Source organism: Typopeltis vanoorti, chromosome 10, assembly GCF_054136105.1.
Source record: "Typopeltis vanoorti isolate ZY-2024b chromosome 10, IOZ_Tvanoo_1.0, whole genome shotgun sequence".
NCBI classification, from domain to species: Eukaryota; Metazoa; Arthropoda; class Arachnida; order Uropygi; family Thelyphonidae; genus Typopeltis; species Typopeltis vanoorti.
In genome coordinates, this window is record NC_143558.1 from 80,129,739 (window position 1) to 80,373,531 (window position 243,793).

General features: G+C 33.9%; 1 protein-coding gene and 1 long non-coding RNA gene across 2 annotated transcripts; one reads left to right on the forward strand and one right to left on the reverse strand.

The window, feature by feature from the left end:
• Positions 1-73,272: 73,272 nt before the first annotated feature.
• On the forward strand, positions 73,273-239,289 carry LOC150102536 (IDLSRF-like peptide). The gene is made up of 4 exons (XM_090399481.1): positions 73,273-73,396; positions 226,638-226,778; positions 238,312-238,464; positions 239,096-239,289. Exons 1-4 carry the CDS (start codon positions 73,273-73,275, stop codon positions 239,287-239,289), a joined length of 612 nt encoding a protein of 203 aa, XP_090255607.1.
• On the reverse strand, positions 141,407-183,219 carry LOC150102537 (uncharacterized). The gene is made up of 3 exons (XR_016548967.1): positions 183,077-183,219; positions 157,996-158,089; positions 141,407-141,630 (listed from the first exon to the last, which is right to left on the reverse strand). It is a non-coding gene; the product is annotated as an uncharacterized LOC150102537 (long non-coding RNA).
• Positions 239,290-243,793: the final 4,504 nt, after the last annotated feature.

Consider the following 243,793-nt stretch of genomic DNA (forward strand, 5'->3'; position numbering starts at 1 on the left):
TATTGTAATGTGATGATATTAATTAATTTTTCATGTTATTTTTGCAATAAAGATTGATGCAAAGTTTAATTAAAAATTTAGTTCGTATGCTGAGCTCATAAAAGTGTATTTTATATGTAAACTGTTAGTTTTGTAGGTAACATTTACATTCCATTTTGAATGGAAAATATTTTGCTAAATATTTTACAGTGAAATCGTTTTTATTTTTGATAATACTCTGATCTGCAGACAAGATCCAATTTTTCTCTTCACGTGCTGACATTCATTTTTTAACCCTTTGATTAAACTAAAACGTGACATCCATAGCTTCCCGAGTACTTGCTGTCCATTCAAGGCGTTACTTCTTATGTGTAACCGTTAGCTTGTAAATTCCAAACCAGCCTTATCTTCAAATATTGATCTCACATTTGGGACGGTGCTGAAATATTATCTAAAAATTCTTGATGCCATCCAGAAGACGACTCCATGATTAATTTTTAATATAAATTCCACATAAGAATATTGGAAACATGTAATACATTTATTACGTTGGGTTAGGGATTACATAAATCAAGGACCCTGCTCTAAACACGTAGAGCTTTTAAGTCAATTCAGGTCTTAGAGTGATAGTCTAACTTGGGCGATGAAGTTCATACACTAGCCAAAGACATTAATAAAGACCCATGCATACAATGAGATTCAAACTCAGGCGCTGTTGGTTGGAGAGTGAAAGTGTGTTTCCTATTTATTATTAAATAAGATAAAATTAATTACCAGAATATGCCAGACTTCAAAAAACCAGAATATTTCTCGCTTCAGAAATGAAGATTAGTAATTTATTTCGATGAAGATCTGGTTAATAGAGTTGTAATTATTTTGGAAAACATAATATTGCATATATCAGGAAAAGTTTGGAAGAAGTTATATTGAAATTTCTATTAGAAATACCTATATCAGAGTATGACCACGAGTACTGGGAGAAATAAAAAAAATCGATCATCAATTTGGAACAGTATTTGAGATATAATCCTAATTTACGAGTATTTCGATGAGGCTGTTCAACTGAACTGGTTTCCATCATGCCTCTACTTTTCAATAATCCTATAAATATTGAAACACTTTCTCATCAATCCATTCACATGCTAGTTAAAAACTTACAAAACCAACTTCTCATTAATCTTTCTATTTACCTTTGTTCTTCTCTGGAATATTCTCATTTCTTACCTTTAGGCTGTTTTTTAAAAAAGATAAATCAAATAGTTTCTTCTTTTTTCTAAACTTCTAGATGATAGTAATGCACTTTAGTTAATCCACACAAGAAGAGCGACAGATCCATATGAAAGAGTGAAAAAAAAAACAGAAAGGAACTAATCGTCTTTGGATGAACTGTTCGAAGCAATCTTTGGTTTCAAAAATCATTTCCTATCTAAACAGTGCTACTTTATGCAAGCGAGTAAATAAGCACGTTGTATAAATATAGGCAACATTAGAAATTAAATACAACATTGGCAATAGAAGGTCAAAAGGCACTGCGTAAATGGACCAATTCTTAAAATACCGAAATGTTAAAACTGTTTTCAATCAGAAATGAGATATTTTTCATTATATTAAATTTAGTATCCGATTAAACCCAAAATGTATTGCCGTTTATACTAAAATCACCTTTTTTGGATTATTCGTCATTATTCTTGTTTATAATAAATGTCAATAGAAGTTATTGCTTGCAATTATTTTCTATCACGCAAGCAATTTCCTTAGCCAAAATACTCATTATTTCGACTGGAAAGTGCCTGCAATAATAAAGAATCAAACATTCATTTTACTCCACTACAGAAGAACGTTTACTAGAATGTGTATTCATAATAAATTGAAAAGAAAATAATGAAAAATGGACCTATTATTTTGTGAAATGTGAACCACTGTAATGCACATCAAAATAGAAAGTCGAATATTCGTAAAACAAATTCAAGAAAATGTCGTTAACTTAAGTACAAAAATAGCTTTCATCTCTGAATGATTAATAGAAAAAATCTTATAGATGATTTTATAGAAAATATACAATAGCAAAGACAAACACATAAATTACATCAATTTTGTGAACGAGATAATTAAAATTTAACAGTGGCGCATTTAATGGAACAATGTTTTCTGTGCATAGGAAACATAATTTTCGATCTATGTAAGAAGAACGCTCATAAGTTCTTACAGAACTTTCCTAGCTATTTTAATTAAAATCTTCAGAAACAGTGTGCCTGTGTAACGGTTTAATTGAAATCCATATTTCATAAGAAATCTGACGGTAAACTTTGAAGTTCCTGTAAAAATCAGGACTTTCAAACTACTCTGAGAATCGACTCCAGTAATAAGATTACTTATATATTCTACCAAAACGCAAATTTTTGATTGCAATATCAATTTTAATTTTCCTTTCATACGTAACACGGTATGTTTTGCTATTTTTCTCATTATTTATGTTATTTTTTCTAATTAATTTTTCTAATTAATTTCCATCGCTTCATTTCCGTTTGGTATTTCGGTATAGTGCTCTTTTGTTTTAGGTAACCGAACTTGTTTACTTAATCAGTACGGAAACGCCTAAAAAAAGGTGAGGACAGCTACGTATTACCGATTCATTCAAATTTAAGAAATAGTATATGAGAAGTTGTTTTATATATTTAACGTATATAAATTTATAAATGTATCTAAAAATAAAATTAGAAATCTAGGGCTCATTAAAATTCATTAAAGTGTATTATGTTTCATATAAAATTTAAGTTAAAAAAATAATTGTCTTCCTACCTTCTGATACCTTGATATCATATCCCCGAAACTAATTTTTAAATATGTAATGTCCTTGACAAGAAGACTAGTTCCTGATATCGCAAACTTCATATTGTGGTTATGAATTACAATGGAAATTCATCAGAAGAGCACAGCAAACTTAATAACTACAATTGATCATTCTTCTTCTTCTTGCTGTCCAGGCTTATAGATCACGTGGCCTGTTCCGGACTCAATTCCATCTTTTTAAAGGTCTTCCTCTGCATCAGGTACCTTTTGGGTGTTAATTTAAAAGTTGTTTAGGTATTCGGCTTCTATTCATTCTCAGTATTCATGTGCTTTCCATTTTTCTCTGTATAACTGTTTCATTTAGGAAGTTTGTAATTCCAAGTTTATTTCTGATTTCGCTGCTTTTCATTTTATCCATTATTGCAACTTCTTTCATCTGCTTTTTATTGTCCATATCTCACTGCCATAAAGCAAGGTAGGTTTATCTACTGTATTATAGATTCTTATTCGTGTGCGCTTTTGTATATAATTGGGTTCGAAAAGTTTATTTATAATGCCTGTTACTTTTAAAATGTTCTATCTGTATCAGCTTCATATGACATTGTGCATCCTAAATAACTGAATGCATTTACTTGCTCTATTATTTTGTTATTTATTGCTATTGTTCTTCTTATTGGATTGGCATCTTTGAAGGCCATGACTTTCGATTTTTCGTTTTCTCTGTTGCTATTTCCATACTATATGTTTGTATCAGATTATTTAGACTGCTTAATGATTTTTGTAGTTCATCGTCATTGTTTCCAAGTATTATTTGGTCATCAGAAAAAAAAAAGTAGGGTGGCTAATCTGTTTTAACGGTTTGTCTTGAATCCTCCTTCATTAGTTATCTTTCATTCTTTTAAGATTTTATCAATATATATATATATATATATATATATATTAAATAAAATCGGTGAGAGAGGGCATCCCTGACGTACTCCTCTATTTATTGGTTTTCAACTTGCTGTTAAATTATTGTACTTCACAGATATTTTATTATCTTGATATATACTAAATAAAGCTCTAAAGAGTTCGTTTGGTATTTCATATTCTTCCAGTATTTCCCATAGTTTTTCTCTAATGATTATATCAAATGCTTTGGTGTAATCTATAAAAGCTATGTGTGTTTCTATGTTCATTTCTCTGTGTTTTTCTATTAGAAATTTTAACTTAAATGCAGAGTCCTGCCTTTTCTGAATCCATTTTGTTCTATTAATTTTGGATCTACTATAGGTCTAAGTTTATATGCTCATATTTTTGCATATATTTTATAATAGGTACTAAGTAAGCTGATGCCAATAATTGTTACAATCAGGTTTGTGTCCTTTTTTGTAGATGAGGATATCTGTTGCTTTTGTCAACTCTTGTTTTGAATGTTTTCATCATACCACAAATCTTGGTAGTAATTTTGCCATGTTTCTGTTTTAATGCTATTAATATCTTCTCATTATTTAGATGTTTAAGGATTTTATATGTGTTAGGTCTTTTGAGAATACAGTCTCTCTATAATTTTGTTACAAAATTGTCCCATCTGTTTCTGTTTATTCTCCTGCATGTTGCTTTTGCTGTTGATCTTTTTCTGCTATATTCGATTTTTGATTCTATTGTCTTCAGGTTGAGCCAGATTTTATATGATATTTTTCTTTTCTTCAATGATGCATTTAATTTCGTCATCCCAGTCCGTAAGGCCTTTTTTTTCTTTTCCACTTTTTCTTTGTTCTTAAACTTTCTTTTGGAGCTTTTGTCATTATGATTTTTAGATTTGATCATTCTTCTTCTATGTTCTGATTTTCTTTTATATTTATCATCCAGTTCTTTATTCTTTTTTGGTACAAATCTTTAATGCTATTGTCGTCTAGGATTCAAAGTTTATATTTTCGTTATGCTTTCGTGTTGCTTTCCATCTTGGTTCCCATTTTCTTTTTCCAATTAGGAGGTAATGATCTGATTCTATTTTGGATCCTCTGTATACTCTGGTATCTCTTATCATTTCTGACATTTTGATATTGCTGATTATGTAATCAATAATGCTTCTTGTGTATCTTGCTTCCCAGGTGTATTTGTGGATGTCTTTATGTTGAAGAAGGTGTTCATTATTTTAAGGTTATTGCTTATAATAAAATCTCTTAATCTATTTCCATTCCTATTACAATTAGGTTCTCCTAAAATAGGAGATCTATTTTTGGATCCAAACATACGATCCAAAAATAGATCCTATGTTTGGTTTATATGGTTTATTGCCAATTCTTGCTTTAAGATTGCCTTTTACCATACTATTAGGATTGGTCTTTTTACAAATGTTCTCCAGTTGTGTGAAAACATTTTTTGAGTCCTCTTCTTGTCCTTCTTCAGGTTCGCAGGTTTCTGTTACTGTCATATACAGTGTCTATTTTAATTCTCATTTCTATTATTCTATCGCTCCAAAAGTTATAATGGATTCTATTGTTTCTAAGAGATTTATGTAAAAAGATCATTTAGCTTTAGATTTAGCTCTCTCTTTTGTTTTTACCCCACTGTATATATAGATGTAATTTTCAGTTTCCTCTGTTCCTCTGTGTTTTTTTAGATTGTGCAATTACTGCTAATTTTATATATGCATATCATATATATATATATATATATATCATATCATATTTATAATTTTATATATATGGAGGATACGTCTCGATCATTATTGGTCATTATTAATTGTGGTTACTAATTTCGTTTATTATTCTAAATTAATATTTTGAAGCATAACAAATCCACCTTTTATCACGTGAGAACACAGAATTTTGCCCTGAGATAGCGAAGTGTCTGAAAGAAGGATAACGCATAGGGAACCACCTTTGCCACAATTTGCCTAATTAAAAAAATAAAATTAAATTAAAATAAAGAGAGAGAGAGAGAGAGAAATATCCCCTACAGCATTCGAAGAACGCAGTAAATATTCACATGATATTTGTTGGTTAGTCAGAATTACAGCTCTTTCTACATTATGTAACCGAGCAGATTGTCATACTAACAAAGCCTGTGTGGTGGTTTTGCGGGATGAAAGTCCGGGAAACCGATCGAATCACTTTCTGTTGAAAAGCTCTCATAAGAAATTTAAACCCAGATACTTCAAACCGCTGAGAAAATTTCGCCATCGTCGTGTCATTTTTTCTCATTTGGCGAGCTCTTCATTTGTGGTTAGGAAATACAGTTTAAGTGGATGATCATCATACAGACACATGTAAATAACAATCACATTACCAACAAGCAAAAGAGAAGAAAGAAAGTATGCTTTTTTACGTGAATCCCGCTTGTAAAGCATTGTGAACATATAGCACGTATGATACCATGGGTGAGATGAGGATTAGATAATCTGGAAACCTTTTCTGGAAACAAGAAACTTTTTTAAAACCACTTTAGACCTCCAATAAGTACAGGGGTGGTCTTGAACCTAGAAATAAAACTGATCTTCTACTTGATGAAATTCACAAACATCCGTGATTCATGGTAGGTTTCAAACTCACATGCTGTTAGAGGGAGAGTGAATAAGCTATTCACTGTTCAAACAGGCTGGCCTGAAGAGGGATTTACTATATTAACACTGCTAACTCTGAGAGAGACATAATGTCAAAAATGCAGCCAGTCAAGAAGCTATGCATCTGAAATATTTATAATAAACATAAGATACGAGAACAAGCTGACATTTAGCACAGTTATTACAGTGTGAATAATTATATCTGAAAAAATGCTAAAGTTATTTCTGTCATATCCTTTCTATTTCTGTCATATCCTTTCATATCTAAAAGATGAACACAAATTAGAATTCCGAGACCTAGAAACTTCTGATTTTTTTCAATTCATTATTAATTAGAGAAGGGATTTACTAAGTCATATTTATAAAATAAAAGGATATGATAGAATTTTCTTCCTATATTCTTTCATTTTATTAGATCGGTACATTTTTAAGTCGCTGAAAAGCCAGATTTTTCTCCTGAGTCCTAATGACTAATTCTTTTCATATATAACCCCAGCTAAACTAATACTGCCATATACTGCGCATACCTTCCGTGCTTTGTGCAAATTAGAGCTGTCAGGTTTATTAAATATCCGTTTTCTGCTCATTATTGCGCACCTTTGCGTGCTTTTTTTTACGAAATGATGTTTTCTAATTGTGAAATCTGTTGGCATATATATTCCAGACATAGTAGTTTTATTTACACTTAAAATAATATTTCCTATTTTATATTCATATCTTTTTATTTTACAAAAAATTCAAAACAAATTCAAAAAATATGACCAAATGTATTGCTGTTTTCCGAAATCTAACTGTATATATATTCATAACTGTATTCATAATTGAAACCCGCTAGTATCCTTCCCGGATCTTTTGTGGAAATGGATGATATTCAGTTTAAGAATTGTTTATACTATTTAAGAATATTTCTTAGCGTAAATCTTTTCAAGACTTTTTTTTTATAACTTGTATACTTATTTCAATACGAAAGGTTGCTCGCTGAAAATATTTATACAGGTTTATGGTTATCCTATGACCATTATCTGTTATTTGTTAAAGGAAGGCGTGTGGAAATGAACAGTAGAGGCCATCTTCGAAATGTAAATTCTTAGATACTCGTAGATAGATGTTTTGCTTTTTAACTACTATGCACTCCATTACAAATATTTCTCTTGATTACTGTTCACTAAATTGAGATATATATCGTCTAAGTGTTTCGTGCTTGTTTATGTTTTACCGTCTTTCATATTTTACATACAAACTGTTTAAAAATTCCAATTTTTTGATGATCAATGTAGCATAAAAAGGAAAGTTAAAAAGTAACTGCTTGCTAACAGTAACTTATGAGTTGTAAAACGTGCCGTGGCCTGTATATTGAGTAGAAAATAGTTTCGTGCATGCTCAGTAAAATGTGTGTTGATAATACAAGAATTAACCATTGAACGCACCTAGAATTACTACTAGCAAAAATGTTAATTAGATAATATTAAAAATTTGGTAATGTATCTTTGTGATAATGGCATAAGTGGAAACTGAAATTTCGAATCCATGCTGTCGAAATAAAGGACATTATAAGGCAACAATGAGTTTGCTAATTTGTATCGCGTAAAAGTAGCAAATGATGTGATTTAAAACATGCTTGACTAAATATTCATAATTGGTGTAGGCGTATAAAATTTAGTAAATTATAAAACAAAATACATTCCTTGATCATTTAATTTTGATTTTACTGCTGTAGTGTTTACGTATTGTGTCTAACTTCTCGATAGTACTTAAAAGTATTTCTCCATCTTAGGAGTAACGGTATAATCAAGCTTGATTTTTCAACTGCGGTTGTATATTTACATTAGTAAAGAAGTCGTTATTTTAGTATTTTATTTTAATCATATGGTTTCGTAATTAGAAATACTAGAATATATAAGCAAAACTTTGATTTCGAACGACTTGTGTAATATTCTATGGAAAATATAATTTTAAATTATTAATGTAATTAAATGATTAATGTTGGTTTATCAGTACGACTTTTAAAGTATTATATATTATAGAAGGATTTATTATGAACCCCGAATATTCAATGGCATAACAGTTTATTTGTATAATAACAGTTTATCTGTCAAATATAAAATTGCATTATATTTGACAGAGGAAAAACAAAAAGGAAGCGGTTTTAGAAACTGTTTTCAACCTAGTTAAATTTTCAAAACTTAAAGTGGTGTTTTTAAGGTGATTCGGGATGTTTAGTTCTGAGTAAATTAAAAATAGAAGACTGATTCTTTATCATAAACTTATGGTATATTCAAATGAATGTTTTTTTTCTTTTTTTTCAGTAGCATTCTAGTTAGTCATCATCCCCTTATTGTTAGTAGTTTCATATAAACCTAATTAATGCTCTCATAGCATTAGCGATTATGCATCGACTATGGTATCAGTTGCGTATATTCTATGGGGTTTATCTGTTTTGCGGAAGAAAACCAGATTTTTTTGGAACAGGAACTTTGTACCTTCGCATGAGACTGGCTAACCAACCTTCATTTGAAAGTACTTAAAGATTCTTGATGTCCTAGATAGGATTTGAACCTCATCGTGACGAATGGAGAGAATCATTGTGACTAGCTGAGCTATGGAAGGTCGTTATGCAAACGTAAGAATGAAACAAATTCCGAATAATATGCAGGAACATTTGCAAGATCATTTTAGCTAAAGACGATTCAGCGAGTTTCATATGGAGGTGGCTGGATTTTTATCCAGGAAAACACAAACGAGCGAGTGAATACAACTAGTAGATATAATGCACTTCCACAGCATAGCCTTAGTTGAATGTACATATTACAGGAAGCAACGCCAAAAAATTATATATAGGAAATGAATGGGTAGGATTCCTCAAAAAAAAAAAAAAAAAAAAAAAAAACGCACTTCATCAGCTTAGGACAAACTTGGATTCTCGATGTATTCGAAAATGCTTCGGTAATGATATATTGCCTCATTCGATTGTAGCGGAGATCTTTCGATGCTAAATCCTAAGGATACTGTTCGCCAATAGTCTCAGCTGATATTAAAATAATGCTGCATTAGTTATACAGCATATAAATGTATGCGTAGTGCACACAATAAGTTAATTGTAGTGTTTCTTTATGTAGCTCTCTGAATACATGACATTTATTTAATACCCATCAACCTTGACTCATTTTTAATTTCCACTTATTTTTAACAGCGAAATGGAATTCAAAAAAGGTGCTTCTCCTATCCTAATAGGATAATACTCCACGATGCTAGAGATAGTACTTTCTTCAAACCCACTTATGGCATTAATGTACTGTAGGTTTGTACTCTTTCGTGGGTGGGAACCACATAAAAAGTTATTGAAAATACAAAGTGTCTACGTAGAAAAAACTTTTCTATTTGTTATATAATGCATTTCGGATTGAATTATAATAATCCTTCACAATAGAAAGCGAATATGTGTCATGGATCTGCATTGGAGTCAGAGTCCCAGAGTAGAGATGATTCCGTACAACGTTTGGCATGACACCACCAGAGTGTCATGCCAAACATTGGCATGACACGCCTATATATATGGGCAAAGAAACTTGGGAAAACTGGAAAGGTTCTGAAATTTGAAATTAGAGGAAGGAGGCCTACATTATAACATCTACGAGGATTATTAAACCTACGTGCAGCTGTCTATACAGTTCTGAGTAGACAGTTTGAACCACAATCCAAGAGTAACTGAAAACGATCACGTTTTCCAACAAAGTAGCATATTATAAACGTGAGCGAGCTAATAAACAGAATTGTCACATCGGAAGAACGGGAAAGTTCATATCTCACTCACGAGGTCAAAGGACATTTCAAAATTTTGGTGTGGCCTCACGTGTAGCAGGATTATCAGGCCATTCTTCTTTGCGGAGAAATCTGTGAGAGTCCATCCTACTTAGACATGCTTTGTCACCATTGGAGGGCTGCCAGCTTATCCTCATATTCCAGAAGAATGGGAATCCTCTTCACTGGTGCGATGTCCACGCATTCCTTCCTTGATGCACCACTGAATGAGAAGAGATGGATCCATTCCTAGCCCACAGAGATTCTTCGACCTTCATCATTGTCATCGTATGTTAAGCTTTCGCGCAGGCCTACACATTTCATCGCATATGCTTCCATAACCGATAATCCCGCGGAAATGCGTTGGTTGGTTGCTCCTTATTCCCGGTAGTACCCCATGTCTGTCGAAACGCGTGTTCACGGGGCCGGTTTGCCTGCTTTGCGGGAGGAAAAACCCCAGGATAAACCGGGGAAAAAGCCCTGCTGCCCACGCCCAAGACCGGCTAACTTGGCTATGGCTGAGGAAGATCCTTAAGCTCCTCCCGTCGTCGACCGGAATCGAACCTAGGACACTCCTTCCCCAGGCATATGGTTGCGAAGCGCATAACCACTCGGCTAAACGCGCGGATGCTCTGACCTTACCACATTTAAAGTTTTATTTTCTTTTGTGTTAGGTAAAAGGCAAAATATACTCTAAAAGCTACAAGACATTATTCAGATGAAAAAGCTCATCATATCATCAGTAGCCTCTGTATCCCCATGATATTTAGACAGCGTGTGTGTTTGCAGAAAAACCGAATGCTGTTTGAATTATCTCGCGCCACTCCAAATGGTGCATTTGCCTGTGAACGATCACATTACGTATCCTAATATACATTATAGTCCCATATATTATGAAACCCGAGCATACCGACTTTGATTTCTGTGAATATTTCTTTTTTCCGTCTTCAGTAAACTTTTATGACTTCGAGGTTCTTTTATTTCTACATAGACAACCTGTATATAATTTTATTAAAATAAGGAAATAAGTAGTATTCTTTACTTGAACTTTCTGCATAAATATGAGTTAAAAGAATTAATTCGTCCCACAGAAATAATAAAAAATGGTACGGAAGGTAACCGCTGTTCTAAAATCACGCTGTTCTAAAATTGATAATTGTAGGCAAAACCCACAATTATTCAATCCTTTTAGTTATTTTTAATGGACGTGTCCGGAACCACAAATTTATTCCTTCCGATATCTCAAAAAAAATCGTTGAATTTTTTAAGCAGATCTCATAAAAAGCTGCTATTGATGAATAGCTATATTAGTGCGGCCGGTGAGCTAAGGATTAAATATTAAATAATTCCGAATTCAACTGTTTTCAGGCCACATTAGAAAACACTAATACCAACCAGCAAACACAATTAACAGATATAATATATTTGCAGCATAGCAGGGTGGTCACCTCACACACTGAAAACGAAATCGTTTTCCAAGACATCCGAAACATCCATGCCTGCTGTGATATTTCCACCTACGGTTTGGGGAGTGAAAGGCCTATCCATTTGTTCAACTATCTTAACGGATTCATCAGATACGTTTGAATAATGTTGGATTAAGTGGTCCAGATCGTCATCATTGCATATATTATCTAATCGGTTTTTGAAATACTTGATCGCCATATTTTATTTATTTTTAAACATCCATAAGCAAAGCTTTATTTTTTCACGTACGTCAATATATGTTAGTTTTGAAAATTGAAATGATACTTTTTCTCACTTTTTGGCTTTTGCTAATCAAAGTCGTAAATTAAACTCATACCATCCATATTGGCTACACTGTCATTGAAAGTTTTTGCAAGTTTTTCTCTGCTATTACATAAAATGCTTACGGATTTAATCTTCTTGCTCTTCCCCATATTCTTTGACAATGCAGTAGCCAAATGAAATTAGAAAAATATAATACAAGGCAAAACAATAGACTTCTTTTAATGCGAGCGGTATTTTAAGGCAGAATGTTATAGTTTCTAAATGAGAGTAAAATGAAATGTAGTTTAACGATGATTTAAGAACGGCAATTAATTTTCAAAGGATTAAGCCTTAGTTATATTGAGATTCGAATACAATTAGTAACAATATGAGCGTTAATAAAAAATTAAAAAAGCGCATAAACGTGAGCTTCGAAACACTTCCCAAATCGATTAGGAACTGTTTACAATCACGAAACATGCTCTTCAAGAATAAGAGCGATTGCAATACTGTCTACAGCATGGTTGATATTATCATTGTTCATAGCACGCCTAAAGTGGATTGCAAAGCAAGGTTGTATAAAAAATAAGCTAGCAGTATACAAAGTTCCATGTTTGGTCTCTACAGTATTATTTGATAGATTAACTATGTCTAGAATTAAAGTTGCTCGGTTTTCTTAGTGATCTGTATTATCAAAACTGATTCATTGCTATTCAGTTCCCTTTAGTAGCATCTGAAGAGATCTTTTTTTGTTCATCTTTACAGAGAATTTTTAAATAATGTAAATATAAACATTAATGAATGAAAACAACGGCACTCAAGTTCATGTTTTGAGATAATTTTTAAAATTACAAGGCAAGCTTGAATGTCTTATTTTCCAGATGTACTGAAAAGCCCGTAAATTATAGACAAAGATCAAAATATTATCATCTTAATAATATTATAGGCTCCATTGATATCTTTTTGTGTGTAGCCTATGCCCCAAACTTTATTAAAGTTTACTCAACTAGAGCGGACTTATGGGCAAATATCGGAATTACCCGACATTCTGTAAGGATTTAAGGTATGAAACTTCAGTAAAATCTTGTGCGTCAAAGGTAATAACGCATAAAAGGTACCCATCTTTCTGTAACTTCATCTATATCATTTAGCATAGGCGGTGTTTGTATGATTCTCATATCACGCGCTAAGAGTAGCACAGTGTACTGGAATACCTCAGCAGAAGAACACTAATTTATAATAGAAAATTTCAAATTAGAAAAGCAGATTTCGAAGATATATGTCAGTTATCCGGGATTCAAACTTATCCTTTATGAAATTCGCTTTCGAAAATGTTGCCTCATCGTATGCACAGTTGTGAACTCATCCTTATTAGTGGTAGCATTTCGGCGAACTGCGTACTTCACGACACTTAACTCGAATTTCATATGTAATGTAGAGAAAGCGATCAACCTTTTCAAACATTTAATTAAGCATCATACACCAAAAAAGACGCTTGCAAAAAGAAAAATAAAATTTAATAAATTGGAGAATATGAGATTGGATTATAAAATAGCGTGGGATAAGTGGATGGCTAATTGACAGACATCAAAAAGTGGTATATAGGGGATGTAAGCCTGCAAGATTTAAAGTAAACAGTGGTTTGCTGATGATGTAAAGATATGTAGGGTAATTAGCAATGCTGCTGATATGCAATACTTGCAGAATGATTTGAATAGGCTGGAATTGTGGGCATGGGAAAATGGATGTCAGTTGAATGTCAGTAAATGTAACGTCATATACTTCGGCGTGATTAGATATCTAATGTCGGATTATATTGGTGGATGCATGCTAGAAGAAACTGATCAGGCTAGGGACTAGAAAATATTGCAAATACAACTCAAAAATAATTGCAATGCTGAAACGAACATTCACATGATGTAAAGATAAAGATGTCATTTTGTCTTTACAAGCCTTGATTAGACTTCACTTGTACTATTGTGCCCAGATCTGATCTCCCTCCCCCTCCATGTGGGGCACCTGTTCGTGGTGGAGGGGACCTCTCAGTGATGGTACTGGCCCTTTTCATTCTTCATCTTTTTCTTGGCTTTTCTTCCTGTATTCTTTGCTCTACTTCTCCTGAGTCTTTTTTGCTATCCTTTTTCCAGACCACCATAACTGGGATCCAACGCCCTGCCGCTGATTGCCCTGCGGTGCGACCCTTTGACATCCGGAAAGGGGGTTCCTGGTAGTCTTGCACTACTTTGGCCCCTGCTTCGGTAAGACGGGTGGTCCTAGACTGATCCCAGCCAGGATAAGTCAGCGAGTGGACCTGCCTGCAAGGGTCAACGGTGTTACAGTAAGTTTCTTACCCCTTGGTCCGGGGTCGGGATCCTAGACCTGCTGCAGTGCCTGAAGAGCGTCCAGGGTGGCCCTGGCGTTCCGCTCCTGAGCGCAGTTTTGCTTGCCAGGTAGTGGGCGTACATGTGTGGCTCTGTGGTGGGTGGAAAGCTCTGGCTCCGAATTAAAAATTCCTTAAATATGAATTCTTCATCCTCAAATGTTTCAGGGACCCTAACAAAGTCCCAACCGATAATATAGACACAGCATACGGAAACAGAAGTAAGAAACAAAAGATATCGGATACTAACAAAAATGTACCAACCTTTTTAATCATTCATGCAACAGGTGAAAACCCTATTGGGAAAATGTCACCCTTCTTTATCCAAAAAGGTTTAGGACTGGCAGGACCTCCCAAAACTGTCAAGAAATTGTGTTCTGGTGATATCCTCGTGGAAAAAATGTGCAAACAACATTCTGAGAAACTACCGAGAGCAACGACAATGGGTGGAATACAAATTGCAGTAACACCTCACAGAACACTCAATTCCAGTAGAGGAGTGATATCATAATGGAATCTTCTTGAGGTTCTGAGGAGATATGTTCAAAGCTTAAAGATCAAGGAGTGACGGGTGCGAGGCGCATCCTGATACCCAGGGATGGTCGCCTGGTCTCAACCAAGAACATCATCTTTACTTTTGATACACCTAGGCCTCCGACATCTGTAAAAGCAGGGTATCTCAGCTGTTCTATTAGAATGTACATCCCTAACCCTCTGAGATGCTTTAAATGTCAAAGATATGGACATGCACAAGCTGCCTGTCGTGGTTCTACTACTTGTGCTCGATGTGGTAGTAAAGAACATGAAAATAAATATTGCTGTGAAAAAAAAGCTAAATGTGTCAATTGTCAGGGAGATCATCCAGCATACTCTCGTGCATGTCAGAAACGGAAAGATGAAAAAGAGATACAAAAAATAAAAACAGAACAAAACATAACATATCAGGATGCAAAAAGAAAGCTAGCCACCATTACACCTGTTCTACGATCCTCTTATGCTGAAAAGGTAACAATTAAAAAAGTTCCAACAGCAACTCAAACATGTATGTCTATTCCACCATTTGATAATTTCACCATATCTGAACTATACGATCGCAAGTGCTTCTCTGTTGAGCGCATTAATCACAAGACCTATGGCCTTACTCCAGAGACAACTTCAAAAATGGTCCCATTTAATGAAAACTCATCTGCCAAAAAAATTATGGTGGAAACTTCACTCAAAGATAAACCACTAGACACTCGCACAGAAAAAATGGATACGTCCATTTCCACTGAAAGCAAACTAAGCATACCAACTGACACTAACACATTTGATGTTTTGAACAATATACCAGAGGAAGAGATGGACACTGGCCGTCCATTCTTCCTAAAACAGTGGATAAATATAAATCTGACAAAGATAAGCCCTCAACCTCTCGAAAACCAGAAAAGTCAATAAAATCAAAACAATAGGAAAATTTTTACAATGGAACTGTCGTGGGATCCGCAAGAATATTGACGATATAAAGATGTTGTTGCAGAAATACAAACCCCTGTTTCTGTCTACAGGAAACTTACTTAAGGCCCAATGAGGACCATACCTTTAGGAATTTCACTGTTGTACGTAAGGATAGAACTGCATGTGGTCCTGCTCATGGAGGAGTAGCTATCCTAGAGGGCAGTCATACTCCTTTCCATCAGGTCCAACTTAATACTTCTCTGGAAGCTGTAGTGATTCGCTTCTCTATGGGATTCCTTATTACAGTATGTTCAATTTATTTACCACCAAATGCTGAGTTAAATGAAATTGATCTTGATAACCTTATCTCGCTACTGCCTGAACCCATACTTTTGATGGGTGACTTTAACGGTCACAGTACTCTATGGGGTAGTTCCAATACTAATAGACGAGGTCGAATCATTGAAAAAATTCTTGATAATAATAACCTTTCCCTTGTAAATAATAAACTCAATATTTTCTTCTGTATGCCTACCCGCTCATATTCCGCAATTGATCTTATAATCTGTTCCCCTTCCATTCTTCCATTGCTCATGTGGGACATTGAAGAGAACATATATGGAAGTGATCACTTTCCTGTTCTTTGTACAATGTGTTCACAGGAACTGTGGTCACCCACACGGATACCTATATGGAAAATGGACCAGGCTGAATTGAACACTTTCTCTCATCCTGCAAAATTTAATGCTGATGCCATCAGTCAAACACCTATCAATGAAGCTGTAAAATATATAACAGAATGCATTGTCCAGGCAGCAACAACCTCCATCCCTAAAACATCATCTCGATTTCCAGTCTATCCAAAGCCTTTATGGAACCCAGAATGTCAGGCAGCCAAAAAAGATCAACACAGAGCATGGAGCATATTTCGAAGATACCCCACCACATCAAATTTAATAACTTTCAAGCGTGCTTGAGCCAAAGCACGTTTTATAAGACGTCAGAGTCAAAAACAATCACGGATCCAATTTACTACATCAATTAATCAAATGACCAGTCCAAAAATTGTATGGGATAAAATCTGGAAAATGAAAGGCAGATATAGTACACATTGTTTGTCCACCTTAGACTATAATGGAAGTGTTCTTGCTGATCCCAAAGCTATTGCAGATACTTTGGGAGAAACATTTTCTAAAATATCAGCAATAGCTTCATATTCTCCGGAATTCTTAATACTGAAAGAGCAGCAAGAGAAACAAAGCATAATTTGTCAAGGAGGAACTAAAACGAGCTCTCCTACAATCTCACCCTAGTGCAGTAGGACCTGATGACATCCATTATGAAATTATAAAACATCTACCATCATCTTCTATGGATCTTCTTCTCTTATTATGCAATAGAATACTTGCAGAGGAAGAGTTTCCAAATTCTTGGCATAAGTCAATTGTCATTGCTATCCCAAAACCAGGTTGCTCTGACCAGCTGTCTTTGTAAGATACTAGATAAAATGGTTAATGCCAGACTTCTCTGCTATTTAGAAAGCAGCAGTCGTCTTTTCAATAAACAATGTGGTTTCCCTAGACATCATTCAACTTTAGACCATTTAGTTGGGTTAGAAACTTGTATAAGTGATGCATTTCTGAAGCGAGAACATCTTGTCTCTGTTGTTGTTTTTTTTACATGGAAAAAGCTTATGACACAACATGGAGATATGGCATATTAAAAGACCTCTATAACCTAGGTTTCAAAGGACATCTCCCTATATTTATTAAAAACTTTCTGTCCAGGCGAACTTTCCAAGTCAGAGTGGGAAGTACGCTATCTCGACCATATCTTCAAGAACAAGGTGTTTCCCAAGGCTCTATCTTAAGTGTAACCCTTTTTGCTATTAAAATCAATTCAATCATTGAACAGCTTCCTCCCACTGTAGACAATGCTCTATATGTTGATGTCTTCACAATCTACTGTTACTCACGTAACATGAGGGTACTTGAAAAACAACTTCAGCAAGCAATTGATCATGTGTCTCTCTCTCTCTCTCTGTGTGTGTGTGGGCTTTTAATAATGGGATTAAGTTTTCAACAGAAAAGAGTGTCTGTGTACACTTCTGTCGAAAACGCACTCATCACCCAGATCCCGAACTAAGAATGGGACCTACTGTTATTCCAGTAACCAAATGAACCAAATTCTTGGGACTCATTTTTGACAGAAAACTCACATTTCTAGCACACATTCGTCAACTAAGAGAAAAGTGCAAAAGAATTTGGACCCTCCTTCGCACTCTATCCTCTACTGGGTGGGGTGCTGATCGAGCTTCATTGCTCCATCTTTATCTTGCACTTATACGTTCAAAGCTGAATTATGGGTCCCAAGTCTATGGTTCGGCAAGGCAGAGTAACCTACGATGGTTGGATTTCATCCATCATCAGGGTATACGGATAATACTGGTGCCTTTCGCACCTCACCCACTCCAAGTCTCTATGTAGAAGCAAATGAACTGGATCTATCACTTCGACGGAAACAGTTGTCTCTTAATTACGCCATAAAAATAAAATCTCTCCCAGATCACCCTACATGGAATAGTATCTTCTCTCTGCATTGAGAAGCTCAATATCACACACATCAAACTGATATACATCCTTTTGGTATGCGTATTAAAGAAACTGTGCAAACTGTTAGTATAAATGTTGACAACATTAGCTACACTAAACAAAAGAATATTCCTCCATGACAGGTTTGCACACCATCCTGCAACCTCTCACTTTGTCAGCTACAGAAATCTTATACCCCATCATTTATTTACCTGCAATTGTTTAATGCACACAGAGCAGCACACACTGATTTCTTACCCATCTATACTGATGGTTCAAGAACTAACACCTCTGTTGTCTCTGATGCTGTGTTTCCTGACATTATTATCACAAATCAGATCCCACTAGACTGCAGTAATTATACAGTAGAGTTATATGCCATTCAGCTTGCACTTGTGCATATAAAAGAAAACTGCTACCAAAAGTGTATAATTTATGCATACTCATTGAGCTCTTTCCAGGCTATCTCCTTTCCTATGTATAATCCTCATCTAGTACTTTATGAAGTGCTACACCTGCTTCACAAAATGAAAATCCTTAATTTCGATGTTTAGTTCTGCTGGATTCCCAGCCAAATCGGAATCAAAGGAAATGAGATTGTAGATGCATCTGCTAAATCAGCCCATACTATTTGACAGTTCCATATACAGACTACAGACAACTTATAAGATCAAAGCTAATTGCTCAGGGGGAGTTAACATGGCAAGAAACATCAAGAAACAAATTATATAACATTAAACCTGAAATTAAACACTGGCATTCTAGTCAATCTACAAAGAGAAGGGAGGAGGTTGTCCTTGCTAGGCTCCGCATAGTCACCTTCCGCATTCTCATTTACTGAGAGCTGATGACCCTCCCATATGTGAAAAATGCAACACACATCTCACTATTCATCATATTCTGGTAGATTGTCAAAAATTTACACGAGAGAGGAATAAAATTTTCACCTATCTAACCAAGCCATATACACTCAGGGAAATGCTAGAAGATTCAGGCAAATTGCATGATGTTTTTAGTTTTTTTAGAAAGAATTAATTTGTACAAACACATTTGATCATAAATTTGTTTATATGTAAATACTTTTTTTTGTGCTTAACTTAACTTTTATACCTATGTATTATTCATTTGGTTAAATCTGACCAATTATGTATTACCATGGGCCTTGATCTTCTATATTTGTTTCACCCTGCTGTAATTTTGTTAATATGTAAATACCATAATGCGAAACTTAAATTTTATGCATCAGCGCTGTATAATAATTCCTTTCTGACTCTTTAAGTATTAGTATAATAATGTTTTTTAATCTTACTAGATATAGACACTGCTTTCCTTGACGTGTTTTGTATATACATATGTTAACCTATTAATTAATATATTAATTACTAATGGATTAATTACTAATACATTAATCTATTTATATACTGCTGAAACATCTGCAGTAATTTTGTTTATATGTAGATACTGCATCACTTAACATACATTTTGTGTATGCATCTTATTTACTACTTTAGTTTTCGAATAATCATGTAATGCTGTAGGACTTCTTACCTATTTGTTTACTTTCTACTAATTCTGTTTATATGTATCCTAAATTCTGTTTCTACTGCATTGCTGAATTTAATTTTCATCCATACATATTGTATAATAATTCCTTTTTGTTGCCTATTTTTGTGCTGCTATAAAGGCATCTGTTATAATTTTACATATATGTAGATACAGCATTCTTTGGCTTAGTGTTTCATATATTATGTATTAACTTATATTGTTAACTATTTTTGCATCACTGTAATAATCTCTGACCTTGTGTGCTGCTGTACTCTCTGCAACAGTTCTGTTTACCTAGAGATGCTGCTTTATGAAACTAGATTCTTATGCAGACATATTGTTAACAATTTTCTGTAAATGCTAATGTTTGTAACCTTTAGTATGGCACAGTATGACCTTTGTAGTTTTTGTGCCAAACAAAATATAAACCAACCAACCAACCAACCAACCATCTGGTCTCCTGGTTTCCAATGTGATTCTGATAAAGTCGAGAGAGTGCAAAGGAGAGTGTTAAAATGTTATCAGGATTGTGGAATACGGATTATAAAAACAGGCTGAGAATTTGTAAACTGCAGACACTAGCAAACAGGAGCAAGAGGAGTGATATGATTGAGACTTATAAACTTCTGAAACGGTCATACAGGATTCCAGTTGATAGAATTTTTTATTTTATGGAGGGTGTGGAAAAGACAAGAGAGCATCCTTGGAAGCTGAGAATCTAGCATTAATCCCTATCAAGAAAGGGATTAATGCTAGATTTTTCTCTCATAGAGCATTGTGTGATTGGAATGGATTGCCATTGGATGTGTGTGCAAGCAGTTTGAATTAATTCGAGAAAAGTATGATAGCTGGTGTGTGTGTGTGTAGTATTGTGGCCTCCCACGATGAGTCCCTTACTCCCAGGAGATTTCTTTTAATAATAATTTTTAGCAGTATTTTTTTTATTGTTTTTTCAAATATTTACATATATACAATGATCATCTATTCAGTATATCATTTTACAAGGTTCAGCACTTTGTGCTACATATAATGAGATTTAAAAAGTAATGCTGATAACATTTTTTTTTAATTTTAAATAACAATCATAATAATAATTTACAATTATATTGCTCAGAGTTACATAAGTAGTATTATATTACATGTTGTAGTTTACTATTTTTTTTTCAAGTTTGAAAAGGTGTGATTATACAACAGTATTTACACATAGGCAATCTAAATATCATATATTTCCCAATTCTCACAAACATACAGTGTAAACTCATGATTTACATTTAAAAGATTTTTTTTTTATTACATTGCATACATTTGTTACAGTTATTACATACATTACATACATTTGATTACATATGATACATTACTTGCATTTGTTTACATGTGTTACTTACATTACGTACATTGGTTTACATATAATACATACGTTAAATACATTGGTTTTCATGTGATACGTACATTACATGCATTTGGTTACATATGATACATCTTGGATGAGAACTAATTTCTTTGCTTTCATCCTCGAAGCTTATATGTAAGCTTGTCTGAGGATGACACCAGTTGGTTATTATGAATTGTTTTTTTTTTTTTTTGCTGTGTTGGGAAGCTGCGAAATCTGTAATTGAGAAATTTGCGCGCGCGCACGCACAATGACTTGGAATGCATTGATGAATCACCGAACTGGAAACCTGAACGAATATATTGTGTTTCATTAAATTTGTATGGTATTTTGGGTGCGTGTTTCTTGTTCATAGTATGTCCTTAGAGGTCTTTTCAGGCTATTGTAATTTGTAAGGATTCTGTATTCAAAAGGTAGGTTGTTTATCATGTCTGGGATGTAGAAGTTTCGCGTGGCCTTTTCGTAGCGATTATTGTATTTATATGTGATATAATTAGTTGTCTGAGGTCTTGTTATACGGTAAGTATTTCTGACTGTCCTATAGTTGGCATCGAAATAATGTTTTAGCAAAGCTGCATAGTGACATAAATGTTTTGTTGTCAGTATTTTGTGTTCTGACATTGAAATGTTTATAAGGTCGTGATTTTATCTTTGTTCCCAAAAGATCAGTTTTGTCATTTTGTATTCTAGCGACATTAATCTATTTAATTTGTAGGATGCGCAGAAAGCATACGTTGTTATAACGTATCTTAGTATATTTTGGCATAGTGCTTTGTATATTAGTGTTTTTAGGAGTATGGGAGCTATGTCTTTTAACCTGTAGAGTTTGCCACTTATTGTTCGGAGGTTGTTGTGCAGATGGTTTATGTGGCTATTCCAGTTCATATCTGCATCGAAGTAAACTCCAAGTTATCGTATTGTTTCAACCTGAGTGATTGTAGTGGTTTTGCTGTTCTGTGTGTTTTGTATGTTGGAAAGTGGATGTTCGATGGTTATATATTTGTTATCAACTGGTCGAGTCAGTGGATTTTTGAATATCTTTAATTTTGTCTTTTCTGAGTTTAGGTGTATGGAGTTTTTCGTGAGCCAGTCTATGATCAGATTTATGCCATGTTGCATATTTGTTTGGGCTATGCTTGCGTTGTTATGGATGGATATTATTGCTGTATCGTCTGCGTATTGGAATATCTTACCTTTGAGTGGTAGCTGATTAATATCGTGCGTGTAAATGTTGAATAGCGTTGGGGAGAGTACAGCTCCCTGTGGTACTACACAGGTTACTGGTAGCTCTCTGCTTCGGTTTGACCCGATACGTGTGCTATGCTTTCTATTTTGAAGGTAGTTTGTAAACCACCTGTGAAGAGGCCCGTCTATTCCAACTTGCCTCAGCTTTTCTAACAAGGTTTGATGTGTAAGTGTATCGAATGCTTTAGTTAGATCAATAAAGACCAGCATGGCAATTTTGTTTTTGTCTAAGGCGGTATTAATTACGTCTGTAAAGTCTTCCAAGAGAGATGTTGTTCCCTTATTTTTCTGAAAACCATATTGTGTTTTGGGGATAATATGAAAGATCTCAGTGTATGCTGTGAGTTTCTTCAGTATGATCCGCTTCATAATTTGATTGAAAATTGGTAATGTTGCTATGGGTCTGTAATTGCTGATTAAATTTCTTTTTCCATGTTTGTATATGGGTGTGATTATGGCTGTCTTTAGCATACTAGGTTTATGTCCTGTTTTAAATATTTTATTTATTAGTTTTAGTAGGATAGGACATAAACTAGTTGCATGTTGCTTTATATCTTTAGGTCTGATACCATCTATTCCTGGGCCTTTGTTTGGTTTGATTTGATTTATTGCAGAGAGAAGTTCTGCTTCTTTTATGGTTGGGAACCATAATCCCTGTTTTGATTGTGGTCCAAGTGGAGGGTCTCGTTTTGTGATTGGGGGAATATTTCTGTGTAGTTCTTGCAGGGAGTCTGCAAAGTATTGGATAAAGTCGTTTGCTAGTTGTTGGATAGGTTTTGTGTCTTTCATGAAGCTGTGTTTTATGGTTTCGGAAGCAGTGGTGTTGGAAACAAAATCTAGCATCTCATTGATCAGATGACAGGTTTGTTTCATGTTGTTTTGTGCAGAGGTTAGTTTGTCTCTGTAGTAGCTTCTTTTTGCATTTCTGATTTGCGTTGTAAGGCAATTCCTTGTTATCTTATATTCAGTTTTTAAAGCTGTGTTATTTGGATATCGATTTAATTCTTTCCATAAAGCGTCCTTTCTCTGTATTTCTAGGATTAAGTTTTGTGTTATCCAAGGATTTTGTGTTGTTTTTGAACGAATTCGGATTTTCTTTGTAGCTTTCTTATATATTTCCTCCAGTGTGAGTTTAATGTTGTTGTATAAGATATATGCTGAATCTGATGTCAGGCGTTCCCAGTTTGTTTTTCTTATTTCGTGGTTGACTATTTCTTCGTCTATTATTTTTTTCTGTCGCTTTTCTTCTGTGTGACATTGCATGGATATTGACTTGGTGTGCAGGTTTAGAGCGGTGAAGTAATGGTCTGCTACTTTGCACTTTATGAATGATGCAGTGTAACTATTTGGTGGTGCTCGGACGTTTATATGATCTAGACAGGAAGCAGGATAGTATTTCCGAATATTTCTTCTCTAGTATATGATGTTATTGTTGGTATTAGATTATACATGGATAGTGTGTCTAGGTATCGTACAGTGTTGTTCTGGTTTTCGTTTGCAATATTTATGTTTATGTCGCCAATTATCATAAGGTGTTCGGTTGAGCATATTTCTTGGCTTGAAAGCCAGCAATTGAATTCGTTCAAGAATTTTATCATGTTTTGGTTGGGTTTCCTGTAAATAGCATTTAGTATTATGGGATGCTGTGTATTAGTGGTATTAGTGATTTCGAGGCAAAGGGTTTCAGCATGCTCAAACTGATTGGCCGTTTCTTTTGCTATTAATTTTTGTTTGATAAATATTAATATTCTACCCCCTCTTTTTGTTTGGCGGCATGATCTATGTTGTTGGAAGCCTGGAATTTGGAAAGCAGTCGCTACTACGTCATTAGTTGTGTATACTTCTGTAAGAACCATTATATCAATAATATCAGTGTAATTCCTCAGATAAGCCTGTAACAATAACAAATGCATTTCTTTGGTTATTGTTACAGGATGCTTCTGACGTTAATATGCAAGATTGAGAGACCTCTCGCTTGTACTGTGTGTTGTTTCCATGCATCAAGCGATTCGAAAGTACAATTACTGATGTATTCTGGTGTAGTTACATCTATCTGATGGTTCACATTCATTTTTGTTGTGTTGAGATCTTCTTTTGGAACTAAGTTGGAGTCTTTTGTTTCACTCTGGCAACCTGTCTATATCTTCTGAGCTTTTAATTTGTATAGACTTTGAAGTCTGTGACTTTCTCAAGAATATTTTGCCGTCTTTGATCCATAAAAATTGATAATTTTTTCTGTTTCTTCTTTTCTTGCTGTACAAAATATTCTGATTGAAAGGTGTTAAATACTCAGATAGAAAGATTGGCGTATGGTCTTGCGATGTATTTAAATCCTTGACTACTGTTTTTTTCAGTCTGCTGGCTTTTATGAGATTGTCTCTTGTAGCCTTGCTTGTCAGACGAACTATGACTGGTGTAGGTCGTGGCAAGCCTTGTTTTCTGTTCTTCCTGAGAGACCGATTTATGGTTTGAATATCATTATGCTCTAGGGGGATGTCAATTGCATGGCGTAACTTTAAAACTACGTCTCTGAGATTTTCTGTGGATTCGGTTTCTGGAAGACCATTTGTGACAAGGTCTTCTTTATGTTGTTGTTGGTTTAAAACTTCGTATTGTAGTTTCAGGGAATTAAGTTCTTGACGGAGTCCCGATGTGCCTTTTATCAATTTGTGCTGCCTGCCAGTTAATGCGTTAATGCTGGATTTAATGTCTTTTACCGTTTGTAAGACTTCTTCGACTTTTGAATTATTAAATTTAACAAACTCTTCATATTCGCTAATTTTTTTTGTTATTTCTTTATTCTGTTTATCAAATAGTTCTTGGACAAGATCTGCCAAGCTGGCTTTTATATTTTCTAAACCTTTTTCTAGCAATAAATTTACGGAATTCAAATTATAAGACTCACCGATATTTTGTTGTCTGTTCAGTTCATCGTCCGATTCTGCCTCCGGTGTAATCAGTTGTGCCATGGGTGGCGGCGTTTCTTTGTTTTCTCTACAGTTTAGGCACTTCCATTCTTCTCGTTTAGCACTGGATTTATGTTGCCAAGTTGTTTCTGAAAGTCCGGAACATGTAAAGTGAAGATTCTTATGGCATTTCGTGCAGGTTATATGACTTCCGTCGAACGGTAATTCCTTCAGGCACTTGTTGCATTTCATGACTCACCTTTCTTCCTTTGGACAGCTGCAAAGATGGCGACGTCCTTTGTTCTATACTCGTTAGCAAACGCGGTGTACGCTTCAATTTTTGGCACACTCAGATTTTGGATTCCACTTGGCCGATTTCGATGAATTATATATCACTGTCTTCAGCGTGACAAGTAGAGTTACTTTATTACACTTTTAAATTAAAAACAGGAGTTAGCACCACATTAAAACTATAAAAATGGGTCCAGCGATCCGACCATGCAACCGTTCGTATGCCTACACAGCGCCCTCTCTGTGTATATAATAATAATAATAATAATAATAATAATAATAATAATAATATACAGATTAAGCAGTTAGGTGAAAATCACCTGCATAATAATTTCAGGACCTCTGCCAAAAGCCCTTAGCTCTTCCGTTTACAATAGGTTTTCAACCCCTCATAGATAATGCCATATAAATGATCCTAGGACTGCTGTTTATAAATCACAACACGTTTATCAAATTATGTTGTGGTTCAGTAAGCGATTAATGCTCTGAAGAGAATGTAGTATTTTTCATTTAATCGACTTCATTAGTCTAGTGGACAATTAAATTGGATGACATCCGAAAACCTTCACTAATGCATTAACCAGAACCAAGTGTTCTGCAAAACTGAAAAAGAAATAACTGATATGTTGTTATCGTGATAAATGTATTTGCATTTTGTATTCATTGTAATTGAAAAAGTTTATTTCCTGACCATTAGTAAGCAGGTGCTGTGTTCCTAAACGGAAAATATTCTCGTTTGTTAAATGAGTTCCATTACTCTTAGTACCATTAAATTTTTTCTGAAGTCAGAATAGCGATAAGAATAATGATGTTTTCTTTATATATATATATATATATTTTTTTTTTAATGTAACTCTTGCTATTAAATAAACAATTAAATAAATGTGTTTGGAATTAGCAACTTAATAAAATTATCGCCTGCGTTACTCATATTGAAAAAAGAAAAATTATTTCACGTATACGTTGTTATCATCGGAAGAAATTAATCACTTGCTTTTTTTTAGGGAGCAGCTGAAACAACTTTTTCCACAAATTTCGTGAAAATTTTTATCGAATTATAGATCTACACCATTTATTGCTTTCTAAGCTGAATGTTGGAAAATGAAATCAAACCCATGTTTGCCGGTGTTCCTAAATAGCATGAAAGTTTTGAAATTGAGATAATATTTATTTATGCCGCGAAATTTAACGCTATTGCTAAGTGCAATAAAATAGATTGTAAAATCCATTTCTTTATTAAATGAATCTCTCCCTCTTTAGACTTGAAATATTTTCCTGAAGGTTTTTTTTTAAAACATTACGTCATTAAACAGAAAAAAACGTTGAAAAGGTAAAGTTGTACATGTGTCCTTTACATGTTTCTTTTGTCCAGTCAACAAGCTCCTCCATGATGACTTGAATTTAGTACTGCATCAACTATGGCAATCGTTATTCCTTTTATAAGACGAAGCCCGAGAAAACGCAGCTCCTATATATCTAAATATCGTTCCTGGCTTTCCTTGAAAGATGTTGCATAGTAAATTTTAATTTCACATAACCTCTACATTTATGTTTATGTTGTGCTTCTCTCAAGTAATACATGGAATTGATTTTTTTTTTCATATTGTACAAATTTACTACATACTTTAATAACTATACGAGCCATTTAGCTAGCCAGAGAGAGAGAGAGAGAGAGATGTCATGAACTTTGGTTTTTGCTCACGCTTGGATAACGAATAAAAAGAAATACAATTTCTTGTCAAGTGAATTTTAATTTCTAAGCGATAAAACTACAATAAGAGTAATTGGTTCATCACATTGCATTGACTACAATGAGGTGCTTATTATGTTGAGATACATTCAGCGTATTCGAAGCCCGGAGAGAGGGGGGGGGGGTATTTTGAATAATACAGCATATAAAAGTAGATAATTTTATATGTATGTGCTTGTTATGTGTCACACACAATTTGTTATTGGTATTTAGCATTTGTGATGAATAATAGTGCTTCCATTATAGAATAATGGAAGCACTGTTATAGAATTTTGTAACTTTATTTATCTTTGGTAGCGTTAATCTTTTTCCATATTCTTTTCTATTTTAAGTTCGTTTACTTGATACTTATCACATTATACACTTAACGTATTGTGATATTCGTGTTTTTTAATTAGTACAGAACATAAATTAGGTTAATTAACGTAGCCCGCTGTTTCATTATGATTTCGCCTACTTGCTTTGCCGAACTCGCACCGTTTTTTGATATTTCAGTATGTTTTTCTAAAAGGGCTTCATACAAATTATTCAACTAAACATGATTCTATAGTTAGTTTCTTTGCATTCTTTAAATTATTTCATCTGGAATGAGTTGCCATCTACATTTTCCACATCTCTGAGAACTTAGAAAACTTCATCTTTGTTTCATCTTTGTTTATCCAATTTCCTATAATCGAGTCGAAGAAAGCTGTGACTCCAAGCGGGATCTAGTTAGTCATTGTATAATTCAGATGACATGAGCTCCCCCACCACGACACAATACCCTTTGGCTGGAAAGACAACTGTAGGTGAGTCAACTGGTCTCATACGATGGGGGAAGGTTTTCAATCCCACAAAACAAGCAGACCGTCCAGATAAACACCTCAGTTAAACAACGTGCACTAATCTCATAACCCTCGTTGCATCTGCCGAAATTATAAGAGCGCAGGCGCGTGCATCCTCCCACCCACCCACACAAACCTACTAAATCAGAAGATAATTAGCTGTGCTATTTTATAGTCTATGAGAAATACGAATGTGACGTTAGGATTCCAAGTTTTTGTGATGACGAATGATTGCTTTGAAATATATATATATAATCATTAAATTATTACGATTATATTTATATATAACTGCCCCTTTTCGACCTCAAATGCTATTGAATTAAACTAATTCAAAAGACTTGGTTTAAAGTAGTTTCTTGCCAGAAGTGTAATCAGAATGCCGAACTGGCAAACATTGAAAAAACAAGAAAGAAAGAAAGAAATGCAAAGTAGCTTAACATGTCAAACAAGAATTTCTAGATCGTGATAAACAGTTTTATCTAAGAGATGTGGTTGTTAACTAAACCAGAAATCTCAGCCACACCTATATAGGCTATGTACGTGAACCACTTTTCTGATAACACGATCTCCATTATTTAATGATCTCTAATACTAATATTATAACTTTATAATTGATTAGAAATTCCGAAAACAATTAACTGATTCATACTTGCAAGTGCCTACTGAACTCATATCTACATAATGAGATATGAGTTCAGTACAAGAGTATATTTTCAGAGTTTTATTTGCTGAATTTTAAAATATAAACTGCTGTCATATTGTTTTCGCAATGAATTTAGAGCAGATTCAGGAGATTTAGAACCACTGATTTTCATATATTTTCATTTGCTCAATGAAACATAAAATACAATACTTGTATTTGAAACGAACAAAATGCAAAATGTTAATGCATATTTTGCTGTCAACGGGACCTTGGTGTAATCCGTTTTATATCACCAGTGTTTTTAACTTCTACCGTTTCTCTCTTTGTCAGGATTACGTGATTACACGTAGATATTCTCAAACCTCCTATCAGCAACAAACTGACGCAGACGAATCAGCCATATACAGCCTGAACACCTCATAACTGCCGACGCTATAGAAAGTCGCATGTGTATTAACATAAGACGTGTTGTCTACCTCGGGGAATTACCAATGCATAATGTTGTCAGCGAACGGAAGTCCTAATTCCAGGAGATTATCATGCATAGAGACGGCGTGTTCATAGGAACTGACGCAATTGCTAAATAATGAACCAGTCCCGAAGAGCGAGATCATTTGCGAGTATTCTTGTTCTGGAAGCTTAATACCATCGTTATAATGTATACGCCCTTCTATAGGGGATTTGGTAAAGATAAAGGGTGCACATTGTAACAACGCTTTTCTTCTTTTATGCATATTTCTCGGTGCAGTAAACTAAATTGGATTTCCTACCACAATTTTAAACAAGAGCAGTAAATAAGGTTTATGCGAACCCATTTTAAAGGTAACTTAATAATTTAAATTTCTGTGATTAGTGTGTTCCTGTTTATTATTATGGTATAGAACTTGGAACATTTTTCAAGCATCAATCTCACATATCCGCCTAAGAGTTTTTGTTTTGTCATACGAGACATCGCCAGAATCATTTCTGTAGTATCAAATCGGAATATGAACAAGGGCCTTCGGTAATGTAGTGTTATGTTTAGTGGTAGAAATCGAAAATAAAATAAACCCATTATCCAAGCTGGTTTGTCCTCCATTAAATAATTAACTTTAAATTAACTTTAATATTAATTTTAACATGCATAACAAACTTCTTACAAAAATGTGTCATTCGACAATGTAGCGATATCGTAAAAAGCACAGCAAATATAGAAAATATATCTGAATTTTTAAGTATATATTATTTAAATCATATGATAAGGATCGCGCTTATATTATTCTAATCTCCAGAAAATAAATAATTTTATTCAAATCATCTAGCGAATCCTATTTTGCTATGAAAATATCTGTTTGTCTTAAAATAGTCAGTATTAGTTAATATAGTTATCTGTTAGATTTATATAAAGTAATGACGCCTAATGACGCATTAGTTTAAATCATAACTAAATACGAACCTTCATTTATAATATCCATTATCTTATGCACCCAGTTAATTTGTTTCCCAAGTTAAATGTCATTCACAGACAGATTTACAATGCTATTTTAATAACTGGTAGAAGAAATATCTTTTGAAATTAAGTAACTGAGCCAAATAAGACTCGCCTGAGTTTTCCAATTGCAATACTGATAATTGCAAATTTACGAGAATATTAAGAACAAAGATATATTAATTTGCAGGTGTAAATTACATTTAAGCTATTATAAACGATTATGTAAATCGAAAAAAGTAATGTGTTAAACTTTGAAACATAGGTCATTACCTCATGCGTTTATTAAATTAGGTCCCGGATTATGTGTAGAGTAGTAGAAAAATTGTAAAGTCAAAATAGTTTAGTATAAGTAGGATCGTACATTTCAAAAATAGGATGGCGGCACATCGCATACGAAAACACATCATTTACAATGGGAGGGGAGGGTTAATGGGCAATGATCCGCTTTTTTGCATGTTAAAGGATACCACACCTAGAGCAATTCTGCACCATTTGATAGAGGTGTCTAAGAAAATGTCTTGGGGAATCGGGATTGGTCTAATGTTATTGCTAATTATACGACAGATGTCCAAGTCGAGAAGGCACGCATTGTTGTCCACCACGGACAATAATCTTCAGTAGATACTTTATTCATATAAGACGATGTATTAAACTGAATCTAAAAGCTTAATATATTACTGTTTGCCCAGCATTGTTCATAATCATCTTGGCTATAGAAATGTTTGTTTGCGTAGGATGCCAAAGCAACTCACTGATGCACAGGAAATTCCTCGATTGTGAACTCTACGGCAGAGTTCTGATTTTGCATTTAGTGATTTTTATCTTTTTGGACCACTGACAATGCATCATCTGATTAACAAGTAATTTACTAACGACAGAGATGTGCACGCTGTCCTTTCTTTGTTAAAGATATTTGACACTGGTTGCTTCTACGCTGAAATACTGCTATGCTGGGACAAATACATTAACTTTGACAGCCATGTAGTAAAGTGATGTTTACGAAAGTCGACTTATGTGTCACACATATATCTGTGTATGACTACATAAGAGTGCTGGCTACCTTATTTTTTGAAACATCCTGTTTTTATCATGTCTTATCTTACCAGAAATCCATGTGCCATATCTTGCGAGTGTTTTGATGTCGTTCACCATTGTCGAATAATATATCATTATGATGTGCTTGCCAAAAAGGGCCTCAAACCAAATCTAAATAGCATCATTATATATTGAGAGAAACATTTACTATGCACAGAAAAATAAAGAAAGATTGTTACTTCTTTTCAGAAATAAAATTCATATTCAAATTAAATATTTTAAAAGAACCGTATTTAATAGATCTTATCTAAATTCTGGTCACTTAAACGAAATGAAGTACTGTTTCTTAAATTATTTCTAACAGAAACTGTGCTTTCCTTAGAAGACCTTACGCATTGTATTTACATGAGACTGAATATTAGAAATTCTCTGAAATTCCGCTTCACTTAGTTTTTGTAACGATTAGGCAACAACTACTGTTCAGGTATACCGATGTCAATTTCACTACCGTATTGTCCTTAAATGATAGTATTTATTGAGCTACACCGAGGTCTATAGGAAACTGAATCATTAAGTTTTCCAACTTAACAGTAAGTTTCGAGATTATGTTAAAACATTTTGTTACATCTAATTCGGAAATAAACCTTTAAGATGTATTTACTAACGAGCGCGCGCGAGCACACGCACACACACACACACACACACACACACACACACACACACACACACACACACACACACACACACACAAAGTAGAATGAAGGTGTAATTAATAATGTAATTTCTTCAGTTGTTTATACATAACTTAAGTTTATCAAGCTACAATACGGAATTATAGTTATAATAAGGTAGAATTTATAATCAATTCAACTCCAGCTTGGAGAAGAAAACAAATCATTGGTTGCTAATATTGAGGTCATTTTTCTTTATAAAAAATCAATAGACTTCCGTAGATTCCTGAAAATCAAATAACTACCAACTTGTGAAGTAATTAATTAAACTGATTTGTCAATACAGGTAGGCTCGCATAATCAATTTTTCACTGTCCGCTCATCTTTTTAACTTCCTAGCTGAACAAATGAGTCCCACGAGAAAAACATTATCCTACTCTGGAAAAGCCCAAATTTCGTTTATCATTTCATTCATAACTACGTCGTTAATGAACGTTTGGATCGATTATCCGATAACCTCTTGTTTGTTTGTAACTACCTCACCAATATTTCTTAGACAAGCTTTTAACAAAGTAAACAAAACTTGCCAATCAATATGTATCGAGAGTTTCATAATCATGTTACGGCAAAATTTGAAACATGCACGTTTTTACGTGCGGTCTGAATCTTGAATAGTTGACACTAAAAGAGTGCATCAGAACAGAAGGATATATTAATTCAATAAATCTATTTTCCGTGAAATATGTTCATGTGAATAATGGATGTTATATTATACCTTCTTTTTTATCTTTACATATAAATTCACATCAGAGAATATGATAATTTATTTCTACGAGTATAGAATTTTTCGTTCTGCTTAAAATAATTTGTGAAATAAATTTAAAGCAGTGGTTTGGAAAACATCGAACCGTTTTTCTTTCACGCATTAATTTACCAAATATTTGCAGACGTCGGACATTCCATTTATTCATTTGATTGATCACTAATAAAAAAAAAACTCTATCCAAACATTTATAATAGAATTGTGTCATTAGTTATTTTTAATAACACTGTGAAATAATGAATTCTCACGAAGATTATTTGTTTAGTGCTGTTGATGTGGTTTATTCGTGTTGACTTATAACTTAGGTAGAGTATATTTTATGAAATCGAAAATACTTAATTTGAAATAAATATGTGTAAGTGCCCATTATTACAAAAAGGAAGGATAAAATGAAAGCTAAACGTAAATCGTAGTTATAAAACCTAAGGAACATTGAAACAAAAGTACCCTAGTACTTGCGGTTTTTACTTTCTTTGTATTTTTCAGACAGATGCATTCAGTTTGCATGAGTTTCAGGTCTGGAGTGAGGTATGTGTAATTCCTCTCCTAGCCGATTCTTTTATGTTCACGAATGATGAGAAACTGGCAATTGATTTATTGTAATACACTACTTAACTGTTTTATAAAGACGTGAGTTTGAAGAATGTATAATGATTGTTGCGCGTGTGACGTTTGCTTCAGTAAGAAACGCATATAGATTTCTAATATGCATTCATTAGGACACAAAGTGCAAATAAAACCCAAGCAGCAATGTTAAATCAACTCATATCGCTTGCCAGTAACTGTTAATGCACATTTGCGCGACACTAAAGATGACAGCTTCCAATTCCTAGAATAAAGTATAGAGTATTAAAACATAAATTAAGTGCTACTTTCTGGAAGCAAAGAGAAACCGACTCTGATTCTCAATGCAAATTCATTGATTTCTTAAAAGCTGCAATAAAAACTCAAGCTTCTAAAAAAGAAAAAACCAAAACAACGATCCCATAGACAATACAAGAAAAATACATTTCATATATAACTCAGAGATGAGATGAATAAACACTTAAAATAATCTCGTAATCAATATTACGAACATAGGTTTAAATACTATCGAAATAAAGTAAGCTATAAATTATTGTACAATGAGTCAAAAACGAATATTACTAAAATAAATTTATAAACACGAAATCCGTGCTAAAATAACTGAAATAAGTAAAGGATATAAAACTATATTCAGTCAAATATCCGATAACCAGTACACCCAAGATGTAGCGATATTGACTGCAATCAAATAAGTTGAAATGAAGAAAGTGTTTAGTCGGTAGATTTAATAGCAGCTACATGGGATTGAAAAACATATTGTAGCTTGTATCGTTTATTATTATTATAGCAACTATTGCTGAATACTTCACATCCCAAAAGTGTATAAAATATACTACTCATGTTACGTAGTTTCTTTTTTTTTTTTTTAAAGATTTTTAACTGTGACAATGTTAATGACATTGTATTTCGACTGTGTGTATGAACTGTTTTGCAGTACGGTATTCTAAGCTGACGCGGAAGCCTATCACGCAGCAGTAACCTTCTAATTTACCTGAACATGAATTGATGTCAGCAAGTATATCTTATTAACTATTTTAATATTTAAAACATTATACATCTATTTGTTACTGCCCTTCTTAAAATATGATAATCAACGCGTAAATAGGCAAATGCTTACTGCAGAAAAGTGGGTATGAAATATGTCGTCTCCAAAGCACAAAAGAGAAGGAGGAATTCAAACACTCAGTGGGTATATTTGATCACAAAAATTTGTAATAACCTATTCTTATTAATACGGGTTGGTTAAGGTTAGATTGGTTAGGATTACGGCCGAAGCAACCAAGGCCATGAGGCTATTATATTCCAAATAAATTCACAAACACACTTTTCTCCTTAAATGGAATAGAAGGCAATAATTTAGCTCTAACTTCTTAGAACTTAGTAAAGATGGGCTCATCTACTTGCTTTCGTCAACGTTGAGTGCATGTCCATGTTATCTCGTTATTAACTTCTTAATAACAATGGAGGAAAAAACAAAAAATATATATATATATGCTCTTCGCAACCATATGCCTGGGAAAGGATTGTCCTGGGTTTGATTCCCATCACTGACGTGAGGAACTTAAGGATCTTTCTCACACATAGCCAAGTTAGCCAGTCTTGGGGGTGGACAGAAGGGTTTTTCTCCCGCCGGCCCCGTGAACACACACGGGTTACAGTCATGAATACTGCTCTTAGGGGATGCAGCAGAGGAGTGGTGAACCGGCTGCATTAATTCGCCATAAAGCTTCCTCATTGAGGGGGGGGGGGGAAGAACTCAACCCGTCCTAGGACAGATATATATATATATATACAGGGTGTTCGGGATAAATTTGACATATTTATAATTAATTATATTTTTCCGTAAGTTACATGTATTAACACACACTTCTCTTCATTTAAAAGTTTGGACCCTTCTTCATTCATATACAAGATGTCAGAAAGGATGGATAGCTGGAACCCACCTGAATCATGGAAGAGAATAACTTGTATCATGATGCTTCGTGCCCGCCATCAAAATAAGGATATTACGACTGCTGCCCAATGCTCCCTGAATACAGTAAAAACAATCAGGCATGAACTAGAGACTTGCAATGGTGACTACGAGGATGTAGCAAGAAGAAAGATCCCTAGCAGACGATCTGATTGCGTTCGTACAGCAGAATTCCTCGCAAATCTGCAGGAACAGGTGTTGAAGAACCCTGGCATTGGAATTCGGGCTTTGTTCGTGGAGTTGCTAACTGTAGTCAAGCCCTGGATAACAAGGGTAGCCAATGGTAGGCCGTATGTATGGCAGCAGGATTCGGCCCCTTGCCACACCTCTGGGAAAAGTCAAAAATGGTTGTCTGAAAATTTCTACGACTTCACCAGTCCAAATGTTTGGCCTCCAAACTCCCCAGACCTTAACCCCATGGATTATTTTGTATGGGGCGCAGTTGAAAAAGACACCAATCGCACTTCCAGTAATACAAAAGCCCAGTTAATGGATAAAATTAAAACAGTTTTTGCGGCCCTTCCCAGGGAGACTGTAGCATCAGCTTGTTCGAGGTTCCGAAGCAGAATTGAAGCTGTGATCGATGCTAATGGTGGTTATTTTGAGTAAATCTTGTTGATAGTATTGTAATTAACTCTGCCTGTAATGTTTTTTTGTCAATTCATTAAATTTAATAGATACAAAGAAGATTTTCGTTTTCCTTACGAAACTGTCAAATTTATCCCGAACACCCTGTATATATATATATATAATAAAATTTGAATTTGAATAAGGAGGACTATAAAAGCTTTATAAGTTTATCTGGTTATATAACGATAACGTCAATAGAAAAGAGATTAAAAACAGAAAAAGAAAATTGATTTGCAATAAAAAATTCTTCTATGTGCTATTAATTATTTCATATTTGCTGTTATGATTAACTTCATGTATTTACATTAAAGGAATATTTATTTATTTATTTGCATTCTTAGGATAAAGGGTTCAGCTATTTTGTTTTACTTTCTACTTACAATTTTTCTGCTACCTACTTTGCCTCTGTGTACTCTATAGCGTAATGTGTAATTAACTTATTGACCTCACTCCAGTCCATGTATGATAATCACAAACCTAATTTGCATACACTGGATAGTTCGTTTCACTGTTCTTCAGAGCAACAGTCGCCGATTCTTCATATTGTGCCAATTTTTGACGAGGAAAAAGTAATATTTAAGAGTCTTATTAAAGCGTTGTTTTAATTCTATATGTTTTGTAAAAATCATGCACAGGCTATTTAAATTTTAAATCTGCTACACTGAAAGCATGTTTTCTAAAACACAATATAATAATATAAAGAATTTTGCTGTGTATAGTTTAAAAAATTAGTTTTCCAAAAAGATTATATATATAAACATCCAGAAATTCAAGCAAACTTCTTACTGGAAAAAAGGCACAATACTTGTAGTTATAAAGATTTAATATTTTTTTTTAGTTTTATTGCGGTTTAAAACTACAATAAAACCTTTGTCAGGTTTCTTTTTGTTAAGAAGAACAATTTACTTTATAAGATGAAACAAAGGTATGTCTCTATAAATCTGCTTTTTTTAAGAAAATCTTCTGAAACCGACTAGTGTTTTAGTTTATAAAATGATTTTTTTGTTTCTGCATTAATCGATGTGACAGGGCGTTTTTGCTTCTACTTTTGCAACTCTGTAAATAAATGTTTCTTTTGCATTTTTTTCCAACATAATATGTCAATGAGCGCACGGCACTCGGATTTTCTTCCGCAAAATAGCAAATCGGTCAGAATTACACACGCAGTTAGATTACACACGCACATAATTCATTAGTTTGATAGTTATTCGGAACATGGCTCCAACTATTCTAACTAAAATATATCACATTCACAATGTGATATATAAAGTTTATATAAATCAAAATAAGCAATTTAATCGATGTATAATCAAAATACACCTTTTTCAAAGCTATGTTAAAATGTTCAACCTAAAATAACTAAACTACATTTTCATGTTCGTACTTTGATAATACTTACTCATTTGTGAACGGAATTTTCCACATTTTATTTATTCCAAATTGAACACACGAGTACTTTCTTGATAATTATATTATTTAAATGGCTAAACTATCTGTCAGGTGTAGTTGTAGTTCATGATGCTTAATATGTGCTCGCATCGCGCTTATGTTCTGTACATTTTGCAATTTCTTTATTGTATCCTCATCAAATATTCCACAGTTGAGAAAAAGTAGCCATTCAAAAGAAAAGTAAAATTTGATTGAAACCTAGTTTCTTTTCTATGCTCTCATTCTTAGAGTTATATTATACATGCTTTTAGAATGTTGTTTAACTTTATTTGGGAGAATAAATATGGTGACTAAAAGGCGAGTGTGTGTGTGCATTCCTCTAAATTGGAGTGCTGTTGTTGATGTAGAGAAAGTTCGTGAATTACGGTTTCTCTTAATGGCAGAAACGCATCTTCAGATATCTTAAATTGGTTTTAAACGCACACGCAGTCATAAATATTTGGGACGACTGCTGAATGCAGATTGGGAATTCACACGAATTCAAGGCCTTAAATTACAGCAGAGCGAGCGGCGAATGTAATTCCAGAGAACAGGTAGAGCAAGCTGGAAAGATTATCACAGCTTCCATGAATTAATATACAATTTCAAAATGAATTTTGTTATACATATTCAACAGTGGCACCTTCCTTGCATTAACTACAGAAATGCAGGCTTTAGATACTAATGTGTTCGTGGATATCAATCTTCTTTTTTCCGTAGGCTTACATTATTTAAGGTTCTCTGCGTAAGTGAAAGTGCTTCAGTTCTCATGTGGCAGTGTCAAACCAGTCACCAAGCTACCTCACAATTAATTTTTTTTTTCTGTTACCATACGAACATAAGCAATGCCAGGAAAGCTTCTTCATGTATGGCAGTGTTTGCGACTGCCGTCATATCATTAATAACTGTCCATTCGTATGATTTCGATAAAATCGAAACGCTTTCTGAGAAAGGCATCCATGTGTCATAGGTGCTTACCTCGTCAACCGCTAGGTTATATAGTGGGATAAAGATGACAGATTATCCACGTGAAAGAGTATGGATGGTTCGACCACATATACTCTACGATGACAGAATCATACAATGAAGGGCGTTGCCTGTTGTCAGCTCACGCAGACAAAAAAACTTATGAAATTAGTTGCATCCAAAGAGGATGCGTGCACACACACACGCATGTATACGCTCGCATCATATATGTGAGTGCATGATCCGTAAACGTTAATCATAAAACACAAAACGTTTTTGCCTTTATTATTCCTTATGCTGTCATCAGCGACTGTTAGATTGTTGGAAACTGTGAGCTTTCAACAAATCAGTAGCTTCCAGCTGATTTAAGAGTCGTTCACAGTACTATCTGGCAACTGACAGAATATACTCCCTTAGACATTATTGAGGGTGAGCTTATGTTTGATTAAAGTGTGAATTTGTGCACTCGTGCGTCAAAAAAGCAATCTGCTTCCTTAATATATGTTTAGCAGTATTTGTCACGGGCGATGACTTTTTTTTTTTGTGCGGGGAGGGGAAGACAACAAAGAACGCTTTCCTTCCGATGGTAAATGTGCACGCATACTTGGTGTTAGGATTTATGATTATTAATTGCAGGAATTCTTACTTCAGTAATTAATTACTGCGTATTATTTCCTTTATTGTTTATTTTTCGATATTTTTATAGACAAGAATTATTTTTATAACAATCCCACACATAAGAGGCTACAGCATCTCCAGTATATATTGAGCATGTTTGTAGCTCAGCTGGTAGCAACAACTCCATTTTGTTCTAAATATATATATATTTAATTCCACTTTAGTACGGGAAGCACATTTATAAGGGATTTTTAGCAACAGATCAATTAGCCTATTCCAGGAATTCATTCTTTAATATGCAAACCATTAAGCGACATACAATTCTCTTTAGTCTTAATTACTTTGGGGTAATCTAAAACACCTAACCAATTATTAATGGTTGATAATAGTAACACTACACTATTACTGTTTGGATTACCTTTATGATTAATGTATATTACATATTCTGTGTTTCCAAAAGTATTCGGACACCTCACCAACAAATCCACGATACTAAAAACAAAACTCTGAGTAAGCACCACGCTCACGTTGAAATAAATGGCATACAGAACACAACACATTCGAATATGGTAACAAGATTTCTTACCGTGCTGCCTATTGTAGTCCTGAAGCGGGTAACATTGGACTCTCAATAAATTAAAACTGATACTTTGGAGCAATGACCTCATTACAGTCTATTTTGATGAAAGACAAAACACTGAACTGGTGGTAGCCTACTGAATTCTATTATGAAAACCACATTATATCAGTTGTAAAACATTGGTGGAAATGTGATGTTGGGATAGAGTTTTTTTTATGGTTCTAATCTAAAAATGAGAGAGAGAGAGAGAGAGAGAGAGAGAGAGAGAGAGAGAAAGAGAAAGAAAGAAATAAAGATTCACATCGACGTTACACATTCTGCACTACATATTACGGCATTTTATGGCAACTCAAGCCAGGTCTATTGTGACTTGGCTTGAGGAATAATAGCGTACCTCTAATGGACTGGCCAGGTCAGAATATCACATAAATCCGATTGGACACTTTTACGAAGTAGAAAGAAGTACGAAGACATCGTTATTGGCAAATATCATCAAAAAAACTCAAGGAAGTCCTATCTAAAGAATAATGTCCCATGAAGTGTGTCAAGAGTACTTTCAAATTTATCCATGATACAGAACAAGGCGGGCCTACTTATTAAAAATGTAATCGTTTGATATTTGTATTTTTCGATGTTTCAGTACTTTTAGCAGCACATCAGTAAGTGGTGGTGTCTATCTACTTTGACAATATACCAAATGATCTTAACAGAACTCGAATGCTATTAAGGAGCATAAGAGTTGTCCCTCTCAAGTACGGCCGAATTGCTCTCATACATGGTACAATTATTATTTAATGGTTGAAAAATACTAAAAATACTATGGTTTTATACGGGGACAACAGACATATCGCTATTACAAATACGTTGACATAATATGGCCCGTTTTTTTTTTTTTTTTTTTTTTTTTTTTTTTTTGAGCCTTCGTGCAGTACCATACCTGATACTGGTCGCAAAGAATGTAAAGACTTGACTTAAATATACTAGTCATAAGAAGGATAAAATCCCCTTTCTTGTTTTAAATTAAAACAGGTAGGTTTTCCCATTGATGATGACACATTTAATTTTATATTTAATTTTAAAGTCAAATATTCTGCAATGATTCCGACTCATAGACGAATCATGACAAATGGCGTGATAATGAATAAAGTGTTTTAAAACTTAGATTTAGAAGGAAAACAACATGCACACCATTTAATATGAAAAATCATCAAAGTAAATATACAGAAAAAAAGTTTCTAGAGACTAGATTTCTAGCTTCTCTTAATAACTACGGTTTAACTTCACACCAGTGTCTCTCATATTTCACTATTAAGAGAGGATTTCTTCTGAGAGACGTTTCCTCTTTCGTTAGTTCATTATACCTAGAATGCTCCCGTAAAGGAAGGGAAAATAATTCACGAGAATTACTTTTTAATTGCAATCTAGGCATTTCTTTATGTGATTATATATACGACAAAAAGCTTTTGTTGACAGTAATGTTTTGATTTTCTATTTAAGAATGTTCCACTTGTAATCGAAAGAAACTAAAACGTTCTGCTAATTAAGATGAATCAGTCATTATATCTGGATAGCTGGTGAGATTAAATATACATTTGTGGGAAAGCATCCATCCGTATATGCTACACTGCTTAGTTTTTATACTTCAGCGATTCAGTTAATAAATCACTCATTTTATTCTAAATTTCACATTATATTACAAGATAAAGTTTATGTTACCTAAGAGCAACTGCTTATCCAGATTACCATAAACGGATAAAGAAAGTTAGACAGCTATATAATCAACATTGTTTCTTCTTCTTAGTCGTCGTCGTCTTCTTCCTATGGTTCTACATCCCAAACACAGCCTTGGTATCCTGGATTTGTTTCATAACAACACTTTCTGTCCTTTGCACTTCTCTATGTTGGACATTATATTACCCCCTTAGTTTTCTGTTTTCACTCTTTTGCACAATAGCATCTTGCACTTCTTTCATATATATTTGTGTATAATCAACTCATATTATATATTATAATGCATTGATTATTTGCATTAAATATTTGAGTGTGTATATGTATATAGAAAAAAGTGTGCAACACGCTGTGCACTGAAGAATGAGATGTACCAAAAAAATCAGCTAACGCCTTTTTATTCCCGTATATAGAGAAATGTACTATAAAGTTGATTTAGTTTGGAATGAAGTAAACAGAAAACGAAGAGTGCAATGTCCAAACTGGAGAGATACCAAAACAAACAGAAAGCTAAGGAACTTTCTATATATTTACACTTTACATATACTACTATTACATATACGAAACCTACTATTGACAATTTACTTATACAACACGATCACTTGACGCGTATTTCATCTATTCGAAATGCCTGGTCAATTAATTTATAGTCATTCTGAACAAACGTTCCTCATTTCTTAGAAGAATACATATTTTAATCAAAAGGTTGTATTTGTTTCGGCATATTTTATTATTTAATAGATAAAAGAAAGCTATTGAATATTTTGGTATTAATTAAGCATTGATTTTAGGCATTGCTTGAATGTAATTTGGGAACTCAATATTTTATCCTTGCTGTCTCCTAAAGAAAACATCCCTGTTTAATATTTAAATATTTATATTCGTATTTAGGAATAATAGAAACCTATAAACATATAGATATTCGAGTGGAATGGTTTTAGTAAGGTATATTTATTAACTTTGTAATGTAATATCTATCTCTATATTTATTTATAGTTAATTTCTGAATTTGGATTATTTTGTTTTGAGCTCGAAGTAGAGGTTTCTACTTTACTGTAATAAATTCCACCCAACTTAAAATTACATTCTGTTAAGTAGTTTACATCCATGCAGAATATGTCATATCCTGAAGTGTTTCCTATTTCTATGCAGTAAACTGTAATAACATTTTATTTATCATCATACAGAGTATTTGCATATATACAATAAAGTATACTATTACATTTTCTGTTCAGTACAAATGTAGAGTACAGTGATTTTTTAAAATATAAATGTACATAATTTTTTTTTCAATATCAATATCAGAGCTTATTATTATACAGCATATTTACATATACACATTTTTTTATATCAGTATCTTCATTATTGTTATACACTTACTGACTGTTTTGTTACATAATCTGTATTCTTTGATTATAAGGATTACGTGTAGATGAGTGAGGCGATTAATTCAACTACTTCAAAGCGTAGGTTAGCTTTTATGAAGAGAGTGGAATTTAGCCTTCACTATTTATGTTGTTCATACTGTTTATGTATGGGATGTAGGCATTGGATGCTGGTGAATTGCGATGTGTATATTAGTGTTAATGGTATATTAACTTTATTAGTGTATTTTTCAGAGTTCGTGTTTTAATGTTCTGTAGTTATCTATGTATTGTAACTTTCTTGGTAGGTTGTTGAGTTGCGTGGGTATCTGATGTGATCTCACAAAAGAACCGTATGAGTTGTTGAAGGCTGTAGGGATGTAGAGAGTTGTTGTAGGTCGTGTCATACGCTGTGTGTCTCTGTTGTTTCGATAGGAGCTATTGAAGGAATTCCTTGTTAATGTTATGTAGTGTTTCAGGTTTTTAATGCTCAGAATTCTGTGTGTCGCCATGTGCTGGTCGGATATTGGTTGTTGCGTGCAAGGTGTCCAGATCACTGTTGACACGATTTTCCTGTGTAATGTTTCTAATTTTGTTAGGTGACTGTTTGATGCGTTTGCATGGACTGTTATACCGTATCTGAGTAGGGATTGGCAGATACCGTGATATAGGATTTTTTATGTTGAATGGAATAATGTCTTTTACTTGGAAGAGTTTTGTTGCGATGATCCGGAGTTTGCTATGTAGGTATTCTATATGTTTTGTCCATTTAAGGTGGCAACCTATGCAGAGACCAAGGTATTTTGCATATGTTACAGGTTTGATTTCGGGACATTGGCAGGTATTTTTGTTGTTAATGCAGCGGTATGTGTGACAGTGTATCGATAGTGTTGCGGCGCGCATGATTCTTGGCTTGTGTATTATCAACATCTCTGTTTTGGTGCCGTTGATTACAATTGCGTTTTGGTAGAAGTATGTTGTGATTTTGTTTAGGTCTTGTGCTTTAGAGAGAGCCGTGTTGATGTCGGTGTGGACTGCTAATAGTGCGGTATCATCTGCGTACTGAAATATTTGACTTCTTATGGCCATGTTGTGAACATCGTTAATGTATATGTTGAATAGAGTGGGTGATAATATGGTGCCTTGAGGAACACCGTGTTTTATTTGAACCTGAACCAATAATGCAGTATTCCTCTTATACCTATTGAGTATAGTTTGGTGAGTAGTATGTCATGTTCAAGTGTATCAAAAGCTTTGGGTAAGACAAGCAGTATAAGGACGGCGTACTTGTTTTTGTCGAGAGCTTTGTTTATTGCGTAGGCGATGTCTTCTAATAAAGTGATGGTGCTTTTTGTTTTCTGAAAGCCGTATTGGTTTTGTGAGGTGATGTTTTACTTCTGCAAATAGTTCTGTAGTCTGGTGTGTGTGTTATTTTTTCTAGAATTTTTGAAATGACTAGTAGGGTAGCTATTGGTCTGTAGTCCTGAGTATCGTTTATTTCGCCATGTTTGTAAATTGGTGTAATTATTGCAGTTTTTAGTTGTTGTGGAATAATGCCGATGTCCAGGACCGTATTTATATTTTTGGTGGCCTGAAGCGCAACATCATTATGAGGCCCTCAAAAATAAACATTTTTTTAGTTTATCGAAAATAATAGTCAACATTTCCATAATCACTCATTTTAATAACACAATATAACATTGATATACATATATTTGCATTTTAAAAAAGTATAAAAATAAATCAGTTCAAATTTAAATAAAAAAATTAATAACTAAACGTTTTTTTTCTGGCTTTGGTTTTAGCAAATATATCTATAATGTCATCACAATATATCTATAATGTCATCATAATTGATCGAATCCATTACATCTGATTCAATTCATAATAACGACAGATCACTTGTTTTATTTTGGTGCAAGTTGCTCCTTAAATAATTTTTTATTCGTTTCAACACTGGAAACGATCGTCCAGCACTTGCATTTGAAATAGGCATCGTCAAAAATATTTTAAAATTGTTTATACGTTCGGAAAAGTAGACCTTAACCCATCGTTTATAAATTTATACATATTTTTAATTGAAGAATTTTCTTCCTTCATCATTATTAAAAATTGCTTAACTTCATCAGTAAATTTTTCTGGATTAATATCAGTCCTATAAGTTTGAAAATTTTATCAATACTAGTCTTGTACTTGTCTTGATCTATATCTTCCTTCAAAAAATGTCAAAACATATCTAATATGTCGAAATAGCTTTTTGTTCTTTCATTAATTTCCAAAATTAGCTTATCGCAAATGACATTAAAAGTGTTCACAGCGAAATTTTCTTTCCCACGTAATATAATCTCATTGTTAGATTGTGAAACTTCGTCACTCATTTTTTTTTCGTTTTTTTAACTCTTTCCTTTTCATCTTTAAATTTTGTCTCATCTGTTAATAAATTCGCTTCTTCATTTACAGCAGCAAAACTATTTCTTATATCTAAAATAAAACCAACTAAAGAGTGTAACAAATTATTAGTTAATAACAAATCCATATCGAGATCTTGTAGAGATTTACTAGTAGCATTTATAAAAAAAAAAAAAAAAAAAAAATCAGCTAACGCCTTTTTATTCCCGTATACGGGAGTAGGCGAGGCCATTTAGCCCTATCTAACTTTTGGAGACTGAGTGGGTCAATCTCCACTGGTACCAATCGGAGATAGATGGCCCAAAGTTATCACTAATTAAGCGGTACACAGTGAAGAGAGACGGCTCAAATGTGCCACCATCTCGTGGTCCCTAACCCTAGCACAATATATTTTTAATGTTTGAAATAATATGGGTTCTACGGTCGATTTTCTTGAGTTTCCGGGAGGAAAAACCTGCTTGCCCGTGCCAGAGATCGACTAACTCGGGAAGTTAGTCGATCTTTGGTCGATCGACTAAGTCTTCCTTCGTGCGGCCAAGAGCCGTGGTGTGCAAACGCCACATACACTGAGCTACACAGGCTCTTAGGAGCATTTATTCGTTGTAAAATTTTGTCCCACACAACTGTTAAAATTGCTGTTTCTGGTTTGTCAAAATGTTCAGCCAATGATGAGCTCTCTAATTTAGAAATAGTTTATTCATGAGGAGAAATGGATAGTTCAAGTAATCCGTCTTTAATTTCTTTATATCCACGTTTCAAAGCCAATATAGCGTCAGCTCTTGCGGACACCTCGTTTCACTTAGTCTTTTAACTGTTAAGGATTTTTTTTCTAAATGTTTAAGGAGCATACCCCATCTTCTTGTTGAAGATGAAAAGTAATTATATACATTTTGAATAAAACAAAAATATTGCACTGCTTCCGGACAAGATTCAGCGCCATAGTTGCCAATTAAATTTAAGGAATAACTAGAGCACGGTATATAATGTGCAGAGGGACTACGTTTTTTCAACCTAGCTTGTAAACCTGTATAGATACCTTTCATATTGGCAGCGTTATCATAGCTTTGCCCTCTGCACATTTTTATACCCAAAGATAATTCTTCTAATTTTTTTAATACTACCTCTTCTAAATATAAGGAATTGTGTTGTATAATTCTGATGAACCCGATAAATGTTTCTCTAATGTAAGAATTTGTGGCAACATACCTAAATATCATAGCTAGTTGGTCATTATGGGCAATGTCTGGCGTTGAATCGAGTATCATTGCAAAATAAGCAGTTTCCTTCATTTCTGATATTAATATTTCTCTTGTTTTTTTAGCTATTAATGCTATGAATTCATCACAGGTATGGTAAGAAAAATAATTTGATCTGCCAGAACCACAGTTGGCGTACATTGTCATGTGATGTTTTAATAAATCATCAAATTCATTTAAATAATGTAAACACGATAAATAATTTTGCAAGAATCAGAAAAAATATCATTTGTATTTCCTCTAAATGCTAGCCCTAGCTTACTCAGTAACTTAATGGTAGCTATTATTCTTTTTAAAACCTCTCCAATAATGTTCTTCAGATTGTATTTGTTTGATCAATTCGACTATTTACAGAACTTGATTTTCTTTTGCGATATATGCACATCGCTCGTATATGCTCAGTAGAATGTTCGTGATCACATAAGGTTCGTGTTATATTTCCCCAGTCATTAAAACCCTTCATTAAGCTATTATTTGACTTAGAAAACAATTTACAAAGAAAGCAGTAAATTGCTTTGCTGGTTTCTGAAAAAAATAACCACTCTCGTTTCTCCTTTGTTCCATTCCCCTTTTTAAGTAAAAATGTGATATATTTACATTTCTGACATATATTCTATTGCGTTCTGTGTATTCGTTTTTTAAATTTTCGATTTTACCAACATTCTGGGGCATATTTATTAAAATATGCTGGATAAACTGTTCATTAATAGTAAGTGGACACACTGCTATATCGGTAGGATAAGAGATAGCTTGCTTGCTGGCAAGTACAGACTCCGATTGAAAATTTTCTTCAGAATCCTCTTGATCTGTTTCATTTACTTCTTTCTCTCCTTCTATGTTTTCCACATCATTTTGATGTTTCTTCATTTTCACTTTCATCTCCTCCTGATAATGATACCAATGTTTCGTTTTCATTCCGAGAACTGTGAAGTACAACTTCACTTCTACGAAATTCTTCATTTTCAGAACGCAAGAAACAAAAAATTGCCCCCTTCTGACTATTTAGCTGTTTTTCGTTTTCTCTAAGTCGTTTTGTTTTACTAGCTCCGGATTCAAATTTTCTTGGCATCATTATGTGTATTAATCTATCAAAAGCGAAATAAATATTTATTAAATCCAAAATAAATATATAAATAAAATAAACAATTACGTTAAAAGATTAAAAAATACAAAAATAGAAACAGTAGTATATTGGTTTTGTTAAAATAAACGAATAACAGTAAATTAAGAATAATAACTAATTGAATAATATATTCTTACCGACTGCGATAACTACTTTAACCATATATTAGGTATATACACTTGTATACAGTATACTGATTTACAAGTACTCCCCACTAAACTATCAGTTTAATTACCGTTTTGTAGAATTTCCTTTACTGTTCTATGATATTTGACCCTTTTTGGTGCACAATTTATTTATTGTGTCTCTTCCCAAAAATATAAACGAATTTCACATGTATACAATAAATATTAATATTAAAAAAATCTTGGTAATATTAAACTAGCAGCCTTGTAAGTCATTTTATATAAATAAATGACTAACTTATATCGATGGATTATACATAATTATGCAACTTCTACGATACTTTATATTTCATATTAAATTTTCTAAATAGTTTAAAATCTTTTAATGCAATTCTAAATATATATATTATTTACACTTTTAAATATTTCCATGTAATTGAATCATAATTAATTTAAAGAAAGATGAAATTAAAATCTTTCTGTGAAAGATTTCAATTACAGTGTTGATTGTTGATTTTGAGAACGTTGGTTTTGTTTGACAAGCATCATAGTTGCTACAAAAATTCTGAATACCGAAAAAATATTAAAAGATATGGTAATAATTTAGTATAAAGATAAATTTATTATTTTTTTTAAGAATTTGAATGCAATCAAATTAAGCTTGCTAATCAAGGTAAAAATTGGAACTTCATGAACTGTAAAGTTTAGATATTCTCACAAAAATTAAAAATTTTGAATTTCGGCAATAAAAATTATAGCAAAAATCATCATATTTATGGAATTACAACACTTATTTATTACAAGATTTATTCAACTTCAGCTTTGATTTTTTTAAGTTGCAGTAATAAGCATAATAATTCCCGCTTTAGTTAAAACGTAGAGGCAATAAATAGTAAAGATAACCTGCTATGCTTGCTAACATCCACATTTTTACTCGACATTTTACCCTGAAATGACTAGAATCTTGATGCACAAAAAAATGAACAGAAAAATCAATTTAATTTATAAATAATAATAAACTTGAAATTCAAATGCTCTATTTATGATATAGAAACTGCTCTTACCCAACTAATTAATGCAAATAGCAGTAGCACACAAAAAAACCTCTGTTGTCTCTGGAACGTGTTTCAAAATGATCGCAAAAACTTTCTTTAACTCAAAATTTATTTAATCTGTTTACAATTTCCACTTATTAAACTTCTAGTATATTTGCAAAGAAGTTAGCTAACTATTAAGTTACTTTTACAATTGTATATCAACTTCAAATATGCCAATAGATTCTCTTAATGACACTTCTTGTTACTGTTAATCTAAATCTTAATTGTCCAACTGAAACACATTATAAGAGGAATTGTACAAAGGTATATAACTTGCAAAAGCTCTGTATCGCACATTCAGTCAAAGGTCTTGCACAAAAAGTTCTAAGGCAATTCTCTCTTCTCAGATCTTGAGCTTCCTTCAAGAAATCTGGCTTCAGAAATATCTCATCGGGAAAATAGCAGACTGTGTACTGCGACCTGCGGAACTCATATACAGCTCCAGCAAAAAGCTATTCTCCCACGGCGAAAAGAAAAACTTCCGAGCGAAGGTGCTTCGGGTAATTTGTCTCGCCTTTTCTCCTCTGCTTGGGCTCGCCAAAAATACCTGGACGACTACCTCCTTTTTCTGCCGCCTTCACTAACTCGAATTGCCACCAACTGTCAACCGGGATTCGTCTCTAGCCTGGAAGCTTTTCTCAGGCAATTGGAACATCTCCTTTCGGCAACTCGAAGCCTTCTCTTAAGACTAGAAACGGGAAGCCCTCTCTCTCTCTCTCTCTCTAGCGACTTCTGGGTCCGGGAAGCCCTATATGCTTGGCTCTATCCTCTTTTATTATGCCTTCTCTGAGACCTCGCACAAATTTTGTAACCCCCGAAGAATTCGGCATGATTCTTTCATCTTAAGTTTCAAGTTCGGCCCGCTCTTTGTTCTCTTCTGTGCCTTCTTTTGATTATAAGTTGCCGACCATCGGAAAGTTGTTTGAACCTTTCTGACTGACTTTGGCAGAGCTTGTAAGCCTTTCTCATACACACAAAATTTAATAAACAACCTTTCTAATGCCGCCATGTAGATCTATTACATACAGCTCCAGCGAAAAACATTGCCTTTGTTTTTAACACTCTAACACATTCTTATTAAAGAAGTATATACAGTTAATTTCCAAAGGGCTATTTATAAAAATACCTAATACAAAATATACAGAAACAAACAAGTTTATTTTTTACAACATTCTTATGGGACTTGACCTAAGTAAAAAATCGACGTAATGTGCTTTGGAATATTTACGCTACAATCGAGTTTTAACAATATTAATAAGAACAATAGCATAAAGTCCAGGTAGTCCAACGAAAACCATCTGTGACAAAATGAAACTAGTTTATATATTTAAAAACACAAAAATACAAATTTATTAAGTATATCTTTATAGAGTTCATAATTAAAGGGACTCTAATAATAATAGTAATAATAATAGATTTCTACAGATGTGTCTCGTCTTGTTTTGGTATTATCAAAATTATCAAGTTATTCCGAAGCATTATGAATTTTGCTATTTTATTATTACGCAGCTAATATTTCTTCAAATGCAGAACTTTTTACAACAAAAATGACTAAGTTATATTAATATATCTGTTCGCAAATATACTCAAAATCCCTATGACCTAAAAAAAGGCAGAATGCTGATGAAAGCATTCTATGTGTTAAAATGCAATTGCCCCCCCCCCCCACCGTTAACGGATTATTGTAGTTATGTGCACTGTATTTCTGGAATTGACCCTTTTTTGCTGCACAATTTACTTATTGTGTCTCTTCCCAAATACAAACGAATTTCACACGTGCGAAAATAAATAATCAAAATGTTTGTTTGCATTGGAAATATGTCAAATATTTATATTTTTTAAATAACATTTATTGAAATAAATATGATATTTTGCTTCCTTTCCTTGCAAAACAAGATTATATGGGTCGTACATTTCAATTTTAGGAACGATTTTTTTATTTATTTATTTTTATTTATTTATTTTTATGAACAACAAATGGTGTTAAACTGCATTACTCGGGGTTTCCGATTACGAGTCTTTTTAATTTATATCCAAATGGTATTTTATCAGAGATTCTACGCCTTTGTCTTTTGCTTAAACTACAACACTACAATTACTTTGGAAAAATAACGAATTCAAACAAAACGAAAGTGCGCACATGTTATCTAGCAGTATTTGTGTGTGTGTGTGTGTGTGTGTGTGTGGTGATAATAATTTTGGGATGGGGGAGTTAGCCATTAAAGGCGAATTAATTCCGTTATGAAACTTTTGGAAATAAAATTTAATTTTGACACATGCACCTACACATGTTTCAAACGATAAACTGTCAGCAAATTATCGCTACTTCAAAACTGCCGCATAATATCGAAATTAGCAAAATATGTACATAACAGTTGACTTCACAACTGCCGTTTATTTTTATTTGTAGTGAGTGATTAGGGGGGAAACCAAGAAAATTGAAATGCAAAAACCAACAGATTACGTTATAAAAATTATGCATTACATGATATGATTCAAGATTTACGTATGATAACTAACCTTGGAACTACGATTATGAATAAAATAGGAAATTTAATTTGGAACAGATGGAGGCTGCGTTCATTTTTATATTCGGATTTTCATGAATTTATAAAATAATTGTTTGATAAAAATAATTATCTTCATATGAATAAAATAGGAAATTTAATTTGGAACAGATGGAGGCTGCGTTCATTTTTATATTCGGATTTTCATGAATTTATAAAAGAATTGTTTGATAAAAATAATTATCTTCAATCGAGTTCTTGAAGAATTTTAAAATGTATTGGCGATTAAAATAATTAGCAAAAAAATTGATAGTGACATTGATCTTCCAAAGTGATACAATACGAAGTGAAGAAAGTATGAAAGGATTTCTTATTTTACGCTGGAATTAAAAACTATAATTATACAATAAAAACAAGCAGCAAAATGAATAACTCATAGGTATTTAGTCTGATATAACTTAGATTCCGGTTACCGAGCAAACGGTAAGCAATTGCGTTTCTTGCTGTAGGCCACAGAACGTAGCTACTACGTACGCCTGATAACGTAATTAAGTGTTCTTTTCAGCCTCAAGGATTATCGCACCTTCTAATGGACATGACGGTCAAACTACACTTCTTATCCATGGTCTTTCAGCAGGTGGGCAGAATATTATCCAGGTTTGCCGGACGTGTATACACGTCCAGCAAAGAAATGGTACGCTTACATACATGAATTTTATGGAATACAGGAGTTCCTGTTAGTTTTATATTCTAAGGAAAGAACAATGCATTTCAAATGGAAGCGGGAAATCTCAGAAATTTTTCAGCAGCCTCTAGTTTTTATATTATGAATTTAATATTTAAAAATAAGTATTTTATTTTGCAGCTATAACTACGCTGTTTTTTATGGTTCTTTGTGAGGAGTAAGGTTTTAAAATGAGGCCCCACCTAGAGAGTGAGGCCCCCATCTTGCGCCTCATGCGCCTAATGGTAAATGCGGCCCTGCCAATGTCGAATATTATGTTCACGAGTCTCAAAAGTATTGGATATATTTGTTAAAAGTGTGTTATAAGGTCTGTGCGTCTTATTTTGTCTATTCCTGGAGTGGGCTTTGGTTTTAGTTGTAAGAGTGCTTCTTTCAGTTGCTATTTTGTTACGTGTGGAAAATACATAGGTTGTTGTTGACTTTGTGTCGGTGGTTTTTTGTTGGTCGTTGGTAGTTTGTCTTTTTTGAGTTGTGTGATATTGTTTGTGAAGGCATGGTTGAATAAGTTTGCTAGTTCCTCTTGGTTTGTGTCCTGACCGAAGCTTTTTGCAATAAAATCTTGTGCTGAAATTTTCTTTTTTCGGGTTACTAATTCGTTGAGTGCAGCCCATGTTTGCTTAATGTTGTCGTTATATTCCATGAATTTTTGGAAGTAATAGCGTATTTTTGCCCTACGAATTTTTGTTGTTAATTTATTTCTTGTGTTTTTGTATAAGGTTTGTAAATGTGTGTTACTGGGTGACTTTTTGAGTTCTTTCCATCGATTTTCTTTTATAGTAATACCATTTAGTATATCGTCATTTATCTATGGATTGCTGTGTGTTTGTCGCCTCGTTTGTGTAGGCTTTGATGCTTTTTTGTATATTTCTGTGAACTTTAGTTGAAAATTCTAGTATAATATTACAGGATCATTTATTTTAAGTAGGCTATTACAATCTGTATTTGTTACATGGTTATTGGCAATGCTCTTTAATATGATCGAGTTTTGTCGACTTTTGTGGTGGTGGTGGGGTTGGAGGTAACGTAATAAAACGAAGTTGAGACAAAGTAGTGATCGGCAATTTTGACTTAAATTACTGATGATGTATATGTATGGATGGGAGCCCGTATGTTGGTACGATCAATGCATGATTGTGTTAGTGTAATGTGGTGTATTTCTTCTCTTGTTGGGAGTTCATGGTAGGATTTATGTTGTACTGACTTAGTATATCAAGGTATGTGTTAGTGGTTGAAGAAGCGTGGTCAAGACTGCTTATGTTAATGTCTCCTAGCCTATGTGTTGTACAGGATTCGATGCCACTTAGCCATGCTTCTAATCATGAAGAAAACTGAGTGGATTATTATCTGGGGGTATGTATTGTTTATCGTGTATTTGATACTATATTTGTGGCTATTTGGGATTTCCAAAATTAGTGGTCAAGCATGGTCGGAATGAGTTAGTTTTTCAGTCACATTGTATTTTCTTTGATAAATGCCACGATACCACCTCCTCTTTCATTTGGTCTAAATAAGTTGTAAGTTTGGTAATTAGTAATGTTGTATGCGTAAATTTCTGTGTCGTTTATTGTAACTTCCGTCAGTATTAGCGCATCTATGTTTGTCATGGTGTAGGTGAGCAGTGTTTTCAGTGTAAGCCGGTGTTTTGTTTTATACTTCTTATGTTTTTGTGTACGATAGTGACGTTAGTATTAGTGAAAATGTTGTCTGACCATTTCTTCAAATAGTCAAAGACCTTGAAGTTTATGTTGTCTGACTGGATATGTTCGCCTATGTTAGAGATCTCCATTATATAGTTTTTAAGTGATTTCTAATCTTGTTCTTAAGGATGTGAAGAGTTAGTGTTTTATATTGGTAGGCTGTGTAGTTCGGATTCTCTTGTAATTATATAAAATCGAGTGTTTTCGTTCTTTCTCATAAATATCTGTCAATCCTTATTCCACAGGAACTTGTAGTTTTACTCTGTTTTGGTTGCAAAAAGATTTTTGAAGTATGGAGTCCAGTGTACAGTTATATAGATTGGTGTTGGGAGTTTCTTGTCAGTAAGGATCGATGTTTTCAAGCTTGATTTCCTGCTTGCTGCAAGAATGGAGTCTCTCACACTTGTACTGGTAAAACGAGCGATGATTGGTGGCGGTTTCTCTTTGTTTTTTTGTGGGCCTCGGTTAATAGAGGCGATGTCTGTGGTTGTGACGAATGGCAATTTTGCTACCGATCAGTTGCATTATGTTGCTTAAGTCTTCTGTCTTTTCTTTTGTTATTACCGCAATTTGAAGTTCTTTTTTTCTTTCTTTTTATAGCATGTGCTCCATTTGACACTTCAGTGTGTTTACCTCTTTCTGCAGTTCTACATTTTCGCGCTTGAGTGTTTCTTGTGTTTCTATCGTTACCGTTAATTTTGTCTTTATTTCTCGCACAGTTCCTAACATTTCTTCAGAAGTCACGTTATTGAACTGTATGTAACGTTCATACTCCTCAAATTTTTTGTTGATTTGTTCCATGTGTGTATTTAGCAAGTATTTCACCATGAGTTTAAATGAATCAAAGTTATCTGTAATTTTAGGATCAGGAAGCGTCTTACCTTGATATGCATAGTTGCTTTTCTTTGGTGTCTATTCTTTGTTCTTCATTTTCTCACGGCATTGTAGACAGCGCCATTGGGTCCATTTCGCGGCTCCCTTTGCTTTACACGTGCTTTCTGAGATCCCTGAACATTAGAAGTGTTGTCTTTTGCCACATCCGGAACAATGCGGCCCGTCCCCTTCTTTGCTTAAAGGCTTATTGCACTTGTTACTGCTCATTGTGTTTGACCTTCGCTGTCTCGGTGACCTTTAGACTTTCTTCCCGTTAGCGACTGTAGTGCGACTTTTTAAAATGGCGACGTTCTTTGTTGGTTGATGACAGCAGTTCACTCTATGACTTTCAACACTGAAAATTTGAGTATCACTTAGCCGAGTTTGGTGATTTAAACATCCCTGTCTTCAGCATGAATAGTAGAATTAAACAGTAGCACTTTGAAATTAAAAACATGAGTTAAAAACCACTTTAAACCTAAAAACGCGAGCAGCGATAACAGCGTGTATGTGCATCCGTCTGCCTACACAGCGCCCTCTGCATAATAATAATAATAATAATAATAATATATGAAAGAGAATTCGCTGCCTGTGAGTTGGTGCTATGGCATAGTTTTTTTTTCCCCCTCTCTGGGAAACAGAGAAGCAATGAGTTCAAACACATTAACTATACCTTCACCACACATGAGGGACGACTACACTCTGGAACACACCGAAATATGTCCATTTCATTTGAAGAGTATTATATGTATTGCGATTCATCACGCCATGAGGTACAGCTTTCCAGCTTTCTCTTCCTTAATCACAGTGAGCATTGCATTAAGCAAGTTACACTGCTTGGGGTGATTTGGCTTCTGTACTATCCCTCCGTGGCAATTGAGATTGCGAAGTTCGCTACGCTATGTTCAGCCCCATTGTACATATCGTGGATAGAAAATCCATGCCATCGTGACAGTGGGGACGCCCAATTCTTTCAATCATTGCTATGTTACTTTTCGTCCATTTATGTAGTCTGCCTGTTAGTTTATTCGTTTTATTTTCGTCATTATGGTTCAATCTTTTCATGACGATATGCATTATTTATCTTGAATGCTCTAATCGTGTTACAATCGGAACAACTTATCAATAAGCGAATAATAATGTTAGTAGTCATTCGTTTTTAGACCTGTATAGATCTTTTTAAGCCTAATTGTAATATTTTTCAAGTGGGAAAATTCCCCAATTGAGAAATAAATTTTCCCCACTTAAGTAAATATGTCCTATTTACTATTTACTCAAGTGGGGAAAATATATGACCATTAAATTCACTAAGTACTGTTATTTATTAATGGAATACTTACATTATTCACATGATTTTCACATAATTTGATGAAATAGTTATTACATATATCTGATAAAATTCTTTCTCAGTATTTCTCGTCATATATGCCGAATGAAATTGTTACATTTTCGGAAGTGCTGATTTGCAGATATCTTGTCAATGATATTATTTAATACAAGACTGTGTTCAAACCAATTTATACAAGACTGTGTTCAAACCAATTTTAACTTATGGATCTGAGAGCTGGGTCAGAAGTAAAACACTTGACCAAAGACTAGAGACCGCAGATATGAGAGTCCTGAGAAAGATTAGAGGCGTGAACAGATGGCATCAATGGCAATATCATATTGAAAATGAGGATATTAGGAAAGAACTTGACATTGTCAGCATCCAGGAATGCGTTAGCAGAGCTAATCTCAGATGGTATGGTCACTTAAATAGAATGGGAGAGGAAAGATTAGCAAAACAAGTGTTCTCTGCCAGGTTGGCAGGAAAACGACCCAGAGGAAGACCAAGATATAGGTGGATTGATACGGTACAAAGTGCCTTAGACGATAGAAATATAAGATCTGATAATGTTGGAGTCTTGACAAGTAACAGACTGATTTGGAGGAAAATTGTAGATAGGAAGTTAGTAATGATGTAATTTTTTCATGTAGTACTGTCATATCCTGTACACCCCTTGAGGGTACATGGCAGGAATTTGATGATGATGATGATGATGATGATATTATTTAAAAAAATTATTTCTTAGCATTCTCCTCACACTTAAAATTTATTTAATGGTATCCGCTTTTTATACCAATTTTACATTTTATTTCTTTCTTGTAGCGTTTGAAAGTGTGCTCGTAGCACATCTCCTATCACTTATGCAGTACTACATAAAACGCTATGCACATTTTTTATCCTGCTGTTTGGATTACATTTTTTGAGTTTTCTATTTCAGCATTTAATATACTACTAAATTTGAAGTAAACATATCATTAGTACAGTTGCTACTTTTATATGTTTCCAAGAAATGATACTTAATTTAATCCATAATTCTCTAATTTATTTTAGTGTACTGCATGCGTTGTTTCTTAGAATAGGCTTTCATTATTGATTGAAATTTTATTTTCATCATTGTTATCAAATGATAGTAATTTAATATCTCTTTGAATTTTATTGGCGCATTTCATTCTAACAAACTGTACAACATGCGTGAAACAGATTGAATTCGCTATTCAGAAAATTGTATTGCTCCAGACTATACATGGTTTGATAAACTTTATACAGTCTCAAGTATGCTAGCTGTTTCCCAGCATGTCTGTGTTACTATCATCGAGTAGAATGGCATTGTCATTGTTTTTTTTTTTTCGAAATTTTGTCCAGCTCTTTCGTGAAGTTGAAATATAACTAGAAATCAGTTTTTTTGTTTTTAATTCAGATTTCAATGAGCACTAGCATATCTAATGTTTGGTCTATCTCTTATCTCAGATTACTTCTGGGTGTTTCATTTTATCTTTTATCCTTCTATTTAAATGTAATAATTTTAAGTTCGTTTCATTTTTGGAAAGCAAAAATACTCCTTAATTCTATTTTATCATCTATAATAATATTTATCAAAAATAATTTCACAAGTTATTTTTAATCTGAAAATCCATTATTTGTCAAAACATGATTCCATGTCTTTGCTGTGAATAGTAGATATTTAATATTAATATATTTTACCATCTTTGAAATTTTCATTAATATCACTACTGTCTGTTTGATAACTTTTATTCTTGTGACCTTCTACTCAGTTGTCATAAGATCAAGTTTGGCCTTTAGACTTGATCAGTATTGCAATTTTAGGTTTTTGATTTGTTTTTCTGTGCTTTGTACACTCTGTGCAGAACTGCTATATCTTTGCTGAAATCGAATTTACTCGAGAAATTCGAGATGGATATCCGTGATTGTCTTGAAATTGTTATTGTAATTGTCTTGCAGCTTTTGTCTTGCAACATTGTCTTGGCAACATGTCAAAACTGTTTATTATATTCATCAGTTTATCATATTCATCCTAATTTGATCACTTTCTACCCGACAAGGCTCACAGTCAATTCAATCGACCAGATATTAGAAGTAAACAAAGAGAAATGTTACAGAGATATTCGGTGCAGCGCCACCTTGGTTTTGGCAGATGTACGAGGCGTCATCTATCCTTCAGTAGGATAAACCAAAATTTAAATTCCACCTAGACATGAGGAGTCTTTCTAAGGTTTTTCCAGTTGAAGATGGTTTATCCAGTGCAGTTGAACAAAAGTATTTTTCACTCCCAAACTCTGATTTTTACCTTCTCAACACACACACACACACACACACACACACACACACACACACACACACACACACACACACACACACACACACACACACACACACACACACACACACACACACACACACACACACACACACACACACACACACCTGCTATCATATTCCTGCATTTGCTTCTTTTTTGATCTCAACCAAATCTAATTTAAAGATATTTTCTGTTTCAATTTAAGCATGCTTTATCTCATAAATAGTCGAATTCCATTTTAGTAGTTTTTTTACAAAATGCTTGGTAGTGATCGGATTCCTTTATTCCGTCTATACACATAATTATTTGCTCTAGAACGAGGGATTTTATCGAAATTAGTAGTTGGCATTGTTCACTAAAACTATCAAGATATTTCAAATCCGGTTAAAGGCGAACTATTTGAATCTTAAATTTGGCAAAACGCTTCATAACTCCGTTCTTTCTGGCTGAAGAGTGGCGATAAAAAGATTTAGAATTGATAGTAAAATTTGTTGGGACCTCTGCATTTTGTTTTCAATTGGATCATTGCTGCAAAATTAGACAAGATTATATATGACGTGCCTGTTGTGCATAAGCCAGAAGAGACCTGGATTCAGTTCTAGTGATATCATGTTACTAAAGACGAATGCTATACAGAATCACACGGTGGTCTGATTACTTTCATATTTCTTTACCAATGGAATATAGAAATATCGCATTGTCTGTGTCGATAAAATAGACTCTACTGTCTTGTAGATTCCATTAATTAAGAAAGGAGCGATTCCTGGAATTCTTTACGAGACTTCGCCTGTCTTAGATGGAGGTGCTAGGATTTCTTCAACATTAGATTTATTCTTTTAAAAAACAAATTAGTCTGAAAACAAAATCAAACATCTACACAAATAACAGACGGATGCTTGAAAATAACTCGAAAATCTCATCTCTGGTATAATATATTGAATATTGTTAATTTTTGTAAAGATTATGGTTAAAAGAATGATATTCCGCCAAGAAATACGGGGTTTAGCTCAGGGATGTATTGATACTATTATAATTTAAATATTCTGTTATAATTTCATTGTGAACGAAACTTATCAGTAATGGTTCAGCGCGGTCCAGTCGGTACATCCCTAATAGCAAATCATTGTTACAATACTGTCTCGTAAAGAAGAAAGCTACATGACCTATAAAACTGAATCTTCTTTTCAATAAAAAACGGCTCTGTCAAAATGATAAACAGCGTCTCTACAGAAAAAAAAAAAAAAATGAACACGCACGTTTAATTTTTCCTTCCAGTATCTGAATTGCAAACAAAACAAAAAGTACTATTATATGTTTCCTTTCTTGCGGTTAAAGTTGTTTCGTCTTTCAGTTTTTATCTCGCATATGGCGTAGCCATAGTATGTAATACTTTTCTTATCTTCTTATCTCTCCCAGAAGAGACAAGCAACCTCATTTCACGTTACTTCCATTTTTTCGTAAAGCACGCATCTTCTCTCTGCTAACTAGTACTTTTTCTCTAAAGACTGAAGAAATATACTTACCTCTCCTAAATAGTTTATGAAAAACAACGCTATTTAGAAGTGGGTTTTTTCTAGCAAACGTAGACTGTATTCGTGTTTATGTGCAATAATCTCCAAACAACATTCCATGTCGAATGCTCATATGTGTTTTAAACAAGTGCCTTCTTTATTACTGTCTTTTACGCTTTTTATATGGACTGCATTTTCCTCGACATGTAACATGAGTTTTTTTTCTAGTTCTTTTTGCAATAGTTTTTTAACTGCATCGATACTTTCATTGCAATATAGAATGCTCTTTTGAGATTCTTTATTTAAGAGAGCGAAAGCAAACAGAAGATCGTAATTTGAATTTTAAAATCAAAAGTGTAATGGACATATTCATTTGAAGCACGAAATTCTGTATAATATAGAGTAAATAGCATTACTAACAATTAGCAACAATAACTGCAGCATAACTGATTTAGTTATATTCTAGTTGTTGTTTAGCATGGCGCTTAGGAAGCTACAGGCCAGGAGTTGTATTTTGCGTCTATTAGTTACGCGTGTTCTCTGTCGGGTTAATAGGCGTAACTGCATCCTCTCTCATCATTCCAGTTAATTAGTGCTGTTATCCCAACGGAAGTTCCAAAAATGCCTTTAACAAGGGGAAAAAAAGAATCACTGGAACAAAGGAATATTCAGCATGCTACCAAAATGCCATTAATGTATAATAAATAACTATAATTTTCAAGTAAATAATTATTTGAGTATTAAATTAAATTTAAATTTAGATTTAAATTTAGGGATGGTGTTATGATCCAGACTTTCAATAACTATATGAGAATTTCAATTCTTAGTAAATTTCTTTGAACAACTATCTCTGACACTCACAAAATGCTAGTCATTAGACATGGCGTTTTCCGCACTTACGGATTTCTTCCTACTCCTACTTTTAGCGATTTCCTACGTAGATAAACTTATGGCGGTTTGTTGTCTAACACAGTTAAATTATAAAGAGATTAATCAGTAAATAAAGTATATGATCGGTCTTCACTTGTCATATAGGTGCTAAAATCATTTCCGGAGCAATTTTATTTTTTTATATTATTATTATTATTATTATTATTATTATTGAGATGTTAATCTAAGTCGCTCATTATGAAAATAAGAACTTCCTTATCTGTATTTTTCTCATCTATATTTTCGTACTCAGAGAAATAAAATGTTAATATTTGCTAGAAAAAAGGTTCACCAGTACATTGATCACCAGACCTTCATTACTCACACATTTTCTAAAGTACTCAGAATTTCAAGAAATTTGTGACACTTGAATTCTCATCCAATGCATCTGGCTTAATCTCCTCCATTAGTAAAAGTTGTCGAAGCTTGAGGAAAAATTTTCATTTTTGTGAATAAGGATAAATAACTTAAATATGTTGGCTGTTAACCAATTAAAATTAACCAAGTAACGATATGAAAGTCCAGCAGACCCGACGTGTAACGAAAATCGTTGATGAGGTGGAAAACTTATGCATGAATTCCTCAGTGATTACATTTCATGAATTTTCTCACAAATCAGTTACCAAATTCGTCATGTTGACTTACAAAGCCTGGAAAGTCATTCCAGTTTATTATTTCAAGGGTATCCCATCCTTAGTATTTTTTAGAATTACTTTTTAAGAATGTTACTCCGAGTGACATCTCTGTATTTTTTCATATAATGGTGATTTTTCAAATTTTAGATTTTGCAGGCGCACTCACTCAATGTAATGTAACTCAACTCATTCAACACGTTACTATGTATTAGGATTATGAACGGAGAGGCTTAATAACATTTAGAAAACTGATTTCTGATTTTGTGTTATTATATAAGCACCTAGGGAGGTAGGGATTTATTGATGATGTACTGTCCCAAAAAATTATGCTCTCGCTAAGGTAAGCAAGTGATTATGAATACTGGATACAGAAGAAAGGAGAAAAGTCTTAGAACGTGATTAATCCTAGTTCACATATTCCATTCGGACCGACGGACGGACGATTTAATATGCCAACAACATTACGAATTCATGGATCCATCGTGGTTATTTGCAAAATGCAAGTAGGTGATGATGATGGATTGACAGTGTGAGGTATGTTTTTTTTGGCAAAATAACCGATGTCTCTTGAGACTATTATAGCAAGCGCTGAAGGATTTGGCCTATTAAAACATCAATATAGTCAATATAGTAAATGGTCAATATGAATGAATAACCACTCATATTGACCATTTACTCTGCTCTTGACGAACACATCCGATGTTGATGTGCGACATTGATAGACGCGCGTCGTGTAGGAATGGGTAGTGGAAAACTAGCAACTTGAATTGACCCACTCACTCATTAGAACACAATCGCGTTAAGCATATTTTATATGCGGCGAAACAAGATACTCATGAAGGGATCCACCTTATAAAATCTTATGATGGAATGCAGGAAAATCACAATACCGCTTTATGTGTCATTTTGAAACTTCATGGAGTCGATGCCTCAGCGAATAAGAAGCTGTTCTAAAGGCTCGCGGTGTCTTATCATTCTCTCTCTCTCTCTCTGTGTCTGTCTGATAAAAGCTAAGTCGTGTATGTGGTACCATTCATTGTAACTCACACTATACAATCCATTTTGCGTACTACAAAGTCCAGCTGCCCAAATATAAATTCTTTAGCAAAATGGAGATCGCAAAGCTCTCTGACGATTTTAACACAGAGACGACGATTTGAGAGTAAGCAAAATTTGGCGAGTAGTTATTCCTCGCCGAGTATGTTACTCATCGCAATATGCAGAATCCCACCATGATAAAAAATATGATTTATTTACCACACTACATCTATCTTCTTTCGTTAAATTCATCGAAATTCTTTTCAAATATACGCTATGTCGTCAAAAGTATTTTGATTTTTAATAATGAAATTAATAAATTTGCTTATCTGTGCCATGAACCAAGGTAATAATATTTTGTATATATTATCTACCACTTCACGATAGTATGGATGGTTCAAACCGTATGCTACAGCATGCAATATCAATAATTTAATATGGCATCAGAAAGGCATACACATTTGAGCTAATTTATTTTTTCTTTTTTTCCTACGGCCAGCATCTCCTAGGAATTCTTCTGTTAATCCTAGGAATTCTTCTTCAATGCTACAATCTGCTCCGATTTGTTTATTATGGAGATTTCAGATATCTACTGAAAACCTTTGGATAATATAGTTTACAGTTACGTTAAAACACTGGAGTTATGACATTCCCTTATTTTAATCCTCGCGGTGACGTTATTGAGAATGCCTCTATTAAATCATTTATAATTTAACTTGTTTCTAAACTTTCTGTTGTTAATCTTGTAAGACGTAGTAACTTATTGGATATTCCGAAGAGAATCAAGCCTGATATAATTTCCCTCTATAAAATGTATCATATTGTTGTTAGAAATTAACTAAAATGTGATGAATATTTACATCGAATTCCAAGAATATTTCTAATCAATTCTAGATACACTTTTTCTAAATCTTTCCTTGCTTAGGCCACACCAGTTATCCTCTCAATAAATGTATTGCAACGTGTAAGTAAAAAAACTTTCTATATTTCTTGCTGTATGTTAAACATACAACTGTCCTGACCTGTCAAGTATCATCTCCATCCAGGAGGTTGACTATTATAGATCTCTACCTGAGATCGATAGCGGGCAGTAGAAAGATAAGATGGTGAGGCTCTAATCTCTTCCAACTCGCAGTTAATATCCTATGTCTGTAGATATGTATGTTCACGGGAACGGTATGCTTCTTTTAAGGGACGAAAAACCCAAGTTTCTTGGAGAAAAAACCCTCCACCTTAGTATGGAAAACACCTGATAAAGGTTCCTCTCATTATAGACGGGATTCGAACCCAGATCTTTCCAACCAAAGGGCTCTTCTATACCAAATGAGCTAATGGAGCTCTTTAACAGCTGCGTCTATAATTATTGCAAACTATCTTGTCATTCCCTTGTTACGTATTAATTATCTTAAACTCTTTTTCCACTCTAGTAGCATTTGCGCTTTCAACCATGGGTAAAATAAATGCATGCATGTTGACTTCAAATTTAATTTTTGTTTTTAGCAACTCCACAGGAATTTTATCTTTTCTCAAGAATCTATTATTCCTGTTGGCAATTCTTCAAATTTTTCTTCAACAGTACTAACTGACATATTTGATTTTGAGTCGTATGGCGTAATGCTCGTATTCAGTGCTCGATTCTTTTTTTAACAAGTTTGCGTTTAATTTACTTAATTCAATTAGATGCATATATATGATTACCTTTTTCTTTTTAGTGGTTAAAGACTACTGTTCTTTTTAATTATAGCCACTAACAGCAAGAATTAATTCTAGTTGGGAAATTGTATGCTTTATTTTTTATCATCGCTTGATTACTGTTTCATCAAACCAATTCATATTCTTTGACTTATTTTTATATATTCGAGTTTCCTTAGCTGAATTGAGAATCCAGTTTCTTGTCCTTTTCTTATTATGCAGAAAATTGGTTTAACTCCCTGGTTTAAGCTTCTGCGAATTAAACTTCAGTGCCTCTTTATTTTGCTCTTGTCTCTTCTTTCTTAAGGTTATTAGCCTGTACGTTATCTTGAAAAGATAATGCATTACAACAATTTTCTCTATGTGATCGTGCATTAAAACCTGATCTTTTAACTATAAGCACATGATAAAATCTGATAAGATGATATATATAGTATACGTTCCTTTATAAATGTTTTTATGATGAAAACCCGAGAAGATATAATCGCATTTTACTTAAAATCTGTTAATTTCTCCATTATTTTAGAATGAAGAGAAAAATATCTTCTTGTCTTATCTTGGCTTTGAGATATCTAGAAATTATTTTAGGATTAGATGGTGCTAAATTATATAACTGATTCATCTCATAAAATTTCCCTTGTTTCAATATTAGTTCTTGTTCTTCTAATGTTACATTAAAACTTTTATAATTCTTAAATTATTCTTTCTTCATTTTTAAATTCAAATTGCAGAAAGATCATCTACTATAAATGCTACCCCAGAATTCATGTCTATTCAACCCTTTTCCACTCGGGGGGGGAAGCAGAATTTCCCAAATTCTTAATTTCTGGTCAAACCCTTCTAGCCTATTGTGTATCTACTGATGGTAATTTAGTTCATGATCGATGAAATAAAATTAAACTATTCTCGATTCACATGATCTACAGCTTATTTTCCACATATCCAGATTGGCGCTGACAGGGAATAGGTTCCGATTACCTAGCAGTTCAATCCATCATCCATCTGGAGCAATGTACATAGCAAGTTGTGGCTTCAATGATATAGTCTTTTCCACTAATACTGGCTTTTACTATTAGCATTTGAGATTTCATGCATACTTGTATACCTGTTTCTCCTTTGCTCATAGAACTCTAAATCACAACTTACTTTTTCAGATCTAAAACTTTCCAAGGTATAAAGTAAATATCATAAAGCAAAGTCGTAATGTCCCAAATACAACGATAATAGACCAAAACGTCAGTATATTCCTCAGAATAACTCCAAGGATAAAATCAGTCGAAAGCCATTGGACCATCTTTACAGATAATCCAAGACTACCAAACGTTAAGCTTATAATTTAAATAACTTGGACATTAAAATGTCACCTGATATCTTTCCAACTGTTCTCAGACATGGTGCTCCAGAGCTAACATCTGTCCTGCATCATCTCTACAATCTGTTATACATAGCTGATACTTATACCAATGTGTGGAAGCAATCACACGTCCAACCTATTCCAAAAAAGAGAGATAGAAGTCTACCATCAAACTACCAACCAATCACCATCACCTCAGTCCTCTCCAAAATAATGGAGAACGTCATCAAAAGCCAATGTCCTCCAATATCTAGAGGCCTACCAATTAATCAGCAACCATGAGTCTGGATGAGTCTAAGGACTCCTTGGAGTCGCCCGTAATAATAATAATTTACATGCAAAGTCTCTGTTAATTATGTTCTCTGTTTTCTCTTAATACAAATATTTATTGAAATATTCTGAATTATTGAAAGCATAAAAAACTGAATTAATTAACTCCTTATTATTAATATTGAAATCAAATTGAAATTCGCATAACATAAATTGTTTGATATTTTATACGCCTACTAGTCTGAATACTCAGTTAATTATTCGGAAATTTAATGACTATTGAATAATTGCCGCATGCATTCATGTTCAGTTTAAATAAATGTTTATTAAACTTTGAAATATGTCGACGCTGTGGAAACTGATTGAATCGAAATAGATACTGGAATGTTTCTTTCCCTCATAAAAACGTTAATGCGTTTGATTATCTGTATCTTTGTCCTTACGGAACAAAAAAATGGTCATGAAATTCATGTGTAAGTGTAGCCTCATTGTTTCATTCTAAAGATCCTTATTATATATTCCAAAAAATATTTCTCGATTCCTTTTCTTATTTTCAACTGGCTCCAAATTGATTGCACTCTGGCTCAGGAAACAGTTCCCCTCCCCGCTTAATTTATTAACTGCACAACTTGTAAAAGTTGACCGTGCGACATGCATTCATAATGTACATACGATTACATATAATAATTGTTAAGGTTAGAAACTCCAGATGGTGGGAATGGCCTATCATCTTTTCGTTGCCTTTCCTTAGAAATACACTCTCCTACTTGGGTGGTGATGTGTGCAGACTGGGAAACATACTTAGTTCCAAAATGTTAGGGATAAAAGAGTACTTCCTTCGTGAAATAACAACGCGTCAGATATTTTATTAATGATGTTAACAATATTGAAACTTTTGTTATGTTGTAATCATCTGTCTTCGCACATGATGTCATCGCACATTAATTATCTTTTATATGAGTTAATGACTGTGCAGAAAGAGATAGAGAGTCAAGTAAATAGTATCCTCGAATTTCCTCGTGCCCCAAAAACATCAGGAGCCGGAAAAAATGCATGATATATAACATTTTCAATTTCCATTTTTCATTTCATTTTCTTAAAATAATATTATTAAAATCGAGTCCACATTATGGTAACAGTCCGACGTACACGGTATATAAAATTTTAAGAACTGCATTATCACTACGTACACAAAGTCAAAATATCAAAACCCTTCGATCACTTCGCTTTCTAAATATATTATTGGTTGAACCCATAATGCGGTGTATACCTTTTCATTGCTTAATTCTGTATCACTTATAATTTTATTAGATCTAATATATTTACACATTAAAACTATATCTCGCGTATTCGTTCTCCAACCACCAGGCTTCTGGTACGAATCCTACCATGGCCATGGATGTATGCGATTGTCTTTAGGTCTTAGATGAATTTTATCGACTAGTGTAAAACCTCAACCCATCTTATTGGAAGGCTGAAGGGGCTTCCAAAAATTCCATATTTGGTCTCTAGAAGAAGAGTTTCTAGACCAGATAAAAATGGAAAACAAAAAATCCTTATCCCAAGGCACTACTGTTCTGTAATTAATGGGTTTGAGATGCCGTACCTCACTTATTACCTGGACTTCTGTTTCAGTTCTTGGTGCCTTTTTCCCATAATGTTGGAAATCCAGTCTTTTGTTAACTAATACAATATCTCTTAGTATTCCCCACAAAGAACCAACTGAAGAAAGAAATAGGATAAACAGCAAGAATTCACATAACTAATGATCCCCTTTTACTGATTCACATCAATTTCAATTTCAGTCCTTTGCAGACTCTTTTAGCGGTACCATTAAAAGTCCATGATGACAGTATCTGTGGCTTTTATACTCTGTGGTGATGTATCTTACCTCTCCCTTTGATCCTTTTTTATTACCTCATCAGTAAGGAAGATTATACCACAAGATAGAGTAGAATAGCAGGAGCTGAAACTTCATGCAAAGGAAAAGGTTAAGAAATTCTGGAGGACCCAAGTGGTATGTCTTATGAATGCAGCTGATATTAAAACTGAATTCTTGCCTACTGATTCATAGTCGGCCAAAGATAAAAAGCTCACAAAATTTAAAAATTCAATTGCAGGTCTCTTAATGGAAAACATACAAGATCAGTCCTACTAAAACTCTCAATCTTACTAATGGTTTCCATTTGGTTGAATTACAGTCAAAAGCCTCTAAGATTATGATATTAGCATATCATGTCTGTTAATATTATGGCTGACACAAATATAAAAAAGTGGTATATGGCGGTTGTGAAGCTGCAAGGTTCAAGGTAACCAATGGTGTGCTTCAAGAATCAGTCCTTGGTACGTAGTTATTCAATCTCTACATTAATGACATTGGGAAGGATTTGACATTTGACATAGAGCTATTTGTTAACGATTCAAAGATAGATAGGGTAATCAGGAATACAGCTGATGCGGTACTTGCAGAATGATTTGAATAGGCTGGAATTGCGGGCATCATTTTCATGTTAATAAATGTAAAGTCATGCACTTTGGGTATGATTATGTATCCAGTTTCGTATTATATTGGTGGAATTATTCTTGAAGCAACTGCTGAGGCTAGGGATCTTGGAGGTTTAGTAGACATGAAGTTGAAGTTCAAGGGTCATATAGCAAAAATTGTAAATACAACTCAGGGAATAATTAAAATCCTGAAACGAACCTTGACATGTGAAGATAAGGAAGTCATTTTTGCCTCTTTACATGACCTTGAGAAGACCTCACTTGGAATACTGCGCGCAGTTCTGGTCTCCTGGTTTCCATGGTAATTGTGGTACAAGATAGAGTGCGAAGGAAAGTGTCAAAAATGATATTCGGATTGTGGAATACAGATTATAAAGACAGATTGAGAATTTATTGACTGCAGACTCTAGCAAACAGGAGAAAGAGGTGGGGGGGATATGATTGAGAATTACAAACTTCTGAAAGGGTCATACATAAATTCAGTAGATGGAATTTTTCAATTTATGGAGGGTGGGGAAAGAACAAGAGGACATCCTTGGAATCCTTGTAATGCGTGATTGGAATGGATGATTTTCGTTGGATGTTGTGTGTGCAAATAGCGTGAATGAATTCAAATTCAGGTATGACAACAGCTGGCGCGAATTAGATGGCTTTCGTCGATGAGTTCCAGACTCCCTGAAGATCCATGTAATAATAATAATAATTGCATGGACATTCTCTATTCGGATGGCCTGTTTTGTGGGACGATAATCCAAGATACCGGGAGAAAACATCCTGCCACTTTTTATGACGCTGTTGAATAGTCGGATTTTTCATCCGAAAATCAGGCAAACTAGCCGTCCGTAATTCAAAACATGCACAACAATCCTGAGGGCTGGTAACTCGCTTTCCAAATGACAATCCCTTATAGACGAAGTTTTCAATTAAAAGTACTGCCCTATTATAATTATTATCAATAAGGAGTGCCTTTTTCCTCTCCTTATCTGTGAAAATATCTAGCTCTTCACATTCAAGGCTATCTCTTCTCAGATTAATGTTCATTTCCCAACATCACAGGATTCATACTAAAGATACTCATAGCTTTCTTTTCTGTGGCTCTTCCGAGCGTTGATCATGCAGAGCTTTCTCTTCTGAATAAGTACGTATCGTGCAATCTCTAAACTACGCTACTTCGGAGCATTACACCCATATCTGTGTCTATGGACATAAAAGTTTTGATGCTATTCATGAGAAAGAAAAAAAAAAGAGAGAAGGAGAACGAGAAAGAAATCACGTAACTAATGATCCCCTTTTACTGATTCACTTCACTGCTCTCTCTCTCTCTCTCTCTCTTGGACAGATAATCACTTTCTGTTATGTCTCAACAGGTATATATATATATATAGTAATTCTTCTCAGAATTTCACATATTACAAATTCAGCTAAGTAACATTTTACAAGGTATTTCTTATTCCATAATATTTATCTCACTCATTTCATTCTCATAGGATTAATATATACTACCTTATTATGGTTTTAAACCTTTTGAAGGTGTCTAGATCGAGTTATTTGATATGTCAGCTTAATAATTTATGCAATTTTATTTTTTTGTATGAAGAAGAAGTTAGGTTACAGTATTTACGGGATAAGAATGAAACTTTAGTTCTGAAGTTAAAATGGCTATATACCAGGGGTGGCCAACTACGCGTCCTTTTGGAACCAAAATAATTCCGGTAAGACAGAAGAGCCGCAACCTTTGACCGAAGCGATGTTACGGGAGTGAGTGTGCGCATGAGGTGGGGATGCAAAGCTATGCCTGCCCGCCACAACACGATAGTTACAATTTATTAAATCTAAATATATATCTGTTTTAAATCATGAACATTTGAACGAGCTTGTAAGAACTGCTTCGACTAATTGCACACCTACTTTTAAGGAGCTTACTAAGAAAGTGGGTACAAGGAAAACCTCTACTAGTAAATAACTAAAATTATTGTGTTTCGACTTTAAAATTATTCGAATTGTTCAAATTAAATTTCATTTAATGTGTTTCGAATTAAACCGTTTTATTGCAGGAATTTTTATTAACCCTATTTTTCTTTCCCTCTTCTCGCTCTTCTTTTTATAATTTTGTTCCTATTTTTTGTTGTATCCTCTTTTATGTTTATTTTTTCCTGGTAGAGCGTGAAGACGTGGACCGCATGAAGTGTGGAGTCGAGCCGCATGCGGCTCGCGAGCCACGTTGTAGCCACCCCTTGCTTTACCTTAAGCTTTCATGTTTCATATAAAAAATTCTTTCTGTAAATTATCTTCATTACCTGCTGTAATAAATTTGTTTTCATTCTCTGAAAATGACTATTTCTACTCATTGGAACTCTTAATTCTTTCAGTATTTTATTTCATAATTCCATCCAATATTTTCACATATTAGACTGGATAATTCTTACTGACAAGCAACACGTCTTCTTAGAAACTTAACTTTGGTGAAGGTAAAATACTTGAACTTATTTTGATGGTTCTTCTTTGACTTTTAGTGCGTGTATTATTATTATTATTATTATTATTATTATTATTATTATTATTATTATTGTTATTATTATTATTATTATTATTATTATTATTATTATTATTATTCGTGGGAGGTCCTATTCTCACATGCATAGCTTATCGTACCTCACCTCGACTTAAATGCATTCACTACACTCACCACACTCTCAGGCAATGCATTCTAATCACCCACCACTCTCCATGCAAAAATATCTACTCTTCACCCCCATTGTTGCTCACACCCACTTTATACAGCTTCCAGGAATGGCCTCTCGTTCTCTCCCTGTCTTTAGATCTTCTCTGAAAAATCTCATCCACGTTAATCTGGTAATTACCTCGTATCATCTTATAGGTCTCGATAATGTCTCCCCTCTTCCTTCTATCCACTATCTGTGTAATTTGTATTCTTTCAATCTGTTCTCATATTCCACATTCCAGAGACAATAAACCAACTTAGTCAATCGTCTCTAGATCCTCTCTATCATCTAATCATCCTTTTGAAAACTAGGCAACCAAATCTGTGCACAGTAATACATATGCGGCCTGATCTAAGTCTTGTGCATTGGAATCAAAACATCCTTACTTCTATACGTCAGTGTTTTCCGCATCATTCCCATAATCCGCTGTATCATCCTCACATTTCTAGCAAAATTTCCACGACATTTCAAGTCTCTGTCCACCACAACCCTCAAATTCTTCATCTCCTCCACCTTCTCCAAAATATCTCCACCAAGTGCTTGTATTCTCTGGATAATTTGGCGTATGTAAAAGTTGAGGTTCCGCTGAGGAACCTACTGTCTTCATGTGAGGCCAGCTAACTTACCTCCAGTTAAGAAATAAAAGCTCTCAAATATTCCTCGCAAACTAGGCAGAAATCAAGCTGATAAGGATGTCGTTGATACTGAATGCGCGACGGAGATTCCATTTATTATAATACCCAATTTATTAATTGTTTCTACTATTATTGGTGTAATGTTAATATTTTGTGATAACCCATTTTTTAAATATTTTCTAACATTTTATTGCAAAAATATGTCTAACAATACAGGCGGTCTCTATTTCGGAATTTTTTTTTCATATTTAAATAGTTTGGGATTTTTTACTTCGACAAAATTTCGCTGTCTTCGGAAATATTGAAACCCGGTTACAATTTGTTATGCGGTTACGGTTCTAAAAACCTTTCCTACTTCATTGGGTTATAATTTATCTTTTATTATTTCTGTGCATAATCACATCGATACTCCTTGTTTCATCAGAAAGATACATGAAACTTGATTTTTGCGTTTGAGATTCTAATAATTCTAATCATATTTTATTTCTCCGATTTTATAAATGGTTTTCTGCAGATCTTCTAAATAATAGTATCCATTATATCATTTATTAAAAATGTATAATTTTTTTCGTAGTCCTTTTCGAAATTAATTCTTTTCACCCTCCATTCTTCTTCTTCTTCGAATTATGTTACAGTTCAAATAGACTATTTTTCTTTTGTCTTTAGGCTGTTTGTAATGACGATATATGTTGGATTTACTATTTAAATTTTCAGTAGAAATGTTTACTTCACAATCTTTTCAAAATTCATTAATTTCACCTCCGATTCCTTCTACCTGCAGTTAGCTTACATAACAAATCACTCCTGTTTTATCTTCGTTATACTGTTAGTAATATGGAGATATATTCTTGAGCTATATCAATCGCTTTATATTAGCATCTTAAAATGTAAATTCATCTTCAGTTTTCTTATTTATTTTTCTTAACTGATTGAAACTTATGATCCTGACGATTTATTTATCATACGAAGGGATATTACAAACTCTAGAGAAAATAATTTATTCATTAGAACAGCCTTCCAAACGCACTTTTCCCTTCTTAATGTTAATAGCGCATGAAATGTTTTTAAGTATGCCTTAGGCTTTATATTATGACTTCTTTTAATAATTTTAACCGTTTGGTTATTATCCGCTTAACAGACTTAACCCGAAACGTTCATATAATAAATCGTTATTTTCTTCATAGAAAAAATATCAGAGAACCCTCCCTTAGCGTTATTTACTCGACAGCTGTATTAATGAAAAAATATGATAGGTTGTTGTTCGGCGCACATTTTCCTGAAACCGCTTCCTGACGCACGTAAGTTGTTACCTAATGAAGGGAAATAGCCGTGCTTATGTTCTAGAACAGACATTAATATATTGCTAACAAGAACGGTTAGACCAGGCTACCAACCATTCGTTAAATCCCAAAGTTACAGTCGATGATAAAGCAACATGTATTTTCTGATTGGCCGTAATTAGAGAAGGCTTTCTACGTTGCGCGTGCGCAAATATGGATGCTCCTCACCGTCCAGTACCTTCCTCCGTGCGTAGGCCTGACAAAGATTAAAAAGCCTTTACAAACGTTTCGCGTTTGCAAGCTCTAGCTCTCAGCAGACGAACCACCAGAAACAGACGACAACTAGAAAAGGCGCACGCGCTAGTTTTCGTTTGTCGTCTCCACCCAAGGCCGAGGCAAACCAGCTAGTTGCATCGATCTCTTTCCTCACCTTCCAACTCTACCTTGCTGGGACCTGTTGTCGGATAGACCACCTACAAAACTGGCGCTCCCCAGGCCGAATATGTTGCTTCGGACCACACACATCCATGTCATCATGTTTGTCCTATTCGGACTAGCAAAGGGAGCGTATTTGCTAGATTTTTCTAGAGTTTTCCACCATAATATGGCAAACGTGAAAAGAGAAGGTGAGTTTTTTTTTTTTTTTAATTAATTTAAATATTACACACGACCATTTCCTAACTTCACCATATCATTTCCCCTGTAAAGATGTTTTCATACTCCTGCTCAGGAAGCGTGCAGGAAAACCCGACACTTTACAAATATCATGAACCACCTGTGGCTTTCATTCTACAGGTGAATGAAAATAATTGGTTTGAACGGCTCAAATTACATGTCAGTTAATAAAGTAGCGCTTGAAATAATAAAATGGTTTTGCAGATTTTGATTCTTAGTTATAGCTTTGATTTTTCCGATAAGAATATCTACAAGCAAAATCTATAGTAATATCGGTAATGTTGTAATCAGTAACGGTGCTAATTGAATCTTGCGTCAAGTACGATGAATCAGAACCTAGAATTTCAATCCAAAATGAACTCCGAAGTATGAAATTTGTAAAATATGTGAATAATTTAGTGTATAAAAATAATAAGCACTTAGAAATCCTATAAAAGGAAGCATCTACGTAATTATATTAAAATCACGGCTTTGCTTGTCCGGCTGGTTACGTTTGTTTTAAAAATAAAAATTCATTATAACGTTTGTTATAAATGGTCATTTTCAAATAACCATGTGATAACAGATTTTCAAATATTGGCATTAGAATATAATTTAATTCAGATAAGAATTATTCAAAGACGCATTGTGTTGATCATTTCCAAAGAGACAAAATTCATGCATTTTTCATACCTCATGATACGATAATTCGAGCTGTATTGAATATTTAATAAAGACCTTTATATGACTGTCGAGACGCTGACACCAGAATTTTTTGGGAGCCGATGAAGGATCTCTGTGTTATATAAACATGAATGCCTACGTATAAATATATTTTCATATAGTATATGTAACACGCTTGAGATATATTGAGAGTAGGGGATTAATCCATTGCATTACAATTGAAATATGGAAATTGTGGTCCTCACTATGTTGATAAAAATGGCGAGATTATTTGAATTGTTTAGAATCAGAAATTGTAATTTTTGAGCTAAAAATGAATTATAATTAATGTTCGTTATAGAAATGATGCTATCTTTGCTTGTTACTAAGAATACGAGGACATATAATTACTTCTCACGATTTCCTGTTAAGCATGTTAATGCTTTTCTTTTATCCTAATTTTTAAGTTTTTCACTGCAGATGAATAATTTCACTTATTGTGTTTTTAGCTTTACCTTAAAATAGTAATTCCTAAATTAAAGGACAATCAAATTGTGATATCCATGAAAGAATAAACATAATTCTTTCAATTTTTCACATAATTAATTCCTTTGAAACGTGTAAATCTTCAAGGATGTAATTTGAACGTTATCTAGAAAGAAATGATCGGAGCAAGTAATATATATCTGTGTAGTGTATTGGGAACATATCATAACAGTATTCTGCACCTGTCTGTAAACATTTATTTATCAGTGTTCCATATCTTTCTATAAATATTTGTAGTATCCGGCTACAGTGAAAAAGATAAGCAATAAAAATTAAACTAATGTATCGTATGCTATCTATGACCAGATAATATTACAGAAGTCACTTGGAACGTTATCATGAAGGAGTAAATCCTCTTATTTTCTGATGAAGTGGATTATCAGATATGCGCGTTACGTTTCTATTCGTAGTTTCGAAAAGGCCATTCCGCTGGCTTGAATGTGAATTATATGTTTTATGCATTATCGCAGAATAAAATTATACGTACACAGAAATTGAACACTTATGTTTTGTATATATGGATATCTAGTTAGAAATTCTGACTTATCTTATATTCATGAATTGCAGATATTTTATGAATTTAAAAAACAGTTTCATCTACATAGCAAAATACTTTGTCGATGTTTAAATAACAATATCAACAATCATAATTGTGTTTCGTTACTGATATTATTATTTTTTAATTATACAGTTCATTTGTTATGCTTTCGTTATTTAGTTTGATAAAATAGAGATTACATAAATTGCAAGCGGAATAATGTTTGCTGTGACTGCTTATAAACAACGAAAAGAAAATAAAAATTTAAGAAAAATTTACAGTAATCAATTTAGTTTGCCTTTTAACACACACACACACACACACACACACACACACACACATATATATATATATATATATATTGTTTTGTTGAAACAATTTTGTTGAAACAATGTTCAAACTAGCATAGCCGCATCTCATGCGGAACAGTAATGTCAATATACTGTATATTCGAATAGTTTCCGTGAGATGCCGGGCGGATTCCATGATCATCTCAGTTCGGTAGACTATCAATGCCACCATTCAGCCTCCATTATCTCTACCGCTTCATTAAAATACTTTTAACTTTTCGTATGTTCAGTGCTATTCAAATTTATTATTTATTATTAAGATCATTCATTTAGCTACTTTTTTTTCGAATTAAAACGTTTAATTTAATTCTGTTTATAAATAATAGTTATATACTATTAAAGGCATTACCAAATTTTTGATGAAAAAAAATTTTAAATAAAGTCCTGAGAAAAAAGAGAACAAAAGTTTCGTGACGCTAAAAGATAAGCATTCAAATTGATTTTCATTGGTGGATACAAGTTTGACTCAATTAATAAAATATTACCACTACCCATGCATAATACATACTTTTGAAATGATAGTTAGCTTTGAAGTGTATGAATAAAATAAAATAAAATAAAAATGAAGTTTTTCGCCTTGGAACGCTATTATGAATAAACACACACACACACACACACACACACACACACACACACACAAAAAAAAAAAACCTCAAGTTTCAATGACGGTCGCAGTGAGAGAGCATTGTAAAGTTACATTTTCTTAATAGTCTGCTTTGTGTCACTTAAAATAAGATTCAAATATTCTTTAGTAATACTATACTCACAGCACTCTGGGGTGTCATACATGTGAATCATTCTGATTTTCAGTGGATATTTATAATTACTTGAAAAAATTATAAATTTGGATCAAAATCTATTTAGAACTTGGAATTGTCATTAATTTGAAGTATTAGTATTATTAATAAATAATGATAGATAATATTTTAAATGCTTAAATGTAATTCTAAGCGAAATATCAGTAATTATTTCATTCGGCTAATATTCATTGTTTATTGATAGATATAGAAAATGTATTCTCAAAGAATTGGCTACTCACCAATTCACTATTTAATGATCTAATTCATACGGTGCAAATGTAATAGGTTAAACGTTTCCCTAATATCTCCCTTGATAATTTGACTGGTGAGACAGTAATCTTTTCCATTTAAGGACTTAGTCAGCTATTCCCCAATGTAATCAGAGGAATGACATTTCTTCCTTCTCCAAGGACCAAACTGAGTAGGATGTTACCCACGCATCTTTGTAGGTCACCTCAGCACGCACACACCTACATCTTGAATTCAATCAACACGAAAAGACTCAAATAATACTCTAATGTGATAGAATGGTAATTCTGTTTTTAAATAGTTCCGAGTATTTTTCTTAAACGTGTAGGGGTGTTTCTTTTAATTAATCTGTCTTTATGATATTTCGAATTCAGAATCAGCTGAATTAAGCTGAATCAGCTGAATCTCTAAATTAAGCATTTGTTTTCCTCTTAATTTTGTAACGACTGTTCTCAAAGCCTGTGGTAGTAATAGAATTGAAAGCGGCTCTGGAAAATTTTTTAAAAAATGGCTACAATATAATTTTATTTCCGCATATTACTCTTTCAATCATGTTTGTCTTTTTCGAAGAAAATGTCAGTCATTCAGATTTAAAAGAAACCCATTTGTCTTTTATATTTTCCCTTTTTTTCTAAAGTTTGAGTTATATTTCGAATCTGGTGTGTGGTTGAATACATTACAAAAATGTGTATCCAACGATCGGAAGCTCTGAGCTTTTCGCCCCTCACCATCCAGCAGAATGTATAAACAGCATAATTCCAATGTTTAACTGAGAGCAATTGGAGTGGTGCATATGTTTACAAAAGGGTCTTAATAATGGTTGTCGAATCAGCATTCGCAGCCAAATCACCAAGATACTTAATGGGCAGAACATATAATATGTTCTGTCCATTAAGTATCTTGAGAAAGAACTCTTGAGAAATGGTATTTTCAGGAGCGATGAACCTTGCTACATACTATTTTCATTCAGTGAAGAATCTGGATCTTTCACTTCGAATCTGTAAGACAAGATTCTTCTAGATTCGAAGAATTCAGCAATATATCATTATAATAATGAATCGCTGCTTTTTATTGAACACGAAATCCTAAATAACTCAGAATTATTAGAGGTGATATATTTCTATGAGAAGGCCAAATTTCCTCTTTAAATATGTCATTTACTCTTATTTGCCACTTACTCTTCAAATGTGTCTTAAAAATACACTAGTCAGCTCAGTGTATCAGAAATTGCCATATGTGAATGTGAAGAATGCACAGTATCCTTACAGAAGCCTATGACAAATTTAGTTATGATATTCTGGCAGCCTAGTCTGTATTGCATGTCTTATTAAACTAATATAAAAAATAAGATACCAAATGTGATAAAATAGATAAATTTGAACACAGCTTCGTGAATGCGTTGCCTTTCAGAAGTAATATATAAACATTTGAAAGAGACATTTAAGGGTGAAAAACAATATAATCCCAGTATTTAATTGATAACCAGTGCATAGAACCGGTGTGTATAAAGATATTATCCACTTTGTTTAACACGGAAAATTCTCCGTGGTTCTTTACCAGTTTAAAGCAAAACTTTATGTACACGTGATAATTCTTTCTTTGAATTCTGCCATTCCTGATGGAAAACGAAAATCACGAAGGGCGCAGAAGGGTTTACTAGGCAATAAACCGTGTAAACTCAATAACAGAAGCTATAACTTGGAAATGAACTTTGAATGAACCAGCAGGGTCTATTCATTTTATCTATACCTAGCGGGTGAATTCGGTCTTATCTGTATTACAATCATCTAGAGGTCTTACTGTCCATCTGCGTGACATCATCACTTGGCAGCATTGTGTACACTGGTGTCGAACTTTGTCTTAGTTACGTGTTAATTAGCCAATAGTCTCGATTGTTATTATTCACATCACTGAAGAGACTTTCAGAAATTCTATTGCCATCTCAATTAAACTAGTCTGCTTCTTTCCCGCGCTCGTCAGCTTTCTGCATTTAACACACGCAGATTTCTTGGAGTGAAAATTGTTAATTTAGTTTCATGTTTATTAGATCAAATGTCCTGTCGTCAATAAGACTAGTCAAAAGGAAAACTTAATACTGCCTGAATAGAATTCTGTAGTCTCCTGAATGAGACATAAGTCATATTACTATTTTGTATTTCACGTTTTCCTAAACTATATGAATTTCCACCAGTATATAAATTAAGGCTGTTGTGTTGATGGAGCGCCTCACTCGGTATCGATGATGCGCTATGGTCAGAAAGACCTAGAATGTTTTAACATCTAGGACGCAAAGAATCTCCATAATAGACTTTCTTCATCAGAAGTTGAGTTAGCTGGTCTCATACCGGGGTAGAAGGTTTTTTTTCTTCCTCCACAAAATAGGTAAATCAGCCAGAAGAACATATGCAATTTACAAGCATAATGCAACGACTTTATAGTCTTTGAATGTAATTCTAAACAGCTATAACGGCTTTTATATGATAGCATGGTAATGTTTACTCCGTTTAAATGCTTCGAGAAAGAAGATATATCATAAGGCCAATCCCAAGCAAATATAATTAAAGTGCTTTAATTGAAAGAAATCAAATGCTTTAATGCTTGCAGTGTTCTTTAGAGTAGTAGCCATTAAATATATTATTGTATTAATTACTTGTATTAATTTATCACGTACCGCAAATTGCTTAATGCAAATCTCTTAATGTTGCAAGAAAACAATAACAGAGTTCCACGCATGCGGTGCTCTTATTAGGAAAAGAGTGACTAATGGAGGATGACTAAAGTGCATTTAATTATGGTAGATGGAAAACCTAGCTGCTATGTTTCGTGCCGGACATTCTGAGTCATCTTAATCATACAGCACGTTAATAGTAACTTCTATTGATTATTTGAGTTTCAGTAAACAGAGTATTTGAATATTTGAGTATTTGAGTTGTTTCGTCTAATTAAAGAAGGAAATTCAAATGTGATACACGCTGTGGGCTTTTTATAAACTTTAAGAAATAATGAAACTATGGAACATGATGCGCAATTCAGTTTAGTGCCAACTAATTGATGAATAATTGTGCCCAATATACCGTAGGTGTTATATAATTTCCATATGGCAACTCACTTTTGCCCCAAGATCTGCAAGTGTTGTGCCTTTCACTAAAATTCTTTCTGTATCTGTTAGCTGAAGAGCGAATGTTTGTCCAAAAATGGAACAGTGCCAAACGTAAAGCAGCTTCCATAGTGTATATTTGGATCTACATTTCCTTTTGTTCTTAGATGCAATTTTATTATTATCAATTGATATGCCATATATTTAATCATATCAATGCCACATATTTAATCATATCAATACCATTAAATGAAATTCGCATTTTTGGAGTTCTGGAAAATAATGTTGCCATACTTCGTATGTTTTCATCAGTAGGAGAAACGATAAATAACACGAATACGATGCGCTGCTTCTAGAGGAATTTACTAGGAAGCAAAATAAATGGTGAATTCTATGAGCTTGTTATTCTTTGAAAATGTGAATATTTTTGAACATGTCGCTTACGTGACATAAAGCTTGTCAAAAATGTATTAATTTCTGAGGTGGTAATACTATATTTCGAAATTTTAATAATACATTATTATGTGGGAACTTTATTTATTGAGCTGTATAAATCAACTTTTTTCTTGATATCATTTCGTCATATTAATACACTGAAAGATATTATATTAATATATATTGTATGAATATTATGAAACATATGATTAACCAATATTAAACGTATATGAATATGTATATTTAGGAATTATCAGAATCATGACATTCTGAGCAGCGCGATTTTAATAAATGAAATTGAATTTTGAGACAAACGTATTTATAAATGAAAATCCTTTAGCTGATTTTATTTGCTGAAAATTTAAATAATTGTGATAATTATTTAATGTTATAATAATAATATAATTATTAAAATATTAAATATTAAATGCATTTAATACTTAATATAATATTTAAATATATTATATTAAATATCATTATTATAATATTAGAATTATAATGATGATGTTTAAATATTCTCAATAACTTATACATTAAACTTGAATTCGTTTCTGGCTTCCATTGTAGTTTGGGGGGGGGGGTGAGGGTGTCTGTATTGTATTTCATTTATATACACACCACTCTAATGCCACGGTATAGTGCGGAAGACGCCTACCTGCCTATTTTCCACGAAATGCGTACACGTAGAGGCGGACTGAATGTTAAACTATCTCTGGGGGAAGATCAATGTTTTGACGTAAGCGTTCATCCTTGCATTTCTATACGATGGATACTGTAACTTCATAAAATTGTAAGTAGCCTTCAATCCAAAAAACTTCAAGAAAACAACTACAGCAGACTACATATTTTAGAATAGTAAATAGGTTTTGTTCATGTGATGTACTTCGTCCCACAAATGTGATCCAGCGTGTAAAGTGCTTCCGTTTCCCAAAGCCAAAAATAACATTTTAATGATGACCATGAAAGGCTTAGCTTTCAAAATCCTGACAAACCTTCAGCGCCCTCATGCCAATTTCCTTTCTGTCTACTCTTGTCATTAACGAGTAATTACTTGAAACAAATAACGGTTGTTAAATTCATATTTCACGGGATGTTCAAGTAGCTGGGGCTTTTATAGCGCATGAACAATAGCTTAACCCTTTGTTTAAATCACATTGCATCTAAAATAAGACGAACTATTTCTAATTTAATGAATTTTGTTTTTTACTCAACCTTCCTTCTTCTTAAATAATGGTTCCACTCTTAATTCTTAGCCATGTTTTTCGGCTAATTTTTAATAATGAAACCAAAACATAAATTGAAATATTCTGTAAATACTGACAATGTTGTTCAGTTTAAATCACTTTATTTGCAATTAATGTAAATTTAATAGTGCAATTAAAAAATACAAGTAGGCAAGTACACTTAAAATGGAAAACCATCAGTAGTCAACATAATCACAATGAAAAATTGTAATATCGATAGATGAGCAACTTCAGTTCAAGGGTAAATGCACTTAACCATGTATTATCTATGAAACTTATATTTCATATTAAACTTTCATGTTATAGGATATTTTTAAGAATAATATAAATGATTTAGGTTAGGGTTACGGGAGCAGCAACTAAAGCTAATGTTTTATTTTTGATTATGTGCGGTTCTTCTGGACAGCTCCCTCCTTGTTCACCCCGCTACCTCCATATGGGAACCACTAACTTACCTTCAGTAGAAAAGCGCTCATGAAGATTCTTCGAATCATATGAGAAAAGTAGACGAACGAAGATATTTCCAGTGGTAAAATAAGAAATAAGATTATCCCTTTACCGTTTCCTTATATAAAATATGAGAAACAAAGCTACAAACTAATTAAAGTGGAACTATAGTAAACATTGGAGCCTTAAAACGTAGGCAAAACTAAATACGTAGTATATTTTTTGTACTTCTGTCTCTATGTAGCAAATGACGCTTTTTATGCGGCAAGCTATATATATATTATATAATGTATTATGACCCACCTACTCAGTAGCGTGTCGAACCTCCTTTGGTCAGCGGATACTGCTTTCTACATTATCCCACGAATGTGCGATGGGATGCAGATCAGGTAGTTAGCGGCCAGTGGACATGATACCGACACCACCAGCTTGTTTCTCTCCAATCGTTTATACGCTGTGCTACTCATCTGACATGTATCCATAAACATGGAATTAAGATTTTATCCAGTCTGTTTCTAAAAAAGAAGATAAAACTCACCCACCATACTTTCATCCCATTGCCCTCGCCTCAACACTCTCTAAAGTAATGGAAATGGTCATCAACAACCAGCTTCTTCACTACCTCCTGGTGACCTTATCTTAACACGGTCCATTGAAAATTTTTTATTATTTCATTTGGTTTCTCTTCATATTTTAGAGACGTTTGCCTGAGTCTGATATCTTGCCAAGCTACTATTTTATGATTTCCTTCCTACTTTGTGATGGATTTCCAGCTTCTTCTCTGTAGTTCATTCTGTACCATGGAATACAAAATTTTTTACTCGGATAACTCACGTTTCATAATCTCCTATGGCAGCTAATACCTTAAACAATGATCGTTTCGCCATTTTCAAGTGAGGTGAAGATAATTTAGTGAATTTTATTGTTACTTAAACATTTTCTTATTTCCCGAACGAAAGGCCATACTCTCCTTCGCTTTTGATAACACTCCTCTCCTCATCTGCGATCTGTTTTCTTTTCTTGAGTTGACTTGCATATTTAGCCTATACTGGAACAAACACATCATGTTCCTTTTCAGCCTCCTTACGGCTTAGCATTCTTTCCTATTGCAAATATTACTTCTTTACGGCTCAACTCTAACACTTTTTATAGATCTCAAATTCGCCCAACCTTAGAATATTGCTGGAACACCTAGGATGGTGCAACGAAATCCTCCCTCAAAATAGTTGACTGTATCCATAAAAGAGCTGTTCGCTTCCTAGATGACCCTTAGCTCACTGACTCTTTTCAGTTACTTTCCCACAGACACTCTATTTCTGCATTGTCTTTTCCGTAGGTATTTCCATGGATGCCTCTCCACTGAACTGACCGCTACTGTCCTCTCCTTCCCTCTAATCACGAATGCAGGCAGCTGCAGGTCGGCATCCATAATCCATTCAGCTCCAGACTAACTTTTCATCCTCTTCTTTCATTCCATATACCTCTGTCCTTTGCCACAGCCTTTCCCATACCATTTCCCAAAACGCATGCAACCACCATCTCCAAGAAACACAAGAAAATACAGTATTTCTTTCTTCTCTCCGATCTGATTTTGATTGAAATAATTTTGTTGAAAATACTGTCTAGGACCTTCGGGAACTTTTATAGGGATGTTTCAACTAAAGATGTGTTAACGTGTCTTCTGTTTAAGTGGATGGGCTTATTCCTCCAGAAAACTGAGATTTTTGACTCTGCATAAGAGACTATCCAGGATACATGCGAACAACGCACGACATACACATGTCTTAGTTCTCGTTGTCATTGCTTTGACACAATCATGAAGAAATAAAGAAACTAAATGTCGTTGGAATGCGTCGCACGCACGCACGCACGCACACACACACACACACACACACACACACACACACACACACACACACACACACACACACACACACACACACACACACACACACACACACACACACACACACACACACACGTACTACTTTTTTGGGTACATCGCGGAATGAGGAAAGAAACAATTCATGTATAAAACTCAAATAGCTTTATTTGCATATAAGAAAAAAATCCTTACATGAGGTACAAACAGCACCCGCATGTCAGTTATTCAATTACCGTTTCAGAAAATATAATAATTATTGTTTTGTGTAATTGCTTCTTATACAAAATGGATTTTCAGATATCTACGAATCATGTTAATGACCACTGATATGCTCTCTACTTGACAAAACGGTTTCATTAATTTGTCCAGAAACTTATTTATTTCTGTACTGATTTCCGCTTTCCATCATACTGCTTTCTTTCAATTCCCGTTGCCATACACCTTCCGATTTTTCCTTCTTTGTGGCACACACACACATAAAGAGAGTCTGAAAGCAAGATTGCTAATGACAGAATATCACGCACACGCACATACACCAGCAATTTGACATCAATAAATAGCCAGGAGATTAAGATAGGACATGTTACTGACCCTAGTGACGTCACATGAATGGATGATTTGAGTACGAACTGTAGAATGGAATTAATAACAGAGTAAAGGACTTCGGACTCGCCAGTCATCTGTATACAGAATGTTAATATCGCTTTTCAGCGAAAAGGATATACTGACGAGTGACCTTTGTGGAATCCATAAGATTAGTTTTACAGTTTCCAGTTCTATAGTTACTACAACTACTTCAGAATACTGCTTAATAAAAGTTTTTGTTAAAAGTATGAGCTTTAGCGATTTTTAATGCTCAACGTTTAGTTATTTATCGTATCTTTATCAAGCATATAGTGTTAATACTGATCTTGTAAGAAACTACATCAAATAATGAAAGCATTCCCTAAATAGCTTAGAAAATGCACACACTTTACTATTATCATTCAGAGATAAAGAGAGAACATTATAGGAAATTACACCATTTTCCGCTTTTTTCGGTTCTTTTAAGTCTTTAAGTGATAAAATACCATTTGCCCTCCCCGTATCTGAAAGACCCAAGAGTTTCTTGTTTTCCTAAGAGAATTATGTCCTTCTGTATCTATTGATCACGCAGAAAGACTGAGAGAACAAATGGAAGAAAAGGTGATTTAGCAGGACATTTAATGTACCAGACCTGTATTCGAGACTACAGCGTGTATGGCATAATGGTCAGTGCCGTTCTAATGCTTTATCCTTCACCTAACATCCATTAGGACACATTTAACCTCTCCAATTCTCGAGAATTACCAAGGGTGTCTCTTTGTGAGCCTATTAGATTAGTTCAAGTCGCCGATGCTGCCGCTGAACCATCGTAATATTTTCCGATGAGATTGTGTCAGATTTCGTACCTTAAGTGTTCTTTTAAGCTGTCTTGTGAAATACCAGCTATTGTAATGGCGGATATGTGCACTAGACGGGAAAGTTTACCAAGACAAATTAACTCAGTCCAAAAATACTCCTTGAATAGTTTTGTATTCTGCGTGTATTTTGTATTTTCGAGCGTGTCTTGTTAGAAAATTCAAAGCTTTAATGGAAAGTTGAACACTTACTTCAACATTTCGAAACCTTTGAAAAAAAAGATCTGAAATTAAAACTTCTTTTAGTGTCTTGGTTGAAACCAGTATACGGAACAAATAGCATATGATGCACATTAAACTCTGATTTAAGGCAGTTAGTTTTAAGCGAGGATTAATAATAAAGAATACCAAGTTTACAGAGTGAGAGAAAGAAAATATTTCCAACACATCAGAAAAACAAGTTCATTGTTTTCAATTAACGATTTCAATAATCTCAGAAAATTACTTGATAAGACGGGATACATTTTTTTTTCTATATCTCTCTAAGTGACGTGTTGCACAAGAATCTTAAGCATGTTAAGCTATTAGCTGTGTTTACAGATAAAAGCGATATATATTATTCTTCGCTCCCGTTGAATGTTATTACAGTTTGGTCTTTTGAGTCATTATTATAATTCTATCATCTATTTTAATTGCTGATTGCTAGTTTCAGGGCTAAAATTTTCCAGACCACTTCGAAATCAAACAAGGCAATAATTTCTCTTGGCTAGATCCAATTTAATGAAATTTGGTATTTAGGATGTTCACTTAAGGGAAATTGATTTATTTCATTCGAGCTATTTTGCTGATAGATTTTAACAGAACAGTTAAAATTATAGCAGTAAACTTTCTCAATGAAATTTAATGAAATATGGTAGGTGGAATTCCTGTCATAATTGAGATTATGATTGGTATTAATATATGAGAATGCTATTGGAAAATGTACATTTTAATGATTATCTCAGATTATTTCCACACTTTAATCAGATTGCAGTTCACTATAATAGCAAATACCTTCTGTTCATTCTAGTAATTCGTAATTCCCCATTAAGTCTTTATTATGCATTATTAAATTACATTTATTTATTCTTAACAATAGAGGTACAGCAACTTTCAAATCCTATTTTATTTCCAGCCTGGAAATTTTATCGGGCTAATACTACAAATTTTTAATCCACAAGTAGTCGCATGACTTTTTCTCCATATGTCTAACCCCCCCAAAAAAGATCGGAAATCTATAGTATATTTTAGAACCTTAGATGAGAGAAAGATTCAGTTATATAGCAAACTCGTTCTAGAGACCAAATATGGAAGAACTTCATTTTTTTCAAGCCACTTCCTGCTTTGCTGTGAAACCACTACTCCAGCGGAGTGGTGGTTTCACAGCGGAGGATGAAAACTTCTCTTCCACCTTACGCGCGCGCGCGCGTGTGTGTGTGTATGTACGCGCGTGTGTGCATCCACAGATGATATTGAGCTAACATGAATAGATACCATGCGCCTCTTAGGCCAACAACTTGGATCGTTCTGAAGTATTTCTATTTCTGCATCCAGTATATACCTTAAAAAAACATATTTTTTTTGTTAAGCGAAATAAATAAATAAACTGGAACTCTAATGTACATCGGGACAACTGGGGAGGGGGACTAAGTTTTCGTTTGCTAGCATTGATTCCCTTCACATTGTCTAAAATTGTTGAGTCTGTCTTCACCAAAGTTAGCAGGGTTTTTCCCCCCTTTTTTTAAAACTGGATTTTAAGAATGCTTTCTTTTCTAATGAAAAGAAAATATGTACGCGTGAAACGTATCCTGGATTTTGTTGCTTTTTTTTACTTAAAATGCAGGGACACATAGAGTTTATCTACAGTATACAATATGAAAGCTAACTCAGACATATAGGATAAGAATGGGACTTTTATCTTTGGTGAACTAATGAAAAAAAAAAAAAAATATATATATATATATATATATATATATATATATACTGTATATATATATTAAGAGAATGGTTGGTATAGGCGATAGCTGCGTAGCCTCGGTAACCATGTGACGCCAGATCGTCAGAGGAAACATTTACAAATGCTTTCTGTCTAGTCTCTTACAATTTTTGCAGCCGAATTTAGAGTTAGTAGATATTTTTTCGGCAAGCATGTATTTTTTTTTCCTCATGGCAAACTCCATGAGAGTTTGCATATGAGTACATACAAATAAATACGAATTAGGATCAGGAACATCGACTTTCATCGAACACATCAGAATGCACTAAATCTCAATAGTGAGAGGTGAGACCGGTCGCATATCGATTTCCAAAATGCTAAGGTTGAAATACTACGATTTATTCTGTTTAGGTAAGGAATGCAAAGGTGTTGGATAATGTATTTATGTTTATAACCAATATGGTGTACTGTATAGACCAGTCTGACCGCGAAAGGGGTAAAATTCTTTCTCTTCGTTTTTGGTTTACTCCAACTTGATGGCTACCGTATACTCATCAGTGGCATAATGTACACCAATGCTTCGAGGTAGCTTTGTCGGTAAAAGAATGGAAATGGGTTTAAGTTACATACTTTACTTTCCATTTCGGGTGAGACATCGTATACTGTGCACGACGTCTCTGCTGTCTTTCTGAATATGTGTTTTTTAAACAGAAAGCACTTAATCAATCTCTTCAAATATGAAGCCAGAATAAATTCATAAACATTGGTTCATTAATAATGGTAAATAAGATTGAGATATACAGTACATATCAAGAACAAGGAATTTCTAAGTTTAACAAATCCATAAGAGTAAATTCCTACAGCACTATAACAGGAGACCTGAAACTTTGCATTTCCGATGGCATTTTCAAAGTTGCCATTGTAATAAGGAAGCTATCGGTACTTGGCTTTAACATCCCTTTCCTTCGATGTGTGTGGAAGTCATCTTACTGATATCCTCTTGTTACAGCTTTCTTTTCTTATATATATATATATATATATATATATATATATATATAATATAATATAATATAATATAATATAATATAATATATATATAATATATATAATATATATATATATATTTTTATATATATATATATATAATATTATATATATATATATATATATATTGTAAAAAACTGTTTCTGTAAAATATCTTTTCGATTTTAGCTTTATTGTTGTAAGCTTTATTTTAATTCTTTTTTATTATGTGCTTATTAATTATAGAGAAACTGCATTGCAATCACCTTTCACATTGCTCATATAATTTTCACTATCAACATTACTCTGGGGGCATCTGGTACGGTGACTTTTTTGCATCTACTTTTGTTAATTTTCTAGTGAAAGAGGTTTTTAGAAGCTTTTTAATACTAGTTTGTTTCTACGTTGCGAAATAACTGATAATCACATAATGTTTATATTATTTCCAGAAATGCACTCTTAGCATGAAATTGTTCCCAAGCATCTGTTGTGATATATCTAGATTAAATTACATAGTTGATGAGAATGTACATAACATAAAGAATAAATATCTCAACAGCTTAACATTACATCACTAATCACTACAATTTTAAACTGTAAATTAGGAAAAAATTCTCTCTCTCTCTTTACATTTTAGCACCTGCATTACTATCCTCCTCCTTTCCCGTATATTAGGCATGACCTATTACGATTTGAAACCGCGAACGCGTCGAGGTAAAGGTGGTTACCCCTATGCCTCCCGGTGTGACTTATGTCTGTAGATGCGTGTGTTCATTCACGTTTACCTGTTCTGGGGGACGAAAAACCTGAGTTTCCGGTGAAAAAAAAGTAGCCCTCCCACCGCATGAGACCGACTAACTCACATTTAGTCGAAAGAGACCATATAAAGGTTTCTCCCGTTTTGGATGGGAATCGAACCCAGGTCTTTCCGATCAAAGGACTTTGTATGTATAGACTGAGCTAGGGAGGCTTACCTGTATTACTCTAGTTATGTTAAAATCTATAACAGACGTTGTTCTTAAAAAATAACAAATATGCTCCTTACATGAAATAACATTGGGGATATTCTATGAATAAACAGGATAAAAATGCATTATTCCAATATTCAGGGCGCGACACTATTGAAAAACAGTGTATTAATTTTATGGGACCGCCTACGAATTTCAATACACTATAAACAGTATTTGAAGAGCGCTAAGTGCGTTCTTCAAATACTGATCTGATCTCATTGGCATGCGATAGGAACTATTATTTTCATAGCTAAATGTTTCTTACTATGTGTGTGTGTGTGTGTGTGTGTGTGTGTGTGTGTGTGTGTGTGTGTGTGTGTGTGTGTGTGTGTGTGTGTGTGTGTGTGTGTGTGATAAAGCCCAAAACTAAAATAAATCTTCCGAACAACAGTACGAAGCACTTGATTCTTATCTACATTTTTTTCTCTTAATCTAAGAATGCGCCTTCACAGAAGAGAAAATCAATCATCTTGTTAGTAATCATCACTTCTAACAGACTATTCATACACTATTAAAAGCACTATAGTAATTACCCATTTGCTTATATTCCTATTTATCTTAACTTTCACTTACATTGTGCTCTCATTCAGCACGCATAGTTGGATGACATTCACACCGGCATTCACAGGTAAGATCTGCTTCACGATAACTAATCTTATAGCACAACACAGGCGATACGACATCACAAATGTTCATTTCCATATATCCATAATAAAACAGCGAGTAACATAGCTTTGTTATATATATAGAAACTTTCTTTTAGTATATATATATATATATATATATATATATATACTAAAGCTTTATCCAAGATGAAAACCTCTTTTTCCACATTAGCCGCCATTTTCCAACTATTTTAAAATATTATTAAGCAGAAAAGATGACTTTATTCACTAGTAGGTATAATATATATATATATATATATATAATATTTATATTTACCGTAATACGATCCGAGTGCAACAACTTTTCATTATTTTACTTAAATTAAAAATTAATTTTGATATCCAAATGTTAATATTTTCTTTAGAAACCTTCAAAATTCCTAGTAATCTGAGTATTATAACCACTTAATAGGCTTCTTGTACATCAATAGCAAGCTACAATCGCTCATCTTAAGCTGCTTGCATTATCGCTTCCGGGGTCAAGAACCCGTTCCGGTTCATCTCCTGCGACTCGTGATACGACACTAATAGTCTCTATTCTGTAACCACCATCAGCTGCTGATTGACTCCCTTCCGAACTGCACAAAAGGACGCCGTCCTTAGTGACGCGCGTCACCAGCAAACAGATTGGCAGGAGGAGAATGACGGATCGGAAGCCAGACATCGCTTCTGTTTCATGGGAAAGCGCTCCAATGAAATACACGAAGCCGATAATGAAAAAGTCACCGCAACAAACAAACTAGATTTATAAAATAGTTTTTTTTAGTGAATTACGTTCAATGTTGTTTTAAAAAGTTAAGCTTTGAAAACAAAAACCACCATCGTAGACGGCCTATACCAGAAATATGAATGTAATCTTAAAAGTAAAGACAATAATTCCAGTTGTTTTAATTAACGTGATTTCCTAGAGTTTCTAATATGATAAGCAATATGATAATTGTTTAATATAATAGGCAAACAGTGCTTCGAAAATGTGCATATTTTTCAAAATTTCTTAATTAGTTTATTTTTCTGTGTTGGTAGCATTTCTTATGAGGCTTAGAATTAAACTCGACATTAATTCGATGAGGTGTGACATATTCATAACACGTATAGTCTTAATAAAATTAGTGGTTGCGGCTGTTCTTTCCCATCGCTTAAATGATTTTTTCGTGGATTGTTTTTTTAGTTTAAATTGATTTATAGTTATTTAAACTATAAAGTAATTGCTTGTTTTTCGATTGACTATATTTCTGTACACGAAATAAATAACAGAAAAAAAACCAGACGCGCCTAAAATCTACGTAAGACAACAAAGTTCATGAGGCTTTCGCGTGTTATGTGTTTCACGTGTTTGTATTTCAGATGGTAACCAGTTTTTCGCTATTTTTGAGAGTAAATACGATTGATTGAGTGTGCCTATAAAATGCGATGTTCTCGAATGAGGACTCTCGAATTACGAAGTGCATTCTTCGGACTGATCAACAGAAAGTATCGGTGAGAGATTAAGCGTTAGTTAAATAAATGGAAACCGTGATATATAGAAAGTATAGTTTTGGAAAATTAAAATATAAATATCAGATTATATACTCATTGAAAAATCAATTCACAGACATATAATTGACCTAAGGATGTCTAGAATTAGAAAATGAATACTATTATTACGATTGAGAATTTTTCGAGGCATATTTGAAAAATATATACCCAAATTGACATGTACTGCAAATACAGCTATTTTTACCTAATGTTATAATTAGGAATGATTATTAAATGTGAACAATCTCGAATTTCCTAGCGTCCTCTTAACACAGTTTTTGCATTGTGCAAGAATTTCTTGTTTGTATTCATTTCCCTCTTTCGTTTCTTTAGCCCGCTCTACCAATTAGGAGTTCCAACTCAACTGATCCTAAATAAACCTTATGGACTAAAATACCTCTTATAAAGTTAAATATTTTTGATATCTCTCATGCGTTCTTAGTTGTGTGTCCTGGGTTCGATTCTCGTTGCCGACGTGGAGCTTAAGGATCTTTCTCAGACATAGCCAAATTAGCCGGTCTTGGGCGTGGGCAGCAGGGTTTTTCTCCTTAGTTTATCTGGTGGGGGGTTTCCTCCCGCAAGCAGGCAAACCGGCTCCGTGAATACACACGGATTACAATCAGGAATATTTAAGACCCATCCATAGGCCTGATTCGTCAGCTATGCCGGTACCGATCCCGGATAATATTGGGGGGGGGGGGGGTTTGAGATGGTGCCGTACTTCCTCGTAAAAGGGGCCTCACGGTCGTTATATCATCATACGCTATAAATAGTTGTGCAGACGTGTAAAATCTGTAAATGTAGTGAGCCGTATTTCTCAGCAGAAAGCATAAATATTCTATGCATAATAGCAGCTGAGAGAAGCAACATGAATATCTGAATTAGATAATTAGTCTAGTAAGTTTGGTTACACTTTTAGCTAAATTGCCGAACACTATAGAAATCTTTGGATAACCCATTTGAATCATTTTAGATATCAACCCCGTTTGATCAGAGTAATGTTTAGAAAATGTAATGTTAGTGTTTATTAGCGAGCTGGCGTGTTCCATGTATCTTTTCTAAAATACAGTTATGAATAAAATATCGTTGTGCCTTTCATAATATATTTTATATACTTTCCTGCTTTCATAACTTTTAGAATGTGTATAATAAAGTTGTCCAAGTCAAGAGAAAACATTCAATTTATGGTAGTTTCTTCACCTTATCTATCAGTTCTAAATATATGATGTGATGAATAGGTTTCCATACTACAGCATCACCTGAACCATGTTTCAGGAGAAACATAGAGAAACATATTATGTATTTATGTCGTGTCAGTGTCATTTATCTTGGCCTAGGCACTACCACTACATGATATTCGCTTTAACCACCAGCTCTTTCAATCTAGTGCTTGTTTGCTAGAACGTCCGTTGCCCTGCAAATTTAATGAACAGGTTACAATTATTTACGAAATTTATTGCAAATAGTCTGCTTGGTATTCAAGTCGCTTTCAGAAAATAAACTAAAAGCAGGCACTACACACGCCAGGAGAACATAGAAAGCATTGTAGAAATGGTTGCATCTGGGCTTACTAATTTACAACACCCAGTTCTCATGACACGATCATATACATAATAATTTATTCTCTGGTTCGCAAAGTGATACTAATTCTGCGTCTGTAAATTGATCACTGAAAACATAATGATAAACTCATACCGATCCGTCCCAAACTGAATTACTCTTGCACGTTGATAGGCACTAAGTGTGCTTTTACTTGATGAGCGATGTCACGAAATCCATTAAAGGGGAACTATTCTCGAATACGCAAAACATGTTACCATTTTTGGGTCAAAAACGTTTACCACGGGATTTAAGAATTTCATTTAGCACAGCATAATTATGGGTGTAATTTTAAAATACTTTTGTGTGTTTATATGTAGGCTTTCTTTGTAATACGTACTATAGTAAGGTGTTTTTCGAATTATCTTTGGAAATCGTAATATTAAAAAAAGTGATAGATCCAATAACTAACCTCACTACAATCGAAAACTGCATTTCATTATTTTACTTTCAGCTTTTTCTTTTTCGGTTTATCATTTGACTAAACAAACAAAGGAACATATTTAGGATCTAAATAATCTGACTTCACTTCTGGCAAGTAGAAAATAGCTCAGTATTTTAGTTTTGCCCCATATAATTTTTTCTATATTTTGGTGTTTCGGATGGTTTGTTTGTTGCCTTCTGTATTCCATGCAATGAAAATAATTTTCTGGTTATAAAACGCTTTGATATTCATTCAGCTGGTGATGAAGATCCCGTTATTTTAGCAACTCCTAGAAAAAATTCCTCCATGAAAGATAGGAATTGAAAACTAATCTGTCGGTAAGAACAAGTGGACCAGAGGAACACATAAGCCTAGCTTCACACTTTCTGAAATACTGTATAGTTATCTGATATTATTTCTTTAAATCAGTTTGCTTTTTCTTATGGATTTATCACATTATTACAGGTCGCTTCGTTCATTTAACGATTTCAAATCACCGATATACCGCCTTAAAATTTCTAATATTTATTATGTGAGGATAACTGTTCCTGTCTTACATAGTAATAATAGATGTTATTATCACAGGGAGAACCCACATTTGGCATTCCGGAAAACAAACTGAATTTCGAATAATATTTCAGTTTCAGATCAAGAGCTTCCGTAGCTCAGTTGGTATAGACGAAGCCCTTTGGTCGCAAAGACCTGGGTTCGATTGCCGTCCGTGACGTGTGGAACCTTTATCTGGTCTCTTTCGACTAAAGGTGAGTTAGTCTCAAACTGAGGTGTAGGGTTTTCTCCCGGAAATTCGGGTTTTCGTCCTTCAGAACAGGCAAACCGGCCCTGTGAACATACTTCTACAGAAAAAAATACCTTCACCCCACTTCCTCCAACGTCAGGCTCTGCGACAAGTCGTTTGGGATCGCGCGCATAAAAGTGGCATCATGTAAAAGGCTGACACCAAATAGATGGGATAAGGCACAAGAGGAAGAAGAAGAGTTTCAGTTTTAGATCTATCCAAGTTGTAAACCTGTAGCATATCTATGGGATCAGGGCAAATTACAGAGGTCCTGAAGCAAACAAATTTTGATGATTTTTAATATTTACACTTGTTTTTAAATTCCGTAGATATTGCAGTTTTACTTTCGTACTTATGTTACACAAATGAAAAGATACAGATTATACGTCAATATATTTTAGCAAATTCTAACATTTTAGGGGACAGCGTAATGATAAAATTCGTATTGAGTAATGGAATAACACTTACGCTAGAAAACTATTTATTATTTGTAGAAGTTTCGGCTAGGTTTCCAATCTATTGTTGAAACCACAGTTGAAAAGATATAAACAGTATAAAAACAACATTTAAACTGTAAGCATATGACACTATATGCTGACAACTGTAGGATAGGAAGATAACTCCAGCTACAGCTATTAGAATTCAAACACATTTAAATGATTACAATAATAAGAAACACAGGAAAGAGGAGTGTTACTCAGGATGACTTCTCAATTGATAACAGTGTTTAAAACAATCATTTTATGAGGTTCGGACAGCGAATATCAGCTTCACAACTTTATTTATATAATCTTTCAAGATTTGTGAATTGTAATAGTTGTAGATTACTATATAGTTGTGGTTGTAGATGATTTTATCATAATTTCATGCAGTGAATGGTCAACTGTTATGAAATGGGATTGAAATTTTGTCCGGTTGACTAATTTTGTTGTTGTTGTTGTTAACGGGTATCTCCATGGTGTCCAATGACTCATCACTCACAATATACCTATCATACCTCCCACAATGCAGCCATGGGAAAAAGAAACTAACTATTATTAAAACAATGCCTATCATACCTCTCCTTAAAACTGATTCACTGACGAAGAACTGACAACCATCTCAGGAAACCCATTCCACTCATTCACTACACTTATAGGAAAAAAAATCTAGATCTCACATTCTTGCTAACTAAAACTTCATTCCACTTCCAATTATGATCTCTTGTTCTGTTACCAGCTGCCATATACTGACAAAGTTCCTCTACCTCCATTTTATAAAACACTTTTAGAAGCTTGGATGTTTCTATCATGTCGCCTCTCTTCTTTCTATCTGCCAGTGTTTTGCCACCCACAAATCTTCAATCTAGCCTCTTACGGAAGAACATTCCACAGGCCTGTAACCATCTTAGTTACTCGCCTCTGAATCCCTCCTCATCTTTTCATATCTCCAAGAAACCCAGGTGACCAAATCTGAGTACAGTAGTCCAGATGGAGCATATCAGGAAGAATAATAATGACTTTTCTGTCCTTACTAGTTAGTATATTTTTGAGCATCTAAGTGATCTTCTGAACTCTTTCTGAAAATTTTTGCAATATGACCTCTGTACTTCAGTTCCCTATCAACCATAAGTTACCTAATTCAAATGGTTAACTCCCACATCCCTGACCTCATCAATTTCCAGCAACGAAACTCCATCAATAGAATATACATACTGATACTTTTTCAATCCAAAGTAAATAACTTTACTTTTTTGCCACATTAAAATATCCATTATCCTTTGACTACAAAGTCTAACGGCATTCCATGTTTCACAACAATAGTATCAGGTTATAAACAGCATAGTCGTGGGTGAACAAGTATGCTATTGAGGTATACTTGTTCACCCACGTATTGAGGTATTGAGGTATTTTCAGAAGTATCGAGATGATCATAAACATAATCAAAATATTCTAGGACAGTACATCTTATATATTTTTTGTGATCGTTTTCAAACATATTTTGATATTAAACCTATTGTAACAATTGCTTTGAAATCGCAACGTACGTACGTAAAAACTGTACCTGTGAAATTTGCTAAAGGATGAGGTTTGTGTATATATGACGATTGTATATATTTATAAAGAACTATGGTCCACTAATAAATCCAAAAGAAAATTTCTCATACTTAGTTGTCAAAGGACCAAATATTAACAGTTACAATTTGCTAAAGGATATTAATTTTTATGGTCCAGGTATATCTTGTACTCGACTGATAGTCATCTCTGCGTGCAGTCTCTCTAACTGAAAGAAATGTTACTTATTAGTTACTCATTAATCATAATACAATCCTATAAACAGTCCCAACATGTCACGTATAGAATGTGTAGATACCGGTCTGGGCCATATTAAATATTCCTGTTGTATATTAAATTATTGTATATTGAATTCTTAAAGATACAAATTGGCATAATCAAATTAAGAATATAAACAAGTTCACTTATCTAGGAAGCACGTTGAGTCAAGATGGTCGTTCAAAAACCGACATTGAATACCGAATTGCTAAGACAACCGTGGCCCTACAGAAGTTAAACCCATTGTGGAGAGATAACAGAATAGCAATCACCACCAGACTAACACTAATTGATACCTTGGTGAATTCTATCCTGTTGTATGGTTGTGAGGCCTGAACTTTATTGAGGGAAGATGAGAGGAGACTCCTATCTTTTGAAATGAAAGCTTACAGAAGACTTTTGAGAATTCCCTATATCGCTCACGAAACCAATGAAAATGTCCGAAAATTGATTGATTCAATAGACGGAGAGGAATGGAAAATATTCTGACAGTCATCAGAAGAAGACAGATGAAATGATTCGGAGACGTGGAGAGGGCTGATGGCATTCCAAAGCTAGTACTAGAAGCAATCATTCTGGGACCAAGGGTTAGGGTCCAACCTCGATTACAATGGACTGATAACATCAAAAAATGGACAAATTCCTCTCTTTCTCAACTGACATCAAGAACAAGAGACCGAGATGATGGGAGGAGGCTAACAAAGAATATCGCCTACCAGCCATGAATGACCCAACGGTCCATTTAGGACTACAGGAGAGAAGAAGAAGGAGAATATTAAATTGTATATCTGGATATTGCAGTGTGTGTGTGTGTATGTGGAGAGAGAGAGAGAGAGAAGCTAATATTTTATCTGTCTTTGCTCTTAAAATGGTAAAATCCCCAAGCAACGGCAGTTCAAAAATAACTGGTAAAAGTCTCTTGTTCACATAGAGTAATCATGTTCTACAATATAATTTTTAATTTATTTTCAACTATCCGTATTGAACATTCTTAATTTTGGTATTTTTGTAATAGTTCCATGCTTATTAATTCTTTGAAATGTGTTGCAATAAACAACTTCCAAAACACAAATATTCTTTATGAATTTACGGTTCGAATAAATAAAGTGAAAAGAAAAATTTTTGTGCGGATTTCTGATAAGTATTCAGTAACAGATATATCCTGCTTACTGTTTTACTTTTACAATAACTTTTACTTTAGTCTTATATATTTTTACATCACGTTGCATACTCAAGAAAACAGGTGCATGGTTATAATATGGATGTCAGTTACTGTTTCATGAAGTTTGACATAATGCGATTGCCATCACGTACCAGCCTCCTGTCACGAACCTTCATTCCGTACTCAGAGCACATCTATGGGACTCACACAATTAAGGATCTCTAAATGTCATAGATCGTTAGGTATTGGAAAATTCATACGTAACCACTATCATTTAGCTTAACTGCATTATGTATAACGATTGCATTCTGTCATAGTATAATTCTAAATCAAACTAAACACAAATTTTTGCCTTAATATAAGCTTCATTTTTCCAGATTGCGCTTTCAGCTTTTAACACTTTCATTGCCAAGCTGAAAATTGGAATTTCGTGTGGTGGCCAAATTTTTTTTATTTTTTTATTTAGTTAGCGGCGTCCACGCGATAACACGTGATCGGCCGTTTGATGAGAACTCGCATCGCGTGATCGCGCGATATCGTTCATTGCCAAGCTGAAAATTGGAATTTCGTGTGGTGGCCAATTTTTTTTAATTTTTTTATTTAGTTAGCGACGTCCACGCGATAACACGTGATCGGCCGTTTGGTGAGAACTCGTATCGCGCGATATCGCGTGATTGGCAATGAACGTGTTAACTTAAGAAAGTAGTAGTATCTCAGTATGTGTGTGTGTATATGGAGTATCAGTTTTTTAGTGGTTTGAAATTAGGTTTATTCTTTCGGTGCAAGTTCTTATTTGACAACCCTTTGTACTTGTTAAGTAATCTTCAATTATTAATCTGGTTATAGTTTATACTCACAAAACTACTTAATATTCATCATAAAGCAGTCTATGAACCCTCATTATTCATTCTAAACCTAGCTATTTATTGCTTTTCCTAAGCATGTCAGTAATTACTTGAACGTTTGACATTAAGCGACTTTCGCATATTTCATTTGGAAATATCCCAAAATGCTGTAATATCGTGCAATTTGCAATTTTAAACTGTACACTTAACTTGCAATTACTATTTCATTTTTCTGTTTTATTGAATGTGCATTATATTTACAGTAAATATAAATCAGTGAGTTGATGATGTAAAATCGCCAACAACAGGATGATTAAGCACATGAAAGTTTGGATAATTAAATATTTCTTAAAGTTTATGAACTCTGTTATTCTTGTCCTGCTCTAATTCGTGTTTGATTGGTAAACACAGCTGAAGCGATACTTAACTCTCCCTTACTCTATCCCTCCCCGTTTATTTTTTTTATTCATCTCTTCCATCCAAGGATGGATTGACTCCCTTGCTTAGGAGTTAACAGGCAATTTTTAATACAAGCTTGCCATTATTCTGCTACATGCAACATATTTATACATATATGTTTTACTTGGCCGGTTTACTTTCTTGCAGAAGAGAAAAACCTTGCCACCACCACCACCACTAACCTTCAGTTGAAACGTTTTATAAAGGTTATTTCAGTTTACTGTTATTTTATTTTTAAAGTCTGGAGGGCCCCATTCGTAAACGCGATTATTTATATTGTTAGTATCCATCTATCGGTTAGGTACAATGTTTTGTCCGCTATGTTTTGGCTTGCGTGCTCTCTACCTTTGTTTAGCGATTTGCAAGCACATAATCCACGCTATCATAATCAATAGTATGGATGGCCATTTGGGCGTAAAACACAATGACCAGATAATCCTTTTCAGTGTATAATGACTTATACACTGAAAAGGATTATCTGAGCATCGTGTTTTACGCCCAAATGCTTCATATTGCAATTGAAATTATATAGCATTTCATAATGCTATATAATTTATATATGCTAACGTAATTGAAAGCAAACAAGATGTTTTATTTTTTGACAAAAAGGATGTTTTAATGTTCCTTAGAAAATTAGAATCTTTTTCTTCGAAATTTTTGATAAAGTGGTTTCTGCACTCAACTATAAATGCATTTGGATTCACATAATCCGTCTCTCTCTCTCTCTCTCTCTCTCATCTGTCTATTTTCCCTTTTCTGTCCTGTGACCCATCAGTTTATACTTTTCTATACATCTACGCATTTATATTCCTAGGTATGATCTCGGGTTGTCGCTTCATTTGCCATTTGACATTTCTCCGTCACGAGTAACCGCTGTATAAAATCAATATCAATTGAGCAGTAGTCTTTGAAAGAAAATATCGTATAATACTCACGTATATACGTATATTCGCGCTTCTATAACCTTCGTTATATTTGGACACTACACTGTATAAGACGATAATAATAGGTTAAATGTTCATCTGCTTAAAATATTATTTTTCCGCCATGGTCAGATAATAATTCCAAAAGATTTAGGCCGCTAGGTGATTTTCTTAGTTACCTAATTCAAATGGTTAAGTCAACTGAGTATGGCTGGATATCTTTCTGTCAAAGAAGCATTTCTAAACTCCAGATCATTTGCTTTTAGAATAAATACAAAACTATATTAATCCAACTATCCACAGATTATTGACTTATTCTACTAGAAACTGTTAAACAATGAGAAGAAGAGTGATTTTCCATTTCACTTAAGAATTGAAACTTTTTTGTCTTGTTTTGTTTCTTTCCAAAATCATTTAATTTTGACCTAAACATGTTAAACTTTATAATTATGGGTAACATACATTAAAGAAACATAACTTTTCATTTATTTCATTTCCAATGAAAACGATGAAGAGAATAGACTGGAATAAAATAAGATGAACGAACACCGTAAAATGACTATTCATTCCTACTCGAAAATATGTTATAAGGCTAGACAGTATGTCTTTGAAGATGTCAGATCAGTTCATGTCAAAAGGAATAACGTATAGTGAAAATTTTCATCCTCTCTCTCTCTTAAATTGTCTTTAGTTTCTGTCACGTCTTCTTCTAGTAGGAAAAAAAGTACACTGTGGAATGTTGGGCACAATCTCATATATCTTTCTTGTCTCATATATAAGTAATATGCTCGGCATTATGAATTTTTAGAATAAATCGTTCTACTTTTTGTAATGGAGACGATAACGAAACCTGCTTTGTAAATGACTGGGTAGATGAAGGGTGACACTTCCATTCATCATTGGGCAGTAGATTAAGAGGAAAATATTCCATATTGAAAGCGAGCTAAAATTATAAAAACAACATATTTTATAAACTGCCGTATGGGTGATATTTATTTATTAGGTAAGATTTTTTTTATAAATATTTCTTAAAAGTGTATAATTTCATTTATTTTAATAATCCATGGATGTTATTGTCTAAAAGGTTAGATTTTATAACTTTTTTGCTTTGCGGTGGATATTTCATATCGTATGAGTACTTTAAACTGAAAATATATATATGCATCATTCTTGTATGAATTTTTACACTTCATCGTAATTTAATAATGATTTACTTACTGCTGCAGTATAAGAATATATTTTTATTCTGGTTCTGCTTTCTCTTCGATTTCCTTCCCATCTCTGGTGAATTAAGTTACAACTCGTCTCTAAATGAATCTTTTCGAATATCAAGGTCTGCTGACTTCTTAAATATACAGATAGCTTATAATTTGAAACAACAAATGGGCGGCATTTCATCTCTGTTTATTATTCCAGTTAATCAAATCGTCGAAAAAATACTCGGATGTGATTAAATCTTACATCTCTTTTACATCTTTAGCAAGTTATGTTTGTTTTTTTTTCGTAGCTCCCCCCCTCATGGAATTATTATCTGGATCGTTCTTCACTCTGTTTCTCAAATTTCGTGTTCATATTTTCTACTTCAGTCTTTTTTATATTCGGCAATACTTCCCACATTTCTTATTGGAAAATAACACTGAACTTTATTTTTACTCTGTTTCATTTCTGAGATTATTTTTCTGAATTATCTTCTTTCGTCTTCACTCATCTGACATGACTTTAATCAGAGACTTCATTAATTTATATACACAGAGTCATCATCAAAAATATTGCGAATATTATAAAATTCCAATTATTCTTTTTTCTTTTTGCAGTTTTCATAAAACACCGGTGGTAGGTTATTTTTTCCGTGCGTGTTGCTTTGCTCTGTCTTATTTGATTTTTTTTTTCTACTGTCTACTCTCGATTAGCAAAAATTGATTTTTCTTTGACTTTAACAAACTCAAACTAAGAGACCTAAATTTCCATGTTGAAATAGGTTTCGATTTTTCATTTGTCTGAAAACCAATTTAAGCAGCACAGTCCTCTTTTATGCTCAGACAGTATTATTATTGTTTTTGGAAAATTTTGTATTTCAATACGGAATTTTTGTACTTCAGAAAACTCTTGTGAATTATTATTCATCAAGTATTAAACAGCACATTCATATTTTTAGCATCATTTCCATGAAATTTGTTAACAACACGAAGCAAGCGCATGAAATGCGGAAAAAGTCTCTCTTTAATTTGATTTTTGTCAACATTCCAGTTAATCATATATTTATTTTTTCAAATATACTTATCCTTTTTAATGTTTCTCCCACTCACGAAAGATTATTTGCAAACCTATAGCGCATTTAATACCATGGGCGAGAGGGTGAGCCATTTGTCGCATCAGCGATTATTCTTTCATAAATTTGAATCCAAAAACAACTTGTATTTTGATCAAGATGGAACTTTCAAAAATAAAATTATAAAAACAAAAATAGAAGTAATTTTGTGTAACGACTGTCTGTTTTTGAAAATGAACAAATCATCCTTCCCCTATTTTAATCAGTGTGCATGAAGCAATTTTGCCGTTGTAACAATGAATAAAATCGCTGGCGTCACTTGCTAGTATCAGTACTACGATTTGTAATACTCTTAATGCAATTGGTTTGAGTGATGTTGTTGAGTCTAATTCCACGAAACAACCTTTGGAAATGGAATGAGTAGAAAATCAGACTTGCTCCCTGACGAAAATGTATTAGCAGAGAGCAGTTAGATGTGGTCTAAATAGCGAAATTCGTCTAGCGGTAGGATTAGTAGAAAGGTGTTAGACCGACTACATCGCTCTATTGATCGCCAGCATTAACTTGAAAAAGTAGCGCTGAAGGACAGAATGTCCTGTACGTGCTCCGAATTTATACGCTAATGAAAGGTAACTGGGAGGAAAAATCCTGTGGAAATGTACTGGTATAATTTCAGTTAATAATTTACGTTTCGGTGTTTATTGAGAATAAACACCGAAAACATATGTACGACTAGACTCTCTTAAAGGAATTTATTGAATTTTAACCTTCCATTCAGAACTATTCCATGCCCCTTATAAACATTTCGGGAATGCAAACTTTGATCTGGCTCGTTCTTTGAAAACAGCGTTTTCACTGAGACATCATCGTGGCATTTCAGAGACGCCAGGAATGTATGGAAAGCTAAATATATGCTAGTATTAGACGATAGCTAATACTCGAGCTCCATAGCAACAGGCACTCTCATAGAGCCAGCTTCTAATAGTTCACTCACTGTTCAAATCTGTTTCTTCCCGGTGAAGAGATATAAGAGCTTCTTCTTTCATGAATCTTTTATATCATCCTTCAAAAATATTCAGATGACTATACTGCTTACAAAATTCATATAAAATGCAACATTAAAATACAAGTCTTCATTAATGAAGTTTTTTCTTCCATCTTCAAAGATCACTAGGAACGTATTTGCCCTGAAAAACAATTGTTTTTAAAGTATCATTGAATTATTTTCTTTTCATCCGACTCGATAAAAAAGAAAATAAAATTCTCTTAATATTTTTCTTGTACACAGATAGCAAATAAACAAATTAAATGTATGAGGAATGAAAAGCACTAACACCTTATCATTTACTATGTACTAAATCAAGTCATGTTATCTCTGATCATCAGTACTGGGAGGGGGGGGTGAAAAATTTCAGAAATGTATCTCATTAAGTCATCGCTTTTGTTTCATTCCCATTTGTTTCAAAGAAAATATATACTTATTAACTTTCCTTTACGATATATGAAGCGAATTGCATATATTTTTTTAGTATTAGACCTAAAGGAATATTTTGGCCAAGTAAAAACAGCTTTAATTAATCCAATTATTACTGACGATATTCTATCTCCACAGGCTGTTTTTGTTTTTCAATGTGTATATCCACTGGCTGGATTATACGTTTAAGAGAATAAACTCGAATTTCTGTCAGAAAAAACCCTTCCACTTATGAAATCCGGTTAACAGCTTCATCTGAAAGTCCTTATTAAAGATTCCTTGCAGCTTAGTCAGGACCTTCGAAAAACCCTGGATTTTTCATTTTGCAAAAATGACAAACCGACCACTAGATCACAGGAATTAGCAGTGATAATACACTATCCTAATAGCATTAGTTGCTTTGGCTGTAATTCCAAACAATCTAACCCAACTCTTATACTGCATTAAAATCCTAATCTTTCCAACTGAAGGGCTTCGTCACTACTATTACTGTATTACGCAGGCGCCTCATTATGTCCTGTAGGTAGCACTTTAAATTGTTTAGTTAATTTATGCAAAGACGACGAGGCTTTAGCTTAAGGTATCTCTCTCTCTCTCTCTCTCTCTCTCTCTCTCTGTGTGTGTGTGTGTGTGCGTGTGTGCGTGTGTGCGTGTGTGCGTGCGTGCGTGCGTGCGTGCGCGCGCGCGCGGTGTACAGATAAATTTAGTAAAATATCTTATGGAGAAAATCGTAGATACGAGAGATGTCAAATAAAATCGTGTTAAAATTCTCAATGAGATTCTAATCAAACACTTTTTTGATCCTCAAACAATGCAAACAGCTAGTCGTGAAAATTACATTGAAAACATACACAAGTGTTATACAGCCTGAATTAGATAAGATATTTTTGGCATATTGGACATTGCCTAGTAAAGCGAAGCTGTGAAAATATGCTCTGACTTATGCTTGTGAGTGCAGATTATTTTCCGACTGTCTCTTCCGCATACGGAACAATCAGATATTGGAGGGTGATACAGTATAATCCGTATATGACAAAGTTATCGTAGAAATTTACTATTATTATTATTATTATTATTATTTTAAGATTTGGATAGCTCACTTGTTCATAGTATATTCGAAACCTTTCCCACAGCATCTACATAATAATAATGTTATAATAGTGTGGAATAACAGTGTACACAGGCTATGTTTAATAACCCATATAGAAACAAAAACATGGCACTGAGTTTTTTGATACTGGGTGTTTATATAACTCCCACCCGCGACAGGTTGTAAGCGTGAAATACATTAGTATACTGTGGTGGTGTTAAGGGTTAGATAATCCAGAAACACATAACATATATATAACATATAACATATATATATATATATATATATATATATATATATATATATATATATATATATATATATATATATATATATATATATATATATATATATATATATATATATATATATATGTGTGTGTGTGTGTGTGTGTGTGTGTGTGTGTGTGTGTGCTACGTAAAATGGGAAAACGAGTAGAGAGAGAGAGATTTCTTACAAGTAAAGCATATCCAATGCGTTGAATAATGTTTTCTGTTCACATGCAAGCCAGGTACGTGTGTTCGATAATTCCAGGGGTGCTGCAGAAAGGCAGTTATCTAAGCTAGTAGTTAAGTGTATAATTTGTCCAGGGTTGCATGAATGCTTTTCTCTGCTACACTCTTCACATGCTACTGAGCGTATTTGTTAGGGTAAAGGAAGACTGTGGCTTCAAAAATTCATTCTTGTTAATCTTGGAAACAGTCATAACCATTTCATCGTAATTGGATGAGTTAAGATTACTATTTAAAGTTAGAATAGAGCATATATTCCAGCTGTTTAATAATTTATGTTAATCCCACAGTGAATGATTGCATTATACATTACACCAGTCTTATGTCCGCTGAAGGTTGGTGATATAAAAGTAGTTTATCGGTGCTCTTCTTGAATAGACAGTTGTAATGTATAGGGAACTATCTGCATTGGCGAACATATTGGAAACAATTCCAAAGAACATCCACTATTAATACCCAACGATAGTAATTCTCATATTGTCCACAGCCTTTCCGAAACGGAAACTTTTAGATTATCATGCATTTAGAGGAAAGTAAAATTCTGTTGAATGCCATTTTAGCTAATAGTATGTACAGAATATGCGTTAGTCAGAAATAGGCAACCTGTGTGATCGCGAGTGGAGTGAGTTAAATATTGTGTGTGTGTGTAAAACCCTACCAGGAAGTAATTCATTTCCTACATGCTCCATTGCATACAATGCATATATTACATATAGATTCTTCCAAGTACTGATTGTTACATAATTGTAATGTTACATAAATTACTGATATTGGGCGAATTATATAGTGTATATATATATATATATATATATATATATATATATATATATTTACACTATATAATTCGCCCAATATCAGTAATTTATGTAACATTACAACGACTGGAAGTTGATCTTATTGACAAAATTAATTCTGAGCAATACTTTTGGATAAGTCTCTGTTTTGTCACTGGCCACTTATCTCTAAAAGTGATGATGTGCTGTATTAGGGACATATCGATGTAGTCCAGTAGCTGACATCCGTAAAATACGTATGATCGACAGTCTGCTGAAGGTGCGGACAACAAATGCATGATTGGGAATCCAGAATATGGAATATGTGCAGGTAGTGTCTTAGTTTTCCATGTCCCGTTAGTAGCGTGGTTAAACCTAGAGAGTTGGCTTTTTTTTCAGCCGGAGTCTGCTTCTGATACTGGAGAAGAATTCTTTTGTTGTTGATCCGTTTTTTAATGTTTTCCATTCTTCTTCCCACACGTTTAAGCTGCTTATTTCTTCTGCAAGTTTTTATAGCTGATATCGAGTACTTTTGGTGGCTTGTTTTTGTATGGCTATAGAAACAAGTCACTGCTCCCTCGTATCCTGCTACCTCAGTATACGCCTTCACCTAGCAGAACTTAATTTTCCATTCCTCTAGAGTGAGATTCCAAACCAGATTTCATTTCTGTTCCATTAATACTGTATGATTGTTGAGGTTTTTTATTTCGACTACAGTGCTTCAACTGTCACTGTAAATTGTTGCTGCCGTTTGATAAGAGTAGTTTTGAGTTCTAATTCCCGGAGATATGTAAGTGAATGAACTATAGCAAGTTGTTCGGCTTGGTTGTTGGAACAGACAGGATACAGTCAAGAGCAGCGTTCTTGTATAATGGACTGTCTGTAATATGCAATGAAAGAACAATCGACGTTCCCTTCGGTTTTGCTTCCGTCACATCAGTATGTGTGTGTGTGTGTGTGTATATAATATATATATATGGAAATCGTCACTTTCAGAAACTTCCCTTTCCTTAATACGCTTTCTTTGCTGAGTGAGGCCACCTACTGTAGTGAAGCGGACGTTCGTAGCAATTTGGATCAATTTTGGAATTTCCGTTATATCTTCCGGAAGTAACTTCATATATAAGAGAGAATTCTTGCATTTTAAGGAAGATCGGTGTTAGACCAATAACGCAAGCTGCCTCGAAAGATATTGTCCTGTATCCTTTAATTATTCGTATGGCTCTAAGACGTTTAACTTTGTTTGGCTTTTATCGGTTTTTCTTTGATTTTAGTGAATGTTTCCAAGCAGGTGTAGAATAAGATATCAATGGTAGTATGGCTCCGGTATATATTGTTTTCAACGCTCGTTGGCCTAATCCGCACTTTATCCTTGCCGACTTAGCTAGAAGATTTACTATTTGTAAGCTTTTTTCGGCAACATATGAGACGTGCTTGTTGAAGGTAAATTTTTCATCTATTGTTACTCCTAGGTATTTTAGCTCAATGGCTACCTCAAGAACCCCTACCCGTTTAGGAAGACCGTTACAGGTTGTTTTGATTTTTTACGTGAGCTGTGGAGCATTTTAGATGATGATGATGATGATCTGCCTGTCTTTTCCACTCACTACAGGGTGAGGGCCCCTCGCATTGCAGTCCATCTTGGGAGAATGTATGTATACTTGGATGAATGAATGTATGAAGATGAAGAACAATCACAAACATCCATGCCCTTGGAGGGTTTCGAACCCGCAGCCTCTTTGATGGAGAGCGGATACACTAACCACTCGGCCAACCAGGCCGGCGGAGCACTTTAGACTTGTTGCTACTATTGAAGGTAACTTTCTTCTCGCGTGCCCACTCTGCAATTTTAAAGAGTTCTTGGTTGGCCATTACTTCTAACTGTAAGCCGTCGCGTCCCCAAATCATTATCATCGCATCATCGGCGAAAGCTATGATTTTTGTTTCAGTAGTGAAAGGAGGTCTTAAAAGCGAGTCATACTGGATGTTCCAGAAACATGGCCCACAGCAGGAACCTTGCGGACAGCCTTGTTTGACTTTTTTCGTTACAGTTGTGGTTTTTAATGTCATGGTTGCTCTTCTATCTGTAAAATAATTCTTTATAAGGTGGAGTAGGTTTTTTTAGAGCTTCCGTATCTCAGTCAGTATAGGCGAAGCCCTTTGGTCGGAAAGACCTGGGTTCGATTCCCGTCAGTGACGTGAGGAACCTTTATCTGGTCTCTTTCAACTTAAGGCGAGTTAACCGGTCTCACGGAGGTAGAGGGTTTTTTCTCCCGGAAACACAGGTTTTTTCCCCCCTCAGAACAGGCAAATCGGCCCCGCGAACACACGCACTTTACAGACAAGAATACTTAGAGGCATAGGGGTAACCTCCTTATCCTCGCATCGTATTACGGTTAGGAAATTCAAGGATACTTGGAAGGTTATGGGTGCTTAAGTGCCTGTTAAAGCCATTGATAGGAATAGGTATAGAGTAGGTTTTTTGGACATTTGAAATCTCTTAATTGATTAATTATGGCTGACCACCACACAGCATCGAAGGCTCCTTGTACATCGAGTGAGATCAGTAATACTTCTTATTTTTTGTTTGCTGTAAACTGTCTTCTGTGAACTCTTTAATCTCCATAACTGCGTCTACTGTGCTAGTTTGAGGTCTAAATGCGTATTGACTGCTGCTTAATAGGTCTCTTGAGTAGACAAAGTGCATTATTCGGTTTTATCAGAAATTGTTCTAGTACCTTACCAGCAACATTTATGAGATTGATTGGCCTGTATTTGCTAATTTTGTCGGATGTTTCTTTTCCTGGTTTGATTATATGGGTATAATTATAGAGAGTTTCCATAATAAAGGAAATGGCCCTATTTTTAGGAATTCGTTGTAAACTGTTGTTATGAATTCGGAGAATTCGACAAACGCTCTTAGGAATATATCGTTGGTTATTCCGTCCTCTCCAGGAATTTTTCTTGGATCCATTGATCTTAATGTTAACTCGATTTCATTAGTTTTACATAAATCGTCGTTAGGAGTGTCTACGTCTGTTTCCATTCTTTGCAATTTTTTTGATTTCTTCATCTGCTGATTCGTCATCATCGGAAATAAACCTGTTTATCATAATAGCTACAGTCTAAGGTTTTAGTTTAGGAGCCGTCTGTTTTCTTAATATTTGATAATAATATAGGTGTTGCTTTATTCTTGCTTGCTGCTAATTTATATATACAGTTCCAAGGATTCGATATGATTGAAACAGTCCAGAAATGTTTCCATTTTCGCGTTTGTAATTTTGGACTGATAGCTGTATTTGGCTTTATATTAGCTTTGTATTCTACTCTGTCTTAAATCTTGATTATTGTATGGTCTTTGATATGTATGCTCTCTGAGTACGTTTACACTTTTTCTTAGCACCGTTAGTTCGCCATTCCACCGTCATTCCATCGATGTTTAGCTTTTTGGTTGTTCTGAGTGTTTGGTCGCTGCACTTTTTCATACCTGATGAAAGCCCAGAAGCAATGAAGTCTATATAGGCTTGTGCTGATGCCCATATGGCTAGGTTGTTGTCTAATCTGAGCTCTTGTTCGGTGATCCCATTAAAGTGATGTTATGAGATCAAGCGTGAAAATTATCTTTTTACTGCTTTTAAAAATATTTTATATTGGTTTTGTTAGTTAATGCGATGTTAATGCGATGGTTTGTTTTGTGTATTCAGTTTAAATTTTTGTTACTGATGATGAAACTTAATATGCGATGATCAGAACAGCTTTCTTCTTCCTCGTAAATCCATTCAGGAACCAGGGGTAAAATAACGCTGTTTGATTTTGTCAGATCAATGAAGCTGCTTCCTCTGGTATTTTCAATGATGGGGTATTACAGTCTTCGTTTAGTATGTGTAGGGAATTTGATGCTAAAAACTCTTCCATATTTTTGCTTCTATTATTTCTCTCTCGCTAAACCATAAAATCGAATGGGCGTTATTATCAATTCCAAGAATTAGGCCATGATTGATGGTAAAATCCACGATATCGCCCATTTTTTTTCAAAGTCGTATCGTATGTCAGTATGATAGCCTAGATCAGTGGTTCCCAACCTTTTTCCACTTGTGTACCCCTTTTAAACCAATTGCTATAAATTGCACCCATTGTTTTTAAAATAGCTGTTTTTAAATACTGACATTTATTGTTCCATAACTAACGTTTTGCATTTTGTTTACTTGTATTTCTCCCATTATTGACTATATTTCGTGTGCCCCTCAACGGCCCAGCACTTACCTCCGGGGGTACGCGTACCACCGGTTGGGAACCGATGATCTAGATACATACTCGCAGCAAAAGTTTTAATTCCACTGTACGTAATTTCGATAAGTACCGAGTCCTCGTTGCTGTACTGAGAAATTTATATTGCTTCGACTTTAGTGTTAACCACGAGTATTGCAGCTGTCTTTCTCTCTGATCCTTTGGAAAATATTTTATAATTAGTTGGAAAGACACGTATTTTGTTGTTGATGTTATAAGGCCCTTGTATTAATGGTAGTCCTATATGTTTCCTATTTATGATTTCTGTTAAGTTATTTACAGCCTTGATAGAGTGTTGAAGATTTATTTAAAGGCGAACACGTGCGCGTGCTGGCGTTTGTGTATGTGTGTGGGTGGGTGAGTGCGTGCGTGCGCGGGTGCAGAAGTATCCCAGGACTATGAAAATTATCAGCCGTCTAAAACATTCTCAAAACCTCCATGCCACAGATGGGTTGGAATCCGCAACCTGTTGGTGGGAGAGCAGAACGGAAAGCTGTTCGCTCTGCTAAGCGTATTGCACTCTGTTGGAATGGGTCCAATATGTTCAATTTATAAAAAAAGTTTATACCAGGTACTTTCATTTCAGTTAGTTTTGTAAAGTTTTCTCTTTCATAGACTATGAATATGTTTAAAAAATGCAATACTCTGCAACACAATTTCATGACAAAAATAGCCCTTAATATAAAAATATTTCGGAGCCCATATACTAGGCGGGTTGCCTAGTTTACACACTCTCGCAAGGCAACTTTGCACGCTCTTCGTTATAATAGTATTCCTTGCGATCTACTCGCACACTCTCTTCATCTTAGACTTTTTATTGGAGTTCGCACAAACAAAAATAAATCTTACGAGCTACTCTTATGAAACCATAAATTACTTGAAAAATTTCACCTGTCGGAGGACGAGCGAGAGCTCGTACGAAAGAAAGAGAGAGACTCATTTTTTATGACCAGCTTCTTGCTGGTCGTACAAAATGAGTATGATATGAGTGTCTCTCTCTCTCTCTCTCTCTCTCTCTACACACACACACACACACACACACACACACACACACACACACACACACACACACACACACACACACACACACACACACACACACACACACACACACACACACATAAAACTATGAGCGAAAAATATTTTGAAAAGTTGAATGGGTAGCGATGTATACTTCAGATATTCCGGCGGGAATATTTGGAATATTTAGTCTTGTTGTTTGATTCCTATCACGAAAGTGGATGAATAAGAATACGAATTAGCTGGCGTATTTGCATATTAACATTCAGTCTTGTTTGTTCATTTTTCCCGTCAGTCAGTAATCTTTGCATAAATTCTCCGAAGCTAGATAACTGATCTAAAGAAACAAATTCTCTTGAGTTCATGTTGCTTCACAGATAAAATATAGTTTACAGGTGATTATCGCATCTGACCTCTACGCGGTGATAAAATTTTGTACTCTGCATCAATAACAACCTATTTTGCTTTATTGAGAGACACTAAGAACCTTTAATTGTGTGTCTCAGTTTCTGTGACGTAATTCAATGAATTTAAAATCCGATTGTTTTAAATTTAAAAGGAGTTTATGTATTGGAGATTTCTCAGGTTTCTTTTATTGTCTTTGTATTCAGATATCTTGATGCATCTGCGTTACAGAGAAAGAGATAGCCGAGAAGTGACAACTCTGCTAGCAGTATTACTTTTTATTCAGGTCATTTAGCAAAATTAACCTACTACGAAATTTATCTACTATGAAGTAGTAAACATATAACTGAGAGAAAGAGATTAATTGAGCTTTTCAGACATAAATTACCTCCCACATCTACCTGTCATCTTTTAACGAATTAATATTAATCTGTCGTTTCTGCCTTTACTCTGCAACGCAGGTCAGAAGGCGTTCCGTTAAGTACTCCTCATCACCAACATGCATTGATAAACGAGACGTATTAGCAACCAAAGTATCGTGCCATTAGGTCTGGTGCGCGCGCTTTGGGTGCGCCAGCTGATGCCACCACGATACTACCATTACAGTGTTATGTGGCAGGTGCTTTCTTGAAGAACAGCGCCACAAATTACCTCTGACATACTTAATTGTCAACATTTACATTAGATGAGAGGATTGTTAAGAGGCCGAATGAAAATAGTTACTTTGTTTTGCAGACAAGAGATACCTATCCACATGCTTAACGAAACCGATAATTAGATGTCTTCTACAAATCTCATTCCATTCTCGAATGATTTGAAATTCCATTTCAAGCATGCGGAATCAGCTTGTGTTCACGTTATGTTTAAATGCTTCCACCTTGTATTTTTCCGCAAATTGCTTGAATTACAGTGAAAGACAAGCTAATTCGTTGTATAAAAAAAACATTACTTTTACGAACTGTACGGGAATATTTTAGAGATGCCAAGATTTTGTCCCCTATTTTTCTTCACTAGTTGCATTTTGACATACATCGAAAGCAAATAAGTTCAAATACGTTAGTGTATGTTTAGTGCCTGTGTATAAAATATGTCATTGCGGTTGTACTAAGAGCCCTTTCTTAGCTCAGTCGGCAACATGTAGCTGAAAAGGCGGTTCGAATTCCGTTTAAGACGTGAAGAGCCTTATATATAAAAGGTCTTTTCATTTGAAGATGAATTTGAGAGACTATATAAGTGATTTTCCTCTGGGGAACTTTGCATATTCATCTTGCTAAGCAGACATATGCAATTAATAAAAATAAGACGCTGGCCTCGTATCTATAGTTTGTAATTCCAAAACAACAAATAATGTAATATGGGTATTCATATTCACCTATAATTTTGTCACACACAATCACCGGAATAATGCTGAATTATGACTGTCGTATTAATATCGTGTTTCCCTGATTAATTTTCGTACAGATCACGGCCTGCACCATCTGGTATTGTTTCCATTAGATGTCATTAGACATCGGTGAAGATTAGAATCCTGATGTCTTCAAGCCATTCCACAGCATATTTCCAAAATATTTTGGATTGGATTGAGATATAGTGACTACACAAGTCGTTGTAGGTGTACAAGCCCTTCCTGTGATCCTCGAATCAATTTCTTACACCACTGAAAAGAGGTGATGGCGCAGTTTCATTCTAGAAGGCTTCATCTACATTTGAGAACACGTACAACATGGCGGGGTGATGCATGTGACCCGCTACTAGCTGATAACAGGCTAAAATTCATGCATTGGTTTTATATGCAACGTGATCCTAATTCTGAACAGGAACCCTATTTCATACCATAAGTCGCCGCTACCACTGAGCCTGGATAGTGGAAATAATACCTACCAAGTGTGGGGAATCTTATTATTTACTTTTTACTACATAGTAGTTCATTCATGTGGTGAATCAGTAATTACTGCTCTTCGGATCAGCAAGCTTTATTTCGGCTCTCCTAGTTTCCATCTGACGTTGCTGATATTACAGCAACAACTGTCGATGATAGCCTTCGATAAGGAAAGGATGAGTGTTTTGTGGGTGTTCTATTTTAGAATTCTATTCATATGAGGATGTAGTATCATCCGGGCATCATATTTCTTTCCAATACTACCAATGTTGTATTGGAACATCATCTGTCGAATAGACCTATAAGGCATTGTTCCTTTCTCTCACCACAAGCATCCACTTTTCGCAAAAAGAGTAAAAGATGGATATGGTTTCACCTGCCATTCTATCTACTCCTCCTTAGCCTCTGGATAGCGAGCAACTAAGAAGACGTGTCGTATCGGATGTAGAGTCAACCGACGTATGCCAAAGACCAAAGATATGATTATTACACTTATTTTACTCGTACATAACGCTATCGTATGTGACATCACAAGAACCTTTATATTGCGGTAGACTGCACACCCTTACTTTGATGCGAGTATGTACAATTTGGTGTACATATGTAAGTGTATGTATTTAACTAGTAGACTGTTGTGATTTGCATATCACAACACAAATACTGATATACTGTATATTGTCTGGTATGTGTTGTGTTTTCAAAGCAGCGTTGAAACGATTCTTTGGTGAAGCTTTTCTAAATTTCATAAGTGACTGTTTGCTGTGTTTGCGTAGACAGTTATACTGTACCTTTTCACAAGTTCCGTTATGGGTGGCTGATGTGAAGGTGAAGTAAAAGATAATACTACAGTATATAATTAGACTGCTATAAAAGTTTCCTTTTTTGTTGTTTGTTTGCTTCTGTTTTTGCATGTGGCTTCATTAATAATAGGCATTAGTTATTGCCGCGTGTTGAGTGTAGGGACCACAAAGCTCTCTTTAGGGAAGCATGTGAAGTTAGGTTCTTTATATTGTATGCAAGCTTATTTAATAGGTCTGGTACAGAGAACTGGCAGGCTGCTTTTCCATATTCATTACTATAATTACTTCTAATATATTATATTCCGAGGTCTGATTTGATATCGAATTGTTACTGTTGTTCGGTATTTTCTGGAAAAGTAGTGTCTTTGCATGATAGTGTCTAAGATTTGGTAATGTCTAAGATTTTGTATAATTAGAATTCGCTGGATGGCCTATGTTGATGGAGGAAAAAGAGGAGATGTACTGTTATGGCACTCAAGAGCTGTTGTTGCCATCATCCTGTTTTGTAATGAGTTTAGTTTTTTCATTAAGTATTGCTGTGCACAACGATAGCAAGATATACCATATCTCAGTATAGACTCACCTAGGGATTTGTAGATGATTTTCCTAGTATATAAAGGTAATATGACTTGTAAGCAGTACATTTTAAAGAGTAATAACCGCAGATTTTGTGTATATAGTTAATATATGTGTGTTACACATATTGTAGTTAACGTGCAGTTCTACGTATTTGAGGGATGTAACTTCCTGGATTGTTGAACAAGGACAGGTTTCTGTTTTTCTTGGGCAATGTGAGGTATGACATTTCACTGATATGCGTGAGAGATTTGTAGCCATCCGAGTGTTTCTAAATATAATGAGTTGAAATTTATTGCTGTTTATTATGAGCCAATCAGTGATTATGTTGAAGTCTGTTTATAAATGTTGTAAGTTAATAATAATAATAATAATAATAATAATAATAATAATAATAATAATAATAATAATTTTTGATTCGGGAACCATAAAGCAAACGACTAAAACCATTCCATTAACTATTTCATGGACTGATTTCATATGATTATGGTCAATAATTATAAAACTGTTAGGAAAAGTGCAGTAAGAAATAAGGAACGAGATAAAATCAAGATTTGAAAATAATATTTTTTCTTATCGGCTTTGAAACCTAATATTAATATTAAACCTTGGCGCTCATTTACTGGCTGTGTATTTCTGTTCAAGCAATGCGCTGAAAATTACAATGAAAAGGTGGAAATATCAGTTTAATGACAGTTGCAGCCATTACAGATTGGATGCATGTAGTCCATTAGAACGGAGGGTAGAATAAAATCATATCAACAGGGTATTTTCTCTACAGATTAAACATATCTCTAGAGAAGAGACACCTTTTTCATTCCAAGCAAGGTAGTAGCGTTATGATAGGCGTTGATATTAATCTTTCTGCAATCGTCGCATACAGACATTTACTCATATATAAATATGAAGTTCCTTCGGCCTGTTTGAAAAATTTGCCAATTCAAACAGTTGAAAAATAAACAGTGCAACATTTCTTTAAACTTTCGTGCAAGCATTCTTATAACATCCTCTATTTGAAATAGGCAAAATGCAACTTGAACTCGCTCGACCCTGAGTTGCAGAATTAATCACAAGCAGCTACTGTATCTTGATCAGGCTTCTTCTCCGAGTGGAGATAGAAAAAAGAGTATGAATATTTAAAAATGTATCGTGAGACTTTTTAATAGTTATGATAAATGAGTGATGGGATTCAATATAATCAGGTCTACAGACTGCTTTATTGTTAATACAAGAAATGTTAATAAAAAGTAAAACCTGTAATACTTTCCACAAAACGCTTGCAGACCTGAGAAATGAGTATTAAACAGCTCATATGCTGTTTTAAACGCATTATTAGGCTTAATCAATTGAATAAAGCACAGAAAAACGCTTAAACAGCACCCATCTCCTCATAAGGCTTTAAGTGTTTGGTCTATTATTTTCATTTAGTGTTGTGTTTTTTTTTGTATATGCTTATACAATTTTAAGATTGTATCCATGATGATGCTCTGTGACTGAGGCGAAATATAGAATCCATTAAACTTGTGTTGAATTGTTTCTCTCTGCTGCATTCATTCCATTAAACCTCATAATGATAATTGAAAATTAATTTTAAATGACAAATCATTTAAATTTGATTTGATTTGATTACCAGTTGCTTACATATGGCATTGGAGATAACTATATTGTTCAATATATGAATGAAGAAGAAAGTTTTAATCTTCTTTGCATGGCTCATATTAATGTTCATAAAGGAATAGGAAAGAATATTACAATTTTGTGCTAATAAATTTTACGCAAAAGAGTTTGCGTAAAATTTTGTATAAATTGATATTTTGTATAAAATTTTCTATAAAGTGATATTTTTATTTTAAAAATATTGGATTTTGTCCATTTTCTATACTTTTTTTTTCATGATCGGACAAAAATCGAGCAAGTCTTATATATGAAATTTCCAAAATCCTATACTTTCTGTACATTGGATTTTTGAATATTGAAATATTTCATTTGTTCGATTTTGTTTGTGTATGCCTGAACTGCCGTGTTATATATTACTCACGAAACAGTCGAGTTTTAAAACGTGCTAGATTCAAGGATGCCGCGTTCAATGATTAGTTTTTATTATAAATTTTTAAATTCTTTTTTATTTTCATTTTATTTTCATTTTATTTTATTTTATTTATTTTTCAGTATCAATATCATAGTTTATTTTTATACAGCCTATTTACATATACACAATTAATAATAATAATAATAATAATAATAATAATATGCTTTTAAAAATAATTAAATAAAATTTTTAAAGCTTTATAATACATCTTCAGAAATCGTTCTTTATCTACCTCTCTCATATTTGTAGATCCGACTTAGACTATATGCAAGTTAATTTAAACATAACAACTGCTTATTTCTTCTATGTTATCAATAAAAAAAGGGAAAAAAGTTGTTCAGTTTATTTGAAATCTTTGACATTTTATGAATTTTACATTTTAATTTTACATTTTACGAATGCAAGTAATCTCATCCATCTACACCTTTCGTTTAATTTTCTGCTCTTTTTTTTTCTGGATCAGCTTTCATCAAAGTTTCCCTATGGATTACGATTTACAGCTGTTTCCTGCTGAATCATATCAGCAGGTACCCTCTTCCTCCTTCACCACTTTCGCTCACATGAGTACTGCTTTGTAATTAATAGTTTCGCAGCCACTCGAGTATGCGAGTATATATATATATATATATATATATATAAGATTCACAGGCTTCCGACTGTCGGACATTTAGAAGGGAAACTTATATAACCTATAAAGTCGATGGAAGAAAAATATAGAATAAGGTATATTTGTTTCTAAAATGGCACAATTATAATTGAATATCAGAGGAATAACAATTAGATAGGTTGTTGATGAAATTCACATTAAAACGAAAGTTGTTGAGAACAATTTCTGATCTGCTCCCCAATTGATGATTCCAAAATTTCCAAAATTGAGATATTCTGATTTTTTTCTGACGGACAAATAACATTTACATCCAGAAAAGGAGGGAAACCGTTGACTTCTAGCTCCACGGTAAATTTTATTGTGGAGTGTTGGCTGTTTAGATGGTTCAAGAAATCTTGGAGTGTATTCGAATCACAGATGCTAAACAAAACAAAACAACAAAAAAAAAACATCATCATTATAACTTTTCCACATTCTTGGTTTTAACGGAAATGGAGACTCGCGCGTATGGAGGCTCTTGCATAACTACATAGTGATTGTCACCTTTGTTAGTCTTTGCTGATTGTCTACTGTACTAGTTTTCGTGTTTACATATGAAGGAAACCTTATGTAATTAGGATGGAACGTCGTGTTACGTGTGTGTGTGTGTGTGTGTGTGTGTGTGTGTGTGTGTGTGTGTGTGTGTGTGTGTGTGTGTGTGTGTGTGTGTGTGTGTGTGTGTGTGTGTGTGTGTGTGTGTGTGTGTGTGTGTGTGTGTGTGTGTGTGTGTGTGTGTGTGTGTGTGTGTGTGTGTGTGTGTGTGTGTGTGTGTGTGTGTGTGTGTGTGTGTGTGTGTGTGTGTGTGTGTGTGTGTGTGTGTGTGTGTGTGTGTGTGTGTGTGTGTGTGTGTTACATTGTATGTTATAACATGTTTATTTTATTTCGGGATAGTGAACACATGAATGAAGATGATAAATTCTACATTGTAATACACATTTCGTTATTATGAATTGTACTCGTATGTATTCATTTCCTCCCAGTTTAGTAAATATAATATTCGTATCCTTTCCAGAATTTATTATAGTTAATATGCTTTAAGAAATGAGTCTTTGAGTAGCATTAGATTTACTGTTAAACTCCATATGCGATCAAAATAAGATTAATATATTAAACGTATTTTTTAGATTAATCGGTCTACAAAATATTTTTTTTTAGATTGTAATAAAAAAAACAAATAAAGATAAACTGAAGCATATTAATGCCTTTCTATTGGTAACGGTTAGATAATCCGAGAATCTCATTTTCTTTCATGTAACTTCAAATATCCAATAAACAAGGCAGTGATGTCATACGAACAATGAAAATTAAATTACACATATTGAAGATTTTCAAATATACGAACCGTTGTATAGTCTGTTAATGACAAAACAGATGCTTTGCTTAGCGGGCGACAAAGGGCAGCACAAATAATCTAATTTGTTCACATGAAATCCTGTGTAATGAAATGTGAATTCTTCCTAAGACTGAGGTACAGTAATGTTGTCATTATTTATCCTGAAGAAAATTCAGCTCTAAAAAAAAAGAAGTAACTGCAAGAAGACTATGAATAATTAATAATTATTCAACGGAGAACGGACCGTTTTTAAATTATCTAGCAATGCACAGTTTTGCCATCACATACAGTAACAGTTTGGTGTTAATAATTTTTTTTTGGTAACTATAAGATCGCCAGAAAAATATTACAGACTCGTGCTAAGTGATATTCTTCCAATAGTTTGTTAATTTTGTCTGTTTTACTGAGTGTTCATTTGATTTCATTTATCATTGTGCTAAGTATTTCTATACCCCATTGGATTGGTTAAGGAACTGGACTCCCTCCTTATTTGAATAATTCTAATCTGTTTCAAATAACAATTACCAGTATATGACTGCTTTACCACCATACCCTTCCTCTTAGAATATTTCTTTCCAGATTTTCTAATAGCGTTGGATAACATGACATTAGCACACCTTTATACCGACTAGATTGTTACCTATCTTTATTCTTTGAGTCCATGTTAAGATCTATTAGTAATTTTATGAGTGTTTTCTAGTATACGTAATTTAAAAATATGCTTCTGAAGTAAATGACGCCTGTATAGCAAGGCTAGAAAGACGTGAACTGGTTAAACGAATGTGGGTTTGAATTCAGTCTAAGACGCGAACAGAATCTATGATTATCAAAATTAAATTACACAATGAAAATAATTGTAATAAATTATAATGATTATAACACGATATTTTAATTATTTCAACTGAAGGGTATTATCTCATATGAATGTGCCTTGTTGTAATAATGAATAGCCAACTGATTCAAGATAAATCCTTAGAACTGTATTGAATTCCTGAGCCTCTTGTGACATTCATGTAATCATTCATCAAATCATTCTCGAATGACTTCTGAATTTTCTTCGTTTATTGATACGCTGGTATAGATTTGGTCTTTTGATTATTTCTCCTTATACGTATGTGTAAGCTTGCAGTCTCCAGCGTTGACACAATTAGAGCAAGTCTCGAGCGGACTTTCGTCGTGTTTGCTATTCCATCAAGTTCAGAGAGAGCTTGTTATCCGCAACCTCCGTTTCCTTCCTATCTGCTAATGACCCACATCGATGTTGTCATGTAATACTGTTTGTTAAAGAGCACAGTAATTATGGTTCACTCTGAGTAACAATCTTCCGCGACTTCTCTTATTACTAGCGGATCTGCCTCAATCTATTTATAGGCCACATAATCAGCCACTACTTGTAACGGAACTTGCTATTTGCAAATGTTAGTTTTTTTAAGTTGTGGCTCATTTTAAGTTATGCTCAGTTATCAACTCTAAAATTAGTTCATTGTTAAATATATAATGTAATGTCGTTCGAATCAGATTTAGTGTGCGTAATATTTTAATGAAATTAGTACTTGTATTCATATTTTCGAGAGAGAAAGTGTAATGTAATTATTATTATTATTATTATTATTATTATTATTATTATTATTATTATTAATAGTAGTAGTAGTAGTAGTAGTAGTACATTAATTCTCCTGGAATCATCGAGAGAGAGAGAGAGAGAGAGGGGGGGATTATACCATTAGCAATTACATATATTCTATAAGAAGCATACATTATATTACATTATAATGTTAAAGAAGTATACACGTATTACACAAGTCAGTCCGCAGACTTACGGAAAATCTATTATACCGAAGCTTAAACTCATTCACACTCTTAACAACATACTCAGGCAATGTATTCCACTCCTCCACCTTAAAAAAAACACCTCTCACTCTCTTACACACCACTCTCTTGCGCACTTTCAATAACTATCCAAGGATGGTCAATAGTTATTGACCATCTTTGGATAGTTATTTGCCACTATCCTAAAAATCTGTACCGTGTCCATCTGGTAAATATTTCTCAACATCTATGAAATTCATAAAGACAAGTAATTCAGAAATGGCAAAAAATATACTATTAATACATTTTGTTAGCATTGTGTGAAAAAATATTAAAATAATCTAGATACCAGAACTGAATTTAACAATATTCATCTGAAAGTATAATCCCATTCTTGGAGTAATACTAGCCAGAGAAGATAAACTGCTAGAAAACAAAACAATGAATGGGCATCAGTCCAGAAACATAAATTGATTCTAGAAAGATATGGCTAGATACATCTGTGAAACTGACAAAAAATGAAAATAAAATAAAATTGGAAACTTAATAATGCGCTACATGATTCATTTAAAAAAGAGAGCTATCAAGAATCACAGTGATGAATGTCAGTATCGTTCAAAATATGGAAATTTTTTTTTTCTCTCTGAGAATCAAACAAGTTTCTTTATGTTTTTATTTATTGGCACTGAGCCAGAAGGCACAACATACATTATTTTGCTACTGTGAAAAGAAACCATTTGAAACAGATGCAGCTCGGAGTTAAAAGTATATGACCTTTCAAACTGATCTGAGACTAAAACAAAACTAAGAAAAATATATTGACAACATTTAGGGGAATTAAAAATAGGATATCCTGATTTTTGAAAAGAAATAGTGGGTCCAAACCGTTTCTCCTTCATCTTCTTCGTGTAAATTTATATTTTACCTAGTGATCAGTATACATATTATGTATACAATAAGTTGGCCTCGTTTCTCATACTGATTTAGCGACTAAGGGAAAACAAACAAAAACCGCTATGGTTATATCACAATGAAAGCGTTTTATAGGCATTCATAAATATTCTTGTGAATTTTTAGGCGAATTGTGAACTTAAATTATCGGCAGGCCGAAATTCCATACATACCTATACAAAATTTGACGTGGTTGCCAAACGAAATATTTTTTTTACTACTATATGCAATTCTGATATAGTTCTAGTTCTGTTATGGCTTAGAGAACCGGATAAACAGTAAAAAATTAACAAAGCATGACTGTGTATTGATAGCAGAATTTAGTCTCTCTCTCTCAAACAATTAGGCGGATACATGGTTTATACGATAAACTAGTGGTGCTTGTAGATGCCTCATCACCAAATATATTATATTCACTTACCGCTTCAAAAGCAAACCACTTAAGTTGATTAAAGTGTATCTTCTTATTTTCTGTTCATTTCTCTAAGTCTCAAACTCTTTGAAGTGTAGTATATTCGATGACCTAAAAATATTACTGTTTGGTTTTAACTGAGCAATACTACACACGATACGCAAGATGCCGATGCCTGCTTCATAAGCAAGTATATTAAGATTTTTCTCCTTTCATGTTGAATCTGATCAGGGGTAAATAGCACTTAATGGCATATTCCCATTGGAAACACACTATCTCATCTGTTTCGCTTAATAGTCTATGCAGTTCATACTGTTTTCAGCCGATTGCTGTTTAGGCGAATTGTGAACTTAAACTATCGGAAGGCAGAAATTCCACACATACCTATAAAACTATGCACCTCTTTCTCTTACCTTCCACAAAAAATGCCCGGAAGCATTTCGATCTAGTAATACGAGAAAAGAGAGAATCACGACATCAATTCATTCTCTAGGAATAGTGTGTGAAGTGAAACACGGCGCCTAGGGCAGTTGAGAGAAAAGGGAAATCTTCATGGCTTATAAGACAATAGCCTTGGAGGTATTTTAGCACTCTTTCTTACGATAATGCTCAAATAGACGATGCATCTGACTGCTAGCAATTTCCAATTCACCTTTAACGATCTCCACTTGAGTTCAACAAGGTAGAATATAAATCCATGTTTTAAAATAAGGAATTGCAATCCAGAAATAAATGTGCATTATACTGTAAAAAGAGTCGAAATCATATTATTTAAACTACCCCTCCCCTCTTTCTTTGATGGAAAGAAAAATTTGTGCATTATTTCTGTTCAGCCCTTAATAAATTATCATCATTTTTTATAATTCTCAAAGTAGTTCTACAAGAATTCTTATTGATTTGCCTTTAAATTAGATGAAATTTCAAAAAAGTACATAGAAAAATTAAAATAATGATAATTTGTCAACAACTGTAATACATATATAAAAAAATTAGATCTGAATCCGTGGGGATGATATAGGTGCCTTTCATAAATCATAGTTGACGATAATTTGCTAAACACCAAACGGTTGTTTTTTTTTTACCAGGGTTTAATTTATAAATTTACCGGGAGCTGTTATTTCTATCTGCTTATGATATATAGGTGTCAGAAATGTCTCAGCCCACAACGCTACTTGCAACAACACACACACACACTACACAGACCTGGATCTTTTCAGTGTGTAGATGGAGGAAAACGATCGATAGTTAAGGGAAGGTAGTTTGCCTGCGTGAAATAGGTTTGTTTGCTATGCAACTCTGGTCTGCTAAGAGCAGCACCAGATATCTGATGCATGATGCCTAGTCAGAGACACACCTGTAAAGAGGCGGAGACGGAGGTCACAGTTCCGCCCACGGCATTCAGATTCAAAGCAGCATAACTGCACAGTTAGAACTCAGAAGAAGCAAAGAAAACAGTTAGTAGAAAATAAAAATAAAAAAACACCTGCTGGGATGACGCAGATAACAGAATGCAATCGAACCTTCTAGATTCAGACGTCATTAGTGTCCCGGTCCTGTGTTAATTGCGACATATTTATTTTGTTTTATTTACACTTCCATCTAATTTTGTTCTTATCGTACATATTTTTGTTTGTTTTTCCCTGTTATTCCCAACATCTTACATTTTCAAAAAACGAATTACACTTCACTTGCAGCATCAGCACCAATCTCAACAGCACATTTTATTCTTGATCTCTTAATGGCATACATCAATAACAGCTCAACATGTTTCGAATCAGTTTTTTTTCAACACTCGCATGGAATAATTATTCTCTTATTCTTGTTGTTTCAGCTTCATTCAATATATATATGAAAAACATGGTCAGAGTAAACAAATAATGATTATAAGTAATTCTAATTGCTTGAAATGGGGAAGAGATTAGTATAAATCCGACTAATATCGAAGTGAAATCAGATTGTTTTGTTATAACAAGTCACATTTCGTTTCGTAATTTAGCATCATTCCATCAGTGAACAGAGTGTGGTTCATCTTGTCAAATTGACACATTTAATTCGAGTACAGTTTAATTTTCGCTTCAGAAGGATGATCAGAAACGAATAACAATACCAAAAAGAAGTATTTTATATGTTAAATTAACTAAACGAACTTCTAGAAAATCGTAAACATACTTTGTCTAGAAAATAAGCCAATCGATATACTTCTTTCAATTGAAAACAATAAATTTAGTTATTGAGAAAATTCAAATATTGTCTTTCAACTATGGGTAAATATGCTTAAGATACATATGTAACGGCATTATTGATTCTTTATCGATCAAATATTTGTGCTCAAAAGAAGTTCATTATTAATGTATTCATTAAGATGCTGTTCTCTACAGCAATGATCTCAGACACACACACACACACACACACACACACACACATATATATATATATATATATATATACATTCCCAAAAAAGGTATTTTTATTGTTAAAAATGAAAAATAAAATTGTTGTACTTTGGACAGTATTTATCCCCAGCGTAGAAAATAAACATCTAAAGTTTGAATCTTTGATTATAAAATGCGTTTTAATGAAAATCTCCTAGTAAATGAAAATTAGCTTAAGCATTTCTAAACCTGTTTCTAAGGTTTATACCCAGTTTGACAAGTAGTAACTCTGCATGAAGACACAATTCTATATTCAGCTAGCATAGATTTTTTTCTTATAATAGAATATTATTTTCGTTTCTTTTTTAAAGAGAAATTAGGTGTATATCACTGAAATCTTTATAATTAACTATCATTTAAATGATCATAGAAAGAGTATTATCTTTATACGGCTACTGTTGAATCTTAGTGCATATAAAAATCGTTAAAGAGTTAACATTCTTTTGAAGTGTAAGTTGATATGAACTAATCAGAAATTCACAAAAAATGGCAGTTAAGGATTAAAGTATTTTAACTCTCGAATCTAATTAATGTTTTTAGTATATTTTTCCCGTCTAATGCGCAGTTTCAAATCGCCTACCATTGGGTTGCCGATAATACAGTCTTATTTAATTTTCTTCTCCCCCTTGTTTGCTTTAAGAATCTACAGATCCCAAGTTAATCAACGGGATAAAGTTGAGCATTGTATGTAAAGCCTCATAACTCAGCCTGTACGTGTGCTCTAATTGTGGGCATGCTATGAAGAAATGACGTAAATTCCCGTAGGGCATCTTTAGGCACTTTGGATCAATACGGCGTACGTGGAAGTCATTTTATCAAAAGAGGAAACCTACATCATGAGGAAGATCTTGTTAAATCTGGACTTTCGTGTAGATTGCAATAGCTGATTAAGAAAGATGCAGGCAAACAAACAGCATATGTGAGTTTTGGATGATTATCCATTCTTAGTACACATCTATTTATACTATTGTTTGCATTAAAATGCTTTAGTTGGTCCACTAATCTATAATTCACTGTTTACAGCAGCATGCGTGCATGACTCGGTTTCTGGCCTCAAATAAATTACACAATTAATCTCTGTCAGGCCGTGCATATTTAATTGAGTGCCATCCGCCATGTAGAAAGTACACCCTCCTGATTACTCATTGCAGCAAAGCGTTCATTGCATCAATGGGGATAATTCACTTGAAACACGTTATTTTCTTAGTATGTCTTATTATGACTGTTAATGAATTAATTGTGACAGTGATAATCTGAACCAGTTATTCCTAACTCGGACAGCACCTTCCTCGGCTACATGAATTTCTTACGGACATCTCGAGAACTAAAGATATTGGCATTGCAACGCATAATATCAAGGCACTGTATTGTTTTGGTATAAGACCTAGATTAGTAGTAGCCAGAGTAAGCCACGCAGCTTCTTGTGATTCAACACAAAAGTTGTAATTTTGTTGTTGTTATGCTTGGTGTATCTGGAAAGAGAATTGATACTGTGAATTATCACTTATTTACTTTTTTATAACTGGCTCTCAGTGTTTAAATGCCTTATCCGAAAAACTAAAGGACATAATTATGTTAATGTTCAAAAGTTCATAAAGCATATTTTTCCATATAAAGGAACAAATAAGAAAATTGGATGACACTGCGAAGAGTGATTTAATATTAGAAGGAAGAATCAGAAATCAGAAATAAAAGATTTTTGAAGAATAGTTGAAGGATAATGTTTTCCTTCACAAGACAAAGAAATTATATGCAAGGTTACTCACTGCCAGTATGATATGGATGTCATCCAGGCAGTAACTAAACCCTAGAGATCGAAGACGTTATTCTGTTAGCACGAAATGTGACTTAGATCCTCAAATGCAGCCAACAAAGAAATGCTTCATAAAGATCTCTTATGTATAAAAGTAAAAGAGTAAACAGTATCTGTTCTTCTTTTGTTATTTTATTATGTGTTTTGTTGTAGGCTTTATTTTTTAAGAAGGAGAGACAGTAATGGCCGACAAAACATGTTTCAAGTCTGAGCCGGAAAACGTAACGAATTATTTTATTAATTAACTTTAATGAATTTACCTTTATTGCAAGAACGTTGAAAACATTGTTATTGAATTATGCGCATGTAATTGATAAACCATTGTAATCTATGTGCTGTTTTTTTCATTGCATGCTTTTCACTTCTTTAAGCGAAAAAAAAAGGTAGCTACAGATTAACCGGTTTTCCAATTAACAGTCGTAGAACTTTAAATGGCGGTTAATCGAGTAGTCCGATTTATGCTACTTAAGCGACACACCACTGTGCTTGAAAAGCAGAATGCTCTTACCATTTATTTATCCTACGAGTTTCTCAAGAAATGTGATATATATTTAAATGTGCTAGCCATTATTAAAATATTAAGCCTTCATAAACATTAAACCGTCATTAAAATGATCAGAAAAAATATCCTTCCAAGAGATAAAATCATAAACTGATGAATAATTACAAGGCGATTTAATGCAAAAATGTACACATGTATACTTTGTTCGATGAGTGAGTTCGATGGACGAAAGAATTTATATAAGCTGGATGGTTTGTATTTGAATGGATTTGGTGTGCGGAGACTTGAAAAAGTGTTGTTGAATGAAGTGGCAGTGGAAGTGCAGAATCAGGGAAACTAGAGTTATTAAGGAGGGGGGGAGGAGTACATAAGCAGACTTTAGGAAGGCAGTTGAGTCTATGAATGCGTATAATATGCCAGAAAAAGTACGAAGTACAACAAATCAGAATGGGATATTTAGTATAAGGCATCAAAATAGGGCTGGGACTATCAGGCTTCTGCATTTCATGTATACTAATGCCAGTAGTATTAGGAACAAGAAAGAATAAATTTTTGGCCTTGGTTGGCTCTTCCAGGCCACAAGTTATTGGCATTATTGAAACATGGCTGACAGAAGATGATATAGCTAGTTGTATTGAATGTGAGGGGTATAGTGTGTTTAGGGGGGACAGGGAGAATAAAAAAGGGGGGAGGAGTGTTATTGATGATAGATGATGAACTGCAGCCAAGGAGAATAGAGGTTGAACTGCAGGATAGAGAAAAGAGCACATTTGAGGCCAGTTGGTGTGAGATTGTGGCTAGCAGAACTAAATATACAATTGGGTGCTGCTATAGACCAGGTGATGGAATAGATGGTGCAGATAGTATGCATAAGCAAATAGAAGCAATGAGTGGAAGGAGGGTAATTATTATGGGGGATTTCAACTATGATAACATTGATTGGAAGGGGGAGAGGACACATGGGAGGAAGGAATTGGATTTTATGCAGTTATTAAGGGATAACTATCTGCGACAGCATTTAATAGAAAATACTAGGGGTCAGAGAGTGCCTTGACCTAGTAATTGCATCTGAGAATTTGGCTGTAACGAATATGACCACGTTGCTACCAATCGTTGAGAGTGATCATAGGGTCTTGACTTGAGAGGTGGCTAAATGTGTGGAATTTTCAATTAAGACAGAGTCAGGGTACATGTCGAATTACCAGGCTGGTAAGTATGACAAGCTTAGGAGATTGCTTGGTTCAGTGCTATGCCATGCAAAACTGCAAGGGCTGGATGTTGATAGTGCATGGGAGGTGGTTAAGGAGTGTTTACAGGAGGCAATGGCTGACTGTATACCTAAAGTCCAAATAGTAAATCAAGTAGGGGTTAAATGGATGAATAAAACCATTAAGCTTGAGCTGTAAAAAAGAAACAACTGTGGAGGGAATTTAAGGAGAAAGGTGACCTGCAGGCACACGAACGGTATAAAGCGCAGGCCAGAAGGGTAACGAGTGTGGTAAGAAAAGCAAAAAAATCGGATTATGAAAGAAAATTAGCCATGCAGGCTAATGAGAATCCCACAATTTTTTCGATATGTTGCAAGTAAAAGAAAAAATGTATAGGGCAGAATGATTTTAAAGAATGCTGATGGTAGGGACGTAACCGAATCAGTTGATTTAGTGGAATTACTGAGCGAGCACTTTGCAAGAGTATATCATCCAGGTGGTGACATTGCATGAATGAAGGAACAAACAGCTTATACCGGAATGATGGTGAATGAAGTGGAGGTGAATAGCCTATTACAAAACCTCAATGTCAATATATCTGTGGAATTGGATGGTATACTAGCTCGTGTCGTACGTGAAGCGGCTAAAGAATTGTCAGTGCCCTTGACCATTTTGTTTTATTTGAGTCTCGGGTCTGGGTTAGTCCCGAGGAGTGGAAAGAGGAGAAAATAGTTCCACTGCATAAAGGAGTAATAAAAGAAGGTAATGGGTTTACCCTTATCCAGCTATACAGTTCCACCAATGTGGTATACTGCTGCTAATCGTTTCACCCCGAAATGCATAACCTTACATTTTGCCACATTAAATTGACATCCATTCTCCTTATCCCATCCCTCCAAACTATCCAAATCATCCCGCAAAATTTCGAAATCCTGTGCATTCACTATTGCTCTACCCTACTTTGCATGATCAGCAAACAAATGAATACTTCCTCTCAGACTCTCCTATATCGTTAATGAACAAATTAAACAGTAGTGGTTCAAGAACAGAACCCTTCGGCACACCACTAATCACAGGCCGTCTTTTGGACTCTACTTCTGAATAAACCACTCTCTGATATCTCTCCATCAACCACCCTCCTATCCATCTCACCAACCCTATATCCTTCCCCATATGCTGCAGTTTACTGATTAGAATTCCATGTGGTATCCTGTCAAAGGCCTTAGCAAGGTCCATTAGGATCACGACATGGAATTCTAATCAGTACACTGCAGCATATGGGGAAGGATATAGGGTTGGTGAGATGGAGGGAGGTTGATGGAGAGATATCAGAGAGTGGTTTATTCAGGAGTAGAGTCCAAAAGACGGCCTGTGACTAGTGGTGTGCCGCAGGGTTCTGTTCTTGGACCACTACTGTTTAATTTGTTCATTAACGATATAGGAGAGGATCTGAGAGGAACTTTTCATTTGTTTGCTGATGATGCAAAATTGGGTAGAGCAATAGTGAATGCACAGGATTTCGAAATTTTGCGGGATGATTTGGATAGTTTGGATGGCTGGGATAAGGAGAATAAATGTCACTTTAATGTGGCAAAATGTAAGGTTATGCATTTTGGGGTGAAAAAATTAGCAGAAGTTTACCACATTGGTGGAACGGTACTCCAGGAGATTGACGAGGCCAGGGATTTAGGAGTGTTGGTGGATATGCAGTTGACGTTTAGGGGGCACATCGCAAAAGTGGCTAAATCAGCTCATCAAATCACTTGGATGCGGAAAAATACTTTGACGAACAGGGACAAACAGGTTATTGTTCCTCTGTATCGAGCCCGTAAGACCTCACGTAGACTACTGTGCCCAAATTTGGGTGCCAGGGTTTCTTCTTGATGGGGAGGAGGTGGAGAGGATCCAGAGACGAGTGACCAATATGATAGCAGGTCTATGGAATGAACCTTATGAGAATAGGTAGAAGATTTGTGGGTTGCAGAAATTGGTTGATAAGCGGAAAAGTGGTGATATGATTGAGACATTCAAATTACTGAAGGGTTTCTATAAGATTAATTCAGAAGATATTTTTGAGAATAGGACTGGTAGTGGGAGGACTAGGGGCCATCCATGGAAGCTGGGCAAGAGTGTGGTTAGCAAAAGTGTTAGAGTAGGTTTTTTACTTGGAGAGTGGTGAATGAGTGGAATAAGCTGCCAGAGCCTGTTGTGGGTGCCATGACTGTAAATGAGTTCAAGGCGAAGTATGATAGATACTGTGTGAATGTCAAATAGTTGTGATGGACATGATGTTAAGGCCTCCCTCGATGAGTCTGAGGACTCCTTGGAGTTGTCCGTACTTCTACTTCTAATAATAATAATAATACTTAGGTTGTGAGAGAACTGCTGCAGTTTTATATGAAGGAACCAGGATTGTAGTTGTTACTTTATTAATTACGAGCAACTGATTAGAATTAATGTTTTTATCTTTCAGAATGAATTATTTTTTATGTTCAACTTTTTTTTCTACTCATTTATTTAAACGGCTGCGCAAGTATCTAATTTATATATTATTTATTTAATTTTATCTAACTCATCTAACTTTTGGCATAACTGCATTGCTAAAGAGCTATAGATTTTCAACCTGTGTGTGTGTGTGTGTATGTGTGTGTGTGTGTGTGTGTGTGTGTGATGAACAATAATAAAAAGGAGATTAATAAATAATTCCTGCTTCAAAAACTCCTTTAAGAGCTTGCATCAACTGTAAGTATTTTATTCCATCTCTTAGAAATCTTTTACACTTCAGATCCATACTGTAAAAAAGAACTTCATTACCGTTTTTGTATAGAGTATAGACATGGAAACAGAAAGTAGAATGCATGACTAGAATAATTTAGGTATTAGACGATTTTTATCACCTTGCTTTTAACGGGGGATTGAAGAGGCATGAAAAATTTCCAGTTTTGTCTATCGAGTAGAATTTCCGAATTATCTAACTTTAAGCCCATTAATGGCAGAAATTCATGTTAGGTTTATAACTTTCCTTGGTAGTTTCACATAAACGGTTATTGCCCTGTTTAGGTTTATAAACTGAAAATTATGTTCCCATAGATCTTTGTAAAATTAGTTTGAGAAACTGTTCAGAGAATTGTAGCGAATAGGTTTAGAAAAAAGACAGTGCTGAGACTGAAAAAAAGTCAGAACAGTCTACACTGTACATTGCTTACCTGAATTTCCATACCTTATATTTTTTTCTTTCAGTCTAGTAATGCAAATATACTCAAAATGCTACAAGTGTTTCTCCCTTATATTTCCTGTGCAAACGCAGTGGGTACGTTTTACTCTGTCGTTCTTTGTCCTGTTTTCATAAATGCAGTTTGCTATTTTAAATTGTTTATTACTTTAAACTTCTTAGAATTCATTATGTTATGTGCGTCACGAATGTGACATGTCAAAGCAACGCGTTGTATTATTTTTGGCTAGCCCTATACCTATGCGTGCGTGCCCATAATTTAACACGTACTCTGTTGTTAAGGTGGAAGTATTTGACGCTAATTAATCAGTTGGTGCTGAATTATCCTTGTAAACTTAGTCACTTCATTGACTATATGCACCAAAAATAATATTTAGTAATGTTCTTAGGTGCATGCAGCAGCAAATACAGAAAACGTACAACACAGTATGGTGCGACTGTGTTTTTGGCTTACTGACAAGGGGAGGGGTATAAATTCCAATATGGAATAGTAGAGTAAGTGTCACCGACGAAGGTTCCAACTAAAAACAACTGTTAATAATACTAAAAGTGTTTTCAACTGTCGATGTGAATGGGTTTCTATTGATGAAGCAAACCGACTGTAAAGCACTCATGGTAATTTGCTGTCGGTCTGCATTCTGTCGGCTATGAAACGCTGAAGGAAACGATGCATACGCGGTTACAGCTGAATTTCCTTTTCCCACAAGCATACATTTTTTTTCTTATACACTCTAGGCCAGATATATCTAGAAACCAAGAATAAAACTATATGCTTGTCCGTTCTTTGTTTGTTTTACTCTATAGTAAATACATTTCGCATACTTTCTGACTTCCTCGTAAAATCTGTCATGCAGTGCCTTGTCATTATTTCATATTCAGGCGAGAAAACTGCAGCATATAATTTATCTCTGTGCTGGAGCGTTGTATGAATACAAATGTATTTGTTGTCCCTGTAGGCTGTGATCCTCTAATTTTCCTTCGGACACTTACTAATATAATTTTTTTATAATTATTTGTATTACTTTGTGGATTTGTTCCACGTTTTTATCACGTATTTGTTCCACGTGATAAAAACGTGGAACAAATTCACACGTGATAATAAACGTCAGTTTATGACGAAGTAAGCAAGTAAAAATATATCATAAGTCCACTACTGCAACTTTGAATTAAAATAGATATATTTAACTTTAATGAATAATTTTTGATCATCTAATGTGCATTATAGGGGTCAGAGTTTTTGATCTATTATGAAAAATAAATAAATAAATAAACTAATTAGTTTAAATGGAGATCTTCCTTTTCGACAAGGATCTGAACTGGAGTTCAGCTTATTTTTGTTCGGCACAGCAGGTAAATAGGCTTTAAAATCAAATATACCATGTTAAAGACAAATAGAATGGAGTAACAGGACGCAAAAGGACAAAAATTCATATTCATTAAAACTGATTACACGTTTATGAGAACTGCTTATAATTTATTGAATATACGATATCGTATTACTTGTATTTTTGTCCGTTGTAGTGGAAGTACGTTTTGTAACGCTCCATTCATGACATTCATCACTTTTTAAAACTCAATAATTATAGAATTTTCTTTTGAATTCGTTTAAAACGTTATTTCCTTTCGTAATTATTAATTTTTATGTGAATCACATCGAAAAGATTATAAATCTAATAGTATCGTATGTGGATCAAGGGTTAGATAATCTAGAAATCTTGCACTACCAACCTAACATGACACAATTTTAAGCCACTTCGTGCTTTCCAATAAGTAGTGTGATAGTTTTACATCAGAGATAAAATTTATATCTTCAGGGTTTGTAAAAGTATTTAGCTTGTAGATGATTTTTATGTACATTTCGATTTAGTTCCACTGCTTGCTTAAGGAACAACCTGATGTGATATGATGTTGAAATCCATAGGTTCAACTTTCGTGGACGGAGTTGCTATATAAAGAATATACTTTTTTAAGGCAAAATTTGAGTCTCTCTCTCTCTCTCTCTCTCTCTCTCCTTAATTAAGTCTTCTCCCATTATGTCTCTTTTCAGAATCTTGTATTGAATTTAATGGAATTGGCTAACGGCTGTTTCTCAAAGCATATTTCTCAACATGTTTGAAATAAATAATTATAGATTTTTATTATCATATACTTTATTAGAAACATATTATTATAGATTAATTGTACAATCGCCTCATTCCTAAATAAGTAACGTGCTTCTTTACAGTAAACCAAAATACTCCCCACCCATCCACACGAAAAAAAAAAAAAACAACAGCTTGTTATTTGCACTTGTTTCGTAGGTAGTAGCAGGCTCGTATCACCGTTTTGTGATTCCTTGACATTGCTGGCAAGAGCCGTAGTATTTCGTGTTCTAGTATATGTTGTGGTAGTGTAATAAAATATTCACGACCGTTAGGCTGGCGTGTTTACAAGTTCACGAGTGCAAGTCATCGGTACAAACCGAAAACAGCGATAATATCTTAAGCTTGAAGTTACCATATAACCTAACGTATTGCAGTCATAAAATGTAAAACGTGATAAAATGCTTATCCTTACTTTTTTTATCTCTATTTTTTTCTTTACATACACTCGCGAGTTCAATGGTCCCTGTCATTTAATCCTAACGTAATCCCCATGAGATAATGGACCCGCCTGCTAACTCAACCTATAAAGCTCACGGGTATCTCCTACTCCATCCGTAATATTATGTAAATCGTTTCTCTCCGTCACCCCATGTCTAAGTGCATTAGCCGATGCATCTGGCTCTTTCTAAAACATGACCAGACCTTCCCGCATGCTATATTCAACCCAATAGGCGGCTGTAGAGAGGAGGAGATAATAAATGTGCTGATTAAACACGGGCGCAATACTACTTGTCTCTGAGCTCCTTAATGGAGTAGCGACACCATCCCTACTTCGAGTACATGAATACTCATATCTGCATGAAAATTTAAGATCCGCCATCTCCCCTTCGCACTCTCATCGACGCAAACTTGCTTCATAGAGCTCATTTGTGTGTGTGTATTGAGGAGGGATTTTTGATAATACTGATTCATTACGTTATCGACATGTTGGCAGTTTTTTTTATTTTTCTCACTAACGTAAGCCATAATAATTGGCAGCTTTCTGTTTAGCACATGTGTAAGATCTAATGAAGAGACTATGCGTAATCCACTTAGACGATATGCTGTTTCGCTTTATTTTTTTCTTTTTCATGAACTTTGACCTTTTAATTCGTCTAATATGTTCACCATCGCTGTCAAGTTGTGGTGAAAACAGCTCGCCGGCGCGAGGCCCTATATTCAAATAGTCATGTGAGTTTGGTAAATTTCTGATACGCTTTGTAAAACAGGGGGTTGCTTTAAAATTTCTTATTCCACATGCTGCACATATATTAATGAGATACTTATTGCTTCTTTGAATGACAGAGGCTTCCCATGTAGATGAAATATTTCTGGAAAAAGACAGATCTTGCTGTGTATCATTACAGGAGTGCACTCATACCGCGGAAGTCACATAAACAAAGCTACTCTTTGCCTGACACGAGTAATCGATCATTTAGTAAACGCATATGAGCATTCATAGGGCATCCATTAGCCATGTTCATCACGTCTTGATCGAGCACCTCGAAACAAACTTATTCAATAAAGTTGGTCCAAAAGAGAAAACAACCATGAAAACTACCTGCAGTAAATAAATATCGAATACGTGATATATTAAAAGGTCATTGTGGTGTATTTCCGCATACAAATGCAAACACATCACTGTGGAAACTTCTAGCGTTGTTAACAGTTTAAAATACACAAATGACTTACTCATTAGGTTGAGCATATTTGGGAGGTGGTGAAAATAAAGCATTTACGTATGGCATTTTTTTATGAGTCGGCTGGGTGGTTAGCGATCCGCTTTTCTGCCAAGAGGCAGCGGTTTGAATCCCGCAATGGGTGTAAATGTTTGTTATTGTCCTACCAACTCTGTGTGAAAAGGGAATTCGCGACTCTACCACTTCTAGCAGAAGACTTCACTTCTAAAACCCTATAAAGTACGAGAGTGAGCCTACGGCGTCCAGTGACCTTAGATATAAATAATTAATCTGATAATATACATTTCTGTTTTATTTTAATTTAAATTGTTAATTCCATTTCAAAGAGGTCTCTGAAACCTATCGCCCACATAGCAATATGTCAGCAGGGATTCAGGATATATTTCTATAAAAGGGAAAAAAAACTTATCCTTGAATATTATTTTATGGATACACAAAAAGATTTGTGCATGGGCATTTTCTAACATTACAGAATGCGACATTCGAATTGGGCATTTAGTTCGGTACTTTGCAACTAATGAAACTTCCGTTTTTTTTATAGTGAACTCAATTTACTTATTATTTTTCGTGCATTCTCTTTCTGTCTCTCTCGTACACACATTATGTGGTAACCGTATTACCAAATTAAGAGCAAAGTATTTAAGCACGTATACAGCAATATCACTCCTCCTTTAAGATATCCAGCAAGAGTATTGAAGTAGTTAATCAAAAAGGGATGTGAAAATGAGTAATGTGTCCACTCAAATAAACTAACTATATAGAATGTAAATAAATGTTACTCATTAATTCTAAAGAAAGAAAGAGCATTTAAGAAATTTCATTTGAAACATTAGATGAGAAAGATTAGAAAAAGCATATGTTATAGTCAAAAAGTTAAACTAATGTTTGTCTATTGGAACTTCATAAAAAAGTTACGAGCAGTAACAGACCGTACACTAAACTTACCTTTTGCATGAGTTACTTCTTATTCAACCTTACAAAGTAATTTTTAACCCCCGTTGGAGATTTCACTAGGACAAGCATTAGTCACTATTTAGCTATAAATTATGGATACTTGGATATCTCAAATGCCGAGTGAAGAGTACTTAAAGAACATTTCTTTTATAATTATGATTTCGACTCGCTCAGATATATGGAATACGTAACTTTCACACACCAGCTTATATGGATGTTCACAGCCTCTACCACTAATTTTCAGCGCTCTCGGGTCAATACTTTTTTAAATCAAAGACTTACAATGTTAAAACAGAACTCCTCAGAGATTAGTCGTCTCTTGTGTGACGTGTGGATAATTTTATTCTTGCCTTGAGTACGTTGATTCTATGAATGCAGTTGTCAAAACCCCCAGATAGCAAAAGTAATTACCTCGAGAGCTTCAAGTTTTATTTCGAAGTCTGTAAAGGAAAATAAATAAAATATCAAATAAAAACAGGTTAGATAGATTAATACCTCACGTAACTGTTCGTCAGTAGATCTAGACGTGCGTTAGCGTCACGTTTCTCTGTTGTAGAAATGTCAGAAGATTAGTATAAAATCTTCGCTGTAACATTAAAGAAAGAGAAATGAAAACATTCTTTTTATAAGAACGAAAGGTATTTTCTAAAACCCTATTTCGAGTTGGCATCTTTTCTTTGTATCCACACTTCCAGCTCAGTAGTGCGTGATGAGAAATAAGCGATCGCAGTCAGCAAATCAACAATATGAAAAGAATGCACAAACAGCCTTTAAAGAAGATATATAAACACAAACAGCCTTTAAAGAAGAACAATACAATTCGGTACCCGTAATGGGTACCGAATTGTATTGTTCTATTAGTACTACGTGGTTGATATGAATGTAGCATTATAAACAACATAAATGCTAAAAACGACTAATCTGAGGTTTTTCAACGTATATCGAAAAGGCCCTCAGAGGTTCTGGTGGAGATATATTATCAAAAATAAATAAATAAACAAACTAAATTCATGCGATAACACTTTCTGCTGCTTTTCTTACATAGCTGAAATAATCACATTTATGAAAGTAATGTAAGTATTAGACGTCCCGATCAAGAGCATCATGTTTTTATGTGGAGAAATACACACTATCTTTATGTTCTTCTGACAGATGTATTCTGAATTAAAAGAAGTCTTTATGGTGTTTATTTTAGAATAGATGTATGGCAACTATTTCCAGTTCGGCATAAGTAACCTCTATGTTATTAAGACTATCAATGCAGTATGCAGTAAATATGAAGTCGCTTCAATTACCCTTAAAATCACTGACACTCTTATTACAAGAATCATTAGAACTAATTTACCATCCATAGTCGTTCTAGTTCTAAGGTTAATTTTATCGCTCCATCACTTACATTTGTCACGGAATTCGATGTGACCAAATCTGAATGGCAAATCTAATTAAAGGAACAAGAGCATTCTCAAAATACAAAAAAAAAAAACTTTACTGAAAGCATTCCCCCCCCCCTTCTCTCTCTCTTTCTCTCTCTGTCTCTCTCTCTGTCCTCCTCCTCTTCCTCCTCAAATGTGTTTTACCTATTTTTTTCTAAAATTGAGAAAAATTATTATTTTTATTGATATCTTAAATGATATCTTAAATTCGTATATAAGAAAAATGCGAGTCAAGTACTGAGAAAACAGGAAGTAGGCTGCAATTTAAAATTGGCTAGTTGACTGCCATTATTCTGAATTGTTGTGAATGTAAATTCGCGTTTGATTTTATGAAGAAATACTTGAACATAAGTAACAAATACCACTAATTAAAGTAATGTCAATTAAAGTAGCAGCTCTTAAAACTGCAACCAACCTGTTTCTTATACTTTTCTGAGTTTCTGAGTTTCTACATAAAGTTTGTATGATATATATTAACTCGTTAAATAACCACATGAAACTATATTAGAAAAGACTTTCAAGCAAAGAACATTTACTCGTTCTCTAAGTTACGATGTTTTCCTGTTCAACCGCACATTTATTATCGAAATTTGTGTTAATATTACTAGTACATATTTCAATAATAAGTAATGCATCTAAGTACGGTCATTATCTGATCTACTCGAAATAAATTTATCGAATTTTCGTCATATATATTCTGACTCTCTTCTCTCCATAAACTGTGCGCTGCATTGCTACCTTGGTTCAGTATGCTGTATTGTCACATCTAAATATAACCTGTGTGCCTGAAATGTCAAAACAAATCACTATAATGAAAATTCCCATTTCTCTGTGTTTTTATAAGAGAAAAAAAAAGGGGGGGGAATTCATGTTCGATTTGCATTTGTAGTGTGCTTCTTAGCACTACACACTACTTTGCATAGTGTCTGTATAAAATCACTTATCATTAGAATTCAGAGTCCTGCCAACAGTCATCTCATCAGAAGAAAGTGCAGAAAACCTCCTCTTTCTAAAAGAAATTCCGAAACTTCGATCATTCCTTTGTTTTTCCAAGAAGCAAATGTAATCGGAGAAACGTCTTTGATACTACAAAGTTTGTTTGAAGTACTTGAAAGAAATGGAAATAAGAAAAGGATTGGTGCTGACGAAAGTGCATTAGATATATCCATACTAGGAGAGCAATAAAAATATCCTGGAAGCGGAAGAAACTGCGCTCAAACTTTCCATTCATGTTGGTCAGGTATTCAGGTGAAATACAAATCAATAGGAACTTCACGCTGGTTGCACACAACAGACTGGTTTCAAGTTTGTTCCGACTGAAAAGAAAAGACGGCTGGCCAATTCTAAGCCATGCGACTAAATTATATTCCTCTTACTAAAACATCTCGGTCGAATCATTAAATATTAATTACACAGTCAATTATTCAATGCAACTAGCTGAAGATTTCTAAAGAAACTTGTGTTTTGCGCACGCTGGTTACACCTTCTATGAAGGATTACGGGAATAATAAGTAAGAGAGCCGAAACTAATTAAATATACCTGTACACAGCAACACTTTGAAAGCGTTTCAGACACATAGTTAAATAAACATACTCTTGTTCTGTATAGCAGTGTACCAGAATAATATATGGTATATTAAACCGTGAGATTCGTATTTGTTAAAAGTGGTCTTAAATGTAAAATTCTGCTACTATACAACACAGCTCATTATAACAAACTTTGTTTCTGATGTAACAAAAACATTCATTTTATTTATATACATAGATTTATATTCGAGTTTAGAAAGTTAATTTTATGTGCTCTTCAGAATAATTATCATTTCGAGATATATTAGATTCACCGGTTTAGGTTTAAAGACATACTGTATCCACGGGCTTAAAGAATACCAGTTTTAGATGGATGTGCTAGATGGGTATATGAAAAATAGAACATAACACTTATTCAGTATTCATGGATAAATCTCACGTATCATACGTCACACATATGGTACGTGATACGTAATATCATACGTCTGACTGAGCTACTGTTTTTTCTCAGTGGGACTTGCACCGACATCTTTCCAGCAGACAGCGTGCATTTTCTAGACTACACCAAGATGTTTTCGTTTTTTGTTTGTATGCTTGCTTGCTTCGGTTTCATATGTTGGTACTACATAGCTTGAGAATAATCGTATTTTATTATTATCGAGGGAAGAGAGAGATGTTCTTGAAAATTTCGCAATGATCATGAATAATATCATCTATTTTCTTTATCAGTAAATTTTCCATCACTTATACGAATAACAGTGCGCTGTTATAAGCGATTTAGTATAACTTCCTAACTTTTTGTAAAAAATAGATTTAATTTGTCATCCGGTTATTTAGATATTTGGGAATGGTATTAGTTTTGACATCTTTATCTTGATCTTTAGGCAAAAAAAGTTATATTTTATTTTTTGAAGTTATATATTCCATTTACTGAATTTTATTTTCTACTTTCTGCGCCAGAAAATATTACTTCTCAATATCGATTCACACCTGTATTTGTTTATTTTTATTGAGATTTCTGATTTAAGACCTGTGATAATTTCAGTGTTAACTGTATGTGAATGCAGTCAGTCAGAATTATTTATTTACATTCACATGTCTTTCTGCTATGTCATTTTGCCGATATTCAAAGGTCCTTAATACAGTTTCTTTTTTAATTTCTTACGGAAACAAATCTGTGTTATTCGCATCTCATCTATATATATGTATAGTTCTTCATTTTTCATTCCTGTTTACTCCAAAATTGCTTCTCCTGAAGTTTTAGATAAGTGATTCGCGTATTTCGCACTGAATGTCTTTTGATTTCTGATTCATTACCGTCATTTAGTTTTGAACATTTTCTCTGAAATAAATTTACTATCCAATTCTAGTTGTTTTAGTATCTTGCTCTTCATCTCTTCGAATCCTTTTTTCAGTTCTTATTCTAGGCCGGTGGTTCCCAACCTTTTCCCACTTGTGTAGTCCTTTTAAACTCATTTCTATAAAGTGTACCCCTTGTTTTTAAAATAGCTGTTTTTAAATACTAACATTAACTGTTCCATAACTAACGTTTTGTATTTTGTTTACTTTACTTGTTTTTTCCGCCATTACTGATTATTTTTTATGTACCCCTCAACGGCCCAGTATGTACTCCCAGGGGTACGTGCACCACTGGTTGGGAACCGAAGTTCTAGGCCATTAGGCAGAAGTAAAAGGCCATTGGGCCTTTTACTTCTGCCCAATCACAGCTTCCTTTCTTTGAACATCTCATTGTATGTTTAGATCCGAAACAACAGCATTATTAAGAAGAAAATGCAACATAAGATTGATTACTATGAATATTTTATTCAAAAAACATCAGATTCTATTCTTCAGATTATTTTCTTGATATCAATATAAAATTGGCTCAATCAAAAAAAAAATCTATTGAAGTTTAGTTTTCTTTTAGTCTAAACTATTGTATACAAATTTTTCGAAAACGATCTAACCCTTTCTCTTCCGAAAGGCCACTCTTCTCCTTCGTATTCCACAATTGAGAAATGGGCTGCTGAGTTTAAACGTGGTCGTACCAGCCTTGACGATGATCCACGTGAAGGACGTCCAAAAAGTGTAACAACATCAGAAATCATTGATCAAGTGCACGATATGGTATTGGATGACCGACGAGTCAAAGTGCGTGAAATTGCTGAGGCTAATGGCATTTCAAAAGAATGTAGAATATATTTTGCATGAAGAATTGCAAATGAAAAAGCTTTGCGCAAGATGGGTGCCGAGCTTGCTCACAGCTGATCAAAAACGCACTCGCATGAAAATCTCTGACGAATGCTTGGAGCGTTTTAACAAGAACAAAACTGGTTTTGTGCGTCGATTTATTACTATGGATGAGACTTGGATTCCCCATTACACACCAGAATCCAAAAGCAGTCAAATCAGTGGACAAAAGCCGGTTGTTCAGCGCCAAAGAAGACAAAGTCGGTTCCATCAGCAGGAAAGGTCATGGCATCAGTGTTTTGGGATGCTAAAGGCATTTTGTTTATTAATTATCTTGAAAAAGGGTAAAACGATAACCTGGAATATTATTCTGATCTCAAGTAGATTTTAGACGATTATATGCAAGAAGAGTTTCCCACTAGTAATCTGGAAATTAAAAATACAGATGTCAATACACATCTCTACTTTTGATTACTAACGCCTAGATTCACTAAATCTAGATATTAATTAGAATAAAATTAAAATTCGTAAATTGTTAAAGCTAAAATTTGTTAAAAGTTTATCAAGTATTTCCATTATAAAATGAGAACGTTTTGAGAAAAATGCCTATTTGCATAACAATTAAGAAACACTGACAACTAAGAAAGCATCCTAATCTTCGTAAAGTGTTAATGCAATTTTTCTAACTTTTGTACAAAGATTGGTAACAACACAGATGTCCTTTGCTGAAGCCTGCAAATAAGTCCTAGTAAGTCTTACTAATGCTAATATTTACTTTTTACGTCCTTTCCCATATGTGAAATGGTCACGTTCATCGGTTTCGTGCTTCTTGCAATTGAACGTTGATGAAGATCATACTAAAAGTCTTCTGTATTTCTTTCTTCTCTTTATTGCGGTAAAACTCTCCAGTGCGAACGTGCACAGATGTTTCTTCAGGCTAAATGGGAAAAAGAGAGAGGGAGGGAAGACATGAAACTGCGAAATTTCCGAAAGTTAGTCTAATCAGCCACTTTCCCTCAGGATATATATTAACACTACTCGGAGTCTCTACATTCTTTATTTATACGTAGGCAATTTTGGTTGCTAAATTCAGGTGTGTATAGGAATTTATAAGTTGCTACAGGATAGAAAAATGAGTTATAAATTCTGAGCAGGAAGCTTTTTTTTACCTTCTGTATGACTCGAAGTCTTCTTTAGATGTTTACTTTTATTTTTTTCGTTCTCTTTCCTAATTGTATCTCCACATTATCTTATCCATTAATTAACCAGGATTTGGAGCATGTATGAGGAGAAATGAAGTATCTCGGAGAAATTTCTTTCCTGCTGCAAAGTGAAGTGAGAAAAACAGTTCGCCAGTTTAAACCAGTGGAGAATTTTCATACCTAATTTATTTACTAGAATAGAAATGCATGTTATAATCAGACTCTGAATTATATTGGATTTCTTCTTTTTTTTTAATATTACACTTAGTTCCATCTACAGACAGATATCTCTTTCTCAGATCTAATGTGCCAGAATAAAATAGTTGGTTCTGTGCGCATAATCTTATGTCAATCGATAGATGTTTGAACTCATGGACTGATTTGCCAAATGTGCAGTAGAAAAAAATCTGACAAAAAAAATTTAACATTTTGCTAATCAAAAATGGGATGGATTTTGATGAGAGACATCAAAACAACCTAACAGTTTACAACTAAATCGCGGCAGACGAAATTCATCTGCATGGGAAGAAACAATTTGTTTTCCTGAAAAGCGATTCGCTGAGCAGTCCTTAAATCCTTTTCTTAGTTTGATGTAATATAAATGACATAGTATAACTGAAATAATTAATTTATCAGTTATAATTTAAATTTAAATTTAATTTTTGCATGCTATTGAAATTGATATTAAAATAACCTTCTCCAAGTATTTTTAATAAATTAATTTACCATATTTAGTGAATTAATACTTTTTGAGATTCGGAGAGTGTTGATTACTGCAAAATGAAGCGAGAAAAACAGCTCGCCAGTTCAAACCAGTGGAGAATTTTCATAATTTATTTATTTACTAGAATAGAAATGTATGTTATAATAATTCTGCGAATGCTCATCCTAACAAAAAAGTGCCGTAATTTTTTGTCAGTTAACCATATTTGAAGAAATGGTTACTAAGGTGTAATCCACTAGTCTTAGCGTCCGTGATGTTAGTGTGCGTATTTTTATGTTCTTCGGGGTGTATGTTAGTAAACTTCCCTGTTTCTCCATATAATATAATTTTTCCTATAAAATAGCCTTTTCATATAACATAGATTTTCCGGTCTGTCCATATTAAGCTGCATGCACACGACATTTTGTGCAGCCTGGATGTGTCAAAGGATGAAGTTTCTATTGTTTTGCAGAACAAATAAGGGTTGTAATTTGTTGTTTGGCTTAAAAGTAGTGGTTGATAGATTATATTTATTTAGCACTTTGGATATCCTTAAATATACACCGAAAATGAGAATCATTTTCCTGTGATCTTGTATGACATAAGATGAAGGGGAGGATTTCGGAAACGTAATATTTCACCTATTTTGCAGGATATAGCCACTGGCTATAGAGTATCATCAAATGGATTGGGAGGTATTTGGGCATCTCCATACAGAGGATATGTCTACAGTTCCTTCTGAAACAGGCGATCATTGGAGAGGTGCGTCACTGATTTAATTAGCAATTTATCGAAACCACTCAAAGTTATTTACCACTAGGAAAATCGATGAATAGTGTTTCAGTGTTCAGGATAACTTTGCGATTGGATTTAATACAAATCTTGTAATCACGTTAATGAGAGTTCATATCGAGCCGTCTATATTTTAAGAGATTCTAAAAACAAATTTTGAACATGGAAAACTTTTCAGTTTCTTAAAAGTTTAACATCGAGAAGCATAAGAAATATAAAATCTTGGCGTGCTACTCCCTTCTTTTTCCATTTATACCTTGACGTTCATATACTTATTAACACCGCTTCAGTACAAAACTGTCCTATGTGGCAATATTTAAAAGTGTTGCTATAAGTACCCAGATTAATTATGAAACTATTAACTTTCATAGTATTCTATCGGTTTGCTGGCTGTTCTGTAAAATGAACTTCATGCCTTTAATTTTGAATCATTAACCAGAAAGAAAATTTCGAGATTGTTGGGTTAAGTTAACAACGCAGACAAAAACCATTAATTTCTGATAGAATCCACTTGTTATGTTTGAAAACTCGTCGTGTAATCTTAGGTCGATTTTTCTGTTTACTGGAAGAGACTCCTTGCACTTCCTCTAAATTCATTTTCATTTGTGAAGGATCTTTTTTCCCGTCGCTAACACAATTCAAACCCTACACCTATGGAAACAGTAGGCATTTAAACTATCGATATCTACGATCATATAGAATCATCTTATGATCAGAAAGAATATTCTGATCAAAGTTAGTGGAGGGTTCTCCCCTCCACCAACTCGCGAGTTGGTGGAGGAAAGAACCCATAGCTTGCGGAAATTTAAACTTCTGTTTTTGAACTAGGCGATGCCTGGTCCACAACAGACTATATTTAAAGTAAAGCCTTCTGAGAGAAGAAGAAGAAGCGATAGGGAAGCAGATGCCATTTCCACAAAGAGTTAATAGGACAATTACAAACATGAATGCTCCTGGCGGGATTGGAACCAGTAGCCTCTTGGCTGGAGGGTAGATACCACTCGGCCAGCCAAGACGGGAAAAGTGAAATTCAGTATTGAAATTCCAAGACAATATTTGTACCTTCTTGAAGATAAACAAATTTTGAAGTCAAAATTGTCTATGAAAACGAGAACTGGTATGTAAATAGCTTTGTTATGGGAATTGATAAAACCACTAAGTTAAGATTCAATATTTCGTTAAAAGGCAAGGGTTTTAAGCGAATCTGCAAAGTGTGTGTGTGTGTGTGTGTGTGTGTGTGTGTGTGTGTGTGTGTGTGTGTGTGTGTGTGTGTGTGTGTGTGTGTGTGTGTGTGTGTGTGTGTGTGTGTGTATACACACACACACACTCAGAGAGAGAGAGAGAGAGAGAGAGAGAGTATCACATGAGCAACACACTTGGCAAAGCGTTAGAGAGAAAGCTTTATGGGAGACAAATTCCTCCACCTCTTTATTCCTTTTTCACCATGTATACGCTATAATTTTCCTTCCTTAAAATGCAATCACGTCAACTAGACACCCACCATGTGGAAAGTGTGGTTTCGCTATTAGATTAGACCAGCGTGTATTTCAGTGTCTAATGAAGATTACTGGCCACCCATAATGACAAAAGCAACTATTTACGGAATTCACAATCCATTAGCATGTTCAGTACTTCTGTATATTAGCAACGCTCCAGTGATTCAATTATACACTAATCCAAACCCATTATGTATTGGTTCACTCTTTATAAACAACATATATTAAATTATCTGTGTAGTGTTCTCGACTGACAACTTTCTCTCTTTTATCAATATATCTTTTAATATAAATATAGAAGCTCTACCCGGAATATAACAGCAGAGAATTTATGTTAACGCAACTTTAGTGTTCTGAACAAAGCTGTAAAACTACATAAAATCGAATTAGCTTCACTTCACAATTCAATTTATCATACCAATATTGCCAATAAATTATCCTCAAGAATCCTGCACAACATTACTTCGACAACATCAGACTTCTATTCGTAAACAAGCGACGGCAGTTTGCTTCTGTTGTTTATATTCTCATTTTAGCAAGCGATTTTTGAATAAAGCATTTTTGAATGCTAACATGTAATATTTGAATCATTAAATTTCATGCGGACATTTCCCGTTCCAAAATGCATTTTATCCGACTTCCCATTTGATAATTGCCTTTAGTTATCAAACAGCATTGTTTCAGTCTAATTGGGACTATGACTAATGTCACCGCTGTTCGACCGATAGGTTTGAATCTCATCGTGGGCATGGATGTTTGTGAATGTTCTTAGGCAGAAGATGAATTTCATCGCACGGTGTGAAACTCCTCTCTCCCTCTTGCTTATTGGAGACCAAAAAAGTTCTATTAAGGTTCTTCTTTTTGAACAAAATATTTTTTCCCTATATATCGAAACGCAGTTATGAATCTGTTGGCTTCTTTATTATTGCAGTAAATATTATCAAAACAATAAATTCTCCTTATTCGCGATAAACTTTTCACAGTACAATACAGGATTGCCCAAAGTCAGAACACACTTAAGTTTTTATTTTATATTTATTAATGTATTTCATTTGCTTTTTTAGCCAGCAAAGGTTGGTTGATTGGTAGAGCTGCTGCTACTAATGGCTCAGCAGAAAGTTACGCAAGTTTGAGCGCGGTTAGTTGGAAGGGGACAATCGTTCGATGCTGTTGGCACACTTTCCCTCGATGAGTCTTTAGACTCCCTGGAGGTGTCACATAATAATATACTGTATTGTGCTTTACTTCATTTTGATATCGTTGGTATCGTGATGAAGGAATTTGGCTTTTAAATAATAAAATGAAATATCATAAGATGTTGCACTGATCGATATCGATGAACCCTTTGTTGGAAAGACATGGATTAAGGAAGCAAAAATATTTGTAAAATCATTTCACTGAAGGTTAATTAACAACCCCCTCCTCGAAGCTCGAGGTTTCTTCAGGTGCGACGTAAAATCGCCCATGGAATATAAGTAATTGAGAGACAGAGAAGATATTGTTAGATAGATACTGGTTAGTCGCCTTATGACATCTTTGAATACGTTTCTGCGAAGTCAGATTACTTGGCTGTGAAAGGCTACCGAACCTCCTAAGTTAAAAAGAGAAAATATAAAAGTTTCAAGTGGGATCTGAATTTCGACCTACTCTATATGAGACATTTCTCTAGGTGTATATTTCTTTTCATTCTTATTTTCATATAATTATAATTATAAAAATTATTCATATAAATAATTATATTTGCATATATTATTTCACATATGATTATAATTTCATATAATTATCTTAATAATTATATGAAATAATATCTTAATTGAGTTAATTATATCTTAATAATTATCTTTTCATATAAATATATAATAATTAAATTTCTGAAATATTTGGAAATTATATTAAGTACCATGTATGTAACCCTAATAAAAATCTGCATAATGGTTGCCCACAAGGTGTTCCTAGTGAGGTTTTTACAGAGTAGTTCACCGCCATTGCTTTCCCCATCCTTCCTCCCCCCCCCCACAATTGTATCCGGGCACCGGACCGGTATATGGCTGGGACGTATTCATGACTGTAATCTGTGTGTTCATGGAGCAGGTTTGCCTGTTCTGGGGAACGAAAAACACGAGTTTCCGGGTGAAAAAATCCCATACGGAGGTAGGGTTTTTTATTTTTAATATGAGGAAATGCTTCCCAATTTCTCTGATTGATTTCTATCGAAAAAAATGGACAAGTTCATAATTCTACACTTACGAAAGATGCTACAGCTTCTATTATTTATTTAATTAAACGTATGTGTCTAATACTTTTTTTCTTCCTGAAACTCGAATTCTCTTTCAGGCATAACAGAAAAACTGGCGATACAAAACTAATAATTCAAGTTTGGATTTTAACTGTTTTTTAAATGTATGATTATTATAAGTTTATAATTTAGATTTTGAAATAGTGATAAGGTCTAAAATCGAGAAAAAACAGCATACACCAAATAGAATAATCGTTGAAATACTTCTTAAATCTAGTCAAGGCACTGAATCTATCTTCTTGATATTACGTTATAGACGTTCTCTCATGCCTACATATATACATACATACTGCAAACAAGCAGGATGAAGATCAGCCAGTTCTTCACTTCATTTCATGGATGTTGTTTCCGTTGATTCTCATATCCATGCAAACTTACAGAATTACCTTTTAACTTGTGCTCTTCTGGTTTCATGATGAAAGATTTAGAACTAAAATAAAGTCAGGTTATTTGGTATACATGAAACTCCTTATCTCCGAGAAGAACGTTTAGGTCAAAAGTAGGTATTTTCTATTCGCGTTAGATACGTGATATTTCTAAATAAATAAGGGAAGTCAGCTGCTCCTGAAGTAGGCAGAGAAAGATTGAAGCATGCATTTTGTGAGACAGGTAATTTGTTTGACCTGCCGCGCTGAACAGCTGAACAATAAGAATCGTGTGCCAACAACCCGCTTGACATGAAGGGTAGTTATGTCACAAGTTAGCCATAACATCGAACAGCGCTTTAACAGAGGCAAGCCTTCTGGTAATCATATTTGTTTCTCATTCCTCCCCACTGACACTACAACTGGGAAAATGACTTCCCCACTCCCTCTTTTTCTCTATCAAAGTTTCCGTAACGGCGATGGCTGGCTCGACTACAACGCGGATCAGCAAATTGGACTGAGCAATAGCGTTATTTGAATTACAGCTTCCCTCTTCCAGAAATAGCTCCTCAGAGATTAATAAATGCACTTCACAGAGCGTGATGCAGTAGACGTGGAATGAACAGAAAACGTAGCAGCAGCAGTCCATTTTATCTCGTAGGTTAAGAGTTAAAAAATGCGGCAAATGGAAGTAGCCTTCACATTCGATTCCCGTAAGCAGTGAGCAATTCAAAAATATTACAATTTTCGTTAATGGCTCATATATATATACACACACGCAGGCTCGTCCACACATTATTCTGAAGAAAATGGTATTATTAATATTTATAGTTTCCTATCTTCCTTTTATATGACAGTGAAAACTAAATTTCCACAAACGAAAGGATCAGCAGAAGCAATCATATATTCAGAAGACTAGCAGGTAGTTTCATCTGAAAGACACATTATTCTGAAGTAACTTAAAGAATGAATGACTAATTGAAAATATCCGAAATCCTAAAGATCCGGTTATAATTTTTTAGCTTAACAAAATATTTGAAAACCCAGTGGAAACGCGTTCTTTGTCCTCCTCTCCGAAATTTTCCACTCACACCGCAATTACCGTAGAACTTAAAGTGAATCATGATGAGGTTTGATAAAAGTTTAATTCGATACTAAATATTATAATTTTTTTAGTTTAGGGTTAGTTATCTGAATTTTTAGTTGATGCTTATATTGTTCATAAATATGCGAATTGGTAGACTTGAACCCCTAAATTATAGCCGAATAATGAGTTATCCGTTATTCTAATAGAAATCTCATTACATTTATATTTAACAGTTCCTTTATTTTATGCGTCGATATTATAAAAATTAATTAATTCTGAGAGATTACCCTCTTTAAGGAATTATTTTAATCGAAATCATTTTGATACATCAACGATTAAAGGTTCACATGCTCAAATCTGATACAGAGAAAACGAAGTATATACAGACCTATCTATATTTTTATATTCAGATTTTATACATCTTTACTCGTGAATTCTTTACAATACCCAGACTACATGATGGTAGAGTCAGCAGAGAGATTGCATTATTTTTTTGAGCAGATTTGTTATCCTTTTCCGCTGAGAATCCTATGTGAAAATATTAAACAAAAATAACGCTTAAACCGCTGGAGTTTTAATAATTTAATTCTCTCTCTCTCTCTCTCAAGCTGAGATTACAATTTCAAAATCAGTTTCATGTTTCTTTAGATCCCTTTAGAACAAAATTACTAAACGTCATCAAAATATTCATGAGGTGCGAGTGAATACTAGGGCTACACAACACGGGTGAAGGAAATGCACTGATCAGTAACCTAGGCAACACAGGTGTTCTCTTCTCAGGGCCTAAGACTTTGAATTAGCAGATCTGAAGGGATGTTTTTTTTTTCATCGAACAAGAAGAAGAAGCAAGAAAAGGTACTGGGAGATGGGAGCTGAGAATGTGTTCTTTTGAGAGAAATCCATGCATCTTAAAGTACTTTAGCTAGAGCATTTCTCAGCACCTAGCCTAGTGAAGATTATTGTTTAATCTTCGAAGGCTACGGCTTTCTCGGTTATGATTAATGGTCAATGTCGAGTGAACTTTTAATGCTTGTCCGAAGCGTTGGCGTGCGTTCCAAAAACATTCTTATCCGAAGCGACAGGGATAATTATTGTGGGATTGGACAGAAAGTGGGAGATCATTTTTGTTCTCCCAGTCCTCTCTCTCTCTCTCTCTCACTTTCTCCCTTGTGTGTATGTGTGTGCGCGCGTGCGTGTGAGTGTGTGCATGCGTTTTAATAATTATCATATTATTATATTAATAATAATAATAATTATTATTTTTTTTATGTTGGGCCCATATACAGGAGGTTGGCTGGTCAACCAATAGCACGTTAATACCGTATATGGTGATGGGTTGTGAAAGGAGAAACTTGTTTACATTTGATTTGAACGCATGTATATTGTATTCCTTGGAAAATACGTCAGGCGGAAGACTGTTCCACGGTATACTGCATTAGCAGGGATGAATGAGTATTCGCTCTCCAACCAACAGGCTGTAGGGTCGAACCTCGCCGTGGGCATTGATGTTTGTGATTGTATTTACTGCAAAAGGATGTTGGGCGGCAGCTGTACGTGTTCCAATGGGCTTAATACAGGGTGGGGGAATTATTGATGCTGTTTCAGATGAACCTTTCCCGTGAAAGTATTTATAGAATATACAGATTGCAGAGACCAAGCGTCTATGTGAAAGTGGGGGGAAGCAAGTTGGTGAGGGATGGGTCATTTATTAGTCTAATTGCTCTCGTCTGTATTGAGTCAAGCATTTTGAGGGAGCTTTTTGGAGCCCCACTCCGGATGTGAGGGCAGTATTCGAGAGCTGGGCGGATTTGTGGCTTGTATAGAGTTAACAGCTGTTTAGAGATGAAGTAGCGTCTTGAGCGAAAGAGAAAACCTAGTTTTTGGAAGCTGAGGATGCAATGGTTGTGATGCGTTTATGCCAGGAGAGGCTTGATGTCAAGGTAATTCCGAGAAGAGAAATTTCGTCTTGTCTGTGAATTTGAGTGTTATCAAAAACAATGCGTTTTTGATAACACTAGGGGGAAAATAGGTCTTATTTCTCACAAAAAAGAACCATTTTTTGAGAACCATATCTGAGCCCCATCGGAGGATGGCTTGGAGGTCGAAATTAAGGGCAGTGGTGGTTGATGTTCTGTGGGTTGAAGTGAAATGTGTAGGGTAGAGTTTGTCAGATGAAAGGGAGGAATGTAGTGTGCTGTCATCTGCAAAACTGTGTATTGGGTTAGAGGTCAACTGAAGTAGGTCATTGATATATAGAAGGAAGAGGGTCGGTGAGAGAACTGAGCCTTGAGGGACCCCGGCATTAGTTGGATGGTGAGAGGATAGGCAGCCGTCTACCATCACACATAGTGTGCGTCCAAACAGGAAGCTGGCAATCCATCTGCAGAAGTCCTGAGGCAGTCCAAATGATGGGAGTTTGCTTAGTAAGCCTTTGTGCCAGACTCGGTCAAAAGCTTTGGAGATATCAAGTGCAACTACTTGGGATTCGCCGAATTTCTCCATAGCGTTTGTGCAGTGATGGGTGATGTATGAAAGTAGATCTGCTGTTGAACGGCTTTGGCGGAATCCGTACTGGTGGTCGCTTAATAGCCGGGTACTTACAAGGTAGATTAGGATTTGAGAGTTCATGATTTTCTCCATTACTTTAGATAGGACTGAAGTGAGTGAGATAGGGCGGTAGTTAGAAGGCAGTGATTTGTCACCCTTTTTAGGAATGGGTTGAATATAGGCCAGTTTCCAGATTTTGGGATATATACTAGCGGAGTAAGAGAGTGTGTCCCATTTGGCGCATTTGACATAGGATAGGAGTCAGTTCAGATGCACAGACCTTCAGGATAATTTGATGAATTCCGTCTGGGCCAGGAGACTTTTTTGTGTCTAATTTAGACAGCAGGTTTTTGATATCTTTTTAGCAAAAGGATATAGGGTGCATTGTATGTTGGGCAGTTGGAATGACTAGGGCATTTACCATTGTCAGTTATGTGTGCATTGGAGGCAAAGTATGATGCCAGGAGGTTAGCTTTTTCTATGGATGATGGTGCAAATGAGCCATCTGGGTATGATAGAGGTGGGAACAGTGTAGGGCAAACATTACGGCCAATTGCCTTGCAAGGGACCAAAAGGCACGGCTCCCGTTTGGACAGGCTGCAAGCTTCTTGCTTTTTGCCGTTCAAAATCTGTTTTGGAAGTATTGATAGTTTTCTTGCATTTGTTTCGGCTTCAGTCTAGGCATTGAATGAGGATGGGGTTCTTGATTTGAGCCAGTTGTGATATGCCTAATTTTTCATTTGTACAGCCTTGGCACAATTTTTTGGAGAACCAGGGTGTAGTTAGGGGATGACAGGTCTGAGTAGTGTGGGGAATATATGCTTTCATTCCAGCGAGGATCACTATGGTGATGCGTTCGGTGCATATATGAGCACGTATGAGAGACTGGGGTCAAGTGTCCTTTAGCTTGTTGTTTACCGCTGTTATAAATTTGGTTGTGTTTATTGGTGAGTCGCAAGTCACTTTCACGAGACGTGGATAGTTCGTTCCGTCCTTTCTTTTGTTTATGGATCCGATACGATGGCATTTGACGATGTTTCTGGGATCGAAATTGCATTCTCCTGCAAGTTTGCCGATGTCTTCTTTTAGGGATTTACCGTTTTCTGTCGGAAAGTTCAGAATAACAGCGTTGAGTTTCCTATTTTTGACCTCGAGCGAATCGTGTACCGATGATGTGATTAGTTCACGAAGTTCGTTAGCAGGCACGGGCGCACTTGCGGTCGGGCGCTGATCGTTGAGCGTCTCGAGCTTAGTTTCCTACTTTCCGATTTTGGAGGAGAAGGTATCGATCACGATAATAAGCTGCTGCTCGAGGTTTGTGACTCTTTTGCCTAGGTTTAGTATCTGTTTTACTGAAGGGAAGCACATCGTACAGAAGTAGGCTGGTTTAGATCGGTGAAAAGCTTGTGCGACGATTCATTTATTTTCGCGCAAGAAATATGTATCCAGTTGCAGCAGAAATCCCACAACATACCTTTTTTCCCTTCTTTGACTTCGGTTTCACAGCTGCGGCACTTCTTAATGTCATTCGGTTTGTTGGTGATCTGCGACGCTACGTTGACGGGACTCGAGGTAGTCTTCCGTTGTTGGCTTTTGTTGCCGCTATCTTTATTTCGAACGGTAGGCATAGCGCTTTCACGTGGCTGTTTTTTAGTTGTAAAATATAGCAGATTTAATGGACTATGGGTACTTACGAGTTGTATTGTAGTAGTAGTCAGCTTCTTTGTACCTTCTGTTACTTTTCCGTTTGCTGCTTATTTTGTACAAAAAACACTTGCAGTTACGATAAAATGCGGGAGCACAAATTTAACGTTAATCATTCGCTGGCGCCACCTATGATCCATCTATGATCCATCCACCATATTATGTGAGTGCTAAAACTATATAGAGTGAATACGCTACTAACTACGATTCCATCTACTTGCCATACATCCAAACATTATAAAACGCTTATTAATGATGTTATATCGCAATGATATAATTGTTAGCAGTTGAAACATGTTGGTGATGAAAGAGGTCAGCTTGCCCAATCATGTTTTCGATGCATTCCCGCTTCTGTAACGCTTTCTGCACACACAAAAAAAAAGGTTTTTTAATTATTCAAAAAAAAAGGGGTGGGGGATTCTTTTTCTAGTTTAAGATTTTTTTACGCTTTTTATGGAACGTAGTTTTGAAATAATACTTTAATAATAAACAACACTGGATTTCTTTTCTATTAGCAGTTACTCTGTATTTAGTAAAAATCCTCAGTTGTTTAATTTCACATAGCGCTTTAGAGAAAGTGAGTTTACTGCTGTATCATGAATAATTCATACGTTTCACTGAATTAAGAGTCAAGGTCATCCAGGCGTTAAAATTTTATACTTGAATCATTTGTTAGCTATTTGTCTTAAGAATAATAGTTAAACCAGGAATAATTATTTTGTAACGTGTAATGATATCATTACCATGCAGTTCGCACTGCATTTAACTTAATTTTCCTCTTCCGATTTCATGGATTTCTGCACTTTTATTCTAAATTGGTAGCAAAGTATTCTTTTGAGCTGATCGATCACACTAGTAATATATAAGTATTGTACACACGTGCTGAATTTTTTATGCCTGAAATATTTTACCTCTTGATTTAATGCATTCAATACGACAACAATCACACTATCTACTATAGAATCCCTCATAAATAAAAGACCACGTTGGAGTGATTAGGTCAAATGAATGTCAAGATATTGCTTAATACTATGAAGTGCAACTGGATTCCAACATTATCTACAAAGAAAACGTATACAGAATAAAATCCTAACATAGGTTTCATCACTGTGTGGTGACGTATTTAGATATGATAACTTATAAATGTTGCAGAAATAAAACTTCTAAAAATTCAAGTAATAAACCCACCCAAAGTTAGAATCTTAGCGCACTGGATCGATGATGCGAAATGCGTCATTTGGTGGGAAAAGATCAGGGTTCAGTTCGTTGGTAAACCCTTTATAGAAGAGTTTTTATACTCTCAGATAATTCTGTGTTTTTCATTCCTATGGCGACAAGCCGGCTTGTGAATATATAGTGAATTAAGACAAGAACAACGAAGGAATAATAGATCCGTAGTAAGTGACAAATCCACCGAATTGTTTATAAATGGTGTAAAGGATTGAGGATGTACAACTGGGTTGATTTTTTTTAACAGAAAGCTTTTTTTTTGGTGGGGGGATACAATTTTATTTAAAATAGATAATAATGAAAAATAACTGCGAATTTATTAATGTAGAAATAAACAATAAAAAATAAATATAAATAAGCACGTAAAAATTACCAATTAAATTTAACTATCTGATGAGTTACGCATTAAATATACAAATAGGCTAAAATTGGAGCAAAATCATATTAACTGTATGCAAAGATAAGTTACTGCGCAAGGTGATACACTTTTTCTTCTTGCAGTCTTCCAGAGAATGTACTCCTGGCCTGTCTAGTTGGCCGAGTGGTAAGCGTATTCGCTCTCCAACCAACAGGCTTTAGGGTCGAACCTTTCCGTGGGCATTGATGTTTGTGATTGTATTTAGGTGGGAGATGAATTTCATCACCAGTGTGAGACCCACCACCATCCCCGCTAATTGGAGGTCCGAAGTGACTTAAAAAAAGTTCCATGTTTGGTCTGTAAAGCAAGATTTGGGGGCCATATAAAAAATAAATAAAATAAATAAAAATACAAAAAAATTGAAAAAATAAATACATAAAAAGAGCCCTTAGTCTACTCACAATACAAAATGCACTACAGGTTTGCATATAACTTTTCGCAGGTAGGAGTCACATAAAAAAACCTCATGCTCTTAGTTGCTTCTTTCATAATAACCAAAACAAAACCAAAACTGTGCATTCAACTGCTCTATGCTGTATGTTTTATTCCAAAAATCTGTTCTATGATTCCCATTTTTTTCTGTGAATAATTAGTGTGATATAAGTTGCAGTATAAAATAATACTTTACACATTTTTTAAAATAAAATTTCATGTGACTCCCATCCAATAAATATCGTAATCCTATGATGCAACCTTAGTTGGGCTTTTTTTTTTACATAATCCGGAAGCCCTGCTTTAGAAACCAAACATGGAAGCATTTAAGCCACTGCAGGAATACAATAAATGGTATCTCATCGAGTGGCGAAATTTATCTCCACTCATGCCCACTGCGGGATTTGAACCCATAGTCTGTTCTGATTTGAGAACGGATATGCTATCCACTCGGCCAACTAGGCTAGCGTTGTTTATATATTAAAGAAATAAATATTATTATAATGCAATACATCTTACTCTTTCTAGACAAGACTTCATGCGCGGAATCAGTTTTGCATCCTGTTTGAATCAATTAATTCATCTAGACAACACAGTTTTTTCCCATACTTTTTTCTTAACATTCAACGGAAATTTGAAAAAAAAGTTGTGTATTTTAACATTTTAAATTTGTTTATTTGGGAACAAATATCCGCTCATCATGACGCCATAATATTATTACCGATCGCTGTTGTTAGTTTGTTTAGTACGCTCTTTATCTTTTTTCTCGAAATAAGATGCTGTTTATTCTACCCGAGTTGGAGTTCCTTCATGTGCTTCTTCAACATCTGGGAAGCTCCTGTGCTCATGTAACGTTAATTAGTTATATTGCATATTGTAGGAATATTTTAGCATGCTTTAAGTTTCCTGCAGGTATTACTTACTCAGCACAACCCTACAGTTTGTTCATACAGTTTGTCACTGCCAGCTGTCGACTGCCTTCTACAATAGCAATAATTTATGAATGTTTATAACATTTCAAAGACATCATTGTCTCCACAGAGAATATAATCTTCGACAAATCAATTCACATGTCAACTACATAATACCTGAATCTTAGTAGTGATTTTCGAGAGACAAAATAAGTATTTTAACAAAGTCGGTATTCAAGCAGTGGCTTGTTTCGACACGTTTATATCTCTAAAGCAGGAACGTGGTTTTTCTCTTATTAGTTGTGTACCAAGTTTGGTAAAGGTAAAAGTTTTAAAGGCAAAAGTCAAAAAGCTAGAAACGCTGTAGAACAGAACATGTTAAATTTTTGTCTATCTGTCTGTCTCTTAATCCAGACATTACGTAATTTTAAGATCTCTAAAGAGAAAAAATAAATAAATAACTGGCATAAAAAGAAATCCAGACATAAGATTACCGGAACACAGAATTATACAATTATGAAGACACACTGCATTCTCAAAAGTATTCAAGCACCAGAAATATTAAAGAAACTGCGTTAATATGAAAACTTAATAGCGTAGAGATTTATTTTCTTTTGAGCGATACACCGATTCTGTTTGATATATATTCAGCTAGCGGGTTTGTGTTAGCCTAGTGGATATCTTGTTTGCTTTCCCACCAACATTCTGTTGGTGGGAAAGCAAACAAAAATTATCTCATCTGCAGTAGATTTTAAACCCTTCTGGAGCAGAGTTTAATAAAAAAAAAGTAACATAGCAGACGTAAATTTAGACATTCCAAGTAAATATACTCTTTTAGTATAGTTCCATTGTAACTTTTGACACTATGCTTAATTTGCTTTGCCTTGATTCCATCCTGAAGCTAGTCCTTAAAATCTACTATGGAAATTAGCCTCTATGACAATGTCTGCCGAGAATTCTGTAACATCACATTTTTTTCAAATCAAGTACTTATAGGACTTTGAGTAAATAACATATCCCTCCTAAAATACAACATGAAGATATCCCAAATTATCCAAAATATAAGTATACAGTACAACATTTAAGATACTATAATTGGGAATCTGATTTCGAACTCCATTGAGATTGCTGGTGTTGATAACCCATTACATTTCTGCTTTTAGCTTTGTTCATGTGTTGATGCATAACGTTCGGTTATCCCATAGTCACCAGTCCAGACTGTCACCCCTGAATTCTGTGACGAACCACTTTGGTCACTGAAAATAATAATGAAGAACAACACAAAATTTTGCCATATACCAAAGGTTTTAGTGACGGAACACCGATTTCATGTTTTTAGGTATACTTCTTTTAAGATAGCATAACTGCCCTCTTCATAATGGGGTGATGATCTCAAAAGTCAGAGTTATAATAACTCCGTTAACTCATTATTACGATCTGTAGTTGCTGCTTCTTATAGCTACAGTATTGTCTGCATATTGTATTCTTCTTTCTCATTTACATACCTCGGGTTCACATTGTTAACTACTTCAAGAGTGGTACTCTGAATTAACAAATACAGTGTGGATGCATTACATTTATCGTTTGGAACAAGTAAAAGGAGCTTACCTACAGCAGAGTCATTTCTGAGGGTTCACTCTGCAAAGCAAGATGCAGAGTCTGAATTTTAGGAATACCCATCGTTATTGAGGTATATGCATTTCTAAGAAAAAAATATAAATAAATTAATCAGTTACTAAAATTAACAAATTGTAATACCTAATGTGTTAGGGTATATTATGCTTATATTAGCATTTTATTGCAAACTCGAATTAATATATATATATATATATATATATATATTATATATATAATATAGCAAATTCAAGATAAAACGAATAGACAAAATATAGAAGAGGAGCAGTAGTATAATAGTTTTGTTTCCTTAACTCTGCAGTCCGAAAACGTTCCCTTTTTCAGGAAAAAAAAATATATATATATATATATATATATATATATATGTATATTCCCTGAAAGAGAACGCCATAAGTACATGCTTTTCTACCTTTAAATTACTTGTGTGCTTGTAATTATCTCTTTCGAATAAAGTAAAAGGTGAATCACTAAGGGGCTGTGGAGGTAGAGCGAAAAATATAAACGAAAACATTATGTGTGAGTCACATATCGAACTGTTAGTTTCATACTCATACAGGTGAAAAAATCAATAAATACTGTTATTCGGGGATTGTCGAGTGCTTCCAGGTTCCTGTATATATAAACAAACGGATAGCATCCATGCGTTTGATTATTTATGCTTGTTTTCATTACAGCAATTATACTATTTCTTATATTTAAGTACAGTTAATTGCTCATAACAAATCCTATATGTAATAAAGTTAACTAAGTATACTATACTGGGGAAGCATGAGGTTGTTTGCAATTCAGACCAGTCTACTTGGAATAGCAGCAGTAGTAGCAATAATATTTCCATTATGATTAGTGGCAGTTGTAGCTGCTGCTGTCATATTATTGTTCGCATTTCAGAGAAGAATTTTCACTTCCAATAGTTAAATCAATAATGTCAGCCAAGTAGCAGCCCTTCAAGTAAGCGATATTTACTGGGTCTTTTTTTTTTAATTTTCAAAGTTTTTTCTTAACTGGATTTAACTTTTCAAAATTGGATACTACAGAATGTTGAAAATCTCTTGAATAAAATGGTGGATCCTTAATATTCTTCTTAGAACTTTTACATCAGTTCAAATATGACCGTAATGATTCTTTTAATAAGAGTAATCATTGACATCCTACAATTCTTCTTTCGAGAGATTACTGTTATTCTTGATGAGTGTGGTAAGCTGTTATGTAGGACTAAGCTTAAACCTGAACAGTAACACTTCACATATAATTATGCATTACATGTGAAATTTCAAGCGCAGAGTCTTCTTTCTCTGCTTCGTCTTTTTTCCCTAAATACCCCTTTCTTCCCCCGCTTTTTAACAAAAAACAGAATGGTTTTTCTTGTTTTTGAGAAACTACGATGATCACGTAATCTACCAGAACATTTTCCATCGTTTCCTAGCAAGGTAATTTCACTAAGGGTCGTATACATGGCTTAGTTGAAATTACCTCGGTGGTAAAAATACTGCTTATAATCGAAAACATTCTGAAATAAATAATATGGAAATATTTATCAAGAAGCGAGCCAGAAAACATGTATCAACACTCCTCTGTGATAGCTGATATCCACATGCTGTAGAAAGTTGTAAACCGAGAGCCCTTTCTATATATCTGTAACCTCTTCGCCATTTTCAAGCCTAATTGTGTGTATTGGTATCCAGATATTAACAAACTAGAATTATATAATATAATAACCTTGACTAAACCTCGCCTGGTTAATGAATGGATAGCATATTTACTCTCCAATCAACAGGCTATGGTTGAGAATCTTTGTGGTCATGGATGCTTGTGAACGCTGTTGGGTAGTAGATGAATTTTTCATTTCCTGGTACTAGGTGGACAATTTACCTCTTCTCTGCGTATTCAACAACTGTAACAACTGGAAAAGTTCTATGTTTGGTCTTTAAAGCTAGGTTTCGGTTTTATCCGATCCTTAGCTCACTAACGGTAATAATGTACTAAAGAGAGAATAAAAAAAAAAACATATTTGAATATCTCTGGGGAGAGATATTCAAATATTGACCAACTTTTTAACATGCACAAATAAAATTTTTATTAAAATGTAAATTCATAACAAACATAAAATATCCTATTGCTGTCTCATTCACATTGCACCACTAATGGAGATTAAACCGTGCTTTTTTTTTTCGACTGGTGCTTGTTCACTTGTGGAGGATAATATCTGATTCGCTAGGCATTTTTGTTGTTATTTATCCTTCGAATAGCACTTGTATAATTTTTGTTCGTAATTAAAGAATATGTAGTTTATGTGTATAATTTCTGTCATCATCTGGATTAGTTTGGTGTAGCAGATGCCTAAGAGAACAACTTCATGAAAAATGTATGTGCTTTAATATCCAGAGTGGATTCAAGTAAAAGCACTTAGTTTGATTATAATTATTAACAACCAATTGTATCTTGACTGCATTTACTTTCAATATATAATATATACAGTATATATATATTAACCATGCATAATTCTGCGTACTTTAAAAACGTATTTTAGGGTGACGTTTATATATTCGTCTTGCATCCTATAGGCTTAACATCTCATTAATAACTTCGCGCAGTATTTAAAACGATTTAACCAATGAATTGATGTTGAAGTCCGCATAATTAGTTTAGCCTGCCATCTCATCAGAAAAATTTCATCTGTGTGTGTGGGAGGGGGGGGGAGGTGTTACATTTAGAACGTGACGCATAAACTAATACTACGGAATACGAAAATGAACACCAGAGAACTGATTCAGCTATTCCAATGCTGCAAAACGCGTTAAGGTTGTTTTCTATAGCCGAAGTCAGAATGTGCAATAAACCTGATGGCGGTGATTTTGAATATTTATTAAGCTGATCTACCGTTTAATTTCCTAATAAATTGTTAATTGAATATGCATTTCAAATACGCCTGTAACGGTGCGAATATATCTGAGTTCTTGTGACATTTCTGACTGCGAATGTGCTCATGAATGAAATCTTGAAGTGTTAACATAAATCAGCTGATAATCCCATTCTTCTTAGATGGCATCTTCGTATTGAAGATTCGCAATTATGGATCTATCCATAATACAGCACTGGAGCTAATGTTACACAGGGGTCCCAAGAACCAAGTGCAAGGGAAAATTTCCCTATATATTTTTTGACTGTAGATCCGTATGTGTTCTCGGGACCTGTTTGCCTGTTCTGAAGGACGAAAAACCGCGTTTCCTGGTGAAAAATCCCTCTACCTCCGTATGAGCCGACTAATTCACCTTTAGTCGAAAGAGACCACATAAAGGTTCCTCACGTCATGGACGAGAATCGAACCCAGGTCTTACCGACCAAAGGACTTCGTCCGTACCGATTGAGCTACGGAGGCTCTTGATGTTCCATACTCTATTTTATTTCAAGTGCAGTCTACAGTTACGTGATGTTCAGAATACAGTCCTCTAATGGAAAGAAAATATATTTACTAATTAAACATTAAGGTATTAGGCATGATGTTATAATCTTTCACCATCAGAAAGAGAATGTTTAACATTTCAGACTGGTCCCATTCCATTTGTTGATCATTAATAGTTCTGAAAAAAATATTAAGAGAGAAGAGGGAGACCATGTTTAGAATTATTTAGGATGTAGCGCAGTTTGATTTGCGTATGATAATGGCGCTTATCCACGATGTACGTGAAGTGCATACCTATCAAGAAAGATTGGTACGTAAACGTGTCAACTAGCAACAGAATTACTTTCGTTGAAAGTTGATAATTCGACAAGTTTTAGTATACAATGGTACAATAAATTCAAAGTTAAAGGTCAGAAAGTTAAAAAGCTAAAAACAGTTAAAAACTTATAACATTGGAAAAACTAACAAAGTATAATGTATAATCAGTTATTAAAAATTAGCTCCCCACCCAATTTCTTTACGAAATCAAATTCCACTGTTCAAAAAATCCTGCTGTACCATTGGTGCATGATAGTACAAAATCTACCATCAAAAGCAAGATTAATCTCTGCAGAAACGATGGCGGTCCTTTTATTGATTTCCACTAGCTGCGTACTTTGATAAATGTATAAATTATTATTTTATTCTACTATTCTTTTTTGTAACCTTTTATGCAAAACTCCTCCATTTTAAGGAAGATTCTCAGGAGGATTTTTGCATAAAATGCAAAAATCTCCTGAGAATTTTAAGGAATAGTTGCGATACATCCCACTATTCCTTAAAATTCTCAGCGTTTTTTTCCAGTTTGATAATTTGATTATTCGTTCAGCTTCAAATACCATCAAACAACATTTTAATGCGAAAAGTACTTCACAACTACCTTGCAGTCTGTTACAAAGTGATGTACCATTTGATCACTGAATCGATCGTTGTAATATCTACAAGAAGCAGAAAGATCAAATTCTTATTTGTATATTTCTAACAGGACTTACTTAGTGAAACTGAGATAATTTGTTAAGTGCGTTTTTCTGTTTTTCGTATACAAGGAATGGATGGTTACAGATATTTTATTCTCTCACAACGAGACGAAAGACAGTTAACTAAGGTTGTCTTTGAAAATCAACTACGTAAATGTTTATCTGAGAGCTGCTTACATTAAATTAGATATGATACTAGCAATAGCTTTTATTAGTTTTTCCTCTACTGTACTTCGAACCATCTCACGAAAATAATAATTTATATATCTTATTAAGACAATATAGGTAAATAAAAGTAAAGGAATTTTTTTTTCATTTATTACTTCGGTTACTTTTCGAGCTTTATCTCTTTTTTGTAGTGATTCGCACTTCATATTCGTTTGCTCTGCAAACGAATTTCAACTTTTTGACAATTAGTCTGGATTTCCCAGCAATATTTTAAAATCTTATTATGTTTTTCGTATTTTAAACAGAAACCTTAATTTTTTATCTGTTTCTAACAACAGTTGATATCCATTATTGTTTGGTCAATTCTCCTCTCCCCAGTTGGAGAAGGAGGAAGAAGGGTACTAATATCAATCCGCACGTTCACCAGGCGACTTAGGGATTATGCGCATTATGTCTATAAACTGCGAGGGTTGTCCCTTTCCTGTGCATCGTTAAAACAAAAATCTAGTATATGTAACGAATCATTATATATGTATAATCCCTGACCCAGTAATAGAAATTAGCAACCTTCACATCTGAATTCAAAAATTCCTCCTATCTCCTATATGCGTATGGTTATATATATATATATATATATATATATATATATATATATATATATATATATATATATATATATATATATATATATATATATATATATATATATATATATATTCATAAAGGAAGAGACTAGTAATAAACATTGAAATATCTAAAAAAAAACTGGAAATTACAGGTAAAAATTCCACACATAATTGATATAAAAAAAATTAAAAATTTTTTTTTTAAATACAACGTTTTTTATATATCAATTATGTTTGGCAATTTTTACCTGTAATTTCCAGTTTTTTAGATACTTCAATGTATATATATACACACACAAACGAAGAGGAAAAATTAGGAATTTTCGAATTCAGTAATATAGCTTATATATATATATTATATATATATATATATATATATATATATATATATATATATATATATATATATATATATATATATATATATATATATATATATATATATATATATATATATATATATAGAGAGAGAGAGAGAGAGAGAGAGAGAGAGAGAGAGAGAGAGAGTTCAGTTATATATATGTATATATTCACTGGGTGAGGGATTTTTAAGAAACTCTTTATTCACCAGCTCAGATGTCAGAAAACAACATTCGACACTTGTGCAGGTTTTTGAATTGTAATATGATTTATTATCGTTCAGAAGTTAGAGAACGCCTCTAACTAAATATTTTTTGTTAAAAAAACTGTTCTTGGATGCTGAGGAATCGCTATACTCTTAACAGATCTTTATGCGAAAAAGGACTGAAAAATTAAGGTTATCACAAGAAAAATATTTTATTTTATAGAGATTTGTATATTAACACAAATAAATCTTGGAATAAAGCGTTCTTTTAGCGATAAGATAGGATTTAGACTGGGCTAGCAATTAATTTATCAAGGATATCAGAACCCCATTGAAGAATAATTTGACAAGCAGAATTTAGGGTAGTAAAAGTGGATCTATATTCTAAACGTTTGCTGGTTTGTGTAAGGCTAAGTTGCCCAATAAGAAAGAGGTGTGTTAGTGATAGAGATATGGTGAGCATTCACTTGAGTCTAGATCAATAGTTACGAAATCATATGGGCAATATTTATTACTGGAAAGATTTTTCCAGGTAATGTAGAAGTTAACTCTTAATTATAGATTTTTAAATACATTAGAGCCAATTGAAGCGAGAACATTTAAGATTGTAATTTGACGGAAAAGGCGCCCTTTTACTAAAAGGTTGGATTTAGGATACTTTTCAAGCCTAATAATAAATATCCATGAATAGGATTGTAATTGCATACAAATATAATCAGCTCTGGACTATAATCGGAGAAATTACCAGCAGTAAGAGGAGGATTTTTGACAAAGGTTCTCTTAATCTCATTCTGGTGAAATATTAAAAGGGCAAATTGAATGTCATGACCGAGGATAATTATGAAGTTCCTGAATGCAACAATTGGAGAAAAATTAAGAAAACAGCTGCTATATACTTCTTCTTCCATTGAACAGCCTTAGTATATTTTGGAGGAATTAAATCATGAAATAAGGGATACGAATATTAAGGAAAATGAAGCTAAATATTTTATTTTTGTGCCTATAGATGTGTGGATATTGTAATCTAACCAAGGAAAGGAAATATATAATTCCAGGCAGAACGAGAGTGGCTTGCGAGCATGTTCCATGGAAGAAGAAATGAACATTGCAGTGATCGGAATTGCCCGATCACTGCAATTGAGAAGAAATAACATACTTGTAATGGTCACTAGCAAGGAAGCGATCCCGCATTTGGAGAGTGGATAAAATTATTTAGTACTTGGAGAAGCATGCAAACAACTTGTGTAGGATCATTATTGTGAGCATCTGCCTTCGCTTTTCTACCTTGTTGGTTACTGGATTTGAAAAATATTCATTTGGTGATGCAAACATAAAGATCTCCAAAGAAATTGACTATGTTGTTAAAAAATGTTGGACTAAAAAATAGATTTATGGAATATAAATCAAAAATTTCATAATGGTCTGGGAAAGAGGGAGAGAAATAAAAGTACGAAACGAATTTAATGCATATATCGGCCACTGAATTAGAAACATGACAAAAATCATTGGCATGTTTCCGTATAGGCATGTGACTGCCTATACGGAATACGGTATATATATATATAATCTCGTTCCTGACAGACTGTCTTAGGACCACAGTTACGTCTCTTTTAGACAAGCAATGTGGGTTATTTTTCTACTGATTAAAGACCGGAATATCTCCCCTTTTGAGAAATCAGCCAAGTCTGCTGTTTTCAAAATCGTGGATCCAGCCAGACGGACACCCAAAATAAGCCCATTGTCGAACTCTGAAAAATATTTTGTTTTGTTTTGTCATCAACACCATTGACAATTACTAACTAGCAGCATTCTTAAATAGTCGCCTAGAACACGTGGTGACGCACAAGACCAATTACGTTTCATATACGCTGTGTAAGTAATGTTTATACAGTCGCCGTTATGTGTAGAGAGAGAGAGAGAGAGAGAGAGAGAGAGACTTTTAAGTAAAAGAAAGTCAAAAAGAGGAGATTCGAAGTTGAACACACTCTCCAACATGAGAAATCATGCAAACATACACACGAATCCCACATTTCAGACGTAATGATTCTAACAGCATGTAATTGGGAAAAGTGGAATGAATAATGATTGATTGATAAATGAATTATTTGAACCTAGTTCTAGTTTTTGTTAGGCGTAAATTTTCAGATTTGAGATTAAAATTGATATAACTGCTGTATGAAGCAAGAAATGGACTTGTAAGGTTTGCTTTCTGCATACAATCCATTTCCTTTTGTATGTCTTTTATGGTTGTGTTATAATTTTTGAAATTTGGGTTCGGAACGTGAAGTGTTGTAATTTGTTAATCCACACATCTTGTGGAAATTTCGCTAACTCTTCTAAAAAATGATAGCTATACAGTAGCCTCCCCCCCCCTTACAGTCACTACCTTGACTTTCTACAAGCACACCTTTCAGAACATTTTCAGTATGAAAGTTACTATTAGGTTTGGTTCAGCATACTTTCTAGCAGTCGATCTTCGAAATAACGGCTTTAATGGCGTGCTTTTTAAAGGAAGGAACATTTGGTCTCTTCGTGATATCCGATAGAACTCTATAAACATCGGTCATAATTCATGCTGGAAGATTAACAATAAGGTAGTAAACTGTGATTTTACTTTGGAGTCCAAACATATCTTTGGATGTTTCACTGAGCGTTTAAATTCTTCTACAATAGTGGTGAAAACGGAGAGTTGACCTTTCAAGAATGTGGACGTCTTACCACCGTTGGTTCACTTCTAGATAGTGTCCTTTATTTTAATTTATGTATGTAGATGAGAGATATATATCCAAACGAGGTAACAGGCTTAACAGGCTCTCCAGTATGAAGACTTAAGCATAGGATTTGGTTGCTGGAGACCGGCCACACTTCATCCATCTTCATCATATGCTCGTATTGTGTGACCTCTGACCTGAACATCAATTCCATCAACTTTTAATATTTTAACGGTTTAGCCCAATTACGTACTGAAAATCGTATAGTATACCTTCTGTATCTTATCTTATCTTATCTTAAGAAGGCTATCACATCTCTTTTTAAGCCTAATATATGAGATAGGAAAGTCAAATAGAAATATTTTAACACATTTATGATTATGGTCGCTTTTCTTTCGATTTTATTTTTACTCTGGGTACTCTTCAATAGACAGTGAAATCAGTGTGAAAAAATAGTGGTTGAAAAGACTTTTCCAAATGTTTCTGAATCTTATTTTAAAATGCTTTGTGTAAATTAAAAAAGTGCAAATGCTATACGAGAACACTATTGGAAATATTATATAACTTAAATGCTGTGAGTCTCAATTGACAAAAGTCCTGATTGCTTCAGCTACTTGAAATTCAGTGAGTGAGAGAGTAACGTTAGTTTCTTTACTTCTACCTTTGAATATATTGAAAGGAAGATAAGGGATGTAATTAGTTCCTTTAACTAACAATGCATTAACTCTTCACACAGATTAATGGAGCATTAACGGTGAAAAGATTTCACACTGTTGGTGAATGCACGATAAAAATCCAGAGACTGTTGAATCTAAGTGCTTATACCATTAACTACACAGTCTACATTTAATCAAAGCACAGATAAAATGCTCCCTAATTACATGAAAATAACTAAATTTCCTCTTTCCTTTAAAAGCATTGGCACGTTAATTTTTTTAAAGATACTTACCGGTGAAAAAGAATTTTTATATCCATTTCTTTTGTTTGGTTTGGAGAAAAATTGAATTTCTATATTTAACCTTATTACCGGTATTGTCATGTCGTTGGTATTGCGGTGAACTGCTAAAAGAATTAGAGCACTTTGTACAATTAAGGAATCTGAAAGTATTTTGTGTTATCTGTTCTATGTATGCAAACATTCAGTGTCCTATAGAAATAACCAGAAATATTTTCTCTTTATAAATAATTTAGCATTCACTTTCTTAGATGATCGTACGCTGTTAACACATAACTTTTAGAAGAAGTAATTCGAGTAAAAAGTGCTATATTCTTGAAAGCTTTCTTATCAGTTGTATAAGGAGACTCATGTGTCATAAAGGGCGTATCTGCGGTGTGTTTTGAATACAAACTATTTTACATTAATGACTTATTTCCTTTAATTTTCAAAGTTTCGATATATATATATATATATATATATATATATATATATTAGGATATATTAGGATAACCAAGCAATTTTATATGCTTGGTAATTTTAGCTCCTAATCCCAAGTGTGCAAACAATTAAGTTTGCGCCTGAAACAAAGTTCAAGTCTAAAGATGGTACAACACCAGGGCAGCTCATTGTAAAGGTGGTTAAAGCTTTGATCACTATTCTTAGTATTTTCCCATAATGTAAAGCACATCTCACTAGAAGATGTATACTGCAATGCATTATGGGTGGGGTCACTACCCAGACCGGTTTCGACCTTTTTTGAGGTCTCCTCAGTGAGTAGCTAGACCCTAAATACCAAGGTTTTAGTAATACAAAGCCTTATCAACTTTAATTATATAAGTTGCAACAAGGTGTATTAAGTTTTAATAAAAATCTCTGGAGGAGATATTGATGGGAATAAATTTTTAACTTGGGTATATTGTATATTAGGATAACCAAGCAATTTTATATGCTTGGTAATTTTAGCTCCTAATAAAAATATAAAAATAAATAATATTAAGTTTTAATAAAAATCTCCTCCAGAGATTTTTATTAAAACTTAATACACCTTGTTGCAACTTATATAATTAAAGTTGATAAGGCTTTGTATTACTAAAACCTTGGTATTTAGGGTCTAGCTACTCACTGAGGAGACCTCAAAAAAGGTCGAAACCGGTCTGGGTAGTGACCCCACCCATAATGCATTGCAGTATACATCTTCTAGTGAGATGTGCTTTACATTATGGGAAAATACTAAGAATAGTGATCAAAGCTTTAACCACCTTTACAATGAGCTGCCCTGGTGTTGTACCATCTTTAGACTTGAACTTTGTTTCAGGCGCAAACTTAATTGTTTGCACACTTGGGATTAGGAGCTAAAATTACCAAGCATATAAAATTGCTTGGTTATCCTAATATACAATATACCCAAGTTAAAAATTTATTCCCATATATATATATATATATATATATATATTTAAAATAAATTTAATGACTTAAAAACCGAGATTACTTATAAAGATTTAATAAGATTAATACAACTAGTTTCGGCTTATAATAGCCTTCATCAGGTATTCTTAAAGGAAGAGAATAGTAATAAACATTGAAGTATCTAAAAACTTGAAAATACAGGTAAAAAATCGCCACACATAATTGATACATAAAAAACGTTGTATTGTGACACAATACAATACAACGTTTTTTATGTATCAATTATGTGTGGCGATTTTTTACCTGTATTTTCAAGTTTTTAGATACTTCAATGTTTATTACTATTCTCTTCCTTTAAGAATACCTGATGAAGGCTATTATAAGCCGAAACTAGTTGTATTAATCTTATTAAATCTTTATAAGTAATCTCGGTTTTTAAGTCATTAAATCTATTTTGAAAAATAGATTTAATGACTCGACGATACGTTATACGTTAATCACTCGGCTAGTTGGCCGAGTGATTAACGTATCTTCTCTCCAGCCGAAAGGCTGCTGGTTCGAATCCCACCGTTGGCATGGATGTTTGTGACTGTCTGTGGAAATGGTGGTGGTGGTGGTGGGCAGGAGACGGCGTTGGTGTAGTTGCGGTTCGTTGTAGTTCGTGGATTGAGTGAGTGGTGGAGACAGAGAGCTGTAGAGTAGGTACCCTCTCTCGATGAGTCTTCGGACTGCCTGGAGGTGTCACGTAATAATAATAATAATAATATATATATATATAATACAACAGCACAAATAAAGTGATGCGAAAGAAAAGTGTTAGTAGCTCGTAGTGAATGCCAAGAATCAAAAAATCAAACCAGCATAACAGAATCCTCTTGGAATTGAACACTACAATGACCGAAAGACAGAGGATTCATAATAAATCATCAGCATCATGCGTATCAAGGATTTAGGCCTAGCATGGCCTGTTCCGGCCTTAGAAGTTATCGTTGAATCATTTAAGAGGACGTCCTGGTTTTCTTTTTCCTAATGGCTTGTATTTTAAAGCTTGTTTTGGTAATCTTTCTGTTTTCATTCTTTGAACGTGTTCCATCCATTTATGTTTATATTTTTTAATTTTTTCTATTACTGGTTCTTGGTTTAATTCTTTCATAATTTCTTCGTTTCTTTTGTGATCAAATAGGGTATACTTTGCAGTTTTTCCCATAAACTTCATTTCTGCTGTTATTAATATTTGTTTGTCTTTTTGTTTTATTGTCCAGATTTCGCTTCCATACATTAAGACTGGTAGGCCTAATGTATTGTATACTTTTAGTCTGGTTTGTTTTTGAAATAGGTTTGGTTTAAATATAGAGTTAATTACACCTGTTATTTTTAAATATTTTGCAATTTTTATGTTTATATCTTTTTCATTTTCATATGTGATCATACATCCTAGGTAGTTAAATGAATTCACCTGTTCTAAGATCTTGTTATCTATTACTATTTTATTTCTTGCTGGATCTTGTCCTTTAAAGGTTTTTGATTTTTCTGTTGATATTATCATACCATAATCTTTGGCTAGCTCATTTAGATCTAAAATAGCTTTCTGTAAGTTATCTTCAGAATTTGTAATTATTATTTGCTCGTCGGCAAAAAGGAGTGTGTTTAAGTTCACTGTAGGAGAAAGTTTAATTCCTTGATGTAAATTTTTATTTCATTTTATTATTATTTCATGTAAGTAGATATTAAAAAGAGTTGCTGAGAGGGGACATCCCTGTCGGACCCCTTGGTTTATCTGCCTCGTATATGATAGCTCGTTATTTAATCTTATTTGTATTTGATTATTTTCATATATACTTGTGATAGCTTTTAGGATATTATTTGGTATTTGTCTTTCTTTTAATATATTAAATAATATGTTTCTTTCAACTTTGTCAAATGCTTTTTCAAAGTCAATAAATGGAATATGTGTTTCTAAATTGTATTCTTTTCTTTTCTCTATTATTAATTTTAGGCAAAAGGCCGGGTCTATATATGATCGTCCTTTACTAAATCCATTCTGTACTTCTAAAATAAAGTTTTCGGAATATTTCATTAGTTTTCTATTTAAGATTCTGCTGTATATTTTGTAACAGGAATTTAGTATACTGATACCTCTATAGTTTTAGGGTCATCTCTATTACCTTTTTTTTTAAAGATAGGAATCACAATTGCTTTTTTCCATTCTATTGAGGGGATACCAGTTTAATAAATTTTATTTAAAAATAATAAGAGTCTTTCTTTGAATCTTGACGAGTATTTATTCATAATAAATACTCGTCACAACTAGTATTTATTCAATAAATAAATACCAGTTGAGTCACAACTAGTATTTATTCAATAAATACTAGTTGTGACTCCAAGATGAAGAAAATAGGTATTACGTGTAAGTATATAGCATCTCTAGCGCTGTCTGAATAAAACCACGTTCTTTGTTTGGAAAGACTTCGAAGTTCTTGAATGAGAAGAGCTTTTATAACGACTTTTCAACTAAGATGAGTTATGGTATTTTCTCCATATCACTCTCCTCCTTCCCTTTTTGAATGGATTGCCAACTTCCTCACCGATCCGTTCATTGCGGGTTCAGTCATGGTGGATAGTTTCTGTTCATGAGATTTTTCAATTAGTGCTAGTATACCTCAGGACTCTGTACTTTTATCTACACTCTTCTTCCTCACAAATGACCTCCTATCTCTCTGACAACAAACTCTCTTCACAGCTTGGTGATGACAGTACTCTCCTCTCCTCTCTTTCTTCAAAACCTTGCATTTCTCAGGTAACTCAGGCTTGGAGATCATCTTCTTTAGCCTATGCCTTAAACACACTGATCTGCTTACCATTCTCATGGGTTTGGGGGGGGGGGGGGTATAACCTAGTGATAATGCCACCAACCAGAACGCAGCGCTGCCTCATTTCCCGGAAGAAACACCATGCTTCACTGTCCGTCCCTCACTTTTGATAATATCTTACTCTCCAACCAACCAGGATCAGTTTTCTCTTATTAGGTTGATTTTCACAACTAGCCTCTCCCGGCACTCGTACATCAGGTTCATAGCCTCTTTTCCCTTCAAAATGCATGCTATGTTTTTTCATTCTAAATTTCTAAATAGTACTTCCCTCTCACTGATCTCCTGACACTTTATAAATCTCAAATCTGCCCAGCCTTAGAATATTGTTTCTACATTTGGGGTGGTGCACCTAGGAACTCTCTTAGAATGCATGATTATATTCAGAAGAGAGCATTCCGCTTAATTAATAACTTCTCTTTCACTGACTCTCTCCATCCAATCGCTTTCTTCTGTAGAAATTCTGTATTTCTACAGAAATAGACCATAATGCTGCAATACAGCATTATGGTCTTTTCTTAAGTTTTCTATGAGCACTGATCCGCCGAACTGGCCACTAGTATTTTTCCACTTTTCTCTAATCGTACGAATACGAGCAGCTGTTGGTCAATACCAATAAGTTCAGCTCCAAACTAGTCGTACAATTTTCTCATCTTCTTGCTTCATTCCCTACACCTTTTCTCTTTGGAACAGCCTTTCCCATGTTATTTTTCTAAATGATTACAATCCTCACATCTTCAAATAAATAAATAAATAAATAAAGATAAAACACGCCACTTGACAAACACACATACAAATGGCACTGTCACGTCATAGTTAATGAGACCTCCAGTGTGTATTTGGGGGGGCGGTGATATAAAAACGTTAGCCAACCCCCACAATAAGATGGCAAGGTAATCCCCTTCTGAAACACCTTTATCTACCTGTCATAGTTTTCTCTGCTTTAATGTAATCATATGCTTAGACAGTAGATAACTTCCATCATTGTGTGTGTGTGTGTGTGTGTGTGTGTGTGTGTGTGTGTGTGTGTGTGTGTGTGTGTGTGTGTGTGTGTGTGTGTGTGTGTGTGTGTGTGTGTGTGTGTGTGTGTGTGTGTGTGTGTGTGTGTGAGAGAGAGAGAGAGAGAGAGAGAGAGATCACCTGCATGATTGAGATATAATTTGCATGAAAACCATGTTTGTCTTCGGAACAGGATTTCTATTATCTAATCCTTGCCCTATTTATAGCACTAATGTACTGCCAGAAGCTCCCAACGTTTCTTGAATGGGACCGCCATAAAAATCTCGAAATCTAAAATTGCAACATATTCTTTATTATGTAACAACATTAAAATAGTTTTATAAAATATGATACGCAGTAACACATTTATTTTGTTTTGCCAGTTATTTTCTTGTCAGTCAGTCAGTCGCATTTCCTTGTGATTAGAAATATCGAAAATAGTAACATGTGAACGATGATGTGGATGTAACAGTTGTGACGAACTAATAAATAGAACAGTGTTGCAGTATCGCAAGTCATTTCAAGGTGATAAAGGATAACGAAGTAAAAATTAAGTACATGTTCTCGCTGCGTGTACATGATGTTATCTGCGTTTGCTTTGATTGCTGGGGAATACCTCATGGGAATAATTTGCACCCGTGCGTCTGTCTGTGGCCTCTGAAATACGCCCTTTCTATTTTCATCTGGATCTGTAGATAAAGTTGTTGATTTTCCTCCAGTGCACAGCTGATCTTGTAGATGAGTACCGGAATAAGAAGGATTTCTTAGAATGTGTGTGTGTGTGTGTGTGTGTGTGTGTGTGTGTGTGTGTGTGTGTGTGTGTGTGTGTGTGTGTGTGTGTGTGTGTGTGTGTGTGTGTGTGTGTGTGTGTGTGTGTGTGTGTGTGTGTGTGTGTGTGTGTGTGTAATAGATAAATACACACATGCATACATGAGAGAGAGAGAGAATAATTTTATATAAATAAACAATTTCCAAAATATATGTTAAAGCCACACTTTGTTGCGGATTTGCCTCACTGAATTAGTTTAAAACACTCCTTTAAAATACCTTACATTAAAATGGACGTTCTTGTGAGTAATAACCACCGGAGGAACATCCTGTAAAGAAAGTGAAATGTCTGTTAATTGCATATGTCGTCTGACCTATTCCCTGTCTTGATGGATGAATACTTCCATCGCTCGATAAGACCTGCTAACTCACCTTCAGTTGAATAAGGTTCTTCACGACTTAGATCGGATTGAAACTGAAATCTTTCAAACCAAGCGCATCGTCAATGCTGATCTAATGAAGAATTATAGTAACAAGTTTGTATGCGAATTCGAAAGAACTTAATTTAAATTCATTTAAAAAATCTGATGATTGAAACTGTCCCCTTCTCAGTTGAACTGATACATTTCACAACGACGATAGTTCTTCAGAGTCAACGACAATGCACTTAATAAGATTGAATGTAAATATATTATTCTCTTTTCTCTTGCTGAGTTTGGACTAAAGTTATTTTTCAGTAAGAGTAAATATCAGTATCTTGCATCTTGTTTTGTTCTCATTAAAAAAGTCATTCTTTCTGTTTTTCTTTCTTGTGTTATGTACTGAAGATTAGCTCTCAAATACAATTTCTTGGTGCAGCTGGTTTTTCTTTTAATGAAAAGACATAGCAAAGAAAGAAATAAAATTAAAAAAAAAAAACTTTTGAGAAGAGCGAAGTATTTCTTCTTTGTACGAAGTAAGGAAACTTCATTGTCGACTGGAGACTTACAACATCAGAAAGACAGAATTAGTTAAGGAAAAGAGAAAGCAATGGAGGATGATGTCGAGGTACTCTTTTGTTCGGGAAAAAAAACAATGCACAGTGTTGAAATAACCAATCGAGGGAATAATATAAATCGAAAACAAAATGATGGCAGGTTTGTTTAGCTCAATCTTAAGTACTGATACTTAAAAGGGGAAAATAAATTAATTTGCCATATAAATAAAAGCACCGTTGGCCTATGAGAACAACTTTTGGGATTCTTGTCATCATTTCATTTCATTATCGTTATCAAGGCTTGTATTATTAAGGCTTGCACATGTTAGAGATAAAATAATGAAAGAATAAAGATACATAGTTAAGGATACATATGGTATGAAAGAATTTCCACATCGGCACGGAATCAGCAGCTAATGCTAAACGGGAAAAAAGATTTATTATTCATTCGCAAACCACTCGATATAAATTGCTTTCCATTTTAAGCTTTTTTTTCAATGTTTATTACTTCATCTTAATAGCTAATTACTCAAATTAATGTTTAACATTTTATTTATTCATCTAAATTTTAATAAATTTAGTATAAATTTAATTAAAATCAAATTAATGTAAATTTAATAAGTGACAAAATGGTTTCTCCATAAATACTACAGTAATGCTGAATAATATTGCCTCAATGACATTTTAAAAGTACTTATTTATTAACTTTTTTAACAATTTTTCTTTTTAATTAACGTTTATTCTTGTATTTCAGCATATTAAGTAAAGCTATTATTGTTTGCCTTTATATATATTACAAAACTAAACTAAGCTGCTGTTTTTTTTGCGTGATGAATTGATATTATTCTATTTTGAGAACGAAGATTTCTCTATGATCTGCTCGAATTTTTACAATAAAAGTATGCTTCCCATAATACATTATAAAAAGTTTATTATTTTCTTACTATAATATTACTGTATGGCTCTCGTTAACCGATCTCATACGGAGGTAGAGGGTTTTTTCACCCGGAAACTCGGGTTCTTCGTCCCTCAGAACAGACAAACCGGCCCACGTGAATACTGCTTAAGTCAAAATACATACTTAATCCCTCAGGAGGACTCAACTAGTCCAAAGGTGCAGGAACGGAGGGGGGGGGGGAAACCCCACACGAATAAAAATAAAAAATGTCAGAAAGACAAAAAAATAAAAACATAAAATTAAATAAACCTATACCTTATTGATAACATGTGTTATTGATAATATGATCACATGTATATAGATATTATACGCCATCAAAAACACACTAGTTAGCGTCATTTGAGGAGGTGAACTAAAATCCCACTTCACAACCTGCCAATAAGGAACTACAGTAACAGCATCAATGATACTTTTTTTTTTCTCCCGGAGACTGTGTTTTTGTTTTTTTAACCTACTGTAGAAGCAGACGGGCTGGCCAGAAGAATACGTGCAACGAATGAACTACACTAATTTGTAGTGTAGATTCTTATATATATATATATTAGAAATCTTGGTTTTAAAAAATACAGTGGTGTTAAGTTAGGAGAACGAACCGCCCAAACACTTTATCATAAAAGTAGGTTTCCCTTGTTTTTTTAGTAGCCTTAAAAGTAGGTGATCACATTTGACGAATTAGCCGGCTTCATACTGAGATTGAGCACTGTTTTGTTTTTATCTCCTGCAAACTCGGGTTTTTTAACCTCAAAACAGGCAGAGCAGACAGAAAACACATGCGATTAACAGACTACACTGACTACATAGCCTTATTTGTTTCGGTTGTACTCCAAATACCCCCCCCACACACACACACACTCAAGTTATCAAATGGGGGTAACGTTAATCCGTTTTTTTCCCTATATTATGTACACCAATGAGATCATAAGAATGAACAGAACGATTTTCCATAAAATAAACTCAAAAGTATGCTATAACGGATTGTGTACTATCAGATACATGCTTTTCGATAGCAAAATATTCATTACTAATACATATAAATAATCAACCTGTACTTATCCCATTTATATCTTAATGCATTTTATATAAAATTCTTTAATATTATTTTCTCTCTGGAAGTCATGTGAATATTAAAATTTTCCATGTTGAATTATACAAGCAATAATTAATTTAAATTATGCAGACGTGGTATTAAAGGTGAAGATTTTAAAAAGATTTGTTTGCTAAATTTTGATTGATAACGATTGTTACATTTTTTCTGATCATAAAGATCGAAATTTCGTTCTTCTGATATCATTTCTTTAATATACTCATATGAGCTTTCCTTCTCACCATGGTTATTCTATAATTGAGTCCTAAAGTCATCTAATATAAGGTTTAATTACACTCGTGACAGACAACTGTTTATGAACCTTTGTAAATCCTTATGCGAACAAAGAAACTGCTAGGTCCATATTTATGTTATGTAACTACAAAAAATAAATAATGAAAGATTAATTTCCTGAAAAGAAAAATAAGTATTACTTTAAAAGAAAGATTTGCTTTCGCTTATAATTAGGATGAAATTGTTATTTATTTTTTCTTTTCTTTTTTAATTTATCCTTTTTTTACTCTACGGATATTATCAGTAAACAAAGAACGTATAGAAATGTATCCACAGCAGTTCGCGAGATAATTAACCTTTCATCTTTATCATCTCTTCTTTCTCCATTTAAATGTGTTTTACATCTGAGTGTTTTTTCTTGCTTCTAATTACTGAAATATTTCTTGAGCTTACCACTGTCATCAAAATATGCAGTTATCTGAAACTTGAGTGAAGGGTTCGTTTACTTAGTTCACTAGTGTCCGATAATGCCGCGTTGCACTGATCGGCTCAAGCCCTTAATGACGTTCAGTATTTCTTTCTTAAACAAATGATACCTGATATGACAAATAAACATAAGTTCTGAAATTACATAGTGTATTGAAGAAATGATCACAGAAAGTAGGAATAAAAAGGTCCGTATTGCAACGTTCACCTTTTTTAATAGAAATTCGGATTCTAAATTGGAATGTGTAATTCAATACAAGACGTATTGCAAATAAATAATAATAGTAAATTAATCTCAGAGCCACTACCTGATATGCAGTATCTTACTTAGTCTGTTATGGCAATTTGAGAAGCTTTTTGAATTGTACTTGTATATTAGGATTAAATGAGCTAGTATTTTAGATTCTAAAGTGCCCTGTCTGAGCCACTTTAAAATCCAAAATACTATTCCATTCTCTAGCCAATTTTCAAGATTTTAGTTCTAGATAATTTTTGAATTAATCGTATGTAATCCTTCCATTAAGGGTAGCGGGAGATAACTGTTGTGAAAAAAAATAAATAAAAATAATAAAGATTTTCCATTCATTTGGCTAGGAATTCTACATTGCTCCAATCAAAAAAAGATCCAAAATATATGACTCAAACATTGATTAATGTTAAACCATTCCGTTTCCTTGCAGTTGAATGTAGCTACCTGATTATCACTAACGCCTACAAGTTTAAATATTAATGATAATTGCAAAGTAGCTGAGTTGGAAATCTCGTTAATGATACTGCCCACGGCTACACTTGTAGCTTAAAGATGGAAGTTTGTGCGAATACATCACTCATTCTCTTAATATTCTGTTAAGGATCAAGTCAAGTTGTGATTACATAGAACATGTTCTAGATAGATAATGCCATAATTTATGCTGATATTATGTTTAGGAGACTTTAGCTCAGATGTGGTTAACCAGAAAAAATTATGATGTGCATTATAATAATATAAACAAGACGGGAAAGGAACGTGCATTTGGCTTTGCTTAAAGATGCTTAGGACTTAGCATCTTTAAGTCCTAAGGCAATATAAAACAGCTACATCATTACGGTGACAGTTTTGGTTTTGTTGCGTGTCATCCATTCCCCTCGTGGTATCTTGAGTAAAAATGAAGCGCTGCAGAAGTATGCTTCACGACGGATCGACATCGACTGTAGAAGCGGATGAGACTACACCTGATGTAATTATATTACCACACGAACTTTATTTGGTAAAATACCAATGTCGCGTTTTATTACGATGATCCTTACCTCACGGGAGGTCTCGTTTGACAAATTCGGTTAAAGAACAAGTCATCGTTCCAATAAATACTCTTGAAATAAATTCTCTTCGTGCATTTTCATTATGCTTCATCATAGTCGTACGTGTCGCATTCCATTTCCCATAATCCGTGACAGCTTTTGTCTTCTAGTGCAAACTGATGTTCTCTGCTTCTCAGGAGAGCACTCTGCGAACAAAGACTTCCTGTCTGACTTCTAATGGCTGCCTCCTACAGCATACCAGAGATGTTTGTTCAAGCTATGAAAACAAGTTTCGTTTAGTAGAGAAGGCCGCTAGGGGGCTTTTGGTACCGCAACACTCATGCCTGAAAGATGTTTGCTAAAGCTTTGTCAACTTGCTCCCATCGTAAGAGGCAATCTGCTGAAACGAGCAGACCCGCTATTATTGAAGACATTGGTGGCCTCTTGGCAACACCACTGTTTTCTTTATCGCATACACTTGCACATAGAAGATTGTTCATGTCTTAATGTCATATACGCAAACTATTTATTTTATCCCACGTAAGTGCTTTAGCAGCAATAAAGACTCTAAAGGACAGCACTGAATAAACTACAACAAGTAATCAAATAGTATAGACTGCTGAATCAGGTGATCAATAAACATACCTGTTCCCGGGAATGAAGCCTAGGGAGAGATGTAATATACGGGCAGAGCAAACAAGTTAATGCATACAGAAGCTTATTTCATATAAAGATAGTTGCATTTAAAAAATCTGTTATTGCTAAGTTATTTTGATGTCTGAAGAAAATTGTTTAGTAAAGATGAATTCATCATTGCTACTCCAATACTGAATGGATGGACAGTACGTAGAGTGCTTTGTTTCTATGAACAGTGCCTTGTCATTCACTCCATTTCTTTTATTTTTATGCCTTTTTGAATTTCCTCTCTATGTTAGCTAACTTAATAGAACAAATATCAATCAAAATAAAATAGTGAAGCAGCAGATGTATGGAGCAACGTCGTAATATGTTGTTGAAGCTGTAACAATAATAAATCAAACCGTAGCAATTTATTTCACACAAGCATGATTTGTTGATATGTATGAATCGGAATGTGTAAAGTTCTTGCTAGTAAGAAAACAAAAAATAATTTTCTGTTCGCGATTTTTCAAAAGAGAAAAAAAATATTTCATTACTGTTCTAACATTTGAATTTATATAGCTTCTTTGTTCTTTATATAAATCACATTTCACGTTTATTTGATAATTTACACAGTCAAGTTTGGTCTTACTGATTATTATTATTATTATTATTATTATTATTATTATTATTATTATTATTATTATTATTATTATTATTACTGCTACTACTACTACTACTGCTCTTATTATTATACGGGAATCTCCATGGAGTCAATAGACTCATCGCGGGAGACCCAAACTATCTACACAATACCTATCACCGCTTCTTGAACTCATTGACAGATGAAACACTCACAACTGAGTCAGGCAATGCACTCCATTCATTCACCACTCTCCAAGCGAAACATCTAGTCATCATGCCCTTGTTAACCACACTCGTACTTATTTTCTAGGGATGACTGCTTGTTCTTCCACCACTTCCCCACTGCTGAAATATTTCCCCTGCATCTATCTTATAAAAACATTTTAGTAACTTAAATCATATCCTCTCTTCTCCGCCTATCAATCAACTATTGTGTTTATTGGTTGATCACTCATGATTCACTCTCATGATTGTTCATTCACTTGTATATATGGTACACAACTGTATTAGATAAGTTATTCATGTGTTCGTCTTCTAGCTTCTGTGTAATTTATTATGTAGTTCCTAGAACACTTAACGCTAGCAATGCGTCTTTCTTTTATAAAATCGCTTTATTACAATTGTAAATGCGTTCTTGAAATTTAGTTATTTATCTGAATTTCTAAGGACAACGATGTCATTCAAAAGTTCCCAAAGTAGCAGAAATTGTTATAAATTAGTTGTCAAAATTTAATTTTTTTCAAATTAAATTTTGACAACTAATTTTTAAATTAAATTTTTAATTCGAAAAATTTGAGAATGTTTTTCAGCAGTTTGCTTTTTTTGTCAATTAATTCTTGTAATACCGGTAGTAATCTTATTAGTAACAATGCTGAGTTCCTTATTAAATTACAGATAAATGAATAATAAAATTCCAGTCGCGAAGTATAAATGACAGATAAAATGTATATAACGATTATTTTTATGACGTGTTATTAACTTATTAGCAGGTTCTGGTGTCGATAGATTGATCAACTTTCTCTCTCTCTCTTTTTTTTTCTCTCTCTCTCTCTCTCTCTCTCTCTCTCTCTCTCCTACGATCAGGCTGTGGCTTCATTCCCCGCTAAGAAATGAATACTTGTCATTAGGTTGTACATGAATTCATCGCCTGATATGAAAATCACCAACCAAATTACGGTTATCTGAAGAAGCTTGAAAATTTGAACAGTTAAAATATTTGAAATCTAGCGTATAGTTCTCAAAACCTTATCCTACCTATGGTATTAGCATGCTATACGTTTTAATCTTTCCTGTTGGAATCCACGTAAAAAATTATAATTTCTATTTGCATTAACAGAAAATGCAAATAGAAAGTATTAAGAAAATACTTCTTTTCTGACTTGTTCTTGACAGTTAATGACTATCACGCATTTCTATACGTTTCTAGATTCCATTTGTTTGTCCTTTATTTCGTATCCCTAAGAGCCTTCTGGGAGTGCGATGTGACATTTTACTTAAAGCTATGGCATCCCTGTCAGAAAAGAGGGAAAAAAAAAACAGCATTTAGCTTACTGTAAAGTGTAAGTCAAGTTCTAACTCTGCAACAAAGCGCTTCGCAGTGCTAAAAGGAAAAGGTAATTAGGAATGTTCCCGAGTTACATTTGTTGCCATAGTGACAGTTGTTGAGAACACTAACCTCCTGACGGGAAAAAAATTAAATCTCTTTGAAAGAATTCAAAGCGTAGCAACAGGTACACGGAGACCGGCTATCTTTTTTCTTATTTCTTCCCTAGGTCTTCTTTCATCTTATTTCCATCTAAAAGATTCAATTATCACCAAGTGTAATAATTTCACCTGTAGTTTAAAAATCGCTCTTCTGTACTATTGTTATTATTTCCTTCTGGGAAATGACCCTTGAGACTGAACATTATTAAAATAATGCACTCAAATGGTTATTAATTCTGAAATCTACATAAACATTTCTTTTGCTAACATTTTGCACTTTTTTCTGAGACAGTTACAATTTAATTAAATGGGATCTCTCATACGTTACTCAGTACAAAAATGACCGATGAATAATTAGCAATCTCCTATCAAATAATATTTGTGATTCAACTAGCTAAAAAAAACTCCAATTTAAAAAGATGCGTTAATTAACTTCATCTGCAAACGTTCGAACTAGCTATTATGAGTATTTTGATGATTATAGTTTTTATTTTTTAAAATTCTTTTAAACTAACTCTCTGTGATTGATTTGTTAGCAATTGTTTAAAGGCTGTTTCAGTTTTGTTCTCATAGGTATAATTTTGTATATTGCATATGTAAATTAATTATTACGACGCGCTTAATATCCCTAATGCAAAAGTTAAAAACGCGTGTGTACCTTAATATGAAGGTATTAAGGTACACACTTAATACCTGTGTACCTTATTGTATACCTTAGTATGAACTGAATAGCATTTTTAAAATTGTCAACAAAGAAATGAGGCAGAAGTGATGAGTTACAGCGATTAAGAAGAGCACAAATTTGTTTGTACCTGCGTCACCGCATATTATACAATGGATCAAGTCTCATATCCTAAGAAATCAAATCTCGCTATTCTCGATTTATAAACAGTAGCTGTTCAATAACACTCACTCACTCATCAGGGGTACCAGATTATTTATGAGGTGCTGACTGGTAAAAAAAACTTTATTACCAGTGAAGAGGATTTTGAGATGTAGCATATAAAATAAAATAATAAAATGTGTTTCTTACTTACACAGAGTGAAGAGCCACACTCGTTTAGTTGCACATAAAAATGAATGAACCATTCACTTTTTTTCTAACAGAGCTAACCACCCCATTTTGTAATGCTTAATTAATATAATTTAAAACCTCCGATTGTTTGATAATGATTTTAGATTTATGAAAAGGTTCAGTAGAACATCGCATATCGCAAATTTATGCAGAATATTCAAACACTATGAAGAAACAGTTTACATATCATACATGATGTAAACTGAAATTCTTTCAGAAATATTATCACATATTGGAAACAAACTTCGGTGTAGTGTGTACTCTTACTGTAGTCCTTTCAGAAAATACATATTTTGAAAAACAAAGTGAATATCAAAACTATTTAACTTTAGTAACCAACTGTTATAAAATTCAATGATTATTCTTTTTCTCTCTTTCTCTCTGTGTGTTTACAGCATTTCATATTTCAAAAACGAAGGCTCACTTAAATAATATCCAGATAGATTTAAATATAAAATGAGTACACTAATTGATTTTTCTATGTTTCTTCTCTCTCTCTCTCTCTCTCTCTTTCTCTCTCTGACATACTCACCTAACTGTACAGTGTATCCCTCCGTGATGCTTGATATAGTTTTCCGTTTCATAGTCTATTTTGTAAGCATTATATAATACTTTTTCTGTCCTGAATTTTCGTGATGAATAGTTCTTCGAGAGCACGTATGTCAATTGTGAGCCACCACACCACTCCACTGAAAAATCATTAACGATGATATTGTGGTCTCCTATAGAAGACAACTGCCATAGTTACGAGTGTCTAAGGCATATTATTCTCATGATGATGAATCAGCTATCGACAGTAGAGTGTGTAGGAAAACTCTAATAAGCCTACGATGAAAAATAGTCTGTGAGCGCATGTAGCAAATACATTCCGCGCGTCCTTGAAGAGCACCTCTCTCACCCCAAATCAATAAATAAAATGTAGTACACTTTTGACGAAATGTATATGCTACTTTTTTTATTTATTTATTACTTTTAGAGACCATAAATATACTTGGAATTGTATTCTATTCTAAACTTATCTTGATGATTTTGCATGTCAGAGCTGCTGATATTTATCAAACAGATAAATATCAGCAGCTCTGACATGCAGTACAATTACAACTGATATAATGATATTTAATGCAGTACTTCAAATCATGTAAGCTTTGACGTAATTTATCTGTAAATTGATGTCAAATAATGTATACGTATAATTTTGGTAGCGGAAGAAATCGCAATGAAGCGAATTTACTCTATTAAGTGCCATAAACCGATAAGCTGTTTTTTATCATCGTATATCAGTGATAAACCGTACTTTGGGTACCTTTGGATGTTTATTTAGTAAAACAAACATTACCTACTATAGATTACGTTTGTCTGTTTTCAGATATAATGACTTCACCCATTAACTTTTCCTAATATATCTTAGCAACTTTATTTGATGTTAACAACTTAACATCCAATAAAGGTTTGGAAATATTTATTAAGCTTTCCTTGAATGGTTTATCTCAAATTTATCCCAAATGACTCCATCTCGAATGTTGTTGAAAACTTCTTAAATATTGACTTTCATCATAATATATAATAGTTCGATCCATCTGTAGCTCTTGAAAAGTTATATTTAATACTAAGAGGAGTTGCTGCTCTCTGGGTTTGGTAAAAGGTCTGGAAAGTGTTTTTTTTAAGCACTTGACTGGCATTGTCAAATTCATCAGCTCTCCGAATTGCAACTAGGCAAGCGATCCATTTCCGAAAATGCGTAACAGTCGCCATAATAAAAAAGCATAACGACCGCTAAAACATTTTATGCCTTGGAAGCTTGGCGTCCTTCCATCACACATCCTCTCAACAGAACTCAACCTGCTAAATCCTCAGACATATGCAACTTAATATTATTTGACACAAATATAATTAATAATATCCCTTGAAAATTTCTATGAGACTTGAGAAGTACTCGCTTTCATATGTGTGAATGCTTCCTTTTCATTTTGTTTCTTGATATATGTACAAAGCTTATGTTTATTTTTTTTTATTCAGCTGTTTTTTTTTCTTTCATATAATGATTTAAAATAACTTCAAATGAATCATATAAGTATCGAGATATAGTTCAGCTGGTATACAATATAAAATTATAACTAAAAACTTGAAATGTCGGATATTAATATTTTACTTTGTCTTTACATCATAGAAGTAAGCTATTCCTGGAAGCTCTGTAAGAGTGCGGTGAAGAAAGGTGTGAGGAGTAGACTGTTTATATGGGGAAATGTGGGTGGATGAAACACATTACCTGAGTTGTTAATGTAGGGAGTGTTAAGAATTTGAAGATTTAATATGATAAATATGTTGTTCAGTTGAATGAACTTCCCAAGATGAGTCTGCTTACTCCATTGCATTGAGGGTATAATAATAATATAATTGAGGAGTCTTTGTCTGAATGTTGTTGTTGTAGTTATAGCCTTTCAGCTGTTTAGGGGGCAGCTATATACGCCACCATGTAAGGAAATGACTATGAACAAGGTGGTTTCCCATTGCCCCCTTCCATAATATATCCTATGACTGTATTCTGTGTGTTCACGGGTCCGGTTTGCCTGCTTTACGGGATGAAAAACCCCAGGTAAACCCTGAAAAATCAGTTGATAAACTGGTGGAAACAAAACCTGCTGTCCACGTACAAGACCGGCTAACTTGGCTATGGCTGAGGAAAATCCTTAAGCTCCTCACGTCTCCGACGCGAATCGAACCTAGGACACTTCTTCCCCAGGTGTATGGTTGCGAAGCGCACAGCCACTAGGCTAACCGCGCGAACCTTTGTTCGAATATTAACATGATTTCAAGTAAAATAAAATCGTACAACCGAAATCGAATGAAATAAAACATCTAATAAAGAAGACTAGTTTAAGAATGCCTGACATGTGTAGCGGCACGTTACAAAAAACAAAGTTGTATAACATAACACACATAGTACTAATAATCATTAGATCAGAAACAGCCTGACATCCAGTACCTGAATCTGCTATGACTTAAATGAGGGAAAAATGGAGGTTTCTGATTGAGATACAGATAGCAGATACAGATCTACACAGCATCAAAGCTCTATAGGTTTATGTATTATTCAAGAGCATTCCATTGATTATATGACTCAAAAGAGAGAGAGAGAGAGAGGGAGAGAGAGAGAGAGAGAGATTCCCTGCATGCCAAAATAATTCCTGTTAGGAGGAGACACTGTTCTAATGAATATTTAATTTTTATGCAATTCAAATTTTTACGAAAACTCATCTCGGAACCAATATTGCAAAAGTATGCTACATAAAAATTGTTTTTATTATTATTATGAAAACGTTCACGTAACGTGCTATATTTTCAAAGTAAATTTGGGTCGATGTATGGTTTAATGTTTTTCCATCCTTCATAGGCGTCATCTTGACATCGAAAACTAGTAAAAGAATGAAGACTGAATATCCTTATTATTTCATAGCCAAGTAGCAAAAACAGTTTGCCTTTTAAACTTTAAACGCTTCACCGTCTTGACAGCTGTTTTGTACCGTTGACCGTTATCAGAGAACAGTTAAAATCATCCTACGAGTTACAACATTCTCCAATACCATGAAATTGTGTTTTAAAGTTGCATTTTTCATAAGAGAACACTTAAATAAACATGTAAGCCATGTCATATTATGAAGAAAAAGCTAAAAGGATTCTGCTTGCCATCGAACACCGATCCCTTCACAAAGGCGTCTCGTGACGAAGGATTTAATCTCATAATCTTTACGACACTTACGAAAAATTTTAGTTTCGAAGGCAAACATTGTTTTCCTAAATGACGTTAGCAGATATTTATTATCCTATCGTTTAATAACTTAAGCAAATTCTGTTTAATTAGGTAAACACTACTGATCCGTCAGTAGTAGGTATACAGATTTACATACAAAAATCTTCTTGCGGTTTTATTTGCATGCATATACATTTAATTTTCTAAAAGCGCGCACACACACACACATTGTGTGTGTGCGTGTAACCGAAATCTGTTTGTAGTTTATACATCTAATATTACGGAAAACAAAATCCAATCTCATGGAAAAATAATATACAGAATTACTAAAGAAACATTTAATTACACCGCTGTTATGGAAAAAAAAGCTCGTTAATCCAATTGGCCATCTCTTTTTTTCCTGCAGGCTCTTTCTTCATAAACGCTATTTTGTAATTGCAACTGAAGTTTATTTTTACACATCGCGTATCCGATTCCTCCATTTTCTCTTATTTCATTGTCAGTCATCAAATAATACATTTTCTTCTTGGTATATTCTCGAGATAAAATATCGTTACTCATCCGCACTATTTCAGCTGGAACTTATGAATTTCATCTTTTGATACATTCCAGTTCCCATACACACACTTTGTTTTATGGATCTCAAAGCTTTCATCTCTATTGAGTGCGTCTACCGGTTTGTTACCGGATACCGGTTCTGGTTGGCAGGAAATTGTTTAATCAACTGTGATCAACTGTTTAGAATTGGAAAGTTCTAGCCACACACCAGACTTTAAACTGTGTGATTATTTTTAATAAGGAATTCTAATTGGCAGCATGGAAATGATACACATGTTGCTGAACACTTGAAGGTAGAAATCCCAGCTGCTGCGGAGACCACCGTTGCCACAAACTCTAGCTCAGGTTCTCAGTCTTCCTACTGTAACCACCCACTTTTCACTGTTAGTATACCTCCTGACCTAGGGTAATCATAATGCAACGAAATCCTGTTTGAACAGAAGCATAGTTTATATTTAATTAAAGTAAATTTACACAGCAACATGACTGCATACAGTTTTTATCTAATAAACACAAAGCGAGAAATTCAGAATAATTTTTGACAATTGAAGCAAAAGCAATCATCTTCCAAATTCAAATTTAGAACTGTATATCATGAAATTCAGGAAATTACTGGAAGTCAAAAAATCTGCGATTTTTCATGTACAAATAATATTATTGCTTGTCATTTAACTAGTGGGAAGGCTGAACTCGTTTTTCTGCTGATAACTGCTTGATCACGATAATAACTGTTTTGGGAAAGTGAGCATCGAATATAGTCTTCCGCATGTAGTCTATTTCTGTGCTTATTTTCAGTTTGAAGCAGCCTCGAAAATGCTGCTTCACATTCATAAATTGTAAATACTCAGTTGCATAGTTTTATGAACATAAGAGTTTTTCATTATTTTTAAGCCTGTGTAACCCTGTGGAAATGACGTTTGCATCCAGTGTTAGGCGTCTGAAGAAATACGGGTGGTCTAGCGCCATGGATGCAAACGCAATAGTGCAAGGCCCAAAAGAAATACATTCTAAGTTCGGTTCTAGTCGCCGACAAAATGGACTTTTCTAATCCTTTCTCTGAGCGGTTCCCGAGTTAATCGATCTCTGGCACGGGTAAGCTGATTTTTTCTCCGTGCTATTTGAATATGCTGAGTTAGGGTTAGGGACCAAGAGATGGCGACACATGTCTGCATGCTTTCTTCACCGGATGTTATTTAAAATTTGTTATAGTCTTGAGCCATCTCTAATTAAATCTATCCAATTAAATCGATTGTTTTATATTTCAGTTATAATAGTTACTTGGCAGTATTTACTTACAAATAACAAAATATTGCATTAAATTGTATGAGTGGAGATAGAATGCGATTCCTTTGAAATCTTTCCTCAATTCATCATCAGGTCATGACGCATAAGTTGAAAACCACTGCTCTAGCTGAAATAATGGCAAAATAATTTAAAAGACATCTACTAATAGCAGTTGGGTGAAAATAATATAATCTTTTATGTAAAAACGTTCTTTGTTTCAAACAAAAATTCTGTAAAATATAAGTGAAGATTTGATACATAATGCTTAGGCCTTTTCTTCTATTACTTTTGTAAGTGAAGTTTTAAATGTTTGATGAATATTCAGATCAGTATAACCAAAGAAGTACTTTTATGAGACTCTCAGCTAAGAAAGGCTGTAAACGCATAGCATATGAGTACTTTGATAAGGATTGTTTTGTATCATTATTTTTTAATTTCATCTTTCTCTCTCTCTCTCTCTCTCTCTCCTTTTTTTTTCTTATTTATTTTTACATTATCCGAAAACTGCTCTAGAGACCAAATATGGACAATTGCTTCAAGCCACTTGACGTCTCAAATAAGCTGGACGGTAGCCTCACACTGGGAAATGAAATTCATCTCCCACCTAAAGACAATTGCAATTACTTATAGCCATACCTGGTTAGAATTCTAACCCGCAGGCTAGAGAGCGGATATGCTAATCACACTTTGTTCGCTGTCATTTTTGCTAGTTGCTTTAGTTTATTAGAACTTATGAGATTGTTTTTGTAATGATGTCAAATACCTACATGCATTTTTCCCCTAAATTATTTCACAGACGGACAATTTTAATTTCTACATATCCATCTTGTTGGATCAAACTACCCCTATCATTTCATTCAGTTCATAAATACATAAGGAAATGATAAGTGACTGATCATCCAGTAGATGTTGGAATGGGATTTTTTGAAACATATTATTTTTCATTAATACGGTACTGAGTTTGCGAACATTGAACTATCTTTTATTAGAAATGGATTGAGCTGCAATCCATTTCTCTTTCCAACCGTTAAATCAACCGAAGAACGAAACATTAAAATAGAAAATTGAATAATCAGAAGGAAGAAGTTATGTTCATTGAAATTCTTGTTTTCGGTTGTTAAAACATAGCTAGCTATTGATATTTTTAAAGTTTTTTTTGTAGAACTAAGAGGAGTAGGCAGAGATGGACGCGATTTAATAATCTATTTGCGTTTTGCTTCAGAGACGCAGCAAACAGAGAATTGTGCCATAGTGGCGATTGTACTTCAGTGGCATGGCGTACATGCATATTCCTATGAAACGGTCCATTGCATCTGGATGTGTTTTTTCCCCAAATTCTGCTTTATTTCTATATTTTTTTAATCTTCATCACTAGCTTAAAACGCAATCATGAGTGAGTTTATCCTCGAGAATTAAACAGATCTGAGTAGTTCCACTTTATATCCATACTTTGAAAAGATATATAACGTGGTTATGTTCATGTGTTTTCGTATATTATTCGTGATCTTAATTTTAGCTTTTTTTTTCATCTGAAATGAAAACTAAACGGTATTTAAAATTTTGAAAAATATGTTCACAGTCGCATAAATATTGCTGATATAAGAACTGTTCACTTGTAGAATAAGTGTATAATCTTTTAAATAACTTGTTGCTGTTGTATTCATTTGAAGGATGGACCTTGACGGATAACTAGGTTAAATAAATCAGACTGTTATTAATATGATTTCATTTAGAAGGTATTATAAGCTTAACACTTTAAGCATCGTTGAGAATTCCGCCATACACTTAAAATTTTATTCATTTTACTTCGCTTATCCAAAGTCTCTAATATTATTCAACTTATTATATTTTAATTATGCACTAACGACAGACAAATAATTGTATAAAAGAGGCTGTAGACATTCATCTTGAGATAGGAAAGATAAATGCAGAGAGAGAGAGAGAGAGTTGATGTTATTGTCTTAAGCAATTCAGCCACAGTCTAATGTCGATTTCTTTTCAATGGAATATATACACCTATTTCGCTTTTCATGTTATTATTATAAGTATCAAGTGGGAGGATCTCCATGACTTGTCTACATTATTCGTTCAGATAAACTTTTTTTTAGTCTTCCAAATCAGATATTTGCGCATCACTGAGATAATTATTTTATGATATGAAAAAAGAAGACTCAGAAATTATATTATATCAGAAATTATAATAGGTATTAAGAGAAGAATCAGAAATATAGCAACTGACTTTCGTCAGAGTTGCCATCATTTCTTTTCTGATTATACTAAATTACTAAATCTGGAAACTGTTGCAATCAAATTATCAACTTACCAAAACTGATGTTGAAAGAACCTGGACTAGGATATTTGCATACTCTCTAAATAACAGACATTCTTAATGGCCTTTGAAAGCGATGGGCTATAATTTTGTCCAAACCTACTTTCACATCGTTTGAATCTGAATTGTTCCCTTGCATCATTAACCACGAAGAAAAAGTCATTCTTCTGGCTTTTTACTTTTCATCCACCCTTACATTGATAATCTTTATAAATGTGTTTTATACTCTTCTTACATTGGTGTTTATCTTTATCCTATACTTCTGAAATTAACCTTATCCACCCTATTCCAAACAATAGCTACAAGTGTCGTTATCATCGAATACTATCCTGTTGCTCTTGCATTTTGCTTTAGTGCTGTAAAGTAATGAAGGAAACCCATTAAGGTCTACTTTCTACACCATGTGAAAAGACTTCTCAACTAATAAACAATCGCCTGTATGGATTTTTTTCGCTATCGGTTAACAGGGAATTGTCTTGTTTATCACATGTACATTTGGACAAATGCCATGGAAAGGTTTAAAGAAACTGAAATGGTTGTTACTGATATCGTCTAGTGCATCTAGTACAAATGCTTTTCTAATCAGACGCAGCGCTAATATGTTGTTATGTTCTGCAGCCTTGCTTGTAAGATTAACAGAGCATGTCAGAATTCATTTTGGCCAGTTTTATGAATTTTTCATTTTTTATGTTTTCAAATTTTCCATTTTTGCGTTTTCTTCATTCTGTATATTAAAGATCTTTTTCATTTGACTACTAATCCAATACACAGTTATGTTGATGACAGCACATTACACTCCTTTTTCACATAGCAACTTTATTTTACTTAAATAAACAAACAAGTTTTGAAACCACATTGAAAAGTTGGCGCTGTATATATTAGAATATCCACTTATGCAACACCAAATTTTAATCACCATACCGTTCTTCAGGAGTTGTGATTACTTGATTAATGTTAATAATAGTAAAACTCAAGTCTTTCTTATTTATTGAAAGAAAGAACCTTTGTCTAGTAGTCTAACTTTTGATAAATCCCAATTCTGTAGACAACACAGATTTCTTTTGTAATAATACTAACTACTGATCTTTTTAGCATAATAAAAACATCATATAATAATATAATAAAAATAAATAAAATAATAATATAATATAATATAATTTAAAATATAATAAAAACAACATAAAAAACGTGATCCTCCTGGGCTTCCCAAGCATTGTGTTTTCGTTTAACTCAAGATGACACTCACTTCTGAACTGCCAACTGCATACCAATAAACTCATCCTAATATTGAACACTGTTCTGACATTTTGGGGATGGCATTACCAAGAGCTACATAATATCCAGATCTCTGTGCAAAAGAGGGCAATTAAGTTGATCAATGACCAATCTCTTAGCGATAAACACCAGTCTCACTCATTTCTTCAGTTTCGGCCCCATCTATTTTCTGTAGATATTTTCATGGTCGCTCTTCATCAAAGCTGGTATTGGTATTTCCTTCAGTTTTCTCTACATTTTTGAAGATATGTGGAGCAGGTAGCCACCATCCTTTCTTCACAGTTCATTTCAGACTCAGAACAGTTTATTCTTCTTCCCTTATTCTTTCTACTGCTATTTTAGGGAAAAATTGTCCTGATATGTCTTTTTCTAGAGAGTACAATCTACAGGTCTTCAAATCCAGTGATATATTTCTTCTTTCTCCTCAACGTTTTGTACAACTCCCCTCCCCCAAGGTATTACTGTACTACGTATTGAACAACCATTAGTGTGTATGCATGTGTGTTCGGGGGGGGGGGGGGATTTCCCATAAAAAATAACATTGCTTTTCTTCAAAATTCACAATGACTCGCTTTCAAAAGTGTAAACCAGCTCCGTTGTTTTCTTTAATTTAAGCAAAATATATAGTTGTATAATAACACATAAAAATCATAGTAGTCTGATTTCTTATTTATTTGGATGCAGGAAATCTGTTTTCTTAGTTCTTGTCATAGTTTTATAATTTGGGGTGACTTCCATTAGAAATTTAAAGCAGAATTGGTAATTTCCTACCTTATCATCAAGTAATACTTGAAGCTGATTCACAGTGAATGTCATAGTTTATGTTACTTCTAAATTCTAAAGAAAGAAATATGCTTCTTCAGGAATTAAAGTTTTTAAGTGTGTAGAGACGTCCTCATTCCTTAACTAGTAAATTTAATTTAGTCGGAATTCTTGGTCTAAAGTTGCTTTGACATGTTGGTGGGAAGCAAACATCACTCCACTTAACCAATTTAGGGAATGACATTTGTGAACGACTAATGCAATTAGGTCTTGAAGCAAGATAGATAAAATGATATTAAAATCAAATAGTCATTTTAAAAAAGCACCTGTTAAAACATGCTCATTTATGGATGATAATCTGGAGTTTTATTAAACTAACAGATTTAAATATAACATTTCTTTTTTTACTTGGTTGGTGGCTCACATATAAACAGAATTTTGATTGTTCTGCAAAAAGTAGAAAAGCAAACCTCTTAAGATATTTCTTATGAGAAACCGAATGGTATTGTATGAATTCCATCATGTTTGTATGAAATAATATATCAAATCAGTACCTGCAGAAAGCGAAGGATTTGATTAATACTGCTGAAGTATTAATCAAATACTGCTGAACAAAGATATATACTGAGGTTTTCTATAAGTCACTTTTATAACTAAAACTTCATGAAAGGTAAACAATATTATAATAATGTAGAAGTTGATTCATAAATTCGTTTTTCTTATTTGAAACTAAAAAATAAATAAATGAAAAATTACACGATCGATTCATGTAAAATTACGTAATGTGTTATGAAGGAAACGTTTTATTGACAGCAAAGCATATATCACCTCGAGTATGAAAAGAACTCTTCTGATATAAAGATACTAACAATATAAAGGCATTGCAGGTTTCCCTGGTAAATGCTTTTAAACTGATTTTCTTGGATAAACAGCTCCTGAATATACCAAACACCGGTTAACTATTAATAACTAAAAAAAAAGGGGTAGTTGTGGAAGTTGAATGAAACTTCCGGGAAGCAGCAGCAGCCAATCTATCTGGTTTCCTTAATACTCGAATAGAATCAAACAAAGCATATCCTGTTCGAAAACATTACAAAACATAGGATCTAACTTTCAATTGCAGTCTTTTCACACTGATATTTCTACAGAAAATTAAAAAATACTAACAAAAAAGTTCTCTGAATAAGTGAAGGGCACTTTAAACCTCCCTTTTTATTGTACTGAAGATGTGTGTGTGGTGGGGTAAGATACCAGGTGTATTTTACTAGTCGACGCCTGCAGTTATCGAATGAAAAGGAAGAAATATCTCACCTATAATCACTTACTGATATTTTCGACTAGGCGTAAGCAACGTATTGTATGATACAGAATCACCGCAAAATTTCTCATTGATCTATTGTTCTTTTAAAATGTGTCATATGAATTTCAATACCCTTGTGTTTTTATATTATTACAAGGATCTCCTACAAGTAGGCATAGTGTGTAGAATCTGACTACATTCGGGATAATAATACCCGTCCTTTGTTTGAAATGACCTGAATTCGGATACTCTCTAGAAAGCGACGAATCTTTATAAAGATTTTTCATTTGAATGCAACTTAACTGGTCTCATGGAGGCAGCAGAGTTACTAATTTTGAAAACAAATCGACTGATCAACAAAACTTATTATCAAGCGGAATATCGTGTAGGATATTTCTTAATTGCATTGGCGGTCATTAAAGGATATCACAATAAAGGATATTATTATTATTATTTCGCATCTAGAACTGAATAATTACATGGTTTAAATCTAGTAACATGATCTAATGGATTCTTTTTTTTTTGCGTATATTTCTTAAAACTATTTCTTAAAGCATAATTTAATGAATGACTCTCCTAGCTCCTTAGGAAAATATTTCAATATTTTTGGGTGCCTTAATTTTATATTGTACGAATGAAAATCGAAAAGTCTTTGCCAACTTTTTTATTTAACCTATTGCAATGTTATTAACATGACTGAACATTCAAATAAAATATGAATTCTTAGTGATAGTTCATATTTTTAAAACATTATAAACAATCCATTTCTTCTTTTTTGTCACCGCACAGGAAAAATGAAACGTGTTTTTTTTTGTTTGTTTTTTGGTTGTTTTTTTTTCCCCAGCATCATCAGATATGTCCTTCATACTCGGAGAAATTTTGTCACTCTCTCGATAAATTGGATGAAATAAAAATATTTACCCAGAGTTTTCGAATTACCTTCATATACGATTATTAATACGTTTTCTGTTATATTTATTATATTATGTAGTGAACTTTGTTTGTTTTCATTTATGCAAATAATTTCTCTGCTCGAATGCCGTTTAAAATATGAAACCCACTATGTTATTTAAATTAAGAAAAATATTAATAAAATACAAACCTTAATATAAAAATGAATAAAACATGACTAGGATTCTCCGTGTAAACAATGGGGAAATAATAATTAGATAAGATAAAGACCTTTTGGTTTATTTTAAATTTTTTCAGCGCATCTAGTTTAAGTAAAGAAATTCTGAATCCTTACATGACTGAAATAACTGAGTTAATCCGTTAGAAAAAGAAATTTTATTATTCGGAAAGAAAGTTTAAACTGACAATCTTTCACTGCCAAGTTAACTTTATAAAAAATACAAATTCTACTAACCGAAACAATGGAAATTAGAAAAACAGTGAAATGAATAACAAAATAATTACGGGCCCTAGAAGCTTTCTAGAAAAGAAAAATTAATATTTCTCAACAACGGCCAATAATAAATGATCTGCCGGCATTCATCTCAATTTTTCAACTTAATTTCAACTTTCAGTTTTCTTCAGAGTTCGCCCAAGGGTTTCATATTAAAACATTGTCCTTTCTTTCGTTCTTTTACTTAATTATCTTCCTGTTTTAATCTCAAATTACCTGAAAGCGCATATGTTTATTATCCCTCTCTCTCTCTCTCTCTCTCTCTCTCTCTCTCTCTCTTTTCTTCTTCTTCTTCTTTTTCTTGGGGTCTTGGTTTAGTATATGCCTGTTTAAAATAATACTGAAGAATATTTAAATTTAATAAATAATTTTTGTCGAGCAGAAGTCACCCTTCACTCTTTACATACTTACCAAATGTGTCCTATACTTAACTGACAAAAAATCCTTTCCTGATATACAGGACACCGACTTTGTCATTACAAGGTCTTATTCCTGAAGAAATGACATTGGAATACAGGTGCGATTCTCGCTATTTATGGAAATATAGGAATTTGAACCTAGGTCGACTTTCCTAGCAAGCGTAATTATTTACTAAATAGAGTACATTGTATTCTTCAGTTTAATAAATTTCAAAAGGGCTATGAGGATGCAATCACCTTTGACATACATTTGACTCATTCCACTATGGAAGAGTAACCTTACGAAGAATCAACGCTTCTTTCAGGATAGCAGACATACTAAAATATCAGAGCTCTTGTTTATACCTTTCATTCTTTTTTCAGGTAACGCCCTATATGGAAAACTAGTGGATGAGATCCAGTGACCAAGTCATTGGACCACCATCATGATACATTGGTGAAGCAATTGCTTATTCAGACGTTATGTGTGACGTTTCTGGTGAAATCTGTGATTGTCTGCACATATTTCACTACCACAATAGTATTTACATTCCGCGTAAATATAACAAGTCAAATGTTACTTTTAAGAGGATGAATCTGCCATTTGGAAAGGCAGTTCAATCCTAAAAGGTAAAAGTTACTTCCTATTGTTCCGTATTGATTGTTCTATTTGCTCTATTCGAATGTTGTTCCTCCTGATCTGTATTCTCCTGTACGGGACTCTCTACATCCAGTATAAATTATTCTCATTCATAATTTATTTATTCTCCTAAATGAAGTTAAGATATTTCTTTCTCCACAGAAAGAGTCGTGTTTCCATATAAGATGCATATTCGCTTTTTTTTTATTCGAGACTGTTCACTGTTATTTCAAATAATACAAGAAACTGCATTACACAACCTGATTGCAGTGTTTGCTCGCTGAAGTGCTACCGATGCTTTGGTTTGCTTAAGAACATATCACTCTTGCTAGTGCAAAGTGGATATGTTGCTCTCTAACCGAAATACTCTGTAACTGGATCATGTTCATGTGGCTAGAAATTAAAAAATCAGTATTCAGAATCATTAAACCGTGTAAAGTGTAATTTATTGTCAACTACATTTTTAAATTTACAAATCGTACTTTCATGAAATTGTAATCTATTTTCCTTTTCAGATATGAATCGTTCTTCAATAAGCCATATGATTTCGACTAACTTAAGACTATTGTCTGGAGGTTTCGCACATATTTTTCTTGTTATCAGGTTTGTCGGTTAACCCAAAAATTAAACTGGCAGTACTTTACGTGGATTAATGTTTCTGAACTCTGATTTCTTAATAATGCCACCTCAAGTCATCCACAGTTATTGTTTAATGGTTGTGTTACCACCAAATCAACTTAAGCCCTCCCTCCCACCTCTGCTCAGTTGATCTAGTGGTAATATCGTTCGAATGGTGTGCACAATCATGTTCAGGTAAAAAAAAAAAATAATAATAAAAATATATTCCTCAAAAAAACTCTTGGCACTTTCTGAGACTAGCCATTGTACTATTGTTCGGAAAAAGCATAAAAAAAAAGTTTGTAGCATGCTTCACATGACGTGATTATATTTGCGAGATTCTAATTTATTTTCAGTTCGCAATGCGTGCCACTGACTATACTAGAAGAAAAATATTAATTGGATAAAAGAAGCAAAGTTTTCAATTGAAATGATGGATTTTATTTAATCAAAGTTTAATTTTTAATCAACTGTATTATTACATTTTATTGGTTATGAAAAAATATTAAGCTGGAGTATTTATTCATTTGGTGCTATATTCGATAATATTTGGAACACAAGATGGTAATCTTATCCATTATTAACCTGAAAAGAAAGTAATATATTCCGTAGCAAATATTAGTTTTGAGCAAGTTTGATAGGAGTATTACTTTGTTTATGTTTATTAACTTTTATAAACAAAAGTTAGTTATATGAATAAGAATAAATAAACGCTACTTTTTTATTTATTAGAGCTAAAACTAAGTCTTAAGAAATCTGTTCTGTTCGATTCATTCTACATTTTGTGGATAGGTTTTTCCTATAAGGGTTTGGATTCTCGTTATAGAACTCCACCTGTTATGAACTGATTGAGTTGAAGGTGACTTAATTTATCTGATAGATAAATAAGCTTTTTACTCTTTCTGGAAGTTTGGATCTATCCTAAACATGAAAAATACCATGTTTTTACTAGGGTTGGAAATTTCGTAGGACGTACAAAATAATTTCCAAGCAACTGTTTCTTTGACTCCCCTTTATTTTCAAGTGACTACTAATAAGTAAAATGATAAATATTTTATACTGAACATTATATTTCAGATTACTTAATGCAGTTTACACCAGAAAATTTTCATTTGCAAAAACAGATTTAAGTGAGAAGGGATTGGCGCATACTTTGACAAGAAAGTGCTCCAATTATTTTTATCAATTAGGTTTTTATTAGATTTTAATTAAATATTTAAATTATATTTTTATATCAGAAATATAAATCTAAAGTCCATCGTCTGCTACTTCTGCAAACATAATTAAAACGCTAACAGGATGACTACTAGATTTTCCACTCCCATACCAGAAGTTATTAATCAAGTCTGACTGCCCATGATTCTGTTGTATACGCTTTAATTATTATTATTATTATTCCTTTTACCGCTTGGAACTTAAAGCAAGGAACAACTACACGAATGTTTGGAGAGTTAATATTAGGGAGTGTGATTTAGCCAGTTTCATAGGTGATTCAGTTTTTCCTTTATTTGCTGGAAATTCGTATCCATCCTTCAAAACATACCAACCAATTGATGAAATAGATGCTCTGACCAGCAAAACTATATTTATCGCATTTCCTCGGCATAACCAGGAATAACCTCTTTGATTAGTGGAAAATTGCCAATTACCTCTCTTTGTTCAACTTTTTAAGCTTCCGCGAAGGATGTAACTGGAATTTTCCAAGTGTTGCTTATAGTTTGAATAATGTTGGTATTGCTGATCTAATTTCTGCAATGATGTCTCAGTCAACTACTGAGAGGTTAGAGTTGGATACCTCTTTTATTTTATTTTCTTTCTTTCTTTTTTTATTCAAATAATTTATTTTACAACACACTTGTATTTATTAAGTGCTCTTTACTACCCTACATGTTTATACCCACCAGTCAGACATTTCGTAGCAAGTTAAATTCACAAACTCTCTGCTTAACTTAGTTTAATTTAATATTAAACTACTGATAACGAAAGAATAATAGGATCTCAAACCGAGCCACATATCCTGATGTAAAAAATAACTATTTTCCCATTCTCATTACGCATTTAAAGATAAATGAAAAGAATTTCTGTATGTAATTATGTTGGATCCGAGAGCCTAAGTTAGCTCAGTTTCGACGATGCCCTTTGGGAAATCCCATCTAGAATCTTTTTTAGAACATTTGTCAGGTAATTCTTTTTGAGATGAGTTTGCCAAGCTCATATCGGGGGGAGGGGGAGCAGGATTTGTTCTCTCGGAAACTCGGGTTTTTCATCCCACAAATAGTCAAACCGGCTAGATGAACATAAACGCAATATGCCTACATATGATACTACTGGAATAAGGATTAACCACCTAATTCCCTCGGATTTGGTTTCAAAAGCCTTCATGGTACGGTGTAAGCCGGAGTGTACGCGTAAAATATGAAGAAATCATGTTGGTGCGTAATGTATTAATGCTCTGGTTATTCTTTACTTATTCCAACGCAATAATTCCAAATATTTTTAAAGATTCACTGTGATTCTGAAAATTGGAAATCGAATGTCAAAACTGCATTGGCTGCTTTAACTCACTATGTTTTTACTTGATATCTAGAAACCATCACCACTGCTCCACGTTCTTCCCTGAGATATTCGATCTTATGTGTAAGAGCCATGTTTTCTTTATTTTACATTGTATGACGTGATCTCAAGATGGCTATTTCTTGAAGAGCACCATAGAAAATTAAAACTACCACCACAAGATTTCCATCATATATGTTTCCTAATAAAGTTTATATCACATACAACATTCTAAAGGCTTTTTTAGTTATGACACTCGCCCAAATTAATCCCTCCCCTTCTACTTTTATCGATTTCGACGGATTTCTAGTTAATAACAATAAACTTCGCGCTAGAAAAAACTTTTTTTTTTCCAGTTTTCATTTATGTGTCCAAATCGAGATGCGAGATATTCACAGTTGAGAATAATTTTATGTGATTTTTTTTAAATATGCTATTACGAATTTGAAATAATATATGAAACATCAAGAATATAAAGATTATAAAAATTTTCTATGCATCTCGATTTGGACACATAAATAAATAATGTTTTTATATCATTTGCCAAGTGTGGTAGATTAAGGGAAAAATTGCTAAATCTGCGAATGTCCTCTCATTTATGAATATTATAATTTCTTCTCTTACGGTAACTTAGTGTTAACTTGTATTTCATTAAAAGTTGAATTTATCAGAAGTTAGTTTTATGCCTTATAGGCATAAAACTAACTTCTGATAAATTCAACTATTTTCAGTTTGTACGCTAAGCTGATTCCAATCCATAAACGTAAGCAATCATATGAAATAACCATGGTGTATTTCGGCAGCATACAAATGATATAAAAACATTATAAAAAAAGTTAAACGTATTTATAAAAACATTTTGAGCAAATTCCATCGTCCTCTCTCTCTCTTTCTGTCTTTCTCTTAAATTTTCTTGTTTATTTGCTCTTTTCCAGCAATATGCATGAAGTTGAAGTTGTTTCCTTGCTTCTTATTTTTCTGTAGTCTACACATTTAAATTTAATTCAACATCGGGCAATGAACCTTTCTTCTCCTTCGTGATTAGTACATTATTGTTAGCCTCCATGACGTAATTGTGAGGACGATGCGACATAGGTTTTCCCTCTCAGACAATTCCTAGAGTTTTTATTACCAGAAATAAATAAATAAATAAATGCTTGTTTAGAACGCCTTTAATTTTCAAAAAGATGGATGTTGATTTTTATTGAACGTATATTTCAGTATTATTTTTATATAAATTTCATGTTTTTATATGATTTTTCTCTCTTCCCTTACGCGGAGATGCACACGTTAGATTAATTGATTAGTTGATTCTAATTCAAAAAAAAAAAAAAATTAATTTAGATAGAAATAAGTTTCAAAGTCCTAGTCTAACTCTCAGAATCGTTGGTATCTTCTAATAGCAGTGTGCTTTGCCCTTTTTTTTGTCTAGTTTTATTTTCTACAAAAAAGCCGAAATAAACATCAGGGAAAGGACCTTTTGGCCTGGGATCAACGAACTCGAAACTCAAAGACTTGCTAGAAAACGACGAAAACTTTCCATCACAACAATGCCTGAACAACTGGAATCAAAACCTCAAATGCCAACAAACAACATACACTAGTATACCTCTACGAAAAAAGATTATGGATTACATCAAATATCACATGAAGAATATATGGATCGAATTTAAAAAAAAAAATTTCATTCTTCGGTTTGCATGAATAAAATATGAAATTACTCTGAAATATATGCAGAGTTTGAAGAGACAAGAATGCAAAATCTCGGGAACAAACAATTGCGGGGCATACTAATGAACTTATAGTGATGAAAACTTGAAAAACATCACTTCCTGATGAATGATCAGAAGTAAAAATAGGTGCAACAACAATACATCAAGATAAGCCGGAACACGATGAAGCGATATGATCAAGTCTGAACGAATATACCATTATAGAGATCTTATTTCATTTTTGTATGTAGTGAGTGTAGGTGTACATGTGTGGGCAGATCATTTTAAAGAACGAGCTGGGATTAATGATATCTTCCTTGTAGGCTCCTTTACAAGCAGTTTTCATTCCCACTATATAATTTTTTATATTATGTTTAAAAGTTCGTTTTGTGATCCCTTTTTAGTTAATTTTGCGACAATATTTTTAATGACAAATGAAAAGGTCACCATTCAACTTTGAGCCATAAGTTTGGGCGTCACGCTTCCTTCCCACATGCTTAGCATTATACTGTAAGTAATGAATCCATGTCACACCATAAACTAATTACATAACATGCAAGGAATTGCATGCGTAATTGGATTCTTTCATTATTATTATTATTATCCAATATTAGGCTGCTACTCATTAAAGCATTACTCATTACACGCAACGTTTAAAATATGAACAATAACTCTGAAATTTTTAATTCCTAAAATTCTCAGTTCTGGTTCTCAGCACCAAGCCAGTGTTTTATAATGCGAATCTCAGTTTTAGACGGATCCCAAGAAAAAATATACTAAATATATTCACAATCAAGGATTAAATGGAGTAATATTCTTCAAGATTTTGTCGAGTATGTACCCTGTCTTTTGGCTTTTAAAACTGAAGCCTAATAAAGTTAATAATCAGTAGGTTTTAAGCACTGTGGCACAGAATATATCGTAAACGAAAATGCGATGCTGTAGCAAATACGATAATATTGTACTGTGCCTAAGGGCACAATTATTCTAAATCGCAGGAGGCCAACAGCAGACTCATTCTTTATTCATTTATTCATTAGTTCTATCGAAATTACTTTACTGCAGTTTATAAACAGAATTCGTTGTTGTTTCCTCAGTAATCATGTCCTCATCAGTATCCTGAATTATTTACTTAGTCCAACTTATTGGGCGGTTTATGAAAACAAACAAAAAAAAACTTCTATGTTGTTTCTATCTAGAAATACTTTACATTTTGTATTTTATCGTTCAAAGCCTTCAAGCTTTAGACCGAAATTAGAAATTATAGAACAATAATTCCCTGTAGAGCGGACCATCGTATTTCATAAATATCCAAGTGAAAATGCGATGAATAACTTGCATAATATTAATAATATGAATCAATATATTCATACTATTAATAATATCACAGAAACAATTTTGAGATTTATACATTACTGTGCAACCTTAACAAGACATCAACGAGCTATCCTAGTTAGCCAAATAGCGAAGTTTGATAAATTGTATATTAATATAAATATGGTAAACAAGACCATTTATATCATACTCATGCAATATTCATGGTGGGCTATGAGGAGATTTATCTTCTCAAGAAACTTTTAAGTCCCTCTTTACTTTTTAGAGAAAGACAGAAAACCAGAAAAGTATTTCACTTAATCTTTTTCCTGCCCTTCTCATTCCTTAACCATCAATAGAAGTAAAACATGCACCTCAGATAATACAAAACCCGTAAGCCGTTCGATCATTTAAGTCGATATTTCATATAAAATTATGATTATCAAATGTTTTGATCACTGCACTGGTTTAAGGTCTTTGCCATGAAAACCTTAGATTTTATTCGACCATCTAGGTTTTGAGCTGCATCGTTTTCTCCGATGGTATCTATGTAAAAATTATTTTTCCCCTCTGCCATTGAAAATTACCCTCGTGTGATCTATTAATCTGCATATGCAATTCTTAATTTATTGGTTTTTTTAATAATAATAATATCTTACTTTGTACATAAGTGCAATTCCCGTATTTTATCCAATCATCGTTCTTTCCTCTTCTGATTCTAATGGAAACACCACAATACACCAATTTGCATTGGTCTGATTTCGAACATTATATATATATATATATATATATATATATATATATATATATATATATATACACACACACACTTAATGTATATATAATAGTATTAAAGAGGACTAGAAAGTCGAAGCATTAGTGGTATGAGTAGTGTTCCCCAAAATTCTCTATACGCACATTTTTGGCAATAACTATAAACTGTATATATACAGTATATATATATATATATATATATATATATATCTGTAATCAGTCCCCCATGCCTCAAACGGTGTCCAATTAGGCTTTTTCTTCTCTTATTGATGTGTTTCATTAATGACCGCTCTTCATGAACTATATTCAGAACTTCTTCATTACTTTTCTTTTCTGTCCAACTAATTTTCATCATCTTTCTCCAGCACCAAATTTCAAATGCCTCCAACTTTTTCATGTCTTGTTTTGTTGGAGTCCAGGCCTCACAACCATATAATGCAATGCTCCATATGTATGTTTTCACTAGCGTTCTTTTGAGCTCGATGCTAAGTCCTTTACTGGTAAAAATGTTTCTTCTCTCATAGAATGCTTTTTTGGCTAGGATTATTCGTGCTTTTATATCTGATTGGTTTCTTCCATCTTCTATGATAAGACTTCCAAGATATTTGAAAGAGGATACCTGTTGTTGTAGGTTATTATTTATTTCCAGGTTTATTTTCATTGGATTTGCTTTATTGTTATTAATAATTTTGTTTTCTTATAATTAATTTTAGGCTGTACTGTGTGAAGATTTCCTCCAACTTTGTTAGGGTAGCTTTCAGTTTGTTTTCGTTATCAATATATATATATATATGAAACGATCAAACCCTATGATGTTCTATGATATATGTTGGATATTATTTTTAATTTTATTATTTTAAATTTTTGATTATCGCTCCAAAAAATTTAATTACTTTTTCTGAACTTTGGTCTCCAAAATTAAAGTACACTTTATTTTATCATCATCATCATCATCATCATCAAATTCCTGCCATGTACCCTAAAGGGGTGTACAGGATATGATAGTATTACATGAAAAAATTACATCATTACTAACTTCCTATCTACAATTTTCCTCCAAATCAGTCTGTTACTTGTCAAGACTCCAACATTATCAGATCTTATATTTCTATCGTCTAAAGCACTTTGTACCGTATCAATCCACCGTATAACCCAGAGGAAGACCTATATCTTGGTCTTCCTCTGGGTCGTTTTCCTGCCAACTTGGCAGAGAACACTTGTTTTGCTAATCTTTTCTCTCCCATTCTATTTAAGTGACCATACCACCTGAGATTAGCTCTGCTAACGCATTCCTGGATGCTGACAATGCCAAGTTCTTTCCTAATATCCTCATTTTTAATATGATATTGCCATTGATTCCATCTGTTCATGCCTCTAATCTTTCTCAGGACTCTCATATCTGCAGTCTCTAGTCTTTGGTCAAGTGTTTTACTTCTGACCCAGCTCTCAGATCCATAAGTTAAAACTGGTTTGAACACTGTCTTGTATAGAGCTAATTTAGTGTTCCGACTAATTGCTCTCTTATTCCATATGAATTTATTCAATTGACTTCCCAACCATACCAGCTTTGCTGATTCTGTTGTCTATTTCTATATTTCATTTACCATCTTCAGTAAAAATCGTGCCTAAGTAGCTGAAATGTTTTACTTGTTCTACAGGTTCTCCATTCACAACACAGTTGACATTTTCAATGATTCTGCCTATTTTCATTGTCTTTGTCTTTTTATTGCTGACCTTCATACCATATCTATTACAACAGTTATTCAATTTAGTCAGAGAATCTTGCAAACTTGTAGCGAATTTATTTAGAAGTGCAACATCATCTGCATAAAGCAAAGAGCTGACATTAACATCTCCAATTTCGATATCATGTTTAATACCACTTTCCTTCATAATGTGATCCATATAGATAATGAATAATAGAGGGGATAATGTACATCCTTGTCTCACAGCAGATTTAACATTAAACCATCTTCCTGTACTTCCTTCACATCTAACTGCTGACTTACAACTCAAATAAAGACTAAGTATTGCTTGATATAATGCCCCATTGACACCATATAACTGCAGCGTATTGAATAGCTTCTCTCTTGGCACCTTTTCATATGCCTTTTCCAAATCGACAAAACTTAAATACAGATCTTTGTTATATTCCCGTGCTTTCTCGACTATTTGTCGTAAAGTGAAGATCTGATCCTGACAGCCTCTATTTGGCCTGAATCCAGCTTGTTCTTGACCCAGCTTCTCTTCCACAATTCTTCTTAACCGTTTCTCAAGTATACTTGCATAGATCTTGCCAGGAACACTCAGTAGGGAAATACCTCTGTAATTCTCACATGCAGTTTTATTTCCCTTTTTATATATGGGTACTATGAGAGCTCTACTCCAATCATCGGAAATTCGTCCCTCTGTCCAGGCTTTCTGAACTATGCAGTGCAGCCACTGTAAGACTTTTATACCACCATACTTCAGCATTTCTGGTCGAATATCATCTATTCCTGATGCCTTTCCACATTTCAAGCCTTTGATGGCTTTTTATACTTCAAGTATGGATATGTATTCCTGACTGCATGCCTGGTCAGTGTTTTTTTACCACTGTGCTGTCATCACTGCTTGTTTCATTTAGCAGTTTTTCAAAGTAATTACTCCATACGTCAAGGATATCTTTTTCTCCTGTTTTCATGTCACCTTTATCATCTCTAACTTCTTTTACAGCATTCTTTCCTCCATTCCTAAGCTTCTTCAACAACCTCCAGAATATTTTGCCACCTTCTTGATATTTATTTTCTATATTCTTGCCAAAGTCCTCCCATGACTTTTGTTTAGCTGGTTTCACACAGTGTTTAGCATTCTTGCATTTATCTCTATATTCTCTAAGAGCACAAGCTGACTTATTTGACCAGGAACTTTTGATATGCTTTCTTCTTTTCCTTCACTGCCTCTTTAACTTCCTGTGTCCACCAGGGAGTTCTGATTTTTTTATCCTTGCAGACAACCTCACCACATGCCTCTCTAGCAGAATCAATCAATGTTTTCTTCAGAGTTTGCCACTGAATCTACAAGGTTTGATTCCTGTTCTCAAACTCTTTCATTTTTTTTCAATAATCTTTGTGTATTTTAGTCTACAGTTCACATCTGAGAGCTTCTCAACTTTTATTCCCTTTAAAACTTTCTTACATGTTATTCTTTTCAATATAAAATTCAATTTTATCCTGCTCAAGACTAAATAGTGATCACTTCCAATTTTAAATCCTCTGTACTCTGGTGTCCTGCACCAGGGAGAAAACATCACTATCAACAATAGCATAGTCAATGAGACTTTTCTTATTCCTAGCCTCTTCTCTCCATGTGAATATGTGCACATTTTTATGTTGGAACATGGTGTTAGTAATAACTAGTCCATGACCTGAGCAGAAATCCAACAGATATTTGCCATTATTATTAGCTTTGCTCTTTTCTCCAAATTTTCCCAAAATATTTTTGTATGTCTGACAATCATTTCCCACTCTGCTATTTAGATCCCCAACAAGGACCAACTTTTCCTTTTTCATTGTGGCTTTCTCTAGAGCCACAAAAAATTCCTCCACTTCTACCTTAGTAGAACCTTGTGTGGGACCATAAGCACAAATAAGTCTCATTCTCCAGTTCCCCATTCTCATATTTGCCCACATTACTCTACTTGAGACTGCCTGCCATTCAAGAAGAGTAGCCTCGTATTTTGTTAGCCTCGTATTTTATTTCGTACTTTATTTTATTGCTCATTTAACATACTCGATTATTAATGTATTTTCACAGTGGAATAACTAATAATTCGGTGGAAACAGCTGACCATCAGTGTCTTTTTTATGATGCTACCTGCTGTCTATGTCCTTGTAGGTCGGGAAAAGTTTCCAGATTTTTCCATTCATCTCAGCACTGGGAGGGTGTTAACTAAGATTGTCTGAAAACGCCCAAATTTTCTCTTCCATAACGTCACTTCAATGCTAATCTTTTCAACAAAAGGATTTGTCGTATTCAGGGGATGCCACGGATTCATCCTGTGATAATGAAAGAAGGCGGCTTCTTCAAGTAACATAAAAATACCTATAGACTCATAAAATTCGTATGTAAAGAAAAGACAGTTTATTTTCTTATGCAAGACTGTATTTGCGTGTGTGTTTGATGTACAGAATTTCTTTCTTTCTAGTTTTGTTACTTTGTTAATTTTTGTTTCTTCATTTACTGTGTTGTTTGTTATACAACACTAAGATGAAGAAGCACTCTGTAGTTCGCCTCGGGAAAATTTACGTGACAAAGGCAAAGTAGTTTTCAACACAGTATCTTGTTGGTAATGTTAGTGCTGTTTGTACATTATGCTATACAAGAAAATAAGTCTGATCGAAATCTTTCATTCTATCAAGACTTTCTTAAAACTGCTTGTTCGTAGTAAACATTTTAAAGTGATTGTTTTGGCTGCCCAGCTACTCATGAATATGGAGACATCCTGTTTCTTTAATTTATTGAAAGCACCTCTTGGATAACTTGTCACAAGACGGTTCTTGTTTATGCACACTACAAAAGCTACTTTGCATTTACGCCTTCTATTTAAATTCTGTATACCTCCGCGTAACTCTCCTAAGAATGCCCTTCTGAATATTCATTTCGAAAACGAGTACAGGAAACTACACGGAATGAGCTCATGCATAATCGCATTACTTTATCTATAACTCTAGTACTGGCTCGTTTTCTCTATTGTATTATCTGGAAATTTATTCATGCATGAAAGCAAAATGCAATATTTTATTGATCTACCTAAACTTCCTCCAATATTTACTATGGATTAATTTTAATTATTTGTTAAAAATTAACTAAATATCGATTGTACTGTCTGATAATTGTAAGAGTGATGAAAGTATCATTTTTAACTTTGACCTGTGAAAGTAAAAAAAAAAAATCAATTTTTTTATCTACTGACTATTTACTTAAGGTTTTTGAAGCACAGCGAACTTTAAAAAGTATTTAAATTAAAATAATTGCAACATTCGCAATATCTGCAATATACGAAAAAAAATCTGTTTTTTTTATCTATGCAAATAAGACAATGGATTTTAAAAAGTATTTCAATTAAAATAATTGCAACAGTCAAAATATATATGTAGTGGAAATTTAAACAAAACATTTAGAGGAAGTTCTAGTTTATCAGCATACGAACAAATTCCAAAAAATGCACTTCATCATAAGAAAAATAAAATCTGACATGAACTGAAAAATATGGCAAAAACCATGCACTAAATTGCATTAATTCAGTGGCAACAACCCTATTATTCAAAATCTAACAGATTATTTTGCTCTCCCAATTCCCTTTATTAAATTACATCACAAAGTGATCGCTTATATTCTCAATGCTTTTGTACTCTTATCTTAATGATCAGTTGATAAAGACCTTACGACACTAATTAGCACACCACCCTTCTACCACCAAACAAATCGTTTTCTTCTGCATACAATGGACCATTTAAGGAGAAAAAAAAATGTGCCCAGGAAAACAGCAGTGATGGTTGGAAAGTGAGAAAAAAAAAAGATTACGCACACACAAATAAGCTGCCTTCCCAAAAGAACCTCGGAAAACTCAAATTGGAAGAAACTAAAGAACCTATGACAGTGACGAAGATAAATGAATTCGGTTCAGGCTGTGTGCGACTAATCTTCAGGCTAGCTAAGCCTCTTGTCTGTGCAGATACATCTTTGTTGATCTTCAATAGATAGGAACATAGATTAGAGTTCTGCGAAATTTCTACTGTCCGATCATCATTCACGTCTTATTTCTTTTTTATACCTTCTGTGCCACTAGAATGTATGGCTTTACAAATACGAGTATTATGTGGAAAAGAAGCGACGTTTTATATAACGTTAGGAAAATGCTTGATCCTCTGGATATAGTTGAATGGCCAGTGTAGTTAAAAATAACGAAAAATATATTCGTATGAAAAAAAAAAAAAAAAAAAATATATATATATATATATATAGAGAGAGAGAGAGAGAGAGAGAGAAACAGAGAAAATGTAGTTCAGTCTGTTTGGTTGGAAAAAACCTGGGCTCGAATCCCGTCTAGGAGATAAGAATCTTTATGGGTGCTTTTCATTTGCAGGTAAATTAGCCAGTCTCATATTGAAATATCAGGCTTTTCCCCCTGAAACTCGGTGTTTTCATCCCGTCAAACCGGCCAGAAGAACACACAGAATAAAAGGACTCTACGAGAATGAAGATCAACCTCACTCTATTCTGTCGGATTTTGTTTCGAAAACTTGCATGGTAAAGTGTGGGTCATAACAGAACAGAATAGGAAGAAAGAAAATTACCTTACACTGGTGTAATTATGGAGCGATGCTTGTCCCAGATTGACGGGACTAATTACCCTAATTATGGTGTTATTGAAAGCATATAAACAAACTTCACACTAATGATGTCCTTTGAAGCATGCTTCTGTTTCCTTTATAAGCATAGAAAAAACCTTCTCGTTACATTTGTTTGTTGACAGCTTATTTTATTCATACTATATTTCCCCAATTTGAGATATGATAGACATTAACGAATCTTGAATAGCAAATAAGAACGTGTGATTTATTACATAATTGTATTCTGCTTCTTTGGCTTAAAACAACACATGACAAAGCCGCTTAAATCTTCGTAAAATTATCCTGTTTAATAATCACCAAACTGCTATTTTCTCTGGATAAATGGAATTTGCACATTTTCTTTAATTGATTTATGCTTATATTAGTGACAAGGGTAAGAATAAACGGAGTTAATTCCTCTGTTAACTTCCTTAAATATGAATCGCTTCCAGAAATGCAATCCAGACTAAATTAAGAAGCTCCGTTAATTTCAGTTTAGGATAATCTATTCTACTCCTAAAATAAATTAATACTAATTTAATGTTTGGAAAAACTCAAGTGATTGCGCTTGATACTTCTAAAACATTTGACAGTCAGGCATCGTGGCCTTCTTATCAAATTATAATCACATGGTATTCTCCTAAATTCTGTGATTAATCTCCGGCTCCGCTGCTGTCGCTCATTGCTGGCCATGATAGATGATTTCCTTTCATCAGATTTCAGTCAGTGCTGGAGTATCCCAGGGTTGTATTCTTTCACTTATGCTCTTCCTCCTATATAATAATCTCTCTCTCTCTCTCTCTCTCTCTCTCTCTCGCATCCAGTCTTATTCAGAATTCAGATGACTATTCTTCATTTCTCTTCTTTGGCTACTAAGCCTTCTAATGCTTTGATGATTTAAGTTTCAGGATCCTCTTTGATCAATGCTTTAAACACTTATTCCCTTGCCATTCTCAAATGGTGTTAGGATTACCTCGTGAGTTTTAACGCTGCGAAAAACGCAGTCCTGTCTAATATCCAAGAAGAAACGCTTCTCTCTACTTCACTTTTGAAATATTCTGCTCACAAACTAAAATCAGTTTTCTGTTCTTGGACTGGCATTCATAGCTGGCCTATCCTGTTGCAAGCGTATCACGTCCATAATCTCAAAAAAAGCGTAATATGCTTTTTCGTCTTCTAAACAATACTTATCTTCTACTCAACTCCTAATACTTTATAAAGCTCAAATCTGCCCAACCTTAGACCATTGCTCTTACAGATGGTGCACCTGAACATCCTCATAATGCCTGATTGTATTCAGAAGAGAGCTATTCATTAATAGATTAATGACTTCCTCTTTGACTAACTTCCTCCGGTCGCTTTACTGTAGACGTCTTTTCCGCTTTATATTTTCTATAGGTATTTCTATGGAGGTTGGCCGACTGAACAGACCACTGTCATTCCTCTACTATTTTCTAATCATGTCCGAACACCACCAGATGTTGTTCAAAATGAAAACTTCCTCTTTTTGAATTCATTCATGCTACTTGCACATAGCATCCAACAACAATCCATTTCAATCATGCATTACTCTATAAGAGAAAATCTAGACCTAATCCACTTCTTGACAGCATTCATCCTCAACTTCCATGGATGCCCTCGCATCCTTTCCCCCACCGTCCATAAAACGAAAACTTCCATCTACTGAAATTCTGTATAACCCTTTCAGAAGTTTGTAATTCTCAATCATATCACCCATCGTTCTCCTGTTTGTTAGTGTGTGCAGCCTACACATTCTGCCTGTCTTCATAATCAGTATTTCACAACCTTATATCATTTTTGACACTATCCTTTGCGCGCACGCACGCACGCACGCACGCACACACACACACACACACACACACACACACACACACACACACACACACACACACACCCTCTCCACTATGTTAGAATCACCACGGAAACCTGGATAACAGATCTGCATGCAATAGTCCAAGTCAGGTCTTATCAAGGCCATGTAAAGAGACAACATGACTTTCTTATCTTTACATATCAAGGTTCGTTTCAGCACTGCGATAATTTTCTGAATTTATTTACAATTGTTGCTATATGACTCTTGAACTTCAACTTCCTTTCTACAAAAAAACTAAGATCCCCAGCCTCATCAGTTTCTTCAAGCATACTCCCATCAATATAATACGACATTGGATGTCTAAACACATCAAAGTGCATGAATTTACATTTCTTAACATTGAAATGACAGCTTTTTTTTTCACATGACCATAATTCCAGGCTATCCAAATCATTCTGCAAGGACTGCATATCAGCATCACTCCTGATTACCCTACCTATCTTTGCATCATTAGCAATAGCGGTATGCCACATGTCAAATCCTTCCCAGTGTCATTAATGTACAGATTGAATAGCAATGGATCAAAAACTGATTCTTGAAGCATACCACAGGTTACTTTGAATCTTGCAGAAGCACCCCCCCATATACTGCTTTTTACATATCTGTCAGTCAGCCATCCTCTTATTCATTACAATAGTTTATAATCCAAACCCATATTCTCCAATTTATGCAACAGTATTCCATGTTGCATTCTTCAAAAGCCTTAACAAAATCGAAATGTCTCATGATGTATCTATTTCCTTTTTCTAACTTAGTGGTAACATTATTATAGAATGTGAGCAAGTTGCTAAAACATGACCTTTCCTTAGCAAGCACATGCTGTTCATTGCAAAATAAAGATTCTCTGTCAACCCATTTCTGAATGCGAGCCCTGACCAACTTTTCCAAAATCTTCACCACCACTCCTGAGATACTGATTGGTCGATAGTTGGATCCATAGGTCTTTGCATCACCCTTGAGCAGTGGAATAGTGGAATTACCATACATTCTTTCCACTCCTGTGGAATCTTTCCTGTTATGAGACTCAAATTATATAGCCTGGTCTAGGGAATAGCCAGTTCAGCTGAACACTCTTTTGGCATCCGTGATGAATTCCCATCAGTTCCTCTTGCAGAATTCTTATTCAGTTTGTGCAACAGCTCTAGTACTTCATCCTCATCCACATAAGTTTCCTCATACGGTGAAGAGGTAGCGATGAGTTCAATTTTGCATATACCAGGCCAGGTTGATAGCTTTTAGTGAAATGGCTGCTCATTAGTTGAACAATCACTTCCGCATCAGTCACCTGCATACCATCTGCATTCAGTAGAGTTATTTCTTTCGAATTCATTCTTTATTTTACTTGCAATAACGAAATATGTTGGGTTGTCTTTAACTTGCAGGGCCAGTTTCTTTTCATACTCGGACCTAGCTTTCCGTATAACACTCTTGACTTTTCTGGCCCACTATTTAAAATTATTGCAACTGATATCATCCTTATGCACACGATATTCCTTCGAGATCATATTTTTCTTACGAATCGCTTGCTTAATTAGATTACGCATTCATTTCACTCCTGCTCTATTTATTCTTCGAACTTTAGGGACACATTCTGATATCGAATCATTTAAGTATTTTAAACACTTCCCACGCAATGTCGATATCCTTCCCATCTAATAGCTGATACCATGGCACAGAACACACCATACTCCCTCAGGCGGTCATAATTTCCTGCTTTGTAGTTCAGCACGTAACCTTTTCTGAATGGAACATTCATAAACTTAGCCACTTCCCAAGTGAATATCGCATGATCACTGTCAGAAAACCGGAGGGAGAATAGTTACGTCTTTAACCGAAACTCCCTCTGACACTATAATCAAATCTAACACTCTTTGACCTTCAATTCCTTCTGTCATATGCTCCTTGAAGAAGTTGTCTTGCAACAGCTCAATAAATTCAGTTTAATTATTTTCATTCGATTTCATAGCTACCCTATTAATGTTCAGATAATTTTAAAGTCCCCCTGTTATGATTACTCTTTTCGCATCCATCGTATTTATTTGTTAATGCATTTCTTCGTCACTAGCAACCGATCCACCAGGTCTGTAACAACCTTCCACTGCGTATTTATCTTGTTAGACTTCACCTTACACCAGATGGCTCTAAACTCACTGCCACATGAAAAATTGTTACTAGTATTGCAGTCATAGGTCAGTCTCAACTCTAACTGGATTCAAGATATTTAATATCCTTAGCAGCACACACACCCCCTCCTCTAGTAGCCTGTCTATCCTTGGTAAAAATATCTACTCTTTGCATTCGATACCAATTAGTACGTCTCCTTCTGATAGCCAAGTCTCTAATGCCTACAACATGACGCCCCAATATATTAACCAAGGCAAAAACGAAGTACTCCATTCAGGGCCGACCATCTCGGGGGTGCAGTGGGTGCAATGCGGCCGGGCCCCACGATCGAGTGGGCACAGTCGGTACACATTTGCGGAAACGTATTATATTTCGAATGTGTTTTTTTTTGTTTTCCTGTGCCAAAATCATTTGCAGGTAAGAGGTTTTACAATACGTTTATTTCGAATCCTTTAATTTTTACCTTTGAAAAATATTTTAGGGCCCCAAAAGGTTTCTTGCACCCGGGCCCCTTTATAGAGAAGATCAGTCCTGGTTCCATTACTGCCTCCTTTCATTTTAGATTAAGCTGAAATGCTCAGAGGAACATTAGCAGTGAAATAGACTGTCATTATTCGAATTTCATAGAAATTCGTTGAATGATACCACTTGAGGAAGAAGGAAGAGGAAAATTAGAAGACGAAGAATATTTATTCAAATATTATCAGTCATAGTTCCTTAAATAATGTCAAAATAAAATCTAAATTGAATCGAAAACGATTACATATGATGGTGGTGTCTCTGGAAAGTATGCAGCACTCTCTTCCACTTTATTCTCGTCCACTTGGGTTGAATTTCGTATTGAAGCATAAAGAGTATCTACCAGTCTAAAATATAACTAAATTTCAAATATTGTTGAAATCATTTGAACTAAGCAACTAACCGAGATATCTGCAGAAGAAGTGATCCATTACTGCCTCCTTCTATTTTAGATTAAGCTGAATTGCTCAGAGCAACATTAACAAACTCTCATGATTCCAATTTAGTCGAAATTCGTTGAATGATACCACTTGAGAAAGAAGGAAGAGGAAAAGAAGAAGTAGACAACCGGCGCTTTATAGTTATTGATATTTTAAAAGTGTTCAATTATTTTCTTTTATTAATTACATGCATCGCGTCATATCGGCAAAGTTTGTGTTGCTAAATACTTCTATTGAATGATAAGTGACAGTGGTCAAATTTTATCTCTAATGATTCTTGTAATAAGAGTATTTAGTGATGACTTGCAAACAGTTTTTTCCTTAACAATTTACCTTTATTCTGACCCTTGATATTATTCGGAATTTTTTTGAAGGTTTATATAGTTTAAGAAATAAATAAACTATTTATTTCTGTTACATATTGGTGTAACATATGGTGGGAAATACACATTTATGCTCGTTTCTGTTTCCTTCTTAGCAGTAGCATCTCTCACTATTGAAGTGGGAGATGCTACTGCTAGGGATTTGCTTTATACAAGCTGAACCAGCAGAATAGCAATAGCCATAAATTATCTAGAGTATACATGCTCTTAAGACAGAAGCAGTTCTAAGTTCGTTCAGTTCTTGAGATAATGAATAACAAACCTTTCCAGATGCATGTTTTATGACTCTCTTGGATCATTTTCATTCTTTTTTGTTTTCCTTTGGGATATGTTGATGCTGAAGCAACAATATTTTTGGGAAGCTAATAGGTAAAAAACTGGTGAATTTGTTGCAATATTAATGTTTTTGTTCGAAGTCTCTGTTATGATAAAATAGCATGTTAAAGCTTTCTATGTGATTAAGAAGGTGCTTTAGCACATATCTTCCCTAGATACGACTGTTTGCGTTAGATATTCGTACCTCAAAAAAAAAAAAAAAAAAAAAAAAAAACATATTGTTTGAAATGCTGCATAGTTAATATAGTACCTGACCTTAAAAAACCTCATCAAATTTCCATTATTTATTTGAAATTGCGGAACACTGTAAATGCGTTTTGGAAATAAGATAGGAACCTACTGATCATTTGTGACGTAGTTTTATGTTCAGATCAGATTACCACAGGATTAGAAACGAAACATTTATTGAATGGTTACCACGGAGATTGTTGGGGGAAACTCTCGGTGGACAAACATTAGAAGGATTAAACTATGCATCTGTTATGAAATGGCTGATGCTGAAATGGGTTAGCCAAACAGGCTTCGGCGGTAAACATTGTGCTCTCTGATTGGATGAAGAATAAATTAGTTGTGCATTAATTAAGCATGGAATAGAATTCATAGCGGCACGTTAACTACATTTCATCCCACGTTAGATTAACTGTTAATTAGTATTATTGACAGAAGTCGTTAGAACATTCCCGTTGTCGGAAATGTTCTGAAGACAGATGTCAATAATCTTTATTCTGACTGAATATGCAGATTCAGGCGACAAGACATTCAGCATACTTAAAGTACTAAGTTCCTTCTTGCGCAAGACATTATTCATCAATTTGTTTATTGCTAGGTAATCAGCAGTCGCTTAACAAGCTCCTTCCTGAAATGCCTTTGTGAGCTTCACGGATTTATCGAAAGTTAAATTTCTCTCTCTGCCTTAATCTGCATGTGCAGTTTTTCGTAATTACCTTGGTAAATTAAGGCTGTAGATTGTAAAGTGCCGTAATGTTTGTGAAGGTTAATTCTTTGATGCAAGCCTTTTCAATAAATGCAAATTCCACCAATTATTTCTGGTATAAAATTATTACAATAACCTTCTCTTAAGAACTTCGAAGATTTGATTTCTTTGAAATCTGAAGAATGTATTATACTTTGAATCACCGATATGTAATGAATACCGTTCCTTTTTTATTTTGTAAGCGCGATTCGCAATGAATAGGAGTGACTAATAGCATAATTTTCTCCTGCTTGTTGTATGTATTAGGACCCAAGTGTTCTGGATGAAAGGAATTTGAATTTTATATTGGGAACACTAAGTCAATGTTTTCGACAAAACGTGGTTTTTATGTGCATCGGATGATTGATTTAGATCATCAGGACCCTCTTACGAATGAGGAATGTTATATAAATACGCAGTTTAGTCATCTATTGTAGAAAGTAATCCTAATAATCAGAATCGTTTTCAATTTGCGCATGGTATGCGCAAATTGAAAACGATTCTGATATGGTATGCGCAGAGGATCTGCGCATACCAAATCAGTATGATATGGTATGAGATACCATACCATACCATATCAAACCATATCAGTATGAGATACTGATCAGTATGAGATACTGATATAGGTCCTCTGCGCATACCAGTGAAATGTCTGTGCATACCAGATCCTCTGGTATGTGCAGACATTTACAAAACTGCTTAAAGGCGAGTTAATTATAATTGCTTCTTTGGGATATTGCTATGTTCTTCCCTTTCAGAAACTCGAGTAACAAGCAAAGAAATTGGAGAATTTAATTCGTTCATTTAACAGATAATAACAAACGATTCTTTCTCACCTCATTGTAATAACTAATAACCATACGTACTCCTAACAGAGATACACATTTTCACATTACCGTTTGTATACTATAAAAAGAGCGTGAAATCAATATGTGATTTTGTTGTCTTAGCATTATGCGTCTCCTAATAAAGTTGTCAATTAACAGGTATTAGGGAAAGGTTTACTTGCTGTAACTTGATAGTATTTATTTGCTTTGGGATTAATATAGCTGGAGTAACTTTCATATAATGAAAATCGATTAATGTAGCATTAATGACTAATACAACGTATTATTATTATTATTATTATTATTATTATTATTATTATTATTATTATTATTATTATTATTATATGTGCAGTGAGATCACATCTCATACCCACGCTACTCAACAACCTATGACAAAATTTAAAACACAGAGACAATTACAGAACATTAAAACACGAACTGTGGAAGCTATGCCAACACAATTAATATAGCACTCACACCTATTTTCACTTCACAAATCACCAGCATCCAACGCCTACTTTCCATCCATAACAAATTCCCAACATAAATAGCTAATCCCACTCTCCTCATAAAAGCTAACCCTAGCTTTGAAGTAGTTGGGATTAGCACGGCTTAATCAAATAATCCTCATTAGCCAATCAGTACAATTAACTTCCAATGCACAATACTTGAACCGATGATAGTAAGGATGATAATAATTATTATTATTGTTATTATTATTATATAACAGTCTGTACAAAACTGAAAATGTAATATGTGAATAGTCTAAATGTAAATAGCCATATGATAACACTTTCTCAAATCAAAAAGGGAAATACAGTATATATATATATATATATATATATATATATATATATATATATATATATATATATATATATGTGGAGCATGCAATCATTTAACTACTTTGTGTAACTGTGAACTATATTTGCAAACGATTACTGTGATCGTATTATCTCTTATTTGAATTCCACATTATACAAATTATAAAGATATTAAGAGTGAAATATGTAACGTAAGAAATCATAGCACTGCTGCCTAAATATTATAAAATATGTCATTCTCTGAGAGGTAATGAAAAGCGAAAGCAAAGTGATGTACCGAATTGTAAAATTTCATTGTTTTGTAGATCAACAGCATTGTTGCTGTTGATTTTTTTTTAAAATTATTATTGTGAAAAGTGAAATGAATGCATTTAACATTATCTACTGCATGTTAACAAAAAATTAATTGTTAATGTGAATTGCGAATAAAAAATTAATTGTGAAATTAAAAATGTAAATGACAAAATGCAAAAATAACTGTTTAACTGTTTTAATGTAAAACTATAACTGTAAATTGTGTTTGTTAGGATTACTATTAATTTTAACATTAATTATAGTATTACATTATCCTAATCATAATAATTTTAATAACATATAATAAAATGTACCCTACATTTCATCTACTTTCTTTGGAAGATAATAAACTGTGGTTAAAATATTATTATTATTATTATTAAGAAACACGCCTTTATTTTTATTTCAAATACAAGAAATACAAGAAAAATAAGAAATACATTTATTTCTTATTTTTCTATTTCTATTCATTTTATTCCTTCTTTATTTTCACCTTTTGGTGCTCTCACGTTGGCTGTTTCCTCAAAACATGACGCCTTGCCTAAAGCCACGTCAAACACTGAGGTATAAGCTCTTAGCAACCTGAAAAAGGTTTCGCAATTTTATTACAGTATTAAATTTTTAGTTCCGGTAAAATAGTTGCTTTACACATGATTTGAATGTGAAAGACTTTTAAAGGGAGCGAGCAGTGGACTTTGAAACCTGTCCAAGTTATATCCCTAACTGGACATTTTCTAGCAGTTTGATCCGATATTTTCCCGAAGGCTACAGCGATCATCAGGCATGCATTTTATAGACAGATATACCTTTCCTGACGCTTCTCGATGGCCAACAGAAGTTATGTTTAGTACGGTTACTTGGTTTAGTATGTGCAGCGGCTGTTTCTTCGTTTATGAGGAGGCTCACTAGTCTGTTCTGTAGTTTACATTACAAGACGTGGTAAACTCTCTTGTTTATGATAGACTGCTTTCACATACACTTATGACAAAACTTTTATAATGTTGGGATTGGAGATAAATAATTTCGTTAAGCTTTATATGAAGTTTTACTAACTGTATCTTAGTTTTATGAAGTTTTATTAACTGTATCTTTATATGAAGTATTACTAACTGTATCTTAGACACAACATTTAAAGGGAATTTATATTTTATAACTTGCGGCTGGATTTTTTCAATGTCTGAATACTAGAGAATTCTGCCTCCAACTCTATGCCGATCGACAACTCCCAATTAATGTTTTTACATATTTTCTTTAATATGTCACTTACCTATTTACTTACTAGGCAGGAAAACGTATGCTGTTTTTACCAGCTAATAGGTGGTGATTTAGCCAGCAAAGGCTAGTCGATTGGTAGAGTCTCTGCTACTTATGGCTCACGAAAGTTAAGCAACTCTGAGCGCGGTTAGTAGTTGGAAGGGAAAAATCGTTCGATGCTGTTGGCACTCTGCTGAGGACTGGCTATTCTTACAGGGTCAACTTCGACCTGTAAACTGACGTATGTCTGACCTCTGTACCCTCGAGGGCACGCGGGGATATGACAATAAATGGTGATTTATAGCTTTTGTGTTACTAATAAGTTGAAGTAGATAAAATTAAGTAAGTAGATATAGTAAAGCTCTCACTTGTCAACTATACTATGGATTGACGAAGAAGAGATAGAAAAGAATGATTCTTCAAATTTTTTATGCCTCAAAATTTTACGTGAAACCCGCTTCTGAAAGGAAAGTTTGTGACTATTGCTTTATAAATCGCTGAAATGTCTATTAAGTAGTCAAGAAACGTATATAAGAACTTGTTTTATTGCTGATTTTTCTATTATTCATTTGGCAAAATACTATAGTCTGTGCGCTGTTGTCCCATAATCTTTAGATTTCTCCGCGGTGCTTCCTTACCACTTTGAATATTTTACGGTTCGTTCCATGTCTCTAATATAATGACCAAGGAGCACGTGCTTCTTACAGACATTTTGTTGGTACATGGCCTTGATGTTATGTTTCTTGAGTATATTTGATATCTTGGAAACATTCCACGTGCAGTAATGTGACTGCTTCCTTATAGGTTGCATCGTGTTACCACACTCGGGTGATTCTTTAAACATGATGCTGTGAGCGTGTTTCGCCTTGAGCCATTCTTATATCTTTGATTCTCTTCAGCTCCTGTGTCCAGAGTGGACTAGTTTTCTGTAAATATCAAACAAAAACGTCCTTCCTTATGCTTTTAGACCTGTCATTCAGGAACTCAATTGTGCCATTATGTTTTACCTGTAGATTAAACTTCTGTAAATTGCATTTTTTTCTGTATGCCATTGAAATAACAGGAAAAGATCTACTTCATCCAGTCTGTATTCTCAGATAATAAATATATCAACCACATATTTGATTCATATATTAGATTTGCGTACAGCATTGATCGGGACTTTCTCTTGGAGTGCTCTATTGGTTGCCATGGAAAAGAGAGAGGGGGAGATGAAGACAAGTTATGTGCTAATCTGTACATTTATATCTGTTTTATTCAGGTGATAAAAAGTTAGACATACTGAAAGGAAAGAAGGAAAGTCAAAAGTGCTTAGTGGAAATATGTCTTCAAAATATTTAGCCATTTCAATAAAAGTACTTTAAAAAAGTGACGTAATGCTCGGTCTGCCTGACGATGTCGACTTTGTGTGTGTGTGTGTGTGTGTGTGTGTGTGTGTGTGTGTGTGTGTGTGTGTGTGTGTGTGTGTGTGTGTGTGTGTGTGTGTGTGTGTGTGTGTGTGTGTGTGTGTGTGTGTGTGTGTGTGTGTGTGTGTGTGTGTGTGTGTGTGTGTGTGTGTGTGTGTGTGTGTGTGTGTGTGTGTGTGTGTGTGTGTGTTAATGGATTTCATTATGTTCAAAAAAAGTTTCAAATTACTGTAAAATTTGTGATTCTGGATATGTATTTTAGTAAAAACACTTCAGGTATTTAAACAGTTTATGGGTAAGAGATAGAGATTGAAATTCCAACGTAAATTTCTTTAATTGAAATCAAGTGCGGTTTCTCTGAAGATATATTCAGTCTGAATTAGGTACTGAACAATCAACATAATTAATTAGACATGAAATTGGATCTTGTCTTGCCTTATGGTAACTTCCGTAGTGCTAGATCACCAAAAGAAAGACGTGGGTCAAGTATAGATTACTAAATTTGTTTAGATTATTGTTAATCTAATTCCCGAGTTAACTGGAAAACACACACACACACACACACACACACACATGCGCGATAACGTAATAATAATTTGTAATTAGAAACACTACATGGAAGCATACCCCCTCTTTCATCTAACGCTGTAGAAAGGTACTCAACTGATGCGATGGTGAAAAGGCGGAGACGCTAATGATTTCAACAGTCTGGACTTACTTCCTGGAAGTACTTGCAACTTCCGTTTTGGTAATAAAAAGGTGTTACCTATGTTTGTTTGTTTGTTTGTTTTAAATTCAGAAACGTTTTAGTCACCGTTGCATCTGTTGACTTATCTTTTGTTTTAAGAAAATAGCATCATAACTTTTTTTTCTTTAATTTAGGCCTCAGGCATTCTTAATTTATAATTTTCAGTTATTTTTATATTGATTATAAAAGTTATAAATGTAAATTTATATTTATTTTACATTATTATATAATTTTATCTTATCTCTTTATTTCTTTATTTTATTTTCGGTTTTTATTTATTGGGTGCGAGGAAAATAATTTGAGTAACACGAAGCTAAGCAGACAACGTTAATTAAGATCGCTTTACTTTTACGAAACCGAATTTCTGATAATATGTAATGTTTAACTATCTTAGCAATCAGTCAGTCTTCAATAAAAGCAGTAGCCCACATTGCTGTTGTCTTCAATATATGTTCCTATAATCGAAAGATGTGATTTCCGATAACATTCTTCATTGTCCCAAGAAATTTCCTCAGAACGGTGACTTTCATCTCCTAGCAGCTCAATCATTGCTTATTACTTTAAAACTTATTGTTTCTCATATCTGAAAACTTTATTATTCCTCTATTTTATAATTATATTCATTTTCCCTCGCTTATTAACATATGTATTATTAGTTTGTTTATCTTTTCTTTGCTAATACTAATATTCTAATTTATAAAGAACGCGTGTTACCTGCTATAATCTATAAATTAAAGTACCCAACTTTCAATTATAATACAAACAACAGTGACTAAACTCAGCTTCCTTTATTTCCTTTAAATATTAATGTAAACGTCGTATGCATTTTGCAAGTTTTCGCTTAATGAAGCAAAATAAACGAGGATTTCCTTGAATTCTAAGTTCGGGAACGTCTTGAAATATGTAAGTAATGCCATCAATTTTATTTTATGATGTTTAGTTAATTAAAAATTATTTCTTTTGTAGTCAGCAATTAATGCTCATCCATTCCTGGCAATCTTTTAAAAACCCATTAATTCACATTATAGTTTTCTACAGTATTAACGACGTTTGTGAAAAACTAGTAGTACACACTCTTGATCTTCTCATTTCCATTAATATCCTTCGATCTCCTTGAAATACAATAACTGAAAAATGAAATTTTCTATTTTCTTGATTTTTCAGGAACGCGTAATCTCAGAACAAAAACTTAGTTTTCTACAATATTTATCTGAAGTGATTGATTGCTGGGTTGGTTCTGGATGAGGGCAATTTGTGCTTCCAGAAAGCTGAAAATTTAGTTTATGTTGTGCATGACTTTTTCGTAATTAGTTATTAGCTTTTTCCTGTTCGTTCGTTTTAATCTATAGTTCAATCTGCTATCCTCTGTCTGTTTACATCTATTTGGAAAGATGCGGTGGGGAAGTGGCTTATAGGTGACATATTGAAATATTCTCAACTCCGATTTTTTCCCCCTCATTGTGGGAAGAAATGCTACCGGAATTTCTATGGGAAAACTTTCCGAGACTTACTCGCTCTCACTAAAAAATTACTAAAACTCGTCATTGAGGAGCTTGAACCTAGTTTATTCAAAAAGCTTCCATGTTGCTACCATCTCTCTCTCTCGGCTTCGGTCTTCAATTTAAAACAACCGTTACTAAAATAAGAAGAGCAGCTTAAATTTGTACTCATTCGAATACGCTGAGTGTATCTCAACATAATAAGAACCTCATTGTAGTCAACGCAATGTGATGAACCAATTATTCTTATTGTAGTTTTATCGCTTAGAAATTAAAATTCACTTGACAAGAAATTGTATTTCTTTTTATTCGTTATCCAAGCGTGAGCAAAAACCAAAGTTTATAGGTTATGTGACATCAAGACAAAAGTACTTGTACGAATACATGGAGGCATGTAACTTCAAAAATGTGGAGGCATGTAACATCATTATAAGCTACTTTTCTAGTAGCTTATAATGTATGTTAAATTTCACTTCGGGAATGTATATTGCTGTACATTATGAGAAGGGTTACTAACCGAACTGGTTTCGTACTTTATTGAGGTCTCACCAAGTAGGTTAAAACAGTGAATCACTCATGTAATTAAAATATTCGGAATGAGAGATAGTTGTACCATTCCTCTAATTTGCTAATTCATACAGAAGTAGCAAATTGGATGTGAGTAATCTGTCTCCATATACAAATACCTAATTATGAAGTTATTTCACGCACAAACGTTTGTTTAATCACTCATAATCAAGTATAAATTCAAGAATATAATTGCTTGTCAACTATACTACTTTACAATCACTCTTAGAATATGAACTTTTATATATAGGATTATCCACGATGGATCGAACTCTGTATCTCCGTATCGTACAACTACACTATACTCATATTTCGATACTTTCTATTCATCTAAGCTTATCAACAGCTAATGAAACAAAAAGAGATAAAAAGCAAAACAAAAAGATACAAGAACAATAAGAGATTATCGTTGTATTTGTTCTTTCAATATTTTTCCGTTCTTGTGGTCGTCCAAGTATTCTGGTACTAACAGTACATAAATTAGAACATACTCACAAATCTAATTTAACAAACATGAATTTAAAAGTATAGATAACCAATCGCTACGCTACATTAATAGCGCACTGTTCTTTGCTAATCCTTTTTCCAAGTTCTATTGCAAACTTACAAACATGAATCAATTGCGCATCTGCTTTACACAACAGTAACCCTCCCTTTGTTTTCCTTGCTCGTATCAGAAGATTGCATACCTTTTGGTTGGAAAGGCCTGAGTTTGAATTTCGTCTGGGACATGAGAAACATATGATGAATTTTTAAATGAAAGTAATTTAGCCGTTCTCATATGGAGGTGGTTTAACTCTCCACAAACTAGCTTTCAGAAAGCTTTCACAGTTAATAACTATAATATCTTCGTCTTAGCTGGAATAATCGTAAACAACAAACAATGACAACAATCCCTAACAGCAGATAACTACTGCTTATATTTGATGAAAATTTCACCCATGATAAAATGTATACCTTTTAGCATTTTAGTACTGTAGGTTAAGCGTTATAAATTTCAGAAGTTTACTCTGAAATTTATAACGTAAGGCATTCATTCACAGAACAATGGAAATATCATTTTTTACCGAAAGCCGTCACAAACATTCAAGCACAGGGAAACCGAATATAGATAACAATCGGAACGCTATTATCTCAAAAAACGAAGTTTGCCGGTACAAAAAAACTCCAATGATATTTGAAAGAAACTGCAATATTTTTGTCATAAATGTTTTGTCTCACGGGGTGAAGTTCTTTTAATAAATTACATCATTATTTAAAATAAACTAAAGTACGGTATGGCACACAAAAAAAAAAAAGAAAAAAAGAAAAACAGTACTAAACTTCGACACCCCTTCAGTACACGCGCTATGAGATATGCCATTCGACTGCATGCATATTAGTAGAAGACGAGTGTAGAGTTTACACCAGTACATTTAGCTGTAGCAATGGTGTTGACGTTGGAAGAAAAGACATTTATTGTTGAGCATTATTTTCTTTCATGCGGAGTTGGTAGAGCAAATGGTTCAAGCCTACGACATGTTTGTGAAACGATTGTTCGTCGTTTCCACTGACTCGACTTCAAACCTTGATGAACTAAGGGATAAAATTACACGATATGTCCAGCAGATGTCCCAACCCTGGTTCTCCAAGATAACAGAGAACCTTCGCATGCGCTACGAAACCTGTCTTGAATGACAAGGTGCCCATTTCGAGCACGTAATCTTCCGTCGTTAATGCTTTATTCAACTAAGATTCCACTGATAGTTGTGGATGCACATATGATCATGTTTAAACATTTATTTCTTTGTTAATAAACCCGTTTACTCCCTAACATATGTCGTTGTAGTTATTCAGTACTATGTTTTGAGCCATACTGTATTTTCAACTATAATTTACTCAGTTGTTTTAGGTCAAACTCTGATGTCAGATCATACTGATATTAACAATCACAATTAAATATAGTTTAAATGCATATCTCTTACGGTGGGAAGCATCATAAAATTATTTCCATTGATTCCTTTTCTGCGAGATTCATGATACGTTTTATTCACCTAAGAATTATGCAAGTAATATTTTTATGACAGTCTATTCACGAAAGGTCAGAAACCTGTAACATTAATATTAAGGTTTCTCACCGCCACAATGTCACTACAGTCTGTTTTGTCGCCAAACAAGATCTATCTCTCTCTCTCTCTTTATTAATTTGCTCATATACGTAGAGTAGCATATTAACGTTCCTAATAAATAGAGTTCTGAAATTTTTACTATGTTTTTATTCTTGCAAACAACAAGAAAAGAAATCTTTTTCAGTTAATGTATAATCATAATCCTTTGTTTGGTTAGTTCGATCAAATTCGATCAAGTTCGATTAAATTAGCCTATGGATAATTTAATTTCATTCTTATCGTTATGCAATAATGGCTCCATTAATATATATACAGCATTATTAGTAATGCACAACTGATGACCCTTTTAAGATTGTAATTCCATTTGCTTGGACTTTACTATTCTCTACTCTCAAGTTTATTTTTTGTATAATTGTATTGCGCTGGCTATTTTTAAATTTCCACCGTTATAAATCATAAGGGACATGGCTTCCAATTGTCATTAGATACTGTTTATCTCCAGAAAATCTATTATTTTAAGCGGTACAAGACTCTGAATTGTCTTCTAATAAGCCATTACTTGAGTTTACTGATTACGGCAATATCCATTCTGCTGCGCACGAACAGTCTTTAAAGCAGCCCATCGAATGGCATCATGGTGATGGCAACCTCAAACGGTACACGAAGGAGAGAGATCGGCGTAGATAATTTTATGCAGGCATCGATTTTTATCTTGCTGTCGCTTCCATCATTATTCTATTGATCCACGTAATTCTCGGCACACTTTACCTTGCACCCAAGCACACTTGGTGATTCAGATTTTGTTTACTTTATGGCTAGTCGGTACGGTATTCATTGTTTCCTCTTTTTACAGCAGACCCGGACCGATGCCACCCAACACAACCCTTCCGTTGCCCTGGTGACAAGACCGTCTGTATTTCCATCCAGTACTTATGTGACGGCGCAGGAGACTGCGATGACAGCTACGATGAAGATCCCCGCCTCTGCACAGCAGGTGAGATATAATTTAATTTTCTCTCCTCCCCTTTCCTCTTTCCCCATGTTATCAGGTGTGCATTCCTGTTGAGAGGACAATGAAAGAAGAGAACTTATCATTTCCGTATCTAAAAGTGTTATTAAATTTCTGGGATGAGGTGAGAAGATACCATAATAAGACTTTTCTTTTTGCCACTCCTCGTTTCATCTCTGCTGATGGACTAGGAGTCTGCATATGGACGTGCTAATCACTCATCAGGAAGCAATGTTGCGTTAGAAAAGTTATCAGTAATTACATATTTCCAATGCAAAACGAAATTATAAAAATACTTTCAAATCTTTAAGCTTTAACTTTGATCATAAATGTTGATTGCAGTTCTTTATTTATGTGTTTTGAATTATTTTGAATTATTTATTCTTATTCTTCTGAAGATTTAAATTTTTTTTTTTCTGAATTTCATTGATTGGGAATAAAGTAGTTTGTTTAACTTGTAATATTTAGTAAGACGAAAAATTATTTTATTTTGTTTCATTTACTTGATTTGATATCTCTTGAAAGAATAAGAGCAATTAAGAATTCTCAAAAAATAAAATAAAAAATAATAATAAAAAAAAACGAATCAAGAAATTATTTTTCCTGATTCTATAAACGAAGTATTTCTCTCCTTTTAAATTAGTTTTTCTCAAATATGATATCTTCGAATACTTTTCGAATTGCAAAAAAAGCACATTACAGAAAGCCCGAGATCAGGTGCAGACTTGCATCAAAACGGTACTTGCAAATTAAATCGGCTCATACAGCCTTCAGTGTTGATGGCGTCGTAAAAGCAACCCATGTGCCATTTTTCCCGGAAACTCTTATGGCCAATATTCTCATGAGATAATGGTTGATGGTTGACTGACACATTTGTAATTTAGGTAATACGTAACAGATTACAGCAAAAATTTTACCACAGATGAAAAGAACATGACGCTTTTAGCACATTCATTTTGTCGCTGTGAGCAAAAGTGTAAAGGCACTAGCAGACACGTATTCCATGTTAACCAGCGCATACCAAGCTACGTCTTTCAGTTTAAAATTATTGTTGTTTGATATTTGAACATGAAAGAAATAACAGTTACATTTCAGTCTCATCTAAATAGAATCGAAAAAAAACTTCGGTTGGTGCAGAAATACCAGGAAATTAATTTTTTCCCTATTGCTTTGGAAATTCTAGACGTAAAAATTGGATGTCCTCGTGAAATAATGCCAAAATCAGCAGAATGTAGTATGGCAAGGATATATTCTTTAATATAGTAGATTTCGATACATTTTTATACGGAAATATGCAGACCGAACTTTTCCATTTGAAAACTGTTAACACAAATGAATAAATGAACGAATGTCTTCTGCCTTCAGACATTAATGTTTGAAAAGCAGTAATGTACTGCGATCATACGAAAGTTTTAATGGGTTTGAAACAATTAAGTCTTTCCTGGTGAAATAAACAATATCTGCAATCGGCGATCCGATGAAATACTGTACTGATTCGGTATTTCTCATGTTTTTGTTCTGGGCATGAAAGTCAACTGATAGTTGTGACCTTTTACTGACCTTGACTAATCAGGAATATTTCCCAATTGATCATCTAAAGGTTCTGTTTAAAAAAAAATGTTTTCTTGGACTCAACCTTTTAATTGTTGCATATCAATATCAATTAAAATATTTTAAATTAGTAAATGCTTTAGTAAAAGTAGTTAATGTTTTCTTAGAGTTAAAATTACTGTAGCATGTGGCAACGTACCTGAGTATTCATGTTGTCAAGGAGAAGTCCGAAGAAATCAGATACAAATGTTATTTTGTTATTAGGGACGACCAGGGAGCTTAGCAGAACTGGTGTATTATTTTAAATTCAAAAATTTTCAGCATGAATATTTAAAGTTATATTTTCTTTTGTTATAAAAATATAATTCATATTTTTGAAGCTAAAAACTGGAAGAAGTATGTCAACCATCAGTTTTCTCGTTGCAGAGTTAATTTAAAAAATTACAGAATTCGAAAAACATTTGAAAATGTGTGCAAATGGTAATAAAAAGTATTGCTATTCTCGTTTTATACTGATACACCAATACTTTCTGCTTGATCTGCTCTACTCTCATTTTCTTTGTCTGCTTCAAAACAATTCTCTCGCTTTTGAATACGATGCCTATGAAATGTTTCATGCATTAACATAAAAACTGCAATTAAAATTACATAATTTCAGATGTTCATTAGCACAAATAAATCTAAGGAGTTAAAACAGTATTGCCTTTCTATTTCGGTTTATTTGTGTTGCAACAGCCCTTGGTGGTAGATGATTTTCATTACTCGGTGTAATGCTATTAGAGGTCTGAAATAATATAAAACCATGTTTAGTCTGTAGAGCATTATTCCTATCCTAAACGCCTATCTCCTTCGCTCATACTAGTGTATTATACTTTCAACCTTTCTCGACATTCCTAACATTAAAAATAGTAAATAAATAAATCATTGAAATTAAAGGCTTAGATTTCAGCATGCGACATCTGTGGACTATTTAGAAAGGCTAGCATTTGTACTTCATGCCAAAAATACTTCAAACGGAATTCTATACTGTAACAAATTCATATTCGCATCAGGGTTTAGCACATATAAACTGTTTGCTTAAAATGTTCCAAGCCGTCTTTTTACTTTTTAACCCGTAATTTTGGATTTCCCATGCATGACACTCTAAGGCAAAGCTGTGTTGCATTTAAAAACAATGGGACTCTGAGAATCAACATTCCAGAAAGAGTTACTCCTGATTCCTTGAATCTTTAATCATTAATATTATGTCCATCGTCACTATCTTCTTATTGTGCTATCTTCTATCGAAGGTCAGCGACCATCTTGGCGAACAAACTGCGCTCTTGTGCTAATCTGAGCAGTTGTGCACTGCTCTTTCCTGTCCACGTCTTGATGTTGTCAAACCATGATATTCTTTTCTTCCTCTAGTTCCTTTGCCATCAATTCTTCCTACCAAAATAGTTTGTAGAAGTTGGTATTTGCTGTTTCTCATGATGTGTCCAAGATATGATGTTTTTCGTTTCTTGATTATTTGTACAAGATGTTTAGCTTTGCCAATGGATTTTAAGACATCTTCATTGGTAATTTTTTCTGTCCATGATATCTTTAGCATTCTTCTGTATAGCCACATCTCAAAGGCTTCGATTTTCTTGATGGTTGTCGCCTTCAATGTCCATGTTTCAACTCCATAGAGCAGAATAGACCACACGTAACATTTCAGCATTCGGCATCTGACTTCCATGTTTAGGTCTTTATTGCAGAATAGTGTTCTCATTTTCATGAAGGACTGCCATGCAACTTCAATCCTTGTCTTTATATCTATTTCTGGATCCCACCGTTCATTAAGCCAGCAACCAAGATATTTATATCTTGACACTTGATCAATATTTTTCCCATTGAGTGTCAGTTTCATTGATGAGGCTGGATGTTTGCTGATGATCATGTATTTTGTCTTGTTGATGTTTATATTTATTCCCATTCTTTGGCTTTCTATGTATACTCTGTCAACGAGTTTTTGGAGATCCATAATGTTATTTGCAATTAGCAGGGTGTCATCTGCATATCGTAGGTTGTTAACAATCTTTCCATTTATTGTGATTCCCTCTGGACATTCTTCCAATGCTTTTTTAAAGATTACCTCTGCATATATGTTGATCAGGAGTGGTGAGAGCACACATCCTTGTCTCACTCCTCTTTTGATGTTAATATCACTGGTGGTAATGTTGTCTAATTGAACGGTAGCTGACTGATTCCAATACAGATTTATTATTAGTCTTATGTCTTGTTCGTCTAGCCTTATTTGTTGAAGGATTTCTATTAAGTTGGTGTGTCTGACTTTGTCGAATGCTTTTTCAAAATCTATGAAACACATAAAGACAGATTTCTGTTTTTCTATGCATTTTTGTATCAATATTTGGGTACAGAAAAGGGCCTCTCTAGTACCAAAACCATTCCGAAAGCCGAATTGTGTTTCACTTAGAGTTTCTTCATCGTCACTATAACTTTTTAATTAATGTTTTCACATACAAGTATCATAATATCATAAAATAGACAGAAAATGGACTAAAACCTGGAAAAGAGAATCTGTACACAATCGTATGTATCTGACATGTCTCACTCTGTTTTTCTATCTATTTATATGTCTCTGCGGAAAGCTATGTACAAGTGGGTTGAATGTAGGTGTGCATTTGAATATCTTCTGGTGAATTATTTTCCAGCATAAACCTTAATCATATTTTGTGTTCATTTAAATTCAGAACATTACACTCATTTTGTTAAAACATCGGTCATCATCGGAATTATGAAATATACTATATATGCATATTCTATATTTATTGTTGAACTTTATTAGATATTGGAGAATCTTATAACAAAACATTTAAAAAAACTGACAAAAAACAAGCTTTTCATTAGGAATATTTTTTCTAAACTATGCGCAAGAAGCGTCCATATTTTATAAATTTGCAATTCATGCTTTACGATAAATATGTAAAAGGATAATCTGAATAAAATGTCTTCAGATATCTTATGCTAAATGAATTTTAGAAACAAAATCGCAAATTGCGTGATGAAATAATTGAGAGCTCGATTATTTAAGAAAACTTTAGGCTATTTTGAATAGTTATATGTAGGCCAAATATAGCATACCAGTAATAAAATATCAAGTACGTTGATATTTTAATACCTTACTAAACAAAAGTATTTAAAGAAAGAAATCTTTTGAAATTAAGCAAATACCTTTTGGAATAATTTTTACGAAATATTATAATATGGCACCGCTGACATATTTTGACACATTCTACCATAAAAGGAGTAATTAACTAAATTTGTATGCTAAAATTCACTTCATTTGTGTAGTGAATGTATACCTATTACTATATTTTCTGTGATTTCAAACATCTGAGAAACCTGCCCAGACTATTTCATCGTATTCCGAAACATGGTTCTCAGCAACCACAAATGATCTTGACTTTCTATTATTTCACTGATGTGATGAACTGCATTACAAAACCTGGAGTTGCTAAAGTTACGGAACGCTGCCATTTCTTGGATTTATTGTTTTGAAAACCGATTTTTTCCAGGTATTTATTTTAGAAATTCATTTCTGAAACAAAATGGCGAGGAGTGCTCTAGGCTATTCGAAAGATCTTGTTTCATGCTTAATCTTGCACAACGTGCTTCCTCCATTAGAAGGGTTGAAATGGTTAACAAATTCGGCACACACTTCACTAAGATGTATATTTGATCATACCGAAAGCCTCAGGAACGGAAATGAGAGAGGTGATGAGGCGATTCCCCAGGGCACCCCTAACAAAGGCAGTAATGATTACATCCGCTTAATGTGTGCCAACCGTAAAGATCCAGAAATAATTATTTCTCTAATTGGAAACGGGGTACTCGGTGCTTTAAACCATGCTACAGGAAAACGAAGGAAGTTTTTTTTTTGTTTAAAAAAAAAAAAAAACATTACAGGTTCACTATGAGAATGAAGCGCATTTTCTGACGTGTTCTCCTACTACTCATTATGACAGATACACTTCAATTAGGACTCTTTTCATTCCCGGTGGTGTTCTAGAATCGGGATGAGATTGTATACAATTCTATACAAAATAATGATTTATCTTTTTAATTATTTCAAAAACCAATGCTCAGCAGATAATGAGCATTTTCATATCTAATGTCTTTTCCTCTCCTTATCTCAGTTTAGAAACAGTCAGAAAAAAATAAAAAATAATATAGTTTTCTGGAAGTTGAACGAAAGCTGGGCAGAACATACTGCCTGCTTACAACTTATCTATTTACTCGAAACCAAAATGCAAACGAAAAGTTAAATAACAAGTCCATATACTTAAAATAATCACGTATTTCTAATCTGCAAGATAATCATCATTCAACAGAAGAACAATGTTATGAAATGCTGGAAATATACATGAAAAAAGGCAAAAGAGAGTGGGAAACGCAGATGGAAAAAAAAAAAAAAGGGAAGGAGAGATAAATGTATGAATTCATCTATCCTAAATAAAATTGCTTCAGTAGAATTTGTTTTCGTACTAGCTTTCCTGAAAACTTGACACGGAATTATAATTATGTGGAATCTATTTGCATACCCGATCAACTAGAATATAACATCTTCAATTCAATTTATATTTCGAGGGAAAAAAAGAATGAGTTACTACTACCATAAATTAATATAGGAATGTGCTACGTCCCTTTTTTTAAATATGCAAATCCAAAACTTTTATTGGATGAAACTGAAGATCTTATTAACTTTGATAATTATTTGTGCTCCTTAGCCAAAAGATAATTCACCAAAGATGAATGTATACAGGAGGTTTAGATCGAAGCATTTCAAATGAAATTATTCAGTTTACATGAATTCTGCATCATTCCAGTATATGAATTTCATAAATTATGTCTTAATGGTTTTGAACTGTATTAAAAGTGCATCATATACAGATTTTAATAGTGCAGTATTAAAGAAAAATAAATTAAAATTCACTTAAGACAGATATAAATTTTAGATTAAGCAGTGGTAAAATTAAATTAAGGAAAATAGCAATTGGGAACCTCCATCGTTACGTACGCCTACTGTCCTGCGTCGTTTTATATATGCACAGTATTGACTTGCGTAGTGTTGTCTTTGGGAGTTGAAATGTGCGCATATGGGAAGCCGAAACCTTCACGGATAGGTGCGGGAAATCGCGCAGTACAGCTGTTATTAGCCGTATTTCATAACAATCCACATCGCAGTGTTGAATGGATAGCCACTTTCCGCCATCTAGTGTCAAAAATTAGCATAACTAAATATTGGCTCTTGGGATACTTACGATTTTCAAATCGATTTCAATTTAAAATATACTAAACCTATACTAAATATTTTATAACTTAATTTTTTAATATAGTGGTTTTTGTTTCCAGTTATTTCTCTCTCTCTTCATAAAAGAATATAAGAATTCTCATTTGAAAACCAAAAAATGACGAAACGAAATTTTGCTGTCATAACTGGGAATTATTAACTATGACGTCAATATAAGTTTATATTTTTTTCTACAGGATTCTATATATATATATATATATATATATATATATATGCACATTAATTTACATCGAAATTTTTTATGAGTAGAATTGTTACAAAAAGGGCTCAATTCGGAACCTCTTTATTCGATTAACTACATTTCCTTAAGTAAAATTATAATTAATAAATATATTCATGTGCAACTAAACAATGGTGTGTGTCTACTGTACTGTAAAATTTCTCTCTAAGTGCTGAAGGGGGGGGGGAGGACACGCAAAATCGCTAGTGAAATTTTCTGGGTTATCCATCGAAAGCTGGTTGTGGTTGGTCACTGAAGATCTTTAATAAGTAATAGCTAAATAGCTCAATGGATATAAATTATGCAAATGACTGCTTTTAAAGATGATTAAAAAATAATTTACATCGATTCCAGCATCTGAACCAACAGAAATATAGATAATGGGCATACATTTTCTGAAAAGCAATCGTAAAATTGCTATGTAAAATATTACAGGATATCGCTTTATTTCTTTAGATCTTTAATGGAGGTTTCAGCTATTCTAGGAAGCATTTTGCATCCTGTAGTTAGTGATTTTGATTTTTGATTTTGCCCATACCCGCGCTACATTTTTCATTTTGTTTACTTCCGGTTGCTGCCTACAAATATATAATCTATAGACGAATATAATAACAATATGAAATAAATTCTCCAAAAGGTAGAGTTAATTATTTGTAGATTAATGAAAATTCTTTTCATGGTTAAATCGCATTATGATTAAGATAACGGCACTCTTATTGACATAATCTTATGCACATTAAGCGACACATTTTGCTATAATGCTTACTTTTGAAATTAGAAAATCAGATAATTAACTAAAGCAAATAACACACACACACACACACACACACACACACACACACACACACACACACACACACACACACACACACACACACACACACACACACACACACACACACACACACACACACACACACACAAAAAGATTGAAATGAAAGTAGTTACAAAATAGTTAAGTAATGAAACAAAGAAGGTATCATCGCTTACTCAGTGATCTGTTGAATTGTTATAATAATTAAGATTGGAAGTGTCTCAACATCTAATTAGTGATTTTCAAATTGTGTAAAATCAAGCCTTAGTTTCAAGGCTTGATTTTACAAGTGGTACCATGTGAGCCGATGACTTCGCTAAATTCTTTGAAACGACGGGCAAACCAATATGCTTCTGAATAAGATAATCCATAGAATAACTGTTAGAGGTGACCTTAGATTTAACTGGTATTTAAAGCTGGTTTTTTTTTTTTTTTGGTGTATTCGTTACATCACTACAAAATTTTTCTTATCTTCGTTCAGTTTGATCCATATAAGACTTGCCGAAAATATACTGAATTACATTCTAGATATTCAATTGTTATACCGTATTTTTTTTAGAGATTTTGTTTTAAATTTTTCACTTAAATACCAATGTAAAGAAAACACAACCGCTGTAAATTTTAATTATATATGCTCTTCGAAATGCGTAATGTGCTGAATTTTTATAAGCTTGGTTATTATCATCATTGTTTGATTGAACTTAGCCTTCACTAAACTGTTCATGCAAATGACGTTTATTTATTTAATGAATAAATTTGTTATTCGTTTATTTATTTATTTATTTTTGCTCATTCCTGTGTATATGCAGATAAAAAGCAATCATTGTTTAGTTAAGAACAAAATCAACAAGTATATCTTATTTCTCAAGGTATCTAGCCATAATCATATGACTATATATATATATATATATATATATATTAGAAACATTAACATAAGGTGTTAGTAAATAAAATGCTGTGGCATATGATGAATTTTTTTTCGCACACATTTGTCTTAAGTCGATGTCAAACAATAACTCATGTCATGGTGACAGTTACATTAATATTAGCTAAACCCGGAGATGAAACTCAAGCCACCGCTGGCTTGAGTTTCATCTCCGGGTAATTCCCTTTTTTAAGATATCGTCATCTCTTATACACAACTGATTAATTTGGATTCATGTTTCGAACTAACCGACTTTTTTTTTTACTTAAAACATCATTAAATCTGCAACAGACATGATATTTAAATTACCACATATGAAGCTTTTGTCTGGGAGAGCGTCTCTTGGTCGAAATAAACTTCGCCTGCCCACCATTGTTTACTCCCCACATCTAATAATAATTCCTCTGTTGTATCCATTTCACTAATGAGACTGGGGATTAAGGTTCGCAGATAGGGAAATAGCTTTACGCTCACTTATCATTACAGACGTACGCTATTTTCTTCCCTACCCTGGACATTAAATAATTCAAACAGATGAGGTGAATTTTTACTCTCAGTAAATATATTCACTCTTCTATTCATGGTAATGATGGATACCTTTTGTTCTCTAACCACATATTGTTTCCGTATCGGAAACTGTACGAATAAATTTTCCATTTCATATCAGGTGCACTGCAAATCGAATAAATTATTCATTAGTTCGCTTATCTAGAAAGCACGGGGATTCGAAATATACAAAGCATCTATGGATTTAATCGGATTATCGGTCTTTGGGATTTCACTGTCACATTCATCCAACTGCAGGATATCATTCGTCAAAATAATTTCATTTTGTTACATTTTTGGCGCTTAATACAAGCTATATATCGATTGCGTCTCTTTGCTGTCAGTACGCGTGTTAGTACACACACGCACGCAGTCACACACACGCACGCAGTCACACACACACACACACACACACACACACACACACACACACACACACACACACACACACACACACACACACACACACACACACACACACACACACACACACACACACACACACACACCTATATCTCTGTGAAAAATATTAAGGATCTTTGTGTGTGTGTGTGTTATTTAGTCGTTTTTTCAAATTTAGTTGTTATTTTGTTCATTTTCGTTCCGGAATGGATGAGTGTATATTTGAGATAAACAAATAATTTTATTTGAGAGATTTCATTTTCGTTTGCATAATATTGAATGGCATAGCCGGATATGAATCGATAATAATCGATCATTTTAATCATATACTCACCAGTCGAACTGAAATGATAATCAAAGTGAAATCCTTGCCAGACCTCAATATCTGGTTTCTACATCTTATTATCACCCTCGAGAACCCATATCCATTATGATGAAGAAGAAGAAAAAAGAAAAAAAAAGTACTGTAAGAGATGAACTTCTTTAGATAACCCGATGGACTGGATTTATAGCTTGCATTAGATCCAGTCTATCTCTATCGCGTACAGTTCGTTCCTTACAGTAAGTTTTTTTATTCCACAAATTAAATAAATCTGCCAGAGAACACACACACAATTCATAAGCATAATAAAATTGTAACAAATAAATGTAATGAAACATGTGCTGTAGTAATCAAGATGATGTGCATCACCTTAATTAATAGTTAATAATCGGAATGAAAAGTGTGAGATTAATAGCCGATTAACTCTGCGTAGTCAGAACAGGGAAATTTCCCATATTATCCAGGAAAGCAGACTCTTGTTTGTTTGTTTTTTTATGTCACTTACACTTATCATCCTTTATAGGCATCCAATCGGTAATGCAATCCTAAATGTAATTGCAAATATCCATGCTCTCCATGGGTTCGAACCCAGAACGATTTGTTTAGGAGCGGAGTGTTATCCACTCTTTTGCCCAGACCTGTAGGAAACTGCATATTAAGCCACTTGAGTATTTAATTACTGGTTCAGATAAGAAGACCATCAGTTTTAAATTTTTCCATGAAATCCTGAATTAATCATCTCTTACAAGCTATTAGGAACAGTTTTCAAACAATAGTCCGCTTTCTACGGTTTTTGGGGAGCTGCTTTCATCGGAATGCTCGTTCTTCAGAAAATGCTGATTAAAGGAAGAAAACATTCTGACGATTGCCTTCAACATGGCTGGTGATGTATCTATTTAAGTTATGTTTATTTATCTTCTGGCTATACTGTCTAATTATTCCATTCTAAGTAAAATATGGCAGTTTCTGAATTTCTGGAAGTTATAACAAAAACGTTTTAGAAAGAATGTAATCGAACCAATTCATCGCTTGCTCGTTTATTTGCTCTCATTAGAACTTCCCTCTTTCGATGTTTAATAACATGTATTGTCTAATAGTTGGACTGAATAATACCGCACAGAAATTCCGCTCTCTGGATATTTTATCGCCTGGCTTTGAATAGAGCCCATTCATTGCATGATAGAATAACTAAATAAGTTACTCTGTCTTCTAGTGATTAAAAAACGACAAAATAGGATAATTTTAATTGAGCAGCTTTCACAATGCTAAAAAAAGTGTGAAAATTTCTATAAATCATTTTTTTTCATACATTTCGTTTTTTTCTTATATTTCACACCATTAAAAGTCTATTGCTAACAGGCATGTATCTTTTCTGCCTTCAGCTAGACGACCTCCTGTAGAAGAAACAGCTAATTTCCTGCAAACATTGCTAGCCAGCCATGGTCCCAACTACCTGGAGAAATTATTTGGAAGTAAGGCACGAGACGCTTTAGCCCCTCTAGGAGGAGTTCAGAAAGTTGCTATAGCTTTATCTGGTAAGTAATGTAACTTTGATGCCATAATAAAACGGATGTATGTATGTATGTATGTATGTAAGGATGAGAGAGAGAGAGAGAGAGAGAGAGAGAGAGAGAGAGAGAGAGAGAGAGAGAGAGAGAGAAATAACCATTTGTCGGAAAATCTTATTATTTATAAAAATTTACATTACTGCAAGTATTAACTCTATCCTAATGTAAATGATATAATATACAGAACTGTTACGCTAACAAAATATACATAAGCCTGTATCAACTGCAAAATCGTTAGATGTTAGGTAAAAATCTAAAAGATAAGATGGAAACCTTTTTTATTAATTTCTCAAGCGACAGCAGTTTTCTGAAAGTTCTATTATCAATGATACTAACACACTAACAATATAATGAACACGTACTTTATACAAGAAATGGATCCTTCTATCAAGAAAAGAATTTGGAGGAATCATGCAAATTTCGTTTATCTGAGGTAAAAACACTGACAACTGCAATTCGTATTCTGTTTTAAGTAGGAAAAGTAAAACTGGGATAACTGAAAGCAAGGTATACAATAAAAGTTACGAGAGAAGTTCATAAAGAAATTTGTTGCAAAATGTCGAAAGTTTCTAATTGTTGTTGTCCTTTTTATTTCCAGAAAGCGAAACGTTGGACGACTTCGGAAAGGCGCTACATTTAATGAGATCGGATGTGGAACATCTGAGGACTGTTTTCATGTACGTGGAGACAGGAGATTTTACTCAGCTCAAGGCCATGGGTTTTCGAGATTCCGAATTGGGAGATGTCAAGTTTTTCCTGGATAAGCTGGTCAGTACTGGATTTATGGATTAAATTCAACTGTCGGTGCAGACGGGTTCTCCTAATGTCCTCTCTCCACGGGAAAACACCCAAAACGAATATATATATGAAGAAGCCTTTACAAGTTCCATCTACAGATCTCCTTTGTTTTCAGTTGTGAACGCACGCTTCAAGTTTCTACTACAAATTGAGATAATTTTGATGTATTCATTCTGTCTGACTGTATCCCATAGAACAACAAGAAATGCTCAGTTTTGAAACCAAGCAATATCGTTTCCTATTTTGTAATCCAGTCTGTTCGAGCTGTTTATTTCTAACTAAACGGCAGTCAACAGAGTTGTGCATCTCTCTTCCATTCCACGTATTCTTTCAGTCTTGCGACTGCAAATGTTCGAAAGCGCTGAAGGTCAAGGATTATGGAAGAGGTGAGCTGTTATTTCGGTTATTAAAAAAACCTGTCACGAATTTGCAGTATATCACTGGGGAAGGAACATATCGAAAGATTCTTAGAATAAACTGCCTCTCTTTTTATCCAGTTGTCATACAGATTCATATGTGTTGTTCTGATTAACAACGTGATGGTTTTATCCTTGGCACACACACACAAGCATGCATGCATTCACTCGTTGTCTATAACAAGGTTGTTTGGTCTTCTCCAGATCACTATTTCAAGCTGTTCTTACTAATGCTTGCAGCTCTCTGGTTGTCCTCATGCAATGATGTAAAACTATGTTAAATACTATTATTACTTATTGAAATATAATCTATCAATAAATTTAATTCGTTGTATGGAATGGAATTTTAACTGTGACCATCTAATTCGGAAGCTTTTTCTGCTGTCTTGGCTAATGGCTGTGATCTGTATATAAGAGAATGTATAACTTACGTTACAGATATGATTATGCTCCTCGTCATTCTTCCTCTGTAGATGATTGCACGGTTAATAAATTTAATCCTGCCCCCGTGATTTTTCGTCGCTATGTACATACATGCATTCTATTTTTTTAGGTTACTTAAAAGACCGCGAACTTTCAAAATGAAGCTCTGTGTTATGGTTCTTTGTTTGCCTTAAATCTACTCACGCCTTATATCATGTTATGTAAATATCTGTTTCACTGATGTGTGTTGACGTTTGGTCTGTTTCAACTAAAACACCCATCAAATAACTGTTGATCAGTAATATGGCTAAGCCTACAAAGGCAGCTATGTGGTTTTAGCATTGTATATGTTCCGGTCATATTTTAAGAATTGCAATAAACTTGCTCTTCATATAATTGAAAATATCTGTTATCACTACAGAAATGTTTCACTGGCGTTATTCAGTGCAATGAAACTATACCTCGAAAGTGTTTTTCTACTTTATTTCTTCCTGATTTTAAGACAGCCTCTCTTTGTAACTGCGAAAGGAATTTTGTTATAGCAAAGTACACACATGCCAAAGTATTTGGATATCACTTTCTAATCCTACTAATACGCATATTACGCGTTATATAAATAGGTATCTGCTGTATGCAGTTCCTTTCAGTTAAGGATTACATTCAGAGAAGATTCTAGTGATCACTGCAAACTTGGTCTGTATTAAAATTAAGATACAAATCCCTTAAGAATCCATTTTGAAAATACGAACAGTATTAGCGTTTTGGTACAACAGACTGACAGAAAAAAAAAGTATTTTTGCTAAAATATAATACATTAATGGAACTAGAATATATTTAATAAAATAATTAAAATAACCTTAATCAAAAGAAAATTAACAGCTTTAAATGATGATTAATTAATATTTCCCTAAAAAGCCTATACCCAGAGAATTACCACCAGAATTAGGATTATACAGCAGTCACTATGTTTGTTTTATAATCTGTCATCGTACTATTCTACAGTATAATTATATATATAGTACATTTTACTCTACGTATCATTATAATTCAGTACAGAAATGGATTAAATGATTTATTGAGAAAAGGCCACACAACGGATTTGTATACTATTTAGAATTTCCATCTTTCAAACAATGGTGAACCATTGATAAAATAAAATAGTTGAAAGTCTGGCCACCAAAATGATCGGAATTTTGCATTTTGTTAACTGATACAATTATAATTTATCAAAGAGGAAAGTTAAAAGTTCAAAGCTGAAGGTTGAAAGAATGAAAAATGAAAGTAAAAGTCGAATTTCAATCTATTTCTTGTGTAATTTCCTTGGCTTGGACTAATATCAAGTGCTAAATTCGGAAGTGCTAAATTTTTTTCACTAATATCCTAAGCCTTTATAATAATTGCGTACGCTAATGATGTTCTGATTATTCAGATGTTCGCCGGAGGACGCATTTAATACACTTCAGTCCTACAAACATTCGAAATGTAAATGTTCATCTTATAAGAATGGATGGTGTTGACTTCACTGGTTACATTCTGACTGCAGAATAGCCTCTGATACACAGGATCAGAATAAAAAATACTTTCTATTTTAAAGTGTTGTATTTTAGTAAATAGTTATACAGCAGGGAATGGTGATTGTTTTTACAAATATCAAGAGATTCTCAAGATTTTTTTATTGTGGCGATAGTTTTGAATCTTAAGTCGTTTGATGTGAAATGGCGTCAGCTATTTCACTTCGAATTTTTCCTCATGAAAATTTCCAATGAAATTTCTCATCTTCATTTCCTGTGAAATATTCAGAACATAGAAATCGTGATGAACAAATAAACATTCAAAAATTACATGCTCCCTGACAATCAAAGTGTAAATAAAGAATAATAGTCCTTTACTTTTTGTTCATTAACAAAATGAACTTTCTTATCTATTATAATTACTCACTCACAAAAATGGGATCGAATCGGGACCACCAGTCAGTGTTCATGTATAGTGATGCAGCCATCGCAAGTCTGTGTTGGTCAGAATTCACGGTCCACTCTTTCATTCAGTGCGTGTTATAAAAGTGGAGTGGTTGGTGAACCAGGAATTCCATTACAAAATAGTTCATGTTTCCAACCTTGCCTGCAGCAGGAATCATAATCATTGTTATATTTTTATCATCTGGGTCTATTTCCTCTCTACTTTTTCTATGTTGCTAAAGGAAGGGAGGGGATAGAACGGAAGGAAAGTAATTTCATATTTCTATATTTTATTATTCCATGTTATCGTTTAAACTATACTTGGGCTAGTGGTTCTCTAATCTGAAATATGGAACATAATCAAATAGGAAAAAAAAAGAGAGGTTACAATGCCGTGATTTGAACGTACTAGTGAGGAAAATGTTTGGCCAAATCGAGGACCAAACAAAGGTAAAAGTAACTGTAGAAGAACCAGTAACGAACTACACTTTTAAATGATTCCTCACCTATAATCTAACTTCATAAAAATATATAAATATATAAAATAAACACAATAATGCTATCAATTTTATAATAATTGAAAACTTTGAACGCCTTTATTTTTATTTTTAAGAACATCACTACCAATATTCTTGCCGTGAGTTTTCTCTTTCATTACAATTTTACAAATAATCATTTTTTACAAAATTATTATTTGTAATAATAATAATCATTTAAAAAAGTAATAATTTTTTATTACAAAATGATTATTTGTAAAAAGTTTTTGGATGAATAATTTTCCTCTGACTACATCAATACGTTACAAGGCGACAAGTTAGGAAATATCACGGACTGATTTATCTTGGCCAGAAATTGGCGTTTAGAATAAAATTGCCGTTATGAAAATGTGTTTCTGAGTGATATTTTATTTCGATTTAATAAATATCATAAAGTGCAATTCAGGCATACATAATTACCTAAAAAACATGTGTTTGTTTAAAACATCACATCCAATATAGTAAAAAAGTGAATTGGGTAATTTGACTGGTACTTATAGTTGCATAAAACAGTATCTCTATGACAAAATAAGATTTTAAAGAAAAGACAATGAATAATCTTGACAGTGAAATATGCACTTCACATATAAATTTAACTTGTATATCTCCTAATAAACAACTATAAATACAAGTTAAATGAACTTAACAAAAAAAAGAAAAAAGAAAAAACGAAAGAGTCTTCTGATTTTTGCATCTGCCGCTTAATTCGAAGGGCTAATATTAGTAGTCACTGGTTCGAATTATTATTAGTTGCTTGCTGTTTAATTACTTAGTTCTAATCTTGTTTAAGACGCGAAGAGGCTTGATGCATTTATAAAGGCTCTTGGATCCTTAGACCAGATTAAGGCCTTTCATTTTAAGGTAAGTTACGGAAGTAGGAGAAGTTTTGCTACACGAAAGTCGAATTTTCTTTCTGCAAAATAGCTGACTGGTATCGGAGAATACACATTGGTCACAAAACCTTAGTTGGTTCGTCTCAAAAACCAGTCTGGGTTGTATTCTGTGTGTAAATCACGTTTCTCACATCGAACACCAAATTCCGCTGCATCGTATAAATGTTAATGAATATGGTATTTGGATTATCCACAAGTTGATAATTTAAAGGATTGAAGCTCTAATGAAATTAAAGGAAACTACGAAAAACGAATATACTATATTTCAATATTCT

Excerpts from the sequence above, each read along its gene's own strand:
- LOC150102536 (XM_090399481.1), top strand. The coding sequence starts at position 73,273 with ATGTTGCTTCGGACCACACACATCCATGTCATCATGTTTGTCCTATTC. Across the intron at positions 73,397-226,637 it reads GGCAAACGTGAAAAGAGAAG|CAGACCCGGACCGATGCCAC; the intron begins GTGAGTTTTTTT and ends CTCTTTTTACAG. Across the intron at positions 226,779-238,311 it reads TCCCCGCCTCTGCACAGCAG|CTAGACGACCTCCTGTAGAA; the intron begins GTGAGATATAAT and ends TTCTGCCTTCAG.